Source organism: Poecile atricapillus, chromosome 1, assembly GCF_030490865.1.
Source record: "Poecile atricapillus isolate bPoeAtr1 chromosome 1, bPoeAtr1.hap1, whole genome shotgun sequence".
In the NCBI taxonomy this organism is placed as follows: domain Eukaryota; kingdom Metazoa; phylum Chordata; class Aves; order Passeriformes; family Paridae; genus Poecile; species Poecile atricapillus.
The window spans coordinates 125,031,087-125,319,444 of record NC_081249.1 but is presented as its reverse complement, the minus strand read 5'-3'; the positions used below and the strand labels follow the sequence as shown (position 1 = coordinate 125,319,444).

Sequence of the window (288,358 nt, the reverse complement as noted above, 5' to 3'; positions counted from 1 at the left end):
TGCCATTTACCTGAGGCCCAAGGCAGAGAAGCAGTTCCATGGCTGCAGTTCAAAAACACAATAGTAAAAGAGAAAAGGAAAAGGCAAGAAGCTTAACATTTTAGAAAAATCCATAAGGAAAAACTTAATCTAAGAAATGGCAAGGATAGGCCATCTAGTGACAAAGTATTAGCCTGATTGAGTGAGCTGGAGTTTCAAATGCAGCACTGCTGTGGGACTGTGCTCAGGGATTTCTCCCCTTTCCTAGGATCACCGAGCACACCCCATCACCAGCATCCCACAGCCAGGGAGCAGAGATTTTTGTTGCCAGACAGATCTCTTTCCCTTCTGGCACTGCTCAGTGCCCTCACTCCATCCCTGCTAACAGGCAGCCCCACTGCCATCAGAGCCCGCTCCCACAGTGGCACAGGGGCCTCAAAACCTAATCCTTGCTTCCTCACATCACACCTTTCCCTCCAAACCCAGGCTGTTCCCAACATTTCCAGCCTTTTGAAGAAGTGCTGTCAGCCACATGCTCTGCCCAAGGTGCTCTCCCCAAGCTTGTGTGTCTCCACAGAACCTTCCAGAGCATGGCAGCCCAAGAAGCACCTGCCAGGCCCCAAAAACAAGGTTTTCCACCCACAGGGGAAAATATTAGTCCTGGTGGTACATTTGGTGAGGTAAACTGGGAGAAACTAGCAGTAAAGAGACTACTAAAAGGTTTCAACAGCAACTCCATCCTGGGAAAATCCAGCACCACCAGCCTGTGGGGGAGAAAGTGGGGAATAAAACAGCAGCTGCAGGAGGGCTCCCAGTCCTGCCAGGCACAGAAAGAGCAAACAAGCAAATTGGATTTGAAGGCATGTTACTGGAGTAAATCCATGTGTAAGCAGTCTCAATTTCAGTAGGTTAACTATGTGTGTAAGCACAGTAACAGCTGAGGTACCTCCCAGGACTGGGTTTCCACACACCCCCTTCTGCTCAGACACATCCACAACTTGGAATTTTGCTACCAAAAATCCCCCACAGTCATGGGTACCGACCTGCCTGTGAAGCAACAAAAAGTCCTTAAGGATATTTCAGTTTAGGAAAGATTATAGTATATGGAACAGCCTTTTCCACTTGTTCTGGTCCCTCTGCCTATGGCAGGCTGGCTAAATTGAGGAATGTGGCTATAAAATCATTTAGGGAATGGTGAAGGATTCTGGTGAGAAAGCTGGCAGACAGAATTCCCCAATTCCCTGTATCTTCCAAGGAAATGGCCACACCTGCTTGAAGGAAGCAGCTGTGCCTGCTCTCCTCACCATGGGAGTGGCACAATTGCCTGGCCTTACCCTGGTGCTCAAGATCAGCAAAGCAGGAGTATTAACACTTTGAATAAATATAATTTCCACAGCAGGAGAAAGAAGAAAAGAATAAGCAACGTATTTACCAAAAAGATATATCAAGGCTAAGACCACTTTCTGTTGTCCAGTCTCTTGCATGTCATTTCTTTATTAACTAGCTTTTTTAGTACTATGAAGATCCAGAATACAACAAGGATACAAATGCTGGGAATAGCTATTTGCAATCATTACAATCTGCTTCAAATTACTACATTCCCCAGACACACTGAAATAGTCAGAGTTCGGTTTAGGGTAACATTCAGTCCAAGGCAGGCAATTTTACATGGTTAAAGAATGAATTTCAGAAGGGGAAAAAGCAAGTATTGAGTCTGTCCTTGTGCTTACTAGGCAGTTGCATCCACTTCCACTGCTTCAATATGTGGCACTGATTATTAAAATGACAAGGCAGGGTTTACTTTTCCCCAGACTCTTGTTTTTATCATTGCTTTATTTTCCAATGCCTCTTTCACACTTCTTGCATTGACGTGTTTGAAACCTAGGCAGTGAGGAGGCTGCACCCACCATTACAATCTGAAATTTATACCAAAGAATTTAGGTTCCTCAGCTAAATGCTTGCAGGAAATAATTAGGATAGAGAAAAAACATCCACTCATATTAATATGTCTAGTGTAAGTCTACTTTTTCTGTTAATTAAAATGTTCTTGACTTCAAAAACACTTATTTTCCACTCCCTGAAGAACAAAACAAATGTGTTTATCTTTCTACAGCAGAAACTTTTCCAGAAGAACCCTGATTTCTATGATCAGCCTTGATTATGCAGGAAGCCTCCATTCTGCTACAGCAGTTGCGAAGTTGCAGCTGTTCAAGTACTGGCACTTACCTGGCTGGAAAGATAGCACAGAACCTTTGCACCCAATTTTCCAGGCATGCCAAGGGAAGAAAGTGACACAGGTACCTTCTTGGGACAGAAATCCACACACATCTTGCAAATAAAGGATTGAAAAGGAAACAGTTTAAATTTCAAGCCTCTCCTTCATTTTCTGATTTAGAGAAAGCTGTCCAAAACTCTTCTTTTCAAGCTTTGTGGAGCCTTTTTGCTGTTGCTGTCTACAAACTTTCCCCTAAGACTGCTGACAAGAATTTAACTGCACTGTGATAGGACACCATACAGTTCAAAATCACCCAGACTTCTCTCAAAAATGAGGTGAGGGTTCTTGAAGACAAGAGACAGCCTCCATTTCTGATGCTGATGCTGCAGATCAGTACAAGGAAGGAGAAATAAGTTTCCTACCTATGGAAATCAGTGTTATATTTCTGATTTCCCCACCTCTCCAACTCATTTTTTCTCATGCTCATGAGTAACAGTTTTTGACATTGCTGCTCATATTGTGTTCAGGGCAAGAAGGGAAAGGGAGCAGAAGTCTCCCAAAAATGAACTCAAGAGCTCCTGGTTTCCAAAGAGAAGAATGCAAACTTTATTGTTAAAAAAAAAAACAAACTCTGAAAACAAACAATGAAAACCCAAATGAAAACAAAACGAAAAACAAAGAAACCCAAATGAACACAAACAAACACAAAAAACACGCAAAGGAAAAAATAAAAACAAACAGACAAAACAAAGAAAGCCCTCACACTGTGCAGCAGAAACATCAAGTTTGTTAGGAAGCAGCAAATCAGTGCTTGCCATACAGAAAATATTTCATTTTTCATGGAAAAAAAATTTCTTTCGCATTTCTCAAAAATGTAAACAGAAGTTAAAAAAACAAGATGAGCATGCTGAACTCTACTCTCACTATAATCTGTGAAAGCTGCAACATACACAAATTGTAAACAGGTCCTTATATATGTGCAACATCACAGACAAAATAATTACAAAAATCCCTCAAGTCATGTGCTGGTGTCCAGACTTCTGAACCCTTCTTTCCTAAATGTTTTTGGGACATCTTAACTAAAAGATTTTTTTTTCTTGTTTGTTTTTAAAAGCTGTTTGCAATGAATTTCAGAGCTTCCAGGAGCATTGCTCCATGCAAAAGTACAGATACTGAGACCCCATTTATGATACGTGAGAGATCACTACATAAATAAAAGTGAAATCAGAGCTGCTTAATTATTACCATTGACAGAACAAATGGAGAGGAAGAGGAAACACCACCATCCAACCAATACCAATGCCATGCAAGAGCAAAAAATCACTTCCAACAGCAACCATTAAACATACAGTGTGCAAGATATGCATGCATAGCACAGTGCTTATAGACACAGAGTCCACCACATCAAATCTGCTCTGACTGTAATGACAGTAAAGTGCCTCAGACCCTGTCTAATCAATACGTCTGCTCTCCTACAAGCACACTCTCTGCTAAAGCAGACTTCTTAGAAATAAATAGATGCTTGATGCATTGCATTGAGGGTAAATACAACCACCTTAATAAACACACTTATTCCCTCTTTAAAGGCAAAATGTAATAAGAAAAAAAAAAAGCACACTCATCAAACTCAGGAGAACAAGTTTCCTCTGCAGCATTTGCACGAGGGGAAGTCTGCTGCTGCTCTTATTAGAGAGTCTCTAATTAAAGGCTCACACATTCCTACATCAAACTAACAAGGTACATTTTACTTCTCCTAAAAGCTGTCCAAAGTTTCAGCCATGTGAAAAATTCTCACTGATTACATGGGTTTTGCAAAAATCAGAAAATTGTTTTTAGGCTTGGGTAGAAGCCCAGTCTACCAGAGATGTGCACCATCTACTGCCTGCCCTGTGTCCATTCAAGCTGCATCCTCTCCTCACTTTGCAAACTCTACTCTAACAACCTTCAAACACTGGGAAAATGTCATTAGAATACCCACAGCTCCTATAAAGATGCAAAATTTGTGCCACCTCCTGTGTTTTTAGGGAAATATACATGCTTGTATGAAAAAAAAAAAAAAAGAAAAAATTAAAATACTGGGAATTAACAGTGAGAAATTCTGATAGTGGTGCTGAGAGAAACCAGAGCTCAACTTTCAGCTGGCTTTCTGCAGCATAGTTCTTGAGGATCTCAGGATTTGGCCTCACAGCAAGATTGTCCATTAATTTACTTTACAGTTGGCCCGTAACACTGTACTTTAGTCATTTATATAGCACTTTGAGCAAAGTATCGGGAAAGGATAATAGAAGGACAGAGCAATAAAATGAGGTATAACAATTAGCAATGTCAAAAATGGCGAGCCAATGACTGGTGGCCCTGAGGGACTACAAAATATTAAGCTGACATGAGAAGCCATCAAATCTATGGATGAAATACTGTTAAGAAGTTGGGATAAGAGTCATTAAAAGAAAAAATTAAGGCAGAAAGAGCAACAGATTAATGAAAGGAGAAAGATACAAATGATTGTGTTAAAAAGTTTGGTAAGAAATTTAAAAGTAGTAGTTAAAGGAATTGAAAAAAATGTAAGAATAAAATAAAAGATCCCAGGGTGAAGAATAAGAAAATCTCTTACAGTTTGGACAGTTGTTTAGATAGAAAATGTCATTAAGATGCAAAGATTTTAAAAAACAAAAAAAGAAAAAAGAAAAAAGAGTGTCTTAGGGCTCAGACCACACATTGGATGTTCACCTTCAAGGCCTGCCACAGACCTGCATGACCATGGTCGCATCACTGTGATGTTTGGCTCCTTCCTCACAAGAGAGAGATGTTAGTGCCTCCATTCCAATTGACATTTAGATCAGAAGACAGCTCTGGGTGTGCATCCACATGCTACCACAGCAAGAGCTGTTGTACAGGCCTCATTTTAGGTGGGACAGTTTTGGAGCAAATACCTTGAAACTCTCTAAAAAGTGAGAAGGATTTGAAACACGTGAAGGAAGAGGGAACGCTAAATAAATAGATTAGTTTAAATACGGCTGAGGAAACGTGTGTGTGAATTGTAATGGAAATAACATTGATTTAAGACAAAAGAAATCAGGCACCGACCTTCTAAAAGTGATCCATGTGAGCTAATAAAGAGTTGTTGTATGGCATTCCCTCCAAGTGAAATTCTAACAGACTTTTGTTTCCTTGGAAGCTACTTTTAGATGAGGCAAAGTTTGAAACTTGGCTGTGGTATTTTATTTATGGAGACACATCCTTAACAAGAACTGACAGGTTACAAAGATGCACATCCTCATCCCTTGACTCCTACCTGAGCCTCAGCTCCACCAGCCTCCAAAGTATAAAGAATCCTCATTCCCCCCTCACAGGAATATCCCTCAGTTCAGCAACAAGCAGGTTTGCCATTTTAATACAATTTATGAACTTTAGCAAGCACATTCTTTAAATCTGGACAAATCCACCTCCACTCAGCACACCATTACCATAGCCCTGCTTGCTGTTAAAGCCTTGCTAGCTATTAAGAAAGATACTAAGAAAAAGAAATCACTGAGGTAGCTCAGGAAGAACAGGTATCAAGCTGCCTATATTACTCTCAAACTGGCTGACAGTGTTATTTGCCAGCACAAATTATCTCTAAGTAGTTCTGCACATCTGCAATTTTTAGTATCCACTTCTCCCCCCGCCCCTTCATCCTTATTCCCATTAGGAATAGCCCAGATTCTTTAATTGACAAGAGACTGCCCACAGTTTGACATTTTTATGTTAAACTAACAGTCACATTACTTTTTCATTTTTAAAAGGTACTATTCTTGATCAGCGCCAACACACATATTATTGAGTGCCTTTCAAGGATGGCATTTAAATATTGCTAATGGAATTTCTTTGTAATCAGTCCCAGAGAGTTTAACTCTATCACAAAGCAAAGCCTTCCTAGCATCTGCCATCGACTCAAATAACAGAAGATTCATAGCTAACTCTCACTTCAGTTTTTTGTAAACATGATAAAACAAGAAAGTGACTTTTCAAAAGAAAGCTTGTGAGTGGTGCTCTGGTAAATCTCATCTGGATATGAGCAGTGTTTGAGGAACCTCTGAAGCCTTTCCTGAACATGGTAATTAAAATAACAATTATGCAAGGAACTCAAACCCATTTGGAATTCTCGTCTGTTGTCATACTCTTTCCTTTGTTGACAGCGATAACTCTATTATTAACCTTCCAACAAATTCACACTGCAGCACTAACAAAAGTGGGTTTCAGGCTTATACTCTTTTCCTCTCACTCTTCAAAAATAATCTTCTTATTACCCACTCTTGAAGACAGCATTTTATTGAAATAAATTCTGGACAAGGACAGGTTGGTGGGTTTATTGTAGAAAAGAGCCAACCCTCTTCTCTTAATCTGCTTTTACTCAAGAAGAGATGAATAGATTTTTAACACTTCAAGAATCTCTTGGCCTAGTTTGCAAGAAGTAGGAAACCAATGGCTTCATTTGGGGTAACATTAATCCAGGGGTCACAGGGCAGCGTAACAAGGTTGGCTGTACCCTCCTCAAGGAAAGAATTCAACATTTCCCTGCTTAATTCCTTCATGCATTTCTTAGCCTAGCACCTTGAATGAGTACATGAAGAATTGGACCCTGTTTCCATCCATGCAACAGAGAGTAGACCTGGTGCCAGTGCAAAAGGCACGTTTTAAATCCAGGGAAAACGTATGTATTAATTTTTTTATTTCCCCCCAATGATTTTTGTATGAAAGTCAAACTGCCTTACAAAGAAGTTCCTATGTGATTATGAGACCAATCTTCAATAGCTGAAGTCTGAACTCACCCTCCACAGAGCATGTCCTGACAGGCCAAAGGAGCTGTCTCTGTCCATGGCCCACATCAACTACACTAGGGAAAGGAGAGGAAACTCCTTTTTAACTCTTTAGAAATCTTCTCACAATGCTTTACAAGCTCTGCTGGCCTGACAACATCCAGCCCTCAGCAAAAGTTTTCTCATCCAACCCAAGACTGGAGTTTGGTTTTGGGTTTTTTTTCATCTATACTGATGTCTAATCCTTTTTCTCTTATTTAACATCATGGACTCAGCAGTGTGATATGGCGGGGGGGGGGGGTCTAGCGGCTAAAACATCCTTTAAGAGTTCATTGCCTCTTGCTTTCGTCAAAAATGATAATCAAAGAATTATTTAAGTCAAAAGGGACCTTAGAAAGTCATCTGGTCCAAATCCCCCCACTTCCCAAATTTGATGTTCATTCAATAATCACTTTAAATGTAAATAAGTACTCCTAATTTTATGTACCTACCTCTTGATCCCTTAAGAAAATTAGGAAATTTTTTTTCACTTTCATGTGATTAAAATATGTATCTGCTATGCTTTTTTTTATGCCTCTAAGTACTTTCACTTTTTGAGTTATCTGACAGAGTGGGAACTGGTCACTAGGAATAATCCCTTACTAAGCACACACAGGACAGCACTGATGAGCCAGACTGCCTCTGTGATGCTTCCACAGCTATTGCTTTTCTCCTCATCACTGCAGCTACATCTCACTGCTCTTAATATTGCTGCCTTTTGTTCTACAGGATCTTGCAGGTTTTGCTTTTCAAAGATAGCATGAGCCACTGGCAGCACTCCCTATCATCTCCCTGTGGGTGACAGCAGCACTTACCAAGTCACAGTCCCAGGTAGCCAGGCAGGTCAGACTCCATGGGCAGGGGAGGCAGGAAAGCAGGAGATGCAGAACACTTGGTTGCACAAAGGCTCTTTTACCTGTGCACCACATGCACTTCCAAGCCACTGCAGTCCTGTCCTCGTGTATCAGTGACTCAGCCCACTGACCATGTCTTCTAAAGATTTCACAAGAACCAATGGAAGTCAGCCTCTTCCTTTAGTGGCTTTTGAAGTTCCAACACCCAGATGCTAAAATTTTCAGGAGTATCAATAAACCAAACCAATAGACATCCCAAATCCATTCTCCAGATGAACATGGCTCTTCTTCCTGGGATTATCTCATGCTGGACATCTCAAGCATCCAACACTTCATAAGACTCAAATGACATCCTGTCCTTAACCAAGTTTCTTCTACAATAGTATTTCCTGTTTTGTTTAATTTTTATTGTATGTCCTCTCATTTTATTTCGTGTCCCCCTGCAGAAGTGGGTTTACAGTAAAGTAAGAGTTATGAAAAATTAAAACAAAAGAACATTTAGGTAATTGAATAGCAAACAGAATCAGTCTGGATATATCAGTTTATCTAAAACCTTGTAGAAGAGAAGCAGAGAACACACAATTAATTCTGTGAGAAAGAGGCAAAGGAATTCAGACACACATCAAGTTAATCAGGGGTGAAAATTGCACAGTAAGTTAAAAAAAAATTAAATTGTTTTGCACTATTAATGACCATTTTCAAATTCCTAAACTTTTCCTAGTGACCCTAGCTATATGACTTTGAATAATCAGAAGATTCTTATAGGTGCACCTGCTCAATTTATCTATCAGGAATAACCTGATAGATAGACAGAAATAAATTTCTTTTATGGATTTTCAAACATCAGAATATTTTTGGTCAGCTTAAAACACCACCATATTCAGGTCTACAGGTCACCCAAGGGAGCAAAAGGAATTAACAAACAACCAAAATCACATCTCAGATGTACATAAACACAGCCCTTGTTAAATACAGGCATGGCATTTCTTCTGCCACATGGCATCACTTCAGTTGAGGAAGGGCAAAAAAAATTTCCCCAATAGCCAGAAGACAGAGTCTGACTGAAAGCCCACAGAATTCCTGTGACCACAGAAGTATTAAGGACCTATAGCTAAGCTGCTCCCTGGCTAGCACTGTCACATTAGTTCCAGAAATACTGCCAATATTGTGTAATTCCCACAGGAAAACTAATGGAAAGCTATTCAAAATGAGAATCCTTCCTGCAGGTGGGAAGGTATTTCTTCAATCTGAGGGTTAATTGCATCTCAGCTGTGACCTGGAGCACCCTTATTATTTAAGTGTATGGCCTCCCAGGAGCACAGAAATCATGCTAAGCTATGGTGCATTTATACTGTGGGAAATGACTGCTAGATGCTAGCATTGAAACTATTGTATTCTTATTTGTGACGCAAAGAGCACTTGGAAACGAGCTCCTCTCTTTTGCAAGCACAAAAAGCTTGCTCACTGACTCACTCCAGCTCTTTTCCTTCCTGCACAATTTTCTCTGAGTTACGTGGCATTTCAGCCATTTAAAATCAGAAGTTTTACTGTGTTTAACAATATCTTAAAATACTATCTCCTAGAGCCATATCCTGTTCTCAGTTATATCCAGAGATCACGGTGGTTGCACCAAGTAACTCCAGGTGCCCCTGCAGAGCTGAGTGCAGAATCTATACTTGGAGGGACCAAGCCCACCCAGTATAATGGGCTACCCATGCTTTAATTACTACTAATAATTCTTGATTGATTTTTTTACTGATATTAACAGCTGGGGAAGACACGTCATGAAAGGAAAAGGGGAAAAGTAATGGAAATTGAATGGTAGCCTTTAGCCAGGCAGAGAGAGACCTGTGCTGAGATACTTTGGAGACCAGGAAAGCTTGTGGCCAAAGACAAGCAGTGTCTTTCAACAAAATAATGCATAAACTGCAGCTGCTTACAGCTGAAAGGCATGGAGTCTCCTGCAGGTACTGGGGAGTCAGCAGGTTCCTGCTGTGCCTAGAACCATGTTGGAATGGCCCTTCCCTGCTGTGCCACCAGTGCACAGGGCCTGTAAGAACGAGCCCCACACTCCACAAGGATTTCCACTTTATACACAATACCACTAAAACAGCAGACTGGGAGGGAAACTGGTCTGGGTTCTAACTCCAGCCATCCTCTAGAAAGGCAATTTTAGTGAGAACAAAGACACGATAGTGTAAACCTTGCTGGTTGCCAGCTCAGTGAACCAAAGCAGATCTATGTCACAGTAATTATACTTACACTGTAAATCTGGGCAATAGCTCTTCAGGTGGTATAAATTGGCATTAGCTCATTACAATCAAGGAAGCCTTATTGATTTATGTGAGGTAAGGCTCTTGCATGAATTTTCTATCAGTTACTAACCTAAACCTACTTCCAAACCTGAATCGACCCATAAACCGTGCACTTCTGGAATGTCTATAATTCCTCTTCACTGTGTAATTTTTATTGCTAAGAGCTGGAAGTTTGGCCAATGACATTCATTTTCTGATGACTAAAATCCATGCAAGGAACAGGTGACCATAGCTTCAGGTGTCTTCACAACACCAGCCTGAATTGTTATGGCAAATTATATTATTTCAGGCAAGGCTGTCTCCATGTTTCTGATTTAAAAGTTGATTTTTCAGGAGTCTGAAACATATCCATAAGCTTTCCTTGGTGGTGGAGCTCAACGCCAAAGCTGGCATTTTGTTTACTTCTTTTGAGAAAGTAATGGCTTTCACATGCTTCCACCCAAGTAGGCAATAACCCATCAGAAACACTTTTTCATTGATCCTCTACAAATTAGGAGCAGCTATTCCGTATTCCAATCTGAAGTATTAAGCTCCTGGGGCTGAAACCATGCCAGGGGCATCTGAACATTAAGTCCTCTCAGTCAAAATTTCACCGGGCTGACCTCATGAGCCACAAGTAGTTTTCCAATACTTCCAGTAACATGTTAGATAGGAAACTTTCCTGGGTAGCTCGTTTGCTGCACACACAGAACTTTTGCATATACCAACAGATTATTTTCTCTCCTAAAAATACATCTTGAAATATTCACTTTAAATACGTACACTACCAGACTGTGTACATGTACGCAGGGCAGAAGACATCTTTCTACTTTAGTGTACCCTGCTAATCACATACCATCTGGTAATATATTATGTATTCAAAGATACACATAATATATCAAAACACATACTGTAGGCATATTATGGTGTGAGGAAAGAAGGAATATATCAGATGTAGTCACACAAGTGTAAATAACTTCTCATCCAAGAGAGCAGAACAGCTTTAAAGTACAATGACATTTTGAAAGATCTGCATTCTATCTAGAAATGAGAAATTTTTAAATGAGCCTGAGCACTCAGTGGTGCATTAATTAAAGACTTCATCTGATATCCATAAAAGTAATTGGAAAGACCTGCTGACTTTACCCATCTCTGAATTGGGCCCAGTAGCGCATTAATTGAGGGCAAGTTTACAACTGCAGCAAGCTGAAATTAGTTCTCAGGACAGTAAATCGTGGTTTCATGCATTAAATAGTGATGTGCAGTTAATTTTACTTCCAGAAAGACGTCAGTTAAAAAACATACATTTCAAAGCTACTCAGTTTTTGATGTTTTAACGCTCAAAAGCAGAAAAGCTTTATTATTATGGTAGATTTCCACTACACCAATGAACAGCCAGTGGTCTCTTGACAGACAAATGTATGTGCTAAATTATTTCTGTCCACAGCTACAAAATGAAAAGTAGTATCTGTTGCTTTATTTCTTTTAAAAACAACATCTAAGATTTTTTTAATCCTTGGGTTTTAAACTCTGTTCTGCAGTGACTTAACTCCCTTCTTTGATTCTCACACAGGGGTTGGACAAACCCACTCAAACACTTCACCACCACTGTATCTTTTGCTGATCCCACCAGATCTTCAATAATATGCAAAGGACAGCATTTATTCAGCTGTGTAGGATTTTGTTTTCAATTGCATTTTCATTGCCACTTCTTCATCTCTTATTCAAAGAGAAGAATGTTTCATGCTTACATATAAATACAGTATAACAACTTATTGAAGTCACACAGGGCTCCAGTAGCACAAAGCAGAAACCAAGAAATTTGAAGGTTTTTTTAAGAGAAATAGAGCAACTGATACTGAGATGAGCAGCTCCGAGGGCACCTGCAGGAGAAGAGGGAATAGACAATTTCCCATTGAAATCTCAGCCTTTAGATTTGCTTTGCCTCTGACACTGCAGATTGCTCTGGAGTTCATTGGCACAGAAAACAACAAAAGATCCCTGAAGAAACTACATTTACTTCTGTACGGGAGAGAGAAGTATGGGCAAGGGCAGAAACACATCAGTAAGTGCCTCTGGAGTCAGAATTGAAGAAGACATGTGCCACACATGTACCAAACTTTGTTTTCCAGGCATTCGCTTTTAACTGCCTTCCTGGGAGACAGTTTTTTGCCTAATCTAGCTTTTAAGTGACCTCCTTGAGATAACAGAGAGAGGGCTGATCTTTAGAGGTGTCTGAGCAGTCCCAAGAGCTCAGTTTCTTTTCAGATTTCTCACTGAAGCTGAGCTTCAAGCATCTTAAATCACTGTCACTTCAAACAGTGTATGCCTTTTTTACTCCTTTTACATTGCAGCTTATTACTTATAGCAGAGTTTCATTTCATCTTTACACCAACAACCCATGCAAGCACTGTTTGTAATTCTAACATAAAGGGTTAAAAATCACCAGCACAATATTTTTGTAAAGAAGCTAGGAGCACAACAGAGAAGACAAAATTACTGCCACACTTTAATTTTAGTGACATAGGGGACTGATCCAAATATACCCATTTATACCTGGACTATTCCTTTTCACGGGTTCAGTTTTAGATAAAATTTGGGTTAGGGAGATGCAGTTGTATTAGCTGATGAACCTTTAAAGAAAATAACTAATGTCTATTAGTCCTTTGAGGAATTCACTTTATCCCAGTGTTCATTTCCTTCTCCTCCTTTCCCTTTCCATTTGCCTGCTTACCTGTCACCATCTGCAGATTAGTTGTTCAGAGACCAAATTTTGATTCCTATATATTCCAGACTTCAGCACCTCTAACTACAAGCAAGACACTCCTTCTCTCTGCAGGTTGCTGGCTTTCTTGGTAATTACTGTTCCATCATCATCCCTGAGGGGGAAAAATATCTGTTGTAGCCCCATTACCAGATGTCTTCTGATATTACTGCAACTCCCATCTCCCCTGAGGTGCTCTTGCTACAGTTGACCCTGTATTTTCTGATACAATTTGTGATCTTTTTCGTATCAAAAAGATCACAGAAATGTATTTGTACATACAGCTCGCTCATCTCTAACCCAGGTCTCTAACTTGCGCTCAAGCTGCCAGTCTGAAGTCTGCTTCTACTCTCCAGACTCCCCTATATCCTTAATTTCTTCCATAAACCTTTGTCAAAATAAAATTTTCTGCAATTTTTGATTTACTCTCACAGCTTAGAATATTGTGTACAATGAGTTCAGAGCATACAACAGCCTTCCTGGAGCACAGGGGAACTCATATTCTTTTTTAATTCTATTTCTTCCCTCAGCAACATTCTGGATTCTCCACCCTTAGGAAACAAAAAAAAAAAACAAACCCAAACAAACAAAAAATTTTCTACCTTTGATTTCAGGTAAGAAATACAATTAATTTCTTTTTTCTTTAAAGTGCTGTTTTCCTTACTTCCAGCTTTCTATTATCCCCTCAGCTCATTCTTAGAAGATTGCCACAATGCTAGGCAGGGATGGTAGAGTGTGAAACCTGAAAATAGGCTTGTCTTGGTAGCACTGCAAGACAGCAGCCATCAGTGCAGGAATGCCAATCACACAGCCTGCTCACAAAGGGCATTTTTAGGGATCTAGGTGTTTGCCTTTTCTACTCATCAAGCAGATCTGGCACAGGCATATTCAGTATCCTAAATGAAATACATTTTTAACAAAGTTCATTCTTTCTATCTCTTCTCTGTACTGAGAATCCACAAAGGCATCAAGTCCAGCTATTCACAATTAACACAATCTTGCTTAGAAATACAGTGCTTTTATTCATAAGTATATTCTAAAGTACATTATTTAAAGCTCACCCACATCCTACAGAGTCAAAAAATTGCAGCCAGTAATAGGTCAGTACTCCAAACAGCTCAAATAAAAGATTAAGAGTAGAAGGTGGTTTCAATACTGAAGGCAAATACACTGTAGGAATAAAGCTAAACAGGTGATCCTAAAAACTGGAAAGAATAAAGCTGATGAAGGTCCCAGTTGTGGAAGGGGCTGCAAATACCTCCACATATGAGAAAAGGATATTCACTGAGGGAGGTGCACCACCTATGCCTGCTGAACAGGTTTCCCAAAGAAATTGTGGATGCCCCATACCTGGACATGGTCAAGGCCAGATTGGATGGAGCTCTAAGCAACCTGGTCTGGTGAAAGGCTGGTGGGAACAAGATGACCTTTAAGGTCCCTTCCAGCCCTGTCCATTCAATGACTCCATAAAACTGCTTTAGGACTCAATGCCAGAAAGCAGGGAAGTGGCAACCATGGTGGTTAGAGGATCATGTCAAATTCCGATGCAGTAAGTTTAAGATACAAGTCTGCCCAATTTTTCAGCTGCAAGACACATTCACTGTGTATAAATTCCTCACTCAGTGTTGGCAGAATGTATTTAGTCCAGTTCTTTGAGAACTCAGTCCCTAATCTGTATGCAGACTGCTTTTGTTCTGAGCCTTTCTTCATGTTCTCCCTCTCTTCTTAATTAACAGAAAACACTTATGAATATTAAAGAAGAAATTAACAACAGTGTAAATAATTTCTGGATGTTTGTAGATTCCAAATTTAGTTTTTAATTAACCCCCACTGATTTCAAAAATCTGTTTAAGAAAAAGATATCATTTCAAAATTTCCCTTGTGTTTAAAGAAGAAAAAAGAAATAAGGTAAAACCACAAAGCAGCAGTTTGGCATTGCAGACACCAGTGTCACGTGTTAGTCTGATGCTTCTGGTTTCAGCAGAACAATCCACATGCTGCCTCCTTCATTTCACAGGCAAATGCATGAGATTTGGCCAACACTGTGTAACTACCACACAAGTCTGCCTTCTGTAGAGTTAAAAGTATCCAGGCTCTTTGAATTCTACTGGATAAAACCAGAACATGGGAACTGGCCAGCTGCAGAGGTCAGCTGAATCCCACATCGCAGTCACTGACCACAACTAATACCAAATGCATCTGAGGAAGATGCTCAAAGCCCTGACACAGCTACTACAGAATCCACCTTTTTATGGGCACACCTCTTTGTCACCCTCTGGCTATGGGGATTTTGTTTAAGTTTGTATAATTCTTCTCACAGGATATCTATATGTTCTTGCCAGCCATTTTAAACATCCAGTCTTTATAGCTCATCTGACCCGTCTACCCTCCTTCAACTCCTGTCAGCAGGCAAGGGCACTCCTAAAAAGGAGGCTTTTCTGGTTTGAAGGAAAGGAAATTCCTGACTTTTTTTTTTCCATTGGCTTATTTTCCCAGTGTTTTGGCATTCACATGACCCAAAAGCTCACATCTCATAGTGAATCCCTACCACACACACAGGCAAGCACCTATCTATCATACCCGTAAGAGTGATCTACCTCTGGCTCTTCTACATCTCTTGGAAAGACACAACAAAAGAGCAATCTCCCACCACTGTGCAGCAAACCCTCTTGAGTCAGTGGGAGTTCTGCATGTGAAACAACTCAAAGACAGATACTCCAAGAAATTTAATTTAAAGATGCCTCAGGAAAGCTTTAAATTGCACTTCCCAGAGCATGCAATGGGATAGATCCTCTCCCTTGTGCATAATGCCCATTAGCATCAAGTTACCCGTGTTCACTGGGAGGAAAACGTCCTGGTGCCACTGAAGGAATTCCTGGCTTTCTCACCAACACCACTCATCCCCTCTGCCTCCTCACACAGTCACTGTGCACACATGTGCTGAAGAAATATTCCATTCAGCACTCAGCCTGAAAGCTGCACAACAGGCATGAATCTCTGAAATGGCAATCGCAGAGGCACCCTCAGACTGATGGATGCTGATAGGTCTTGTTACCTCTGCAAGAGCTGAGTGGTAGTATATTCAAAAAAGGATGACACATAAAAAAAGATATTATATTTGAAATACTATTTCTAGGTACAAATGTTGACATCTTATTTAGAAAAAAATTTTCAAGGAAAAAACCCCAGTACAAGACTACTGAGTATATACAAGCACTTCCACCCACATTTAACACATTTTTAAAAATAGGAGGAAAAGTAGTTTGTTTTACCCCATCTCTTGCTTTTAATTTTCTCTTTTTAATTCCCTTGTATCCTAAGAGGCCAGTCACATAGCTGTATTGAAACACCATCATTTTAACAAGAAAGTGGATTGACTGCACAGAGACACAAATCAACAGCAGCTGGGGTGCATCAAGGTGCTCTGCCTCTCCACCAAGGGAAGCAAAACACTGGAGGTGAGCAAGCAGCCAGGAGCTGAAGAAATAATGCCCTCAGGACAGCAGAGCACACTGAAGTAGTTTTCCAGAGAAGGAGCTGGGAGCACAGCAGCACATTTGAGGAAGAAATGCAAAAAAAGACTAAATCCCTACAAAGACAGCATCCAATGAGAAACGCAACGAGTGTCCCCAGAGCATTCCCACCCGCAGGAAGTCTACTTTGTGGTGTGTGTGAGTAATGCTGTGAGCCCATTTCCTCACACCCAAACTGGGAAGGGGCACAGGGGAACAGGTTCCCATAGGAATTTACCTCCATCCAATACTTAGCAGAGGGACCCCAGCCACCCCTCAACCGAAGAGAAAAGCAAGAGCTAGGGCTAGGCCTGGAAGAGGGCATGCTCTTATCTCTATCCATCACCCTGACAAACCCTCTCCATCAATGGAGAAAACACCTTCTCTACTGCTGAAAAGTCTCAGCACACCAAAGTGGATCACCTAAACACAACTATCACATTCCCAGGGGGTGCAAATTTGCCATTTTCTTTGGGGTTCACTGGCTGGCAGCAGCTATAAGTCTGGTCCAGGGAAGGAGCACAAGCTCTTTTGTGCCAGCAGAGCAGCCCGAGGAAAGCAGTCAGTCATACACCTTGATTTGTTCTCATGCACAAATCACTTCACCAATGGCTCTGTCCTGCCTTGGATTTGGTAGCAGCTCTTGTGCCCCCTCAGGAGTTGGGCAGACATTGAAAATGCAGTGCCAGGAGCTCAGTAACACAAACCAGGCAACAGCCAGATGAGAGAAGCAAGTACAGTAAGTCACCTTCCCAGGCAAGCTGGCTTTCATGCTAGTTAGGCCATTAGCAATCTTCAGTCCCCACACATCAGAAGTTAATCCTGCCTCAGGCAGCATTAACTTACACATTAGCTCTTTAATGTAACAGCCGCAGTGCTGGAAAAGACTCATCTGCTACAAACATTTTCCCACATGACTCCACTCCCTTCCCCAATTACTGCACTTTCTATTCTCTTTTGAAGGGATCTTTTAGATGAAGCGTTACCTTGCTAGGCTGGGACTATCACAGCAATAACCCACAAAGGTGTTTTCATCCTGTGCACAGTAATTTCTAGTGTGGTTTTGTGGTATCTCCAGCACCCACTCAGTGGTGCACAGGGAAAGGGTGATGTGGCACATTGCCAAGGCTGCTGCCCACCAAACCGCAAAAACTTGGAATATTCCTGTGAAAAGCCCTCCCATGCAGTTTGCTGTTAGCACTGGGGTCATCCTAGAGGTGCTACATATTTGAGAAAACATGCACAGATCAAAGCATCCTGAATTTCAGGACAACAAATGATTTATTAAAAAACGCATACTAAATGCCTAATATATAAACTATTTATAAACTAGCAAGGGAGCAGAAGCTTTACTGTTTTACTTGCAAACTCTTCATGCCAAAACTGCAAAACAAGTACTTCAAGAACAACATGGATTGGTTTCAATTTGTGTATATCGAGCCAGCTTCAATGGCTCTGGTTTTATATGCACAAACTCTTGTGTTTATGAATAATAAATACTTTTTCCTCCCTAGATAATCAGAAAGAGATTCTATATCTTTTGCTGTCCTAGAAAAAGTCTATTTCATAAAGATACTATCTTAAACTAGTTAAGCCAACAGTCCTTTTAAATGATATATTTAGATGACACAGAAATATCACAGGAAAAAAAAGCCTTTATACAAATTAATGCAAGAGGGTCACTTGAATAAGAAAACCAAAATTGTTGTAAATAGGCTCCTGAAAATGTTTCAGAGGAAAGCCACTAATGAAATCCTTGGAGAGACCAGGCAATCTTTGGTTCAACAATTCAACTTCAGGTTCTTTTTTTTCTGTTCACATTTTCAGATGTTCCCCCAAGGTGCCTGTGCTCTAAAAATACTTTTATGGTAAGACAAGTTCAAACACAACTTAAAAGAAAATGTATTTTATGTCATTTTGATAGGGTGAGGTTGTCACCTTATTGTTCAGCAATGTTCCTGGCAGATCAACTCTAAAGAGGCAAGTGGGCGTTGAGCTGAAACAAAGCTATCTAAGTGAAGGTGATAAAACTTCTTTTGGTTAAAGGACCTATTCCTTCCTTTTTTAGGTCTCCTGAACTGCCCTCCAGTTGTTGGAGGCCTGTAAAATCCTTTTCCCATGCAATGTAATTCCCACCTAAACAAGGTACCTGCACCCAAGGCTGATTCCTGTAAAAAGCTCAGGTTCTCTTCCCCCAGGGCTTTTTCATGCACTGCTCTCCCCTTAATTCAAAGCTTACAAAACCCACGCTGGGGGTACCAGAGGAGAGCCTGGCCACTGGAACACAGAGCCAGGCCAGCAATCCTTCCCACCATTGCATGTCCAATTGATCCATCAACACGGACATGAGTTACCTCATCAGCAAGACTCCACCGCTCCCCTCAGCAGATCCCTGCACACCCTGATCAACCCAAAGGACGTGATTTCCCCACGGCCTCTGTAATTATGTTTTTTTTAAATGGTCTCATTACCAGCAGATAGGTTGATATTTCAACAGAGAATAACAGAATTAAGCACCTAGCATAACTCTTAACTGTGATCTATGCAGTGCTGAAAGGTAACTCCAGCACAGCACCACGAGAACAGTCCATCCATCCCACAAAGTGCTCATGGCCTCCATTATCACTGGGATAATCTACGGCACTTTTAGTTTAAGAGTAATGTCCTTGTGTTGATGCCTTGCAATTTGATGGGATTTCCGTTCATTAGAAGCAGTAAAAGAACCACTTTTTATTCATTAAATTATTCTAAGTGACAGAAAAAAAACCCCTTTTTAAGGCAAGCATATGCACAGCTGCATTTTTTCTCATGCAGTTGGGATCACTCCTCTCAGCACATTAATATTGTATTAGAGAATGTAGATCACTTTTTCATTCTTAATTGGTACTTAAAAATTTCTCTCTAGTGAAAATACTGATTGATTTGGTGTTTAAATGAACTTGTTCGTTGCAACTGCAAATATCCTGAATACTAAGTAGTTTAAAATAACTTGTCAGAGTAAAAAGATAGATTGACCATGCATAGAAAAAAAAAGTGGTATTAAAATTAAAATTCTAACTTCATAGCTACTAACCAAATAATATTATAAAGAAAATCTGGAATAAGCCTCCCATAGTCATGTTCCATTTTTGTGCACTGCCAGCTCTGAGGAGTAAAAAAAATTACAAAATAGCTAGAGAAAGTGATCAGGCTATTGATGATAATGAAGTTTTCATTACATTTGCTTTTTCATTTCTGAGTCCTTTCGGTTTTCATATTTGAAGTATTTTCTCTACATCCACCAGACTTACTATTTTAGGTGTTTTTTTTTTTTTAAAGTACAAGAAGGAAAGTGCAGGGAGTTCTGACCTGATCATGTTATCTAATACAATTTTTAGAAAATGCTACGTATTGGCTTAAACAACAAAGCTTGTGAGTTAATGGAGGTTCTCTGAAGACTCATATGAAAAGGTAAAAATCAAGCTCATTAATACACTACAAGCTTATGGTCCTTTTTACTTTTGTTCAATGTAGTCTAATCCAATTTATCTTCTACAGACAGATTTATCAAATTATCTGCTCAATAGAAGAATATATAGTCGTTATTTAACAGCCCTTGCAGGTTCCTTAAAAATTTTGTGTGCCTTTATCGAAGTCCACTAAACCAGAAATAAACGTGTAACAGTCAATAATTTCTATATTATTGTTTTTGTTTTCTCAGTGTAAAGTGCCTTTTAAAAGTCTCCAACTTTCAGGCTGTGCTGAAACCCCCTCTTTTTAAGTGAGCTTAAGACAAGATTTTACCTTTAAAAGCCCAGGTTATATGCCAGTATTAAATTTTTATCATCTTTTTGCAGAAATGAATTTATTCTTAATGTGGTTCAGTGTTTTATGTTGTTTTTTCATTCCCTATTCTGCTCAGGAGCATTGTTGATTGTTTCATCAGCAGTGGTCACAACTCAGGAGAAGAGGGTTTGGGCAAGTCAATTAACATTGCTGTAGAGCAGAGCCCAGGAGAGGAACGGACATATGGCCTGCAGTGATGTGCAATTTGCTATTTTTTAATTTCTTAGTAAATAGAGTGAGCTAGAGGACATTCTTGGTCACATTAAGATGAAAGACCAACTACAGAGCCTTACTAATCTGGCCTCACTTAAAATTCATAGACGCTTTACATGTCAAGTAACCTAACCTCTTAAAAATGTACAGGAATGAGATTTTAAAAAATGGGATTCTTTTGCTATACCAAATATTTGCTTTCATTATACATTCATTAGATGGGAGAAGTGCTAGAGGGCAGAATTTGGGCGAAGTGTTCAATGTTTATTAAAAAAATCCTTTGCTAGACACAAAAGTGTCCTAATAGGTCATCAAATTCATATCATTGTGCCTCTACAGACTGACCCATGTTTATTTCCTCATATGCATCTAATCAATTTTTATAGCTGCTCTCAAATAGTCAATTAAGAGTTCTATTAATAGTAATGAATCCGCAGCTCCAGCAGGCAGGAAATATCTGCCAGCACTTCCTTGTTGATTTTTTTTTTTTTCCACAGTGAAAAGACAAGTGTTTTTGAAGAGAGGGGCACTCACAAACACAGGCTTTACAGGGCACCAGCACAGGTCAGCATCCCACTCTGCTGTCCTTCAGGCTGCCCTTCTGGCCATCCCTTGTAACAGGTGACTCCATCTTGCCTTGAGGAGGCAAAAGGAATCACACCGACGAATTTTCCCCAAGTCCTGGAGGGAGAAAAGAGGATAAACTGTTGGAGCAGTGAACCAACACCTATTTTGTTCTTTTTCTGTTACCAATAAAAGCAGAATCCAAGAAGGGAAGGAGTACAGACAAAGCCAAACACATGCAGGTTCAGCTTAGAGCAGTTTGAGGACCTTCCACATTTTACCAGGCCACAGTAAAAAAGTTTCCACATTTTACTTACCAGGTGGATGAAGCAGCCTTCACCCAGTGGATGAAGTAGAGCACAGAGCAAGCAGGCCCTATCCACAGTGGGTGTATTGCAGGTATAAAGCAACACTGTTGGCAGTATGGAATATCCATTTTCCATTTTTCCATGTAAACTCCCATAACTTGGACTGCATTAATTCCACACGTTCCCTTTTTAAATCCATGTAGGCAGTATTGTGCTTTTTCCTTGCTGTGAGGGCAGTGAGGTACTGATATAGGTTATCCAGAGAAGTTGTGGATACTCTATTCATGGAAGAGCTCAAGGCCAGGTTGGACGGGCCTTTGAGCCTCCTGGTTTAGTGAAAGGTGTCCATGGCAGGAAGAACTCAATGATCTTTAAGGTCCATTCCAGCCTAATCCATTCTATGATTCTTTCAGTGAAGCTTTTTTAAGCAGTCAGCCAATCTCACTGTTTACATATGCACCTTCTTCCTCACAGTGCTACTAAAGACAGAAAAAATAAATCCAGGTTTTGACCTTTTTGGCTTTCTTGTGCTTTCTTTCTTCTAATGAAATTGCTTCTTCTCAGGAGTTAGCAAGGAAGGCCATTGATCACAAAGCCACAACAGCAAGATAGGACATGACAGTAGTTCTGGCAGCTAGAATGTAAAATGAATCTGTCTGTCTCTAGCTGGCCAATTCAAAACCAGGTTAACAGTACCTGAAATTCATCACTATCTAATGTCTTTGTGAGATGAGACTGATGTCAGTTTAATTTAATAGGCCAGGCTGAAAAATGCGACAGTTCAATAATTGATTCATGAGTGGATTAGACATCACTGCCTCAGGGGTGGCAACATCCACCAAAGGGTGGGGATGATGGCTCGGGCACTCACAGCATGAGCTGCCTCATTTTAGCCCAGTCTCCAAGCCTTGCAGACCCCCCAGCCTGTGCCCACCCTGCTGCAGAGGTGGGCAGACAGGCCCACGACGGGACACACCTTGGAAATAAAAGCATAGCCCATATTTCCCGTCAGGAGAGCAAACTGGAAACTGGTGCTGTAGATGTCAGTAGTGTACACCCTGCTGGGAATACACCAAGGACTACAAGGTACAGAGCTGTCAGCCAGGTGCTTTCTGCAAGGGCTGAAGTTCACTGAATAAATAAAGGGAGAAAAGGGGGATGAGAGTCCTTTTATCTCTTTCAAAGACGTTCTTGCTGACTATCCTCATTCCAGACAGGTGCAGTCTCTATCCTTTATCAGAGACCTGTAATGGCAGTCACCCTTGTGCTGCTTGTTCCACTTCCTTCTCTTTCAGCCCACAGTCTCCTTTTCTTTGACAGTAGGTATTAACGTACCATCTATTCCAAAATGTTTCCTAGTTATTGCTAAGAAGCCTCCAACAATTCCCTAATATAATCTTCAACAGTTACAGCTATGGCTGCCCTATTCCTGTATCTTTATAGATAATTAGCAAACCACCTACTTATGGAAACAGAGTAATTTTTTTTTTAAGCATCATCTTTTATTTGCAGGCTCTGATTTAGATATGTTTATGTTTGCACAATACTTTTCTATTTTTCTTGGAAATTGTAAGCATAATCATGAAAGCCTAAGCTGCACTACTTCACAGTATCAATATGAAAAATAAATTCACTTTTATCACATATTTTTGTTAAAGATTAATTCAAATTTTGCCAGAAAATAGTAGTTAATCAAATAAACACTGTGTCATTTATAGTGCTCCTTAAGATGTGTAACTTGCACAGAAAAACAAAGAAATTCCAGCAGTTAAAAAAATCCCCACTAAATATAGGAGAGTGGTACAAGGTAAGTGTTGTAGAGCTCTTGGCAGTCTGGGAGTTTGCAAAACAAACTTCCACCTTTGGAAAGGAGATATTTTATGGAAATATGGAAAATGGGCAGAAGCTTACCATACTATCTGTTTTTAAAGTCATTTCCAAGGTCTCCATTATAGAAACATGGAATCTTTTATGTTGGAAAAGAACTCCAAGATCACCAAGTCACTGAACACCACCATGTTAACCAGACCATGGCACTGAGTGCCACATCCAGCTGCTCCTTGAACACCTCCAGAAACTCCACCACGTCCCTGGGCAGCCCATTCCAATGTTTGACCACCCTTTCCAGGCACACCCAACAGCTGCCAACGCAGATTTGGTTACAAGCAGCTGCCTTGTCCAGAGGACCTTAAAGAATCCTGTTTGGATATCAAGGCTCCCACTTTAACATTGCCATTGCAATCTAAAGATGTAAAATGGCGTTTTTAAAATGTATTCTTCAGAAGACATTAGTGTTTCTTATATGAATATAAACCTTATATAAGTGTATGAGAGACAGAGAAAAGAAGTGGAAGAAATTAATGAGTTTGTGCTGCTTTTTATTTAAGAGGAAGAAAGTAATCAGACTTAGGCAATCCTGAAGTATACTGGTCCAATGTACTCACGATAACCAAAGTATAAAAATGATCCATAACCATTATAAAAACCCTATTCTCTTTTAAAATATGCCTAGCCATTATCTCAGTTCTTTCTTCCTGGAAACAAAGCTGGCATCAGACCCAAATATGGATTAAGCTTTAACATCAGACAATGTATAAACAATAGTCATTCATTAACCCCTGTGGCTGTAATGAACCAGAACGTACCAGGTATTGATTACTGAACAGAAACTTCTAAATATACAAACCCAGAACTTGTGCTGGAAACAACACAGAAACTACACAATAGGTACAGATAAAAATAAAAATTCCCTGGTTTGCTTCACAAAGCAGGAGGTAAAGTGTTGCCATTTTAATTTCTATCGCACTATATTGCAGACAATTATGACATACCTGTGTGCCAATAAATGAAGAGCTGCTATATCTAGACTTGGATTTACTGCCATAATTGAGCCAGAGCATTTTAAAGCCACCACAACTGTTACTATGATTTTACCAACCTCAGTGCTTACAGTACATCAGTGCCTTAGGCTCAAGCCTAAGCTCAAGTTGCAACAAATGCTCTGCAAACACTTAGAAAATAACAACTCCTGCTCCTCAGAGCCCATAGCATTAAGCCTAGCTAGGCAACACCATGAGGTTTATTGGCTTTTAGGCTCCCGTTCCTTTTAAGCTTCCTGGCAGATGCCTTGATCTTTCCTAAAAATGTGCATTGGAGCAATTTTTTCCAGGAACACATTAAGATTTTCCTGCTGAATACATTGTCCAAAGGAAAACAGCCTGTTGCCTAAAATGTGCAAGATCAAACCCAGGAGCTCAGGGGTTGGTCAGAGAAGGAAACCCTGAAATTCATCTCATGTGGTGATGAATTAATATCTTTAAACTGTAGAGGACAGATCCTCACCCCTTGTAAGCTGTCAGCATTTCACAGGAGCCCTTGGTGTAACTGTGAGCTCACCCAGCTCACAGTTTTATCTCAGGTTAAAATAAGAGATTGAACAGAGCTCAGGTATTTTATACCTGTAATGGTACAGAAAAATGTTTGCACTTGACAATTCTTTGTCATGAGCAGTGAGAGGTTACTCTGTCCTTTTACATGTACACACTGCTTATCCTCTTAGCAAAGTAACAATCCAAACACTGTTTGTGGTTACAGAAGTTCTCCAGCTGAAACAGTGCTGGGTAGAAAATGCAGATTAAGAGAGTTTTCAGGACACTTCTCTCCCTCCTTCGCTTGTACACATACACCACTGGGCAGTGCTCAGAACCAAGAAAATCAAACACTTGTAGAGAATTCTAAGTTTCAGCTTACCTGTGAGGCCAATTTTTTCTCATAACAACTGAGTATTTACTACATTTTACTACACAAAGAGGTCTAGTCAGGCAATAAGGACCTTTCTGGTGTATATGATGTCACACATTTCCACTTTCTTTCATGTGATTTTACACACTAAAATTAATTTCTAATTCTGTTGAAACGGATGATGCAGGAAGTACACTTCAGACAAACAGATAACTAAAAAAGAAAACAAAATTAAAAACACTGCAGAAAAGTTTAAAAAAGAGTTCGTAATTATTTTACAAAACCAGAGGAAAAAAAAATACAGTAAGTATAACCACAACACAGCCATTCTGTAAAGGAAATATGTCCTGGTTCTTTGGCCTCATGTCAATGGCCCCATCTTGTGTTCCAGATATTTTTAAAGCCAACTTTATGCAGTAAATAAGGATGGAGGTGGGGAAGAGAAAGAGAAAAAAAAGCCCCATCAGACTCCTCTTAGGAAAATAAGACTTAATTAAAAAGTCTGCCATTGCTTTGCGCTTAATTAGGACTAACACAGCTGTTAATAAGCTTCTGATTGATAGTAAACTTGATGTCTGCACAGAAAACTACTTACTTGATTCAAAGATGCTGATAGCTTCATGCAGAAAAAAGATTCTGTTTTGTAATTGTGCATAATGTTAATATTTGAAACATCCTTAAGGGTGATTGTACCTATTAAAATTTCATATGTGAAATGAGAAATAAATGAATTGGTGTTGCATTTTTAAAGGATCAGATTACTGTTGATTAAAGCTTTGTCTACACTTGAAATTTCCCAGTAGAACAGCTCTACTGGTGGTTGTAATAATAGGAGAACAAGCAGAGAGAGGCTGCCAGCGACTGCTATTAAAATTACAATGTCATACAGACCTGATATTTAATGGGTTATACAAGGCTGTGGTTATAATGTGGCTGTAGCACTTAATACTGCCAACCTCTCTGCTGCTACTGGGGGTGAAACAGGAAAAAAATGGAATAAAAAGCCAGTACAACTGCAGTTGGGAAGTTAGTGTTTGTCAGCAGAGCTGAGGTACAGATAGGAGTATTTATCCAGAATGCTTCCACAAAGACTCACCCTGCCTGAGAAATTAAATATCTAGCAATAATAAGTGAAGGGGAGCTTGAAGGAGAGAGCAAGAGAGCAAAATACAAGTAAAATAATTTGGAAGAAAAGGAAGGAAGCTTTTGGGAATGGTAAATTTCATACAAAGAGCAGGGAAGAGAAACAGGCCTCTAGCGGAAAAAGAGAAATAAGAAAATCCCATGCAATCTACTTTTAATTTTTCAATAGCACTCCTCCATGTAACAAATACAGAGAAGAGACTAAAATAAGCTCTGAGGGTTGAAAGGGAAACACGGAGAAAAGCCACATCAAAAGGAGAAAGAAGAAAGGGATTTGTGGAAGGAAAAAAGAAATCTTTTGGCAAATGAAAAAAAATCAACTGAGGAAATGAAGGTATTGAAAAGGAGTGAAAAAAGAGGATAGAAGGGGAAAAGGGGATAAGGAAGAAAAGGAAAAAATAGGTGAATCTTACTGTAAGAGCTCTATTTTGTTTAACAAGAGGTTTAATGCTAGGAGTCACTGACAGAATGAAAGTTTGTTCTCAAACATTTGGGACAATGAAGTTCTACTCTTCTGCAGTTCCTGCACAAACTCAACCATTTAGCACCTCCCATCTGTTCCCATCCTGGCAACGTCACCTTTGAGATACTTCCCATCTATATGCTAATTCCTCATTCCCTTCTTTGCCTGACACAAGTCATCTCTGGGCAGGAGACAGGTCACAGCCATGGATCTGACAGGCTGCTGCCTTCTCTCCTGTGAGCCCCAGAGAGCTCCACTGCACCTCACCAAAGCACACAGATATGTCAGGACAGCACCGGGCATACGTGAGCCTTACGCAGGGTAATGCAGGGTGTACAAATGGTCTGTGGCAAAGAACATGAGGAGCTGTGGGAGCAGAATTGTACTGAACCAAAACAGGACAGCACACAAAAGAAATCCTGGAGTGTGGAGGAAATGAGAAGTCACAACAAGATCAAGTGAGATCAAAGTTAATTCTGTTTGGGAGTCAATCACAAAAGCTGTTCACTAACCAAGATATTTTAAAATCGACAGAGATGGGAAATTATTTAACACTTCAGAATAGGAGAATGTATCCATGAAAAGTAAATTCCTCACTGTCTAAAGGCAAATTACACTTACTGTGTTCTGCTAGTGCTGTAAAAATGACATAGCCCTTTGACGTGAAACAGTGCATTTCCAAGCTCCCTTGGTTTGAAAGAGCACGGGTGGTACAAAATGTCAGCATGTCTGCTGGGATTGTGAAAATTTCACCTCTCTTCCAAAACAGCATACCTGGCAACAGAATACCAGCACTGGGCAACAGTGTGCCCCAAGTTTGCTGCTGTGCAAGTGCAGTGATCGGGTAGGACTGCCATGAGGTGAGCTGAGGATGCAGCCACTGTGGTAATGGTGAGCCCAAAGGTGCCCTCCAAGCAACTCTCACTAAATGAAAGGAATGAGCAGTGTCACCTGCCAGCTGAGAAGATAGTTATCCAGGCCACTCTCTGACCTACCATCTCGATGTCATGAGGACCAGAACGCAGTTGGGACTTTGTAAAAGGTTTGAAGTACATCAAATAAAAACAGTGTGACTATTACAATTTGTAAGTGAAGTTGACTTTGTTACTGAGTGGGTGCACAACAAAGAGAAAAGAAAGGACAACTTTCTGCTTAAAGTGAAAATTTTACTGAATTCTGTCAGAAAAATACAGAAATCTGTGGCTTAGACTCACTGCATTTTGTAGATCACACCTTTTTTCTCCTCAACAGGCTTGACTGTTCTGATCTGAAAAACAGAAACTAGATCAATCCTCCCAAAAGGTGCCTGATTGTACATATATTACAGAGTGAGAATGAGAGGGATATATTACCCTTTCAATACTATATGTCAAAGAGCTCTTCCTTAGTTTACTGTAAATTAAATCTCTCCAAGGGTTCACATACATACAGTTAATATCTTGGTCCTGTAACAGAAAAAAAATCAAGGTTATAAAGACTGTAAGAGGAATTTCAATATTATTTTGGAGATTAGAAGGTATTTAAATAGGTGGTATTTCCTCAAACTGATATTCTCAGCAAAATTTCTTGGATAAGCAATTAATCAGATTGTACATATATTTAAGGAAATGTTTTCAGCCAGAAGTATGCGTAATTTGCTCACACCATGTGCCACAATGCCAGTTTACTGGCAAGACCTGTCCTTAGGGAGTGGCTTTTTCTTTAGAACAGTAAATCACATTGTAATTTACACTTACGTATAATAAACCTAAGCCAAATGGTAGCTTATCCTTTGAAAATGAAGATTAATTAACTTGTAAAAGCCATTACTCTAGCACCTGTTTTATTTAGAGTTTAATCAACACACCAGAATTTCAGTAGCGAGAACCCCAGAATTCTATTGTACTTTAAAGACATCTCTTATTCGTGCAGTTTAATATAAGTTCTACTCAAAAATAAGCAATTGAAAGCAACCTAAAATAGCAGTAGCAAATTTCATAGACTGAAGCAATTGTGTTAAAATGCCTCAAGCAAATTCATAAGCAATTTCGTAGAATATTCTCTGAGTGTGAAGCATGAAGTTATCAGAAATCCTTATTGCAGATCCTGGCCTCATCACACAGAGGTCCCCTCCACCCTCACAATATTTGTAACAAAAGTAAAGAAAGTGAAAACAAGTAAAACACAACAAAATGGGTTTGTGAAAGAAAATTGCCTACCTGGCATGGTGTCTATTAGTACAGAACAAATAAATTACACACATTTTAGACAATTCCATAATTTGTACTCTGACAAAAATACAATCAGTGGATGTCCTCTTACAGGTTAGGAGTTCACACTGCTGTAAGATTTTCTTCAGTGCTAAAGGAAAGCTAAAGCTTTCTGACTAAAGGGTTCAGGGAAGTAAAGAGACAAAACACTTCAGGATATATTTGTCCATCTTTATATAGTTTGCTCATTTTGGCACAAGTAATAGCTGTTTACTTTTGAGTTGTTCAAAGTCAATGGATGTCCTATGATTTCTGTCTGACTGGAGTGAGACAGGAGACATCAGGAGGCTTTTACTCCCCAGTTTCTGGGTGGAAGACACCAAGAGCATGTCAAATTCTTCCTTCTTTTCTTGGAAATACTGATTCTTCTCTGAACTTTATACAAGAGATACCAATCTACCTTCAAGGGAGTGCAATTTTTAAAAAAATAAAGACTACAATGTTATAAATGCACTAAACAGGTGGGAAGAATACAGATGTGAATGAAATATCATAACAGAGAACAATTACAAAATAATATTCTAATATAATTCTACCCTAATATATATATCATAAAATATGCAAAACTGAGATCATGCAGAAATAAAAGAATTATAACAGATAACTTTAAATCTCTCCTGAAGTACACAGAGACAAGCTTCTTGTCTTTAAATTTTAAATCCAATCTTTCAGACAAAATTTTTTTTTCGCTTTTTTCTTGATTTGAATCTTCACGAACTAAGCTTCTTAATTGTTATAGATCGATTTTATATTGTTGGCTTTTCACAAATATTAAAATGAATGTTATGTGTATAAGAATGAGAAATTTTGTTGTATTAATATAGTTTTCTTTATTTCTGTTATTGATGAAATTTAGAAATAGTAGTATAATACATATATGTTAGGTTATGGCATAGTATTAAAATAAAAACTGCTTTTGTTTGTATAACCCAAAGACTGAGGAAAAAATAGTTAGAGAACTCCTGCATTTGTAAACTATCTTATCCAGATGAAGACAGCAGTGACCAGAACTGTGGGGGGAGGAATTTATTTCATTCCTGGTATCAGAGAATGTAAATCTCAATGGTGCCAAGAAGATTGATCTATTGGGAAGGGGGCAAGAGAAAACTAAACAGAGGAACACCAAAGATCCTAAGAAGAATGTATGAATATGTATGAGAATTTATGGATATGTAGTAGGGTTCTGTTTTTAAGGGACAATCCTTTGTTAGTAAGGTGTGCTCTCTTAGCTGAATGCAGAGACACACGGCCGTATCTGTATACTTTACTTTATTTTTTTCTCCTAATTGTTTTTTTGTTAAACTTTTAAATTCTATAAAAATTATGTGAACCTCGTTTTTCACATTAATCAAAATGACAGATATTACCTCATCACAATATGCAAACACAATAGAGAATGGTATCTCCATATTATAAAAACAAGAGATGAAGACTTGTATCTTCATCTCTCACAAAAAATACATTCTTTGGTATCTCTGGTCTCTTTTGTGGTTAAAAATTCAACCAACACAGGATCAGTGTTCTTCGTGGGACTAAATTCAACTTTTTGCCATTAGATTAATCTCTTCAGAGAACAAGACAGAGCTAGCAAAACAGCTGAATATTCCTTGGTACAGATCTTTAATTAATAAGAATCAGTGATTTAAGTAATAGTCATAATAATGATTTATACTTGCTGAGAAGGTAAAGCTTTTTCCTCAGTACCATGACAATTTCTTGACTTTCAAAAATGTCATTCTCTGAACACTCCTACTAACTCAAATAATATTCAGTACTAACAAGAAGAGTAGTCTGATGTTTTTAAAGCTGAAAATCCCACTCCTAAATACACAATTAGAAACTCAAATTTCTAAACAACCTGGTCACCTCCAGTGAAAATACTGGTTCAAACGAGAGAGGGAAAATAATTAAAATTGTACACTTAGGGAATAGTAGGTCTTCCTGATGCTCAGGATGATCCAACTGGCAATTAGAACCACCAGTCAGGAAATCAATCTCGGAGTCACCAGTTTGGTGAGAAGGTGACCAAGGAGGGATATGACTGAGGTTTTACTTAGTAGTGAATGTGACACATCCTGTACTCCTAGAAATAAGGGCCATCTGATGAACAGAGTAGGAGACAATTTTAAAACAGAAAAGACAAAAATATTTATTTACTCATTAAACAGTGCATTTCTGGATCTTAAGCCATGGGCAGCTGCAGAGGCAGATGGCATCAGCATATTCAACAAGGAATCAGAGAGATTCATTGACAACAGGGCCATGATGAATGCTAACAGGACTATGTTGGAATGCATCTTCTCACAACCTTAAGGATAATTCTGAATAATGGGGTACTAAATGAAAGGAAGTATCCAGGCCTGGTGTTACATGGGAGGAAATAGCCAGGCTTGAATATTCTCCCTGAATAGGATTTCCTGTCATCATTGTCACAGAGAGCACTGACATAAATGATCTCACTCCATAAGTAACTTCTTACCTTCTAGGGGTTTTTTTCTATTTTGATATGACTTCCTACTTAAAAGAGCCTTCACCATCTCTACTTCCTCAGGAACCGTTTCTAAGAATACTTTTCAGTGCTTTTGGGAAAGGAATTTTAGCTCTTTCTGCAGAATAAAAAGAAAACCCAAAGAGTCAGAGGATGACTGAGATTTTCTACTATCCCTGCTTCTCTCTGTTTCCATACCTATCCACGTTTCTTTAGGTTACTGAGAAAATAAATGTGCCCAGACAACACTCCCATTTTATTGAGCCTAATCCACAATGGATAGTGCAAAAATCTATGCAGGAAGGAAAAATTATTTTTAAACTGATCAGGCCATCTGTCCTCTCAGATCACACTGAAAGATTTGAAATAATTTTGGTTTTATTACCTTGACTATTCAGTAAGGCCGGCAATTACATATCTGAAAGTTTGGAAAGAAAGGCAAGCACATATTATAGGCAAAGTTTATACACAACTCTGAAAACTAGAGTTGTCTTGTTACTTATTTTTAAGAGATAATATTTGATATTAATATTATTAATCTTCCGACACCCTTTGAGCACTTCAGTAACAGCAAGGATGTATTTTTCTAATATTAATTAATGATATATAGTTACTAGGTAGTTTATCTAGGCTGTACAGACTAGTAAACTGCAACACAGGAAATCTAATTATTTTTCTGAGGTCACACCGTGGATCCAGCAAAGAGGTCACAAATGGGGCAGTTTCTAAAGCTCTTTCATCCATCTCATTAAACTGACAATTCTCATTTCCAACTATTTGTTTTCTATTACATGAGGACTGGTATTTACAAAGCATTTCTTTTGTTTGAAGCAGAGAGCAAAGTCACTTATGCAGCAAATGACCATGGCACAAACACTCACAGCCAGTAGAAAGGTGGGTTTGGATTGTGCAAAATAACCTCATTTGCTGCACACGCCGATTTGCATCTGCAATTATGACAACTGTGGGCATAACTGATGACACACATTTTAACAACCTCTTTTGCATGAATAATTATGTAGTTAAATGTACAGTGTGCAGTGAATTGCACCCACAAAATCAGAGGCTGAGATTAGCCCTTTTAAAAAGAGCTAAGCCTTACAAAGTGCCAGATAATTGTATACCCCATAAAAGAGAAGAGGGGGTTTATTTCATGACAGTTTTTAAGAAAATGGGACCATTTAAGTTAATTATCTGTGTTGGCTCATTTGAACACCTGTTGGGTTTAATTCATCAGCACCTGGAGCCAGCTGTGGGTAACAGGCCTGGGGGGGGGGGGGGGTCACTAATTGACAGATTATGTTGTTTATGTTTCTTTTTTTTAAAATTTCAACTTTTTTTTTTTCTACTCAATTTTTAGTAAGCAAACTTTAACAGGATTCAAGATAAAAATGCAGAGATAACCAGCTACTCTTGGAGAATGCAATGAAGTATTTTCTCCATGAACACATATAACATACAAAGGTTGAAGCCTGATAAGGACCCACGTTCTGTTTATCTCACTGACATATACACCAATTTTAAAACACCTAGGAGAAGGACTGCTTAAAGTGGTCATTTGCAAGAATTGTTCGATGCATTAGTCTGGAATATTTTAAATAGACACCTTAGGGGAAAATAATTCAGTTATCAATTCAGGGGGAAAAAGTTTAGCTAATACCAAGGGCAGGAAACAGAACTAGGAAATTCTTGATTTATTATAATTGTACAATGACAATACATTAATAATTCCACTGAAAGAATTAAAATGTTGTAGAGGCAAACAGAAAAACCTTCAAATTAGTTATGATACACAGTAAATGGAAGAATAAGATGCCTGGAAATACCTCTGATACTACTGGAAAGTTGAGAGAGACGGAGAAAATTCTTGATGCCTTGAGAAGCCTTAGAGTCTAAAAACAAGCCCAATGTAACTGTGGAATTAAAAGCAATAAATTGGCTCTGCTCCAAACTGCCCAGAACTGCCAGGATATAGAGTGCAGGTGCACAAAAAGATCCAAATCCAGATAGCTGAGAAAATTTAAGACAGGGAAGTGAGAGCTCTAAGCAGATTTCTTCCCAGAATTGTTAAACGTCCTTAGGGATCTCAGTACTTCATTGAGTCAAATTTTTCAAGTCCTCACATACTTTTGGAAATGTGCTTAAATAATTTGCAGAACAGATACGCAAGCATTTTGCTGAAATGGAGCTGCAATTCAGACACAAGAGGATTTGAGCTTTAGGCATTTGGCTTCCTTGTAAAAGTCAATCTGAAAAGAAACAAGAAATCTCACATGCTGTACACATAAATTTTGTATTTTAGGATCTTGCTTCAGTCAAGCTTACTCACATACCTGTAAATTTCACCAAAAATCACAGTAATAATACAGAGTTCTAAATCAGAGCTCACAATCAATGTGCTCAAAAGTTCTTCTGATAAAAATAAAAATCAACACAGGAGAAGAAAAAAACTATACCATCCCACTGTCAGAAAAGAAACACCAACTTCCATTAAAACAGTGCTAATAAAATATCAAATCCTCAGAGTGAGAAATTAAGAAAATGAGGTAGAATATTCTTATAATAATGTATTTAACATAATAATAATAATAAATTATAAAAATATAGCAATCCATACAATATATAGGTAGGAAATAGAGTAGAGATTATTTTTTAAATGTAGCTTAAAGTAATTGGAAATTATAATATCAAACCAAATTATATGTATCCATAAAGATATTTATTGCAAAATTAGATTTATGTTTCATGAACGTTGTACTCATTGTATATGTAATGTTCTGTGCAGATAATGCAGAAGTACCATATAGTGGTAACACAGTCTTTGTTAATAAAAATATTCTGCTGTCCTGTCATCTATCTGCCTCTTACTTTTCAGCAGCTGTAAAAAGTTGAATGTGTCTGGAAAAGTTTTAACTGGTACAGAGAGCAGAATAATCAAAACTAGTAACAGGACTGCATTAATTAGTATTTCTGGTAAATAATTAATCATCAACCCTTTGCATAGCCCCCGGCCAAAACTCTACATGGTCTCAAACTGACAACACATAAACCTCCAGAGGTATCCACTAACTTGGATTGAGCTTGAGGTCATTTGTTTAGCTGTAAGAACATGGTAACTTTTAAATTAAAATTTTTATTTCTAAAGTATTGTTCTAGAATATAAAATTGCTGCACCTATGTTTGAAATGCCAGTTTTAATCATAGAGAATGACTTGTGACTTCATGAATTTTTGGTACAGATGGTAGAGATTTCCTGGTGGGAGACTGTGGTGCCAAATGCATTTCTCTCCTATGCAGAAGCTCATGTGTCACATGGCTCCAAGGGGTTAATTTTTTTACACGCAGAATTCTCTACATGATAATGCACTTTCATGTTCCCCATCTGGCTATTGTAAAATCACAGAGGCTGTGAAGGCACAAGCATGAAGTAGAAACTCGTGTCCTGATTTTCAGTGGTGCTGAGTATCTGCAGCTCCTGCTGAAGTAAGGAGGGAGCCACAGGTGTTCCAGAGCTCTGAAAACCAGGTTGCTATTAGGATAACTTCTGGAGCATTTCCTTAAGAATTTGGCATAGTGAGGCTTTTCACTTTAAGTGTCACTTGAAGTCCCCATTTCTTCTTCTTATGCTCCTCTGAAAACCTAGAGTTTGTACTAGAAATGGAAAAAACATTTAACATTGCAATATGTAATATATGTGAAAACCAGAAGCATCACAGGAAAATGCCAATAAAGCAGCTGGGGGCTTCAGGTGGAACATGCAGATGGAATGTAGAAGGTATGGAACAGGAGAATCATCTGCCTAATGAAGCTGAGGAGTAAATTTTTACAGGAGTGAGTTGGGTGTGTGGTGCTTAGATGCCACTTGGGGTTAAACCAGGACAGTCCTTTATGGTGCCTAGTGAGAGGCAAAAAGGGTTGAGTAATAGACAACACTGGCTGATCACCTACAGGAAAGGCTGAAGCATGAAGCCAAAATCACTGTCTTAAGCACAGTCTCATCCAGAAAATTTTCCTTTAAGGAAGCAGGTAAAACTGTTAGAAGTAGATCAGCTGGAGGTACAAATGGCTTCAGTGTATTTCCAGAGCTCATTTCTGATGGTTTCTGACCCAAGAGTGTCTGTAGGCCTCAGAGTGTGAGGGAATTCCATCATCAGCCTATGAGAACCACCTCTCAACATTTAGAAACCATTCAAACTTGATGAAAAAAATCTAAAATATAATTTTGCCTTGCAACCAATGCTTAAAGTTGTTGCACATTTACTGTGGAAGTGCAAATGGAAAGCTCCCTAATACAGGGTTGCATTTGTAGGTATTTTGTAGAGAAGATATCAAGTCTGCTACCTACTTCATAAAATAAGATAATTATTGCAAATTAAAATCTACTGTGTCTGCAATGTTATGTAGTATGGAGATAAGGAATGGTTCCCTATGAACTGTGGGAAGGTCTTGTTACATGCAATGATGTTCACATGGAAATTAGTCTCAAGCTCCATGAATATTACAAGGTGAGAAATCATGAAATCACTTGGGTGGCACTTTTCCACATCTTCATTTTCATGAAGCAAAGACAGTGTGGTACTTACAGCATGGCAGGGCAGAGCTGGATGAAAAGTGCCTCATTTTCCAGGCCATCGTAGAGTTGCACATTTGGTTGTGGCTATTCTCCCACACACAAGAATGCAATGAAACCTTGGGAAAAAAAGCTTCCTGTTCAGCTCTACTCAATTAGCAGGAAGGAAGAAAGCTACAGGCTAGCCCAGAATGGCTCTTTTGTAGGGGAAGGTGTGAGGCAAAACCAATGCTCCATCTTGAATAGAGAGAGCTATTTATCCTCCCACATACCAGAATACTTTGCAGTGATTCATTGGTATTTCTCTTTCTAAAAGGTACAGAAGCCAGCTAGGGGAGAAATTAGGGTTTGCTATCATGGATTATCTTTCTGTAGAAGCTATGTCCATTCCCTCTCCTTTAATTTCAACTACAAAAGAGCACCAGTGTTCCATGAGACAGCTGAAAGTTCAGTATTCTCACAGTGACAGGATCTGCAGCCCAGCCAGCAAGCTCTTGGGTTCCCTTCCAGTACTACATTTCACTTCCCCCAGAATGGCCCTGTAGCTCAAAGTTATTTAATATAAAAATAAAAAAAAAAAGAAAAAGAAGTTTTATCATTGACTTAATCAAACCTGACCCAAACCCATACTTCCACATTATGTCAAAACCTATGGGAAACCAGGTAAAGTTGGTTTGGGGAAGAAATACAGTGTAAAGATTCTCTTAGTTAACAGGTTTATCAGAGGCCCATGGGTCACAAGAAAAACATGCTAATGGGTTTGGGAGCTTTGGATCAGACCCCTAACAAGTTTTATGTTGCTTAGACTGCATTTTTTAAAAATTTTCCAACCTAATGGGCTCCACTGAGGCAATACAGCAACTTTATGTACCATAAAAGTAAGAGGTACAATACAAGGGAAAGAAATTGCACCTCTTCAAAATTCAGCTATCCTGTAATTATCAAGTAAGTCATTAGCTGTGATTTGGTGGACAGCATCAACTTTCAGAAGTAGTTTCAAAACTTCTTCTAGGAACTAAAACCACAACTTTAAACCTCTCATTTCTACTAATAACAAGACTCATTTTCAACTGAGTGCTTTAATACAACAGAGATCTTTCTTCTTACAGTGCCATGAAATTAGTTCACAGTATCATTTATGTCAATTTATTTTTAACATCATTTTTGCTCTTCAGAAAACATATACTACTTAAAAGCTAAGAAAAATATCACAACTACTATAATTGTGGAATTCATTGCAATGGAGCCAACACTTATTCTGTTAGACCATTGTGTTAGTTACCAGCCTTGGTAACTGCTTCCCAGACCAAATTTTTCAAAGCAGAGGTCTTCCCTTCTTATTAGTTCAAAAGCTTTTCTTCCAAGTTTGCTATAAAAGGTACAAGAAAATTAGGGTCAGTGAATGAATACCTACTATTTTTCCCAGGTATGGCAAAAACTGTGTATTATGGGACCACTCTGAAATCAAAAAGTTGGTAGGACAGGGAAAACTTCAGAGAACTCTAAAAAAGTGATTCAAGTTCTAAAAATGTGTCTCTCAGAGAGATTTAAAGGAAAAAGGTTATGAGGTTAAGAGGTGATTTAATCTTTGTCACCAGGTATCCACAGAGGCAAAAGGTAATTGCTATCATATGGATTTTTGAAGTAGTAGCCAAAGGTTTACCAAGAAACAACTGAAGTATCAGCTAGGAAATATTAAACTGAACACATGGATTATTTTGCTACTCCTTAATTCACCCAGCCCTTGGCTAACTTGCTGCCACTGTGTGCAGTCTATCTCAGAAATAGTGTTTACTGCAAACACTGTATACTTATCATTGCTTTTGATTTCATGTCCAAGTAATACCTTCTATCAAACAATTCAACAATTCTGTCCTAAGAGCCACCACGTTGCAGTGACAAGAACCATCAGTAACTCATGGGCCAATGTTTTTAGTGGGTTAACAGCAGTCACAAGAACTGAAACAACAGCCACAAGACAAAACAGACCACTCTCAATTTCATCATTGGAGCCCCAGTCAGCTGTCTGTCTAATAACAGGGTTTAGTTCAAACGAAAGTCATGGATGCATTATAGCAAGTACTAGATACTTTGATTCTGTAGGTTTTTATTCTGTAGATTTTTTATATATGTCAGATTAGTAATACATAGTAGGTGCTTGTATCCCTAAAGTCAATTTTACTGCTGTTCAGAACTCGGCTCTAAATTCTAAAAACCTATGAAATGTGTTCAGTTCTCAGTCTAGGGTGCTATTCTTCATAGAATAAGAGTAAATTAAAACAACTCTGATCTATAGAAAATTACAGAAGTCTAGAATATCCTTTTATTGCTCCAATAACAAGATACATTTTTCAGAACAAAAAAAGATAAAGCAGAAAATACTGGAAGAAAAAAAGCATCATTTTCAATTCTTCACTCTTTGTTTTGCTATTTAGATGTATCTTCTTTACTTATCTAGTGTGACTGTTGCCTTGTTTGGCCTCATCCAAAGTTATTTATCAGTAGAAATAGGTTAATAAAAAAAGAAATGTCAGAAAAATGTGAAGACCTACCCATAAGTGTCCATACTACAAGTACCTATGTTCATAAAAAAAACCTCAGCTGCATTCTTGTCCTGTATCTATTTTTTGTTATTTTGAGTAAAATACTTGAATATGATTGAATTTGAATATGAATGTGATTTCTGTATGTTCAATTTAATCTTTCTGTGTCATCTGATTCCTTTACACTGACTGTATTCTTAATGATGTGGAAACAATTAAATAAAAAAAGAAATATATATATATATTAAACTAAAAACAAATATATTCATATAAAAAAAGAAGTTTCAATATCAGACATTTGGTGTTTCATTTCTGTGACTATGTACCAGCAGCAGTATTAACCAGAAACATCAACTCTAAATTACTATTAGAGAATATATTTTGAAAGTAAGTATTGATCTGTGTGTTTTACTAATCACATAGAATGGAAACCATGTGATGTGGTCTGTGTTTTCAATCAAAACTAACAAAGATTAAATTCCTAACAGATTTTACATCATACTAATTATGCACAACTGACTTGCAAGAATTACGTAGCAAATACTTTTGAGAAACTAATACTCCTTTTTGTGACCATTTAAAACAAACAAACAAACAAAAAAAAGAAGCTAACTTCATCAAATAAATTATTTGGAACAAAGTAGCTATTGAAAAATGTAGTTGTAGTTGTCACATCCTAGTGAGGGATGCCTGTCACTTTCTATCAAAACAAATTGCTGTGTTGTTTCATTCACATGGTTTTAATTTTTAAGGTAAAAAATAAAATTCATATTTTGGTGCATTTTCCCCAAAACTTTTAATCTCAAAATGTCTTTGACAAAAGTTGCTCTTTTCTTTTATCCTCCAGTTCTCCTTCCCAATCTCCCTCAGGACTTAAATCCACATGGAACTCAATTTAAGGAACAGAAAAGGGGCAGAATGAATTCATTTCAGGACATGATACCCCAAGTATTGGCTGGTGACAATGCCCATTATTCTGCTATGCACAGATAGGACTAAATTCTCTCCAGACTAAGGCAGTGACAGACAACAGATAACTTCAGCTGAAGAAATCAAGTTAAGTAGGTGAAACATATCACATGGCACCTCGAAAATCTGTGAAGAAATTTTCTGTGCCTTTAGAAAGGAGCAAGAATTACCACACTTTCTTAATAGGTTTCTTATTGCTGTAATGCAGGAAGTAATTTATTAGGCTTCCCAGGCTTCTTCAGCTACACAAAGGTTTTTGAGAACTACTGTGGGGGGCAGAGCACACCTGGAAGAATGAGGAAGAAATCCAATAGTGCAGACTGCCCATGAAAAAGAATCCCCTGACCCTTTCCTATTAGACAGCAGCACATGGGCCACACTCTCTGGGCATGACAGGCAGCAGGACTCTTGCTGCTCTAATCCTTCAATGTGCTGGCACACTTTTGTATTTTAATGGATTTTCTTTTTGCTGGTTACTATTGTGGAGGCTTCTATTAGTATCTGGTAAGATAGAAATGAAATGGGAAGTGTAGAGCACACCTTAAATTGCACATAAAAATCCAGCAGGGCAGCCTTGTCCTGTCGTGCAGAGGAAGCTCTGAGCAGTAACAGAGTTCTAGAGTCATCTCGGGGCTCGTGTCCCCCATCTAGGTGCAGACAGAGCCTGAGGTGGCAGTAACAGCCCTGGTACCAGTATGGAATATGCCATCTGCATGGTCAAAGGAGGCAGGGCAGCCAGGAATTTAGCAGGGAAGAATTATCTGGAGCCAGGAAGGGTCAAAGAGGCGCTGGTAGCAATAATGCCTCTAACAGCATCCTTAAGCCCATTAGAGGAGCACCAGGAGCACGAGCTATTATTCAGGGGGGGAAGAAAAGCAATTTGCAAAAGCAGAATTAAAATCGGAAGATGATCTTATGGCTTTTGTATTACTGTTTTCAAATTAAGCAATAAAAAGGAGTGTGAATTGCATTCTATTAATTCATACACGGTGTTTTCATTCTTGGGTAGTCAACACAACAAGGGGTGAATTAATGCTACTTTGTTCTGACACTGTTGTGATTACAAAATGCTAATTTTAAGAAATATTTATATTGCTAATTATGGAAGAAGGTCAGAAGTTCTAAGCTCCAGCTGCAATCAACACAGTTCACTGCTCTGAATTTTACAAGTTCTGAGCTGTGAATTGTGCTGATTGCAGGCACTGCTCTGGATTCTTATTAGCCAGTCAAACCATCCCAGTTCTACCAAACATTTTATAATATATTCTACTATGTTGTACAAATCCTACTACTATGATGCAGATATTAATGTCATGAAGTACGACAATAAAACTCAATCTGTATCAGCATAAATTGTACACATGGATTTTAGAAATGAAAAAAAAAAAGAATAAAAATAAAGGCAATAAAGCTATGAGCACTTCATTGTGCTGACACAAGAAGAAAGGTGTGAGCTAATTGTACAGAAAAGAAGCTGAGGAACCAAAAAAAAAATGAAAAATCAAACTAAGAAAATCCAAAAAAGAGGAGGTTGTGAAACTGTGTCTGTATCCATGTGTCCATGTACAAACTCTTAGGTTATTAAAGAACTCAGCTGTATGCAACAAAAGCAAAACAATCACAGAACAGAAATAATAACCAATGAAATAATGGTTTGGTGTTCTAAAACAACGGCATTAAGGTATTCTCTGGTGGCAACAGAGGAGAAAAACACAAACTGGGGAGGAAAAACGTGCAAATGCATTATGACAGAGAAATGTGCCTGAAAAATATGTGACGTTTTAGTTGCATCACAGGCACAGGAATTTACATTCTTTACAACAATTCATTTTCAATTACTGGGGTACCTTTTCATATTTTTTAGCTAGTATAGGTGGGTTATGGTTTTTCAGAGAGGAATAATTACTTTGTAGCTAAGACAAATGTTCTAAATGATCAAAGACTTCAATATAAATAGCCATGTAGTCTTAAAAATGTAAATTTTCATTTATTCCTCTTATACCAGCAAACTAATAAACTTCTAAGACATATAGTTACCTGTACAGTGAGACCTGGCAGCCCTGGAATATCTCAGTTACAGAGTTCCCACAGCCAGAGGTGGAAAAGAAAAGCTTTTACCCTGATTGCACAGTTTGTGTGATCCATGTCAGAATTTGACCAATAATCTGTAAATCAACCACTCAGTCCACATTTTTAGATGCAGACAACAATGAAAAAAGAGGCCTAAACTCACAGTTTGATTTTATGGTGCTTCACTGCAACATTCTGTTATTTCCAGACTATTTAGTGGTCCATAAATCAAATACTCAATTTTTTAACACTGAACTGTATCTTTTATCTCTTTTTGAATGGAAATTTTTATTGTTTACATACAAGCAATTATAAAAGCTCACTCTTTTGTGAAGACTTAGCATACAGGCTTATTTTTTATTTCAGTGCAAAATTGTAAGTACTTGTATTATAAATGGGTCTGTAGCTTTTATATTACTTTTACAAGCTACTTACAGCATGTACATAATGACACCTGTGCTCCAAATGTCACACTGTTGGCTGTAGTCACAGGCACTGATAACTTCATGGGCTGCCAACCAAGCAGAAAGAATAGTATTAATAATAGAAAAAAAAAACTTTTAAATGCTTAAACACAAAGCATGAAGAATGTGCTGATGTGGTATAATTTATTCCCATATGTAAAGAGGAACCAACAGCAGATGTTTAAATGAATAATGTACAGGCCTTAACAATTCATGCTGATGTGTCCTCACTTTTATCATTTAGCTGTTAAGGGGGTGGTGACATTGTGACATCAGCTGTGTGATTAAACTTAGTACTTTTCTTCTCCACAGTAAGTTATTAAAGCAGCATTCATAACACACTGACTTAAAGTTCTGACTTAAAGCAAGACATCACATGAACTTGGTTTTCTACCAGACATAAGGGTAGCACATCAGAACACAGGGTTTTTGCAAAACACAAAGCCTCTGTTTTCTTGAACACATCAGATGATGAACAAAATCTGTGCCAAAATGCTCTCAAATAAAAAAAATTCAAACCCACTATTTCAGTCCTGGATTAAAACTCACAAATTAGAACCTATTCACTACTCACTTTATATTATTTCAGTCACATGTCAGAAAGATGCTGGTTTGGGGCCATCTCAGTGAGATTTCTATCTGCTGCATCATGGGAGAAATGGCTGAGTTCACAGCAATATCTGTGGGTTTTAATTCCAGAATCAAAGGAGGTGACCCAGTAAGGAACAAAACAGAAAACCCTTCACACAATGGAAGATTGACAGTGAATACTTTACTTAGTGTTGTCCCACCAAATAAAAACAGCCTGTTAACTGTGATCTCAGATTTTTTAATGTCTTAGGTAGGCACCAAGCTTCAAATATCTAATTATTATGACAAGGCTCTTGAAAGGGTTAACTTAATAGTTTGATAATACCACAACTGGTAAATAAGATTTTAAAGGAAATTCTAACCATTAATATTGTCAAACTGGCCATAGCTGCTGTGGGCACTAACTTTTAATGAATAATTTTGATAATATTTTAAGCTATCAGTAATTCATACTATTAACATACTGAAAAAAGTTACAAAATTATATACATTTATATCCTTAAATACATATCCTACACAAAATAAAATTACCAACTCAGGAAGCTGATATAACTTTTATATCTTTTCTTCATTACTAAACCAGTCTGATTAAATTTTGAATTTCCATGAGTCTCACACAGAACAAGGGAGGATACAAAAAATGAAAATAAGACCAAAAGGAAAATATAAGCGTAGAAGGGCAAAATCAGAAAGAAAAAATGAGGAGCAGTTAGCAAGGGATGTAACTCCAAATGAAATAATCTATAAGAATATGAGTGGTGGGAAGACAGTGAATAAAGACATCAGTGTTGTATTCAACCAAGAACGCAATTGATTGATGATGCTTAGAAGGCAAATGTATTTAATGTCTTCTTGCATCAATTTTAACCAAAATGTCAAGTGCAAGCAGTGGATAGTCCAATCAATATCAATGACGAAGGGGCAAGACCTCTGTCTTTTACAGAGAAGAGAAAGGTTAGCAAGTACTTGAGTTGGAAATTTTAAAATCAGCCATAACCGATAAAATTCATTCTAGAGTACTTTAAAAGTGACAAGACTTTTCAGAGCTATTAGCTCTTCAAGAACCATTAGTGGAAGGCAGATAAAATACTTGAAAACTGAAAAAAGATAATCATGGTATCTATCTGTGAGAGAGTGGAAAAGCTGGCATCAAAGAATTATAGAAGTATCCCATTAATTTTAATTCCCAGGGAAATACTGGAATTAATAGGCACCTAGAAGAAAACAAAGAGGTGAGTAACAAATATTTTACACCTGTCAGGAACAAACCTCCATGCAGCACAGGCTGGCAGGGTTACAAGAAGGTTTGGGGTTACAAGAGGAACACAAAATGCCACTTATCTCTATTTTAGTAAGGATTTTGATACTGTTTCCCTTAAACTTTTTTGCAATTCAAATTACTGTGTTTAATGTAATAATTTAATACCTTAAATAATGAATTATTCAGGAGAAATGCACAGGTCCATAAAAAAAGCTTCTCAGAAAACAGTTGTAACTTGTTTGTTGTCGAAGTGTTGTCACTGTGTCAAGGCATGTTTTGTAGTTGACTGTCCTCTTTAAAGAACAAGAGACCAAAAGAGAAGTGAAATAATAGATTGCTGACAGTAGGAAGGTGCCTACTGGTTCTTCATATCTGGATAGGGGAGGAAATAATAGAAAATGTGAACTGCAGTTCCACCCTTTTCCTACACACAGGATTCCACCACCTCCCTTAGGTCAGCTAGAGCAATTATGTGGCTGCAGGTGAGTTAACTGAAACTTTATAATGAAAAAAAGTGATTAGATCACAGCCTGCAGGTATAAGTTTAAGCTGATTGTCAAACTGAAGGTTCGGGGCAGACAGCAGGAAAAATTTCTAGGAGGATAATGAAGTATCAGAATAGAGTGCGTAGGAAGGTTATGGAGTCTCCATCACCGGAGGTCTTTAAGTACACTTTGCACAAATATTCCTCAGAAATGACCTCAGTACAGCTGCTTCTTCCTTTGGACAGAGAAATAAATCAGACAACTCAAGGCCCCTTGCACTGATGAGACTCTATGTTTCTGTCATGATTGGTAAATTGGAAAGTAATTTTATCCTGTACAACCCCCTCACTTAAAGAGTATTTAATGCTACTAGTATTTAATAAATCAGAATGTTGGAAGGACCTAATTATCTTCCCCCAAAAAAGGATTTATTTTTTTTGCTTCAGTTCTTTAGGAGCAAGCTGTGAAATTTGCTGGTATAAATTGTTGAGGAAAAGGCTCCACAGAACTAAAAAAATGAATGCTATGTTGGATAATGCAGTGTAGTATGTTATAGCATGCAGAATAAATCAGAAAAGGATGCAAATCTTTATGTTATGGAATACAGAGTTTTCATTGCCTAAATAGACAAGGGAAAAGTCCTTAAAAGCATGTGCTTTGTCATGCTATGTCATATTTACCTGCTTTTGTGGTGTTGGGGGTTTTTCAGCTTCCATTTCAGCCCCAAATATTAATCAGTCCCATACACTGGGGTAAGCACATTTTTGGGATGGAAATTGGCTGAAAAAAAATTGTTATTATTTATTCCCACTGTTTAGCTGGAGATTCTTATATTTTTCTTATATTTTTTTTCTTATATATTTCTTATATTTTTCTCCAGCCCATCAGAAGTCACAAACTAGCTCTATGTCACCAGAGAGAGGTTACCACCAGAGTGATACAGAGTTAAAAGAAGTCTTGCCAAAAAGGTGCTACACATCAACTGTCCATGAAGAAGACATTTCAAAGGGTGGAAAAAAAATGCTGATTTTTTTTTTTTTTTAACAACATAGGGTTTTATCCTGTATGTAAAGTCTTATTCAAGTGTAATACATGGAGAAGTCAAATTCTTCAGCATACTTTTATATTTTACACTTTTCATATCAATGTCTGTGAGACAATACATACATCTGAAGATATCAATATCTGTGAGATCAGGAATTAATGTCCTGATACTGACAGGTGGCTTGTAAAAGAAGTTCTTTCTATTCATATTAACAAAATTTCATCTCAGCCCCAAGCCAGTGTGCACCTGTGCCATGTACTCATGTGCCATATGGAAGAACCCCTTTCACCAGGAGCAAGCTACATCTGGATTTGTCCCATAACTCTGTCTGCATATCCTGCCCAAAACCAGAAAATCATAAAGATCCAGGAAGAATTTCTTACAGCTAAAAACAGGAGAGTGTGAACCTTTGCTTGAAGTGTCTGAAGTATTTAAATGTTGTTTTCAGCTGTTTTTTTAATCTCACATTGTGTGATGGACCTCTCCTTTCCCATAGTCACTTTAATTGCTGCTGGCCATATCAGCCATGCAGCTTGGTTCTGCATTTTCCACTCCTCCCATTAAAGTCATTCAGGAGTTATTCTTCTCTAAAATGAGAGGAACAAGCAAAGAAAGGAAAGATCTGACCTCATTCACAGGATGGAATGTAGGAAAAATGCTTACACCTTGCAGGAGAGATGACAGAGTGTGCTAGTTGCTGTTCCAAATGGGTACATAAAGCAAGGCCATGAAAAAAGAGCAGCTGGCCATGGTGGTTTCTACTGATGGAAGTGGTGAGTTGACTGAAAGGATGGAAAACCTGTGGAAAAGACAGAAAATTCATCAATGTCTTTCCTATCTCTGGCATTTTCAGGAAGAAAGACGTGCCCCAAACTGAAGGGAACATAGAAATCCAGAACGATGTTTCTTAAGATGAGCATGAGATTATATAAAAATACACAGGTCTAAGAAAAAGAGAACAGAGTTTTGCAGTCTGGAATTATCCATTATAAATTACCGAGTTGTCCACTTCAGTGTCTAAAATGCTTCTCAGCATGGAGCCCTCTATCCCAGATAAATTCAGTAAATTCCTGATCCAACAATTCAGTTCTACAAGATGACGCCTACATTTTAACAGTAACTACTACTAAAACAGCAAATTAGTGATACACAATTAACACATGATTTATAAAGCATCAAAGACTGTTGTCCTCAATACAAAAGAAGATGTAAGCATATGGAATATTGTGTTTAGGTAGCACATATTTATTAATATCAAAAGAATCCTATAATATACTTGTATTTCAATCAAGATACCATCTAAATAGGCTTTTTTCTGAATTACTAACAGATTTACTTTAAATTGAGAACATTCCTAATTTAAATATTAATTACATCTCACAGCATCTGCTGGCTTCCTGTAACTAATGGCTTGGGACTGTGCAAATGTAGATCTGGATGAATAACGTATGGTTACTTAAAATGTTTTTTTTTTTTTTTTGATTGACCAAGAAATGTACTTACAACTTAAAAAAAAAAAAAAAATACTCTTTTCAGCAGTGGCTTGTAGCTTCCAAATGACTTTTTTCCCTAATAACACCATTTAGTGATTCATTTCAAAACCTACTTATAGGTATCAAAGTCAGGTCTCCCAGTAATACCTGGATATTAAAGACGGTTCTTGAAGCTGAACTGCTACAATTGTCATCTTACCTTTATGTTTAATTTCACTGCATTTACTTCATTGATGTCACTGCTTTTAACTAAAATGTTTTCCAGTTTTAGATCTCTGTGAACAATACCTGACAAGAGAGAGTAAGAAATAAAGTGTTATCAGTTACAGTGAACGTATTCTGAAACATTTTTAAATCTTTTGATTAATTCCTATGAGCAGTTCCCATGCATTTTACTCTAAACTAGTGGCAGCCTAATAAAAACCATCTTCCTTACTTCTTCCAGGGAGTCATACAAGAATTTCAAATTTTGAAAGCTCACTCCTCACCGCAATCCTGTGAGAAAGGCAAAAGCACATAATGGTTCAGTCTATTAAAATCAGATCATCTGACATCACCTAACAAAAAAAGTAAAGCGTATCTTGTCTATTTATTTGCCCTTATTTTCATATCTGAAATCCATTTTTATTTACCAAACCAGTCAAGCGTTTTTGCCCTTGTGATGAGGGCCCAGAAGAAACAAGGCCTTATAAAAGGCACCATTCCATAATGCCATATATCTCTCTGGAAAAAGAGTTAAAGGCAAGGTTCCAAAAAGCACTATGTTGTAACAAAGATTAATAAAGTTTTGCAAAAAAACTCAAGAATTCCAAGCCTGGCACTGCCTACAAAATCTAAATTTTTGAATGGATAGGTTAATTCTGCTGTGGACTGTTCAGGACTGCAATGGTTCTGCATGGTGGATGAAAATGTTGATGTTTATTAAACCCTAAATGTAACATATGCTGTTAGGAAGTATCAGGAGCAATCCACTTCTGCTTTTTTATCTCCTGTAATACACTGTACATACAACAACTGAACTAAGTTAAAGTTATAATGCAAAGCAATTGCAAGATAAAAAATAACAGAGTTATTTCCATAGTTGAAGCAGAAAGAAAAATAAAAGAAAATGGCAGCTCATATTGCATCTGTAAGAAAAATAAAGTTCTAAAAAAGCATTCATGCAGCAGATTTTCCTTTTTCTTTACTGGATTATTTTTATCCTATGAAATAAATAATAGATAAAATATCAATCAGTAACTGTTTTTAAATGTATGAACACTCAAAATCAATGAAGATACGAGAGAAACAGAGGAATTACAGTTTTTGTGCAGACACCCTATTGCTGAAGCAAGGCTTTGAATGATGCGTCCTGTCTCATTTTCTGTAAAATGCACTTTACCACAAAGCATTTTTTAAGTTCTCCATCCTCACACAGCTCCATTACAAGATATGTCTGCTAATATTAATAAAAGGGAGAATGTAATGATTTTGTACTCTCTGAGTTTAGTTTCTTCTAATATAATAACAATGTATAATTAATTGCAATGCTACAGCTGTTGTGATGACCTAGAACCCCAATACACTTAGTATTTTATGGACAGAAGGCAAAGGACAATTGATCAGCCACAAATATTGTCAGTATTGTGTTTACTACAACAAACCAGGAAGCTTTCAAAACATATACATTTTTAAAATGTACAAAAATACTGTGATTTCAAATCAAGGGCTAAGTATGGATTTAGCTTAAAGCTGCTTCCATTTAATGCATTGAAAATGGCTTCTAGAAAGCCTGATTACCAACCCTTGAAAAAAAAAGTAAAATTCAACTTTTCAGCAACCAGGAATTAAAACTGTAATACTCGAATCAAATGAGACTTCCAAACAATTCAATATCCCAAGAAAAAATATTCCTACACATGCAGCTAACAGCAAATACTGTTTTACATATCCTACTGTAGTATTTATAATACGTGCTGCCATTATAAAGTGCTGAAAACTCATCTGTCAGCTCAGCCACAAAACTTTAGTGAAAAATTTGCACCATGGTATTCATGCTGATTTGTGAATGGAATGCTTTTTTTTATTCCTTATTTTTACCTTGCTTTATTGATAAAAACTCAAATAAATACTTAAACAAGAAACACTATTCAATTGCATATATCCTTTGAAGAGATTTGGTTACTTTGCAATCTAATATGCAAATATATTCTCAATTATTCTTTCATGAAAGAATAAGAGCCCTGAATTACAAGTTAGACAAAGAGTTTGAGTGTTTTCACAACTTATGCTGCTTCAGGTTTCTGCCATGGGGGCAATGAATGAGACACAAAGGACTACCTGAAAAATAATATACATCTCCATAACTGAAAAGAGAAATTCTTTATCTGATATGACCTCTGTCTTGGTGCTCAAACAGATACTGGAAGAGGAGAATCATCAGATAATAAGAAAGCTGGAAATAATTTTAAAAGAATATCACACATCTACAAGATATTTACCCTTTTCCTGAAGTGTTTTAGTGGCTTATTTCTTGACAGTAGTCTTGTGTTTCACTTCAGTTATCATCCCAAGGCTGCCACCTTCTAGTTTCCTTCCAAATGGATGAATTTCATCAAAAAACAGATAATCATAACAAGTACTGCAACTACTTAAAAATCTTACTTTATTGATTATCCATTAATATAAACTAATTTAAACCTTGCAATCGTATGTCCAAAAGATGTTTTTGCTATCAAAGACAAAGAGAAGCAATCTGATTTTTCCAACAAAAATATTTGCAGTATTTTCTACTCAATATGTTTCATGCATGTTTGCTGTAAGGCTTAGGATCAGCAACCTGCAGAGTTTGGTACAAGTTTTCTGCTTCATTTTGTAAAGTATCATGAGCTGCCACCTGTCATTGTCCAGAATTCTTCTCTGTTTTCCATCAAATTCTCAGATGATTTCTGGAAAATTCCCCTCCTGCTTTCTAGGAGTGCTCATCCATACCCCAAATCATAGGAATTTACCTCATTTTTTGCAGGAGTGTATGCCACTGTTTTCAAGGAATATCCTCAGCTTTCTGGGAAATTTTCCACTTATTCCACACTTTCCACAATTTTCGCCATGCCCATAACTTTGCACAAGATCTCTGGGAATTTCCCCTTTGCTTTATAAGGCTTCCTTCTGTGCTTTTGGGGAATCCACAGCCAACTTCCTAGAAATTTTAAGTGTATTGTTGAAAGTATTCACTTTGATTGCTCTCCTCCTTTTTCTACTTTCCACTTTCTAGGCCATACCACTTGATTTTTCAGGAAATTTCCCCTTTCTCTGCAGGTATTTTCCTCCATGTGTTTTTTGGAAAAACCTCCCTCTGTTTTCTAGGAATTCAGTCCCAACTTTCAGGAATTTACTAAGTGCTTCCTAGAAAATTTCCCAATGCCTTCCCAGTTTCCCAGCTGCTTTTCATGCATTTTCCTACTGATTTCCAGAAATTTCACAGGTGCTCTCTTAGGAAACTAGACAAAGTGAGTGAGTAGTCACTCTGTAAAAACTACTGGTAAATAAAACCAAAAAAAAAGAAACAAAACCACCTTCCATGGTGCCTGTGGCTTGGGAATTGCAAAAATTATCCATAGCTGAGAATTTACATATTAAAAACTGCTCTTAATGAAGTGGCAGTTCCTGAATATAATACTGAAAAAACCCCACAGCCTCCTAAGCATATTTTCTTTGAAAAGAGTGTCATTTAAGCAAACTTTGTCATGCATTTTCATAAAACTCCTGGGAGATCTGAAAGTGGATAGTGTTTAGATGCCAGTAACACATCTAGAGAGCTATGATATTTCCAATTGCTAGGGCTGACTATCCATCATCATTTGACACTGCTTTTGCAGTAGTGACCAACATCTATGGCTACACATCTTCATTTTCCTTGCTCAGACTTTATGTGCCCTCCTCCTACTCACGTTTTCCACGTAAGTCACAAAGGCAAATAATTGATTGCATATTCAGATATTTCTAATTTAGGGTGATTGTTACTTTATACCCATGTAGATGAATATAAAGAAATGTATATGTAGAAGTGCTCCTGGAAAGGGGATCCATTTATGTAGCTTTCCAAGATGATGCATTTAATTCTGAAATTTCAGTTTCAGTGCCTTTTTCAATTTTCTTTTCAGATTTACATGTAACAAACTCCTCCAACAAAAGCTTTTAAAGTTTTCAGCCGAACAATTTTAAAGCCCAAAGAGAGGATTATGATACAGGAAAAATATGTCTCCATCAATGTTAACTACTGCAGGAATGATAAGAAAAGAGACTGTACATCAATGAGAGTGAACTACTGAGAAATTAAAGACAATCAACTTCAAATCCAGCTTCAGTCTCAGTTTTTTCACCTACTATCTTTGTAATAATATTACCATTTACACACTCTTCTACATCTGAGGGGTACCATAATTGAAAGACATCAAGGTACAAGTGGGTGGGAGGAAAACCAGAAAATTGCCGATCACATGCAACCTCTGACTCCTAAAACAAAAGCTTTATGTTCAAAACACAATACCTTTAAAGCCTGTAAACTTAATTTGTGTTAGACTATTTGTAGGATTAATAAGCGCTTTAGGGCATGTATTTCTTCATCAGTTTAGACACTGGTAAGAAAATATATCTACTGGAGACATTCATGCAGACAAACCTTTGCAAGAATTGGCTCAATCTTAAGGCATGACATCACATATGAATATCACTGTCATGTGACAACCATGACATCTTTTCAAAAAATTATGTAATTAACCTCATTTATTACATTACCTGAAGGTAAAAAAAAAAAAATGTTAAATGTCTTAAAAATAAAACATTTTCAAAAGTTCAGTATTTCAGGTTAATTTTTTTTCAGCTTATCTTCTGACGAATGGATTCTTTTAGGCAGTGAAATTTTGTGCTGTGGAATTCCTGGCCTGCCTACTGGATGGAACTACCACCCTGTGTTTCCAGGAATTTCTTGGAAACCAGCACTTTCTATGACCATTGAAAATAATGTTATGTTGTCTCTTGGGGGCAAGAGTTGAAAAATATTGTCTGTGGAAGACATTTTATTGTTTTCTTTAATATTTTTTTTTAACTTAATGGGGAATTTTACTTTTTAACTTACTTTACTTCGGAGAAATGAGCGCTGGTAACTGTAGAAGAGGAAGAAACACCCAGTCTTGAAAACAAAAATACATAGCAAAGAAAATTAGGTCCAATTCCAGTCTCCTTACCTCCTCTCTCCATGTTGGATCCTCTTGTCACACCCAAGTCATGTGTGAACTTTGTGGCAACAGAGACAAAAAAAAATAAAATATTGCTTGGTTCAAATGAAGCTGATTATGAGGTTCATTTTATGGTCTTCTCTTCACTGCTTTCAGACATCTGTTCAGTTTTATATAGCCTGTGCCCAAATTAAATTAAAACACTGAGACTGGCAGGAATGTGTCCACTGTTCAGAGAAGTGGAATAAAACCTGAGAGATGAGGGGGCGGGTGGAACACAAAAGCCCTGTATTCTGTCTGCCATGCTGACAAGGCACAGGGTTGGCATAACACAGCATGCTGGTTTGGACAGCAGATCTGCAAAAACAAAAAACACACAGTCAAAAATGATACTTCAGCTTTTTTAGCTACAGAATCACTGGGTGCATTCAGAGATGGAAAAAGCACATTTTTTTCCACCAGACAGTACAAAACTATAATAGATTTTTCCTTCAAAGCAAATGGTACACAACACATTTTAAGAGGATTTCAAAATACTTCAAAAAAACCTGGGAAGCCATTGATCTGGAGCACCCAATAAAAAAGAGCTTTTGCTTCTAACTGACATCATGTGAGGACATCCTTCAGCAGTGCTGCCAAAACAGGGATAACAAATGCAAGGATTTCTGGGTACTCTTGCAATTCCCCTGGAGAGCTGATTTGCACATGATTCCTCCAAGTCTACTTTTCCCAAAAGAGAAGCTGCACAACAAGGCTCAGAGGGAGTTAAAATGCTCCAAAGAAGGAAAGCTTAGCTAAACATTTCCGGGCAAGGAGGTCAGAGCTCATTTGCTCCACAGCAGAAAAAAGAGAAGAAGCAATCTCTGAAGTGCTGGGGGATTAACAGGCCTTTAACTCTTGAAATACCATCAAGTTTCCCACCTTTAATAAAGAGACTCATTCTACCATTGCAAATGGCTACTGCAAATGAGACACAGGGAACTGCCTCCGACTGGCTCAACTCCTGCACGACAGGGATCACAGTGCCGAAATTTGGGGTCATGCCTCAGAGCAAGCAGCTGCTCCCCACGCTGAGGCAGCTGCTGCCCTGGGCAGTGACAAAAGCAGCACAGCTCACCTCTGGTGAAGGGGGCTTCAGTCTCTGGAGACCACGCGGGTGTGGTGTATTAGACACAGGGAGACACCAGTGAGCTGAAAGAAGGATCCAAGCTGCAAGGAAATGGAAAGCATTGGCTTAAGCTGAGAGCATGCAACCTGCATTCCCACAGAAAACAAGGAGCAGGTTTTCAGCGGGCGTTCTGCAAAATCTCCTCTGCTCCATTGCCTCTGATGAACCTCAGAGATAATCTCAGATGTCATTTCAACATCCTTAAGCCCTTTGGTTCCATCCTAGCCTCTCATTTCCCAGATCTAGGACTTTTCTATTTGAATGACAGGTGACTTATTAGAAAACAATAGTACAAAATACTTACATGGAGACAAAAACTACTTAAGAGAATGTTCTTTTCTGATCGAGTGCTTTTAATCATGAGATAACTTCTAATCTCACTCAATAGCCTACGTTCTGCAATTTACATGAAACGTGATTAATAACCTATTTCCATATTTAAGTCTCTGACAATATTAATACTCTTAGTCCTACTATCTAAGAAATTTTTAACTGTAATATGATGAAGTTATTACAGTTCTTGATTCTCTGAAATGTACCAGGAAAAAAAAATGTGATAACTAACACAAAAAAGAGATAAGCTTAATGATATGTAGAAATCTTTTTGTTCTCTTGAAAATGTTCTGAAAACATTTTAAAAGGGCTAAAATCCTGAATTTATTTTACATTTTTACTTCTGGACAAAATTTTTATATTAAAAAATTCTGACAGGAGTAAAATCTTCTCTTAATAAATCAATAAAATGAAGGATATGTTTTTTTCTCTTTAATATTATCAATATGACAATTCAAGAAAAAAGAGGAATAGGAACTTTTTCACAAACACCTTTCTAAACCCTAGAAAATACTACTAGTTCAAAATAAATAAATCAACAAAACAATAAATAAATAAATCAACAAAATAGTAAATGAGGCACAAGAAAATACTACAGGTTCAAAATAAATAAATCAACAAAACAAGAAATGCGGGAGGGGCTTACAGCTCTCTTAATTCAGATTACTGCCAATATAAAAAAAATTAAAGGAATAAAGAAAAAATAAAAATACAGATTTTACATTAGTTTTTGATTGAGATTTCCTATTCATGTTATTTTAATCCCCTCATGAGAGTCTCGTGGTCTTTCTCAGAATTGTGTGGGTGTCAGAACCACAGGGCAAGACACCAGGCAAAGCCTACCCCATCTCTATGTGCCTAACAGATTATTTTGCAAGATTTTATTAATCTCCAAATCTAGAAGCTATGATATATTTAATTAACCAATTAAAGAATGAGCAAATGGTGTAGCAGACTGCCCCATGGATAGATAAAAATCTCACAGTCCAGCACTGAATTATCTGCCTTAACCAGTCAGGGTAACTATGATAAAAGCACATTTTATACAACTTAGATTTGTACAGGAGGAGCAGATTAATACCTGCCTCTTTTTAATATCATGTGACACAAACAGGGAAAGAGAGGAGGAATGTGGCAGCTTTCAGCACCTAGAGGCATTTTCCTAACACATTTATAGTCTGCTTTCTTTTCCTTTGTGAACTGACAATGTGACCAAAGAGCAACTTGAAGTTATTTCTCTTTCCCAACCGACAGGATTTTTGTAGGTGCTTTTGACCAAAGTTAAAACTGTAAGGGATCCAAAAAACTGAGGGCTCACATTGATGTATTTAGCTGTTGCTGGTCAAGGTGGACATGCCAAGGGACACGATGTTGTCCATCATAGATAAAAAATGGCCATGCTGGGAGTTCCCTTGAACTTTCTGGTGTTGGAAGGTGGGAACTATGTGGCCAATATATTAGAATCTAACATTCTGGTTCTTTTGTTTCAATTCCTCCATGATTTTTAGCATCTGCAATACCTGAACTTGATTAAAAAACCTGAAGCAAAGCAGAAGGCTGGGGTTCAACCCTTACTAACTGTTCACTTCTACTTTTGGCGTATCTGCTTCTAAATTGAGCTAGAAATTAAATCTTCCCTAAGCTCCTTTGGGAGCTGAGAAGTTACATCACCTTCCTGCTACAATTTTCCTTATCTGTTAAATTAAGATAACACCAGTTATCACAATTAATGTTCTAATATTATTACATGGAAATTGATTCATACAAGAAGACAAGTACTGCAAGAGCTATGAATGCACACTGAGGCCTCATCCTACAGTTTTACTTATAAAAGAGCAGCACCTAGAACAGAAAAAAAATGGGGCCAGGACCCCATTGCAGCTTGCAATAAGTAAAGGCTCAACACAGAAGGCCTGAGCTATAAACCATTTAAATAGTTGATTCTACTAGTTAATAAATTAATACATAACCATTTGTGAGTAGTACGTTTTTTACCCTTAGTTGAAATGAAAAAATGTAATTCCCAGAAAATGAAAGGTGAAATCCAAGGAAGCGTGTGAGAAATTCTTAGAAAGTAAAGGGTTTATTCCTCAAAAACCTGCAGAAAATTTCTACAAAATACATATAGAATGTCTGAGAAAGCAGAGTGTAAATTACTTGAATTTGCAGGAGAAAATATCTAGGCAGCGCAGAGAAAATTTCTAGAAGGCAGAGAAGAATTCCTTGAAAGCATAATGAAAATTTTCTAGAACATGCAAAGTAAATCCCTACAAAGTACAGAGCAAAAAATCTATGGAGGTTACCTCCCTAGAGGGGAGATTCCTCAGAGAGCACAAAGAAAATTCACAAAACATGGGAGGTTAAATTCGTAGCAAGCAAACAAGGAGAATTCCTGAAAACCAGAGATAAATTCCTGGAAATGAAAGAGGAAATTTCCAGAAGGCACATAAGCAATTCCTGTAAATTGAGGGGAAATTATCATGATGTAGCACAGGGGAAAAAATACAAAAAACAAAACAAACTAAAAAAACCCCACAAAAAAACATAGGGAAATAATCCTGGAAAATTATGAGAAAATATAAGTAGAAAGCAGAAGCTGCAATTTCCTAGAAAGCACAGTGCAAATGCCTGGAAATCTGAGAGGTGAATTACTAGAAAGCAGGCTAGGAATTCCTAAAAAGCACATGAACACTTTCCTAGAGATTCCCAGAGCCAGGTGTGTCCTGTGCAGCACTACAGCCCTTTACTCTAACAGCTGCATCAGGTTTTGTCTGAGCAGGGAGCAGAAGCACTGGAATTCTGGGTCACCCCTGCCCCCAGTGACAAAAGCAGAATTTGTCAGTCTAAGCCAAGAGAAAGCCATGGCTTAGGTCAGACACTTCTGGAGACTTTCTCTCCTAGACCAACACATTTGTTTTCTTCTGTGGCCACTGAGATCAGAATCACAAAGGAAAAGAGGCAGAAGACAAGGGTGACCTTCTCTGTGTGTTGCAGCTCCTCCAAGCCTGGACACAGCTGAAATCCTGCTTTCACATGTATTCCAGACAGCCTCCCTTGTACCAGGAAAAAAAAACCAGCTCAAAAAACTCTTTCATTCTCCTCCTTTTCTTACCTCTTGATTTTGTTTAACATTTCTGTGCTATCCCTAAATTATACTGAGGATGCATGAAAGATACAGCAAACCAGTTTATTATCAGAGATTACAGACACTGGTCACTACTTAATCACCAGTTATGAGTAGCAGTCAATAGTTATTTACACAGATATCTCTAACACCTTCATCCTTTACTTGAAGTTTTAGAATACTGAAATGGGAGAATTTGAGAGCCATGAGAAACAAAGGGGCACAGGATTCCCATTAAATTTCTTTGGTCAGTAAAATAAAGGAGGAAAAAAGCACATGAGGCTCAGCCTCAAATTAACTAGTCTTATAATAAGGAAAAAACTGAAGGGTCTGCTGTGGAGAGATTGGTTTACCAGTCTGAAAAGCCTCCAGAGTTAAGAAAAAGCCTTCACTAAATAGGAAACATTCATGTCTGTGCCACTGAAGACATCTGTGCTATAAAATCTGCTGCGAACAAGCTGCAATTTCTGTTCTGTACAATCCTGACGCCTTAGTCCCTGTTATAAAGACAGATCTCCCATCTGATCCCACAGCATCAGAGGGGAAAAAATGACTGTGGGATTAGATACTACATTTCACTAGTTTTTATTTATGGCCATTTACCAACACCAACCACTTACCACTTCTAGAACCTGTCAAATTACTCTATCCAACCACAGACACTCAAATATATTCATATCATTCAAAATTACTATAAAGCCAGTGAGGAGGTTCATGAATAAAGAGAAATTCTAGTGACAAGGCACAGGAATCTTAAAGCAACTCAAATTGGCTGTAAGACAAGGGAAAGTCAACCAGTGCGTGTGTTTAGCACAAAGACCTTGAGTTGTCAATACAAACACACAGACAGATAAACGGCAATTCTAACAACTGGTCAGCGACAAACACTCTTGGAATTAAGAAACTTGTCACAAAGAGATGGGGAAAGTCACCCATACCTTTCTTTCTTTCTTTAGCGACTTCTGAAAAGCCCACAGCAGAACCACAAGTGAGATTAAAGAAATGTGGATTTCAGTTACTCCAAAATGTTTATGCTAATTCCAGTGAAGTCAGTGTAGTCACACTACATTTACACTCAGGTCAGTGGGATCAGCATCAAGCCCTAAGTGACTAAAATCAACAGAGCACAGCATCTGCTAATACCACTGCCCAAAAAAATCACAATAAGCCTCAGGCATGCTATTATCAGATTACACGATTTCACTGTCAGGCTGAGGAGTTTGAAAAGCAACTACAAACTGTGGAGGATTTAATTTTCACAGGCAAATGATCTCTTCTTTCATTTAAAAGGACAAGATCATGTTGTTTCTTCAAAAATAAAACTTAGTTTTGTTCTTCTCTTGTGAAATGATAGATAGAAACATTCTCCCCCCGGTATTTTATGAGATAAAACATTTTATATATGACTGGAATTTGAAGAACAGGGAAGTTTGATTTTGTTTGGGAATGCCAGAGAATTTGCCATGCAGAACCACAGAGATTACAAGCTTACAATTACAAGTGACATAACACTGTAAGGAAATTCTGCAAATGGCAGAAACAATAGCCACAAGTTTATTTAGTTCTTAGTGAGAGTAAGATATAAAAACAGATTCACCCTTCCAGTATCAGACTGAAGCTTGTTCTCTCAATAAAGATTAATATGATTACAAAAATTATGGTTGACAAAAATTCTAAGTAGTAAGTGAATGTGTTATGGTGTACACTCAGTACTTCTAGAAATCTGACAAAGATCTTTCTTTAACCCCACCAACATTGGAAATTTTTATAAGTGTTTAACCTTTTCATATTCTGATGGCATTTTCCTTTCCACAATCTTCCTAACTTCCTCCTTTCACTCTGTGCATTTCAGAGTGCTGGGCTAATTATTCTTAGTAAAGTAGACACAAAACTTCGCAGCTTTCTAGATAAAACAAAAAAAATAAAATAAAAAAATCAACAAATATACTATCTTGAATCATTTGAAACAGCCTTTTTTAGATTGCTTGCAGTTGCTAGTTAGAAATATTTAGCAAATCAGAGGTCAAGTTTGCAGTTTTTGGCAAAATAAAACCCACAAGCACAGACTAAAGGGGACATAATTTTTCACAGTTCTGATTCAAGATTCCTGGCTGCCTTTCTGCACTCACAGTTGTCCTACTCCTAGCTTGGCAGAAATACAGGGTGAATGTTCACACTCACCAAGTGCCAAGGCAGCCTGCAATGCTCAAAAACCAGAATTGGCAGTCTAGTCAACAAAAGTAATTTATTCTGACTTCATCAGGACTGGACCAGCCACTAAGACCCAGTTCAGCAGCCACCAGTGACCACTGCACTTGCAGCTCTCAAAGAAGGATCCCAAATAAGCAGCGAACCCCCAGGACTGGGAAACAGTGAAGGAAATACGTGGGAAAAGCTCTGTGTTTGACAGCCTAGAACAGGCAAACAGCAGCTCAGACAAGCAAAATGCAATTAATGGTTGCCTGCTGGGTTATGTTTTATATTTTTTCCTGTGCTCAATAACTAGAATGCCCAACCTGAAGCTGTGACTGAAAAATGTCTCAGTGCTTACAGCCACATCCCTGGCTATTCTCTTTGACGTTGTGACATTCGTATAATCTGTTAGGCAGCTATCAGCACACAGTCCTGCCAAAAGCATGTTCCATTCAACATTACTTTGGGCTTATCAGCAAATTCATGAAAATCTTTAGGTAAGGCAACCTACACTAAGTTGTTACAGTCAATAATAACAACCAGTGTCTTACACATTTACAGAAAACCCTGCCATTAACACTTTTTTGTATATGAAATAAACATATCATATCAATGAACATATCGTATTCATTATATATGAAAAAAACATAATTTTTAGACCAAAAAAACCCCAAACCACCAAAATTTAGGGTAACCACTGAATACACACTTTATCAAAATATTATTATTATCAAAATATTTTTACATACAAAATATGCACATTAATAGATCCAATTGCACATCCAGAATAAGTGCCCTTGTAGTTCAATTACATTCTCTTCCATTTGTCCAGATTTTTGGCATTAATGCATTTTGCCTCTGTCATACTGCACAGCCATGGGAGTGCTCAAGGATTTTGTTAAAGGGGATAAAATATCAGAAGCCATTGCTGTCATTTATTAGATCCAGTTCTAACATCTCATGGAGATGGGCATACCACCAGGTGCTGATAATTTTCATTTCCTTGTATTTAATATTGCTGAAAGAAAACATTGCATTTATTAATAGGAAAACATACATTTCTCCTCTAACATTTTCTGTAAGATTATTTGAAGCTAATTCTTCTCTTTTTTTCCACACAAAGAAAGTTTAGCTCTGAAATTGTCTTTCATCTCCTGAGATGTGATCCTACATCTACTCTGCAGGTAGAATTTTATGTGAAGTACACCACAACATAAAAGACAGATCCCTAGGTTCGAATCACTGGAAATGCCTCTGCCTAAAAAAGTCAAATGCAAAGAAAGACCTTCATACAAGAAATATGGTTGATTGCATGTACACATAATTTTGCTGGGAAATGCACTGAAAATATGCAGTTATTATCACAAATTTCAATGTGTTATTTGATGCATATATTTATGTTGTTATACATTTAAAAAAATTAAAAAATCTAAATTACTTTCTGATCTTTCATTTTGTTCAAATGTTTCACAGCTTAAGCCTATAGTATTACAAGGCTCTTCAGGAGACTTAAATAGTATTAAAATACTATCTTCAATTTGAAGGGCAAAATACCTGGAAAATTAAGGTCACATAATGTTTCAGAACCTAATGGAGTATGGATTTCTGCTTGGAGTACTTCAAGCAGAAACCTCAGTAATCTTAAATCTGTCTCTGCTAGACATAATAAGTTTTAAAAGTTTGAATGAATTTCAGAATATATTTTGTATACCCTGTAATTTCTGAGTCTGAGCACAAGGCATTAAGTTCAGAATACTCAGCTGCCATAGAAGAGAAAAATCATTCAAATCACAAGCACTTGCAGGACATTAAGAATAGACAGCTGCAGTAATAGATTTTGAACCAGCAAATACAATGTTAATTTCTTGCAGTAGTGTTTAAATATACATAAACACCACTGAAATAATGGGGCATAGGTTTATTAAAACTTGACATGCTTAAAAGGTGTACACAACCAAACTCAAAAAATAATCTGCATCTGGCACTTATTGCTTGACTTCTTGGATGATTTTGATGTCATTGATTATTTCCTAAGGGTGATAACTCAGAGCATAACACAGAATAGCCTAAAACATCTGAAGCCTAAAACAGCTTAAAACATCTTCAGGCTAGGAATATTTTACAGTATGCTGTAATAAATTTTTTTTAATACCTGACCTCTCATGGTCAACATCAGCCAAGAAAAGCCACCAGACATTCAGCCCCCAGACAGCAGAGCTCACAGGGAAGACTCTGTGCTACTGCAGCCTCCCACAGTCTTCTCAGCAGCTCAGGGGGCAGCATGTGGACAAGAAGCAGATTTCAGAGCTGTGACCAGGTATCAGGAATTCCTCTGCCATTCCAGCTACCAAATGAAGGGTCTATCTCTACCTCTTGGCCAGCAAAACCATGCCTTTATAAAATAATCTGAGATGCCAGATGTGGAGAAATTAATTGCCAGTGATGACTTGCTCAGCTGCACTGCAGAGCCCCCTCCTGCATTAACCCAGTTGTCCATAAAAAAGGGAGAGGACAGCAGTTGCCTTTGCCTAATATGAACCAAATTTCATGGAAAAAAAGAACCCTACTGAGGTATTTACATCAGTTACATTAACAATCCTCCTGAAACCTGCAGACAAGCCAGGAAGAAATAAATCCAAAGCCAAAGGAATATGATGTTGCTCACAGTGCCTTAAATAAGCAGAAAGTGTTCCTCACACCAGTGTCACATCAAAGATTCACAATGCCACAAACAAGTCTAAGCGACACTGAAGAGTTTATCAGACTCTTATGCAAGAAACCTGGGGTGCACAGCAAACATGGATTTTCCAAAGAAAAATCCAGAATGAATGGATCTCCAAAAATCTATACAAGAATGGAGGTATTAGTACCATTTCTCTCAGTTGTGTTCCCCATATAGAGCAGCTGTGAGAGGCCATTACCACTGAATGTGCCAAAAAACACTGAAATAAAGTCCTAAAAATCCAGATCATTCTATATAAACCTGCCCAAGGCAAAGGTAAGTCAAAACCACGGCACCAGGGTCTGTAGACAGCTGGTATTTCATTGAACACTGCAAGAAATCCATGACATGCAGTTAAGAATGACAAATTAACACAGGTAATGTGTTAATCTTGGTATGTACTGGGAATTCCAGCACAGGAACCTGAATGCATCACCCTTTGGTTTTCACACAGGGAATAGCTGCAAAATCTTCCCTTTTTTGTTTGGTTTTTTTTTTTGTCACTCAGTCAGGTTTGGATGACACAATTAAAATTGTGCTTTAATACATTAGGAAAAATGCATTGAATTTGATGCCAAAATTATGTGGTGGTTAGAAGGATGATTTTTAGCAGTTATTTAACACCTACTCCAGAATGGTCCAGCTGTAGTTACTTAGATACTTCATAAAAATTCATGAACCTAAACTCTAAAAATAACTTTAAGTATTTAGGAAAAAATAAACTCAATTTCCAGCAGCCAGTCACAAATACATAGAATCTGCTTGTCAAATATTTTGAATCATCTACTGCATCATTTAGTTCACCCACAAGGTGGCATCTTTATTCTACATTTCCTTTTCAATAGCCTAGAGAGGCTCAAGCTATCCTTTATAAAAGGTGATGTGACCTTAAATGAAAAGTGGAGGCCACTGTACAATGACTTGTTAGAATTTATATTCAGAAATCATCAATATTTCTTCCTTTCAGATCAAACATTTACTGGTTTTACCACTGAGATGGGGATCAATTTGCAAGTCATGGCATCCAGTTCAACATTTTTCCGGTAGTAAATATGAAAGAGAAATGCCTTAGATGTGATTGCAGTAAAATCTCTTGGTATTTTGTGCACTGATACTTGGTATTCTCAGTGTTAAAACTTCCATAATGAAAACCCTATAACATACATAAAGCTAACTTAAACATGTAAAGCCAGCCTTAAACCTGTCTGATACCAATCAAAACAGTTCAGTCACTCAGCATTTACACAAAAAAATCTCAATTTTAAATGCTATCTAAGGTTTATCATTAAAAAATTAAATCAAGCATCACCTAAACATGGGCCTGCAAAAAAAAAAAAAAACCAACACATTCTCTGCTGCATGAAGTTACATACCAGTACAGAGATTACATAGGCAAACAGCTGTGTCATTATGTATTTAAAATGAATTATAAAATTGCAAGTAATTACAGATTTCACTGGGTCTCTGAAAATGCACTAAAGGTAGCACTAATTAAAATTTATTTTTCTACATGACAGTAAGGCAGATTTTAATGCAAAGTCACAAATGAGGTAATTATATTAAGTAGAAGGAAAAGGTAAGCAACCAAATATGCCTTTCTCCCCTAAAAGTTATGTTAACCCTGCTGTCTTGTTTTCAGTGCTGTTCTTTTCCATTTGGTTTTCTGCCACAATCAAATGTATGTATTCGTTAATTCCATACTTTGTTATCATGAACTGGGAAGGTACCAATTTCTCTTTTACATTAAATAAAAAAGTTCCCAGGAACACACATGGTTTAGTGCACACAAACACATGCTCAGCTATCTACTTTATGCAAAAATCTCAAAATAACATCTATAATCTCAAAGATTGGCTCTCAAAGATTGGAAAGGGGGAAAGGGTATAGAAAACTGTTCCTAGGATCTTCCAGAGTGTACCACATTGGTGCATTTACTTAAGATATTCCTTGAAAATGAAAACTCAGTGGTACTAAATTAAACATCATTCATTTTTACTGCCATCAACATGCAGTTTGAACAGTCGTAAAGTGCAGAAATCTATCAAAATTTAAGAATACAAGCAGGGGTATGTGAATTATGAGAGCAGTTGTAAGAAAGTTATTTACTGAAGAGAAATGTCAAGAGTAAAAATTAATTCTTACTGTTACTTTACTTTTCAATACAACTGTCTATATTCCTCAAAGGTTGCCTGCCATCAAATTTAATGCATTTGTTCCAAACTTCTTCAACTGGAAGACCCCTAAAAGTTTTTCAGTTAAAACACAAGTTATTGCAGAATTTTTGTACAGATTGCTGTACAAAGAATATGAAGTGGTTTCCATAGTTCAAAAAACTAATACAAATGAAATAAGATATGCAGGTAGAAAGCACCCTCTTACATAAATATTTATTTTAGTAGGCATTGGGCTGTGGCAATGGAATAGACTCCAATAAAATATATGTACCTGTTGTGATGGCTTATTAAAGACTTGTTCTAATGTAATTCCCCACCCTCCCTCTAAACCTCTGGTTTGCAGACAATAGATGAAAAGAGAAATCATCTAAAAATTCCAACCCTGTAACCTTTCTATACCTACATGTTAAAAACATGAGAAATTTGACAAGTCCAAATCAAGACTTTTCTGCCTTGGGTAAGGAAGCAGATGAAAATATTGTTTCAGTGTAAAGCAGCCAACAAACAAGGAAACAATAAAATAAAAACATCCCACAAATAAAAAGTCCATTTGGTTGGTTTTCTGGTAGGTACAGGAGCATGAAAAAATTAGCAGCTGTAACTTCATAAATAATAACTAGAATAACTAAATATATAAATAATAATAATAATATAACACAATATATATTAATATATCTCCATATAGAGTTATATATTAATAATAATATAACATAAATAATAAATTTAATTTGAGTTTATAATTTATTATTTTAGGAACACTTAGGGGAAAAAAATAAATATCTGCAAATTTATGAGCTGGACTAAAATAAGAACAGAAGAAAAGAGAGTTTTGTAATGTGTGCATTTGCCCCATATGTCCAGCCATGGTTGACAGACAGGGGTTTATTTGAAATAAGGACCTTATTGAATTTATTTTTCTTAACTGCACACATGAGTTCAGCTCCTGAAGTATTTTAAGGTGGACTTGAAACCCTTCTGTTGCCATAAAGGAAGGTGGGGGTTTCAATGTGATGTATGCAGCTACCACAAATCAAGGAAAGATAAGTAATGAAGGCACTTCAAAGCTGAAGGAAAGGTCTTTTTGCCACAGAGATGTAGTAAGTAAGTGTAGTAAGGAGTTAATCAGGGCTTGAAAACTGATCTATGTTAAATAGGAGTGTAACAAAATATTCTATATTTTACTGACACCAAACATGGATAAAGACAATAGTGCCCTCACCCCTCCACTGGACCTTTGACCTGGCACAATCTGAATGATCGAGTCCAATTCCAAGTAGTGCAGACAACCACACTGAGAATGCTTACTTCAAAATAATCCACAAAACAATCTATTTAAAACTATATTAAATACTCTGTACATGCTGTTTCAATAGCATTTCTACATTTGGTATCTTGCCCAGAGCTCTGAGAGCAGGTGTCCCCAATTTCAGTGATGGATCCAGTGTGGATCCATCCATCCTGGATGCACTTCTGAGTATTCACGCATAACAGCATCATTTGTTAGCTGTTGCTAATTAGTACCTCTAATGAAAAATGCTAGACACAAAATAGGCTCCTTCTCCAGGTGAAGACATCTCAATGTCTAGAGAAATTAAGTGGTGTACAAAACCTACAGTTTTCCTCCCAGCTGTGTTAAATATTAGGCTATCAGGAATACTTTTCCCACACCAAAAAAAGAAAATTATTAATTGTTTCCCTACCTATCAAATTGAAAGCACATACAAATTCCCACTTCTGTTTTGCTGAAGTATTCAAAAAAACCCACTTCTTTTTGGCAATTATTTCTCAGGCAAGGAATGGTGATCAGAAGATTCTGCATGCCTTGTGGACCAAAGCTAACACAGAAAAAAATTGGTTTGGAAGTCTTACAGCTTATGTAAACATATATAATGTATTTTTAAGGTAACAATTACTATGTACTATAAAAATTACAGAATGATAGAACAGGTTTCTTCTTTTCTGTCCCCTCAATACTGCCAAACAACACTTGAAGCATATACCTTGATAAAAACTATATTTAAGAATTGTAAAAACCCCTAGTTTTCAATTCACCTGAGTATCTGCTCATGTCTAAAGAGATCACAAACACTCTCAGCAGCACTTTTGATATATAACCGCCTTTCATTTATAAGGAAATATGACTTTTTTCCTGATTAGGATGGCCATGCTAAGTAGACACAAAAATAATTATTTAGAGGCTATGTTTACTCTGTTGGAGCAGCAAATGTTCTTTTAAAAATGGTTCCATATGCAGAGAGTTTAAATTCCTGCCATGTGATGTTCTAATAAAGCATATCTGCAAAATACAGAAATGTTCTTCCATTGCTGAGCCAATGGGGAGCAAAGAAAAAACTCTTTGAACCCTCAGTTAAAATTTTAGAGGGTAGAAGAAACAAGATAGGCAGGTGTGCATATTAAATGTCACACTATGTTACTGCAGTTTTATAAGAGCATTAATTTATTAAATATTTAATTTATGTATTTTTCTTTTCACTTCAGTATTAATTACCACTGCACTTGACCAGTGTCAGGCACTGCTTCAACAATGTTCTTATGAGTTAAGAAGTTAAAACCATTTGGTACATGGCAACCTAATGGACAGAAAATTTAAATTAACCTGGTCTGACTTCACTAAATTTAGGGGGTTTATTATAATTACATGAAGCAAAATCATTCTCCAATGCCAATAGGAGAACTCTACCACCATTACAGGCATCACAATCATCCATGAGTAGATTAAATTTCAAGCCCTCTCTCACAGCAATCTAAGATGATCCTCTCCAAAATGCAGTGATGTGGATGAACACATTTCAAATCCAACATAACAGAACTTATAGACAACTTACAAATAAAATCTCTTGGAATTGAGAGGTCATGTTTTCTCAGGCATTCTAAGAAAAATAATTTATACCTTGTGATGGTTCAGCAAAAAAAAAAAATAAATAAAAAGCCCAGGCAAAAATTATGGGACCTGATCCTTCTCCTAGACCAAGTGACCAAGGTTTATCTACATTAATATGCATGAAAATAAAATTATGAAATATTAAAATCCTAAAGTTACTGATATTTTGTATGCTTGTGTCTCTGCTCAGTTTATATGTTCAGCACAATAAAACCTCAGTTTAGGTTGGCATGTGAGCACACTGACAACTTTTAATGTTAAAAAACATGAAACTGTTGAAGAAGACTTTGCACAAGACAAAAGTATTCTTGTCCAGCATTCAAGGCTTCTCCACAATGTGCTTGGTACAGCAGGCTGGAATTACACTAACACAAGATTCAACGTTGGGAATCTCAGGAACCTGCAGTTTTAGCAACTTCTCATTCATCTACTGATACCCCAAAATGTTTGGGATTTACTTTAAGAAATATCATTACCAACATTCAAACAAAAAATACTCCACTGTGCAGCCAGCAGTTATGGAAATATGAACTACAAAGAAGTGTCATAACACAAATTATCTGGAAGCAATTAGTATTTGCTAGTTTTTAACACAACTGAGTGCTCTAATGCCAAAAGAAAAAGTACAGGAAACACCAGAGGAGCCTGTCCTTCAAAAGATATTTGCATAAGAAATGGTAGTGGGAAAAACTTTACACTCCATCTCCCTCCCGTCTCAAGTATCTTATTCCACCAAGTATATCAGCAAAGCTGCCACGAGCAGATGCTAACACTGTAATTAATTCTCAGGACCCTTTTGTTTTACTACAGGGAGCGAACGTGAAATAGTTGGGTGAACTAAATTGAGCATCAAGTACATTCAGTTGCTGATGGCAAATTGATTTTTTCACAGCAGGCTATCAGTACAATTTCAGACAAGCATTTCATTAAGACACAGCATACATAACTCCTTATAACTTTGAACTACCTTCAGCACAGCATTAGGATCAAAGAACAATCAAGTCTTTGAGACTATTCTTAAAATAAAAAATGGGCACTTGACACCATGTTCCCCAGATAGAGGAAAACAAAAATCAAACTCCAAAAGCTTGCTTGTGCAGCATTTAAGTTTGATAACAACAAAAATGGCATGAACTCCTGAGTGGCAATTTCTATATGAATCTCCCAGCTTTTTTTTTCTTAAAAACACCTGATGTCAGCTCTAGGTGAAAACCCACACAATACCTGCTTTTTCCAAGTGGCTTGTCACAGCAGTGCTCATCTAACAATTAGGCAGTGAGGACAGCTGACTCCGCAGCACAGCACAACATGGAGAAATATTCTCTCTAGTGTCTGGCAGGCAGGTAAGTCATTCCTCTGCACCCTTTCTGAAGCTCATTGTGAGGATGGAAGCAGTAATCGAGCAATATCAGAGAAAGAGGACTCTGAGCAATGCTACTCACACAGTCTAAACCCCAACATGAATTCTCTCCAACTTATCCCACCAGAAGGTCTCCTACAAGCTATAGCACCCCCTGAGTCAAAGCAGGAGCCTGGAAAGAATCTGGGCAGGATAAATGAAAAGTGGGATCAAAACTAAAAATGCAGAAAATAGTATTGCCACAAACTGATCCTGAATTTTTACATCTACTTAGACAGTCAAGTGTTTTAGTTATTCGATTTGATTCTCATTTGGGTTCAGCAGTGACTAAAGTTGCTCCAAATTTATAAAACTTCAAACTAGAAAACAGTTCATGCTGAATTCCTGTTCAAGGAAAGAAAATAAAAATGTTCAAGTTAGTATTTCCTCCAAGTTCAGTTCAATTATCTGTACTTACATAAAAAACAGTAGGGAAAATGCTGCCTTGTTTGGTGTTTTTGCTTTAACCTTTCAGACAGGGTTACTGGGCCTCAACTTAATGAGAATTTTTAGTTGAAAGCTCAGCATTTAAATGCTTTCCAGCTTGCTGCCAGAAATGATGCTGAACTCTATACAGCAACAGAAGCTACCACATTATCTTCCTCTTCTATTCATTTCCTGTCCTGCCCATCCCACGGAGTCTAATCTCACACGTGCAAAAACTTCCTATTCCCTCCTCCATTCCCAGTCTGCTTTTCCATCACCTCACCTGGCACTCAGCTCCATCTTCATGGACTCCACACAGTCATTTCTGTGATGCTCTTTTCCCCAGCTCCTCCCTTAGTTCTACCTCTGATCCAGTATTTCCCAGTGCTTCATTCCTGTTTGTTCTCTTTCACCTTCTTGGTATTCTCTCTAAAAATCATCCAGATTCCAAACCCAGTGGGGGATATCTTTGTTGTGCCAGTCCAACCCTGAACCTGCAAAGATTCAGTAGAGCCCACAGTCCCACACTAAAGTGAGTGACAGGTAGTAAGTACATTTAAAATGAGCAGCTATAAAATAAATATTTGAAACAGTCCTGTATGTAAAACATAAGCAGTTAGTTTAAGGGGCCAAATTAGGACCTGTTGGCAGACCACTGCTGATTTTTCATAATTGCAGGGGGGATTTAATTTTTCAGAGCTGGCATAAAAAAATTTTAACAAAGAGTTTTAGATGGCTTGTTTTGTTCCTTATAACTCAAGCTAATTATTCTGTGTACTTGACTGTTTTCTAAAAATGCAAATTTGATGCACAAAAATATGTCAATATGGGGAAATTCATTACTTTTTCCATATGAAGCAGTTCAGACAAACATCTAACTGTATATAAAAACTCAAAAAATGCAACTAATAAATCACAACCAGAGTTTCCTCAGTTCTGTTACAGTTGCTTAAGATGATGAAACAAAACACTTACTTTAATTGGTTGTTCTTTCTACACAGTGCTGTTTTCCCTGTGAGATTTCAAATGATAAGTAACTGGAAATTAGGAAGAGAATTAGTCCATTATTCTGCAGCAATGACACAATGATTAATTATATTAACTTACTGCCCCTTCTGCTTTCAAACCCTACAGTCATAAAATTAGTTTTGTTCAATATTCCAGAAGGGATATGAAAATTAAATTTACACAATTTAACAAAGTCCTGCAGGAAAGCCATACTCATCTAAGATAGTAGATGGATGGATCCTCTAATTTACAATAATATGCAGATGGCACACCTACCCCTTACAGAGCAATGTGCAGATAAGGAAGCTTCCCAAATGGCTTGGAAAAAGAGACCGTGAAAGGACATAGGTGGAAATAGATCAGGCAAGTCTGAGCTTGTGCATCCTCCTGGAAAGCACTCAAAAACTTTCCAGTGTAATTCCCCTACTTAATAATTATAATTTCATTTACCTAGGTCTTTTTAAACCACGTAATATTTTAAACACCTTGAGCATTTTCTATGCCCTGGTGAATATGAAATAAATGAAAGGCTATTAGGGTCTAGGGAGCCAGATGGTGAATTAAAATCACCACCACACCAACCCAAATCCTCACAACCCCCACGTTTCTGTTAAATAATACATTTCAGGAAGAGCACATTACTTTTGAGGAACAATGCTTCTGCCATATTTTCAATGATGGAAAACACTCAAATGCAATCCTACCTTCTCCCTGCGTGTCTTTTGCATGACATAATGTTACATCTTTCAAAAATCATTGCTATTCATTAACTGACTCTTTTTTTTCTCTAGAATTATGAATAGTATCAGAGATTTGGAACACTAAATACATATTTTAACCCCAGAAGAGCTATGCAACAGAGCCAGACTCAGCAGCTAACCTTTGTGTCTTAGCCCCGACACTGTTTACTGGTTCCAGAATATCAAAATAAACTGACTGCAAACAATCATTTCCATCTCTAAATGAATAATACAAAACAAAACAAACCTTCTATGTGAAGAATGTGAGGGCTTTATAGGATCAAGATCTGCACAACTATGGAGAAGATAAGGAATCTGAATGTTTGTACTGCCATATAATCAGAACATAGCTACATTCTTGGGAAAGGGGAGAAAAAGTAGCAGTAAAGTTAAAAGACTTATTTATGCCTTGATTTAAAAACGTGGCATTTCATATTGCCAACACGCTGTACTTCAGTCAAGTAACTCTTAGATGACCTTTTCTGCAATATCTGGATAAACTGGATTATTACAGGCAAACAGAGAGAGCTGGCAATGCACATTAACCAATAATAATTTTATCAAAATTAAACCCTGTACTTTATTGCAAATTCAGTTCATAATGAAAACAGACAGACTGTTAAATATGAGAGAATACCAAAATATTCTGCTGGTAAGCCAGAAAAATCTAGACACAATTTATTAATTGTAAGATAAATTACCCCTCTACTTTTTAACTCATTTAAAACAAACGCCATGACCCATAAATCACTTTTGACATGTAAATAAGCTCAGAACCGTCCAGGAAATCCACCTCTGGTTCACCCAGGACTGGAGGGACAAGGCTGTCCCTGCACACAGGACACATCCTGCTGGAGAATCCATGTCTGGTGCTATGTATTTGTACATCCTGTTCACTCACAAAATTCTGTGGGAGAAGTGGAACAGTAGGAGCTACTGCATGGGCTGCCTGTAACAGAGACTCTACTCCTTGGCATTGGAATTTTTAAGACCCAGATACGTTTATTTTATGAAAAACCCCAAGAAAACAATACTCTTAAGGAGGTGTTTCTAATAAATGTAAGTACTATTCTTAAATGATAGCATTCATTAGGAGCATGACACATAAGGTACTTCAACTAATTACATTTATTTTCCCAGAGTTAATCACCACTGGAGAGGCAGCAAACATCACATCAATTCTTGTGCCTGCAGTCAGCTCCCAGCCCAAGGGGCAGCACCTCCGGGGATCAGCATATTAAAAGCTACCTTTATGCAGTAGCTATCCATTTTCTTTTCTAAGTCTTCCAACATTCTTTCCATGCCAAAAATAATGTCATTTTTCTTTCATAAGTACCAATGCCTGATGTACCTGATTGAAACATATTTGATTTTCCAGTTAAAAAAGAAAATAAAAAATTAAAAGGTTCTATTTTTAAGAAGTGCTTGTATTCTGCTCATTATACATTATGAAATAAGAATCTGAAGATGCTTGCTGCAATCTTCCTGAGTTACCTCAGGGTGGGTTTTTAAGAGCTTGGCATCTCCTACCAAACCCACTATTGACTCCCAGGTTTGCTTCAGAAAGAATTAGTCCTAAAGAAGAGAAGCTTAAAAAGCCAGGCTTAAAGACATTCTCTCCAGCCTTTGAGATCATCATATTACACAAGACTTTGAAACCAGTATAATTCAAACAGATAAGCCACCTTGCCAAAGTTTACTGTTAGATCTCAGATATTCACCCAGTTAGAAACTGAGATTTTTAGGACTCAGGCAACAGATGCATCCATTTCTCCAGGTAGATTATTATGCATTCTTTGTATGCCAATGTAATTGACATTATTTTTTTCCTGAAGAAAGATTATGAAATTCCTAGATGTAAAGACATGGGGATGTATTTGTCAGACCTGGAGAAACCTGAAAACAGGTGGCTCTAATGGTGATTTAGTGAGAAAATGGGGTTTTCCCTGTCTTGCATACTATTTCATGGCACATTCCCACTAAAATTTGACCACTTGTGGTCTCATTTTTTGGGGGGTATTAATTTTTTCCTTGCATGGAGTGAGCTTCAGGGAGGAGTCCCCATTTAGTTTTACAGTGACTCAGGCACATCACCTACAATTCTGTTCCTGGCTTGTGACCACAAGTACCAAAAGCTAAGAGAGCTTTTGCAAAGGCTTATTTAATAAAAAGCAGTGCCTTTCAGGCAAAAAGGAAAACTTAGAAAGAGACTTCTAACTTTTTTCAAAACTTAGAAAAAAAAGAAAAACTGAATAAATATACTTCAATTCCTCAACATTTGCTATCCCTGAGAGTTTGGGAAGAGCCCTACTACTTAAGCTGTCTCTCTCTTGTCCTTCCAGGCATCCTTTCTAAATTACTTCAGTTTCAGTCTGAGAAAAAAATACATCACAGCAAGTGTAGCCTGAGGTGACAGTGAGTGACTCAGGTACCTCTGAGAAAAGGCCACTTCCAGTAGAAGAGGTCGCACATAACATGTCAGCTACATCAAAAAAAACCTGCTTGTTTGACCACTGTGGCTTGTGAATCAAGAGGAACACGGGCTCCTCTAAGACCCCCACATTGCAGATTCATGTTCCAATCCATAGCTGCCAAACAAGTGCATTATTCCTGGCACATTGTCCCACCCCAGGAGAGCAGGCCAGGAGCCAGCTCACACAGCCACCTGACAGCCACCACAGCAAGAGTGGAAGGACTTCATACAGGTGATGGCAAGGACATGTAACCTAACCCAGGGAGGGCTGTTCCCAGGGGAATTCGCCACACGGTCCCCAGCCAGCTGTCTGCTGGCTAGCTGCCTCTGGGGCTCAATTGCACATGTACAATTTGCAGGTTCCTTTTACAACCTCTATTCAGATCTGAGAATATAACCATTTTGATATAACCTTTTCCAGCCCTTCTGGTGGCTGCTCCCAGCCTGCCTGCACTGTAACTTACCTTCATTTTGTCTGGGTTGAGCTGACCTGGCTCGTACAGGGCCATTCTTTGTTTATTCCATTGGTAGCCTGCACAGAGGAGGCTCACTGAATTGTCTCTGTGTCCTTCCACTGAAAGGTCCAAGTCAAAATTGTCTGTGTACCTTGCCAGAAACTTAAGACCAACAAAAGTAAACAGTCCTGTCAAATAACGGGCATCAGTTAATAGGAGAATAAGAACTCAGTATTATGACAATATGACAACAATAGTGAGGCTAAAAGACAGAACACATCAAAGCCTCACACAGAAAATTATACTTTCTCTTCGTTTTCTGGTTCAAAATATTAAGCACAAGTAAAAGCCACATATGAAGAAAGGAACCACTGTGAAAGCTGCTGTGCTCCTGTCAGTCAGTACAAGACAATCTTGACCTTCATGCCACAATATTAAGCCGAAGTTCTTAAAAGGAAGCATTGTTTCAAAAGCCAGGCATTTTCTCAAGGGTGAGAAATGCCTGTTAAAGACTGGGCTGAAACCCCTGAGGTCAGATTACATTTGACATGTGACATCTAAACTTCTTTATCTGAAAGGGGAATTTAGAAAGCTCTGACTGTTCTGTGCTACTTAGCTGTGCTTTGAACAGAATCCAGCACAAGTGTGTACTAACAGAAAGTCCATGGGAAAGCTTTAGATAGGGCTTTAGATATCCTTGCTATTTATCTAAATATTTATCCTGTGATGTGTGAGTACACCTGCTTCTCTCCTTTGGGCCTAAAGAGAGTTATTTTTATTTTCACTAGGTCTGGCATGAAATACACAGCAGATAAAGTGCCACCAGCCACCCTGCCCCAGCAACACCTGAGGAAACAGCTTCTCTGAGATGGAAAATTATGTATTTTATCATACAGTAGTGTGATTCTAGTAAGAGCCTAAATGTGGATGCACAGAAGCTTTTAGACACAATATACAGAATAGGCTTATTGAGTGCCAGCATCTTTAACTGCCCTGATAGTGATAATTTGGTATTAAGAGCTGCAGTGTCACTGGCAGCAGATGAAATTTGGGAAGCATGGTTTGGGGAGAGACACCCAGGAATAAATGGTGGAGGAAAGACCAGACATGACCCAGCAGAGTGAGCTCTCAGCCCAGAAACCCAACTCTATTCTGAGCTGCATCCAGAGCCCTGTGGGTGAGGAAGGGGATTCTGCTCCTCTGCTCTGCTGAGACCCTCCTGCAGTGCTGCACCCAGCTCTGGGGGCCCCAGCACAGCAAGGACCTGTTGGAGCAAGTCCAGAGGAGGCCACCAAATTTATCTGAGGGATGGAGAACCTCTCCTGGAAGAAACGCTGAGAGAGCTGGGTTTGCTCAGCCTGGAGAAGAGGAAGTTCCAGGGTGCCCTAATTGCAGCCTACTCATACCTGAAGGGAGCTACAAGAGAGACAGAGAAAAACTGATTCTTCAGGACAAGGGGGAATGAATTTGAACTTAGAGTAGGTTTAGATTGGATATCAGGAAGAAATTCTCTACCTCTGAGGGTGGTGAGGCACTGGCACAGGTTTCCCAGAGAAGCTGTGGATGCCCCGTCCTCTCATGTTTAAGGCCAGGTTGGATGGGGCCTTGAGCAGCCTGGGATAGTGGAAGGCGTCCCTACACTTGGCAGGGGGATGGAAATTCCGTGATCTTTAAGGTCCCTCCCAAACCAAAAAAAACCAAAACGTTCCATCATTCTATGAAAGGCTTGACGAATTTTTTTGTTGTTGTTTTTGTTTTTAGCCAACCTGACTTCTCAGATCCGGAGAAAGGCCTCGCTCGCATCCATTTCTCAGCGCAAGTTCAGCGGCACAGCAAAGGGCCAGCGGCAGCTCCACAGGAACACAGCAAGGTGTCCCCGGGCCCTTCCACACCGATTTCACAGTCCCTGCAGCAATCGGGATCCTGCAGCTCCATCTACTGGTGCCGCGGGACCGGCAGGGGAGGAGGCGGCAGCCGGGACCAGGAGGCCCTGCCCGGGACACGCTCGGGATGAGGAGAGCCTGTCCCAGGTCACACCCGGGATGAGGAGAGCCTGCCCCGGGTCACACCCGGGATGAGGAGAGCCTGCCCCGGGTCACACCCGGGATGAGGAGAGCCTGCCCCGGGTCACACCCGGGATGAGGGGAGCCAGCCCCGGGACACACCCGGGATGAGGGGAGCCTGCCCCGGGACACACCCGGGATGAGGGGAGCCTGCCCCGGGACACACCCGGGATGAGGGGAGCCTGCCCCGGGACACACCCGGGATGAGGGGAGCCTGCCCCGGGACACACCCGGGATGAGGGGAGCCTGCCCCGGGACACACCCGGGATGAGGGGAGCCTGCCCCGGGACACACCCGGGATGAGGGGAGCCTGCCCCGGGACACACCCGGGATGAGGGGAGCCTGTCCCGGGACACACTCGGGATGAGGGGAGCCTGCCCTGGGCATTGCCAGGTTAGCCGTACCCTCCCTGGGAAGCTATATATGTATATATATTGCTATTTAAAATGTATCCGTTTCGGAGTCAGTTGATCAGCCCTGACACAGCAGAAATTGGCCTCTCACACCCCTCTTCCACTGACGTGGTCACCAGTTTACCCCAAGTGAGGATAATCTGATCAAATAATCACAGAACAGCCAGGCCATAAGGGTAAGGCTCATTTGTGCAGCATCTCAATGAGAATTCAGCTTACAGCCATTTGCCAAGCACTTCTCATATCCGAAAGTTTTGATGAAACCACTCATATTCTTCAGAAATATTATGTGGGAGTTTTTATTGTTAATATCTATTTATATGGCCACAACTTTCTTTCCCATAATTGGTGCTTAAGGGTTAGAGAGACTTGAGAAAAACTGTTGCTTTGACAGTCTCCATCTACAAATCACCTCCTTTGACAAACACTTTCAGCTTGCTTTTCTCACAAATTTAAATCGAAGCACTATCTTTTTCTAGAAAGAAAATAAAGGGGGAAATTAACTTCCCTCTTTCCCCATAACACCAGATTGAGAAAGAGCTATCAAGAGATATATAAGCGTTAACTGTTTTCTACCGGGTACTTAAGGGAAACAGATGGGTACAATTATGGTTTTATGGAGGCCTTACCTAAAATGCTTACACTCAGCTGCCATATTACAGTTTGATTCTCCGTTATAAATACATATATTAATCTTTGTAAAGGTCTGCACAGATTTTAAACTAAGGGGGAATGTGCAGTGCCGTAGTTACCTCGCATGGAAGAAGACCATGTTAAAACCAGGAGGTGCAATGATGCTGGAACCCGCAGGAGGCAAATTCTCCTTGCTTAAAACAACTCCGATCGTGCTGAAAGCAGCAGAGGGAGCCAGCTGCCTTGCTTTGGAGGTACCAGCACTGCTGATGTCCTGCAGCCAGCCCAGCGCCTGCTTTACCCCGGGGCAGTAAATCTCCTGTTCCCAGAGGCTGTGTCGTTGTAGACGAAACATTAGGAAAAGCTGAGCTTTGCTCGCTGCATGATTAAAGTTTACTGACCCATTCAGGCTGTACCACCACCTCTGGCAGCGAGCAGCACATAAATGCTCCTCAGGAACCTGAGAAAATACCCATTCAATTGCAAAATATAACGGAGTGAGAAATAAAAAAACATCTCCATCTCTCCCCCCTTTACATCTGTGTGAGAATTTTATCTTTTCATAAGAGCTGCAGAAACACCTTTGCTCAAATCAGTGAGTAAAGTTATACACAGAACTTAACTTCTCTGACAAAACCAGCGACAAGACTGCAGTGCCACCCTTCACCCCTCAAACCGCACCATCACCATTGGTGTTTACTCACCTTCAATTCCATCAAAAGAATTCTCATTTAATTCCCATATGATGAGACAGCATAAACAAAAAGGGGGAAACAGCCAATGCTGTCACATACATTTTAAAATCTGAACCTCAGTTTTGGCAGGTAAAGTAATAACACAAATTTCCATATAATTTTTGGATCTCTAGCTCCAGAACCACTTTTTTTCTCCCCACTGGAACTACAAGAAAATCTCCACAAGGCTAAAAGTCACAAGTCCTCCTACTGCCTTCTCAGACAGCCCCTTCTTCCTTGTTTCTCATACTTCATAATGAGAAGGCTCAATTTATATCTGAGTGACCTCAGTTAAATCAATCAGTCTTCAATGCATTTGCACAGGTACCCAGGAGGAAAGAATTTGATTAGTTAATCATTTAATTGCAAACTGCTGAATTAATAAAGGAAAACTTGACTCAAAATGAGAAGGGCATTATAGTACTGACATCTGGGAAGAGGTGAGGCAACCAATGTAAATTTATTTGTAAATTGTGCATTATTTGGAAGCAGTAAAAGAACACAGAATCAGGTTAATTCTCCAGGTTTCTCACAAGCAGAGTAAAAAGGTTGAGTTCTGTGGCTATAAATATATATTTACAGTATGCCCTAATTAGGACCAGTGAAAGGAAGAAATTGCATATTCCCATTTCATTAAATATCCTTTCACAATATGAGTCATCTAGACAGCAGATGAAGGGTGTGCTGGAGCAACACTTTTCTCAGCTGAGGGGCTGAACATCTCCAGGGTGTTTCCAGCTCTCCAGCACGTGTGCAGTGCAGGCTGTCTCTCCCTGCCCCAGGGATTCCCAGCCCCATGGCACCGGGAATGATGCATGATGCAACACACTGAGAAGAGCTTTGAACATGATGCAAGGGCTACAAAGTGAGAATGCCACCTCAAAAGGCCATTGTTATGAACTCCTTGTCCAGCCAGCTCACTCCAATTAAGAGTGCAGAGATTTTTTTGGTGGTATTTAAAAGACCAAAAATAAAGATTAAGGCCTTCTGCTGTCTTGAATGGTATGGGATATTACTTCTGGGGAGCCTTTATGTGGTTCATTCTCTGGAGAAAATCCATGCTGTTTGTGTCATCCCTGAGATACCCTGGCTCAGGCAGAGGCTATGGCTGTAGTATCTGCACTGCCCAGGCCACTGCAGCTGCTCTGGAGCTGTAAGGCACTGGTGAGTTCACAGCAGCGGACTGAGCATTGCCCCATTCCCCCTCACTGAACAGAGCTGCCCTGCAGGTGAAACAAGCTCTGTGTGATTCCTGACACTGCTCCAGGACTGGAGGTGCTAAGCCCAAGCACCGTTTGCAGCATGCTGTCAGAGCCAAATCCCCTCTTCCATAATGGAAGGTTTTAGTATCCCAAAGCGGAGATGTCTCACAATGCTTTCATTTAACGCTGCTCCATGATAATCCTGCAACCAGGTCCGAGGGCCGCATTCAATTTCCATCCCTGCTGCTCACTCATTCCATTAGCTTGTCATGCTGCTTTCCACAGTTATAAGTGGGAAATATTTATAAGTACATCACAAACATGGATGAAAGCCAGTTAACCAATGTTTCTAAAGACCTCAGAGGGGAAAAGAAACAGAGGGGTGTCCAGTGTTTGCTTGAAGCACTGAATTCTTTAATGTTACTTTTCATAAGCCAAAGCCCACCTGTATATGTTAATAATATACTGTACTGCAGATGCCTGAGGTATTCAAAATTACGTGTAAGATGCAGGATGGAGTTTGGGTAGGATTTAAAGATTAATTTTGAATTGATTATCATTTTATCTAAGCTCTATATTGTTCCTTTATTTATACCATAGAATAAAATATCCTTTAAGGTTTTGGTTTAATTTCTGTGATATACAGAACACCTGTACAGTCTGCTGGTTCTATAGTCATCATCCCATTCTATTAATACTTGCAGAATTAGAGATTAAGGATGTTTTCCATTTGCTGTTCTGCCACAGGAAAGAACTGCTTAGCTTGGCCCAGTGGGCTGTAAATTCAGAAGAGTTGCACTGTGCACCACAGGCTACATAGCATGGTATAGACAAGTACACAAACTATTTCCTTGACTTAAATCTAGGCCTATTTTAATGCTGCTGAAAGAAACATTAAAAGCAATAAATAAATAAAATAAATAGCAAAAATGTGATTATTTACAGAATAAACACTAACTTACAAATTACCATACAATCCAGCAACAACTGCATAAAATGTCCTGGCACAACTATCTGTTTTACTGTCATTATCTGAAGATAGCACAATTCTGATGCTTTTTAATGATCTCTAGACACTGACATTTGCTAGGCCCAGTATAAAACAAGATTAAGTTCCATGTTTATGTCTCATGTTTAAGTTTCTATGAGCAGAATTCAACACCTGAAGCCCTGTTAGGGTGCTGTGTTTGTTCATTCAGCCAGGAGAAATGCTCATCCTGGTGTGGACAGTCAGCACAAGACTTGGACACAAGCTAATTCCACAATGTACAAGTCTCACCATTTTAAAGGTACAACCCAAACACTAGCTCTGATTTGAAAATTTACAGGGAGTCTGTTACAAATTCCACCCTAAACAGGAAGAAGTAATCTGAAAATTATCTTTTCAAGAATCTCTTTTCAGACACTTGGAATGAAAAGGGAACAACTGGACCTGGATATGTGACAACAAATTTGAACACTGCAATTTCTCATCTCCACCATAACTTTCCCACCATAGCAAGCACTTTTCAAAAAAAAAAAAGCCATCCAAATACCATCTCCCTACTTTTACATATCCTAATAGAAGCTTCTACAAAAGTCTCCTTAGTCTAAATGCTACCAGTCTATTAAGTGCTGTCACGAGAACACACACAACTGCACACTAAAACATACTTCCACAAACCTTCACTAACAGACAGGAACAGACAGTGGAATAGTATTTCTCAAAAAAACACTTCTCTTACTTCCTGCTCCTGGTCTACAAATACAGCTTCAAAAGATGTGCATCCTCCTCTACCTATGACTACTGCCTATCTTTATTTCCCCCAGATCATCTCATTTGATAGCTCAATAAAATCAGAGAAATTCAGCTGGTGTTTAGCTTTTTGTCTATAATAGAGTTTATTGCCTGTATTTAACACTTGAATGAGTTGCATGCCCAGATTTTCTACATTTTCCTATTTATAGAATAAAAAAGTTACCTCTAACTATAAATTACCTCCTAATTATGTCTGAAGATCAGCACAGCTGAAACCCTGAGAGGAGAATTCCTTACTCCTCAAGCCAAAAGGCCCACAGGTCAGAAAGTTGATGTTGATAGTTTTATTTTCCCATAAACCAAATAGAAATGAACTAATAATAATATAGAACCAATTGCAGTGTCTGCTTGACTTCTTTCCAATAGAGGATTTTTGTTCTTTTTCTTTTTGGTAAATTATTCCAATTTTTTGTCATTTTCAGTTTTAGAGTATCTCTTCTGATTCCTCCAGATTAATACATCACAGTATGTTTTTCCTCTCACTAATAAGTAGCATGTTTCTTGGCACTTTATGTGTACAGACATTTAAACAACAAACATTTCTTGCTACTTGTTCTTGTCATGTTTGTTTCTCAATAACTTGGAGCAACTGAAAAACAAAAAGGCAAAATATCTACTTGGTATTGAGAGTATTAGCACACACACCAAGCTGTCTCCTGTGTTAGCACAGTTGCTTTCATAACTGCTCTGTTTTGCTATCAGAAGTTATGAGCAACTTAGCTAATGATTATTAAATTATATGATACGATCTGTGCATGAACTGAAAGCAGATGTACTGAGATCAAAAATTTCAGACTGATGTGCAAAAAGACATTTCACATGTTTTATTGTTCAGCAATGCACATTACACATATAAACAACATGCAGTCATTGGTTAATCTGTATGTTTAAAGACCTGTTTGTATTAACTGTGATGCCATTCTCCTGCCACGATACTGGAACAAGCAGATCTTTGAAATTTTCTGGGGGAAAATGAAGGCCAAATCTGTAGCTACCATTTCTTCTTTGACAGACCTATTATGAAACTGCAATTAATCTCTTTTCCAACTGTTTAAACACAGAAAGGATTTTCCCTTTATACATGTAACCCATTACATGTAGGAAAAATATATTGTTCTTATAACCTGTACTGTATTGTGCATTTGCTGACCTGTGGATTCATGTTTGAAAATATATGAAGCCATACATAGGGCTTCAGTTTTTGTTCTGCTTACCACCATGACATGAGGTTTATGAGGGCTTTTTTCAATAGTTACTAGTCTTAGAGTATTAATCAGAATCTAAGTTAGCCTTAAGACTGCTCAGGTCATTCAATCCTGCCAGCACACACCCAAAAGGTGTTTTATTTAGGATGACAAACTGGAAAGCTTCTATTTTTAATAAAAGCGTAATATACCCTGGATAAATTTTATTTAAGCAGGTATTCTCCAAAACTGGTACAGTTCATAACTGTTTAATGGTTATCACAGTTTAATGGTACAGTTAATAACCTTACAGCCTTTAAGAAACAGAAGGAGGCTCTTGTTGACTCTGCTCTTCCAGGAAAAAAAGGAAGTCATCAATAATCTCTCACATTCCTACCACTGCACCAAGATGAAATCTAAAAAACATGTAATTTTTTCATTATTTATTGTAATAGGTCTTTGGTGGAGGAACTGAGAAAAAGCCATACCTGTAGCACAGATATGGGTGATTAATTCAATGATAAACCTGCACTCATTGCCCTGTGCCAAGACTCTCACAATTTTGAGGAATTTGATAGAAAGCAAACATATATGAATTCACATTTAGAAAATGTAAAGGCTGTCCATTCATCTCACAGTTTGCCAGCTGGTTTCTAATATCCAGATTTTCATTTCTTCAAAGAAAAGATTAGCACACTACCAAGTTAAGGGCAAACAGTAAGTCACACAGATAGCAGAATATAACATTCACGTCTTATTATTATTTTATATATAAACCTTTACTTTAAAGTGTTATCTAAAATAACATACATGGTTACCAGACAAAATAGCCCATATAAACTATGCTGAAAATAGCATCTTTATTTACAGGAACCAAAGAAAATCAACTTTAATTGTGTTTGAGGTTTGCAACAACCTCCTGTCTCAGAGCTGGCTGCCAGCCCGGATCATTCTGCTGGGCAGAGCTGTAAGGAGGAAGACATCCCTCACACACACGAAGAAAGCACTGGCCATGCAGAGATGTGGCTCATCTGCTGCTGGAAGGGGTGGGAAGCAGCTTGCAAACTATCACTCTTTGCTCAGGTGTGATGTCCTGTAACTCCTCCCACCCTTCAGACTTTACAGTGACATGCAAGCTTTGTTCAAGCAAACTCTAAATCTGCTCTTGGTTGTGTTCTGCCTATACATTGTGAAATTTAGCAAAAAAAAAGAAACAAATATCTTAGACAGCCTTTCTGTTTGAGCTTCTACATATATAGCATTATCATCATCTTCTAGTACTGCTGGTAATCACAGCTACAGGTAATAAGCAAAAAGAAAATCAGAAATTAATGATATTATTTTATAGGCACTTCTATAACCATGTAATTCACTCTGTAGTTAATTTGCTGAATTCCAATATCTGCTTTATAGAAAAACAACTGCCTTGGGTTGTATGAAAATGCTGCCTTTAAGAGCTACGAAATCCCACACTACTTTACCAAACATGAATTAGATTCCAGAAGAATGATGCCTTGCAAACAGCACCCAGTATGCACTGAGAACCATCTCTCAGAGAGCCCTTGTATTAGCACTATTAGCACTTCTTCTTTCCTGATTTAATGAAAATGCTGTGCTTCAAAAGAAACAGTTAATCAGATAATCACATTATCTCACAGGCTTTGGAGCAGCCAAGCTCCCAGAAAAATCACTGAATAAGACAACAGGATTACAGCTTTAATGGTTACGTGTTGTATTTGTCACAAAGCATGGCCAGCATTCACGCTGAGGTTGCAAATTTATTACATGGTTACCTGTGCTCTATAAAACAGAGATGTCACATTGAACAGATTATGAAACGGTACTGCAGTATGAGGTATTATTAGCATGTTATTTTTATTATTATTATTTATCATTACCTATGACCAAGACTTTAGTACTTCAGTGTAAACACTGTGAAACATACACGTGATTTAACAGACAGAATATTGACAGATTTAAACATTTTGGATCTGTTGTCTATCCACAAGATCTAGAAATAAGGCATATGGTCAGCAGAATAGAAGAGTTTAAATAAACAGCCCGAGAGCTTTGCTTTCCTCCCACACACCTTAACTCTGCCAGTCATGCTGCTGGATTCCTCAAATCTCTTATCTTGAGGAGCTCATACCTGAGGAACGCTGTTAGCTGGCTGAAACATCATTCTTTTAGTTTTTTCACTTTCCTGTGTACAAAGGAAACAAACAATGAATAGCTAAAGGGCTTTTTACAAACCTTGACAGAGCTTTCTCCTAGGAAGATAACTGTGCAGCCTGAGAGGCTTCATTTGCTCCTGCTTGCACATTTATACACATCTGACACTTTATTCCACTCAAGGGACCGTGACATAAAATCGTAGAACTGATCACACACCCGTGATAGAAGCTTGACAGTTTTCCCAGACAGCCCTGCCAGAACTTCCCATCATTAGCTGTAAACAGAGTTAGCAGGGAGGCCACTTGGCAACCAAATGCTTTTGCTTTTGCAATCTTACAGCGTGGCGCCGTTTCCTTTTGGGCTGCACGCACTCCTGCCCATACGACGGCCACTGGAAATCCTGGGATGGCACTTGGCTGCTCTGGCTCTCCACATCTTCAGAATCAGAGTCATCCCGTTGCATTGAAGGGAAATGCCTGTCTGGATAAATCTCTTTCAGTTTGTCCTCAAAGAACTCATCCAGGCATCGTCCAGCCTCAGCAACCTCGGAATCTGGCTGTAAGGGAATGAATAACCATTCAGTGCTACCGCATGCAGAAATCATCCAGCATCAAACCCAAATAGCTGCCCCACCCCAGTATCTCTCCTTGGCTCTGTCTGCCACATCTCCATTAGTCTCTGCACGCTTTCCACAGACCATTAGTCCCTCTGCATTTCCAGTGTAAGTAAAAACCAGCTGCTGCTGTTAAGGAACACATTTGTGCACCTCTAAGAAGCAGAGATGTGCAGTGAACTAGAAAGAACAGCAGTCATCACTGCTTAGGAATTTTAAAACATTTTATTTTCCCTAGTTATTTTCTGGCTGTGACTGGCTTCTCACAGCAAACACAGCAATATTCCATAGAGTTGTCTGTGAAGATGTACCTCTTTAATTTTAGATCCATATGTATGTCAAGTTCTCAGATACATATATAACTTCATATAAACTTCATTCCTGTCATTAAAAAAAATCCTAACATAATTTCTAAAGAATAAAACTGACTAATACTTCATCCCAATCCTATATCTGATTTCCATGGAACCAGTAGTTGCACCAGTGTGACAGCCACTGAAAGAGCCAGCCCCTGCTTTGTCTCCCCCCACCCATGCATATTAGAAACATACATAATTGAACTTTGCACAGTTCCAAAACATGAGACGCACGTCAGTCACAAGTTCCTCGGGTGCAGAGTAGTGGGACTTGTCCTTTTTTTGCAGCTTCCTTCGTATGGTGGACAAATCCATTGGCCTTTTGATGATCTGATAATAATGCTGAGCCTGCAATAAGAATAAAAGGCAGGTATGTGACATTTTTAATTAAAACATTTCCTCTCTAGTGACTTCGATGCAATTTTGGACAGAAATCATTGCAGAGGAGTCATTGCATCAAGGTAGAGAGCTCTAATCTTTTAGTGCCTACGTTTGCACATCATCTTCCTGGGTGCTTTTTGATTTGGTTAAAGCATATTTGTTTGCAAGACTGATCCTAAAAATAGCACACTTCACAGACTACTCTGCTGCTTGAACTTTGTAAAGGTTATCCCCAGATAACTATAACCCAAATTTAACCATGATCAATAATTTATATATCATTGATAATTAGCCGACATTTTCCCCAAGCAATTACAAAAAGAAAGTGCTGTGATACTTTCAGCTGATAATGTGGGAAGTAGTCAGTCAAGAGTGACTCAAAATAGGATTCTGTGCACTCTTTTGAAAGTTCAACAGAAGTCTTTTTCAATGGGCACCAGCTACCAGGATATCCCACTCCTTAAATCTTTCTCATTCTACTACTACCTACTTGTTAGGTAATTTGTCCCATAAGTTCATTGCAAGTTTTATTAAGTAGAATGGAGTTTATAGCATTATTTGAACTACTCCTTCACATAAAAGCTTTGTTTTTCCCCCCTTCAACTCTTAGCACATGGTGCTCTATTGTTACAATAGTGTGAGTCTCCATCTTCCTTAAAGCAGACAGTTAATATTGCAAATGTGGAGTACATGGATGAAGCAGATATCTCTACATCTTCCCCTGCACACAGTCCCATTTACCCTCTTTGTGCACAGCACAAGAAAAGAGGGAGCTCAGGGTTGCTTCTAGAGCAGACCTCTCTTATGACAGTACAACATTCTCCATACACGTGGCAAGTCAACTTTTTAAATCATTGGAATCCCTCATACACCTTTGCCATTCTTCCAGCTTCTTAAATGGGCATCCAAACCACCTGAACACTGGCCAAAATTTCCCTGCCCTGACACCTTCAAGGCTCTTGGAAGAGGCAAGCACCCACCCTTCCCTAGGAAGCAATACTGTTCAGAAAAAACCCTCATTAATATATTTCAAGAGGAAAAAGGAAAAACTCGTGAAGCTCTCTGGATTGCCTCTGATCCCTGCATGTGCAGTACTCACCAGGGGACTGACAGGTTCATGGAACGGGAGGCTCATACTGCTGCAGAACAGGGAAAGCACCAGCTTTTCACACTTCTGTGGAAGCCAAAATCAAAATGCATTTTAATTCAAAACAAGGGAGTTTCATTCTCACCCTTAGTTAATCAATCATACTAACAAAAAAGAGAATTTTCATATAGACTGTTCCTTTCTGATGCAAAATGGCACACTTCAGTCAGGGGGACATTCTGCCTCATAGCACTGTTATAGCTTGGAAAACAAGGATAGTCAAGAAATGCAAGAAAAGAAACATTTTCCTGGAAATTCTTGGGAATTAATTGCTATAATTATTTATTTTGTGCACTACAGATCTATTCCTTGGCTCTCAGCTGAAAGAATGGCAACAGCAATGTGTAAAGAGTTAAATGGGCAATGTTTCCCACTGCTCATATCCATTCATGCAAACTGATATGAGTTGGTAATACTGTATGAAAACTATTTCCTTGAATTTGTAAAACACCTCTACTAGTGCTCATTCATTAGTAACAAAAAAAATGTCACATAAACATTATAAGCCATATTTTCTCACAAACAATGGAATTTTTAATCAACTCAGTTTTCTAAATAGGACTTCACTATCTGAGACCCAAATCCCAACAACAAATCCCAGTTGTACCAAGTCCAGTAGAAACAGGGCCAGCATCTGCACTTAGTTGTTTGGACTCCTCCTCTCTGTCCAGTTATCACCAATATATACACAACATCTATCTCAAATTTGTGCCTTCAAAATACCAAGTGCCTTATCAAAAGGCACTTATTTAATAGATGATTTAATAGAGAAAACTAATAATAGGTATATAAAGTGTTAAGTTTTTGTCTAGGCTGAGTTAAGAGCCTAAATATCTTCAAGGGGACTAACGGGAATATGAAGAAGATTGTATGATGACTTCAGTCCAACTGAAAGTCAAAAAGTGTCTTCATCACAAAAATACCATTGCCCAAGTAGATGTCTGAGAAGGTGCCAAGTTTTAAAGGAAAAAGATTCAGTGTCATAAACCAGGCAAAACTGACTCATGGAAGCTCTGCTCTTGAGTCTGAGTTCCCTGTTCAAAGTAGAAAAAAATTCTACATCTGCCTGCTTCATCTTTCCATAACATTTTTTAATCTAACAGCCATGTCTAGAAAGTATGAAATGATACAACCAAATAATAACAATGCTTTTTTTGCATTTACTGTAAAGCCTCATGCTGAGATCATATGGCCTGCTCTAAATAATACAATATATAATTATTCCCACCTTCTGGTCACAGTCACCAAGGCCATATTGTGCATTGTAGCTGTGGCTGTAGCGTGTGTTTTCACAGTCATATTCCACCTCTGGCTTCACTGGGTTACGGCAAAGTGAGCACACCCATTCTCCCCTGCAAAACCAAAGACCAAGAAACCAAAAAACTCGTGGGACATTTTTGCCACAACCTTGTCAAACAGCAAATCTCAGGAATCACTATTTGGAAAGCCTCATCCTTAACTAGCATTATGATAGCAGGCAATCTGAAGCCCATTGTACTAGATATTCCTCCTTGGATTTGAATCCACTTAGAAGTAGAATAATTTCAGATTCTATTCATAACTCTTTTCCCATCATGAAGGAAATTATAAAATTGTGTTTAAGATCATCTACCAGCAGTGCATACAGCTGCACTGATTCAAGTGCTGCTTTGAAAAAAAAACACTAAGGAAAAACAGGCAGCAATTGGTTCACGAGACAAACCCAGACCCTTTTGATAACTGAGATATTTATTATCAATATGATAATTGACATGTTTATCTAAGAAACCAACATAATCAGAAATGGTGTGATAATACACAGGTCCCCAAACCAAATAGACATAATCCTGCAAGGGCATGTGTGACCATGCTAGTAGATGCATTTTCAGAAACCTCTTGAAGAATTTCATGAAGGCAGTAATGCAACTTCTACAACATCAGGGTCTGAATAACTACAGATGAAGATATTTTCAAGAATTATTAATATAGAGCTTTAGGTAAGGGAATTAATTCACTTCACTAGAGTTTAACTTTGCCTCAAAAGTTTATTCTAACAGGAAAAATTGGTTTTCATATTGCTTTGAAACGAGAAGTTAATAATAACTCCACTACTAGAGAAAAGAAAGAAATGCCAAGAACAGAAAAGTTGTTTTTTGAACAAAAAAGAGAAACCAGAATCTCCAAATTAATACCTTACTGAGACAATTATTTGAGCTTTGCTCAAATGAAGTGGGCTTTGGTTCCACTTAGTAATGATTTATAACAGAATTCAGAATTGCATACCACAGTAATGCGCATTATTCAGTCTCACTTTAAAGTTTGGTGTGTGGACGTGTATCTGTTTCTGGTTCATTGCATACAATCTCTCCGTGATAAGTTGTGAGAGAATGTATCTTAGGGAAAGCAATGACTCAAATATTTCCACAGAAACGCTGATAATCCTAAAATTTCCCATAGAATTTGTTAACAAACTGAATAAAACTCACTGATTGCCCTTCCCTTGTGCTAGTCTCTGTTCTGCCAAGAAGAGCTGATGTTACACTCCAGCTGTTACATGAGAGTTAGGATTTTGTTTTTCTCCAGTGATTCATATGAAAGTTTTTTAAGTTCAGGTCTGCCATCTCCTTTGCTGTACTGGCCAGTTAACTGCAGAAAGTGCACAGTGGTGGGAAAGAGTTCTTTTTATAATTCATCTAGTTCCTAGTATGTAAGACAAAAACTTATCAAAATAGGCAAGTGAGAGATGCAGCCCTTGCATAAGGCTGAAACATCCCTGAGGATATTGTCTGCCCCAGGCAGCGAGCAGGAACAGCACAGTAGTGAAATGTCATCCATACTCACACTGGAAAGCTGAGCAGGGCTGGAACATGGCAGGAGAGATGGAAGACCTTGGGGCAGTGATCACAGCACAACAGTTCTCCTCCATTAAGACACACAGCACAAAAATCCTCATTTTCAATTGGACTGACTTCCTGAGTAACTGGGGATTTCTTCATGCTGGAGATGCCATTGCTGAGCTTCTGATCAGCAGATGGAGATTGTGTCTGTCCTGCAGTCTGGGAGATGAGAAATCTCCTGTCCTCTGAACTCTCCTCTTTGGACTTCTGTCCCTCAGCTGGACTATCTTTATTTATCTTGAAAGAAGAAAAATCTGGGATCACACAATCATCATTTTCACACATCAGCATACAGCTTCACTGGTTATCTGCAGATAACCAAGTACTTCTTGAACTTGGAAGACACAGCTCCCAACAACAATTTCCCAACAAGTGCTTCCAAGTACCTCTCTGGAGTGAGCTCTACTGGGGAGGGCACTGGGGCTCAGCAGACCCATGCTCTTGGCATTTGTTGGCCAGGTCATCTTGGTCAGGTCATTTCCTCCCCCATACCACAGTGTAGTAGCACTGTGAGAGAGCTGTGCAGATTCTACACCAGCTGATAGGAAATTCTGCAATCTCACTTGCAAGTTTTATGGTAAACAGCTCAAACCCCCCCACCATCCCCCAAAAAAACCAAAACATAAAAAAAGTATAGGTGTTTTTCCCACCAGAAATTCCTGTTTCCTTCTGTGGAAGGAAGTTCATGCCGAAGCAATAGAATGTAAAACTTTTAAAAATTTATTACACTGTGATTTCTGGGATCGGTTCCTACCACTCAAATATATATTCAGACCAGTTTTAAGCTATTTATCCTGTATTTGTAACCAGACAGGTGAGCCAAGTTGTATGAAAACACTACAAACTTCTCAGAAATGGAAGATGCAGGGAGCTTCACAGCAAGCTCAAAGCTGTATTGTCTTTATCACGACCCATCACAGAAGTCCCTGAGGGTCAAACAAATCAGCAGACTTTTTTACTGTACAATATTCCAGAAAATGTGCCTACAAACCAGTGGGATAAAGGGGAGAAGGCAGGTAAAACCTCAAGGAAATCCCACTCACCTTTATAGACATACTTGAGGACCGTGTCCCACACTCAATTACCAGGAGGAAATTGCCCTCCTGCTCATTGTCCTGTGGCTGGAGCTTAAACACCGGCAGCTCCCCCACTTCCGAGGCAGATATTTTCAGACGTTCCAGTCGCACATAGGGGATCTTCTGCTCCTTAGGGGCAGCTCTAGAGTCAAAAGGACACATGATTATATTCATCCACATTCCACAAAATTCTCCTCCCTATCCAGCTTCATGCACCGTTGTTTGTGCTCCTTTTCCTCTGTAACTGTGATGTGGTGGCCAAACACTGAAAATCTTGGTATTTTTTCACAAACCGATTATTTAAGAAATGTGAATGCAATCACTTTAAATTAATCATATGTGTCAATACATTAGTAACTCCTGTGCTAAAGCTTTGCCCTGCTCTGTATGTTCTTAATTAACACAAGTAATATTTTATACTTTTCAGTGTGGCTGGCTTCAACAGGAACACAGCATATCATCAACTTTACCATATTATCACAGTAGCGGATGAAAATCAAATTTTATAAAATTGTTGAGGTAATGTTAATCCTGTTCCCATTATATCTTTTAGCTTTCATTGGGGCTTAACATTTTCTAATTGTTCAAGTGAGGTAAGTTTGCAAATATTTATTCATTCTGGAAAATTACAGAGAAATACATGAATTCACCCATTCTTTTCCACGGTTGTTCTCAAGTTTGAGAGCACTTTACAACTTCAGAACTATTATCTATAAGGAATCTAGAATTCTTTCTAAGTTCTCAATCATCATTAAGTATGACAAGTTTTCTAAATGCATGCATAAGATTTCACAGCCAGTGCTTTTGTATGAAAAAAAGGACTCTGCTACCTGACATTCTGATTGCTTTTCATATCCATTTCAAAATGTTCCTTTTCACAGTTATTGGAATCTGGAACAGAAGATAAGAAAACGAATAAAATATTTATAATATCACAGGCAGATTAGGGTAGAAAGTACTTCAATATTCATGTACTTCTGACTGGTGTTTAATATGATATCATAAGTGAATTATGGAGTAATTTCATCTATATGTATAGAAAATGTGCATGCTATTTTCTGTTCTGGTGCAGAGCCTTTGTCTTTCTTTTTTACTTTTAACCACAGCTTCTGTTCCCAATATGAGGAGCACATATGAAATATTTCATGGAAATTGTTTCATTCTCAGGGAATTATATATGTACACAGCTATATCACATGCATCCATATACATGGAACAACATAAGTAATCCTCTTTGCTGTACAGCCTTCACTTCAGAAAAGCAGACTCAATGAGGTCTGAACCCCCAAGGCTGAGGAAATCTTTGTGGCCTCCAGCTCCAGCTTCTGGATAATTCCAGTTACTTGAAAACAAGAAGAAAATTGTGTCTCTCATGTGCTGCCACAGGACAAAAGTTACACTATAATTCCTTTCTTTCCTCCAGCATCTGGCACTTATAAACACACGAATTCAAAACTATCTGCTATATAAGCATTTAGCTGTAGCTTTATGTAGGTGTATCAGCATATGGCTGTCATTTTGACTGACATTAAACAGTTCTGGGGAGATGGGATAGGATAGAGAGAAATTTCCTGGTGGATGCCCTCAGAAATACAAGTCCACTGAGAAATTTCATAATCTCATCTACTTTTGTTAGGAATTAGTTTGACATAGCCAATACAAACAAGAAACAAACACAATATCATGGTTAACAAAGACTAACAGGGAAAGATGCATTTCACATCACACCTAAGGCATTATTCACTTGTGATTGTTACTCAGGTGAAGGGTGGGTAGCCCTGTCATGGACAGAATTACTAAAAGGAGACTGCTCATTGAGCTGCAGGAGCAGCTCTCGTTGCACACTGTCAAAGCAGAGGATGCTCCAGTGGTCCTGGGTTCCTACATTAACCAACATTTCCATCAGCAGCTGGGCCCATCAAATAATAGTGCCTATAAAATTTGTGGGAAACACCAAACTGGAGGGGTTTCACCATGGAGAATGTTTTCAGCTAAAAATAGACCTTAGTGCATCAGAGAAAAAAAATCTCCTAGATCAGTAAGACTGAATTGAGATAACTGTACTCTGCTCATGAAGGGTCAGATGAACATAATCCCAAAGGAAAACAACTGGCTGGGAAAATGTCCTTGGAAGGAACATAAGGGTTAAAGTGGGCTGTTCTCTGTACATAACTCAACCCCTAATGCTGCTGCTGCAGAACAGAGCAGTGCCATCCTGCAGGGTATTACCAGCAGCAAGGAACGTAAAACACAAGGAGCTGATACCCTGATTCTGCATGGCACTCCAGAGGCCTCAGCTGCATTTGGCTGTGGGCAGCACTCCTTAATTGCAGGGAACCCAAAATAGCACAGAGGAATGAGGTGGTTTTGAAAAAATCAAACCCCTGATCCATGAGGAGAGACTTAACCCATCAGATTTGTTTAGTCTAGGAAAGAGAAGAGAAGGGGAGGGTGTTTATGCAATTCATAAGAAAGAGAAGTGGCTGTAAGAGGGAAAATGATCACACTTTGTACCATTTTTACCACATCCCATGTGCCTAGGATGAGAATTATTTTGTTTTCAATTAAGCTGAAATGTTTAGATTTGCTATTAGAAAAGGAAGAGTCACTGGAGACATACACCAGAAGGAATGAGGCTTGGCAGCACAGCAATGCTGAAGCCAGCAAGTCCTACTGAGAGTCACCAGCAGAGTTAACATTGCCTTTGCAGCAGAATTCACATTTTATGGTGCACTGGTGACTGAATCTCCTCAGGTCTCCCCTCACTGCAGGCCCTTAAACACTGACAGGACAGGACTTGCTTGCTTCTGATCCTCCCTTGTGAAAAGGGAGCAGCACTGAATTCAACACTCAAGGCTTTCACCCCTCTTGCACAATAGGGCCTGCATTTTATACTCAGTAAATTTGCAGCATCCGCTATCAACAGTGAGATTCTGAATGCTGGGGCTGCCTCTGTGTGTGGTGTCACACAACCCACACCAGATACTACATTGCTGCTCCTCCCCAAGACACTTCAGCCTGACTAAGGCACAGCTTTTTAGGGGTGCTCCCGATTCTTACACCTCACACAAATGATTGTGGTGTAATTGCCATGGTTTGGCATAGGACATAGAAGAGAGGACAAATACATTCCCTTGGCTCACTGGGCTAGGCCTCCTTTGTACTAATTAGAATTCTCTGAATAAAAATACAGCGCAGAGAGAGAAATATTAATTCATCTTTTATAGAGAAATCCAGCCAAATATTGGCATAAGTCACAGGATAACAACTTGATCCTGCAATCCCTTGCTTGCATGAATAGTCCCATTGACTTTCAGAGTTTGCAGGAATAAGGCTTTGCAGCATGATGTTGGCAATTTGCCCATGAAAAGAGTTAAGTAAAGCCTAATTCTCCATTAGGGCTGAAGAAATAGGCCTTGGCTGAAGTGAATGTTCCACAGTAGACAGAGCCAAGCAAAGGCACATGCTGTGCGATGTGTTAACAAAAATTTGGTATGCTACTGATGTGAAGGACTTAGCAGAAACCACATTACATTTGAGAAGTAATGTGGGTTTTTTTAATTGAATTTGGACTCTTCAAACCAGCTCTTCAATAGTCATAACTGCAGGTCTCATTAACAGGAGTGCTTCTAAGAGAACTAATACTCCAGGTACTTCACACAGTCACACTCGTTTCTGGTTCACAGATGAGGGATGTTACAAATTCAAAGCATATCATTTCCATGTTTTTCCTCCACAAATGAGATCAAACACACTTTTCCACTGGATTAAGTACTCTGATAACATTTGAAGCTTGCTGGAACAGCACATTTACATGCAAGTATATTAATAAGCATAGTGCTTTTCCATGCTTGCAATGCATAGTGATAAGAAAAAAGACCCAAAACACCTAAAGGAAATAATTTAAAGCTTGGTACCTTCTTTGCCTCTGGATTGTCTCATTCTGGCACTCACAGGCAGGAAAGAAGTGTTGCTGAGCAGTTCAGAAGGAGCAGTGCAATGCTGAGACTTTTTGACTGAAAGATTAATAGGTTCTTCCATCACTTTTTGCATAGAAAGAGTTAATTCATTAACTACCTCTTGCCCAGCAGTAGCCAAGCTGTTTTCTAGAAGACAATCCACAGCACTGAGGTCTTCATTCTCTAGCTGTGAGGAGTGGGGGAGAAAGAAATGCAGAATTCTATTATCAGCTTTCTTTTCATGTTAAGAAAGTAATTTGAAATCAGTATTCAAATAGCAGATAAGGAAAACTTTACTCATTGAAATAGTAATTTATTTTGACTGATTGACCAACAGCAACATGCTGTAAATGGAAGTGGATTCCCTCTCAGCAAAGCAGTTTGAGCCATCCCTACCTTGCATTTAGTGCCTCCCTGGAGTGCATCACCTGGTGTGAGGCCAGCAGGGTCAGGGCTCGGGTCACTGGGAGCCCTGCCCAGTGCCAGGCTGTAGCTGGGCAGGGGCTCTGGTGCAGCATCACAGTCACAGAGGGCATTTGGGGACAGGCCAAGTGTCACAGCAGCTGCACCTTTCGCCTCTGGGTCGGCCGAGCTGGATAACCTTGTTGGAGATTGAGATAGTTCCATTTCTGTGCTGTTTGGAAAGCCCACAAAGCTTAAGGATGCTGAACGCTGGGAAAAGCAAAAGGGGAAAAAAAAATCCAATACATTAATAAGCTTTTCAGCAGCAAAATGCTACTGTTCTGTCTGTAAAAGATGAGATGCTCGGTTTCAGCTTGACATTATCAAACAGTTGTGTCACAAGGGCTGTAAGAATCTATTGTAATCCTACACTATTTCCAAAAGCTTTAGATTCTCCACCATTAAAACTGAAAACTGGAAAAGGAGACAACTGAGTTACTCTTCTGGTGCTTACAAAAAAAATGTGTTCCTTAGATGTATTCAAGGGATTCTGAGTTTTAACTCCTACAGTGATTGGGAAATCTATGTAGAACACTGTACCAAATTAATCCTTGGCATAAACCCTATTATTTTCCATTAAATTTTCCCAAAAGAAGTAAGATCTAAATCAGAAATTTTTTCATTTTATTAAAAGATCATCAGATCTTTCAGAAAGAAGATTCAGAAGAGATAAGATTTAACTCTGACCCAAGTACATGGAGTTATTGTTCCTGCTAATGATGCAAAAAACTTTATGATACTTAGTGAATCAGTCCCATTAAAACCTTAAGCATTTCCCCTTTAAATATCACAGATTAGATGCAGAAATATCCTACATGCACTAATGATGAAATATGTCCAGTTTCCAAAGAAAGGGAATATTTACCAAAGTATCAAAATACTTTTTTTACTGTGTCATGATTTGTCACTATCAAACCCACAGAGACGCTGTTACACAAACCAAAGCAAATCCACTCGTCCAGGTGACTTCCCTAAGCTGCCTCATATCCTGGAATGTTGGACTGTGTCGAAAACAAGACTCTTCTAGCATCCATGGGAAGCAAATAGAAGCAATTTTAAGAAGTGTACAGATCTGTCTCACTTGAATATACAACTTTCCCTTGATTTCATCATAGTTCATTGGTGTTTCACCCTCTATATTTGACTGACTATATCCTTTTCTCTTGACTGCAATACAGTAGGTAGCACTTCTTTTAATATAAATCAAGACAGCAGAAATGTGTCCATTGCATCTGAATTAGAGTTTAAGTTTATTGTTGTACTTATTTCTCCACTAGAGGCCTGTGACTCAGAAGTGAATCTGAGATAGTTCCTAAATTTAATTAGTATTTTTCTCAACTTATACTCCATTTGGGATTTTGATACTTTTGTCCATCTTAACCCCACAGTGGTAAAGACTGCAGCCTAGACTCAGCTGTCAGATGTGTCTGTGTAAATCCTACCTCATGCCAGTCTTGAATTCCTCTGCTTGCAGTGCTCAGTAACTCTGTGCTAAGACAACACTGCCCACAAACACTAACTTCCACCTAACAATGGAAGCAATTTAATTTCCTCTTTGTCAATTTGCAATAGATGCTACAACAGGAGCTTTGCCTGAAGAGCGACCACTTAATTTGATGAGACAAAATACGCCTGCATTTGAGACAGAAAGAGGTCAGCTCTTCTGCAGAGCCAGCAGAGGTTTGTGCCATTCTACCACACAGTGCTGCAGTGAGCCTGCTTTAAACAGTCCCTCCATGTAGAAGGCATCCCAGGGAGCACTGGGTTCCTGCAGCCAGGGAATTGCTCATTCTCCCCCTCTTGAGTCAAATGGACACCCCTGAATCTCAGCTGTCACAACTTTTTGGAAGCAGCTGGAAGTAGTCGCATATGTTCTTCCCACCTTGTATTTGAGCTGAAAACTAGAACACAGCTAATATGGAAATGCACCAGTGGAGGCCTAAACTTGCCATATAGTCTGTTTGATAGAGCATTCCTAAGAATGCTGAGGTTTCAAACCAAATTATCTCCATAGATCAGCAAGGAATCCACTTTTCATGGCCACGCATCCTAAAGTCCACAAAGACCAAAAGTGTTTATTTGCCACAATTTGCTTCTGACAGGGTCCTGCAATCACAATGAGAAATGGGACCTGCCAAGTACACATTCTCAGTTTCATTCCATCACTCATTTTACCACAAGCCTTTTTCAGATGAAAAAATTAACATGTGAATAGTTCCCATATCACTTACAAAAAAACTAAAAACCTATAACTAAAACAAACAAGCAGAATTCGTGCTTGAGCTGAAGATGAATTGTGATCAGCCCTTGCCTTTCCCCCTTATTTCCAAGTCCACTGTGAGCATTAATTAAGCCCCTGTGATGTAGTTAAGTATTTATTTGGTCAGGTTCTCCAATGCATGGAGCATCCACAAACTCCTGAGTCAATAGGAACCACTCTAGAGCTGTACTCCATTGGGAATGGGCATTCTGAGGCATACACATGACAGGCACACCATCCAAATTTGCTCCCAGGATAACTGGAGACCTTCTGGCCATTCAGTTCCTCCAATCCCCACATCTTCCTTGACTCGTGCCATCATCTCCTGTAGTGAGACCTGACCTTCTGTGTGCAACTCAGGTGAAATGTTCCCCCTCCTAAGGCAAGGTAGGATTACTCCTGGCTCCAGTGGGACAAGTTTACTTACTGAGAGTAGCCACTGGGATGACTCCTACTGAAGGAAAAAAATTATATGGAGCCACACATGTAAGATTTGGTTATAGCTATTATTTTCAGAAAGGTGAAATTCAGTTGCATGGTGTGGCTATGCCCTTTTTACTCTTCTAGCTAGCATCAGTTTCTTCTGAGATCTTTTTAGATTATATAAGCCAATGTAAAACCTTACACTTGTTAAAAAGAATAATGAGGCCATCAAACTGCCATCTGTCTTTCCCTTGGGGCAAGAGTTAATTTTGTGGTTATTTTAATGATGAAGCAACATTATGATCTTTCAGTGCAAAATATTAAAACTCACAGTTAAGAACAGACACATTCCATCCTGATCCATGGAGCTGCTGTCAAGTGTGAAGTGAACAATGCACTGGGAACAAGGCTCATTAATAGACTATTAATTCACTCCCTAAAATAATCATTTCTTTTGCCATTAGCAAAAATTTCTCTTTTCCCTTGACAGTTCAGCTAGTTTTTGCAAATGGGACGCCTTTAAAGGATTTATCTGTTTTATATAAGCTCTATTGCTTTTATATTGCAACATTTGAACAACAACAAGCAATAATTATGCTCTTGGGCAGAGGGTGGCTTCAGCTGTTGGTTAATTTTGAACTTTTTTGACATTTTAATGTACAGTCTGGTACACTGAACTACATCTGTGTCACTATAAATGGAATTCTCATTGTCTCATAATTAATTTTGGTCTGATGATCCTTAAAATATAATGGCAGCAGCATCACCACCCCAAAATGCCTCCTACCACAATTTTCTTAGCTATGGTAGTGAAAAGTAAGAAAAAAGAACATGCAAAGTGCCTTCAGAGAACAAAAAATAAACACATGGTTCAGTTTAAATATTTCTTTGATCACTGTTGCATTCAAAAAAGGTCCAGTGTAAACATGCAGCACCAATACAGAAGAATTGCGAGAAGCAAATACTTACCTTGAAACAGTGGGATTAGGATTTGTTAGGATTGTTTTGGCAAAGTCTCAGGGCTGCTGACATTAAGTGTCACTGATAAAGGAAGCTAAAACTGGGAACCGCCAATTCTCTTTGCTATGGGAGAAACACCACGCTGCAAATGGTTGCAGAGTAATGAACGGCTGCTATTAAGTGGAGCAATCCCCCTGGCAGCTCGTTATGCTGGAAGGTTAAACAAATGTACTACTCCAATCCAGTTGCTTAACACAGCAGCACTGATAACACGGGCTGCACATGCTTCCCATTCCCAGTTTCAGATCAGAATCCAAAGGATTTCCTTTCCGCTTTCATGAGAAAAAAGAATCCAAATCTTCATTAACATTTTGTCTGAATAAACTGGAGCGGGCTTAAAGCGGAAGGAGGAAGAGATTGCACAGAGCGAGCAGCATCATGTTTTATTTATCTTTTTTTTTTTTCAGGTCAAAGGAAAAAGGTTTTGTAAAATTAACATTCTGGGAAATGTACCTAATTGCATTAAGCATGAATGTATTTGTGCTCTGTTCAATTCTGTAAAGTAAAAAAAAAAAACATACTCTGCTACTTGAGAAATTTATAGTACCCCAGGCAATTATTTCCTTCATCACTAATTCCTCTAAAATTAATAGTAATTAAGGAGAAAAAACAGCAACAACAAACCCATTTTGGTCCCAAGCTCAGACCTGAAGTGCTAGGGTTGGATATTAAATTATTATTACTTTCAGTCACTAAGTAATCACAACTCTGTGCAATACTACCATCAAATAAAATCTGTACTTAAACAAACACTGTCCTCCAGAGTCCCCTTCCCCCAAATGTCATGTGTTTTTAAAGAAAATAAAAAAGTTCCACCATGAACTGTCACCATATTAGTCTTTCATGAAATGCTACCACAGCATATTCTTGGAATATATAAAAGAGAAGTCTCTCAGAGCACTCTGAAGAGCACACTTTGGATAGCACAGAATATTTCCTAGGATTTCCCCATTTCAGGTACTTTATGGTGCTTGAGACAAACAGAGCTCTTGAATTAAGAAGCTGGATCTTGTTGTGAATCAAAAAGAATACGAGAAGTATAATGCACTACACAACATTTCCATGTATTTACACTTTAATGACTAATCTTGGTCACCCTGCCTCAAAAATCATTTATCAAAACCACAATGTGTGGGGAAATGAGGGACCAAAGTACAGAATGGTTTTCATGAAAGACTAACTCTAGAGAGGCAAGCAGTCACTTTTAAGCTTCATAAAGAAACTTTCAAGAATAAATTCAATGTATACCAATAAAATACAGATATTATCATTGGGGTGAATACAGAGTGATTATACACAGTTTCTCTTAACACAAAAACAAGAAGGCATCTGACTGATCTATCAGGCAAGAGACTTAAAGTAAGCAAACAGAAGAACTTCTCACGCCATGCAAAACTCAGTTGGTGTAGAATGCTGAAGAGTATTCTATAGTAGTATTAAAATAGACTCAGAATAGTGAATTAGACAAATCCACAGACAAGGGGTCTATAAAGAGCTCTAAACCACAATTGTCTGGGTACAACCTTCAGGTCAGAAAGTCCCTGAAGTGCTGGCTTTCACAATCTGGGATAGTGGACCATCAGTTTATATTTATCTTCTTCTGAGGCCTTTCCCTAAGGTTCTGCTGTTGACTATATTTATAAAGGATCAGATCAGCTGATAACTGCGATAACTTACTGCACAACATATTCAGAGTTTCACTTTAAGCAGAAGATGAACTAACAGAGCTAAGGGTCTTGCTCCAAACTACAGAAGGGGATGCACTTTATGGAGTGTGACGAGGAGAGATGTCCAGCTGGCCCTGCATCAACACAAACGTCTGTTGCAGTGGTGCCTGAGGCTCAAATTACACATTTGTGCTCTAGATGTACAGTAATGATGACATTTCTTCAAATGCAGCTTATACCACTTTTGCTCATCACAGCCAGAAATGACCATGAGGTACGTGCAAACAAAACAGAAACTGTATTCCTGTTATTAATCCTGAAAACACAGTTAGGCCAAAAATATCTTATTATTCTTGCCTTTATTCCAGAATAGGTGACCTCTCTAGTCCTGTGCACAAATTAATAACTTGGTATCATACTACATAAAAGCAGCAAGATCATATCATTGCAGAAGGTTGGTAACCCTTTCCACAAAACCATTGAACTCATTCCTTCACACTGCAATTTAGCATGTCCATAGATTGTGTAAAATCTGTTTGCTAGAGTTTGGCACAATTCCCTGGAAATGCAGTGCAAATGGAAGTTATAACATACAATATTATATATGTTATAACATATATATATATATAAAATTTATTCAGAAATTTGTTCTCTGTCTTGCTGGCATCCTCACTGGAGATGTTTGGTATTTGACAGGAATGGAGACAGAACAACTCCACAGTCCAAGCTGAACCAAGAGGTCTTGGCTGAGTGAGTGAAGTATTCTGACAGAGGAATATGAAGAGAAAATTATATCCATTTTCCACATCAGCAGAAGGCTTTCATTCCTAGTGTGGCATTCTTAAAAAGGTGCTAATCCAGCCCAGAATTATGCAAAGTGCAGAACTTGAGATATGAAACAATCAATGCTCTAAGTATAGAAACATTTATTCTGCACAAAAAAAATTAATTCACAGAAAAAGAATAGTTAGAGGAATATACAGAAAGACAGAAAGCCTGACAAAATATCACCATTGATGATCCAAAATGAGCAAAACAAATGAAAACTATCCCAAACCATTTAAATAATGAACTATTAAGAGCATCTTCTCCTATATTGCTTTACAAATAAATATAATTCTGCCTGCAGACAAGTCATCTAGTTATCAGTCAATAGTATCAAATTTGTACCATAAACATGTTTCAGAATTAATGCACAGAAGTTTAATTACATGGGCAACCAAGCCTTGCCCCACTCCAAAATAAAGGAAACCACTGAGCTAATGAAAGCTTTTATTTCTGTATTTTTTGGACAGATCTTGGCAACCATTTCATTAAGCCGTTAATTCAGGTGCACACTGCTTTCTCTTTAATGAAAGAATCTCAGCGGAGAGAGAATTATTTATTCCACTAGGAGTACTGGGCTCAGCTGAAGGCTGTCAGAGCTCAGCAGAAATGCAACAGGAGGCCAAGAAATCCAGCAGCAATTATTCTCCAAGAGACAGAACAGTTCTTCTTTAGGTAGCAGCTTTATCTAGCCATTTTCTCTACCATATTTTCCAAGTATGTCAGACTTGTCCACATTCATTTTGTCCATGTCTTCCAAGGTGATCTTGAGAGAGATGAAATATTCTGAACATAGGCCATGTGAGAGCACGTGGACAAACACCTATTCAGAAATTTTTGTCTGGAGATGGGTGTGAGGACATTTAATCAGGTGAACCAGATAAGAATGAACAGACACATCCCCTTGTTCTTAAATAGGAACCAATCTCTCATTTAAACTCAGATTTAATCCAATTGTCAGCAAAAGCACTGAGACATCTTTAAGGAGCATTCATGGAGAATATATTTCAAGGGTTTACTTGCTGTGCTTTTTCCCTTCATCATTTCTAATTTGCCATTGCCAGAGCTGTCAGTATCTTCATCCCCCCCAGGTGTCTCCATCCCAAACAGCTCATTAGAAGAGATGAATACAAGCAAAGATGGGGTTCTGTAGCTGTTGAACAACCTCACTTCTTGAAGAGGTACTGGGCACCTCAAAAAAACAGACACCCCCATGCTTTCTGCTCAAGAGCATAGACTTCTTAGCACCATTAGAAAAAAAAAAAAAATCCTTTTTTCCTTTCCCTATATGTATCCTTTTTCCATCTTCTCAGCTTCTACAGCAACAAACCAGCCCTTTCTCCTTTATTACTCCTGCTTTTCCCATCAGACCACACTAGTCTCTCTCTCCTGCACATCTCTTTCAATTTTCTTTCTTCTTTCTGACATTTCTTGCTTAAGTTGTTGTGTAACCTTCCATTACAGGTCCACAAAACAGATTTCTTTGTGGCTTTCAAATCTGATTTGCACACTGCTTCCAGGCCTGTATCTCTGCAGCTCCCAAAGGAATCTCCAGCAATTCTCTGGATGGGTATTGCATCATAAATATGTTGCATCAACAAAGTCACATACAGAAGGAGGAAAAATAACTTGCTTTTTGAGAATAGAAAGACAAGTACTTCCACAAGATTCCACAGAAAAATTCCAAGGAAAAAAAATACTATGAAAGTCTTCTACACGGTACACAAAATGAGTCATGCACTGAAGTAACAAACACATTTAAAAAAACATAATATAATGTGCTGCTTGGAGTGTTTTAAACAAACTGTACAGAGAATTAAAAGGCAACTTCTCTGCTTCACAAGCACAGGTGATATCCAGAGCCAGCAAGGGTCTACTGATAACTGTTGGCCTTCCTGGTTGTGCTCATGCTGCTTCTTCAACAGTCAGAGCCTCACAGTAAGTGGGAAGACCAAAGCCTGGCTCTATCTTATATTAAAATATTCTAGATACACAGAAACTGTGCTTTTTCTGCTTATACAAGAACAACGTGAAGGACAATAACAGAATTTAAGGCACCCTGCTTTCAGCAGTAATTAGTGGTGTTGTTTCTGGGGCAACTGTTTGGAAGACTGCTGCTCAGGCCTGATTTCATCAGCACCCCTGACTCCTGCTTTATTTATTTTTTTCAAATTAACCACTTCTAGTATAGTAGTTAGCGAGTCCTGGTAATTAAATCCCTAGACATAGGAGCCAGAAAGAAAGAGAGCTTCTATTTATTTGCCAGTTCATGTCTACCAACCATGCCAGCCAGACCTAAACACCATCAGCCTCTAGAAGAGTTGCTCATCCTGGCACCTCACTGGGAGATGCACACAAGGTTAGGCTGTGACCATCTTCCAAAACTTTCAAGCCATTTAGCTGACTTTTAGTGCATTTCAATTTTTATTCCACCTCACTGCAAACTCCAATGCCACATTCAATATTATCAAATCATGTTTTCCCTTTAATTTTTTTTTTTTTTTAAAAAGTTCTTTATACCTTTCTCACTGGATGGAAAGTTGATTGCTGCAGTGTGTGCTCAGGGGAGTGGATCCTGACATCACGGACTAATGATTCTTCATCTAATGATTGTGACAAGGAGGGACTGTCACTTTTGTCAAGAGGAATGACAGGCTTCTGGGCATCAGCCTCTGTGGAGCTCTCACAGACCTACAAATCACAAATGAGAATTGATCTTTTCAACATCTCAGAAAGAAAAATTATAACAAATTCACAACAACTCACAGCATACACATTATGACAAGCCCAAAAAGACTAAAACAACAGAGATGTGCAAGGCAACCCTAAGCAGAGAGATAAATGGAGAAAGATTTCTCTCAAACATTATTGAATTCTTCAAAAAAAAAAAAAAAGGACTCAATAAAGCTGCTAAAATGCAAAGCTACGCCAAAAGCCTGCAGTCTGCCCTTGCAGGTAATCTACTTTGAGAATTATTCAAGGTGGCAGTTCCACAGAATTTACACATTGGGAAGTCCAAGCCACCTTTCCCCCATTTTAAATGAATTTCACTTTATTCTGCAGCTGATCTGCCTTGTAGCTTGGATGCTCACCACCAAGCACTGTCCCTCTTTCAAAAGAAGGATTCTTACTAACAGAGGAAAAGGGACGAGATTAGCCCTGCTGACAAAGCTGTAGCACAACAGCATGTGTGGACAATGACAATAATCTTAAATACATGATGCAGCAGCAAGAGAACGGGAAATAACTCTCAGACCAAGAAATTGTCTTCGCTCCCTTCAATAATAATACAGAATCTAATGCTTTTTAAGGACTCAGGGCTTAATGTTTCCAGTAAAAAAGAGTTGAAATGCAGAGTGAAACTACTGCAATCCTCCAGTCACCTATTCACAAAGGAGGAGTGATGGTGCTTTTATTCTCCCATGTTGCTGCTCACCCTTATCTATTGAGAGACTCAGCTCTTTGGGATCCATGGTGGTTATGCAGCACTTTACAGAAAATTGTGGCCCAATCTGCATGAGGCATGAAGCCTCTCTGCTGCACACATAGACAAGACACCAACAGAGAGTTCAGAGAAATATGTGAACTCTCAAAGTTGTGTTCAATTTCTGAACTTACACTGACTAAATGCAGTAGGAAATTACTTTGAGACAACATACTTGTGCTTCATCTTGGACTTGTGGCTGTGCTGGGGTTGGCTGCCTCACTATGTAGTTGATCTGACCAACTATAGTCTGCTGAACTTGCTGAGGTGGTTTGGCTTGGTTCAGCTGCAAGCTGGACTGCCCCTGGGCCTGCAGGAGAAGCTCCAGATCCTTTTTCATCTCCTCCAGCTCAAACTGGTGGTGCATGATGTCCAGGCTCTGCTGGATGACTTGCTTGTGGCTGCTCTCGTCATGTCCTGGTGTGGGGGGTGTCAGTGGCAGCTGCTGCTGCTGCTGGGGTGGCTGCAGCACGTGGTGGGATTTTATCTTCTGGAGATGGCCCAGCTGCACTCCCACAGCTGATGTCTGCAGAGAAGCCTGTGGGTGGCTCGTGTGAACCTGCTGAGCCTCGTGGGAGACACCAGCACAGCCCTGCTGCAGCTGCTGGGCTGGGAAGGGCTTTCCCATCCTCCCAGACACGTTCTCCAGCTCCGAGCGCGGCTGCTGCTCCAGCCCAGCCTGCGGGACCTTCCCAGGCTGGGGGGCAGCCCGTGGCTCTCTGTCCTGGTGCTGCAGGCTGTACTGCAGAGGGAAGTGCTGCTGCTGAAGGGCAGGAGGCTGGTGGAAGCTCTTGTGGTGGTTCATGTCCTGGTAGGAAGGCTGGGCTTTGCTGGGGTGGGGAACGCTGAGGCAGTGGGAGCAGCACAGGGGTGCAGAACACTGCATAGCAGGTGGGAACTGCTGGGGCTGGCTGCTCTCCAGCTGGGAGGCTGGGGAGTGGTGCCCATGGTACAGAGAGGGCTGTAACCCCTGGATATTTCCACAGAGTAGCACATCTGGGTGAGAAATGTGTCCTCCTTCCACTGTGAAAACCCCTGGGAAAAAAAAGCAAATTTACTCCCTGCTATGGGCTTCAAAAATTTATACAATAAAAGTTGTGCACAAGGAAATGGCCATCACTCACATTTCAAATATAAAGATATTCAAATATCCTATACAAACAGTCTACCAACATATGTTCAAGACAAATTTTCCAATATTTATCTAGTTATTCCCATTCACACCAAGCTCCCACTGATATCAGAGGAACTCATGGAATTACCCAGCAAACACTTTGAAAAATTGACCTTATTTTATCTAAACTGATGGACATGTCTTGCCCTTTCATTTTTTACTGAAGTGTGAGCTTATCTTCTCATCCATAAGCACAGGTACAAAAGACAGCTTCCAGGGTGCAAGTGACGAAAATAAAAAAGATTAATGTTATGTAGGTGAGACTCACAAGGGCTGGAAATAGAAGTGACCTATGAAATTATCTAAGTGATCTTGTCCATGTTTGTCATCAAGAGAGTACTCTTGATGACTCTTGCAATACTTTTGATAGTGTTTTACCCCTATTAGTTTTTAATACCTTGAAATAGGAAGAGAACTGATCTTTTAGATCATTGTTTAGCCCACTGAGCTGAATTCACAGTAAAAACCCATTGCAGCTGGGAAATCTGTAGCTGCTGGGAAAGTCACTGTATGGACATCAGTTATATAGGTAATATTAGTATTAGATAGTATTATTGCTAGTATTATTATAATAATTCCATTATTTTTGTAATAATTATAATTATTACAGTAATTATAAGTAATTATTCTACAGTAAGTGCATTAAAGTGTCTTTGTGCCCATCAGCTGCAAGTGTCTCAACACTGCTCAGCTCATTGGGCCACTAAGAGAGTGAAAGCACCAGACATCTCAGTGGTCTTCTGGTGAATGGCAATAAATGGGGAGAACAACGGGAAAGTTCAGCCACACTAGTCTTTCTCCAGAACCTAGCAAGAGTTTCAAAACTGCAGGTCAAAACAAAAAGGGAGAGCCCTTTAGGGGAGGTACTGTATTGTCTACATCTGTCTAGCCTAGCTTTGGGCATTTGCCTGTTAGAGTTCTCTTACCCAAGCTGGAGAGCTGCTTGGTCCAGTAGGAGGGGTCCCAAGTGAACCTGATCCTCAGAGGAGGGCCCGTGTCCATGTTACAGCTCGTCTCCAGCAAGCGCTGGATCTGAAACACAATCTGGTGACACATTCAAGGACAATGATTTTATTCACCGTTCCAAGATCGTGAAAAATGCTTTATTTCAGCAACATCTAATCCTTAAAACAGTTCTCACAATTACTGCACAACAAGCATTGCTCTTACCAGCTCCTTACTGAAGAGAAATGGGATGGTTTTTTTGCTACACACGGCCCAGCTGATGAAGTTCTGGACGTGTTCTACCTGTCTGCCTAAAACCACAGCACCTTGCAGTTGTTGCTCCAGCCTCTGCTTCCTCTCGCTGGTGATTTTCTGTTAATAACATGAATCAGTAGAAAAGGGCTGTCATTCTTCAGAAACACATAATAGATGCAATCATTGGCACTAGTATTTGCAGCAATGCTGTTCTTCCCACAGAAAGGAAAGTAAATCCAGCTCAGAAGATAAACCTGAATTCAGGAAGAGCAATGACTTCCCCAGGAGCAAACAATCTGCATCATTCTGGCCTTGGTTTAACAGAATCAACATAACCCAAGAAAGCTGCAGAAGTTGGATCAAATTTGCACCTGGGCTACTTTCTTGTCTGGAAATTCTGATCAGCAACTTTTCCCCTCAGCACATTTCAAAATAAGATCTTACATCCTTCAACTGAACATCCAAAAAATGAAGAGTCAAAATTCAGAAGTGCTGTTACAGAAATTAGACCAAATAATTATTTCTGAAACAGGGTGTTAATTGTGCTGCAAGTGGGCTCCTACAAATTAACCATTAAAATCAGAAGCTGGTTTGTTTTCTAACAAACAAATTTTCTCTGTAAAGGCATTAGAAAATGTGGCTAACTCATGATAAGGAAACATTTTGCCACTTTGCCCCGAATCTTTGTCAATCACTGATTCCACATAAAAGCCTGCAGAAAAAAACCCAAATATTTGAAAATACTATATATTATTATTAAATATTATAAATAAATAGATAAAATGCTATGTTCAATAATATTAATTAATTAAAATGAATTAATAAATAATATACATAAATAAACATTCAATATCTTTTATATATTTAAATATATATATAATTTTAAATACTGTATCCTAATTAATTATTATTAACACATACAAATATTAGTATTATAAATAGAATAATATTATGTTAATATTATATATTCAAATATAAGGAATGGGACAATAGCTCCCACAGTCTATATTCTTTCCACCGGCACTGGGATTAAATTTAATTTAGTTTGATTTCCCAAGATATCAAAATAAACTAGCCTTACTTCCAGTTGTTCAAGGAGGATATTCATTCGTTTATCAATTTCATTCATCAGAATCATCTTGGCCATTTTTATTTGGTTTTCCACCTTTTTGTACAGATGTTTTACTTCAAGCAGCCTATGGGTAAGAGGTACAAATCCCTGGATGAGCCAGCTGTGCCACTGATTCACTGCTCAGCAGTTGTTTGCTACAAGGGCTGATCTGCCTGCTGACAGAACTGCAGTGAAAATTCTCTCATTCCCCATCACCCCTCCCCCACTTCTCTGAGCCCTGACCACCCCTCTCTGGATGTGACATGCTAATGCTGATGGAGTCTTTCAAACATCAGCCAAGAACAGTCTTTAGTTCTTTTTCAACAAATACGTACATAATATATCTAAAACTTCCAGGTTATACTGGATTATAAACAGTATAAATAGATTTGTGCTCTTGAAATGGTTTTATTAATGCAGAAGAGAGATCCAACAGCTACTAAATGCATAATCAGTAGCTGAAATCCAGTTCAAATAATTAAATATTTTCATTTTTATAGTCAGCTTGACTGAAATTGACTTATTTTGAGGTTCCTTGAAGAAATAAGTATCTTAAAAATTATCTTTATTTGTAATATTGTCAAATTCTAGTTCAGAAACAGATTATACAAAGAAATCTTAACTCTGAAGTCAGCTGTCACATGCCTTACAAAGAGTATGGAATCATGAATTACAACGCCATGACTTGTCAGTACCACTTAAACATGAATTTGATGTTTTTAATCTTCCCATTCTTTTCCACCCTCCAAGAAAAAAAGAAATAGCAGCTGCATTTAATTCTGTTAACCTACATTTAGTGAAAATATTATTTTTACAGATCACCTACTTCCATGGAGTGGGAAAAAAAAACAACAGGGACGTAGAAATTACCTGTCTTCAATCTGTTTAGCTGAAACCTGAATCCCATTCTTTTTCTCCTCCACCTTAGTTATGACATTCTCCAGGATAATTCTCTGATTTTGCAGAGCTTCATCAAGATGCCTGAACCTGTGGAAGAAGGGGAAATTCTCACCCCGTGGTTTTCCATGCTCATGAGTGAACAGGTGAGAGCAGGGAGGGTTCCTATGAGCCCCATGTAAAACCACTCATGAGTAAAACAACTGAACTGAGTTTGCTGTGGCTTTTAAATTCAGACCAGCCTGCAGCTTCAGCTGGAAAACACAGCTGAGAAGTGCTAAATACTACTGAGCTGCTCAGCACTGAGGTACCTGTTATAAGTGCATATTATATTATTGACTTTTCGCAAATATTAACATGGATGTTATATGTATAAGGTTAGAAAACTTTGTTGTATTAATATAGTTTCTTTTATTTCTGTTATTGATGAAACTTAAAAATAGTGGTATAATACATATATATGTTAGGCAATAACATGATATTTACGCACAAACTACTTTTGTTTATATAACCCAGAGGCTGAAAAGATAGTCAGAGACCCCCCTGCATTCTTGGATTATCTTGTCCAGATGAACACAGCAGTCCTCCAAGGGAGGAATTTATTGCACCCATTATCAGAGGATGTAAAACCCAGTGGTGCCAAGAAGATTGATCTACTGGGAAGGGGGCAAGTTAAAAACTAAGCAAAGGAACATAAAAAACTTAAGAAGAATGTCTGAATATGTATGAGAATTTATGGATATAGGGTAGTAGGGTTCTGTTTTTAAGGCACAATCCTTTGTTACTAGGTGTGCTCTCTTGGCTGAATGCAGAGACACCCGGCCGTATCTGTACACTTTATTTTTATCTCCTAATTGCCTTTCCATTAAACTTTTAAATTCTACATAAAAACATGTGAACCTCGTTTTTCCCATACCTGTGCTCCTTGTGCTCCGACAGGAGGCAGATGCGGCAGGTGAGGGTGTCGCAGCTCTCACAAAACACCTTCAACGGCTCCTGAGGGTGCGCCAGACAAAACGAGGAAAACTCCCTTGCTTCATCCTCAGCCACTGAGGAGTGCAAAGCAAGTGTGTCATTGATAAGGAGGAGAGCCCAGAAAAACAGTAGCCAAACTCAAAATTCCATGGAAATTCTCAATGGCATTTTTTAAAGGCCATTACCTGGCCAGCTGATGATTTGAGGCTGGGTTTGTTTGTGTTTTTTCCTTACACATCCTACAAATGGAGCTGCAAACAAGCCATCAAAACAAATCATGCTGTCCTCTAAACTCTCATGAGTTTAAACTATCATGATTTGGAGCACCTGCCTCACAACTTTAAATGCCCTGCTCTGGTAAACCACTCGACAAAACTATTGTGTCTAATATTGTGTCTAATATATTGTCTTATATTACTAATATATAGCAAATATATTAAATAAACTTGCAGTCACAGCAGAAGCAAGGGAATCCTTTGTTCTTAAAACATGAGCAGTTGTTTTCCTAATTTGTGTTTGTTGCAATGCTGTTCATAAACTTCAGCAGCTGGCGCTGATATCAGGCCCTAAAATCTGTCCTTAAAAGGATTTTCTACAGAGTAGTGTGATAAAGAGTAAGAATGGACACGCAAACTGGAATCCTTATTTGTGTACAATCTATTCTTGCCTTTTTTCTAAATGGTAGAATTGCTTTAAAAAGAAGGAACACTGTCAACAAAGGTGCCAGAAAAAGACAAAGATAAACCACGGCAAAGCCAACCAAAGAAAGGCTCAATTGCTTCCTCACAGTACTCCAACAAAGACATTGTTCTTTACCAACATGTGAGAAACTAAACAAAACCATCATTCTTAGATGATAAAAACTTTAAATTATATAAAGGCATTAATAATTTATACATCATTATCTGCTCATATGAAATAAGAAAAAATTATTCCATTTTCCCACACCAAACTTCTTACTTATCTATACATTTTTAAAAAAAAACCAACCTGGGGCACAGACCATGCTCTCATGCTGTAGCAAAAGGAAGCCTTTTATAGATTCAGAAGTGATAACTATTGCAATAACACAGACCCACAGAGTACAGCAAGCTATACTGGCTCAGTCACTTCATTTGCAAATTGTAAAATTCACAACAGAAAAACAGAAAGGTTCAGAAAATCTCATGGCTGACATGACAGTGTCAGTGACAATGCAAACATGGAGAAAATCCATGCCACACCCTAGAAAACACATGTCAAATTGCCCAGTTTTTAGATTGCTATCTACTCTAAATATTTCTGAGGAGCTTGATTTATTTCCTCCAGTTCAATTGACTTTCATTCCACCTTCTTAACAATGTGCAAGAAGATAATTTGTGACAGATTATGTGAAGATTTTATGTAACAGCCTTACATAGCTTACATTTTTATGAATTATTTACTGCAGTATCATGCTTTGGTCTTCAGGGAAGTTTATTGGTTTATTTCATTATTAAATCAGATGCTAATAGGTAGCATTAATAAAGGAAGAAATTAGATTGAGGCTTTTTTAACCCACTCCAATATTTTCTACTAGAAAGGATCAAACTGAATTCACCTTGACAGCAATTTTTTCTGATTATATTGCCAATATGTGCTTTTGTATTAAAACCTGCAGCTGGCAAACAAATAACGAGGTTGTACAACCAACATATATCCAACAAAGGTGTCAAAGATCATCCCCTACATGATCAGATCTTAAAAGGAAAAAAAAAAAAAAAAGACCATAATAACTTTCTGAAGGTTTATGGGCTGGAAAAGCCTTTCAAAGCATTCAGCATCTGCAGAGTAGACAAGCTGTTTTTCTATAAACCCAAATCAAGTTTACCATATTAAATTCAAATTCATAATGAGATGTGGTCTTTAAGGTCAATGTTTCATGAAGTCCTATATAATCATTTCCTCCCCTCTTTTTCTCTGTCTGAAGGGTTCTTTAGCCTTTGGGTGATTGCAATCAACCCAGAGAATTCATTGGGGTTTTTTAATACCATGGAAGATTTAAGAGACAAGCAGATTTCAAATGCAAACCAAGAATAAAATCAGTATTATCTAATTGCAACACAGACCCACCGCCTCTGCCACTCGTAATCCCCTGACTCAATTGACACATCAGTGAGAACTGCCACTGAGCCATGGTATTCTTGACCTACTTTTTACTCAGCTCAGAGCAATACTTTTCAGTTTTGAAATAAGTTTATTACTTAGAAATAAGGTACTAAGCAAGGGCACAACCCTGATTTTTCTAGAAGCAAGTATCTAACCACAACTACCCATTTTAGATTCCTAAAAAGAACCTCCCTTAGTGACCAGATAAAACTCAGCTGCCCTAAATTCTGATAATTCATCATTTGAGTCACCATTTCCTTCAGCCTATATTTTCTTTATCTCAGGTGGATCTCTTGAATAATTAACATAAAGTTTTAAATCCCTGCTCCTCTGATCAGTCGATGTCAACTTTGGAAAAGCAATCCCAGCTAACAGAGTTCTGCCTCCATTTCCATAATTTCCAATGACCCGGACTTTGGTTTTACAGGCACACATTCTGCCTTGAAAGAAAACAAAAGTATAGCAGACAGCTTTCCCAGGGGACCCAGGCTCCTCTAGCTCTGTCACTCAATAAATAGTTTATTAAAATTACTAGAAATGAGAAGGATTTGATGTGTTTGGTGAGGATGTTTTGCTGCTTTATTTCATTTCTGACCCACTGACCAAAGAAAGTCTGGTCCTTACAAGGGAAATGCCAAAAGATAGAACAGTTTAAAATTGCAAGATCTCTTAAGAAAAGGTGGATGCTTTCAGAACACCCTATACAGACTGATGATAGTGTGTGTTTATTTTCAGAAAAAAAATAACAAACAATTTGAATTCTAGTATATCCTAGTATTTGCTTTCTTTGAACTATTCTGAAGGGATATCTATGTCCAAAATAGAAACAACCTACATAAATAATAGCATAAATAAAAAAGCACAAATTACATTCCAAATAATTTCTATATTAACTAGTCTATATATGATCTACCAAGCTCTTTGTTCGTGTTTGGTTCAGCATGTGGAATTTAGTACTAAACTAAAATTCTTTCTCATGTTTTTATGTGTCTGCAACTTTTTATTTATATAGCACACACACACACACACACAGCTAAGTCACACATATAAATTCTTACCAGTATTTGTTAACAATATGTGCCGGGAATCTTAGCTAAAGTGACATGAAATTATAAACAGTTGGAGCCTCAAAACCACAGTCCTTATCTTGTCATCAACCTGAGAAGAAAAACATATTGTCCATCCAATCAGGACATTTGAGGGGAGACTGGGGGACTTCAGTTTATATTATTCCCTAGAAAAGACCCAAAAAACATTTAAATGTAATTTGTGCTTTTTTATTATTACCATTCTTATGGACTTTTTATTTACAATCTAATAGGCAATGGCATATTTTGCCTCAAGAGCCTCAAACTCTGTTTGATATGACCACCTAGTATTTAAAAACTCCATCTATGGCAAGTCTAGACTTCCACAGGAAAAATCCTAAAGGAAAACAAAATAAAAAGAATAATCAGTGGGCTATTTTTATTCCTTTTTCTGACCTTCATCTTACTTATGAAGAAGTATAAGCGTGCAGCACAAATTCTTATTTTTAGTTAAAAATTGCTCTTATAAGTTTAGGTTAGCATAGTCTGCTGCAGATTTCTGACACACAGGTAAAGGAAAGAATGAACATCCTGTAGTGATCACAGCCTTTTGCTGTCTGTGACTCCCTCACACACCTTGTCCATATGCACAGGAATTGCTTTGTCACAGTTTCCTCAATAAAATTACCCAAACTGGGACAGAAATACTGAAAGGGCAAGGCCTGTTGATGTTGCAGGCTGCCTAACCCTGTCCCATCACTCCATGGATTGGAAAGGAGAAGATCCTATCCGTGGAACACAAATATCCAAACTTTTTTTTCCAATATCATGAAACACTGATTGTGGCAATGGCCCTGAAGTTGGAGAAAAGTCACATAATCTCTTGCTGACACATACAAATCCTTCTGAGTCACACAGAGCCTGGTGTCTGTGGCACAGAGCCTGCAACTGCTGCTTTTGCACCTGAATAACTGATATGAGAAGAAAGAGAAGAAAGAAAATTCCAGTGCATCCCCAGTACCTGCGCAGGCTTTCAGGGATACAGACAGGAAGCGATCTCCAGGTTCCTTGCCATGTCTGTGCTCCTCTGTACAAGAACTGCACAGCCACTTATTGCATCTTATACAGAGACTGTGGGCAGGTCTCTTCTCTTTGCACATGGAGCAGCTCTAAGAACAAGAAGCACAATTACACACATAACAAATCAGCTGTACAAACTGTTGTCTTTAACAGATTGATTCAGATTCACGAGCTTTATATTTTTTTTTGTCCTCAGACTAAAGCAATTCAAGTTGTTCTAAGACTCTGGTTGTAATTGTGTAACATTCAGAAAAACACATAAAACATCCTCATGGTAAGACAATCTAGAAAACAACATGGGGATGCCCCCTTACTATTAATGAAAAACTTCATTCGTATCCTCTGCTATGAGGAAAGGACCAGAAATGACCTCAGTTTCTATCCTGATATCACATGTGGTGAACTGGAAACACAAAGCACAGGAACGTGAGAAGACCTGGAAACCTTAATTAAGTACTCTCTCTATTGCCTCAGCAGTTTAGGGAATGCCCTTTGCTCTACAGGCCATGCTGCCTGGACATGTCACTAAGGGGGAAATGAACAGAGCAGCACAGAAATGAGGTGGGGAATTCAATATTTGGTGTCCAGAATGAACTCAAGAGTCATTTCAAGGCAGCTACAATGATAACTCTTTTAAAAAGGATTTGTTCTAGGCATAAAACGCCTCCTTTCAAAACCCCCAATATTCATGTATTTGGCTCACCACAACCACTAAAATGTTACCACATTTTACCACAGTAAATAGGTATAAATGGGCAGAGTGAGCACAGAGAAGTAAAGTTACCATCATCAAAGCAGAAAGGCTTTACCACCGCTTTATTAAACTTACAATAAACCTACTATAGCTATGCACACACATGTATCTCCTCAATATTGCTTCTCTCAGGGCTACTCAAGCAAATAGGAATAGATGGCAAAATCACTTCCTGCACTGTCCTTTCTGCTGGACATCAGCTTATCTTCAATTCAGCTGTGAACTGAAATAGCTGCATCCCAGCTCTTCCATGGGACACATGAAGAGAAGGATACAGCAGCCTGTGCTCAGCTCATAACCCCTGATGGAAGTCCTGGTGAGTGTAATGGAAGGATTTCTCCTCATGGTGCCTCAGGAAATAGAAAGTCTGAAGGAATAACTATCACAGTTCTTGGCTGGTTGCCTCAGTTTTAAATCACAGCTTTAACATTAAGTGGAACATTCATATCCACCTAAATTCTGAGACACATGTCAAGCTCTGACTCACTTCAGCACAAGAAGAAAAATTTTTGTTCTGCTAAAATTAATTTAAATTTCATAGTTTCCTTCGGCAGTCTGGCATTTCACAACAGGTCTCTTATCAAGCCATTACTCAAGGGTTTCTAAATATTCATTCTCTAACAGATTGAGCAATTCTTGACAATAAGACAACAAAGCAAAGTTTTAAATGTGTTTAATTATCTAGAGAGGGAATTGTTTGTGCAAGTCAATATGCTATTTTAGCCATCTGCGTAGCAACATTTTCCAAGAGGTACATACAGTAATTTTAACCAAAAAGCCTAATAAAACTTCTAAAACCAAAATGCAAGAATATTTCATTTTGGGAACAAAGACTGTTGTATAAAAAGAAGTGACTGATCTAAAATGTACCCACCTAGGTGCAGCTTAGGAAAAAGGTGAGGAGTGTTCTGCCCTCTCTGCCATAACCAAACCTGCTTTAGCACAGGTTTACCTGTAACAGTTCAGCTGTCAGTCTGACTGGAATTTATATTGATGCTGTACTGGGTTAACATCACTTGTAAGTTGCAGAGTGTTCCCAGAGTTACATTATTTATGATGTGGAAATGAGCTTTTGGGCAAGAGATTCTGAATTGCATATTTTTGAGACTGCTGCTGCTGGCATGTAGCACATTCTATCATTCATGCTTCACTCTCTCACACACTGAGAGACACCTTGCTGCTTCCAAACTCTTCGTTACAAGCCTTGATAGACTCATATTTGAACATGTAAGGAAAATTAGGATGATGGCAGCTCAGCCATGTCTCAGCTGGATGATCTGGTGCTTCTCCTTTTGATATCACTGCTGGTGAAACTGTGGCTGTAATTTTGGGTGTGATGGTAGTGGTTAAAGATAGTAAGCATGCAAAGCTATGTGATTAGACTTCAAAAAAAGGAAGCCAAAAACTGAAGGTTCACAAGTTGCTCTGGGGTACTCCTATGCTCCAGTGAGAAATCTGCACTACTGAACTGCTCTTAGGACTCCTGAGGGATTACAGAAAAGAAAAACCTTCTTTTAAGGATGGTTTGAAAAAATAATCTAGTGCTTTTGAAGACATTAGATATTCTCATTTGATTTCCTTTCTACATAAATTCTCATTAAAAAGTAAATGATGCAAGTCACAGTAGTTAAGAAATCCCAGTCTAATAAGTGCATTTTAAAAACTCAGCAGTATCTTGTGAATTTTCTTCCTCTCTTTGGAGAGTGCATGTGAATACACCCCTTCTTGTTTTAGACCAACTTATGTTGCACTATGCAAGCAATGTACACCTGAAGGTGTCAACACAGTTTGCTTGCCTTCATTATTTTTATTTCCCCAGAACACTCTGTGGATTAGGTTTCACACTCTTTTACTTTTTAACAATACCCAGCTTTCTCTGTCCCTCCTCTCCACCCAAGCTAGTGGCAGCTACAAAGCTGTGAGAATAGTCCTGCTTGTTACTAAGTATTTAACAGAAGTTAAATCCACCTATGTACAGTGCCAGTTCAAGACTAAAGTAGTAATCCAATACCTTCCTTTGAATCAATTCCCCAGTGGGAAACTGCAATATGATGTGACTTTTTTAACCATTAAAAGAGATAATCAGAAATTATAACTGCTCACATGACCTAATGGGTGATGTTGGTGTAACAATTTAGTCAAGAGCCAGCTTCTGTGGCTAGCAGGTAGAGAGAGGGGATCCTCACCCCTCCTCAGCTCCAGAGAAGTCACATCCAGAGTATTCTTCTCAGTTCTGGTCTCCATAACTCAAGAGAGAGAAGGAGCCACTGGAGAGGGTCCGGCAGAGACCACAAAGGGGATGAGGGGTCTGGGGCATCTCTCTTATGAGGAGAGACTGGAGCTGGGCCTGGTTGGTTGAGAGAAAGCTGAGAGGGGATCTCATTAATGATTATAAATATCTCAAAGGCGAGCTAAGAGGACGGTGCCAGACACTTTTCAGTGGTGCCCAGGGATGGGACAAGGAGCAGTGGCCATAAACTGAAACATGAGAAGCTCCACCTCAAAATGAAGAGCTTTACACTGAGGGTGTCAGAGCACAGGATCAGCTCCCAGGGGGATCGTGGAGTCTCCCTCTCTGGAGACATTCAAACCCACCTGAGTGTGTTCCTGTGTCACTGCTCCTGTGGCCCTGTCGTGGTGGGGAGTTGGACTGGATGATCTCCAAAGATCCCTTCTAATCCTAACAATTCTGTGATTGCTTAGTTTGAGTTGAGAGCAGAAGAGAACAAGGAGGAATCCAAGACATTCAGTACCTTCCTAATATGTTGATTATCACAGATACATTAGTATCAATATTTTTAATGGACTATCTAAAATACAGAGAGTAAAACTCATTCTTCAATTAAAGTTTTAAAATTACTATGAAGGGAGTATGTCTATCTCTGGCAATGAAGTAATTACAGCACTGCATAAGCAAACAATAAGAGAACCTTTGTTGTTCAAAATGAGATTTGCTCTGTTTTCAGTGTTCATCTGGCAGGGTTTTAAAAAGCCACAATTTAGTGGCTTTCACTTACCTTTGCCATAGCTGAATCACAAATGGGAAAGTCCTTAAGGAAGAAATTCTCAACTACATCCCTTGCAAAGCAGGTCTGTTTGCACACAGGGCAGGAAAGGATACCTGAATTTAAAAAAAAAAAAAAAAAAAGAAAACCACCACAAATAAAGCAATGCACACCAGCCATGTGAACCAGGAAATTATATAAACCACACTTCAGTGGCTTTTTTGTATCACATGGGCAGTTCCAGGAAACTAAGGCATTCTTCAAGCCCTAAGTGGCTACACCTGGTTCAATATATAGAAAAGAAAAACAAAGCAACAGAATTCATAGAAAAACACCATATTTCAGTTGATTTGTTTCTGAGTTTATTGATGATACCAAATTCTCACCTGGCTTGGAGATGTTTAAAACTCAGCTGCATTTGAAACTATACCCCTTTGTTACAGATCTACTTGTGCTTTCTGGGATTTTCTGTGGTTCTGGACCAGCTTTACTCCACCAGAGCTGTACCCAAGCATAAAACACACACTCCTTAATACCAGTTTTACAGTGCAGGATGCAATCCAAGTGAAGTGACAGGGGAATAACATTCTGCTGGCAGAAACAATAAGTCAGAAAAAAGACAAAGGAGAAAAAAGAAAGTTTTATAAGGAAAATTAGTAAATCTAGAGGTGGCAAAACATGATCTCCCTCAAAGCAAAGTGAGCAGCAGAACCTAGCTCCACTCTCATTAATTAACTGAGCACAGCTGAGGTGAATCTCAGTGTCTGCCTGGGCTGAGAACCAAGAGTTCAAGCATGGGTCCATAATCAAACACCTCCATTTTTGCACCTCAGATATTTCATTCCTTGACTGCTTGGGCTAGGAGCTCTATTATATTTGGCTAGAAGCTCCAGTGTGTTGATTTGGGTTTTTTTGTAGAAGGATACTGCATTTTTCTGGCCACATTCCTGCAAACTACTGTAGATGTAAAAACAGTCCTTTAGAGAGGGTGCTGGTGTGTCAGTCTATTTCACCTTATCAAGGTGTATCATTTTTTTTAATCCAAGTTTTTTCCATTCTGTCAAGAACAGAATTTCCATGCTATGCTCACCTTGCCAAGTCATCTATTTATGATATCTAACAACAATATTTTCTATGACTAATTGGTTTAAGCTCACCTAAAGCAAGGTTTTAAAGCAAGATAAATGACGACATTCTACTGTTCAATGGGCTTTTTTCCCTTAGCTCAAAATTATTTTTGCACATGGGCAGTGGCCTGTAAGTTAATTAAACCTTAAGTTTTCTATTATTCTTCACATTACACCATTATCAGAGACTCTCCTGTTTTCCAGGTGCTTGGTATTACCTGTCCCTTGAGAATGGCTCCTGCAGTCCCTGGCCAGGGGCAGAATGCTAATTCTGAATGTCTCCCAGTTTCAGAGCTGGGCTACTGTAAATTTAACAGCAGCATTTTATATTGACAGGACACACAGACCTCAAAACATTCCTACATTACCACTTCTGACAGCAGCACTACTCAGTCAGAGGTCTGAACACATTCACTTCCACTCACAAATGTTTTGAAGAAACACAGTTCTGGTACATCTTCTTTTAAGAGTGTCCCTCACTAAGTACCTCTTCCATGAGCTTTAGATCTTTTTTAGCCCAAATCTAAAGCCAAAAGCATAACTGCTTTCTATTTTTTCAAGGTTGCATTTAAAACAGAAATGTGATTTGGGGGCCCAAGTTGCAGACCATGATCTATCTAAACTACTTGCTGAACTGTGTATTTCGTACAGATCTGAGCACTCATGCAGACATGGAAAGGAACAGGCTGTGCCCACAGGTGACTGTGCTACTCAGCCACAAGTCACCCCAGGGGAAAGGGTAACAAGCAATTTCCAGTGCTCTGCTCATCAGGCATGTAAACTGAGCCTTCTTTAAGGGTGTTTGCTGGCAGGAGTTACAAAGGTGTTAAAAAATTATCTGATAAAAATGTCCATGATGTTAGAAAGCTGAAGAAGCCTTTTTAACAGCTCCTCTATTTTGCATCCTTCCTATAAGGACCGCAGCTGAAAAAGTATCTGAATTACCTACAGTTTTTGTAGCTAATCACATTTTCCCACATTACACCCTAGCACAACACAATTCTTCTATATTGGTGTCACTGAAACCTCTCCTAGCTTTCCCAAATTACAGTGTGAGACTTTGAGGTGTCTGCTAGCAGCTCTGTCCTCTGGAGACACGTAAAAGCAGGAGGAGGAGAGACAAGCTGTGTTACACTGACAGTGCCTCCTACTTCTTGTAAATGCTGCTCACTACAAGCACTGGTGAACTGCAGAGCTAATTCCTGGGAGCTGAAACACTCCTCAAGTTTCCCTGCCAGCCCTGTACAAAGTGGCACAGCTGGAACTGCAGCAGGAATGAAAAGATGGATACATTCTGATTGATAAGCTAGGAAGCAAGATACCTACTCCACAAGCAGCTTCTCAAATAAGTCTCACAGGACGTGCTCTAATTCTCAGTGCAGTCAAGAGGAAACCAGCTCCTGACTTCACAGAGCTGCCTTGAGCCCTTGGAGACCTGGAACCAGTTCCTTTCTCCCATAACAGCATTGCCAGCTCTTGATCTGGCTAACACAGAGAGAAAACCTCCACACTGAGGCTACATAATACCCTGCAAATGGACCTAAAGGGAATAGCCAACAGGTGACTTTCTGAAGTAAGAAGTCCATGACTCTCACAGTTACTCTCTCATTTACGTGCTGTGCAGGTGAGCACGCACAAAGCATTTCTGGGAACAGCTGCTTACGGGGAAACAAAGGCACGGGGCTTTGTCCCAGCAAGGACAACTTCTATTGACACACTACATAAGGTAAAAAAGGTTACTACTGAAGTTACTGTTTTATTATGTTCCAACACCATTCTGTTAGTGCAGAATGTTAAATCAAATTAAAACAATTGAATGATACTTCATGGAATGCTTATAGCCTCAGGCACCTTCACATGAGCTTTAAATTCTGCTAATTTGTTACAAACCACTGAAGTATAGCATACAACATAATTAGAATGCATTTAGTTTGATAATGAGCAAGACAACCTTTACAGTGTTTTTAAATTATAAAAAAAGAAAAACTTTGACAATTTTCACACTTTGAAAGCATAAATCATGCATGGATTTCAGCTCTGCACAAAAGCCTCCCCTGAATCAACAAAACTGAGAAATGGAATCAACAGTTTGAAGGTAAATGACATTACTGCTGATTAATATTACCCTTAGTATTATTATCGCCTAAAAGTGATGCCCTGGATGGCACAGCACAATTTTCTCCCAGGTTTTAGATCCATGTTACGCTGCTAAAATCAGTGTTGTTCCAGAGATACACAGGGAGCAAGTTGCACAGGTCAGAGCTTTGTTTTAGACCACCAAGTACAGCTTTGATTGAGTAAATGACAGAGTGTGTCTTAAATATCCAAGTAATTGTAAATTATAATGATTTCATATCTAAAACTCCCTTGAGATGAACAGAAGGCATGCAGAGCCATCAGCTTAATTTTAAAAAGTTTTGAATTTTTTTTTATAAGAGCAATTAAGAGGAAAAATAATGGGGACACCACAGCAATAGAAAGTCATTTCCTACTCACAGGTGGGCTAATCAGAAACACCTAATACTGAATCCTATATCTAAAATTTTAATAGAAGCACAGGAGACAAATTTCCATCTTGCTAAAAGAGGGACTCCCTGAGCATGGTGGCTTTGGAGATCACACTTGTTCCGCTAATTGGGTTTATTTGATACCTTTTCCACTTAATAAAAGCATCTGTGCTCTATGGAAATGCCCAATCTTTTTCAATATGAATTCCCCAAAGAATCAAAAGTTAGCTTGGCATAATAAATACACTACAAAATGGACTGTGGAGCAATTAACCTGAAATTAAGCAAATAATTACATACACATTTACAAACAGCCACAGGCAGCATCACGCTGTGCTCGTGCTCAGAGTGCAAACCACCAGTAAGGCACATTTCCCTGGAAAGCCCTTACCTGTGCTCTGGATAAAGAGCCAGAGAGCTGCCCACAGAGTCACCTGTTTTAGGGAGAGGTGGGTGGTAAGAACTGCACACACACAAATTCCCTGGAATCAGGCAGTGCTGTGCTGCAGACTGAGGTCACTGCACCTCTCCCTGGGGCTGCTCCCTCTTCTTCGGCCAGGAATTCTGGCTAATCAGCAGGGAAGAAAGGTGTATCGAATCACTACAAGGTGCAGAGGTTTTTTCCTCTTGCCTTCTTCCCTGTCCTTGCCTCTAGGATTCATTCAGGCCTCTGAAAACTTGCCTTGGTCGTATTATTCCCGAATAAAAATCCCACAGTCAAAATGAGCAGCAGTGTCCTACTTCCTTTCTTGCCTGGGTCTTCAGTCAATCCTCAAACTGGAGCAGAAGGAAAGAACTTTTCCAAATCCAGCTAGCAGCAAGTCTTACAATGCCATGCACTCCTACAGTACTTTTTGCAGATCATAACCTAAATATTTTTCTTGCCTTCCTACCTTACCACTGCCTCCAAACAACACTGTTAATCTGTTTTAAGAACCTGCACTTTGCAGACAGCTCATTTAAATATATCATTATTAGAGCACTGTGGGTGAAGGGAAGAGTAGTCAAAAGCCCTGGAGACTCACTGTTTGTACGTATGGGGATGATGCAATTTCTGGATCTAAACAACAATTCAACGAGGAATTACAGGACTCAAGCAACAGTTCATGTGTTAGGAGAACAGGTGCAATCATGATACCTAAAGGGAGGCCAGTATTGATATCAAAACCCCTAGAAGTAGAAAAAAGCTGACAGAGATGTTGTTGACACATTCTATTTTTGCATGGAAATTAAATTGGCAGGAAGGAGGTAGGAACATTTGCATAAATTATCTTTTAGAAGTTCAGTGCCTCCTGCTGTTTAGCGCTTGAAGTTGTTATTTATGACATCCCGTTTCACTGCTAAAAAGATGACCATCAATTTAGAAAGGCTAGCAAGGATCCTAATGCTGGATTTAAGCCCAGTTTCATTGTGACACACAAAGCCCTACTTCAGAATTATATGCAGGTTAAACCACATATAAGATATTCTCAGTGTACTTGAGTCATCAGTTACTGAAGAATCTCTGGAGACCACGTTGTATTGAACTGACTCCTGCAAAGTGTCAGTACATGAGGGATGTGGAAGAACAATCCTACACCTAAATCCTTCCAGTGCCCCAGTGCTCCTTCCACCCCATCATCCCCAGCAGGCCTGTGCATCTGAACATCACCACAAAAGGCACCAGAAAGAGACGTGTGACTGTGTGTGGCTGTGTTTATGTACAGGCACCTCTGAGCCCTGAAAAGCTTAAGCAGCAGATGTTTATTCAGCTGAATTAGTTTGCAGCCCTTTTTCAGCAGCCACCACGTTTTTATTTCCATTCTCACACTCCCAGCCAGAGTAACTCGACAGAGGGTTGGGGAAAAATGGAATTTCAGAGGCAGTGAATCCATTAGTCAGACAGAGATGCCCAGTCTGACACTCCAACTTCACATCTGGGATATCCAAAATCAGCTTTCAGGAAAACAACAAGGTTCTGCCTCATCCTGTTCAAGCCCCAGCTCTCCACAGGTCGGATCTCTCACATCCCACAGCGCTTTCTCTGTTAACAGAAGCTGCCACTCTGCATTGGTCCCAGCAATAAGAACAGAGTGTCCCTTTGTAGAAGTACAAATAAAGAAAGAACTAGAATTTCTGAGGGGTTTCAAGGTTTTTACTCCACCTATACTACAGCAATCTAATTTCTAAGTGACAGAGCTAGGGATCATTTACAGGAATCATCTCTGAAGTGCCAACTGCAACCTCCCCACCACCCATGGACACCAAGTACATGAGAAGTCACAGCTCATAGTTTTGTTTCAAGGTCTTCCAGTCTGGTCAAGGCTAAATAGAAAGAACCCTCAAGCTGACTGCCTCAGAAATAAATCAATGCAGATAATTTACTAATCATTATCAAGAGAATCGATTAGGATAAAGAAACAAACAGTGGAGGTACTACACACACCACACTTGTACTTGCTGGCCACATGTTGCACCTATTCCTCTGCTCTTTTTCCTCCAACAACCATCAGAATAATTATTCTCAAAGAGCATTAACTACAGCTCAAGCTGCAGGCATAATTTACATTTCCTTGAAGACCCAATTATAGGTTATAGGAAACAGCTCTGAAGACAACCTCCCACTCTGCAGTTTCATGTTTATATAACTAAAGCCCTCATTGTTTCACTTGCCTTTTGGATCTGGCAGCCAAGCAGCACAAAGGGCTGAGTGCAGCAGTGCAAAGGGCTGACTGACCTTAAACCCATTTTAGGTTGACTGAATATATAGATTATGAACAGTTTCTCTCTTCAGAATAATCTTTTTACTTCCCTTTTTAGAGGTAAAACATGTGCTTGGTTCTAAGTGGCTCTAATTAAAGCAAAAGGGTGCTCTCCTTCAGAATTAATAGATGATTGCATTGCATCATCTGCCTTAAATGAATGCATCAAAACAAGTTTATTTGGTAACCTGGAGATACCACAGCTCTACCAAGGCAGCTAAACTGCTCCACTGAAAACTAAATTGTGGTTTAGAGAACTCTGTAGATGTATTTTTTGTCTGTTTATCTTTTAAGTAGAGGCTGAACACAAACTAAGGCACTGTGTGCTGACACCTGCAGTCTCCTGAAACCAGTGCTCCACGCTTTCTGTGCCAAAACTTCAGTCTGAAAATGAGCCTAGAGCCAAAGCAGTCCTAGAGCTCAATCCTCTTCCTGAAATAAACCCCCCTGAAGATCTCTCTGACCAACACCTTGCTGACTTTTGGGTGTACCTCACAAACAAGCGTTCACAACTAAGAATCCACTGTTAAATATATATATATATAATCTACCGTACAAGCTAAAGAAAACTGTCTCTTTTCAGCAGGAAATAATAAAATGCAGTAAGTGGACGTCTGTCAATAGTTGAAGCTACATTTACTCTCTTTATCCAATCTGTTTGCATTTCTCTCACACATAACCCTGTTACATTTCTTGGAATTAAGTTAACGCAACACAGGTATGGACAGCTTTTGCCTCATGCAGAGAACATGGGTAGAAATTATGCCACAATTTTCCAGGATTTTTGTTACCCAAGCCAGAGAAATACGAAAGGGCAAAAAAAAATTTAAATTAAATTGCAGAAAGTAATAGCTCAACACACAAGTTCAATATGAAAACATAATACAACTAAATCCACCACTTCACAAAACAATTTACAAAGCTGAGCAACTACTACTAACATTTTACTTTACACGTTGGGCTAATTACACAATTTGGCCACAGAATGTTAAGAATTCCTGGGGTTATATCAGTTAGCAGAAATCTGCAAGGTGTTTCAGTGCCTCTTTTCTGATCTGCCTTGTTCTCAGGGGTCCTAACTGTGACTGAGCACCAATTACCTGTGATTTTTCTTTTGTTTAAGGGAAAAAAAACAAACCAACAAACCCTTTAGCAGAGACAGTCTTGCAAAAACATGAACTTTTCCCAGCAATGCACCTCCACTGGTCCCCATTTGACTACTTTTACTTTGACTAAATCAATTTGTATCTTTGAACATCTTACAGGGAGGAAGATTTGCAGATGTGGGGTAATTTATTTGGGCATCCACCTCCAGTCCAGGGAGGAGGGATAAACACAGGAACCTGATTGAATCTGGTTTTGAATGTATTTAGAACTTCATGAGAAAGACCCAAAAGTGCAAGAATCAACATTGTACCATGAGTGGCAGCTCACACGGGTAGGAGCCTGGGAAAGTCCTCAAATGAGACATTTACACCTCAAGAGATGGGAGAATTGTTCTTTCCCATGGACTAAACAGACTGGAAACATGTAACATGCAGATCTGCAGAGGAGGAGAATGTGGATTCTCTGTTACAGGAAGACAAGGAATAAAAAATAGGGAAGCAACACTGGCCTGCAAAAAAAGGAAAAGAAAAAAAGAAACAGAATAGAAAGACTGAGAAGCTTAAAGCTCCCTTCGTCGAAAAAGCATATGTAGGAGACAAATTCACAAAGATAGGTTCCTTCTTCCACTCAAATTACTCCCAAACTCTCAGTTCTCACAGCTATAGATAAATTCTGATGGCTGGGCAGCTTTTCCATAGGAGCTCTGGCTGCTACCTCAAGGAATTTTTTTCATGAGTCATCTCAAACACACAGGAATAAAAGTTCCAACACCAACCCCCACCAAATGTCAGGATCACTCACCTCCAGCTTCTCAGCAAACCAATACAAAACAACAAACTAGAAAAGAGTTTTATGTTAGCAGAGTACTACTTCTAGTAAAGCATACAGAAACCTACACATTCAAATAGTCTTTTTGTGACAAATGTCAGAATGACTTCACTTACAAATACATTCATTTTTTCCATCCTTACATTTTTCTTGAGGAGTTCATAGTAAAGAACACATTTTCTTACAGGCAATATTTTACATTTACTCTGCTATAATGGTCTGGCACTTCACTTCCATTTTATCACCGGCACCTGCCTATGATCAAACTTAAAAATTACACGGAAAACTGGACTTGTACTGCCCATAACTCAGCAATCACTGCAGAAAAGACAAGCAAAATTTAATATCATGCCATCAGAAGAGTTCAAAAATTTATCCTGCTTGACTGATGGTAGCTGCAATTTCAGTCATTGGCTTAATTAAGAGACACAGATGTTTTGGTTTTGCTGCTTTCCTTGCTCATAGATTAACTGAGTCTCTGCACCTGGTGTCTCACTTCATTTACTGGGTCATCACTGCTCATTATTTATTTTCTCTTTTATTATTCTCCATTATATATAATAATATATTCTCTATTATTTCTTGCTCTTTCCCACAGAACTTCCCCATCCACACAAAAATGAAGAAGTAGACAGAGAAACTTCAGGAATACAGAAATAAACTAGTATTTATTCCATTTTGCTACAGACAAGTAGTTCCTGGTCCACTTTGAAGAAATATCTAATATTTTAACAACTCATAAGAACCTGTAGCTGCACTTCATCCAAGACCAGCAAGTGGTAGAAATTCACTTTTCCACTGGGTAAACAGAAAGAATGAGGAGAGGAATGGCTGAGATGTCAAAAGAAGATACATAAAAAGTAATGGAGTGCTTTTTTCAACAGTATTTGATTACAGAGAGGTCCCTCAGACTTCAGGCCTACTATGACCAAGCATTAAAATTTAAAGGAGACATTACCTGCAATGATGCCTTGTTCTCTCCTACCTTCATATCTTTTTCTGTCTGTACCCTACACATGAATAGCCTTTTTCTTTGCCTTTTCCTTTAGCTCTTGTGTTTTGCTAGCCTTCCAACAGTGACCTCTTTGCACTGATTCCATTTGTTCTCAAACCTGAACTAGTCTAGTTTATGTCACCTCGTCAATTCTGATCACCCTCACCTCAGGGAAGGTATCTTCTCTTCCTACATGTTTCTAAAATCTGCTACAGAAGAGATAATAAATGATTCCTCCTACTCAACTAAGGTTCAAAGCCTGTGAAAATACAAGTTATCTATATGCCTTTGCTCCTCTAATAAATTAGTAATGAATCTGGAATGTTTCCCCACAGCAATTAAGACTCATTCAGTTAAAATTACTATATTCTGTCATCTAGGTTTTATTAAAAAAAAATAAAGTCATACATTTTCTATTAACATCACAACCAAAAACTGTACAAATAACTCCAAGATTTCAAAAGACACAGCCAAAAAATGCTTCTTACCCTCAGTACTTAGCTTGTTAGGGTGAGTTACAGCCACAAGGGTTAAGGTAGAGAGAAACAACACAGTGAGATAAGAGTTTCAGTGCACCAGAATTCACATATGTAGTAATAATTATTATTACCTCTGTTGGAAACAAAGAACTGGGTGTTTTTGTGTTGCTGTTGAGGAGGCACTGAAGGAGAGGGTGAAGGAAAAATAAAACTATCACCACAGCCATAGAAAGGTCCAGCATATCAAAAACATTGCAAAAAAAATTTTGTTCTGGAAGCTATCATGTAGCCCTTATTTATTAAGCTAAGAAAATCAAATATTCATAATGTCAACTTGGTAAGTGAAACATTCATCCCATTCTGAAAAAGATGTTAAAATGTTGCCTGACTGTGTCCTTTCTCTTCAAAGCACTGCTGTTGGATGAAAAAGGTAATGAAGGTGGCTTGTTCCCAATCCACTCTGCTCACACAAACCTCTACTCTCCCAGTTCCTCAATTTAAAGTAGTGCTGTGGAAGAATGTACTTCAAAATGTACTTCCCAGTCCATCTCCTTTTATAATACTGTATTGCAAAGAGCATAAACCAGAGATTATAAATTACCTTCATAGAGAACTTCATACTCAGTGGGAATACAGCTGTATCCTTGAATCAAATCCGGAAGGCAGTCCTTACAGAAGGAATGGAGGCAGGGGAGCATTCTGGGCTCCCTCCTCCGCAGCTCCCATTTGCACACCAAACAATTCCTCAACAGATCCAGGGTCTCCATTCCTGCTGGCTGAAGGCTGGCCCCAAAAACACGAAGAGTCACAAAATGGCTCATGACAAGCCCTGCACTTCACAGAACATTTGATCGCTCGAGCGCAAACCAGGGGACAACACGGGATGCACGATCAAATAAACAACATTCACGTAGCGCCTGCGAAAAAAAGAAGTTCCTTGCAGCTGAAAATCACATACCTGCTTTACAGAGGAGAATATCTTTGCAGATTGCTGTGCCAGAAAGCGTGGTTTAGGGTTTACAAACCACGATCCCACTATCTCTCTAGTATTTGCAACTTCTGTGAAAACTGAACTAATCTGTTCTATCAATCTACTTACAAAGCTGAATTGTCACATGCTGTACATTTCCTGCTAGAAGCACTGAAACTGTGCAATTAAAATTATGAGATTCTCTGACTGCTTTTACAATTTAACTCAAATATTTTACAGTTTTCAGGTAAAGAAAATAATACCCATACATCCATTATTTCAGCAATGCATGTTAGAAAGCTGCCTTGAAAAATGTACAGCATTTTCTGACAATCTTCTTTATAGAAAATGTGCTTTGCTGTAATCAAATTTTAGCTATCAAGATGATCACAGATAAGATTATAGACCAAACCTGAGCTTCCTGGTGTTCCTCCCACCAGCCTAAGCTCCCCAAGGTCAGCTGAGAGTTTTGCAGGTCATGTCTCATTCTCAGTTCTCAGATTGTCAGAGATGTTGATCAGATACAGACTGCAAAGGGCAACTCCTGCAAGTTGTATCAGAGGATAAAAAGCAGATAAAGCCTCATTTCCTCTGGAGTCACTCTTGTAGTTGATCCAACCTCCAGAGACCAGAGTCCCATGTAGCTGCTGAATGCCCTGGCATGGTGGCCTTGCTACCAGCTGGATGTAATTGAATCTTCAGATTTCTTCAGCACAGAAGAGCAGCAGCTCTAATCATAGGGCTATCAATTCTGAGAGATTCTGTCTTCTGGTAGATTCCAATGGAAATGGTTAGTAAACAGATCTGGCTTGGGTTTTTATTCCACGATGCAAAACAATTATGAATGTCTCAGAAATTAACAACCAGTAGCTTTTTAAAGCACTGCATCCTGAAGTCATCAGTATTTAAAATATTTTAGAAGGAAAATGGACCCAATGGACCCTCTGTTAAGGTTTGCATCCTATTTCATTCCCAAAATCCATTCAACTAGGTAGATACCCACCAACTTGACTGACAAATTACTTAGATCAATTCAAACCTGCCACTAAAACTTCAGATTCCAATTCCAAAACCAGAGGTCTCTTTGGAAATGAGCTGTGCCAGCTGTACCTGTGGTTTAATTAACATTTTATCAGTGCCTGTAACACGAGCTCACTTTTTACAGTGCATCTTCATCAACCATCTATCTATCAGAGGCGAGTGTCACTGAAGCAGCAGCCTCTCAGCTCACTTCATCTCTGTCATTTCTTGCAGGTCCTGTTGCTAAGACAAAGTTGCACCTACAAAAACATGTCATGTCTGCAGTAGGAAGTTGAGGTCTTAAACCACCACACTGTTGACACAGAGAAACCACAGCCCAAAGCATCCATGCACAGAGAATCAGTGCAAACAAAGCCCAATACTGGGAAATGCTCCGTCACCTCAGAAGCCAAATCTGGGCCTGGATGAGCAGAAGCAGGTTACTGTAAATTTCAATTTACGCCTTTTGATCAAGGTACAAAACTGAGAATTTTTTGGGTAGGAAGGGTAAGAGTGAAAAACACGTGTTTAAAATTTTGTTCTGGGGCAGGTATGCAAAGTAGTAGTCAGGCAGCTGGAGGAGGAGCAGGCTGAAGTATACGATGAGCTACAAGAAAGAGAACCCAGGGAATTACAGGCCTGACTTTGATGCTGGGGAAAGTCACGGTGCAGATCATCTTGAGCACCCTCAAGAGGCACTTGTACAAGAACCAGGGCATCAGACTCAGTCAGTGTGGGTTTATGGAAGGGAGGTCCTGCCTGACCAACCTCATCTCCTTCTCTGACAAGGTGACCACTTGGGGGAATGGCTGCAGCTGTGTCTGTCTGCCTGGTCTGCAGCACAGCCTTGGATACCATTTCCCCCACGTTCTCCTGGAGAAACTGGCTGCTCATGGCCTGGAGGGGTGCACTGCTCACTGGATAAAGAACTGGCTGGATAGCTGGGGCCAGAGAGTGGTGGATGGAGCTACACCCAGCATCACAGGTTAGCAAGCAGCAGTGCCAGCAGCCAGTGAGAGACAGTTCCTAAATTCCTCTGCATTTTGGAACAAACTGTACATTTATGTCATAGCTCTTCACAAGCAGCAGTACCACTGGCTAAGATGAACTATTTTATAAATGGAATGCACATCAACCTCACCCTAAATGCCCTCTAAATTTAACTGTTGCCAAACACCAGGTTAGAAGTTGATTAACGAGGATTCTATCACACATACTAGAAGGCAATTTGCATCAACTTCAGCAGCGAGCATAAAATAAGTGAGTGTTTATAGGCGTCTGGTCTGACACTTGAGAACCAGCTCACTGGCTTTAGTTATTTCATTTTTTACCATTAAATCCCACTTTGGCCTGCAGGGTCAAGCCATGCAGGCACCAGAAGTTCGAATTTGATGTTACAAGCGAGCAAGGATCATCTCAGGTAGTCATTTTAAACCTAATACATCAGAACTTCACACAGAGCAGTTCTAGAGCTGTGCCACTGCTTTGCCAGCTGTAGGAAGGTTGAGAACAGCTGGCACCAACTCTGTTCCACAGGTGGGAACTGCAGGAATTGCATACCCAGCCTGGGGAGAGCAGGGATTGCAAATGTTAATTAACAGTTACTGGTACAACACTGTCACTTTGCTGTTCCACTCCCAAAGGCCAAGGCACCATGCCCACAGATTTCCCCTGAATATCATTTTAGTACTCAAGAATCCCCATCAAAAGCACACCAAGTCTCTTTTCAGACAGCTGTACAAAGGGTCACTAACAAAAGAGCAGCACAAATACAGAACTTAATTTTGCCACCCTATAAAGACAAAACAATAAAGAATCTGCACGTGGCAGATACTGAACACTGTAGTCAGGCAACTTCAAACTGAAGTGAGAAGCAGTCAAACCACTGATCAAAAATTATGCAGGTAAGATTGAAGTGTGAACTGTGTCTGGACAAGCCAGGAAAGAAAAATCACAACAACCCAAACTTCTGTAAATCAGTTCATTTTATGCATTGTTTATTCAAAAAATTTGAATAAAACAAAAGCTTTTATGCCACAAGCACACAGGCACCACCAACTTCTTTGATCTTCTCCTCTGCTCTCCTACTGAAGAACTTCGCTTTCACAATGACAGGCTGCTTGGGCAGCTTCCCCTTGCCCAGCACTTTGTAGTAGCCCTAGAAAGATTTAAAATAGAAGTTCAGTGTTTGCAATCAGCTTGCAGGCTCCTACATTGAGGCCTGTTAGCACACACCAGTTAAAAACAAAACGATGATCACCATCACCTCATCCAGTCAATTCATTACATTAAAAGGACAATCATGACATGAAAACAATTAACAAAACAGCTGCTGAAGTCACTGGAAGTGAGAAGTGGGCCCTAAGTGGCCAACAGGGGAAGCAGAACTTCAGCACCTGGCAGAGCAGTGTCTCTGATTCGGTGGCTGGCTGAGACACAGGACATCACAGCCAGTGAATATGGATCAGATGTTTCTGTCCGAGAACTATAGCACACCAAGACAACCAAACATGTGGAGATGTGACTCTAGTCTCGAGGGTGGACAGGTGACAGTGTGAGACCGGTTCCACCACGGTTTTGTTCCTTCAGGACCACTTCAAACACGCCATCTTTCACCACCTACCCAAAGGAGGGCTCTGGCTGTCCACAAACACACACCAGTACCAGAAAAGTTCTTAACAGGGAAAAATGTAACAGCCAAAGTGCTCCTGTAACTACTCACAGCCTGGTGAACCTCTCAGCCCTGGAGCTTATTTGCAGTTCAGCATTTCCCCAGTGGGACAGGCCCAGCTCAGGCACCCACAGGACAGCGGGAATGCCGGGACTGAGTCCGAGCAGGAACTTACCGAGCGCACAACATCAATGACCGGGGCCAGTCCAGCCTCGTTCTTGGCGTAGTTGAGCCTCGTCTGTTCGCTGACCAGCGTCCACAGCTTGTCCAAGTTGACAGTGGGACAGAACTTCTGGTTTCTTTTCAAGTGATAGTGTCTCATGCCTACTTTCCCAAAGTAACCAGGGTGACTGTGGAAGAAACACATTCTGCATTAGATCACATTTTTAATTCACCCTGAACAAGCAGAACACTGAAACAAGCATCTTACTAAATCAAAGTAGCCAAAATGTCACATTACACCTTTTTTCCTATTAATATAAGTACAATTTAGGTGTAATAACGATTAGTATCCAAACCAAGGAAAAATTACTTTCTCTGTAAGTGTTTCTTCCCGCTCAAACTCAGAGCTCAATCCCCCTCACTGCTTGAGTCTGTATTTCCAGGGTAGTCCCACCTCCATGGACGCAGGGAGGGCTCCCTGCCTGGGAAGTTTTGGCACTGCTGTCACTAACCCGGTGACTGGCTGAGCCAGGAAGGGCACAGCCAGTGAATAGAGATTAGTGGTTCCTGTCCGAGGACTCCAGCACACCAGGACCACGGGCAGGGCCCAGATGTGACTCTATAGTCTCGGGAATCAGCACCTCTCACCTTTACCTGATGCAGCCAACAGGACGCAGTTTGCATTTAACATCACATTCTGAATTTGCTCTGTGTGCACTGTTAAGCAGGGACCACACAGTAACAGGCAAATTTGATCAACTTTACCCAATGCTGCACTAAACTGCAAGATGCCAGGTGAAAAGGCCTTTGATTTTAGGGTAAGTGGAGACATGAGCGGTTATAATGCTACTTCCCATTAAAGGACAAAAACACGTAGGATTGCAGGAAACTTTGTTTATTCACATCTAAAAGTCAGTTGCTTCTACCTCAGGACCATGCACGTTGATAGTAAATATTTAAAACGTTAGCTTACTATTTATCAAAGTTAATCCTGTGATGGTGCAAACCACCAGCATTACCACGTCCTCCAGGATGCTTCCTGTGTTTGCCTGAGAAAAAAAGTTTTAAGCTTGTTACATTAATATTACACATAATACTTACAGATACTTTCAATGTCAACTTAAAACTAACTATTTTATCTTGTGTTGTGACAAAACTGAAATGACTAGAGTTGAAAGGAAGACTGCATTGCCCTGTAAGTTTAAAATATCGCTTACCCAGTACTGAGCAGTAAGCAATGCTGAAGTTATAAATCCAGCTGGTGTAAAACGTGCAAGACTTAATCAGCCCATCTCCGTGGCAGCTGCCCCCGCACGCTGCGGCCTCCCCCACTGCTCGCTACTTCCCACGGAGCCGGCGGGCCTCTGCAGCCACAGCCCCGTTTTTCTGGGATCCGGAAAGAGCAGCAGCATCCCCTCAGCGCTGGGGAAGCCCCGGCGGGGCCGCGCCACCGAAGGCCCAGAGCCCCCGCGGCCGCCTCTCCACTCACCCACGCGGCCGTGGCCATGGCTGACGTGTCCTCTCAGCTTTCGGGTCTTCCTTAGCCTGGAGGGCTGCGGGGAAGGGGGAGAGCAGCCGTGAGCGAGGCGGGCAGCGAGCGCCAGAACCCCGCGCCCGCCCCGGGGCCCAAGCAGCCGGGCGCCATGGCGGACCGGCCTCCCCGCACCGCTCCCGCCCGCCGCGGGCTCGGAGACGCGCCTCCCCACCACCCTCCGTTACTCCGCAGTCCCGTCCCGCCGCGGGTGCGAGGGGCGGCGGCGGCCGCGGGGCCCCGGTCCGCTCCGGTCCGGTCCGGTCCGGTCCCGTCCCATCTCATCCCGTCCCGTCCCATCCCAGCCCGGACGCAGCTCCCACCATCTTGCCGGCGTGCGCGAGGGAGAGAAAGGGCGCGGCTCTCGCGAGAGCGGGCAAAGGCGTGGGGGCGGGGCTGAGATCTCGCGAGGTTTCGCTGAGGCGGGAGCGGCGCGCGGGGCTCTGAGGGACGGCGCCGGCGCCTGCCCAGTCCGCAGCCGGGCAGAGCTCACTGCCTGTTCCCGCCACGGAAATGCAGCATTTTGACCAGAATTTAGGAAAATTTGCAAGTTTGGTCACTTTATTAAACAGCCATAACAGTGGGAAAATGAACACTACGTCCTTAAACACAATTATTTGCCACACTGAAGTGTGAATTCCTGGAGTGTTACTGTTTCTTAAGCTTGGTTTCTACGGGGTTTTTAAAATTGATTTTATACTGTTATGATTTTAAACAAAACTTCACCAATTTTAAACACAGGCCTCAGCACTGGATTTATTGATTTATTTATTAATCTTCCTGGTGCACTTAAACTGTTCCCTGCTCAGTAACACCGTTAGTTTAATTTAGAAGGGAAAATAACGTACTCCTTGGTTTTTGTTCATCTGATCCTGTAGAACACAGACTTTCAGAGAATACAAGGATTGTTTCACACATCTGTTATCTGAGGATCAAAAAGGCACCCACGGATTTTTTGGGCCTTGATCTCACCTTGTCCTGTAGTATCCTCTGATTCACATTACAAAAGCAGGAACATGTTGACAGATAACATTTAAAAGCTTTCTCCTTTAATTTTTAAAAGTGCAAGTGGAGGAAAGCAGCTTTGGCACAGGAGATGGGTTTTACAGCACCACAATCTCATACATCGGCATTCTGCAGCTTTGTCTTGCCTTTGCAGTAAGTCCATAGCACGTCCTGATAAAGTTTTATCCATCATTTTCTTAAGAGGAATTATGTATTTCCCCCTACATTTACTAGCAGATGTTGTTTATAAAAAGGCCAGAAGCCACCTGTACAAGTGATGTTATTCTTCCACTCTCAAGGATTAATTACATCTAAGAATCATTCTGCAACTTGGAGGGTATTACGGAGTAAGGAGTAAAACTAATGGAAATTATCAGTTGTGGCGACATTTCCTCTGAATCAAAAAGCACCTGGTATTTTACAGACATTTCACGTGCACTTAAGAAACTTTTGTGTATTCTGAGTGTGAGGGAGGTAATTGAAAAAGGAAACTACTTCACCTTTTTAGTGAATAGCCCCTCGAATTTGCTCTATGAGGCTGATAGCAAACCAGAACCACTGTCAGGTTAGGAACTGCGCAAGCCTCAAGGCCCATCTAACTACAGCAATCACACTGCAAATGACTAAAACCAGAGTGTGGTGGGTTTCCTTTAAAGGTAAGAGACTTTAGCTAATTTTCATTCTCTGTCAGAGTTGCAACATATTGAAGCATTTTATTATTTTTTTTTAATATTTTCTTCTTCAGACTATGGGAAAACTTCTAGAACCTCAACAGGAGTTCTGTTTCGAGATCAAGGAAGAATTGAGCACCACGCACAGCACTAAGCCAATTGAAAATACCAGAGGTCAGAAGCAGTATCTATGATACAATGATAAAATAATTCACTGCTAACCCATGAAAACATGTTTTAACAGATGCTTCTGTTAGGATAAATTTTTTTAAAGAGGGGTATAAAATGCCTTGTCTTAGCCCTGGTGAAAAACACTGAAGAAACCCCAAAATACATCTTGTGAAATAGCAAACCTACCAAAAGACAGGTTTGTAATAACCACTTTACATTTTAATTACAAATTCATTAAAAAATCACAGGCAAGGTGCTGGGTTTGTACCTGCTCCACATGAGGAAGTGCAGAGGTCTGCAATGAATATAAACAAAGAGGTCTATTTACAGAGTTTATTAGGATCCATACATACATACATTAGGAAAGGCTGTACTGTACCTACTCGCTGCAGCTTGCATGTCAGAGAGCTGAGATCCCCCCAGGCTTAGCAGTCTTAGTGCAGAATGGGTTACAAGGAGTTTACTGACCAGAGTTCAAACCAAGTGGAGGTTTTGTAATGTGAACCAAGTACCTTATTATCAAGTCGCTTTGTTATTTCTCCTTTAAAATTAATTCCAAGGAAATAGACAAGCGCCTGTGCCTCACGAGAGCAGCCCCGTGTGTACAACCTCTCCCACGTACCTGAGCTCATTCACCCCGCAGTGTTCAGCCATCAAACATCCCTTGAAGTCAGTGGTTCTGCCGAGACAGTCGGCTGCACATCATCAGCTACTCGTTCCTGCACCAAGCATAACTCAACTCATACTAAAGAAAAAAACAAGCCCCTGGTATTCTCAGGAATATACAAATATTTACCACAGTTTTCTCGCTCATTACAAAATCAGTTACAAAAGCTTACAGCACATTATGTACAAACTCTACCCAAGTACACAGAGGAGCCATCACTGACACAGCATCGGTCATTGCCCGGAGCTGCTGTCAGCTTGCTCTGCCCTCCTCCCGCTCCACGCTCCAACGCCGCAGGTGTCTCGCACAGAGCCATGAACAGGCTTGGGGCTGGTGTTCCAGCAGGAAGGAGCTAGTTCTTCTTGTGAAGGAACTTCATTTTGTTACCTAAAGGAAGCACACCGTCAGTCTCTAGCAGATATCAGAAGTCAATCAAAAGTGACAGCAAATGGGTCTAACTTGTAATTGCTGTGGGATAACTCTTCCACTCAGCACCAGCAGGGAGAGCTGAGTTACAGAGCACCGCCTGCTCCGACACCTTCCTGTTCCGCTCCTCGATTATGGCTTGCTTCCCCCACCCCCAAGTGAAAATGAAAGTGTTAACAAGGACTATAATATAATTTAATTGGTTTTATCACCTTTAACTATGTTTTCATGGTTTTCTTCTGTGTAATTCCCATCACTCTGAAACCGCTTGACTACCTCATCCCACCTCAGGTACGGATTTTTCAAATAAAAAAAAAAACAAACAAAACACAACCAAAACCCACCACCACCTGAAATGAAAACATATATCAGAAATACTTCTAAAGATTTTCCTCACCGAGGCCTCGCAGGAACTTGTTTACTCCACTCTGTTCCGTGTCCGGCAGCTCTTCCAAATACTGTTCCACCCTCTGCTCGAAGAGCCCTGTGGCGGGCAGAGACGGGGACCGGGGTGAGCCGTGTCCCACTGATCCCGCATCCCGCGGGCACGGCCCCGACTCCCGGCCCCGGCAGCCTCGGCTCACGGTGACCTTCCGGTAAACCGGGCCGCATTTTAGGGACGCGTTTCCGCTTTCCCGGTGAGCGCAGGGGGATGGACATCGCCGCGATCCGCGGGACCCGAGCGCTACAGAAACCCGCGCAGCAGGGGAGACACCCACCCTTACCTTTAGCCCTGCATTTCCTCAGCTCTCTGTCCTGGATGAAGCCAGCGAACATTTGGGATTCCATGAAAACTTCCAAGAAGCGGCGGATACTCTTGGAGGCCACAGATTTACGGAAAGCCTCCCTTTGGAAGGCACGCTCTCCTTTTTCATTCTGGGTTAGGAACAGGGAATAATGGCCAACTGTCTCCACAAAGAATCGGATAAAAACCTCAGACACTAATCCATTCAGGGTGTTACATTCTGCAAAATAAGGCGGCAATAAGACACCAAAATCAGCTGCTACCAGAGCTGTCAGCATTACCCCCACAGGGCCAGGCTGTTCATCTCCCGGTTCCCTGATGCCGTGCTAACAACTGGCAGGAGTTGCAGCGGCTCCCTGCACACCTGGATGCACATGGAGAGGGTGACAGCGCCATAACCACGGGTGCCAGTCTGCAGAAGTGGTGTTCCTTGACCAAGAGTCAGCGAGAATTACAAATCCTCAGGAAACAGCTCAGAAAATTAAACATTTGATGGATGTTTCATCAAAATCAAACCTCCTATTTTCACTCTTCAGCAAACTCTTTTCACAAAATTCTGAATAACTCAGCATTAAAATATTTCTCCCTGAGGATAATAAGCCTGTACCAAAAACTGATCAAAAAGGGTCTGTTGTAGAATTTGGGTTTTCACAATTTCTGAGATTTTAAAATAGTCTTATATATGTAATATATATGACTAGAAATAAATTTTAAAAACTGAATAGGGGCCTGTTTCATACCTTTTAACCACAGGAATCTCAATTCACCCTGGGCTCTTTTTATCACTGATGAAGAGAAATATGAACCTTCAGATACAACCCAACCCATCTTGGACTAAAATTCTTTTCTGGTTGTACCTGCTTCTCTCCCCTGAAAATACCAAATGCCAAGAGCAACTCCAAACTCAGACACACCCCTAAGCCTGGAGAATTATCTGGATTGAGTTAGGGCCAATTTAACTGCAAACTTCTGCTTGAGCAAAGGTTCAGAGGGACCCACAGGAGTCCATGTCATTTACAAAGAAATTAAAAGAAATCATGGGTGAGGTATCACTGTGGGTTGATGTCGTCAGTCTCATTCCCCGAGTGCTCAGAGACAATCTTTGATGTCACTGAAGGTATTTGAGAGCTCAGGTCCCATCTTTGTTTCTCCTGCATGGAAAGTCACAATTCTACCTACGTTTGTTTATTACACAAGTCCCTGTTTCCAAATGAACTTACCATCATCTGAATCACTATCTGAATCCTGATTTATCAGTTCATTCTTTCTCTCCAGAGCCTGCTCCAGAGCAGCTTGCAATTTTCTAGGTAATAGTGTGTCTTCATCATCCATCTGATAGGAGAGGGAAAAAAAATCTTTAAACCACAATAATCTATGCAGGAACTACAGCAAATACTTTCAGAAGGTTTAGAAATCAAATGAAAAATATTTGTATCTGCTACTGTCATGGCTACATAAATAAAAGAATGAGAATCTATGTGCAACTAACAAATACTTCTAAACAAAATTTCTTGTCGCTCTTAATAAGATTAAAGTCAGGAATGATAATCCAAAGAGCAGGTAAACACAGAAATGTGGAATCAGTTCTTTACATGACAAAGAGTCCAAATAGTTATTTTTAACTAAACATACATCATGTGAAGCCTTGCTAGGTGTACACACAGCTGCTGTAGTTGGTTTTAAGCAGCTCCTTGGGTCCTTGGCAATGGTTTTTACTGTTTTGTAGTCTATCTAGTTATCTGGGTCTTGCCCCTGTTGCTCTCTTCATCCTATTTTATGCTTGTTCAGCAGAAGCCAAGTAGGCACAGGAGCCTTGGCTCTGCAGCCACTGTTCACCAGCCAGGGAATTAAACACAAGTTTCCTCATCTAACCTGCAGATTGTTGGCTTGAAATTATTTAGTGCCACATGACTGTCAGGAGATGGTGATCCCTCATCTCCTTGTTTACAAGGCTCCTGCTTTTCTCATAACATTAAACTATTCTCCACCTTTGTGCTCGCAGTCGGGAATTTTCTTTGCTATTTTTGTCCTTTTCACCTCCAACAGTGAGTTTTCTTGCTAAGGTGATGTTACTATCTTTGGATGTTTTCTTTCCACTGTGAATACAGTTCTTGATTCCTTCTGCCAGTCACAGCCTCAATCCCTTCTGCATGTCTGAGAAGTTCTTATTTGCAGGTGGAACAGAAAATGAGAACTTTTTTTTTCCCCTCATTGCTTTCCCTCTGCACACTCAATTCCTGCCAAATCCCTCTGATTAAAGAAACCAAATCATCCTAGAGGAGTAAACAGTGTGCTAGACTGCATGGCAGCAATCTGAGCTGTACTTTACCTGTCTAATGAATCGATCAGATCCCAGGTTAACCATCAAAGCCTACAGAAAAGAAAACACTGCAGTGAAATGTATCTGAAGATACAGAAAACATTAATTTGTTCATTTTTTTTTAATAGCAAAAGATCATCTGCAGAACAAGCCTCGACATGAGTCAAATTCCTACTGTAAAACAAGAGGTTGTGTGCTTTATGAAACAACAAGAAGGTTTTCTTTGGAGATACAAGTCTAATTTAACATAGGTGCAACAGGTCTTGTACTAGGCTAACATATTAAAAAGAGCTAAAGGGGTTTTTTTCTTAAATCTACACAAATTATAATTAATTATTTTTGTTAACATGCAGTTGAAAAGTGTTTCAGAGGGGTTTAAAGAAAACAGTGTGGAGGCAGCAGGGATTCCAGAGGGCAAGGATGTGAAATATTCATGATAACAAAGCAGCAAAGCTGAGGGATGCAGCTAGAAAGATGTCGAAGAGCAATGTTAGGAAAACGGAAGGAAAACAGAGCAGAGATTTACATGGGCCAGAGGCACACAGGGCTTTGGAAGAGAGCACAAGAAGATTCCTTAGAAAAACAACAGGAAACTGATAGGAGCAAGAGAGAAAAGACTCCTTGAGTATTTTTGTGGTATTTTACTGAAAGAGCTGATGAAGTGAAACTCTCATTTGATTTCCAATACAGTAACAACAAAGTCTTAAAAGTTAAAATTGTTTAAGGTTTTGTTTCCACTGAGGGCTATGGCTTCATGCACCACTTCCATAAGGATTAAGAGATGTCATAGCAGATGGCTTCCTCTTGTTCCAGAACAAATCAGCGTATTTACACCCTACTAACTGGTCACCATGTAAATACTCACTTGTATCTGACAAGGTGCCAGGTATGGAAGAGGGGCAGAATAAAAGAGAAGAATAAAGCTACAGCCGCAGTTTTGCCAAGAGGCAGTTGCCCATGAGAACCAGGCAGAGAAGAAACAAAGAGGAAGATTAAAAATTAAACGTGAGGATTTATGTCCTGGTGGCAGCCCTCTCTTAGGAGAAGCCAGTTTTACTCCAGGCAAACAACTGTGGTGCCAGCTCCTACCTCCTCTACAGGCAGGTCCTTGAGTTTGGGCAGAGAGCTGGAGAGCAGTCCCACCAGGAAGGGGGTAGGGCAGCACACGATGTCAATCATGGATGAGGGCAGGACAGGGATGAAGGTGTGCTGCCAGGAGAAGGGGTACAGCAGGGCCACTACAGCATGGGAGCAGCTCGACAGGGTGCTGGGGGAGAGATGAACAACCAGATTAGCAAAGGCTTTTCTTGGTTCACAACACCTTCCCACCTGCTGAGAAACTCAGCCTGTTGAAATACAAGTGTCCAAGGTGCTGCCTCTCTTGTCTCTGCTGACTTCTGACAGGCCTTGGTCCCCTTCCAGTCCCTACCCTCTCTATTGTGCAGTGTGGTAGTTCACAGCAGACTTCAAACTAAAGGTACTAAACTAGGATCTATTGGTTTCAAACCAGAATCCATTTGTTTCATAGCAGTCAGGAGATGGTTTGATCTAGAAGTCAAATTCAATGTCCCCAAAAGCACCCAAAAGCAGACACTTTGAACAATGCTTAAAACCCAAAAGCAACTTCAGATCTTAGCTGTTACGACCACATCACTAGTAAAAATTTATAATGTTCTTAAGTCAAATACATAGTAGTAATGTTCTTAAGTCAAGCACTAGCACAGGAACAAAGGAAAGTGAAAAGTAAAATAAAATTAGGAAAAAAAAATCCTCAAGAAAAACTCTACCAAATATAAAATATACCAAATATACCAGATATAAAAGGCCCACAACAATCAATACTTATTCCAAAGGAAAGCTGACAAAAGTAACATGTATTTCAAAGATTGCAGGTTTTTTTGACAACAGTATATTTTTATTATAATACATTTTAATGGGCTTATTAACCAACTTCAGTGATAAAGGTATTGATCCTACTCAGCAGGGTACTCTAAAATACAGGTTGGTATCTCCTAAACTTTAAGGCTTGATATTATCATGGCATTAGCATGTCATGCATATGTTTTCCTTCCATCAACTGAATCTGATTCCCTTTTGCAGTTACATGGTTTCCAAATGTTAAAAATTAAGGAATATCATTACCAAGTGAATTTTAACATCAGGGGAATAATGACAAGCTCTCCATATCACAGCTACATCTGCCTCTTGCAGGCTGAGATGACAGAAATTTGGATCCAACATGACTGAATTAATTTTCTCACACTGCAAACTTCTGCTGTGCCTAATGTAGCCACAAAGAACTATAAACAATAAGTGCAGAGCTGTTAGATGCTCATTTCTTCTACTGCAAGACTTGGTGGAGACTTTAGGTGGCATCAGACCTCTACCAGAATAACCTTCATGAGCATTTTTACTTCAGCTGTGGATTGTTCCAAGGCCAGAGAAAAGGTTTCACCTGTTTGTTTCTGTCAGTGATTTAAAGTTTTCTGAATGAGAAAAGTGAGAATTAGGGTGAGAGAGAAAGAGAGAAAAAGCTGGGAAAGAACAAATCCTTGTGTTTTACTGCAAATAATCTGCTGGTTTAGTTTTAATTGTTACTTCCTTTAATATCTGACAATCCCAGCATGGCTTTATAATAGATGTTGTCTGACACAAGGGTCTTGTAAAATGATGCATTTCTTTAATTTATATTTTTATATATAACAGACAATGGTGCTGCCATTGCCTCATACTTTGGTCTCAAGCATCTGCCATAAGAAGCAGAGTGGTGTGTTTTGGAAGAGCTGTGGAACATGGTACAGGATCACTTCAATGACTTCAATGACTCCCTGGCATTTTCACCTACTACAAATTCAGTCATCTTAGCTGAGCAACTAAAAAAAGAGCCATGTTAAGCTAAAAGCAGGAAGACAAACATTCTTCTGCTCTTCAGCAAGTATTTTTTTCCTTTCTATAAAATGCCCTTTTGTAACATGTTGTTTTACACGCAATGCTGTGACGTAAATCAGCCCCTGCATCCTCTTGTGCATGCTATTCCCACGCTAGGGGAGGCTTCAGGCTCCAGCTCTGGACACTGGAATCTCTTCCCGAGCTTTCCTGGGAGCCAGCTGGGGCAGGGCAGAGCAGAGCACAGGGGAAGCCGTGGTGGGGGTCTCCCATGGCAGCACCCAGCTCTGCACAAGTCACACCACCGCCCTGTCAGCACCTTGGTGCTGCACTTCAGGATTCTGCACACAGCTCTTCAAATTCAGCCTCAGGAAATCTTTCCTTGTGGAACATCTCATCCCCATGAAACATTCCCTCCGAGCCTCCTGCTGCCATCCCTCCTGGATACCCCTCTGTGGGACTCCCACAGCTGTCACTAAACTCCTGCTTGTACAAATTGCCTGTCTCTCTGTCCTAGCTGGAAAGATTCATATTTAGAATGGATACACACCTTTCACTTAAGTGAAATTTCACAGTTTGCAAAGTAAAATTCAGAGGTGATGGGTGTAAAGGAACCCCCAGCCTAAATCTCTAAAACACAGTTCAGAACCTTTTAAAGGGATATTACTGCTGAGAAGTAAAGGAAAAAAATGAAGGCCTACCCTGGGAAACCAAGTCTGCTCCAGTTTTTCCTTTCAAAATGTGCAACCCACACAATATCCAACTGTTCTTGTTTATGAGAATTAAGCAGTAAGGTCAGATGGTTTATTTTCTTTAAGGTGTGCAAAGCACACAAAGTTAAGCAACAGAATAGTCAAAGTTAGATTTTCAAAATATTTTCACTTTTCATACTCTAGGCCAGTTCCAGAGAGCTGGTTTGGAGAGTGGGCTTTTTCATTTGGTCTGTGCAGTTTTACAGGAATGCTGCATAATATTCTAGCTATTTTTCTACTGGAAAACACTTCTTTATTTCCATAGTTGTCATCTTGTAAAAATTTATTTGGAATTTGCCAATGTTTTTGTTCTCTCTATGCCTTTTATTCACTAGATTAAAAAAAAAACCTTCAGTGTTTGATCATTTTGTAGTAATACAAGATTATACAAGTATATTGAGACATTTCTTAATGACAAATTTCTCTTGAAGAGATCCTTTATCGTGTTACAGGCAAAATATGTCATTGCTTCTTTCCCACTCAATGTTGATTTATGTTCCTCTGAGCTATTTTGTTTCCCAAATAATTTTCTCATGATAGCACACAGAACCTGTTCCTTGTTGTGTTGCTGGCTAGGGAGACACAAGTTCAAGCTAAAAGCCGAGGCACCAGAATTTCAGACGCATCTGTGACTCAGCTGAATTTTGGAGACTGCTTATGAACACGGTTTAAGTCTACATCAAAAAGCAAATCACTGTGACTTAACAAGAACCTTTTCTGTCCTTTAAATAGGGAGGATGTCTGGTAGCAATTTCTAGGTTGGCCAACCAACAAATAACCCCAAGCTTAGGCTATATCCGTATCTTATCACAGCACAATTAGCACACTCTGAGAAGGACAAGCTGTTGGGCAGGGGATGGACACTGCCCTGGCTGGGATGTCTGTGCTGGCTGTGTTTGTTTCAAGGACTGTGGCTTGTTGGACACTGCAAGTCACCAACTCTCTCAAACTTCCAAAGTCATATTCAGTTACACCTTCTACTCACAATGGAAATAGCCCACAAATACCCTTGATAACTCTCTGTTCTTTCTAAAAATAGCCAACAGTCATATTCCTCCCCGCTGCTGCCTCCACACCTAGAACTTCTCACAGACCTAAGGGAGCCTCACACCCCAAGCATCTCCCAAATCCAGGATTAAGTCTCTAGCACAGACAACCACTTTGGCTCCCTGATCCCACCTGACTATTCACATGCACCTCCACGGTCACTTTGGCATTTCCATTGAAGGAGAAGGTGAGAATATCCCTTCCCTTCCTCCACTTCCCCTGAGGGACAGACAAGCTTCCTGAGCCAGGAGAGGAGGGAGGCCACCCCTTCCTTACATGCAGGGCCAAGCCACACAGCAGCTGTCACCCGGGGCTGGTGCCAGCTCTGTGCTGTGCCAGTGCTCTGGACTGCCCTGGACTGGGACCAACGCACTGAATCTGGGCTCCCTGCTTCTTCATACTGAGAAACGTAGCCAAAAATGTAAATTCACAAAAAAAGTGTCTCCACTGTTTACTTTTCCACTACCTTTTTATGTTCCTCATTTCTCCCTACCAATTAAATGATGTTGCTCTGTCCACATTTGCTGAAGTCTTTCATCTGCCCTGTTGACACATTCTTGCTCCAGCCCACAACTACTCTGAGACTGAGTTACCTCCCTGACACACATCCCTTGTCTGCTCAGGAGAGCTTCCTCCCACTGAGGTTGGAGTCTGGAGGCTCTGTTCTTCCCAGGTGTAATCCCTTGACTCACACCACTATTACACACCCAGATGTCTCCTCATCACAGGCCATGGTCCTGCTTTTCTGGGACAGCTCCTACCCTTGGGCCCCTGATGAACTGTAGCAAAACCAGATCCCTGACACTTCCCTCCTACACCCTTCCATGCCTCTCCTGAACCTGGATTAACTCCAGTCCTGACAGAGACAGAAGTCTGTGACAACCCTGCAAGATAAAATAATCTGAGATGTTTGCAGAGAACTCTATAAAGGACTCTGGGGAAAGGCTACAGGCCAAGGACTCAGCCCATCTCCCCTCCAACACATACAGGCTGCAGAGGTGGAAAGGACAAAGCAGAAAACTTGGAAAGCATCAAGTAAAGACCAAGTGGCAGTAAAAACCATAGCAGACTGATAGACTTTGGGTGGAGATGGAGTGCAGGCAGCACTGCTGTGCTGGCAATAATTTAGAGCAGTGCTGTGCCAGATACAGTACATTCTAAGGCTCTGAAAAAATAAAGGTTTCTCTGGGTGAATAAGAATAAATAAGAGCAGCATTATTAATCAAGTTGGTAAGACTAAATAAATAGCATCAGGGACAAGTTATAAATGAAAACTTCTAAGTGTCAGAAGTGACAGTCCCCAAACTCCAGCTGTCTGCAATGAGCTCCTGCAGTATTCCTGCAGGTCAGCCTTTGAAGTGAGCCCTTGAGGATCCCTGGCCCTGGAAGAGCTGGCTGACAAAGGGGACATGTTACTGCTTTCTCCCTGCTCCAAAGTGGGTGCTCAGCTCCAGGACTCCCTCTGATCCCCAGGTGCTCTGCTCCTGAGGCCCTTGAGCCTCCACATCAAAAGGTTGTCCTTCATTCCCGGGGTTCTGTACTGTGAGAATACATTTTTTGTTAACCCACATATCACCAACTACTCACTAAAAAGGGCAGAGACGAATAAAATAAGAATCCAAGAGTTCATTTGCTGTAATGGTGTAGGATGTCTCCAGTTTTCCAGCCAGTACAAAACTATCAGACGTGACAGTGTTTCTTCCTGTACAAAATTATTGCTGTTTCTCTGTTACCACTTCTAGGACATTTAAAAGGGAAAAAATCTTCAGTTCCTGTCTTTTGACTCAAATCAAAGAAATTGCATGTTTTTGCAGCTTTTCGAACAAGAAGAACTACCCCATAAGGCCTGCAATTCCTGATGGCTCTGGGATACCTCCCTATTTGTAGGATTGCTTGTATTTGTAAGGCACTATTTTCACATGATACAGATTCAAAATTTTGTTTTCACTGATGTTTTTGACCTTGTGTGTCTGCCTCTGGATAACCATTTTGGCTTCCAATTTAAAGCAAAGTTATATAGAATAAGTAATTCAGGTAGGAAGAAACCTCAGGAGATCAACTGATCCAATTCCCCCTTGCTTGACATCGGTTTTGTTTCCAAAACCAAATCAAATGATACATTATTTTGTTACATTAAACATCTTTGTTGCACTTTTTTGTGAAAGAGGGAGTGCCCTGTGTGCCAAGGACTCCAACTGAGTGATGTCTAAACTCACTCTGATTTGGCTATGTTAGAAGCCATCTTAAAATAATATTTTTTGTGCATACTAAAAAGAGTCTTATTTAGCTGCTAATTTCTTCAGAATAAATTGTTAGCACTAAAAGCAAGACCTCCCTTTGTAACCTTGGGCTACACTGAGAAATGAAGGCTCCTCTGGGAGAAAGAGATCATCTTCTTCCTGCAGGAAACCTGAGGGAAGAGAAGGGAAATAAAAAAAAAGGAAGGTAGGGAAGAGGCTGAATGAAATGCAATGAGGTAAAATTAAGATCTGGGAGTAGAACTTGGAGGGAAGGGAGACAAAATGAGCCTGATGAGCAGGTGAAAAGGAAACAAAGAGCAAAGGGGCTGGGATGTAAAATTAAGGGACAAGAGAGTGACTGGCTGGGCTGAACAATGCAAGGAGCAGAGAAAACCATTTAATATGAACATGACTAAAGCTCTCACACACATGCAGCCAAATAAGTAGGTCCCAAGGTGAAACTTGTTCCTCCCTGTTGCTGTAGGCAGATGGAAGGACGTGAGGCTGTCTGATGCCAATTGTCTCCTCTGTCAGTAGCAGAGACGCTGAGAGCTGAGAGGAGCTGCAGCTGCAGGAGGGAAGGTCGCACACCAGGACAGCTCAAGGTGACAGAAGCTCAAAGCCCACTGGTGGCACAGATGGAAATCAAATATAACCAGTGAAATAAAATCTAACCAGTGCTCTACACTTCAGCCACTGCTGCTAAGCAGACAGAGACAAACCCACAGTTTTATCAGGAATAATTCTCAAACTGAAAAGTTTCCTCCAAAACAAATACATTTACCTGTACCTGAGAGGAAAAAGATTAAAACCAAAATAAACACCGGAATTTGGGCTTAACATATTGTTGTTTGACCCAAATTGATTCTAATCCAATAAATTATCTGGACACTAATAAAATAATTCTTTCTAATGATTACAGAGCAGCAGGAGTTACAATCAGTTCATGCCTCACCTCACCAATTAAAGCATGAGGGGACAAGCAAATTACTGTTTTAGGCTTTGATTCAGCAAAATATTTCAGCAGAAGTTTCAGCCTTAATTTACTTTCATTGTGCTGAAATACTTTGCTGAAATGAAGCCTCAAAGACCTTGATTTTCCCACTTCTGTTTTAATCAGACCAGCCCTCGAGACATGATACCACCTTCTGAACCACAAGTTCCCTGACTGCTGTGGGAGAGGCTGCTGCAAAGGCAGCCTCTCATCAGCAAGGCATGTTGAAGCTTTGGAAATTTGAATAATTTTTTACTTTTCTAGAAGCCCTTCAGGGGCTGGGCAAACTTCAAGCCTTTCTAAGGTGGTTTGGAACTAGAGACTGTAACTTTTGAAGATAATATTGTAGTTTCATGTTAATGTGTTATTAATACATTTTTTAATTTTAAGAATATAATTTATTTTTAAAGTCAAATAATTAGATTTTAACGTCCTGGATTGAGAATTCCCTGTGGCAGAATCCTTCTGTAAAGGGTCCAACTCTGTGTAGGGGTGCACAGGGAGGAGGATTCCCCTGCTGCTGCCAAGCACTTCTCCTCACCTGACCCTCACCTTCAAGTGAATCTGTGAAAATCTGGGTGTCTGCAGGAAGTTTAGGATGGAGTGGTTGCATATGTGACCTAAAAAGGAGTTCTGTTAAAAATTAATTCTGTTAATAAATCTGATTTCTCTAGATTAATCAGTAAGATGTTTAAAATCAAAATAGTGGGTTCGTATTATATGAAAAATTGCATGAGTTTGGGCTGTTAAAGCTAGAGTAATATTTTGCATTGTGATTTATTTTATACAGCAAACACTGTATATAATACTCTTAGTAAGAGGCGAACTAAGAGTCACCACCTGAGGTCTTTAGTAGCTGGCCTAAATGCAGCTAATATTGTATCTCTGATCAGTACCCAAAATCCTTCTTTTCAGGAAACACAGACAAATCTGTGCATAATTTAGGTTACTTTTTCTCTTGATGGCACATGAGACCTGTCAATGGAAGGCTATGCTCCTATGTTTAAATAAAATGAGGAATTCTAATCTCCAGTGTAAATGTGATGATGGATGGAAACACGTACAATTCATGTGAGGATCATGGTGAGCCAGGTCCATTTGGCCCATCTCAAATTTAGCAGCCAGTTCTGAACATTTTACAACTTAATCATCAGACACACTGCAAGAATTATTGCTACAGTCAGCCCCTGGTACTGGGTAAAGAGCTCCCTAAAGCACAAACAGATGTCCCCTGTTTATTATGGCCCAAAACATCTATTACCCAGACTTAACATACTTTCACATGTATTGCCAGGGGTGAGGTAACAACTCAGTCCTGAAGCAGGTGAAAACCTCTCACTCTGCACAGGAGCTTGACAAAGCAAGAACCTTGCTCAACAAGTGAACTCTTCCTATGGTGGGTGATTGCTTTGTCCACCCAGCAGTGCTGCAATTGCACCCTGTGCCCTCCGCCTCCAGGTCCATCCGCTCCCCCTGAGCCAAGCTCCCCCCACCTGGCAAGCAGCAGCCTGATGCAGAAGTGAGAACCAAACTTTGCTTTTCCCAGGGGTGAAGGGCAAAGTCCAACCACAGTGGCTCCCCTAATTTGAAAGCTGACATATTTGCTGCAAGTGACCTTTGTGATATCTCATGGAATGCAAACAAGTGATAACACTGGCAGGGAGAGAGGGGCACTGAGACTGAGGAGGAAATGCATATTTTCCACATCACATCAGCCCAATTATCAGTTATTGTCCTTTGCAAAATCTTTTAATTATGCTTACAGCTCAAAGAGTGAGGCTGTTTAACCTTCACACCACTCAAATGGCCATTTTGGCATATGAAAAGGAGCTAAACCCAAACCCAAGCCTTCTTTTACAAGTAATAAGTCACACTTCGGGTTTTATCTGGTGCTTTCTACAGGGCAGCAGGAGAACAGCTAAGCTTGTAAAACCTTAATAAAGGAATCCCAGTCTGTCTTCACCTGTCTGGCAAAAGCAGTGCTGCAGCTCCTTAGCAGTGGGGCTCCAGTGGCACATTTAATTTTAGGACAGGTCCAGTGACCACTGAAGGTGAGTTATGGAAAGCACAGGCAGAAATGCCTTTGTGCTATTGATGATTCCTAGTAGGAGATTTTTTATGTTGAACCAAAAGTTACAACCCTATTTCTGGAATTGTTTTCCCTGACTTTGATTCACAAAGCCATGGTTTACCTCACTGCAGTGTTAACGAGCACAGATCATGGAGCAGACTTGCCCAGCATTTTCTGTCATCATCATCTGTGTTCCTTTTCTGGTCCCTCCTTCTCGTATTTGACAGGAAACTGAGTGGGCAACATCTTCATTGATAAACTCTTCTCTGACCACATCCCCCTCAGCTTTAGTGTGCAGCATCCTCTCCTGATTGTACTGTTTTACCCTACCAGCACAGATCCATCACTGACACCGACTGAGCACATTCCCACAGCTTAACAGAGATGGACACCATGAAAGATGATGTGCCCTCAGGAGTTCTTTTTTTAAAGCCAATGGATTTTTCAGTCACATAAAGTAATTCAGATTTTCAGTGTTTGATAATTAAACGACTCATTAGGACATGTCAAAGAAGAAATAAGTGCAGGTTCATTCTGACTATATGGGAAGCTTTCTTTCCGGTTTTCATCCAGATTTTGCAAAAATCTCCAAAAATTACATAATTTGCCAGATTTAGTTGAGTAAGAGCTGCATTTTCAGAACCAGCCCCCACCTTTTGGGAACACCTGAGTGACAGTGTGGGGTCCCCCAGATAATCTGCAAAGCACAACCCTGGCTCATGCAAAGATCAAGGCTGTATCCCACAGAGCTGAGAGCTGCAGAGCAGAGAAGTCTTAGGAGAGCTCTCTCTTGTTCAGAGAGTAGCTTTGAAGTACTTAATTTAAAAGAAAGCAGAGAACAGCTGATTAAAGGGAAATGTGGTATTAACAAAGGCATTATTTTTTGCTCCTGTAATACTTGTGTGTAAGCAAGGGACATGAGAAAGAGACATGCAAAGTGCCCTTTGCAGAATGAGGACTTGCCTTTTCAAGAAAATGGGATTTGGGGGAAAAAGTCATGGCTTTAACACATCAGCTACCTGCCCAAGCTTTGTCAGGTGTTTGCAAGAAAAAACAAGTGTGAAGTTATCCTTTGTATCCAGAGTTATCCAATCCCTTTCCTGCAGGACAATTTGTTAGCACAAACCCAGAACAAAAGCAGGTGCTCCAGAGAAGAGTTAACTCCTTGTTCTTTCCACACTGGGACCTTTGCTCTCACCAGTCCTTGCTCACACTGGGGCTTTCAGATTCCCAGGCCATCACTCCACTGTTAACAGGACAGCTGTAAAGCAGGATGAAGTACTTTTTCTAGGTAGTAACCAATGAGGAGAGGAGCAATCTCCCTAATCTGTCTCATTTAAAAAACTGAAAAGAGGGCATCTAAATCCTCTTGCAAGGAGCAAAAAGTCAAGTTGGAAAGATGTTGCAATTTACTGCCATATTGTGTCAATAAGCAATCCAGAAGGGAATTACCAAGCAGCATGGTCGTCTTTGTATCCCATTTCCTTTCATGGGGAAGGGACAGAGAATTTTTTTGCACAAATTGAAAGTGGAAAAATTATGTTTTCCCACTGTAGAACATTGGCCAAAGCCTGGAGTGACATAAATAAATACCACTGGAAAGTATGGGAGGAGGGAAGGGAGAAAAGGAAAATTATACAAGCTCTACCCTTCTTGGGACATGGCATATTAAAAATGCCATTGGAGTTTACTGCACATTAAAAATGTCACTGTTGGATTGTTTTCTCTGGGACTGTGGAATATTTAACAAGCCTGAGACTTTGAATGTTCATTTTGTTTCTTGGTCTGTCCCTTTTGCCTGACACACATTTTCCTACTGTCCATGTACAGCTGCTTTGTTGGCATCAGCCATCACACAATCTAAGTGCTGGAGAAAGTAATCTGAGTGGTACAAAAAGTAATTACTCCTTGAGAAGAGGGAATAAAGTGCAAAATTTCTCTCAAGAATCTTGGGAGCCAGCTCTGCTAACCCCCTCAGCAGGGGCTGGTCTGGCTCTCACTGGAGGAAACAGAAACTCTCTGGTTATGTACGTGAGAAATTGATGTTTTTGCTGTAGAATAAATTCTGTCTGCTAGGCATGATTGCACATTGGATAATTATACAAGGGCTCATTCCTTCCACTGCAGAAATTAGTGAAAGAAATTCTCTAGCTTATCTTCAGTATATCAGACCAGACAAGCCCAATAATCCTGACAGTATTAAGAGAGCACTTCAAGTTCTTTGGATAAAAATACACCAAAAGAAATGTCAGCCATCCATACTTCTCCTGGGTTTAGACAGAAGATCTGTGAGCTATTACACATTCCACAGGTGCAGTAGTTTGCATCTCTAAACATATTCTTTAATGCACAGTTGATAATTAAAAAACTACTGAGACCCTGTAGCCTGTGCTCAGAAATGGTACAGACCAGTCAGAGACTGGCAGTAGTAAATTCTCCCTCACAAGCTGGTTTCTGGAATGTATTTGATGTCAAATTTCTCTCACCTTTCTTTCTGGAGGTTTTTGTGACAGGAAAAATAAAGGAGATCTTTATTGCTGGCCAAAACTCAGGTCTGTTCACCAAGCACACTTCTCCTCTCTCTGCTAATACACATGTTTTTGCCTTGTAAGCTGCAAGTTGGCAGACTTTCCAAGTGTTACAAGATGACAGTTTCTGGAAAGGAGCATTCCCAGGCAATTGGTGAAGCTGTTCAGACCTGTCATGGCCAAGATTCGTTTGTAAGAAATTCTATGTTAGTTAATTAAAAAGGAACAATAAGGAAATAGAGAATGAGCTTGCACTTCAGTAATCTGCCCCAGAGTTTAGCTATTCTAGCTTTTCCACCTGACCTTGCTACTAGACTGAGGAGCAATGATTTACTACTAAAACATTGCCATTTTAATTTAAATTTGCATATTTTAACTTGAGCTACAAGACCATGCTGATTTTGGCTGCTAGGTTAAAAGATGTTTTTTAGGTAGGCACTGAAAAATGGGGACCAGGCTACCACTCAGCTCTTGCTGCCAGTTTCTAGCATGGCCCCAAAACAACAGATTCAAACATGAGGAGAAGCATCACCACTCCCTGAACATCCTGGGCATAGCACAGACAGCCCTGAGCTGTGTCTGCGTGAGAATGGGGATACGCTGCTGTGTGTTCTGAAAGCCTTTGCCCTTGAATACAAGTACACTCTGCTCTCCTTTTGTTCCAGAGTTAACAGACATGCCTGCAGGATGACTTCCCCACTATTTACATATTTATGCTCTGTCCTGTATTAGTCAGTGTTTCTGTCTCCAGCCTGTAACCTTTGGTCAGGTCTGGGATCCGCCTGGACTTTCTACAGTTGTGCTGGAAGACAGATTCCTCCTGCAGTCCAAAATACCGTGGGGAGAGTAGGGTTAATTTTTTTTACCTGAGGCCCATGCTCCTGCTTCACTGAGAAGTAGCTGAAATATCTCATAAAAAACCAAAATTCAGAACAATGAAAAGTTGTTTTGTCTTTTACAAGAACAGGGGCTCTATAGATGCATTTCACCGCCCCAAAAGTTTTCAAAAGTCCACTGAGAGGAACACTGGAGGATTTGGATTGATAGCAAAAAACAAGCCTCATCCAAACACTCCCACTGACTGGCTGGCATTGGACTGGACCCATATGTGAAATGTAAGCAAAATATCTTCAGAGTCCTTCCCAATATAGTGGATTACAGCAAGAGTGTTTTTTATTTATAAAAAATGGGGTTGTAACAAAAGGGCATTGCTATCTCCAGGGTCTTCCTTTCCCCTCTCCCAGCATTCAGGGAAAAGGCAAAGAGACGATTCTCACACACATGGATACACCACCTCCTCAGCAAACACGTCCACAAATTTGTTTCCCCAGCACAAAACTAAAACAAGCAGAGAAATATTTTTCCTCCAGTGTTTGCTTTCTATTTATTTTCTGTTGCTACCTTTGTGCCTGCAGCAAGGTCAATGTTCCTGAGCCCCAGGTCCTGCTGGTTTTGCATCTGCTGCCTTTCAAACCCCAGAGGATGGCACTAGAGCAGCTCCCCCTTGCAGCTGGCAGGCACAGGAGTGTTCCAGGGTTGGGGTGAACAGGCAGAATGTTGGGAACATAAACAGAGATTCCCAGTGGCACAGGGATTAGAGCTGGGATAAGGCATACCACGTCAGCTGTGCTTTCAGCAGATTTTTAAGGAATTGGAGCCTTAAGTTACCACTTTAAGAGTTGTGATGATATTGTTATTATTATTTCAAATTTCTTTATCATTAGTTTTGTTTCCCTGTTGTTTTCTTCACTGTTCAGGGAAAGCAAAATTCTGAAAGGTCACTGGCAGATTCACATTAATTTTTGAAGGTGAGAAAGTAGCTGCATGGATTTATTCACCCAATTTCAAGCGGAAAAAATACATAATCAACTTACTGGGGGAGAAAATACTCAAACCTAACTGCACATATCTAACCAGGGCAACCTCATATTCAGAACTCTGCTGTTGTTTCCTCACTGTTTGGGAGCATCACTCTCTGTGTTGACAATCTCTTCCTGCAAAGATCAAGGACAATATATTTTGGCACATTCTTGACACTCTAAGAACCATAAATAACAACTTATTGAATGAAGCTCACTTCACCAGGCATGACTTTTCCAGACTTGTATAATGTGTGAAATCATTTATTGCCGGAATACCCATGAAATAGGCAGCCACAAAAGCCCATTGCATCTTATTGTTTGAAGCCTAAACCTCAACATCATTTATTTCTAAGCTAGTTTTTGGGTACATACAGAAATCAAACCCTTTTAAAATCATTTTAATTTCCTGCTCTCATTCTTTGGACACAGAGTGGACCTGTAAGATATTTCACTTCTCTTTTTTTTTTTCCACATTACTGGTAAACTCCAGTTTCAGCCGGGATGCCCATAAACAAAACTCATGTCAGACAAAGCAAAGGTTCCAAGAAGACAGTTACTAGTTCAAAGCCAGAGTGTTTCATTTTAGACTTCATCCCTATTTAAACCATGAAAATCTCAGTAAGTATTGAATTTAAATCCACTGTCACTTTCTCCAGGCTCTTGTCAAAGGACTCATTATTAGTTCCTGGTTTACAGTACCGCCTAGATCCCCATGCTGAGAGGGACCACACGGCACAAAGCAGAGCTGCTGCACACACAGCAGGAAGTGGTCTCCATGCCAGAGTGTTTGGGATCCCAGATAGACCAGACAAAAGATAAGAAAGAGGTGCTATGTTTCCAGCATGTGACACCCAGCAGGTCAGAGGGTTCAGAAGGATAGCTCAGGATCCACAAGTTTGCATGCAGAACCTTATCTAGCACATCAGATTTTGTCATCCTCTTACCAAATCAAACCAAGTATATACATACAATAAAGGGTACATGTGGATATAGTAAAGCATATGAACATAAGCCCTTCTTGTAAGAAAGGTTCTGTCCCTTCTTACAGGAGCAACCAATAACCTCCCAACCTCTGGGATCCATCTGAATCCTCACTTTCTCCTGTGTTATGGCCCTTATCCCATGCCCCCCTCTCACACAGAAACAACAGATCACTGGAGAACAGTTTCTGCAGGAGGGCACAATGTAGGGCTATGTGTTTACCAAAAGGGATCTTTATAATTTCTGGTTCCTGTTGGTCCTGATGCCCTATTTCTGTGTGCCAGAAGGGTGAGCAGCAAGCTCTGTAAGTTCTGTAAGCAGAACTCTTACTCTGTGCTCCAAGGCCTGTGGGACTAGGCAGCTACCAAAAGAAAGGTAATTGTACAGGCAAGCCTGAACTTCCAGCCAGGGCTGCACTGTGTATAAAACCCTGCCTGCCTGATGAAGTCCTGAGTTACCACAAGCCCTCAGTATCAGCAACACAACTGCTTTCCATGCCAAGCTACCTTGAGCCTGTCAAAGTAGGTTTAATCGTTGATCTTCTCTGCACAGTGCCAAGAGCATTATATGACATTGGCCAGGCCAGCTGTCCCAGGGAAATGCTCCAGGGAATGGCTGCTGTCTGTCTCATCCTTCATGGCTGAGGATCTTTCCCACAGCAAGCCATCCCTGCAGGACTGTGCCTGTGGCCCACACAACACTGCAGAGGAGCAAGTGGGAACTCCAGAGCAGAGCAGCAGCTGGCAGCAGCACAGCAGAGCCCTCACTTTTGCTGTACCACTTCTGTGAGTTTCCACTCAGATCACTGTGCCATTGGAAGGAACACAGATCTGTGTCAATCTGAATTACAGTCAGACTTGTGGGTGCTGAAAGAATGGTAAGACAGAAACAGAATGAGTAAACATGCTGTAGGAAAAATCATAAGGAACACACCAACAGTATTTATAAAGTTACCTGCCCCAATATTCATGATTCATGTATCTACTAAAGTACTGCAGAAACCCTGGACTAGTCACACAATTCTCATCAAGGCTTTATGTGAAATTCAGTCATCCCAAATGGTCATTCAAAAGGGTTACCGACAAGAGAAGGGATGAAATAAAATGTTCCTGTCATTCTAGACACAAAAAAGACTGCTAAGGAAGTAACTTTATAACCTGAGAAGGGTCTGCAGCTTTAAGAAATTCTCCCCTAAAGGTTGTAAAGCTTTTACTATGCAAAGTATTTTTGCTATTATATACACTGGCGGCCACTAAGTGCAGCTATTGTTTCTGGCGGTCATTCAGAGGAGGTCAGGACTGATAAAGTGTTTAGCAGAGTTTGTTTGGGTAGATCCATCTGTGTTTTTAACCTCCCATACAGTCTCTGGTGTCCTTTTAAAAGATGCTGGATGTTCCTGAGTCTAATAAATGACAGGCTTTATTTTTATTTGCCATTTTTAATGTATCATGCCACAGAAAATAATGTCTTCTTTACATTACCCACACTTTTCTGTATGGATTACAAAAGCATCTAAAAAATAGGATGTTTCTTTGCTGTGGGGCAGGGGTGCAGCTTACACAGAGCTCCCATTTCCTTGGGAAAGGCCATGTGGAGTTGTGGCCTGTCGCTTTCACTCCTTACACCCTGGACTGAGTCCATGCTTCAGAGAAACAAAGAGGGGAAATTGCAATCAAAGGGTAGGGAAGCAAAAGGTGTGTTGAAAGGTTCTAGCAAGGAGCCCAAGATGGAGCTTCCAAAAGGAAATGTTTTCAGGTCACGTGAGCACCAGGAAAAATATCCTAAAGAGCTGGGAAGGACTGTGATAGCAGTTTAACACTCCCACTGGATGGGTTTGGTAGGGCAGGAATTGAAACACAGCCCCAGCATAAAGTCTCAGTACTGCACAGAGCAAATCAGGAGAGCTCTCAGCAGCCCACTTCCCTGCCTGCCTGCACTGCATGAGCAAAACGTGAAGCACCTCAGTGACAACTTCTGCTACTCTTTGTGAGTACTGTGCATCCAAAACCCGAGGGAAACATTGCTGGCATGACATTGCGTCAAAAAGCTGAGCAAACATTTGCTGACTGTGAAGAATGTGAGAAGTTGCATCGTCATTTTACAGATGGGATAGTAAGACAGAACATCCATGGATGTAAAAAGACATTTAAATCCTCCAGTGAGAGGATCCTCACATCCGAAAACTATTTTCTAAAGCCTTTTGCATTGCAGCACTGTCCTGCACGTGTGCTTCAGGTGCCTGCACCACTTACCTGAGCTTGTCTGCCACAAAGATGACGCGGCGCTCCAGCAGCAGGGAGGCGAAGATGCGGATGATCTGCCGCACGCTGAGGCACTGGAAGAGGCACTCAAAATCCACGTGTTCCAGGCGGGAGTCCATGGGCCTCCGCAGCTCAATGACCTGCACACAGCCAACAAAGAGCCCTCAGCACCGCCGGGAGAGGCTGGCAGTGCCGAGAGCCTGGAAGCCCAGCCCGGCCCTCCAGCACTGCCCCGTGACTGCCTGCTGAGGGTACACAGGAGGAACCCCAGCCTCTCAGGCAAACTGAGGCTGCAGGTGCAGTGCTCCAGGAAGAAGATGTATTGCACAATTTCATGCCACTCTTCCCAGAATAGAGCTGTGTGCACTGTCTGCTGTCATCTCCAAGGGAAGCATAATTCTCCCAAACATTCTGTAAGAGATGTAAAGCTTGGCTGACTCAAGAGTATGAAGCAAGTAACAATCAACCACTGGAGCTGGAAGCTTACGGGGTTGAAACAGCCATAAACTCCAGGTAAATTGGGTTCTAAACTTGGCTAATGATTCATATTAACATCTAGATAGGAGCCTGGGACTCAACTCAAAAGGCCAGGAAGACTTTAAACCAAATTTATTTCATTTCCACTCTCCTGTGATGTGTAATTCACTAGATAATGTTTAAAACCTTTCTTTTTTCATATAAAGATACGTACATATATATATATATATACTTAACTGGGGAGTCAGGACAAGGTCTTAGATGGTGAGTTGTGACATCCCTTTACAGTCTAATTTTCATACTTCATCCATGACCTCAGGCCCTCTCCTTGCTTTTCTCAAATGCCTTTTCCTTGATTCCTTTATTTTATCTTCCTTTTACTCTGCAATTGACATGTTCAGATGTGGAACTTGAAGGCAGAGGACAGAAAAAAGAAGAGGGAAAAATAATGTGAAGAAGAGAGTAACAGAAGGAGAAAAATATGAAGCACAAGACAGCAAATGATGGACTATTGAGGAATTTGAGGAAACAGAAGGGAAAGGGAAAAAGTTGGCCAACTTGAAGCTGTGTTGAAATCTCTGAATATATATTAACAGGAACATGCATACATCTTCCTCTTTCAATACATCCAAAAATCACCATAATTTTATTGCTTTAAACTAATTTTATGTGTTCATACACATGACACCACCTTTCACAAGCAGACTGGATCAGGTTTTAACTGGAGTAGCACTTACAAAATTCCTCACAAACACTGTTTTAAAGATATGCTCAAGATCACAGGATACCATAAAAATAAGTTCATATCAGTTTAGTTGTGATATTGTTTGTGATCAGTAACACACAACTGTAAAAAGAAAGCCACTCATAGAACAGTATGTATCAAATCAAATAGATCTGATTTTTTAAGCCTGAAATACAGGAACAGTATGATGTACAGATGCCCATCACTCAGCTGCTGCCCCAAACAGCAGTAAGAAACAAACTGTGGAATGACTGTACCAGGAATTGCTCCTCCGGAATGCTGCCTAACTCTTCCACACAATCAGCAAAGGTGCCCACTTCCATTCCTTAGCACTGGGACTGCAAGCTCAAATCAAATGTATGTGCCAAAATCATGAGCTGATTCTACTGCAAACCTGCCAACACGAAAATCTTGCTGCAGGGTAGGATGCAATGCAAGTTATGGCAGCTTTTACAAATACCAGGGATGTTTTCTGCTGCCTGGCAAAGCCTGCTGCCTCAGTCTGCTCATCACAAAGAAATATACTGTCTGCTTCCCAATTAATTGCCTTCTTTGTTTAGGCAAGAGGAGCCACAATGGAAGGACAAGATTCTGTTCCTAATTAAGCCAATGCATTCCATTCAAATAACGAGTTTGTACTAGCACAACAGAGAGAAAAGCTCAGCCAGAAGAGAGTTGTTTGTTTGTTTGTTGGAATTATCTCAGTATTTTTCTCTGGGAGAGTTCAGAAGCTTGAGCAGAGGATAGAGAGGTTACAGATCCATGGCTCCCAGTTACATTCACACAGAAAAAGCATTGTCAGATCTTTTCCCTGTTACGCCGATCACCCTTTCATATGTTTCATATGTCTAATGCTAAGCTTCTAGCTACTTGAGTCAGGAATAAAAAGAAATTACATCTATTATATGTGCATACACACTCACACACAAATGTTTTACGTGACGTGTTTTTCTTTGAGGGCCAGTTAAAAGGTATTTATTACCAAAGAGAGCCATTTAAATGCTGCTGGTCACTCCTACCATGGCCAGGATCAGCAGTAACAAGGTTTGAAATAACAAGCAGCTGCTGAAGTGCTCAGGTACAGTCAGCATGGGAAACTCACACTTGCCTGTTATTGCTGTGATAAAGCCCAGCAACACTGCAGTCTCTAAACTGCACCAGGCCAGGCACACTGGGATATTTGCATTGGCTGGTTTTTCTCACACACAACTTAATAATAAACATAAAATAATAAATACATAACCATAAATTGGCTTATAATCATCAATGGTAACTAGCATTAGCATGTCCACAGTGGTGCTCATGCTCTGCTCATTTTGAGGGTTTGCCACCCCACATCCCTGCAGGACCTGTTTGTCTCCTCCTGGTTTTTCTTTTGCTGTTTTGATGCTGGAGTGTTAAAGGGTAAGGCTTTGGTTTTTAATGTTTGCAGTTGCTTTTTACCTCATTTCCAGCTCCAGGCAGGAAGGTTTTGACTTTGATTGTCTTTCCAGGTGCAGGAAAAGGAGATTCCATCAGACTTCTCATAAATGGATAAACCAGGGCAGCAGATATTCCCCTTCTCCTTTCAACCTCATCCAGGATCTGGTCCATGAGTAAGACATAAGTGAGAGAGAGAGAGACAGAACATGTCAGCATCACACAGACTTTTGAAGCATCCTTTGACCCACGTGTGCTTAAACACGTGGCAGATCTAAGTTTATGTCTCCTCTGTCATGTGTTTCTTCACTACCATCAATCCATGTTTTTTGGTTACAAAATGAAGCCTGTTTGTGAATGTAATTAACACAGAGGCAAGGAAGAATTAACAAATCTGGAAAAGAGGAAGAAGACTCAACATGACTAAAGGGATCTGTATATTGTTGGGATTATGCCTGAAGAATATGGTGAGCTGAAGGAAAGAAAGATGAAGACAAATCCCACAATCACAGCCCAGACCAGCATCACATCTCAATGGTACATCTTGAAATTTGTATCAAGAAAAAACTTTCTTCTGCACTGAGCATCTCTTCCATTTCAACTGAGAGGGCAGAAAAAAGCCAGAGTAGCAAAGAAAGCAATGCTTCCACTATGATAGCAGGACAGAGCTCCTGAAAGGGTCCCAGCAGTGGCTGTCAGGTCAGAGACTGCACTGAGCTGGAGACCACTATTGACCCCTGAAGCACACCCAGCTGTTCACACTAGTGCCTGCATTAAGGTAATTTTCTCTTGATGAAACAGCAGGCAATCTAGCCTTGAAATAACCAGATGGAACTTCTTAAAGATAGAGGGGACTATTATTTTCTTCTCTCTTTGATCGCATGGGGCAACATAAATTAGATCACAGCTAAGTTTTCCCACATTAGGCAGAGCATATAGATGATAAAGCTAAAGACAGAAAGCAAGGTTCAAAGCAGTTAGTGGTTTGACCTGCAGTGGTGATCTTTTAACCATCACTCCAGAGCAAAAGGCCATACAAGAGTTAGTGAGCCTGAGCCAGATATTTTCTCTTGTTTCTCTTGGAAATGATTTTCACTGAAGCAGAACATTAAAAGACACTTAAGCACAAGCTGGTGACCTGTAACAAGAGCTGGTGACACCAAATGCCAGCAGAGGCATTCACTGGTGCATAGTTTCCCCTTCCTCCCTGTGACATAATGAAGGCCTAACTAAAGCAGAGCTGCCCCTGTGTACATAACTCGCATTCCAGTCCTTGGAAGTGGCAGATAACAATAAATGAGGACATGGATTTCACTCTCGATGTAATGTGCTGCACAGCCATCCTCAGCAAACAAAACCAGCTGCCCACTGGGAAGCAGCAGTGATGTGGGGCTGTGCCCCAGGTCCTTTGGTGCTCCTGCATGCTGCCAGCACTCAGCTGTGTTCCTGCAGCCACAGGATTGGCTATTTGATGCTTTTTGTTGCTGGGGTTGGGGTTGTGTATGTGTGTCATATGCCTGGCTCCAAGGACCTTCACAAGGCAAATAAAAGGAGCATTTAAACCAAATAAAAGATGAACAGAGATCCCAAGAGATAAAATGGTCAGAAACATCTGTTAAAACCATGACCAAATGAACTGGCTGGAAGTTAAAATATCTGTGGTTCTTAAGTCTGTCTGAGCAATAGGTATTACAACAGTGAGTGAGCAGGAAAGGCTTTGTGGAAGACTAAATTAATGCAAGTTATCAGCAATAGGATGATAAACATTTTAAACCAGAGGAATCTTTTTGCTTTTGTGATAAATAATATCCAAGATCTAACATCCCATGGTCTTTCATTGTTCACAGTGTAGGGTAGAGACAGCTATTCATTGTATTGGGGGCCAGCTGTCCAACCTTATACCTCAGCTGCAGTGATACTTGGTTGTAAGGAAGATACTTAATTTATTTTTCCTTCTCCCAAGTTTTCCTTTGAAAAACTAAGCACTATCAAAACTGGGTAAAAACATAAAAGCAAACAAAGAGCCTCACGAGTTTTGCCCACACCACAAGTGTGGTGAGCTGGGTGATCCTCCCAGAACAATGCATTCCATTTCACTCACAGATATCTGTGTTTGGATACATATTGTATCTAAGAGACACTGTCAAACCTTGATTTCAGAGCTTTATGAAAGATGTCAGAAGCAAAATTGCAGTTAACTATTTGTAACCCAACTGTTGTTCTTCACATAAGGCTTCTGTTAAAGTTTTATCTAGAAAAACTTGAAATGTGCTTTAAAGATAATATTCTGTATGAACATGAGATCACATGAAAATGTAAGTGCTATGATTTTATATTAACATCAATGATTTACATGCTCTTTTCAACTTTATTCCTATGAAAATTAACAAGTAAAATCTGTGAAAGTCATAAGAGATTTCCCATATCTGAAGTGAAAACCTCTGGTAAATTAAAACACAATCAATTAAAATTGGGCTAATTAAAATATTATCTGTGCTTTATCCTAGGCTCCTAGGGTGGAAAAAAAAAAAAAAAAAGCGTCACTAGTGTTAAGTGTATAGAATTCACATATCAAATAATCTTTTTTCTCAACCTCATCATTCCACAGGGTGTTGGAGTAAAAGTGGTACTGGCCCATCATCCAAACTATGGATGCCAAGAATTACAGCTCAGCACAGAACAGTTGTAGAAAACAATGGAAAAAATTGCAGTCAGCCAGATCATACAGACACCCAGATGTTTTCTGAATCAATTTCTGCCTCAGTTACAGAAGTAATAAGACATTCTTTGATGAACCAAATAATAGGGATGGAATATCCAAAACAGCAACTGTAAAATAGTTATCTCCCATCAAAAGAAGGAATTCTTCCAGTCTGGTTCATCAATGCAGATGTGTCTCAGTAAACAATCAAATTAAAAAGCAATATTAAAAACTATGTCCTTACCTTAGAAAATAAGTCAAAGCACCCCAGGCGGCTGATGACACAGTAAACTTCAGGTAGGCGTGGGCCTTTTCCATTGGGCTGATAACAGCAAAGAGGAGATGGGAATTACATATTAATGTGGAGACATGAGGAAATACACTTCTCTCTCTGACCACACAGTTGGCCATCATGTGACACCTCTCACTATCTGCTTCTCCCACAAATAGCTGCTCTTGGAAAAGCATCATATTTCTTCCAAAAGACAGGAAACCAAAAAGCACAGATAGACCTTATCCACTTTGGAAATCACAGCGTGTTGGAGCTGGATCCCAGCATGGCTCCAGCTTGCAGCCACACCAGCACATGGAAGCAGGGCTGTAGCTCATGCCTCTGCTATCTCTGTGCCCTGCTCCTGCTGCAGCATGAGGAGCAGGGCCACCCTGGGGCCGTGTGCTGCAAGAGGAGAACTGCGACACTAAGGGAGGCCCTGATGACTTTAGGTCCCCATTCCCTCACTCCATGGTGCTCAAAGAGAGCTCAGCCTGCAGAAAGTGAGCTCACAACCTTAACAAAAGCAGGCTGCATGATCATTAACTTCCTTAGACCAACTCATGATAAACATGGAACTCACATAACTTACACAGCGGCAAGTATGAATCAATGATACATATCCATCTTACCCCCTCCCCAAGAGAAACTGTAAAGACCATCCTCTAATATCATCCTGTAGAAGATTTGTCCTGGAGAAGCAAACGGTACTTCCTCAGCATACTGGACTCTGCTACCCTGCCAATTCCACTTCTCTTTGTCTCTCCGTTGGACTCTACTGGTACAGTGATCAACTTCCCTGTGGAGTGTTTGAAATTCACATGCCACAGAGATGACAATCAAGAGAAACTGAGGGGTAGCTGTGCTTTTTAAACCTGAATATTGCACACTAGACTTGGACAGTCAGCAGGTGCCTGCCTGTTATAATAAAGACCACAAAAAAAATACCAAAGCTAAGTGAATACAGATGAATCTATTTCTGGATCCAAACCTGCTCACTCCACGTCACATCTCTGAAAAAGCAGAGCCCTTTTTTGTCCATATTAGGTATAAAATCCTTTCTAAAGGCACTGAGTGATTATATCAAGCATGTGGGATTTTGGTTAAAATCATTGTGTCAAATCTGCAGGAATGCCGAAGCCATGCCAGGAGCCTTGGACAGCTCCCAGCCAAGAGCTGTCTCACTGAGTGCCAGTAAAAACATCACATTCCTGGGTCATCTATAAGACCAGAAACAATAACTGCTTAGCACTTACTCCAAGTTTCTCCTTTATGAAATATCATTGCTTTCAAATGTCTTAAAGGCTACGTGTCTGTGGGAGCTGGGATTCTTCCCCCCCTGCTCTCACTGTGTAGAACATCCTTTTTTGTTATTTCAGAGACCTTTTCCTGCAAACATCACAGCCTCAGAGATTCACACACATCAGCTGTAAGAGCAGCAAGCAAAACCCTTGAGCAGAGACATTCTGAGGGGCAGAACTTCCCAAATTTATAGTGCTGGCAACCCTTCACATAACTTCCCCTCTCAGCCATCAGTTTACACCTCACTTTAGATTGATCTAAACACCCATTGTGCTTTAGTTTGTTTCTTTCCTTGGAAAGAACATCCTATGGGACATGACACTCCTGCCTGGACTCCTCCCTCATCACTAGGGGAGACTCAGGCCCTAGGTCTGCCCATCAGTACCAGTGACACCTCCTCTCTCCCCAAAAGGGAGCTCTCCCAAGTGCAGGTTGTGCTCTGCAAGATAGCTACACTGTCTTGGAGTCATGTCCTTCATTCAAGGCTCACTCCTGCACACAAAGAATAGGTCCAGATCAGGAAAGCAAAATGCTGAAGTAGCCCAGCTGAGAGGCACCCGAGTGACTCTGACTTGGTGCACTGCACTGCCCCAGAAAGAAGAGAGATGGAGGGGTTGATGGTTTGGGTTTGATTTGCTTTCAATTTGTTTTTGTGGAGCCCAGGATGCTTTCAGCCTTAGTCCAGTATCACAAAATGAAAATAGTAACGAGTTTTGATGATAACAAGGCAGTTTCCCAGAATGATGAACATAAACTGACAAGAACTTGGCTGAGATGGAGAAGCCAAGCTCTGCATCTGGGCTGGTCTACACGTGGCTCAGGACAATTTTTTTTTATAGTGAATTTAATCTGAATATTACTGACTAAAGCCCACTCCAAAATCTTTGGCAGGAGAAACAAGAGGCTTTTGCTCCAAAAAATAAGCCTCCCATTTTTCTCTTTCAAATCCCACCTCCTTGTCCATGTTCTTGGATTCTATGGAGCCTTAAGAGATCTCCTCTCAGTCTTCCATAGCACTGAGCTGTGTGAGGGAAGTGGCCTTTGCAAAGCACATGCACTAGCCAGCATATCCAGAAACAGAGATATTTCTTAGTGGTGCCAGGAATCAGAACAATTCAAACACTGGGAGGCTAAAATGCGTAGTCAGTCACAAGCCAGTTTCTATGGAGGCTCTTGATTCCTTGTTAGGGCCAATCCAAATGCTGACCATGAGAAAACTGTGGGTGTTGTAAATCCAAAAGCACTTCTTAAGCACTTCTTGTTCTGTGAAACATGAACCTTGTGTGCCAGAGCACTCGGTGTACACAGGGCTGTCAAACTGCTTGGGCAAGGGCAGGATGGAAGGGAGCAAGGAGAAAAAAGGGTTTTCCCATAAGCTTTTTGTAGCTCCATAAACAGTCTGCATCCCACAAAAGCTACTTTCACATTGTAATGAATGCCCTTCTCCTGCCCCCAGCAAATGCAGGATGTCAGGTTAGTCCCACCTAACAACTGCTTTCCATGTTTTCAGGTACACACTTCACATTCAGGCTTCTGCTCCTCCATGGACTCCTGGGACTGGCTTGTCTTAGCCTAAAAAAGTGGTGGAGGATCAAATTTTATGTGAGAGGGAAGAGAGGTGTAGGATGGAACAGCCCCTGCGAGGGTGCCCAAATCATCTCTGCTGCTGACATGTGCACTCACTGGAAAAGCTGTTGCAGGATTGCCTTGGAGGTATCAAGATGTAACTGGAAAATTTCATGCTATCTATGGAAATGCAGATTGTCTGCTGTGGGACAATAGGTTACATTCCATTCTAATCCTGTTCCAAAATGAAACAAAACAATATAAATACATTTAATGGGGATACTGTACAGGATTTGTAGAACAAACAAAACATAATTGTCACTGTATCCCTTGAGGTAGTTTTGGCACACAGACCCCAGAAAAGGTCTGGAATAATCTGAGATCTGAAGGAGAAAAAGTGGAACAGTTTGTTCATATCACAACACGCCAAAGGAGAGCAAGGCTGACAAAACACAATTGTTTCCTAAATGCAGGAATCTGCACACCAGACCCTGCAGAAGAGCAGCCAGCCATCCTCACAGGATCAGCCAGCCACAGAGCTTTTGCCAGCGAGGCTGCCAAATGCACCAGAAGGTGTGAGACACCTCTTGCTGGGTATTACAAGAGCATCCCTCACCAGGACAGCTGGGGAACATATTCTAAGGAATTAGCCTCACAGCAGTTGGCTTGGCTTGAAGTGGAGCAGTTTGTAAGAATTTTAGGGGGGTTTCGTGGTTCTGTGTTACAGTGTGGCCTCGCCTTTCCCTTACATAATGTCTGCTATAAACTGCATGCAATTCCCAAGTTATGGTTTTTGCATTTGACAGAATTTGCAGGTCAGGAATGGGACTAATTGAAGGAGATGCTGTGCCCTCCTGGACCTCAGAGCCGTCCTGGCCTAAGTTTCCAAAACCTGCCCAGGAAATTGGACCCCCAAACACAAAAATCTGTTACTGGTATATAAAGAATGCCTGCAGGATTTACCTGCCCCTTGCTGCCTGTACAAAATCTGTATTTTCTGTAAAGAGATATATCACACTGAGGCACACACCAGTGAGGCTGTCCCACCATGCACCAACCTTTGCAGGGGACATGAAATTCTCACTCTTTGTGAGCACAGCCAAACCCTATGGAAAAGGCACTTCAGGTAACCACCCAGATTCCATAGTTCTCCCAGCAGGACAGAAGGAGGTTGCATCACCCAAATAAAAGATCTGTGCTACTTTTGCCCTTTCCACAGGTAGAGGAAATGCTGAGATGTTTCTCTGCAGCTTCCAGAATCCCCTCTCTTTCTAAGCCCCAGTTTTGCTCTCAGAAGGGCATGGCTGGATTTGCCCCATAAAGGGCAAAGCTGGTGAAGTGCACTGGCACCAATCCTTCTTTTCCTTGGCTGAGCAGGCTGTGCCAGTGGGGTGAAACATGTCAGCTTCTCTATGCCAAGGCTTGGAATCCAGATTAAGCAACCTGAATTTAGTGATCACCGAAGGTGGCAGCAGCAAATCTGCTTTATAACTGGCTTTATAATTATTAGATAGATTTAGCAAAGCACTATCTATCTTCCATTTTTCTTTTTGCTATTTGATTGATTTCTGCCTTATCCAGTGGAGGATAAAAATCTCCAATGCTGTCTCAAAACACCATTACATAAAAGTGTGCACTATTGATTTAATTCTGTTCCTGGTATTTCCTAATACACTCAGCCATCTTTTGCACCAGCTGAAAGACAGTGTTCTATTTTTATGTTGTCCTTACTATAGGGTGAATTTCACTGATCTTTAAATGAGTAAAAAAAGTCTATGGTAATGTTTCATTGAAAAACCGATCCAACATTCCTGTGTATAAATGTCTTTTATTGTCACTGGTTATTTCAATCTCAGCATGGTCCAGGACCAACCATGTGGCATTTCACAAAGGCAACCTCTGTGCAAGACTCTCAGAAAGATATGAGTCTGAAACCACCTTTACCTGGTAGAGTGAAAACATTCCATAATTTCATTCTAACCAACACTTTCTGAGATTTTTTTATTTTTTTCCCTAATGGACCTTATTATCCTTTTAAATGACAATTCATTTAAAAAAATGTAATTGTACTGATACTCTACATCATTATGCTTATTTACACCAGCAAGAATGACTTCTAGGTGCTTTCCTTGTTCATCCCTGAGTTACCCCCTGACCAGCCCTAGATTTACTGCAGCACAAGCCTTCAGTGACATTTCCTGCCCACACATCAACCTTGTGGTGGCCCCCTGTGAGACACTGTTTTATACAAAGTGAGTCCCTCTGAGGCTACCTATAGCAAACACTGCCCCCAGAACTGATAAACAAGTTTTCTGTTATGTTAGCTTAATGAAACTTCTTACAAATAGAGGAACCACACACAGCAATACCTCCCAGACAGAGCATCTGCTGTCTGCACACCAAGGGCTCTGCCACAGACAGAGAGCAGGGGAAGAGCAGGGTCAGGCACAAGCAGCACTGCAGGACAGAGGGTGCTGTGCTAGTGACAGGGAGTTGCTTTGCTGGAAGCTATTGAAGGCAGGTTTTCCCTGCCTGAAAAGGTGGGAAATTATGCCAGAAAGGGAAGGGAGGGGAAAGTGTCAGTGTGCCTTACTCTTAGAGAGGGGGACCTATTTACAAACTGCTGTAGACATTCATTTGACACACAGAGTCAGCCAAAGACTCTTGCAGCATCCAGTATCCATGTAAGCTCCCCAACCCAGTGTGGACAAGTCATGAGAACATGACAGGAGCCGTGGCTCCCCACCCAGTCACTCACAGACATCTTCAAACCTATCCAAGAGGTGCAAGGCCAGTGCAGGAACAGCCAGCTGCTTTCTGCTTTGCTGCCATCCTGTCAGAATTCCTGTTTGCACTGTGCTCCACCTCCCCTAACACACCTGCAAGCCTCTGTGCAGACTCCTCCCCTGTGATATACACAGAGTGCTGCGCTCTCAGTTTATCAAGTGAACAGAGATTTTCCAGGTGATGAGACAACACTGTTTGTAGGCTCCCCACCTCACCTGTTGAGCACCCCTGGTCATGAGGACTGAAAGTTATGTGAGAAACCGGACTTCCCACTGCTGGCACCAGCCTGTTGCTGGGCTCTGAGCTGCAGACTGATGACACAGCACTGGCAGAATCATTTCAGATGTAAGCAGCTGCCCAAGAGATAAACACTACTCACAAATGTTTAGAAATACCAGCTTTCCCTTTGTTTCCAGTGTTGTAGTATTTCTGATTGTGCTTGAAAGTACACAACAAAGAATTTATGAAGTAAGTGCTCACACAAGAAACTTTCCACATTCTCAGAAGTTCACTACATGCCTTGGGATCTATCTGACTGAAATGGCCATTACAAATTATTTTAATTTAATTTTATATTTCCAAATTTCAGAGTGAGAAAACCCTCTTTCCTTTAAAAATACACCTTCACCCTCAGTTCAGACTGTAGTTTTGAGATCTTTTTTAAGAGAATTCTGCCCTTTGAAGGGAGGGTGACGTACTTACCAACAGCCTCCTGCAGTACCCGAAGCGCCGGCTGCCATCCTCCCCAGTCAGCATGAAAGAGAAGGTCTCACTAGGAGAAAATGAATTGCCCAGAGCTTGTATCAGAACTACAGCATGGCTACAAGATAGATCCCTTAGGAAGGGACACTCAGCAAGTGAGAGATGCTTCCCACTGGTCTTCATCATTAGGACACACTCTGTGGAAAAATTCTGTCAGCAGTATGGTTAAGGACAACCCATGTGTCTTAGAAGAGATGGGTGCTGAGTGTCAGTGACTGAAGAAGAAACATGAGAATCAGATTCTGAGGGCAGTATCCCAGTGCTCCTTTACCTTTAGTATAATCCTGTCTTTGGACTAAGCTTTGTTCTTAAAAGGAAAACCTTAGATACTTTCTGAGAGTAGAGAAATCATTTTCTAATCCAGAAACAACACAGGTTTCCAAAATCCAACTCATTTTATGTCTTTGTCTAGGATAAATACCATTTGTGACAGAGCAGTAAAACAACAGTTTAAGGCTGCAGCTACAGCACAGGTAAAGGATGGATCTGTGAATTTGTGCCTGGGCTGTGAAACATTCCTGACTGCTTTGCAAGTTTTAAACTGCATTATATTAAACACTTCCTTGTGCTGAAATGCCAGGGTTTATATAACTACATATGTCTCTGGGGAGATCTTATTGTGGCCTTTCAGTACATAAAAGGGGCTTTTAAGAAAGATGGGAATAGACTTTTTAATATGATCTGTAGCAATAGGACAAGGGATAATGGTTTTAAACTAAAACTGGGTAGATTGAGACTAGATAAAAGGAAAAAGTGTTTTACAATGAGGGTGGTAAAACACTGGGACAGGTTGTCCAGAGAGGTGGTGAATGCCCCATCCCTGGATGCATTCAAGGTCAAGCTGGGCAGGGCTCTGATCAGCCTGATGAGGATGTCCCTGCCCATGGCAGAAAGGTTGCACTAGATGACCTTTAAAGGTCCCTTCCAACACAAATCATTCCATGATTCCATCCCTTCTGCCTATCCTGTTACTCGACACCTTTGGGTCAACCAGTTCTCATGTATCAATGCAGGGGAAAAAAAATTATACATTTTTTGAGGTCACTTTGAATGAAAAAGAAAATGCAAGCCTGGCTCTCCTTTTCTTTGCCCTTCTCCTGCAGTCATTCATCTCCAGTGGGAGGAAGAGAGGGCTCCTCTGCTGGAATAGAGCACAGCTCCAAGAATGTACTCAGACTGCAACATTTTGAGCCAAATGAATGGGTAACCTGCAATGTTAGACAAGCTCTCTGAGGTGAATGACTAGGGCATGGGGTGGGCAGGGCCTCATCCTTCTAAAGATTTATTTAAAATACTTCCATTTATTCTTTTGAGTTTAGCACTCAGAAGAACCTTCAAACTTCCTGCCCTCAGCCACACAGGCCTGTGAGGCAGGCAGAATAGGGAAGAAAAAGAACACAAAGAAGTTGAACACAACTTCAAAAGAAAGAAAAATTAAATACAGCTGCTTGATCACAAAGTGGCCAAGACTCAAACTGCTGCTTCCTTAATTGGGCATTGACGAGGCTGAGGCTGCTCCAGTATCATTCCAGCATCATTCCAGCATCACTCCATCGTGCAGAGGAGCTCTGGAGCACTTACCTGTTGTACTCAGAGACAGGGAGCCAGTCCTTGGCATCAGGGAAGCAGAACTGTGGGATAGCCTTGAGGCGCTCCTCCGCTTCCCGCATCTGCTTGGTTGGTCTCTCCAGCTGCCGGGAGAAAAGTGAGGTTCAGTCAGTCCCTGGAGTGTCCCTTCCCAGGGGAGCAGCTCTGAGAGCCAGGGCCCATCAGATTGTCCTGTATTTGTGCTTGGCAGAGTGAGGCATGACTCCAGGACAGGCTTATAGGTGCTTGCACAAAAAAAATAATCACTGCTAGGGTTTTACATTTTTTGAATTGTCTGAAACTCCCTTGTTGTACGATGGCCACTTAAAACACAGCCCTAACTCAAAATACCTTTCTGCTGCAAGAGCAAAAGAGAAATGCCAGAGATCAGCAAAAGTCTTTCCAATGACTTCAGCGAGTTTTGGAACAAATCCTAATACAGCCAAAATTAGTTAAAAGTGAAATATTTAGAAACTGAATTTAAACACAGTCCTTAAAGCATCCACCATCAGGCCAAGTTCTCCAGCTCTGGAAAAGATAAATTTGAAAACAGAGAAAGCTTTCAGTTACCTTCTCTATGCCCTTTGCTTTATAACAGATTGCTTTGGAACAATCCTGAAAGCTCCATTTAAGAACTGGAATTCTATTCATTTTTCCATTTATTCACCTTACTGATCTTAGAATGAGCTGTACAGAGGAATTTTTCTTTTACCTTGGGAAACTGGTATGTCACTTCTGGGAGGTAAGTGTTTTTAGAGGGCTTCTTTTTCAGGGACACTACCACAAAATACTCAAACAACTCCCGCTCCTGCCACTCAATCAGCTCCAGTTCCAGGGTTCGATAACTTGGAGCCCTCTTCAGCATTGACTGGATGTGCACAAGGCGCTGGGTATGAGCTGCCATTTAAAAAGAAAAGGGAATAAAAAAAGAGACAGATCATTACCTGAGACTCTAATGTGCTTGTGTAAGCCACAGCCATTCACAAAGGACTTTCAATTTTCAGTGTTCTCCTTTCAAAAGCAAATCTTCTAAGTAGTAAACCTTCTGTAGCCTCTCTCACTAACTGCACCCATAAAGCAAAACTCTCTCCAAGTACTGAAGTTATGTAGCACTCGGTCACTGAAATAATTTGCAGTTCGTAACTGCTACCCTACCAAAGGTCTGGCTTTTCTTCACACATAAAACTGGATTATAAGCCCTTATGTGGTTGTGCAAATGCACTGGGGCCTCCAGGGTGACACATCTGAGGCCTGGCTTACCCCAGTGAAAAACAGTTCTGTGCCCTGTCCCTACACAGCACAGCTTTTTGCTACCAGCCACATAAGGCAAGCCATGGAGTAATCTCCAGGGAAGGGGGACAGGGAGGAAAGAGAGATGTGCCAATGGCCTCCTGTGGGTTGCTTTGTTAGTGCTAATTCAATCTAATTGATCTTAGATTCATGGTCATGAAGGCAAAGATGTGCCTTCATCCAGTGACTTGTTGCTTGATACCTATGGAGGACTGGTCATTAACATCACTACCAGTTCTAGTACACCAAAAAAAACCAAAACCAGCTCAGTAAAAGCAGCTCCCCGCATGCTCTTCCCCAGCTCTTCACACAAGGATCTCTAGGCAACGGCAAAGGAAGGAACTGTTAGCAGCATGCCTCAAACCCTTCAGGCTCTACTTAGTGCCAGTGCCCACAGCTTCCAAAGGCTGACTGACCCTTGTGATAGGGAAATAAGGTGTTATAAGCACTAAGGGAAAGCCCTTGATGACCAGCCCTCACACATCTGGTTCAGCAGAAAAAAATCAGAAAATTAAATTATTTTGATAAAGCACTTGGGTCTTGATGTGACTGCACAACTAAGGAAGCTAAATTCCCAGAAACAGCCTGACTGCTCCTGCCTTGAGGCAGCCCCACACTGCAGGCCACTGCTTCACATTTGCTGAAGGTGAAACCAAAGAGGCCACCCCACCAGATGGGCACCCAGTGAGTCCTGTCATGATAGGCAGGGCAAGGATGCCCTGAGAGCATCAATGTGAACACAAAGTCACTCAGCAGCAGCTGGTTAGAGAGAGACATCAGAATGAAGATTCTCTGAAAAGCCTCCCAATCTCCAGTGAGATCAGAATATCCTCCCAGTAACAAGAGAGGGCCCAGGCCCTGTCTCTCTTCTTTCATGGCCTATGACAACAAGCAACGCCTCGATTTTCTGACACAAAGAGAACTGCAAATGCTTTTGGCTTGGTACAGGTAGACAAAGGAGCAAGGAGCCATTTTCCACACATGACTGTACAATGTTGCATACAGCCTGTTTTGGATGGTCTTACCATCACCTACCTGGCACAAATCTGTTTCCCTAAGACAATGTTTTCCAGAAAGCTTTGCTGCATGTACAGTAAGCAGTTGTCATCTGCATGATGATCGCCCCATATCTTATAACAGCTTCATACTCCTGTCTTTTTTGCCCCTCACCTACTAACATGATGGGTTTTCAGTAATGCTGTTGCAGCTGTATTCAACTGTTTCACAGGCTTCTTTCTGTATCAGGACTTAGGAAAAGGAGAGACTCATTTACAGGGTTTGTGCAGGTACTGATAAAGGAATTTCTACAATTTACAATTTCTACAAGACTGCAGACCTACAAAAGAGTCTAAGAACCACAACACTGGATCAGACCCAGATCCTTGCCTCCAACAGCAGCGAGCAGTAAATACTGAAAGCAGCATATGAATAAGAAAGGAGCATCTTTATCCAATCTCATCCCTCTAAGCCTGCACCCAGTAGTCAGTCTGGAATAGATCAGCATCTCTGAAGTGGCTGACAAAGCCAATCTATCAAAGGTCCTGTTCTTCATTAAAAGACACAGTTGCCAAATCCTTGTTAGATCTTCACAGCTTATTTTGTCCTTGCTTTCATGCTCCTGTGTTGGTACTTTGGGAGCTCTGCAGTAATGGAGTTAGGAAACTATAGATAATACAGGCCATGGCCAGGAACAATGTGCAGTAGCAGGAGAACATACACTGATAAGGTGTGTGACAGGGTCTAACTAAAAGTCACTGAAGGTTGGTCCCTTACCTTTAAACCTGTCATCTGAGTCACTCTCACTCTCGCTGTTCTCATCTGCAGAGGACAGAGAGGCATCAGTTAATGCAAAACCAGAGCAAACAAACTCCGTTCACTGTGCTGCAACTGGGAAAAATCCTATCTCACATCTCTGAGCCTTGTGACACACACATGCACATCTCCTCAGTCTTAAAATATCTTGAAATAAACAGTTTGAATGACTCCTTAGATTGTGTTTTCGTTGGATTCAGTTTCAATATTGCTAGAGAGTAAGAACTTCATTTTGATGAAAGGGCAAAATTCATTCTGCATTCATTACAACAACTGTTTCCACTGAATCCCCATCTATGCTGAGCTGCAAAAGCGTCATTTGGAATGTGGGTCTTAACCCTTTCACTTCTTGTTTTCAGGTTTTAATTTTTTTTTTTTTTTTTTTTTTTTTCTTTTTGAAAGTTATGCAGCACTTGAGAAGTCCAAGTAAGCCTTATGAGCTTTGTCTGCCTGGGCAACATTCCCAAGCACCAGAACTCACCAAACTGAGTTAGAGTTAACAGGCAAAAGTAACCTTATGACACAATGTGTTACTGAGGGGCTCTGTATTAAAGCCCTATTGTACTCTTATTACAAACAGGGCCTGAATTTCCTTTTTGGCCCCCATTTTTCCAGAAGCAGTCTGAAGCACAGGGTGAGTTACACACTGTGAGTGCTAGGAAAAAGCATGCAAGAACTGCAGAAAAAACTGTGAATTTTGGACAGAACTTACAGTAAATGTGGACTAAAGAAGAAGCTGGGTAAGTCTAGCTGACCATGGGATTAATAGGATACACAATACTGAGAATCTCATTTATTTTTGGCTCATCCCCATTTTTTCTTCTTGCAGAGAGAAAATTATCATTTTTCACAGAAAGAAGTTCTAAAATAAGTGGAGTCCAGGGTACATGAGGAGGAAAAAAGGAAATTGATTAATCCTGTAGCATCCAAATGGATTCACTGAACCATGATACTTGTACCATACCTCGTAGGGATGCCGTCTCAATATTGGACATGGAAAGTTTCTTCAGTCGTTTTTTCCCTCTTTTTGCACTGTAGATGGAATTAATTCTTTGGACAAGCTGCAAAATAAGAAAATGAGGGATCAGTAAGACTAAACATTTTCCTCCTAGGAGACTTCTAATTAATGTATTCAAGGAAAACATGGATGATAGACCAGCAAACACAGATAATAACTGCCTGCCCCAAAAATACCTGAGATGATGGCAAATATTAATGAGATGACTTCTGTTTGTTGTCTTCAACAAGAGGCTGGGATTACTAAGAATCCAACATCAAACAGAATATTATAACTTCGGGAGAGTCACAAATATGTAGCACTTAATCTTCATGATGTTTTATAAATCAGGAATAATATATTTCATTCCATAGCAGATTTCTTCATAGAACTATAAAAGAGTTTGCAAATGCTGTTTCACCTCAGCTTCCAGAAAGAAATAAACTGAGTGAAAGGATGCAATTTGCTATAGACACAGCAGAAGGGCAGTAACAGAGCACAGAGTGAAAAAAAGCCTTTTTAAGTTTTCCCTCTAATAACTAACACCATCTCAATTAAAAAAAATATACTCTCCAGGAATACGTGATCCTGAAAGGTAAAGTAGAAAGAAAATAGAAATTATCACAAGATTTGCAATAAAATTGTAAGCATTCATATGCTGAAATCATAATTTCACATAAGGAGACTATCTGTCCCTTCTATTAAAAAAAAATTGGTACAAAATTAACAGCCAAACTTTCCAGGTTTTACTCAAAATCAGGTAGTAAGTGGCTCTGTAAGTAACCCTACGATTTCCTCCAGAGATCTGTGCCCATTTGTGAAGTATAACAATATATTCCAAGAAAATAAAAATACAGTAAATATTAAGGACGTAGAATTAATTTCCTCCTTAAACAGAATTTCCAACAAATTCACAGAAACACAAACATTTCCCTCTACTCACAGTATTTATAGCCATGTACTTTAAAATATGCTCTCTAATAAGAACAGGAAAGGGTTGAATACACAATAAAAATTAGCTTTGTTCACAAGCCAAAATGAAGCACATTGGCAGTTCTCCCCCTCTCTGTTGCTATTGCGTTGTTGGATTTTTGGTTGTTGTCTTGTGGCTTGGGTTTTTTTTCACATTCCATTTTGAAATGAAAAACTCCTTGAAAAATGAAAAATGAAGTTTTATTTCAAATCCATCACGACAGCATGGTTATCAGGATGGGGTCGCTTGTGAGTAAATGAAGGGAAACCTATTGGGCCAATTAGTTATTTTCCTGGAAAAAAATGATGGGGAAATAAACCCCTTCAGATGTTGCTGCATGTTATAAATAATAATTGCTTGGCCATCACCCATTCAAAATCTTAGAGTTATATAGACAGCAATGCTCTGGTTCACAGAGCTTAAAGAAGAGTGGAAAACAGAGCTGTCTTAAAATCAATTCTGTGCGAAGATGGCCATCAGATGTTTGTTACTCTTGAAGAACTTGGAAGTTATCACTTCTAGGGAAGGGATTTTGCTCTAAATGTTCCTTTAGGGTACAAAGAGAGTTTTCAGTGATGTCTAAAGGCTGGCTAGAAATGCATAAGCTCTCGTAGGAGACAGGTGAACTCTCCCCAGCACAAGCCTGATGACACCCCAGTACCTTGGGGATCCTCCTGGCGCGCCGCGTGGACAGCAGCTCGCTGGCGGTGCTCAGGCTGTCCTCATTGAGGCTGGAGGGGGACGAGGGGATGCCCAGCTGAGCCAGCAGCAGCATGTCATCGTGGCTGTGCCGCTTGGGCAGCCGCGGCAGGCGGTGGCTCTTCCTCTCTGACCAGTTCCCGACGCGCAGGGAGTGGCTGCTGGCCTTGGAGGGCAGCTGCAGGGACAAGAACAACTTGAGCTCTGCCCCTCTTGGCAACTCTTGGGGCAAAGGCAGCTCTTGTGACACAGTGGTGGCTGCACAGGGACACCATGCCAGGTGAGCTCCACTGTGCAGGATGTGTGCCCAGAGAGGCTCTGAGGTCACGGTGAAGGGCCAGGGGTCAGCCTCAAAGACTTTAAAGTTCAAAGAAAACAACACCATTTCTGACCTGCTACATTTCCATGCACACACACCCCATCAATCCTGTGAGCCCTGAAATCTAACTTGATTGTCAGGCTTGGCTGACAGCAGAGCACTCACCCAACAGGCCTGGTCCATTCCTCTGACTTGCAGGAGTGAAAATAAAGAGTAATTACACAATTCAGTGTAATATTAATTCAGTGCAAAAGTAACAACTAAAATAGCAAATTCATGTTTTTTTATCCAAGAAAAAAAAAAGTAGAAAAATCAAGCTTGTTCTGTTTTCATGGTGTTAAGAAGTTTTAAGACCTGGCAATGAGCAGAGGTGCAGTTACAACTCTCCCTGCATTCCCAAAGAATTCCCTTTAAAACACGAAACTGTTATCACTACAGGGCAAAGGGAAAATCTCACTGAAGGATTAAGCACCAGGTAACATCTGTCTTTAAAAAACTGGGGGGTCTTTTGGAGCAGTCCTAGGAGCAGCTCTGCCCAGCTCCAGGTTTCTCCCTTTTCCTCCCAAACACAAGCACTGTACAGAAGCTTCACCAGCATGTCCAGGAAAAAGTACTAGTACATCAAGCATCTGTCATTTGGCATTTACTAATAATTCTATCAGCTCTGTTACAAGCTATATACCTGCAGCAATAAATGTCCCATTTGTTGGCTGACTGATTGCAGTGCCATCCTACCTGGGATTAAGCACAGGTGTTTCTGTGGAGAGGGGTTGCATCACAAATACAATGTCATCATATAACATTCCTTTCGTACCTGATGTCTTCAAAAACTGAAAATAATCAAGGGGAAAAGACACAGACCACACCACCAGTGTTTCTGAGGTCTCTGCATACCACAGGTTAGCACACCAGGAAAACTGGTGCCAATCTATACTTTATTGAAAGGAATTCTTTTTGTAGATGATTGCTGGAAGCTCACTGACCTTCTGATCTCTTCCATCTTGTTTATCATCATCCATGACTGAAAAGTCATGTTGCTAACCCAGCTGTGTTGCTATGATGGAAAAACTGGGTGATAAATCATTGCCAAAGCCACCATTCTTCAGGAAATTCAGACTTTTCTATTTCTGGTCATTATGGGCCTGAGAATTACTCAGGCCCAAAGCTGACCCATTCTTAGTGTCACTTCATTTTAAATATCAGCACAGTGACAGTGCAATTATGGCAGGACTGACTCCTGTCAGGGCACTGCCAGCAGCATTTCAAAAAGAAGCTACCAGAATAAAGACAGCCCTGTTGCAAAGGGTACCAGAGAGTTCTTGTTTACTGAACAACTTTACAGAAGCCATTTTAAATCTGTAAATTCTTTGGTAACCTTCTGTTAAAGAAGGAACACTGGCCAGTATCTCCCTATGGATGTGTATAGTTCCCAGCCTAATGACACACCCTCAGGATGCTCCACAACTCCTGTTAACACACACACAGCCAGAAGGAATAGTTGTTATGCACCATGTCCCACTATGAGGGACATTTCCCTATTATCCTCATGACTGCAGTGCCTATTTCTCCTCACTCTGCCTGATTACCACTTTCCACTTGTTCCTTTTCCAGCAGCTTTGCTCAAGTCACTCCTGGTTTACAAAGGTTGTGCTAGGAGCACACTAAGAATCCTGGTGATGCTTCTTTTGTCTCTTGGTTTGTGATGCAAGTGACAGAAAATGCATTCAGTTTTCATTCTAGGTCTCTTTACAAGACAAAAATGTAAATTGTGACCTTTTGTTCAACTGCAAATTTTCTGTTAATTCAGTGCAGTGAAGTTCCTTTAAGGGTGCTTTGAATCTCAGAATTAAGTATATGATGAGATTTGTATTTTTTCTTATGAACATAGTGGTCCCATAAACAACAAAGCAACCTGCTATTTCATGGTGTTCACAAAAGAACAGGCTTGCTTTGGAAAAAAAATCACCACAAAAGGGAAAGTCTACAGAGCTCCTCATCTTTCTTTTTACGCTATAAACACAATTTATACAGCCTTGTTAACTGCAGACACTCAGGTTTTTCTGACTATTTTATTATTCGTGTATATATTCAGGGCTTTTTACCTGGCAGTCTCTGTTTTACAAGAAACACGCCACACTACAAACTTCCCACGGGCAGAGCCACACCAGGCCCAAGAGCGGGACAGAAGCAGCAGAGCTGATTTCTCCCGTGCTGTCCCTGCCTGGCAGCAGAGGCGATTCCCCGAGCGCTGCAGCCACACAAGGAGTTAAGTGAGGCGCAGATTCACACAAGCAGTGGAAGGGCTGTGCTGGGGCAGCTCGGAGCGCTGAGGGACGCGGGGCCGCCGCCGCCCGGAGCTCTCGGAGCCCGGCCCGGGGGCTCCGCCGCGCTCCGGGCCGGGCCGGGCCGGGGCAGCCCCGAGCAGCCGCTGCCTTTACCTGAGGAGGGGCTGGGTATTTCCTGCTCTGCGGCGTCCACATCCTGTGCAGGGAATCTAGGGAGTTCTCGGACAGCTGATGGGATTTTCGCCCAGCGTGACGGCCTTTCAGCTCCACATCCTCGTACGGGTTTTCCTTGGGTGACTCGCCTGCACGTTTGGGTTGGGGTTTTTTTGGGTTTTTTTTTAAGGAAAGAAAAACAGACAGGAATGTAAAATTAGAAAAAAAAATTAAAAAAAAATCATGTGAACCAAGTGAAAGGCTTTTAGAAAAGCTCCTCAGCTTTCAGCATGACTCATCCCTCTAGCTGCAGCTGGAAGTATTTGGAGGAGAACTTGGCTATGAGGTCGACAAGTTTCTTTGGATTTTTTTACTGTCCCCTTTTTTTTTTTTTTTTTTTTTTTTTTTTTTAACTAAAATGCGAAGATTTCACAAGACGTGCTTCTGAGCATCCGCAGCTGTGGAAAATTTATTGATATATAAAAGCTAAGGCACTTAACTTCTTGAAAGTGTATCAGTAGATTTTATAAATCTGTAACATCCACTCTTGGAGTGACATGAAGACCAATAAATAACTCTGCTCAGCACACCACCCTTACACATAATAAGACAATTCTTATTTGATGCAACCTTCATTTTTCGCTTCTCCTGAGAGATGTCAAAGAAAGAATAAACACTCCAGCTCAGCTGTGCCAAGAGACAAGACTGAAAATGCAAAAGGAGAAGAATTTCTGTCCCAACCATTCTGTATCCTCAAAGTGTTCTTTAAAATCTATTCTGTCTTCAAATCGGGCAGCTATTCATTTTAAGTTATGTGAAATTCCTGTCTCCCAGAAGGAAACACATCATGCTAGTAATATATAGAGGCTTAACCAGTTAATCACTAAATATTACTTAAATGAGAAATACATTAAAAGGCAGACCCCAGTTTTTGAATTTTTACCATTTGAAAATCAGAACCAAAATTTATAGTCCATATTTAAGTGAGATCCAATACCCACCATCTTCTCAAAACTCCTGAATTTAGCAGACCTCTCACTAAACAAAGTAGCGTGAAGAGAAGTGCTATCAATAAAATTAACATTTTCTATGCATTTTTTCAGACAGTTGATAATCAGCAACTGATTTAGAACTTCAGTTTTTTAGAACAGTTATTTCAGTTTTCCAACCATCTTGAACAGAAAATAACCTCAAAAAAAAAAAAAAAATTATCTACTCGAATTCAAGACTTGAGTTTATAGAAATATACAGGAAGTTAAAAGCTTTTAAACCAACTTGCTTTTGGTTTTATACCTGAAGATGACTTTAAAACCCATGGGTTTAGTACAATACACATATTGCAATACAAGCTATTTCTTGTAAGAAATTTAATTGAGAACTGAGGACAGAAAGCTGTAGCACGGTTCATTATTCCCATTGTTAAATAAATATTCGCAGTGTTGAAGGAGATGACAGCTGGGATGTAGGTGTTTTCAGTGAGAGCAAGGCTTGGGTTAGCACAGCCTGTGTGACTAACAGCTATGTTGTTCTAGGCAGACTAAATTTCCTTATTGTACAAAAAAAAGAAACAAAAGCAGTTTGAGCTTTCTACTTTATTGTTGAGCCTGGAAGCGTGAGATTGCTTGATTCATCAATTACAGCCACAAGAACTTTTGCTGAGCAAGTTCACATATTCACAATACAAAAAAAAAAATACAGTTTTGCTTCAGCAGTGCATCATAGTAAGATTTCTAGTCAAATATAAGCACAGGAGTGAATGTTTTAGGTTTGTTCTAATTAGAAGCCTGAATCACTGCTGCTCTTGAAGAATGTTTGACTTGGCAGTCACAGCTTATTATTATTTCATCCAGAGGGAATCTGATTCTAGAGGCTGCACTATCATTGTAGCCAATCCTCATGCCACATGGAAAGAACACCTTCAGGTGTGTGGGCTATATGAAAAAAATCCCTTCTGATTAATGAAATGAACAGGATAAATCTTAAGCTACATATATTCCTAAAAATAATGTCATGCTGTGGAGGACTATAGAAGTGGTTGATTCTTCCTGTGGGAAGAAGAAATAGATATTGCACCCTGATTCTGTTACTTGTAGACTCTACAGCTCTAGAAATGATAATCGTAGCAATGATAAAGAGTAAAATTTGCAAAATACTGTTACGTACAGCTGACCGGGCTCTAGTAGCATAATAAAATTTCTTGTAAGCCCAAGTCAAGTATAGGTCAAGCAAGCATTTTGGAATGGATTAATAGATTTCTAAATACCCAGTTACATGAGACACAGCTCAAACACAGGCATCCTTGTGAAAACAAATGTTACTGCATTAGTCTACAGTGTCCAAACTCTTGAGAAGAAACAAGCCCATCAGTGAAAAAACCCCTTTTTACAGTGTAAAGCATTTATAAATGTTAGGGGGATTCTCTCTCCAAAACACAATGTAAAACAGAATTGCTTGAACCCAGTTAAACTCAACATAAATAATGTTGACCTGACATATTAAGTATAGAAACGGGCCCAGAGAAGTCTTGGATGAGAGAAGAGGGAGGAGCAAGGAACCATGAGCAGAGGCTGTTTTTCTGAGTCAGAGTCTCTACCAAAAGAGATCTTGGGCCAAATCCCTCTTCAGTGTAATGTGAAGGCCAGAGGAGACACCACAGGGATTTTAACCCTTTCCCCTAGAGCTGTGAGAGCTTCTGCATATGTCTGCTTTGCTGTTCAAGAACTCTTGTATCTATTCTTTCTCTCATTTGCTTAAAAACCAAATTATTTCAGGGTTTGGGTTTTTTTTCAGTTTAAAATAATGCCTTGATATCAAATACACCTCATCAATTTTTTTAAGTTTTTTTTTTTCAAGAACCTCCTCCTACACCAAATCTCTGATGATGGAATACTCTGATCCACCACAAACCACCTGGTTTTGCTGACATGAGTTTTGAATTAAATATTTGGTTCAAGCTGTGAACTAGAAGAGACAAACTATCTCCTCAGCAATTTTCAACCACCCTTTCTTAGTATCTGCTGTCCCTGGTAGACAGACAAAACACCAGATATGCAAAAAGAGGCAGGCCAGACTGGTTTCTGTACAAGTGCCAAGGAATCAAGAGTGTCAAGTAAAGTAGAGACGCTGAAAATACCCCAAACTGCCTTAAAGCAGCATTTAACTGCCTGTGACTGCACAGTCTCTCCCTTCCATGGAACAAACATCTGGGAAGTGGTGGCCACCACCACATGAACGTCCCATGTGCGAGTGAGGTCTTGGGGGAGACCTGTGGTGGTGACTGCTACTGCTGTGCTGCAGCACAAAAAGGAGAAAAGTTCCCAGATCACTGGCTGGCTCAGAGTTTACAGCTTTCCCCTCAGCAGCACCACTTCTCCAGTCCCAAGTCTCAGGCAAGGAATGTTCACAAGCTGCAGGACTTGGATTCGCTGCAAAAGGAAAACATATTTACCATGAAAGAGCAAGGAAACGTCCTTGTTCCTGCCATATGGATGTCTCTATTGGAAGCCAAAAGGAGAAACATTATTCACTACAGAGGCCAGGCTCGTCTTAATGAGGCTGATCCAACAGCCACACAAGACAACAGCAGATTATCACTGACTTCAAAGGAAGCTGAATCATACCCCCAGAATGCATATGATCACAAACAGTAAGTCTTTGGCAAATACTGTCTCTAATCACCATGCCTACTCCCAGATCAGTTCCCTCAATAAGCATTTTTTCCCAAGTTTCCCATTTTTTCAAATTCTACGTACCAAAGTGCTGAGTTAACACAGGGCATTTATCTACACGACATTTATCTTCAGAAGATCTCACAGACAATTTAATGAATGGTCCACCAGGGAAAGAAAAGAAAAACAACAACAAAACAAAAACAAAGATAAAATAACCACGGATATTTAGAAAAGTCCTGAGGAATGCAGTGCCTTGAGCTTTAGCATGGATGAGTTTCCTCCAGGGGCTGCAGTTGCTCACGCCGTGATGCGGTGCGAGTCAGCCCCACTGAGTCCTGAGGCAGCACACAATGTTCCTCTGCTCAGCCTCTCACACGTGGCAAATGGGAAGCAGAGGCAGACTCTGCAAGCCCATCTCACTGAGAAAGGAGTGAAAAGTAAGGCTGAGAGGAAAAAAAACTAAGCAGGCAGAGGCTTCTCTATAAATGGCAGAAAGCAGGGAAGGGCATCATTTCTTTCTAGATGGGAGAAGCAATTATCAGAGGAATTAAGTGATTCACAGAGTGCTGATTGTAACTCCAGCCTTTTGCACTGCCAGGAAGAGAGAAGAATGGAACAGCAGATACAGAGTAAAGGAAAGGGCTCCTAAACCTGTGTTGAGTGCCTAAATTGGGAACCAACACTTGCAGAGGAGATACTGCAATGAATTTGCAATCCATAGGGTTTGATTTGAATCGATAGGGTGATGCCCAAGCTAAGAGGCTGCTGCCTTTCCTCCTGGCTGCTTAGAAAGCCCAGGGGCTTGAATTGCATGGCCAGGAGGTGTTATCACCTCACAAATGAGGTGCACGTGCACTGCTCATTCATTTCAGTCATAAAACTTCACCAACACAGATCCACACCACCAGTGCTGGAGGAAAACTGGGCCACTGGGATGTTTATGAGCATGTTCAGACCAAATGGATGAAAACCAGTAAATCTCCACACTCCCATAAAGTATCCAAGCTTAGATCTTTGTTACATGGACGAGCTTTTTCAGTGTCAGAGATGCTGCAACTGTACATCTCAGCTGGGGAATTTACCCCAGGACTCTGCAGAAAGAGGAGCTATTTCAATCTCAAATTACAGCTAACACACATTTACAGCTGCTTTGAAAAGCTCTTGCTGAACAGCACTAAGTTACAGACCATTATTTGCTTATAATGCTGTCACCCAGTGTATCCACCTAGTACTGTGAGCTCAGAAAAGCAGTAGAGCATCTACAGCAAGGAGAGTGGCAAGTCTAAAATGCAATCAGCCTTTTGGGCTCTGGCCCATGGAGTTTGTAGGCAACAACCCGAGCTTTCTGAACTTCTCCAGTCCTTGCAATAAGCAGAAGAAACACTGCAGATACTTTCAGCTCCCTGCTATCTCTGCAGGGTCTGCTGAGAGTGCAATTATAAGGAAGCATAAGGGAAAAGAATTAGCATGGCTGATAAATTAACAAACAATTTCACCCCCAAAAATCACCTGTTCACTGCTCCAAAATCACGTGCATGAAAATGTCTGATGAGCAACTGTGAGCTGCAGTACAGCAGCAGCTTGCCTAAACTGCTTGCACTTCAGGGGTGTCACCCTGCTGACTTCAACACAGTCTGAATTTAAGGGAGGACTTGGGAGAGCTGTCTCATGGTCTTTTTTCTGTTTTCCTGAGCTGCAGCACTGACTGGAAAGGCAGGCATTAAAGCTGACAGAGACTGTCATGAGGAGCTGTAGTGGATGGTACAGCGATGAGACAGACTCCACAGAGAAAAACTGAGATCTAAATAGGGCACAAGACGATTATTAAAAATAACTGGAATCCAGAGCAGCAGGCTGATTGTCAATAGGATCAGCTGAAGTATTTGGCCTCTCTTTGACAGGCCCATATGAACACTGTTAGATTTAATGCACTCTGGCTGCCATTACCCTACAGTGTCTATTATTAAATGTGCCACTATTACACTTTCCAACATCTCACATTCTTTTTAGGCTGTCACAGGCAGACTGTGGGTGCAGAACAAGACAGGAATATATTATTCTGTGATCACTGCTTGTACCATCATTTTGCATCAATTCTTGCTCCAGACACCTGCTGTCTGACTGAAAACCCAAAATGTCTTCAGAGAAGCAGCTAGCACAGCACTGCTGGCAGAGTTGCAATCTCTCCAAGTTTGCTTCAGCTTCACAGCAGCCCAACAATTCCAGTTGCTCCCTGATTTGTCATGGGATGATAATACAACAGACTAAAATGTGCTACAAAAGCCTGACAGTGATAATGCGACGTGTGAGGATGGGATTTTACTCGAAAGATCAGATTGCTCTCTTTCTAACCTTTTCCCACATTTACTGGAAGAACTTTGCAAATGTTCTAATTTGAAAGCAATGTGAAGCTGGAACATTTTCCAGCTTGACCTCAGTCATCATTGCTGCAGCTCTGATCACACAGAGCGAAGGGTTCAGTAGAACAGCTAAATCATCTTATTTTGTTACATGACATGCACTGTATCAAATTGATATGAGAAATCAAACCAGCTAATTAGTTTAGGAGCAATGAGTTGCCTTACCAGCAGGGATAAAGGGAGTGACTTGTCCTGTTTTAATGCAGAGGTAAACAAGAAGCTGATTATCCCAAACTGAAGCAATACTCAAACTGACAGAGAAAAACAGCCAGACAATTGTGTATGACTCCACTGTTTCACTTATCAGTCACCTTTGGTGTCAGCTGTAACAAGATTCAATTATATTATATGCCCCTACAGGAAGCAGTGATTAAGTTGTCCTCTTAAGGTACAAAAATATCTCTCAATAGAAGTGTCCAGCTACTGAAAGGGCTCAAAATCTTCTACACATGACACTGAACAGGCCCAGAGAGAAGAAGCGTGCATAAAAAAACCTCCCCAAGAGGGCCAGCTGCCCCTGGGACAGTGAATTGTAGGACACTCCCAATGGGAAGCCACCAGCAAGATCCCATTTAGAAATTCATCCTGGTTTTAGAGATTCACTGAAATGTTTCTGAGGCATAGCCTTACTGTCTAGACTGCTTCAGCACCGGCTGCCAAAGCAGACATGGAGCTGTGCAACATTCAATTAAACATTCTCAGTCTAGGAGGTAACACACAGAGCCCAGTTGAGCAATGGGTTTCCTGCACATCTGTCATGTCCTCTTGGAGGAAATCTCCACTTGTTCTGCTGTGCTCAGCACTCTGGGGAGTTTCAGAGTAAGAAGGTTTGTCAGAGGTTTCTTCCACTACATTTAATTTCTAAATGCAGTGGTATTTCTTTCACCTAGTTCTACTAGATTTTCTCAATTCAAACTTGGCCCTTAACCTTGACTTCACTTTATTTATTCAACTTTTTTTGGTGATGATAACAAGTGCTTTGTCGTAGATGTCAGGTCAACAATGCTTCAGAGACACAAGACCTAAAATAACAATATTCCAACATCTCAGCTGCGTTTAGGGGAGCAGACTGGAAAATTGGAGCCGTGTGGTCCATATGACAGGAAATACTGTTGTGCACAAACACAGCAGAAGCAACAATCTCAGCCATCTCTTAATACTGTGATGGTTTCTTGAATTCACACAAAGCCAAGCGTGGTTTCCCCAGCCGGATTCAGAAAGCCACATCAATTTTGGTCTGATTAAAGGCTCATTCAAAACCACAAGAAGCAAAACAATGTTAAGTTTACTATGACTGCCACATTTCTGTGAGTGCTAGTACAGAAGATGAATGAAGTCCACATGGTACCTTGCACATGGAATACAGCTCTGATTTATATTAGGCATGTACATCCCTTTATACAACGCTGGCTTGATTAATGCAGATCATTATGTTCCAATCCAATACCTGTCCTGAACTTACCATGCAGGTATTTCATCTATTAAAGCCTACAGAAATATTACAAAACTGAACAAAGGTCTGGTTCATGATGCCACTGGAATTCAAAGCACAATCTTTTTTGATTTCAATATACCTTAAAATGTACTAATTCTTTATATTTTTTTTAATAAAGTCAGGTCTCAAAATAAGATAAACTACACACAGCAGTACGTTGCTGCCCTGGTCATTAATGTGCATATGCCCCATATGAAGAGGCCATGTGGTAACTAAAAAACCAAGGTTTGACTCCAGGCCTAGCACTCTTGTGCTTAGAAGCTGTTTAGGGAAAGGCTGAGAGATAACCCAGCTGCTGCCTGCCACTGCCCAGAAAGGCAAATGGAAAAGGCAGCACCAGGCACTTCCTGGAGGTGAAAGGATGAAGAACAAGAGTCACAAACAGCAACAAGGAGAATTCAGACTGAATGGAAAGAATTTGTTCACAGAGACATCAAGAAAACATTCTCACAATGGAGACTAAGCAGTGGAGAAGGCTGCCCAGGGAGCCAGTGAAGCTATCCTCCCATGGTATTTTGAAAACTCAACCAGATGTAGCCCTGAGAAACCCCATCCAAAGCTGAAATTAGCCCTGCTTTGAGCAGAGGCTGGACCAGCTGACTCCACAGTCCCTTCCAACCTGAATTTTTTATGTTTCTGTCTCACACTAGACTGCTTAGAGCATTGCTTAAGATTCACAGCTTTCTTTTCTTGTATTTTAACACTTCCTTGCATTACAAATATTAATTCTAATGGATGGGGGAATGTGACACACTTAATTAAGTTTATTACTACAGCAACAATGCTTTTATTACCTACAAGTTTTAGGGAGGCGAGGAGATTCAACAAGGTACAGGAAAAAAAGACTCACCAGCACCTCTAGGGAAACTGTTTGCAAAGAAAACTCAAAGTATAGTGACAGAGCCCTTTATAGCTTTGAAGCAGATGTAGATCTATAAAATAAACTCACTCTTGCAGACACCTGGTTTGCATGAGCACAAAAGTGCTACTTGGAGACTGGGGTCTAGCACCACTGGTATAAATTATGCAGATGTGATACACAAAACTACGATAGTTTCTTTAAAGCTGGAGATCAAACCACTTTGGCTTGTCTTTAATCATGCCTGACAGTTTATAGGAATTATACTGATTTGGTATTCCCCCCACAGTGCTGTATTGAATGAAGTGCTTGGAAAGAGGTTGTTAAAAAGCAGTACAAAACAATGAAGTCTTATGTTTGTCCACAGATCTGGAATTTTGCATTCTCTTGCCACTGCCCTGCCAAAATGCCCAAATTATAGTCTTGAAGGAGCTGGTTTATAGTACCCATGAGTTGGAAAAGCCCATTATGATTTTGTTTTACAGAACCCAAGATTGCTTCTCATTTGAAGAAAGCTTCTTACCAATCCTGCACATTTTATTTTGATATTTGACAAACCAGACAAGGAAAAGAATCATTACCACCTAAAATCTGGTGCCACACAGACAAGTCCTGAGTAAAGATGAGCACTGCAATTAGCACACAATGCATTTTAAGTGTGAATAACATGGTGGTCTGTCATAGAAAGGGCTGACTGTAGATCATATAAGGATGATCTACACAGAAAAAGATTTTTCAGTATCTACAAAAGTTTTCATTTTAACTGACAGACACTGAGCAGGAGCTGAAAGCTTCTGTTATGAAAGCTTTTTTTTTTTTTTTAATGACATAGAGGAAGTGTACAGCTGAGAATGGAAAGAGTAAATTCTTGTTTTCACTGAGGCTGACAAGCCAGAAACAGAATTTGGGTCTGACAAAGAGCCCCAGGCTCCAGTTTGTGGCCAGTTTGCTCTATCAACTGATATGACCAAGGATAGTTTTGTTCTGTTGTCTTGGTTTGCCTCTCCAGCATTTGTAAGCACTATTACAGTGCCTTTTTACCAGACTAAACAGGCCCAGCTTGTCAGTATCTCTTCAGAGGATGTGTGCTGCAGGGTCCCAGGCTGTCTTGGTAGCCCTCCAGCTTTCAGTATATAAAGATTCATTGTCCAAAGTAAAATGAAGTCCCCATTGTATCTGTTGTAATAATATAACACTGAAAGAGTTAAAAACAATGCAGATATTCATCACTTGTGTGGAAAATCTGTGCTCTGAAGGGCTGCCCAATTTTTGGTAATTATAACAACTGTTTTTTGATGTTAAAAGAATGTATGCATAGGCCATACATTTCCTTCTAAGACCAAAAGAAACATGTTTTTCTTATGAAGCTTAATGAAAACAGTGTTTTTTGTTGTGCATTCCCAATGGCGTATAGCTAAAGGAAATTAATTCCTCTTTAACCAGGAACTGGGACTTGGAGGAGACCAGGAACAAACAACTGCTTTGGGGCAGTCCACACCGGAGTCCTGAAAAGCTCAGGCTGACCACACGAGGCCTCTGAGGTTAATCTTGCTATTGAATAGTTCCATAAACGCTGTCTCCAGTCCTGTTCTTTACATTTTTACACCACTCAAGGCTTCGAGCCAAGGCATCGATAAAAAGAACGATTTGGTTCTTTTCAGCACTGGCAAAAAGCTGACCAAACAGTCTGTTTCCAATACTACCTAGTGAAGTCTGAAAGAATCAAGGTTTCCTGCATGCAGCCTGAGAGCTACATTTGCACTGAAGGATCAAACCCATTTAGCCTCCATTTAATCTCTCTTTACTGACAGCACTGAACTTTCCTGCACAGGGCACGTGTTCAGCAATACCATGGCCTGCCCACAGCCACTCAACATCCTGCTGTGAGCCCGTGTTCTGCAGCAGCTTCTTACCTACGATGTCTTCGTAGGCATTTTCTTCTAAAGTGCTCTTGGATCCAAATTTATGCTGGCTCTCAGTTCCATTTTCAGTCGGGGAGGGAGGGTACAGGGATTGCAGGCTTGAGGCATCCTCAAACTCAAAGGATTTTCTACAGTTTAAAACAATAATAATTAATAAAAAAAAAAATAATTCAAACATTTAGATGAGCATTTGCATGCTAAGAAATATATATAAAACGAACCATAATTTAAAAAAAAAATCTTCCATCATGCTTTAAGGACTAGCTTTTAATGGAGAGTAAGTCCTGTGCTCACAGCAGACTCTAGTAGAGCCATCTATGACAGTTTTACAAACTTGGAAGTATTGTTATCCCCATTATGCAGACAGGAGGAAAATACCAAGAAAATATGTTCTTTTTTCCAAGTTTACAGAGTAAATTAGTAGCACGGTCCTCAGATTAGAAATTACTTTGCTCTTCTCAGAGGCCCCAGAAACATGTGGCCCTCTGTCCCAAAGAAAGACACAGTCTCTGAGAAGCATTCCTGCACTGGTTGCTCCGGGAGATGTAGCCCTTAGTTTGACACCACTCACATGCCTTTGAACCTTTGGATGTGTTCCTGTGCAGAGCTCAGTGCACAAATGCCAAAGGGACAATGTGCCAGTCACCCAAATCCCTTGGACACCCCATGCCAAGCACTGGCAGCAAAGAAGAAAGCACTGAGGGAATTAGTGCTCTCTGGAGTGCATGAGCAGCTTGGGCTGATGGCTCAGGGGCTGAAGGTTTGGCCTTTCTGGCAGGAAGGTGAGGACCAGATGAACCCACACAATTTGTCTCCCTCCCAGGGTGATTCACCACCTCCCACCCACACCTGCCCCAGTGCTGCTGAGCAGTTCTAGAGGGAGAAAAGCCCAAGTTCTTCCCATGCTCCAGTTCACCTAGCCCTTGTACTCTGGGGCAGTATCTACACTCGAGGTGGGATGATTTGCAGCAGTGCAGGGGCTGGCATTCATTAGATTGATTTAATGAAATTAAATGATGACAAAAACAGGATGAAACGGGTGACAAAAACAGGCTCAGGTCAGAGCATAAATCCCGCGGTGCTACAAAGCTTGTGTGGACTGTGCTGGTGCCTATATCCACTCACTGAGGCCCAAACTAGATTAACAATAAATCATCCTGCCACAAACCTAGCCTTGTTCTTCTTCTTTGCAGCTGGAGTGGAGCATATGCTACAGCATATCCATGTGGCAGGGACAGAGTCCCACGAGACACTTTGGCCTGAGCATCCCTACAGGTAACACAGGGACTAATGCACAGAACACTGCATTTGAAAAGAGCATTTCCTGCTTGTCTGCTGCAGCAGGTTTATGTCTGGGATCAGGCTTAAGAGCCTCCTCTCTCTCCTTTCCCTAATCTTCAGAATATCCAGATCCAAGTTATTCACATCAGGATTGTGGCAGAAGCAGTCTGTGCGTGTCAGATCCAGACACCTGTTCCTCCACAGCTACTCACAGTTACAAAGGACACACTGGAGGCACAGCTGTGTATGAAATGGGACTTTCTAAAGTAGTTAAATATCCAGCTCCTAGAGATTTCAAGGCACCACTATGATGTGAATGGCTTTGTGGACCGACACTCAGCTGTGGTCCATGTGTCCCAAGTCTATCCTGTGACACTCCTCTCCTGCACTGTGTGTGTGCCAGAGGATTTCCAACTGCTGGGGAACACCCAGCTCACACCACTCTGAAATGCTAAAGCTGCTCTTGGCACCAGGTCCTCCAGATCCAGCCTGGCTTTTTGCTAGCAGGCAAACATGAGAGCCTTCCTCCATACTGCTAGAGTGTTGAATTAGCCACCAAAAATAAAATCGGTGCTTTCAACTGAAGTATTGGGAAAATAAATACCCTCAGTCCATTCGCATGACATTGCAGTGAGTGCAAACCACATCTATGTTCAGTCTGAAACACACAGCTACAAGCTGCAGGCACAATGAGTAATGTCTGTTCTCAAAAAAAGAACAGTTTATGTACTGAGATTTCAGTAATTACTGTCAACCAAATACTGTCATTCTTAGTTGACTTCTATGGTCTTAAGTTCTTTGTAAATCTTGGAGTTCTTCTTTCTGTAATTGAAGGAAGAACAGTACCAAAGACAATAAAATTAAGTTTTTTATAAAGGATTTCCACTCAGCATTGAAGTCAGAGAGCAAACCTGTGATTTTTGGGAGGCTGATTTGAACTTATTTAGATCATGATTGACAAGAGTTCTGTCCAGAGAAATCATTAAGCTACAGTGGGTAAAGCTGTTAGAAATGAATGGATACATACCCAGGAAAATGTCAAACTGATTTGCAAGAATCATCAGATACACATGACAAGCCTGTTAATCCTTACAGTTTGTATTCTACAACTTAAATTGATAAATAATGGTTTTTGGAAGGCTTGTTTCCCCTAGCCCAGGCCTTTGCTGAACTGTGCTGTTGTCTAACTCTGCTATGACAGGAGACTGGATCTGCAGGAAAGCAGGTGCAAGCAGAATTTTACCTCTTCTGGAAAGAAGCTTCAAAACTTCATCTCAAAAACTCATTGTGATAAAATACTGTGATTCTTAGATGATTTTCCCATTTTCCAATAAAGGTTATCTTTTACACCAAAACATTTAAAAACTATTGTTTGTCTTCTGCACATTGCAAATGCTGTGCTGAACAAACAGAGAGCAGCTTTACTTCACAGATTTTCCTTAAAGAGTAGATTTACTTCCTCTGAGATTATTGCCAGGACTCCAAGATAAGCACTGCTTATCTGTGGACTTTCCACATCCCCTCACACCTTTCTGGAAGAAACAACATGCCTCAGCAGAGCTGTTTGATCTTTCAGAAGCAGGTGTCTCCTGAGAGAAGAGGACAGAACCTGAAGGCTCCTCTTCTCTTCCTGTCCCAGTATAATTCAGGTGAGGTTGTGATAAAAAATCTTTAATAATTAGGCTAACATCAAGCAGAATCTGAAGGGATAGTGTGCATCTGAGATGCTGTTTAGCAGTTCTTTGCAAATCTCATCACAAAATATCAAGGGAGGGTGTGTATCATACTCATGCACAGACAGGTGAACCCATTTAAAATGCTGCAATTTGAATGCTTAGCAACAACTATGCCTACAATTTTCCAAGCAATGAGCAGAATGAGTTTTACCATGTCTAAAACTCAGGAGGAATCACATGATTAGAACAAGCCAAGCTCCACAAATTGCTGGGGAAATGTAGCCATACACTCTCCCCATCATTAACTCAGGAATGACATAGAGGACTTTCTGTGATAAAACAGTTTTCTCAGCATTAATCCTCTACAGGTATTGATAATAATTTAGGATAATATTCCTAAGGACTGAATTTAATAAAATCACCTACTTTGCATAAAACTGACACAATTGCTATAGTAATGAGCTTTGGAAATAGAACACCTCTGCAAATACATTTTACAAGAAGAAAAGATTGTGAGAGATCAGCTATGGTCCCACTACCAGACAATAATGAAATTATGGTCCATTAATAATGACAAATAAGGGCATTTGTGCAAGAATGAACTAGACAACCTTTAGCACACCTAACCTAGAATATTTTTTGGGATGCAGGCTTTAGAACTCCAGAACTGAAGGCATTCAAAGGTATTGTACCAGTGCATTCCATCTGTGCAGACCAGCAGAAAAAAACAATTGTCTTGCATTCAATTCCTAGGTTATCTTATGTCAAAAGCACTGCATTAGAGGGAGAATGTAAAATAGTGCTACTGCAAAAATATAGTCTATTTATTTATTTATTTGTTTGGGGAACTGAGTGCATTTCCTTGGCTTTTACCTATTCTGGGATTTTCTGTGAAAGCGCGACTCTTTCTTCTGCCTCCTGGTGACGGGGGGCGCAGGAGTGGACGGGAGGGGAGGAGGAGCAGCAGGTGTGGGAGATGGAGGTAGGCCATTGCTTGGTTTGCTTTTGTGGGATTTGTCTGCCTCGTACTCAAAGGTGCGTTTGGGCTTGGGGACGGGATTGACGGCGCTGTTAGCCGCGCTTTCCAGGAGCACTTTGGGGCCAGCTGAGTTCGCAGTGACCCCCTGTTTCGTTTTACTGCTTTTCTCAGCCTCAGGAGGTGTTTCTGGTTCACTCCCCAAAATAACGCCCCCTCCTTTGCTATCGCTCAGGGCTTCGCTCAGTCCCTCCACAGTACTCAGAGTCCCAGACTTTTTCCTCCCTTTGTCAACACTGTAGCAGCTACTTGGTAACTGGGGGAGGCCTCTGCCCGACTGCTCCTTCAGTGCCTGCTCGATCTTCTGGATTCTGTTGAGCACAGCGGAGGACTCTTTCCTCACATGGCTCTTAAGGAAAGGAGGTTCGCTCCTGCCTGGTCTCTTTTCAAACCGATGGCAGGAATCCCTGTCCAGTAGTTCCTCCTCCTCTGTTTCCGGGTAAGAGCACTCGGAAAATGTTCGGCTCATTCTTCTGAGCCCTTTGAAATCAAATGTTTTGTCGCTGCAGGGAGAGGTCAGCACGCTGGGGCAGCTCTCACTGCCCGACCTCTCCCCAGCATCCCTCTTGTCCATACACACGCTCGTCCTGGGGGACAGCTCCCGGCGGCATTCCCATTCTGTGATCTTCTGCCGGATGTCCAGCGCCTGCGAGCGGACGCTCACCCTGCTGATGGAGAGGGTCCTCAATTTGGAGGCAGTGCCCAAGGACAGAGTGCTCCTGGTGAGTGGATGGCTCCCTACTGCTTCCCTGTCTTGACCCTTATTTGGACTCTCCTTTTGGTCAGCCTTGAACACAGACAGCCTTTTATCCAAAGCACCCACGCTGATGGCTTTGAGGGGGCGGCTCGGGGAGTCGGTGTCCGAGGGGCTCGTGGAGGTGCTTCGCAGCGTAGACGTGCGGCTGTTCCAGTCCTTGAGGCACCGCCTGGAGCTGGAGCCTTTGGAGAGCCCCGTAGAGCGGGAAGAGTCCTCGCTGTCACTGAGGGGGTAGGCAGGGCTTCTTTGCGGGGACAACAGGGGCGGCAGAGTGGCTGACTGGCACCTGGAAACAGAAAGAAATAAAAAATCAAGGCCTTGGGGAAACTGGAGTTATTTGCCAACTTTCTTCTGGCTGCAGGACTCCACTCTGCAAGACCACGCCAAAGCATCATTAAGACACCAGTGACCATTCAGACAGAGTCAGGGGTGGGAGGTGGCAGCATTTAACTGATATCAGAGGTGGGCCACGAGCAGGACACTTGGCACATCCAAAACAAGTTTCCTCACTTCTGTTTGACCCCCATCTTTTCTGAGTTTCCTGAACTTAAAGCCAGCTGAGATTCTCATAGCAAACCTCTGCCTTGATAGCATCTACCACCCGCAGATGTGTGGACCTGGTTCGTCTTTGGTCTGACACTGTGGCCAACAGGTTAAATTCCCCTTATCAAACAGAAGTAATTTCTTAGCAAAATAATATTACACACTGAGAAAACACATTGATCTGCTCACACTATGTGTTGAAGAATATAAACTACATAGAAATATATTTCTAAATAGAAAGATCTCAGTGCTACCCTGGAAAAAACCCTTGGAACAAAATCTAGCTGTGGTTTGCAAAATCAGCTATTGTTACTGGGGTTTTGTACATTGTTGCAAGGACTTTTAAGAACAAAAAGACACAAGGAAATTAAATAACACATTAATCATTTGGCTCATCAGGGATGAGCCAGCAGTAAGGAAGTTAAGCCAAAACCGTGTCAAAAAAGGGGGGTTTGCCACCCTGCCAAAATCCATCCATAAAAATCATAGCAGAAATAATCACAACTCATTTAACATTAACTCCTTTCTGTTCCAAACAGTACAGGAAAAAGAGGAAAGATCCATAAGTAATGTCATGCATATGCTATTAAGTTTATGCTGTGTGAAGACTGTGGACAGCAAGCTGTTTTTTATCAACTCTCCTGTACAGAGGCAAGATCCAAATGAAAGAACTGCTTGACCAAAAGAAATCAGGGGAACAAATGCCTGCACTATTGCAAAGTTCAGAAGATCTCTGCTGCTATATTGCTTTCTTCCCAACAGCCAGCCAATACCTACAGCAGAAGTGCCAATTTCTGTGCATTAATCAAAAAAATCCAGAGCACTGGGGTGATTTCTGAAAAATTTACTTTGACACAGGAAATATTTTCTTTTCCTTCAAATGCAATCCCAAGCCAAAATTATCATATTTCATTCCTGTTTCCTACAGCAGATACTTCACAATCAAAGCTCAAAAATATCACAAAAAAAAAAAAAGTTCTGGTCAGAAAAAGACAATAATCAAATTATCACAAAAGGGAACTGATCTTTTATTTCAGAAGCCTGAGACAAGCAAGTCCATTTGTCACAGAAGTTACACCGCGTGGTGACTTTTATTTCTTTACTGTTTTGAAAGATAAACATGCCTGTAGGAAAAGAGATCTCATGTCAAAGATAATGGCAAATACTCCTACAACAACTGCCTAAGGCAGTTATTTTAGGACATACAGGACACATGCCAGAATATGCTCTTTGCATCCTAGAAGCTGAATTTCCTGCCATTCTATACAACTGCAGACAGATGTCTTAAGAGATCTCAGAAGATCAAAAAGCAGGTGACAGATGATGAGTGGTTTTGGCTGGCTGTTGCAGCTCAGTTTGTAGTGGATTACCTGGAATTACCTCAGCAGACATACTCTTATAGTGCCTGAAGATGAAACCTAAATCAGCCTCCTCAAGCTTCATGGGGCACCCTGGTCCTTCATTATTTCAGCCTGTCTCATCTCAGTTTCTTCAGGTTAATACCACAAGGCCAAGTTTTTATGTTATTCATAACACTGCCTTAGCTTAGATTTGAGATCACATTCTCCTGATCCTTTCATGTCGTGCAGACCTGTCCCAGAGCTGCACTGACATTTCTCTCAAGAAAACAGGATCACACAGTAGAAATGTATTTTACATCCAAAGACTATAGCCTCCACTACAGCCTTAGAAACTGCTTGTTGGCCAAATCCACTGTCAGGATTCAGCTACAGGACAGGGACAGAAGAGGGCCTGTGGAATGCTTTAGCATGTTACAACTTGCTTATTGGACTCTGATCTGTACTGGCAATAGCAAGAATAAAATAATAAAATTGCAGGAGTGAAGTCAGTAAAACGGAGCAGCAGAGGTGAAGAACATGCTGACAACATGAGAATCAGACACCTCTCTCTGCCTTTGTCACACTGCACAGAAAATACTATAGGCATAGTCCTTTATCTCCTTACAATCTAAGAAATATCTATTCAGCTATTTCCACTGTCAGAGAAAGGTTTGGTGATTCATCAGGGAAGGAGGAAAAGGGGAAAATTATGGTTTGCATAACCTGAAGAAGTTGCAAAACATTTATTCTTAAGAGGTATGAGCCATTCTTTTAAACCCCAGGTTCCCAGTGAGGTAACTGAAATTAAGGCTTCATCTTGAATCCCCAAATTCAGTTACAAAATCCCAATCACTGTGCTAGACCGGGGCTGCAGAGCCACAGGCCTTCTTGCAGGACTTTGCCCTCAAAGACTTGGCTTACCTCCTTTAAGAAATAGAATCTGCTTTACACTGCTTTACACTCTACACTCGAGTAATTCAAAGAGAATCTATAGGACTTATTCAACAACAAAGAGGAACTTTATCCCAAAGGTTTCAGCATGCATTCTCTAAAGGATGCTGGTAAGTAACAGAATGAAAGAAGAAAAAGAAGTCCAAAAGCCGATCAGTGGAACAATAAAATGGTTCTTCCCCAAGAAACATACTTCCATTAGAAGAATATTCTTTTGAAGGCACAGGCTTTAAAACCAGTATTACTGGACAGAGATGAATAATTAAGAAACTCGTAACCTTCCACAAAAAGACTGTAAGGCAAAATGCTTAAAGTTTTCTACAAACAGAATGGTACAGTGCAGCACCTTACAGTGCATATCATTACATAAACTTTCCAAATATCATATACAAACAGCATAAACAGAGATTATGGAATCAACTTTAGCTTTCTTAACAGGTTCCCTTGATCAACACCTTCGTCCTGGGCAGGGATTATTTCTTTGAGGATATCAGCATTTCACTAAACACACCATTTTAAGTTGCTCTGGCTCCCTAAGGGCATCCTTCCAACATGCAGCCTTAGGTGTGCAGTGCCCAAACCCCTGGCAAATCAGGTATGTATTGCAACTTCAAAGGCTGCCAAGCAGCCCACGATGTCCTCTAGATCCTGGAAGCACCTTTCTGCTGACACTCACTGCTGCTCACCAAGGAGAGCAGACAGAATCCAAGAATCCAAGAGGTGCTTTCCAGCTCTTTAGACCACGCTCAGCTTTGCTGTTGTGATTTGTTCATTGAAAAATCAGCAGTTACCCACAGTAGGAGGAAACTGTTAATACCAGTTGTGCTCTGTAGGATTATAAACTGTAGATACAACTGATCTTCACATTAGAATTAAGTGTCTTCTCTTCAGTTTCTCTTCTTCTTACCCAAAGGCAGAAAAAACTTGTAATTTACAAAGACTGTAATTCTTGAGGGCAGCTCTCAAATGTTCATATATTCTATTGTTTTCTCTATTAGAGGCTCCTTTTTTAAAATCTCCTTTCACCAGGTCCAGTGAGCACATGTGGATAACAGTGGAGCTGTATCTCAGCTGCACCAAGAAGAGAACAGACACACTTGCTTTAAGGTAATTTGCAACCTACTCATCACAAGGCAAAAGACAAAAAAACTGAGTTCCTGCCTTTTAGCTAGGCTGAGTTGTACTAAAAATCTATGGGGATGGAAAAGGGCTCATATTTGGTGCCAAAAGTGCCTGAGTTCTCACCCTCTATCTGACCCAAAAGTCAAAAAGTCTTCAATTTTGGACAAGACACCAGTCTTCTTCCTGCAAAATGTGGGTGCTAACATTGGTCTGTTTGTAGAAGAGGAAAAATTTAATTCCTGGAAACCACTTTGAAAGAAAGCAATACAAAATTAGTATTAAAACTAGGGGGCTTGGCCTTTTGATCCAGTTGAACAGAAGCACAGCTTCTTCCTGCTTCCAATGCCAATTCCATCAATTCCAGAAAAGAGAAGAAATGAGTGCAGAAAATTCCCACAGCTTCATGAGCAACTTTTAGCAATGTGAGACCAGAAGAGTGGCTCAAGAGCTGGGTTTGTGTCTTTTGGAAATCAGAATATGGGTGGATAATCACAGTGTGCATTTATTGAGGCATTTGCATCCAAGATCCACACATGTTATATACACTAAGAAAAATCTTAGGTTGCACTTCAAGCTTTAAAAGTGACTGTAGGGTGCTTAAGTGACTTGCCTTGAAAGAGTTACAGGACTCCCAACTCTCACTGCCCTGTTCTGACCTCTGAGCTAAGCAGCTCAGACTCTGCAGCACGGTTTTAGCTTTCCTGAAGTGTCAGGAGTGACCCCACAGTGATCAGGAGTGATCCTGTCCTGAGGAAAGGCAAGCTGGAAGAAGCCACTCAGCAATTTTTCAGTTTTGCAAATCCCATCTTCTTAAAACAACACGTACAGAATATTAGGACAGATTTTGGCTCTCTGATCCAGGGAATTTCCCACTTCAACACACTCATGCATGGGAGCCTATTTACTGAAAAAAGAACAAGGAACATGATGACAAAAAGGTACTGGGTTTTCCAGGCTCCTGTTGAGATCCCATCATTTCCCAGTGACACTGATGTTGGGTGCAAAGACTCCCAGCACTGATTTTACTCCTCAGGACTTTCTCCCCATTTTTGTTAGGAAAAATATTACTTTCTTAGTATTTTATTTAGGGATTTTTTTTTTTTTTCTTATTGCTGGTACTTCTCAGGGCATTGTACCATTTCATCAGGACAACCTAACCTGTTTCAGGGTAACAATAACATCAGAATCAGCTGTGACCATAGGATTGTGAGTTTGGGAATGAGTAGATGTGGCCAGCACTACAGACTTCTTGTTGCTCTAGCCAATATTTAAGATCTGAAACAAAAGCCTCTTTGCAAGGGCAGCAAAACTCATGTTTAATACATATAGTAAAGCTGCCCTGATAGGTAAATGAGGACGTAACTTTAAAATTATCTGGAAATTTGTAAGAGAAAATGCTAAGGAATGTTCAGCTACCAACTGCCAGCCACTCTGAGTGCAGATACTGGAATCCATCCTTCCCAGAGCAGGGCAAAGTGAGAGGGAAGCACACCCTGCTCACCTGCTCATTGGAACCATTCACTATACCATGCACATTTTGATGTACTGCTGCTGAGAACAGACGTAATGGCTCACTGTGATATTCATTTACATCAAACTTCCACTTGATTTGACAAAGCAGGCAGAGGAGAGAAAACATGTAGAGACCAACAGAAGCTCAAATTAGACTGGTGTTTATGTCCCATTCCTTCTGTGACCTGGACAGAACAAGCACTTTTGCAGAGGTTCAGTAACCACAGCTCCTTGTAACCAGTACAGTTTCACACCCCACCAAGGGCAGTGCTGCCAGGAAATCACAGAGCAAACAAACAGAGCACATAAATTCTTCTGCCTTTGTCAGACACCCTTTGGAAAGCTCCCAGTATGAATCAATACTTTTGCACAAACAGAAACTGAGCACACCACTGCAGTACAGCCATCTCCCAGGCCTCCCCAGGTGTAATAAGGTAGAGTAATTCAAAGCAGACAAAAAAACCTTGAGGACTTTGATAGAGGCAATGATGAGGGTCACTTCCCCAAAAATTCACTCTTTCTCTCTCTATACAAGAACTAGTAATAAATTTCCTCTATGCTTTCCTCCAAAGAACAGTGAGAAGTCCAGTTTTAGCTGTCAAACAGCAGCAGTCAGTGGTGTGGTTGCACTTTGAGATTAGTTATGGAATGAGTTATTTCACAGAGCAGCACGGATTCAGCATTACTTGCTTGTAACAATGTGCCATTTCCTTTCCTCACCCCTCACTGCATCCTCACCAGAGGGGACAGACAGGCAGGGGCAGTGACAGTGGCTGCTGCAAAGACTCAGCCAGGCATTGCTGTAGGCAGGGGGCAAATGAAAGGAGTCAGGCTGCTCTAACTGGGTCAGCATGAAGGTAAAATGTACAACCATCACCAAAATAGGTGATCTGAAACAGGTTTGCTGCTTAGTTGAGGTGGCCCACCAGGATCCCATGTATTGATGATCCTTTGAGTTCTGACTTTTTCTTTTCAAATATAAGTGATCAACTAGGCTTGGACAGCTGCCTTGTATACTTCAGCAGAGTATAAATTGAATCTTTCAGTGTATTCATCGTTCCAGGAGAAGAAAAGGATTTAGAAACCTATGTTATTGTTACTCCTTGTAACAATCCCTCCTTGTAGGGATTATGGGAACATTAAAACAAAAGGGACCTCCTGCACTACAGGATTTAAATCCACTCTCATTAGAAAGGCAGTAAACCTTTCTATCATAATATACTTTTCACTCTCACAGCACACAGCATTTTAATTTCCTACATAACTCAAGTAGATAATTACAGATTGTATTTAATTATCTTAAATCTAAAGAAGAGTTTATGGTGAATAAAGGAGGTGAACTTTTCACACTCAAGTGCTGGCACACACCAGTAAGGTGATTTTTGAGCTGATTCAACCTGGTGATGGAACAAGTGGTGCAACTTGTCACGTCTTGCCTCTGTCTTGGAAAATAAAGGGATGTACGTGGTAGCAGAACAAACCGTCTTGCACCAGACCCTTTGAGCTTTGAGCTTTCACCAGGAGTCTGGCTAAAAATCCCCAAAAATCTGCATTCCAGATAACATCCCACTGTAATTGTTGACTTTGGGATTGTGACAAAAACAAGACAAAAACTTGTACTTTCTAAGCTGAATAGTGAGTCTGCATTATAAGATTGTTTGAAATAGGCTAATTTTCATGAACATGGGCTGGGATGGAAAAGTCCCAGCATTTAGAGAGAATGAGCAATAAAATCAAAGTGGACAACAAGTCACAAAATGTTTAAAGATAGAACAAAAATAGAAACGCCAATTATTTTCCTGTTTGTACTTCTGAATTTTTTTCCCCAAGGGTTTTTGATACTTTCCATTTAAATAAAAACTGAAAGCATATCAGAACTAGCTAGAGAATGATAGGACTGTGAAACAAACAAAAAAAAAAGATCAAGCTCTGTGTGTGGTTTTTAAAAGCTCCAGTGTCTGTGTTCCCAAGAAGTACTGAGTCAATGATAACAATTGTGGGGTGGATTTGCAGGGGTGCTGTGGTGAATTCCTGTGTTTAACACCCCCCCAGAGCTCTGGGCCTTTGCAGCTGGTTCATGAAGAGAAGTACACACAATCACAGCTGACTGCAGCTCAACTGTGCTTTTATGGCTCAAAAGCAAAAAGGTCTGATTTACACCAGGGAAATGCAGAAGTCGTTCTGCCAAAGTAAATTACATGAAGTGGCAACTATGCTCTACCACTGTACAAAACAAGGGCAAAGAAATCAAAGTTGATGAGTCAGATCCTAAATACTTGATTTAGCCTGGATCTGTAAAGCCAAGACAGCAAGACAAATCTGACCGTGAGGGATGACTGTAAAATAAAATGCCATCAATCAACATGCACTAGGTGTCTTTGCCAAATGAGGGGGAAGAAGATAACAGGAAATTGTGAAATCATCTAGACTCAGAGGGTTAGATTCCCTGCCACTCCAGATTTATGGCCATCTTCTGTTCTGTTACAAGGCAAGGGCAGGATGGTCTTTAAACAATTCCCTATTTAATAAGCCTTTTTCTCCTCCTCTGTTCAGACAGAAATAATTACCCAAGGTAAAGAATATCAGCCTATGCTGTACTTCCCATCACTGGCATCAGAAGGTGACTGTGAGAAAATCAAAAAGCAAGAACAGAAGTATCAGAGTAAGCCGTTCTCTCTTTTCAAAGTACACTGCACTGGTTTCACAGGAACATCTCTCCTTTCTCCTCAAAAAATATGATTCAAAGTTGAAAAAGGGAAGCCTCCCTTGGAGTTACACTTTTCCCATAATACGTTCAGAATAATAATTTATGCAATAGATATGTCTTCTGTTACAGCTCCATTATTGTTATTGTTCTGGAATTGGCTCAGTATGTTTTAGTCTCATCTGATTTCTTAAGATCTTGGGGGTTTTGCTGGCGAGGGAGTGGCAACGCAGCAAGTGGTGGCATTTTCTTAAACCAGGCAGAAAGCACAAACCTTCATTTGTCTATTTAAGAGCTGCCAGTCCTTGAAACTTGTTCTTTAGCAGCGTGTCTGAACATGCTGGCTGCTAGAAAACCCAATGCACATAGAGGCTCTCAACTTAGCTTTTTCAAAGCACAGGTGATTTTTCAACATGCTTGCTCATCTGACCTGGAATATCAAAGCAACAGACTCTGTGGTCCTAATTCTGACAAAGCTTTCCAAGTTTTCTGTGCTTGCACAAGTGCGATTTGGGAAGCATAAAAAGTTATTTTTATGAATTGTGACACTCAGTTTTCAAGAGGGTATTCTTGGTTTGGCAACCTCCAAATCTGAAATTTGGGGTTGGAAAGTTGTTGTAAAATAGGCTCATCCTTATTCTGCTCTGTCAAGTCAGAAAACCTTACAAGATCACTCTAGACTTTACTGAAATACTCTGTATCCACAGAGAAAAGAACTGAATGGGAGGTCAAAAAAGTCCTAAATCCTGGCTGCACACTGATCCAGAATAGAGAGAAGTCTGCTTTCCCTGCTTCACTTATAAATCAATTTCTAGGCCATGCAAAACCTCATCAAATAGACTCAAGTATAACTATCTAACAGGGACAGAAAAATAATAAGAATCCAGAACTCTCATTTTCTACAAACTTTCTTAACCTTATCCACTTGGAGGAGTTTGTTTCAGAAAAAATAGAAAAATAGTTTATTTGCCTTTCCTATCAGTATCCACATTTTCCTTCCAGTTCCACTAGCTTAGCTGTAGTCCCCAATGTGCTGCCAGCATCCAGTGACATCTTTCTGTAGAGGTTTCTTTTGTCCAGTTTTGCAAATTAGTTTATTTAACACAGTGAGAAAGCATCCTAGAAAAGCAGCTTATAAAACCAAAAGCCATTGTCCATCTGTCTGCTATTAAATAGGTATTCTTAATTTCTGTCATAATTTCAACTACCAGTATCAGAGTCCATCAGGTCTGAGGCCTGAGATATCTGGAGAAAATAAATATGTTGCACAGGATAATACTAAAGTGATTGAAAAGATCTGAGAATATCTCTGCTGCTTCTGGAGTTCCTGAACTGCAGAGGAAATAAAAAACAGAATAAAATAAAATTTAAAATACCAGCAGAATAGAACCTCCTGCACTATCTCTGTGAATCCAGAACAACCTCAACATCACCCTGCCTAAACACAGCCTATCAGACCCAGCCTGTCTCACTGCTGTGCACTGGGAGCTCATGCACGGGGAAGGGAGGTCACAGGCTATGTGGGCCATCTGAGGCAGGGTAAAATACCAAATTCTGATCTCCAGCTCTGCCCTGAGAGAGTTCAGGCCTCTGAGGGACTGACTCATCTCTGACCAGCAGCTGGGTGCCATCCTGTTGGCAAGGCAAGTGTAAACTCTGTTCAACTTGCTGCAACCTTCTCTAAGCAAGAAGCTGAAGCATTGCCATAAAACCAGCACACCCCACACTAGGAAAACTTATCTGCTCCCTGAAGGGTATTTTTTGTACATGTTTCTGTCATATGGATAAAGCAGTTTGACAGCTTTTTGTTTGTTACTACATTACTCTTAGAATGACACAGCTAGAGAAATGTGCCCTTGTTCTTCACCTTTAACTTCATTTTATAAGTTTTGCCCTCTCTCTTTCGTCCCTTAGAAAAGTGGATTTCCACCTGCTTCAACCACCTAAGATCTGTGTGTCTCAAACTAGGACTATTTTTCCAGCAAAATAAATGGTATTACCATCCTCTGTGAACTTTGCAGTCACTTAGTTATGCAATTGCATCTCAAAAGTTGTCTGTCTCTCACACGTACGCTCACATTCATGGCAACCTTTGAGGACAGGCAAAACAGTTTTCCTACCAAAAGTTACTTTTTTCTTTTTTTTTTTACTTTTCTAAGAAGTAGCCCAACATTCATAACAGACTCTAGACAGCAGCAGTAGTAATATCTCTCACACACACACAGTATGTCTCTTTTATATAAACAACTGAAAGAAAGAAATCAGATGCAGGATTTTTTTTTAGCACCTGGTAAAGGAGAAAGATGAGGGAGCAGTTAATGAGTAAAAGATGACTCATTGGAGGTGCTGAAGCAAGCAAGAGAGTTAATTGAGTATACAAAGTGTCTCATCTTTGGAGGTTGCATCCTGTATCTGAAGGAGGAAAGATTTCAAGGTTTATACCCCTGGCCTCTCTTATCGTAATTTTCTTCAGTGGCTCTGATCTTATGGAATGCAAAATATATTCCAGCTATGATGACAAACATGACCCTTGGTACACTTTCCAGTGTGCATAAATGTGGCTGGATGCCAGATGCCCATCAAAGCTGCTCTGTCACTCCCCCTCCTGAGTTGGACAGGGGACAGAAAATATAATAAAAGGCTCATGGGTTGAGATAAGGACAGGAAGATACTCCTTACCAATTACCATCACACCATTTGGGGGAAAAAATAATTAATTATCAATCAAATCTGAGTAGCATTATGAGAAATAAACCCAAATCTTAAAAACACCTTTCTCCCATCCCTCCCCCTTCTTCCTGAGCTCAACTTTACTCCCCATTTTCTCTACCTCTTTTCCCGCAGCAGCTCAGAGCCATGGAGAATGGGGGCTGTGGTTGGTTTATCACACGGAGTTTCTGCTTCTTCCTTATGGAGAGGACTCTTCACACTCTTCCCCTGCTCTAGAATGGGGTCACTCTCACTGCAGACAGTTGTGACACTCTTCTCTTTCTCTGGAATGGGGTCTGTCCCACTGGAGATGGTCACACTCTTCCCCTGTTCTGGCATGGGGTCTCTCCCACTGGAGACATTCACACTCTCCCCCTGCTCTGGAATAGAGTCGTTCCCACTGGACAGAGTTACACTCTTGCCCTGTTCCAGAATGGGGTTGTTCCCACTGGAGATAGTCACACTTTTCCCCTGCTCTGGAATGGGATCACTCCCACTGGAGACACTCATTGCACTCTTCCCTTGCTCCAGACTGGGGTTGCTCCCGCTGGAATCATTCACACTTTTCCCCTGCTCTGGAATGGAGTCTCTCCCACTGGAAACATTTATAATCTTCCTCTGCTCCAGCATGGGGTGTCTCCCACTGGAGATAGTCACACTTCTCCTCTGCTCCAGCATGGGGTGTCTCCCACTGGAGATAGTCACACTTCTCCTCTGTTCCAGCATGGGGTCTCTCCTGTGGGAGATAGTCACACTTCTCCTCTGCTCCAGCATGGGGTCTCTCCTGTGGGAGATAGTCACACTTCTCCTCTGCTCCAGCATGGGGTCTCTCCCACTGGAGATAGTCACACTTCTCCTCTGCTCCAGCATGGGGTCTCTCCTGTGGGAGATAGTCACACTTCTCCTCTGCTCCAGCATGGGGTCTCTCCCACTGGAGATAGTCACACTCCTCCTCTGCTCCAGCATGGGGTCTCTCCCACTGGAGATAGTCACACTCCTCCTCTGCTCCAGCATGGGGTGTCTCCCACTGGAGACAGTCGCACTCCTCCTCTGCTCCAGCATGGGGTCTCTCCCACTGGAGACAGTCACTCTTCTCTGCTCTAGCATGGGGTCTCTCCTGTGGGAGATAGTCACACTTCTCTGGTCCAGCATGGGATCTCTCCCATGGGAGACAGTCACACTTCTCCCCTGCTCCAGCATGGAGTCTCTCTCACTGGAGATAGTTACAGTCTTCCTTCTCTCCGGCATGTGCTGTCTCCCACGGGAGACAGTTCTCCAAAAACTTCTCCAAAGTGGGTCCTTCCCATGGCTACAGCTCTTCATTAATGGCTCCAGGTGGGTCCCTTCCACAGGGTGCAGAGTCCTTCAGGAACAGGCTGTTCCAATGTGGGTCCACCCCAAGATCACAGGTCCTGCCAGCAATCCTGCTCCAGCGTGAGCTCCTCTGTCCACAGGTCCACAGGTCCTGCCAGGAGCCTGCTCCAGCAGGGGCTTCCCATGGGGTCACCGTCTCCTTCAGGCATCCAGCTGCTCTGGCATGGAGTCCTGCACAGGCTGCAGGTGGATCTCTGCATTCCCGTGGGCCCCCATGGGCTGCAGGGACACAGCTGCCTCACCATGGGCTGCACCACAGGCTGCAGAGGAATCTCAGCTCCGCTGCCTGGAGCACCTCCTCCCCTCCTGTTCCACTGACCTTGGTGCCTGCAGGGCTGTTCCTTTCACATACTCTCACTCCTCTCCTCTTTGGCTGCAATAGCTCCTGCACAGTAACTCTTTTCACTTCTCAGATACGTCATCCCAGAGGCGCTGCCGTTGTCGCTGATGGGCTCAGCCTTGGCCAATACAATGGCTTTGTACAGATTAAGAAGTTATAGACTTGACTTGAATTTATGAGGGAATTTCTTTTCATTCACTTCCTTTAAAAATCTATTAACCAGTGCTTGATTTTCTTCTGGCTTATGTTAGCACAAATCAAGTGTTGCTAAGGAGAAGTTGCTAAAGATCCAAACTGATGCAAAAGTTAGTTCAGGGAGATTTAAGGCATTGATCTGGTGCATGTGCACACTTATGAAGAACAAAGTTTCAGTTTAAAAAACATTTGCACTGAAAATTAAATTAGGTTACTACATTTGACTGGTTACATACAGTGTGCTTCACTCTACTTTTAGCTAAACAAGCCAGGAAAACAAGGAAATGTGTTGGGCATACCCACAACTGAGCATCACATGAAAAAATTTGCCCTCCAAAAGTTTTTGGGGTTTTTCCTTAGTTGAAGAGTTTGAAAAACTCTTTGATCTATTTATTCCCCAATCTGTTGGCATATAGATATAAACTGAAAAAGAAAAAAAAAAAAAAAGAAAAAAGAAAAAAAAGGGAAAAAAGGAAAAGAAAAGGAAAAGGAAAAAAAAGGAAGGGGTGGGGAAAAGCAAAAGAAAAAAGCCAAGCTGTGATTTGCAGTTCTTGTTGCTATCATACTTATTTACCTAAGAGTCCAGACAAGGCCAAATTTAACTTGACCAAGGGCTACATCTGGCCCTAATTCAGTTTCACTGCATATTAACAAATGAACAGTCAGCCAGTGCTGGAGCACAGTGCACACCAATATTCAGAAACATGATCTAAAGGAAACTTTCCAAAAGATTCAGACATTGGCTTCACTCTGCCCTTTGCCGCCCGTAACTGTCACCGGGAGCAGAGCTAGGTCGGGGAAAGACACTCCCCACGACTTTGTTCACCGTGATCAAGGGTAACTTAAACGTGTCCATTACTCATCCAGCTGAACTGAGCCTCCCAGACCAGATTTCAGCACCACACCTACAAGAGCTGTGGGATCTCAAGCCTTAATTTGGAATCAGAATAATAGCTGGGGGATTTATATATCCTTTATAAGCATTTAATGCTCACAAGACCTTGGCTTCTTATAAAACTGTGGATTTAATTTTACACTAGGTTCTATAAGGAGCTGGCCAATATATATTAACATTTCACTTCACCTTTTACTTCTTGTGAGAGAATTTGTATGTAATATAACCCTTAGGAATAAAATATTTTGTGGCCACTGCCCTGAAACAGAAATGCTGCACAGTAAACTGGAAGTTTTACATAATTGAGGGCAACTAAATGTTAACTTAGAGCAACTAAAAGTAAGAAGACATTTCTCCTGTCACACATCCTTTCCTTCCAGGACAAAGCTAAGTTTCTGTCCCTACAGAAAGCTACATAGGTAGCACCAGGCAAAGCATCTAGAAAATGAAAATGCTATGGTGAAAGTGAGGCAATACCAACCTCTGTGTATATAGCAGCAAGAAAAAATAACATTTAAAAGCTCACCAGCTCTGAAAATATTTGCTCCCTACAGACTACAACACAAGCAACCAGCTCTTCCCAGTAACCCATGGGGTCTCAGATAATGAATATTTGAAGCAGTAAATTGAAGTCCAGATTCTGACCCTAAATTACATCACTCAGAACTGCACAGAGTTGGATCTACAATACTGATTTTCTCCTGAAAAGCACAAACCTGTGACTTATGTTCTTTGTTCAATGGAAAAGAAATGCAAGCTGTCTCATAGCCAAGAAAGCACATTACATAGAAAGCTTATTAAAAAAAAAAGATGCCACAAAAACCCAAAACCTAAAACCAGGCATCAAAACCAACACTACACACAAAAGTGTGCCAGCAGCACCTCATTTAATGCTGTGTTTTCATCTCAGCAGTTAGAAAAGTACAGTCATTGTAAGGCATATTCAGCCTAAGTATAAACAACTATGGGCTCTCTCTCTAATGGACCAATACTTTCTATACAATAAAAACAAATTCAGCTTAGCATGGGCACGAACACTGCTGTGTAAATTAAAAATCACCTTTAAGAATTAAACAGGATAAAAAGGAATCTCATCTAATAGACAAGTAACCGGCATTTAGCCTTAGAGAGATGAGGTTCTGCCTAAGAGCAAGAGAGGTAGAGGGAACAAGGGAAGAGAAGGGCTATAAAAATGAGTTTTAGTCCCACAAAGTCACTTGTCCTACACCAGAACTGCAAACTCTGGAAATCAAAGCTACTGCTATAGCTACTTTCAGTAAGCAGAAGGTTGGTGTTGAGTTCCTGCCTGTGAATAGACAGTTCATCTCCTGAAAAACTGGTTATGGGAAAGAGCACTAAGGAATTCAGTGCTATGGCACTTCATGCTCTTCCCTTCTGCTGTACTTAGTTTCCTCCTCTCGCCTCTGACAAGCACACAACTGCCCACCACTGTGATCACTTTACCCAGACTTACTCAGAAGCTCTTCCCTCCTGGAAAGACGCAGAATGGAGACACAGGAATTCTCAGTCTGGCGTGTTTTGCCATAGCCTCTGTGCTCCCTGAACGCTGCCTGCTTCACTTGTCAAGCAGCAAATGACACACAGAGAGGGTTTGTCAAACCTCTGTCCCTTTGTGTGCTTAAGGGGAGGAAACTGCCATTAATGTTTAACAAAACAGGAGCAAAGCCTTTCTCCACAGTCTCACGGGACCTTTGAAGGGACCGGTGTGTCTGACAAGCCAGAAGTTTGCTCCTGGTAGCCCACAAAAAATGAGTTTTTATTTTAAAGTTACAGAAAGCAACAGTTTGCAATTCATTCCTGAAGCTCTGAACTGAGGTGATTCAGCTGCCTGATGCTAAAGAAATCATAGAAGCTGTGTAAGAGACCAAACCACACACACACACACACACACACACACACAGAGAGACAGCCTGCCAGGCTCAGCCCCTATCTTGAAGCCCACATGGGTGACAGCACTGTTTGACAGGAAAGGGAGAGGTTAAAAATCCACATTCAAACGCTTTCAGGTCTCTGCCAACAAATGGCCACAGGCTTTCTGCCATCTCCCCTTTGTGTTGACATAAAGTGGCTTCCCAACTCAGCAGCAAATTGAGGGGGCAGAGGTCCTGTGTGAGAGCAGTCTCATCCCTGGGCATTTGTTCAGCTGTCTGGACTGGCAGCTCCTCTTCTGGACCAGCTGCCTCCTGGGGTGAGCATCCCACTGCACAATAGAAAAGGGGACTCCGCTGGAGACATCCACACTGTGCCATCAGGAGGATTAACCAACACACCTGAGTGTCACCAACACTGCCCCATGTCACCAACACTGCCCCGTGTCACCAACATTGCCCCATGTCACCAACACTGCCCCGTACCAGGCACAGAAGTCCCCTGTAGTAGCTGCCAGCCAGCATTAGCTGTTAAAAGAACCTTCTGGGCTTTTCACTAGTGGAGTTTGAACCACAGAGCCTTTCTGTGCTACTGCCACTGCAATGAATTCTGCTTTTACAGCTCAAAAAGTTATGCTGTTACCTGGAAAAAGCTTACTTTTAGGAAATTGTGATGTGTGGCTTATTGTAGAAATTGAAAATGAAGAATAACATTTGCCTCTGTTAGCTGTTGTTAATTTTTTGTCAAAAAGGTACTTGCTATACAGCCACAGTATTGTGGATCACCTATGTTGACGTGACCCTGCTTTACAGACTCAACATTTTCTTTCTATAGCTAAGGAGAGAAGAAGACAAATTAATGCTCCTCATTTACTTCAGCAATTTTCCTGCAGCTCCCTCACAATAAAATAATAACATATATTGTCATTAAAGTTCATAATTAATATGATAATTATAAAATATTTCCTTTATAAAAATACTGCTTTAACAAAGAGCTTCAAGAGCAACATATGGACGCTCTGGGCAAAATTTCCATATCTGGTTAATAACAAACAGGATATTTAGGCTCTAAAAAAAAGCAGTCAGGCTGTTACAAGAACTGACATTCCTGTTGACTACAATAGAGTTTTATGAATTGACTCAATAAATCCATTTTTTAAATGCTATTTAGTTATCAGGAACATCATATCTGTTATAATGGTTATATTTAGTCGTGCTTTCAGCACTGAAGCCCATCCTACCAGATGCCTGCACATTGCTGCCTGCTGCTCAACAGCTCCAGGGTGCCCTGGTGCCGAGGGAATGTGACACATTCCCTTGTGGCACACTGCCAGTTCTATAGACAGGACCTGGCCAGAATGGAAATAACCTCAGAGTGCATAATGGGAATTGTGACAAAAGTTTTGAAAAAGTCTCCCAGGAACTATGGGCATTTTTTCAGTTATATATTGTAATAATATGGATGCTATCTGTGTATTTCCATTAATCCCCGATTTTCCTGCTTGAAGAAAAATGCTTACAGTTTATTTTGCTTTTAAAGGCCATTTGCTCTCAATGTTCTTTCCTCAAGTGTGAAGACTGAAGGTGATGTTCAATGTGGAGACTGAATCAAGCACTGAACTAATTCCCAGCCTGATCACACAATATTGCCTGGTGAATAGTGACTATGTTGTTTAGAGGATGAAGCCTGTGAGAATGCTATGTCTGTGCATTTCTTGCTTTGTTTTCCCAGGCAAATGTTTGGGTGATTTTTTTTCCAGTCAGGAGAGAAACATATATTATCTATCTTATTATGTTCAGACCTTGCTTTTAAATTTAATCTTCAAAACTTCTGCTTTTAAGTCTTCTTTTAATGCTCTGTTCTGCCCAAGTGGAAAATATCTTTTTAGGATAACCAAACAGTGCAGGAAACTGATAAGACAACACAGCCCCTTTCATTTCTAAGCCACTGATTCAAATCCAGACTGAACAGAAATTGTTCTCCCACACTGGTAGCTTTTCAAGAGCTCAAGTGTACAGAGCTGAGTGTCTTAGGTCCCAAATGGACAGATATTCACAGAACAGGGAATATCATTTGCAATGCTGATCACTTGCATCTTTGATGGTCTTTTCAGTGAGATTGGTCTCACTGAACACCTCCCTGGTCCAGAAAGCAATAGACTTTCATTCTAGAAAAATTGAAATATTGGCATTACGATGTAAAAATGTTATGCACATGACTACTATGCCCTACTCCCTGAGGACCTCAGTCTCACTTATCATTGCCACCCAAAAAACAAATTCAAAAACTTGTGCTGATTCTCTGATACTGCTCTGGTGGGGACTCCTGTGAGTATTATAACAAGTGTCTTGCTCACTGCTTCTATTCACTGTAGCTCAGTGCAGTAGAAGCACTAGAAAGGTATCAGAAACATTTCCAAAAACAAGTTCTTGTAATAATTTTCTGTAAAAATATCTTAGTTCATATCTTAGTAGCCCAAGTACATTACTGTAAATGCAGTGATTAAACAAATAACGATTGCAGTGTTAGTCTAAGTAGTTTTCCTACTGCAACAGTTGCACTAAAAATGCCTCTTCAGTGTAACCTCTTATATAAAACTCTGGGTTTTTAATTCCTGTTAGTTTCTCTTTTTAATTTTTTAGTTTCCAGTGGTTTTGGCAAATATAAACCTTAATAGAAGAGAAAAGGTAACTTTAATGATAAGGTATGATTTGTTTCATGTAAAAACATACAGCATTTAAAGTGTCATGAGAATTAAATTACAATGGTAAGGAATTCACTACATTCCTGTAGCCTCTAAGTAATAATAAAATCAACTATATCTGAAGCTTTATGAAGCAAAATTCAATCAAAATTTTAGGGTTTGTTGGGGTGTTTTCTTAGGAACCTATGCAAATGGGAAGGATATAAAGATAAAATTTCCAGCTAAGAAAAGGTGATTTATTTGACTGACAAGTGTATTCTTCCTGAATGGACTTTTAAAATCAAAGCAAAACAAACCAGCCAGCAACAGAAATGGAACAGCAAAATTCCCCACTATCAACTGTTTGGGGAAGCCCAAAGGATGTATCCAGGAGCAGGTCCACTTCTCCAGTTCTATCTCTTCTTACTAGAAGCTGTCACCTCGTCTCACAAACCATTCCTCTCACGTCTGCAGACTGCTGTGCTCATCAGAATGTTTCTGCAGCCCTGCTGAAGTGCTCTGTGAGGTTCCAGCATGGCCTCAGCTCTGCCAGGCCAGGGTCAGTGCCAAGCAGAGCGAGGGAGGGGAACATCGTGCCTCAGACCATCGGAAATCAGCACGGCACCGCTGCCACTCACCCAGATAAAGGGCAGCAGTACAGTCAAAGCCTGTATTCAAACCTTTCCCAGTTTCAGGGTCATCTGAACCAGCACTTTGACTCATTCCCACTGCAAATGTTTCTGTTCCTGATGGCAGTAGGTGCCCTCCCACCTCCCATGGCTTGGTTCAGAGCTGAGCTGCCAGAGCTTCACATCCCAAATGCACCTCCAGTCTTACAGCTTAAAGAACAGCTCTTATTTCCTTCTGAACCAAATGAAACTCTGCTCTGCTGGGAACTGAGCTGCTGAAAAATTGTCCGCTGCATGGTTCAGGCTGTTTTTGCTTGTAAAGACTACAATATTTGCCAATAGATTTCATATCAGTTATTCAGTTTTCATTGTAATTTGGTGGAAGTTTACTCATATAGTTTTCTAAACCTCAGTGGTTTAAACAAAATAAAAAAGCTGTGTTTCATCACATCTCCAATAACTGAGCATATTTCTTAGTCTTAGAATTTTATTAAATCGCTATTCTTCCTGTTCTCAAGCTCATTGTCAAAATATTAAAACTTGGCTCTCTTCTAAAGTAGCAAACATTTCTACAGGAGGTTTGTTGTTTTTCTTTCTCACAAATTCATAAAGAGCTCATAAAAGTTCTCACTAGTACTTCTGAGCAGTAGGCAAATACTTTTGGCAGGAAAATGCACCTCAGCAGTTCAGTGTGGAGTGCCTCGTTGCCTTGAGCCCTGCTCAGCTGCCAGGAGATCTCCAGCAGCAGAGCAGAGAGGCTGGGACATGCTGAGACCATGTGAGCTTAACTCACAGCGCTGGCCTCTTGCTGCTCTAACAAAGTCCCCGACAGCTGCTCTGGCTGGAAAAACTGGGAGATGTTTTAGCCCAGGCCACCCCACAACTGATGGGCCAAAGGAAGTTTTTATTTTAAAATAAAAATGAAAAAAAAGTCTTTGCTTCCTGATTAGGCACACAAAACTGACTCTCCTTTTCAAGCTGGTCTTACTCCTCAGAGCCCTCAAATAAAACTTGCATGCCCAAATATGCACAAAACAGCATCCACTAACCTTCCAAACCATGCACAAGTGTCCCAAAGGTTGTGAACAAGCAACTACTTTTAGACCTGCTGCCTCCCCTGTTCCTGTGTATAAGCCCAGGCAAAGAGCACCTTTCATCTTTAATTAAAATGCAGCCTTTCACCTGTAATTGAAATGCAGCCATCCACAAGGGAAACAAGCAGCTTTTCTGTCCCTCACAGCAAGACTGTCCACATACTAAGCAAAGAAAGTGTAAGAGATGAGAAAATACTTTATCATAAATGTGGTAAAACAATGGCAATCACACAAAAATTAGTGGGAAAATTGCACATGTGGGAAAAATTCAAGATCAAAACCTCATTGCTTTAGAGCACCACTGAGAGCTGAAGATGCATCTTTTGATTTGCAAGTTATTGCATTCTTCACAATGTTCTGCAATCAGAAAACTGAGGGTATGTAATAAATCTCATAGTCTTTAAATTTATGTTCAAGTGAAATACATAAATGCAATTAATTACATTTTGTTTATTTTACAGTTAATATTTTTTTTACAGTAGGATCAGGACTCCAGTATGGTGGATGCAGCATTATCTCCCTCCCAAGGCTCTGTAAGTAATGGTGAGAGAGTTGTTCAGTGTTGTCTTGCCCTATCTGCCCCTGGAGTCATCCACCCTGGATGTGAGCACAGAGCTTCTGCGTTAGTCACAAGATAATTCATCATCAGTGCAGACTGGATCACATCTGAATGACTGACCTGACAATAAATTTGGGCAGTGCCTACAGCTCAACACAGAGCTGAGGAGCACTGGTTTAGTTTGCACTTTTTTCTTGTATTAGGAGTAGCAGAAGAATTGATTGAATAAGGATTAATTTTAAGCCATGTTGTTACATATCTGATAACACAAACAAAAGGCCCTGCATTTACATCCATGAAGGGATGTCTCTAAAAGAGAAACAAGTCCTGCACAGACATTGCCTCTCTGAAGCTGACTCTTCTCTCTAAACAGATGAGTTTTCCTTAAGACATGAGATTATCTTTGAAATGAAACATTTACTGTGGAAAGGGAAGAGAATAAAGCACTCTAAGGACAAGCTAGCAGAGCAAAAAACTGCCAACCCTACTCCAGCACTGAGAGCAGGGCACTGCTTAACTCCAGCACTGGATGTATCTACACATTCTTTTATTTAAGAATTCTAGAGGTGTCAGTTCCTCAGGCAAAATATTTCTAGACTTCTGCCCAGCCCATAACCACATAATCCTTTCAAAGGAAACAAAGTATTTCAGTTGGATTTAGTAATGTGGACCAAGAATTAATTTCATTTTAAAATAAATAAATACATTTGATGTAAAACTGAATGAGCTTGGCTTGAGTATGACTGATTTTGGAAGTGGTCATACATCTCAGGTTTTTAAGGCACAAAGTCTTCCTTCAACTAAGATTTTTCTAGAATTTTCTTAGTTTCTTAGACTTTTCTAAGACTGTTTGTGCCCTGAGAGAAATGCAGTAATAAAGCACAAGACCTTGACGTGCATGTGAAACAGCTGAACATGGACCTGTGTGCATGATGGAAACAGGAAACCAAACCAAAACAATATTCCCAGTAAGCAACCTATGGGCTTACTTTGCTGAGAAATGTAAGTCATTATTTTATTTGATACTTAAAGAATTATAAACAATCCATCTGAAATGCTCTTGAGATGTCTCTGGTTATATTAGTCTGGACTATGTAGTGCATCTCTATTGCCTTCCCTGGAGGTAAGGTGGCTCCACCAAACAAAATTCTGTCCTATTAACCTAAATTCTGAACAAGGAAAAAGTTCTGAGCCACTAAGCCAGTGCAAACATATCTCAGCACATTAGGCTAACAGGGGTGACAAACTGCCAGTGACAGCAGGAATGTCCTCACACACTGCTGGGAGATAAAAAACAAAGCCTATATTTAGAGGTTTGTGGGTACTTGGCTCAGTTATTTCCAAGCAAGAAGATCCAACTCATGATACCAGATTTCAGTTTTAACCAAGTAAGAGTGTGTTTGGTTCAAAGATTAAACTAAAAGCATTTAGAAAGAAGTTTTATGAGTGTTATTTGAATAGACACTTTGCAACTTGGTGCTCATGGTAATTTGCAGATTTAATCCTTTGTTTGCACAAATCTCTGGTGTCCTGCTGTAGGACGCTCTGACATCAGCACCCCCACTTTATTGTGCCAATAAATCATGATTGCTCAGTTGGAGAACATCCTCCACCAACATCCTCCGGTGAGGACAACACCTTTCCTGTGGAGACTGGGTGGAAAGACAACAATCCACACCACAAAATCCAGTCTGTGACAAAACTCCTGTGATTCCAGTGGCACAGCTTTCCTTGGACACATAGCCTCTGAGAACAGTTTTCCTCAGACACAGTCCTTTTTCACAACTGGAATCAGGGTTGGTTTCTGCTTTGGCTATTTTCCCAAATCAAATTCAGAGACATTAAATTTGAAAGATGTTTGTTCTGGCTCATCATGGCAGGCCCTCTATATATTCTACCAGAGTCACCATGATAGTAAAACATTTACTTGCAGAAAACTTAATTTTTCTTGACTGTAACTAGTTTTGTAAAATGTTTTTGGGCTTTCAAAACCCCTCTCCTATCCTCCAAGGAGGGACCCATAACATAAGGCACACCCTGCACCGCAGAAAATTCTACAGGCAAAGAGAAATTCTGACACTTACAAATACACTGGAAGAAGTCTGTAGCTCCAAAATCTGATGTTGTTTATTCCTCAGGCAATAAACTCAGATAAAAAACTATATCAACTAAATCCTCTTAAAAAAAAACAACCCTTCCTGTACTTCAGCTACTGCAGCAGGTGAAAAGGCTCAAGTGTGTGTATAAAATGTCAGAGTTAAGATATGGAATATTAGCCAGAGGCAAAGACATTAAGAATTATTTACAGAAGTTATGTAGCCACACAATTCTAAGTATTTTTCAGCCCTGAACTGGTCATTGTTGCATCTAGCATCTCAAACTGAGGTGCAATTTTAAGATATAATGATATACTAATATAGAATTACTTAGTTCAGGAATTTTTTTACTCCTTGTATTTGTTATACTACACAACCTATGAGTTTGAAAGCTGTATTTTGCTAACTTGAGCATGACTTCATAGATATAACTATTGGCTTATTTTAATACAGTATAGCGTAGAGGTGATTTTTAAGTCAAAGGTAGTAGTGTCATTTCTACATTTACCTTTGTTTGCATTGGAGAAAACACAAGTTTTGGACAAATACCTAATAAAAAATAGAGTTTCTGATAAAACACAAATACTCCAGATAAATATTAGATCATTTGCTAAGGGAAAGCAAGCCACTTTGTAAGGAGAGAGAGATACAAACACCACTATGCCTTTCTGTGACTTCTGTTCTCTTAAGATTTCCTCATAGTTACACTGATCCTCATGACTGTGGTGCAATCAGACTCATCTGATGCAAAAGGGTCATGGTTGTGCACTAGCTGCAATCATGCTATGGGCTCCTTTGTTCCCTGCTGAAGGATTGAGAAGATTTCACAGAGCTGCTTCCTGACATAATTGCTAAGAACTCACTTCCAGCTACACACAAGGTGCTTTCCTATCCTTCCATTCCTTGGCATTCACCTCAGTGACTCACAAGGAAGGATTAAAGTTATACTCTGGAAGTTCACTGAAAGCCAGAGTCTCCTGCTGTAAGCATAGCAACCCTTCTGCAACTTCTCCAATTTGCTTCCTGTAACTGACTCTTGTTCCAAACAACATCAGAATGTTCCCACTGGCTTGGACCAAAATAGCATTCCTGGTCCAAGGTTCAGTCACTGACCAAGAGAGTTAGCAGGTGCCTGGAGAAGAGAATAAGAGTGTGTAGTGTAACTTAACCAGCTTAAGAGTCTGTTGACTCACAGATTTTATTTCTGTGACTAAAAGGCTTTGGAAGATTTTTCTTCCATGGATTTGTTGATTGCAGCATCACATAACAGTAAGTTTCTGGTTTTAAAACATGCTGCTGAAAAGTGTCTTCCTTTCAACTGGTTCTCAACCCATTGTCTTCTGGTTTCATTGGATTTCTATTAGTTCTTAAATGGAAAGAATATTTTTTCCATATTTATCATCTCTGTTCCATATATAATTTCAGATACCCCTCTTCCCCTTTAATCCTTTCCTTTCCTGGATGAAGAGTCACAATCAATCACACACAGCATTTTAGAATCACAGAACCATTGAGGTTGGAAAAGGCCTTTAAGATCAGCTGAACAATCTTGAAACAATAAACCCCACCAAAACCAAGACTGACAAGAAAATAACACTGAAAAATATATCTTAACAACCAGGAGACTGCTACACCTGTGAAATGCCAGTATCAGCACTAACTGAAACTCTGCTACCACAAATTATAAAGTACATTTGCAAGTCTCCAAATGCCTAGTCAAATCCCACACTAACAGAGACAGTGACTGTCCAGTTTAAGTGAATCTTTGAACGTGTTTACAATAAATTTTGCAAGCTTTAAGCTTTTATGATGGCAGCACTTACAACACTGACTTACAGTCTGACTCAAATGAAGAATGCTCATGGTTGACTCCAATAACATCCTTTTGCACAGTTTCTCAGAGACAGGTGAAGATTACATAAGGCAAAATAATGGATGGAGAAATGGTGCATGACCACCTATTCATTTCCTCACTTGTTGTGCAAGTGCAACCTAAAGATTTTCCTTAGTTTCAGCCTCTTACTTGTACTTACAAAATCTTTTCCTGACAAATTCTAATCAAAACAGATGAAGATGATGATTAGGAAAGACAGTTTATTTGACAGTTACTATCCAATAACTTAGTATCCCACAGTACTTTCTAATCTATTCAGAATGGAAACAATTTTGGAACAAAAGACTTGTCCAAAGTTTGCCAAAGACTAGACCCAAGTTCCCAGCACCAATCTGTCTGCACTGGTGGAAGGACAATAAACAACTTGAGAATTCCAGAGATCATTAGGGAACTGGTTTTAATATCTACATATGAATATCTCTCTAGAAATTCCTTAAGCCACCCTGTCCCCTCATTATTTTATCTTTTTACTGTTTTGTACTAGGAGATGACAAACACACAATCTGGGAAGTGTACAAGAATACTGAACCCACCTCTGCTGAGCTTTACCACAGCATAATATACCTAATAAAAAACACCAGAATGGATGCTGGTTGTCTGCACCTTCCTCTGACTGCATATTTTAAAAAGTTTAGTTTTTTCCCTAAATGTGAATTACAAAGGTAATCTACTTTGCAAATTATTTTAATGCTACAGAAAGGACAAGTAAAGCAACAGAGATGAGCCCTGTACTTTACATTCAGCCCTTTCCCACCTGCTGCCTGCCCTGCAACAGGAGACAGACTGACCATGATCTGTGAAATCAGATATAGCAGAGGCAACGTGACACAAACCAACACAAAACACAGACTGGAGATTGGCAGTGAAGGAAGGCTGATGTGCAATCACATGCCTGAGGAATTCAGCCCAAAAATTCTGAGCTCTATACAGCACCTTCCACACAAGGTCCTTCCTTGCAATCACTCCCATCATAAGCAGCCATCGTTCAACAAGAAACAACCTTTCCTCATACTTTGGCTCCTCCTCTCCCTACAAATAACTCCTCTCAGCCCAGCAAAGCTCTCTGTGTCAGAAGAGAGGTTGCTTACCCTTGAACAGGCACCTTGTTCCAAACACAGACAATCTTTACTTAAAATCTACAAATCCTGCAGTTCTCCACTTACCTATCCAGAGTGTCCTGAGGCACTTTACTCCCTCCAGCTCTGCTGTTGACACTGCTGTTCTTGTTGGCAGTCATGGTCATTTCTGCTCTCTAGAAATGTGGATATCTGTGAGAAGAAAAGTCAATTAAGCTACAGCAAGCCCAAATGACAATTAACTCCTTGAACTACAATGCTGTGTAAAGGCAGAACTCCAGGTTGCTTTTCATTCTATAAAATACAATTAGTATAGGTATGATCCTGAAAAACTAAATCCTACCTCTCTACTACTGCTATTGCACATCCACTGCCAAGTTTATGAGCCCAGTGCTATAAATGGAAATAACTTATGAAAAGTAGGTGTGTGCTTCAGGTGCTGGCCTGTCTGATGAACAGATCTTGACACCAATTTCTCAAAATACCAATATCACAGGTTTGGTGTGGTTCTTCCATCCATCAGAGTAAGTGGAGATCCCAGCAACAACACTTTGTGATACTTGCAAACTCCAAAGCTGGGACCGGAGGTTTGACCACACCACAGCTATCCCCAAGGAATAAAGATGGCTTTCTCACCTTTAAAGTACAGCTCTATTATGGAAATATTTTCTAGTAGTGACATTTATTCAGTGATGGACTTCTGAATATAATTTTTAAATCTGCTTGTGATATAAAAATATCACAAGTTTTCTCTATTGGCCTCAGGATTCTTAAAGTAAAGCTGTCATAGGATGCTTTTAAAACCTCAGGTAATATAAAGAATCTTTATCAATTCCTAGTTGGCTTTTTAGCAATTTGGTAATCCCAGAAGCAGTGAACTTAATTTCAGCTCTGTGTATCAAGTTGGGTGCCCAAAAGATGGGTCTCACTTCTGTGACATTGCTGCACACTGGCAAAGAAACAGCCCAGTAGCATGATTTATTTTGCCCTCATTCTGCTGTGTTAATAGCAATGTGCTGTGACTGAAGGGAGAACATGATGGTATGGATAAAGGCCAGGATGTCATCCAAGGGATGCAAAAGCAGGAATCCCTAATATCATGCCCCTACACTGACTATATCCCATGTTTCTCTGGTGTAAAACACTGCTCTTAGTGGCCATTTCTTCCATCATTGTCATCCCTTGAGAAATATTTTGCAAAATGAGGGAGGAATGTATTTTCACATCATGATAAGACTCCTAAAATGCCAGCAGAGTCCCTTGAGAAAGAAAATGAACAGTATTTACTCCACCTGATGCCACAGGAGTTATTTATGAAGGATTCTGTGGCTCTGCTGGCACCGGTCTGGGTGGTTTCTGAGATGCTGCTTAGTTTATAAACTAAAATATCTACCACAGTTTACAGCACTGCCACCCAGAGTCTGACCAGAACTACCTATTTTTACAACCATTAACAGCATAGGTAATGCAAAAATAAGGAGTGTTACAAAACCTGTTGTTTACTCAAGCCCACAGGAAGTCCAGACTGCTTGAGAAGCCACTGTAAAGTGATGCTGCAGAGCACGCTGGGGACTGACAACACACGGAAATCCCTGTACTAACAGACCTATCACAGTTAAAGGACATTCTCTAAACCACTTTATTCCAAACAGTTCTGCTACAAACACAGTCAGAAAATCTGCAGATTTCAGCTCCAGAGACAGAGTCAATCATTCTGACCACAGACTCCAGGTCTATTTGTCCTTCTCCACTGTCTTGTATCAATCTTCCCAGATTAAGTAGAGATTTTTTTTTTTTTCCCCTCTGGTTGGTAACATTTTTTTCTATACCAAAGCTCCCTAAATTCCTCCAGTGTCCCATTGTTATTGTTACTGTTACATTATCAAGATTACAGGACTGTTACAGAACTGCCTGTTCCGACTGGAAAAGGGATTGCTTGGGACAAAAAAAGGAAGCCTGCTAATGCTGGCCAAGCTTTCTAGGACTGTACATTCCACAGGGAGTAAGCAGTTTTTTTAATGTTTTCCACTCACCAGTCCAACACTTTTACTGTGTTGAATCTTAATCACTTATTAGCACTTAATGTGAGAGAAATAAGAGAGATAAACATGGCATAAGGAGAACAATAACTGTTAATATGCATGTGTAACATTAATTTTTCAAGATTTTCTTTTCTGTTCAAGGCAAAAATAAGCTGAAGAGATCCTCAAAAAGATGGATATTGAACTGACACATAAAAAAAAAAATACAGTGTGCTTTTATGCTGCTGTTTTTTTAGTGTCCATTTTTGCATACCCAAAATCGGATGAGAATAAAAAAAGTATGACAAAGCTTGATAAAAATCACTGTGGTCAAGGTTTAAATCACTTTAAACTAAGTGATTATTTAAATCTTACATTTCAAAGCCACCTTAAATGTCAAGTAGAACAAAGTGGTTTGTTTTCAACTAAAGATAAATTGAGTTCCTAAAAACAATTTCTCAAGATATGTCTGATTTAGTGATATAAGTGTGTTCTTTCCCATGCAGTGGAGACTATGGTGTATATATGCTCATATCAACAGAGCTTTCTATTCAATTTTCCTTTAATGCTTATTTTGGATGAATATTTTACTGCAGGTGATGCTGGTATCATCCCAGCATATGCAGAGAAAATGCAAACAACATGAACATGGCAGAAAAGCATTCAGTATTTACAGAGATGCCTGTAACAAAAGACTTATATCACCCCAAAAAAACTCACCCAACCATCCACCTATCCTGACCACCCCAAAAATAAAGGGTAAAAAAATAAAACACGGACAAAGAAACAAGGAAAGAAAACCAAAACTAAATGTTATTGTTAAGTAGAAAGTTATTTTAGAGCCTTCAAATGAGTCTGACAGCCTCCAAGATTATTGAATCTTTGTAGGGTCAGAATCACATCCCTTGGGCTTGGGTGAGAGCATTCCTCACTACAGTATTTGCGAGTTATTCTTCACAAAGCAATGGAAACCAAAATCTCTCAAGTATTGTGACATACTGTTGGAAACAAATCCAAAAATAGTCATGTTCCACAGATTCTGCATTGCCTCATAAACCATCTAACAAACCTGGTCTAAAAATGCAGAATTCTGTTCTATTTGTAAATGTAAAGAATTCCTCTGAAACCCTTACTTAGCCATAATTTGTGCTTTGCTGCAGACATGGTTTCACTAATTTGCTTAGGATAACTCTCAAACTGGGAATTTAATGAGCCCAAATGGTAGAATCATTACATCAAGTTTGCCTAAAACCTCCACAAACCATTTATCAGGATGAAAAAGTAAAGATGACAGACAAATATAAAAAATGGTGTGATGGCAACAGGGGATCTGCTGCTCGTGCCAGGCAAGGTTCAGCATCCTGACTGAAAAGGGCTGCTGCAATGCAGATGTTTCCTAACAGATCTTTATCATTACAGGAAGATCCAATGACAGAATATTCCTTAATGTTAATGAGCCATACACTTTTACTCTTTTAAATTTAAAGTGTGGCCTGAGGCTTTTTTATGGATAGACGAGGCACTGAAACCCATCACACTTTGGGCTAATGAACATTACAGCGCCACTGAATGTCTAATTCCATTAACAGGTATTAGTGGGGGAGGGGTAAATCCTCTCCTCCTCCTCCTCACTGCAGTTTGAAATTATTCTTAATTTCCTAAAGCATCCCAACACTTTGGAAGCCCCCACTCTCAGTCTCACTGCCAAAAAAGGGAAAGGTTGTTTTCACCTTTCACCTGAAAGCTGCGAATGAGAGTGGGTTGAGGAGTGAGGCTTGGAGCAAGCACCTGGAAAGTCAAGGCAACACAGAATGCTTTAATTGCTTTACAGCTTCAAGAAAACTTCCTGCTTTCTAATACACAGTGCCCATCAGCTAGCACATTCCAAGAACTGATTCCTTCCTCTCCTCCTGTGGTGGTGAAGGTGAATGCTATTGAACCTGGAAGAAGAATTTACATGTGGTGTCTGATGACTTGAGAAGGGAGCCTTTGAATGTAGGTTCCCAAGCCCGCTCCTGGCATTATCACTAACATGGCTTGAAATCTACTTGAGATCTTGAGTTCTGAAGTTTTTTCATGCAGATTGTTTTCCCCTTGAAATTCCACTGATCTGGGATCTGGAAAATATGGGAAAATATTACTCCTTTGGTCTGCCCCACAAAGCAGAGACCTGGAGACATAACAGGAAGACATAACAGGGAAGAACTACAGGCTGCTAAAACAAATTCATGTTCTTGAAAAATTACAATGAATACAAAGTTTCATAAATATATTTATAATAATTGAGGTGTCTACTTATTTTTCTCTTAACAGTAGCTGCAATTGGCTTTAGCCATTAAGAAGTTAGGTTAACATGTTAATTTGCTTTTCTTACTGCTTTAAGGGAGCTTGCCCACTTGTCAAGAGGCGTAGTACAGCTGAGCTCTTCTTTAGGAGCTGCAGCCTGTTTTGTGGCAATTTGCCTACTCCCTTCCAGTAAAACAGATAAATATGTCCTTCCAGAACAGTGTCAGTTCTGATGAACTGGAAAGTCCAATAAAATGTTTAAAGATTCCTGCCTTGAGAAGGCACCTGTAGAGACTCCTGAGAACATTCTTAGAAGAACTACATCAGGAATACCTGTTCTACAGACTAACCCCACAGTCTCATCCAAAATTTCCCTTCCTACAATCCACAGCCTGCTTCCAACCAAGTCAGTGACCAGTCTCTCTGCTAAGCTTTCACAACTAGGTGGCAACTTCTAGCATAAACTTCCTCCTATAACCAGAGGAGTGGTGAACTTGGTTGCCATTGACCCTTGCAAAGCCAAAACCACCCTCTCAGCAGTTCAGTCCCCATTGAACCGATCTGGTACTGTTGGGAAACTGATGTTACAGCACCTACTGGAGGGGAAAGAAGTTGCCTCCCCCAGGCAGATGAAAAGCAGACACTGCCTAAAGCAAAGACAGCTCTCCACTCACCCTTCACTCTCCTTTCCTGTTTATCTGCCACCTAAAATGCTTTTCTCTTCCCTGATGTTCTTGTTCTTTCCTGTTCTGTGCCTTTATTCTGTCTTACTCGCCCTACTTTATCTTCTTATTGCTTCATTTCTCTTCTCTCAAGCTGTTCTTTTTTGCCCCTCCCCTTAACTGAAAATGGGCAATACCTGGTGGAGAGAACAGACCTCATTTGATATACACTGCAGTCCAAACCTAATGCCTGAACTAGGTAAGAACTCAGTGCTAAGCTCCTCCATTACCCTTAGCAGTCCTAGAGCAATCACAGCTTCCAAATGGAAGGAAAACAACATGAAAATCAAGGAAGAAAACATTTAGAGAAGGAGGCATGAACAGAAAATATGTCTCTTATAGAATCAGAAATTAGTATTTCCCTGTGTAGGCTAAAGAAAAGGTTTGGGTTTTAAAAAATGTGTTGACTATTTCAAGCTTAAATATCTTGATTTGAGATACCAGGGTAGGAAGGGTCTACTTAGAAACTATGTCTAATATATCACAATTTTTTGGTATTATTTCTCCTTTGTTCTTTCCCTTCATCCTCAGGATTTTTGCATAAAAACAACCATTTAAGTCTCAGGAGCGCACCTGTTCCTGTTGCTTACTCCTCAGTGAAGTCAATGCTTTAACAGCAACATCAACACCATTTGCACAATAATGAATTGCTTCTTATGACTCAAAAAACAAATTATAAATTTGCTAAGGAATGAGAGTTGGTTAGCTTTGAGGAACAAAGATTCTTTTTCATTAATATCTCTTGTGTCAAAAAGGATACGATAAATGTGAAAATAGAGTGTTCTTTAGTATTTCCCACAGGGTGTGACCTGTCCCTAAAAAAACGTTCCAATGCAATTCACAGAGTGAACAAAGATGAAACTCTGAGTAAGTCTTAGAAGGAACTTCCCAGTTGAGCTGACACCCATGACTGAACTCTTCTCACACCAAGTCTGACTGACAAAGCCTGCCAGACAGCTGAGAAGCATCCTGGCTTTGCAACTGCTGTAGGTTTTGATTTGCTAGAGCATCATCTGAGGCAAAACACGGGTGACAGCCATCCTACAGAGCAAGCTGCTGTGCCCAGAGTTGCCAGCACAGCTCCCTTCCTGCCTGTCAGGCACACGCGGCTCCCACTCAGAGCCCTGCTAGAGTAAGAACTGTAAAACTATTAGCAGTTATAGGCCTTGCAAAGCGTTTTACATGATGGGAGGAAGGGCAATCATCTTTGGATACCTCAGAAAGGTCAAGAGCTGATATGTGGTGATACCATGAATTTCCTTCTGGTTAGATCACTGTGTGTTAGTGACGGTTCTGAGCCAGCATCTCCCAGAACCAGATATCCGTGATACCCAAGCTGCCAGTGCTAATGTTTCCAGTAAAGAAACTATTAATTTGCATGGACTGTCTCAATATTATGATATAAAAGCACCCTGGGAGGATGAGATATGGGCTGGAGACCTCATGGATGTAAGTAGAAAACACTGGCCAAAGCTGTCTTGGCTTGTACAAAGATATGAGAACAACATTGGGTCTGTCTCTTTAGCTCTTGGCAGTTACCCAGGGAATCTGTAGAAAGGCACACAAAAAATTTAATTCCCCTAGAGAAGATCTTAATTCCCCTGTATCCAAAGTACATCCAGAAGTGAACCTGGACACAGGCATTAGCAGCAACAAATGGGATGGCAAGTAAGTCCATTGTTTGTATTAGGGATTTGTGCAGGGACCTTTCAGGAAGGTATCTGTTTACATTTAGAAATTATGTTCTTGCACTTAAAGCAACATCTGCAGGATGCAGAAGCTCTGAGCTCTGTTGGAGCTCTGACATGGAGTTCAGTTGCAGTCTTAGCAAACCTGCTTAGAGGTAAGATCTGCAAATTCAGTGCCAGAGATTAAAGCCCACCACCCACATTCTGGAATCTGGCTGAAAGGCCCATTTTCTCAAAGGTACTCCTATTTTTCCTGCTACCTCAGGAATCTATCCAAAAATCACTGCTGTACCAGAGGTAGAGGCTTAAAACTGGCCTGACTTGAGCAGCTCTCTCATGTACAGTGGTTTTCTGATTGAGATTCCCTTCATGTCTATGAACACCTTGGCTACCACCTACCTCTCCTTCAAACTCTACATGTTCCAAGCCAAAAGAAACAAACCCAAGTCCCCAGTGCTCCCAGGCCAATAAACTACAATGAGGTGTGAGCAGCCTGACTGAAAGGGTGCAGTCCATGCCCTGCCTAAGTTCCCACCTCAGACAGCTAAGTAAAGAATTATCAGAGAGAAGCATGGACCCAGCAAAACAAGTGAATCCCAACCTCCCTCCTAGCTGCTGAAACAGAGGATGTATGCAAAAGAAGCAGCAGAGAGGAGGGGTGAGGACCAGACAAACTTCAGAAGAGTTCAAGACTGGTAGAGCAAAGGTGAGGTGAAGGATAGCTAACATACTATGAGAAAAACACAAATGGGAAACAAGAAAGTGAAGAGATTTTTTTAGAAAGATGATAAGGCAATAAGAAACCCCAGGTGGGAAGAGAAATGCAGCCCCCTTCTTCCCCTCCACACTGGGAACACACTCTGTGTCCCCCAGGGAAAGCAGCCCACCTTCCCTCATGCTGCAGGATGTTTTCATTTCATGAATAAATCTTCCTCACAGAATAAACTTTGATTTTTTCTGAAGATAATTCAAGAAAAATGGGTCTGCAATACTGTGGTAACCTGACATGAGACTTCACAAAAGAGACAGAAATTCCTGCAGTCCTGCAAAGCAGGTGCAAGTCCATGAGAGTGAGAAGTGGGTGCAGGGTCTGCATAGCTGGTCATTCAATACACAAACACAAACTCAAATCTAAATTCAAGTTTTTGAGACCCTGATTCATGGGGGGATTTTAATTCCCCCTCATCCCCCCCACACACACAGCCCTGCAGTGACTGCAGGAGACCTGCAGTTCCTAGATTCCTGTAATTTCTTTACAGAATTGGTTCTAAGGGAGATTGGAGGAAAAAGAGGAGAAATGACTGAGAGAATATTGGCAGAATGACAATATAGCAGAATGACACTAACAAACGAGCACAGCAAACTACTTATTACCTTTGTTAACAAAATTGTAGTAGCTATAGCAACAAAAAGGGGGGCAGGGAGGAAAAAAGCCTGAGACTTTTCAATATCCCCAAAGAACACCACTTTCTAATATGGAAAAATCAAGATTTATGGCACCAGCAGCTCCTACAAGGCAGGACTGCAGTAGTGCACAATGGTTTCAATTAAAGGCACCAATCATTAACCACTAGAGCTGGGCTTAGCAGTTGACAGGCAATATCATCTCTTCCAGTGAGCCACGATTCCTTCAGGGACTGAACTAGCTTCTCTTGCTGTATGACATGCCCTGAAGCCCTATTTCTGGTGGATTTACCTCATATAGCCTGTCAAGCCCTGTGGCAGTGTGCCTAATGCCGCTGCTCAGCAGAGACATCTCCTGTGCTCAAGCCCTTGTGCCTGCATCCCTTGGCCAGCCATCACACACCGAGATCCCTATGGATGCTGCCCAGCACGGCCCTGCACACTCAGCAAGCATCTCAGGCAGAAAAGCATTTCAGTTCCCTGCTGCCTGTGAGTATTTTCCTTCTCAAATACACACACTTGTGAGCTCAAAGAGGGGAGGAATGTCTGGCACTTCTGTGGTGACCATCTGGCAGAAGCACCGCTCCATTTTCTGGCAACTTGAGCAGAGTCTTAGAACAATTATTTCAGTTCCTGATTCAAGCGCTGGAGACAGAAGATCAAGTTACATTTCTCTCCAGCCATCAACACTAATTCAGTTTTCACTAAGTCAGCCTTGCTGGAATTTCACCCTTCCACACTAAAACAAAACAAAACAAAACAAAACAAAAAAAAAAAAAAACAAACAAAAAAAAACCCCACACACAAAAAAAGGGAAGTGTGAATCTACACTGAAAAGCCAGTAGAAGAAACATGAGGAATTTCAAGAGTTGCCCTTCACAAATGAAAAAAAATGCCAGTAAGATACAACAGAGAAGGAGCAATTTCTTCCTAGAAAGGATATTTTTATAAGATAAAATGATAAAGAACTGGATGCATTGAAAATTAAATGATATCACGGTACTCAGTGATATCCCCTGGCTTTATAACAACCATGTAAATAAGCTTTCTTCCCTTACTATTACAAGCTGATTGTGAGCTGAAGAGAGTACCTTCACACCTATTGCTCAGCCACAGGTATACACAGCCATCAGCAGAGGCGCTTTTCCCAAGGAAAGGGTTCAGCTCCCACAGCACTGACCTTTGTCATCTGCATGAAAGGAAAGTTTCAACAAGCTACCACAAGCAGAAGTGTTATAAATCACCTTTCATCAGGCCTCCAACCACTAGCCAGAGAAACAGCTGGAAATACTTAAACCTGTTTTAACATTCTTTGTAGAAGGAGGCAGAGAAACACCTCCCCGTCCACCCACTGGAGCTGATTGCAGCCACCAAACCACTCTGGACAGTGACTCTATTTCCCAGCAGAAATAGAAAACCAAGCAGTAGCCACAGAAACTCTAGCTCTGTTCCCATGTGAGCTGCATCCAGAGTGGCAGGAGAGAACCACAGGGGTTTAGATGGAGGCAAACAGAAACAAATCCACAAACAAACTGTGAGTGATACCACATATCTTTTAAACCTTCACATGCTGGTATTTGATGATTTGAAGTAGCTTCTCTTCTTTTCTTTTATGAAAATGATTTACATGCAGCTGTGTACATGACATGTTGGAGACTTCTCAAGAGACCAGCCGCTGTTCCAAAGAACTCACACTTCTATGATAGGAATTTCATAAATGAAGGCACTAACTATCTTCCCAGATGTAGGCTTGAATAGACCCACTGTGCTGGAGAGTTCTGCTGAGGGAACAATCTTTCTTCACAGTCCACAGAGCAGGAGTAAACCTGACACAGAGGAGCGTTACAGCCTGAACTGTTTTGTTCTCAGACTGGGGAGAGAGACCCACAGGGGCTGTCGGACAAGCGCTGCCCCCGTCACTCGGGCCAGTGCAGAATGTTCCCAAGCTTCCCAAATCCCACTTCTCTGCTTGCAATCCAAGTCTGAACATCTGTAATGCCAGAGAGGGCACGGGAGAACACAGGCTCAGAAAAGTGTCAGGTAGAAAATGTGATCCCATGCCCCTACAGTCAGCTGGATGTGTCCAGGAATAACAAGTAGCCAGTGCGTGCAGGAGTAGGGTCCCATTCCTTGTTTCCAAGTTGGCTGCTGTGCCATAATGTGCTACCACTTATGTTTAACAATATTGAAACATGTAACCTTAACTTGAAATATTTGTGTGAAATTATTAATTTTATCCAGACAGCGTTTGGAATGCTGCTCCAGCACCAGCATTTCTACTCAAAGTTTTAGCACTGGTGCTCCTACTTTAGCTCAGTTCAAAACTGTGACTAAAATATCATTTAATAGCAATTTGATTTTGCAGTGATCTCATTGAAAAGGCATATGCAGCATTGCCCTTGCAACACAGAGACAGCCACAAGATAAGCCTAAGGGACACAGATTAACACTCTGATAAGATAAAATTTCAGCCCCTTCTCTCTTGCAGGGAATGTTTTGGCCTTTTGCCAAGCAGAAAGCATTCCACACACAGTAGGATAAATTTGGTATAGCACCCATATGGAAATATCTTCTTCACAACAAGGTCAGGGTGTAAAATCTATTATCTGAACACACTCTCCTACTTTGAACATGAGTAAGCCTACAGCAGAGTTTGACTCAAACTTTCCCCATCTCATGGGAACCCATATTTGAGCAAGCTTTAGTATGGCACTGGCACTAAAGCTGGCATTCATCCTTCTTCTCTTCTTTCCTATGGTTTTAAGCTGAATGCAGCAGAAGTCAAATTTGGATCTGCTCCTTATACAAAAATATTTTTATTGTTTCTTTTGAAGTGTGGTTACTATAGACGAAAACTCTGCAGCAACCAGACCTTCAGAATTGGACCTGTCTACTCACAACAAAAATGTCAAAGCAGGTTTCTCTATGATCAACTATGGAACAGCCTGAAGTTGTGTCAGGGGAAGTTTAGGCTGGATATCAGGAAAATGTTCCTCACCCAGAGAGTGGTTGGGCACTGGAGCAGGCTCCCCAGGGCAGTGGTCACAGCACCAAGCCTGACAGAGCTCAAGAAGCATTTGGACAATGGCGTGACTTTTGTGCTGTCCTGTGCAGGGCCAGGAGCTGGACTCCATGATCTTCATGGGTCGCTTCCAACTCAGCTCTGATAACATATAGTTCATTTAGTGAAAGGGAAAACTGCAGTTCTATTCTGCTTTCATGGAGTTTATGCTTATAGTTTTCACCTTAATTCTAGTTTCAGACACTCCTTTGCTACTGTTCACAGAGAGTGATACCAGAAAGGAAATTACAGCTAAGACTTCTCTCCTGTTTCCTACTCTTTTCACTGCTCCTCCTTCAGTTCAGTTGTATGCACAGTCATGTTCCCAATACCAGTAAACAGAGAATTTAAAAGTGTGCAACTACAAATACACAAACTGTTTCAGATAGAGGTACTGCATACACAATCTAATTAAAAAATCTTCACAAATAAAACTTCTTTTCCAATAAGTAAATTGTGCAGGATAAAGTATACACACAGAGTATAAACAACACTTTCCTACTAAACATTCCATCATTACAAGACAAATAAGTCTTTAAAGGTAAAAAAAAAAATCTATTACACAGAAACTCTTCGGTGTCAGTTTCCTGTGAATGTATTTTATGTGTTTGATTAATGAACAAATCAAAACATTCAAGACAGATACTGAACCGTTTTTTCTGGCATGAAATCTGCATTTCCAGATTCCATGTGGTTTCCAGTTGGTACCACAAACTTGGCCACAGTTCATTCAAAATTCAGTCCTAATTCTCCAAAAGGTAGATAAATACCAATGAACATTTCCATCATTCCTGGAAGGTGATTTGTATTATAGAGGCAGATAAAATTGTACCTGTGCTTAGTGTACAGTGGGCAAAAGCTGACTGACAGCAGATTCCACCCTGCTGCAAAAAAATAATTGCCTTTTGCTACTTCAAAAGATAAAGATTTATAAGATTATGAATCCACTTCAAATACCTTTTGTGGCTAGCTACTCATTTGATGATTTAAGGATGAGATGTTTTAACTGATAATTTGTGTTGAAATTTGTAGGTGTTCTAAATGCACCAGGATTCACAGGTTCCTACAGAGCATGAATTCCTGAAGCTTCCTGATGGAATAACTGCCTCTGTCTTCTAGTGTCTGCCTGTTACTTAATATCTGAACTCCTTCCTCATTTTCCCCAAACAAATATTCTACTATTTAACCTAAAGAAACAGTGGGACATCCATATGCAGCAGGTTTTCATTCTCCTATGTTTTAGATGCAAAAGTCATGATAAGAAGCTTTTTTCTGGTCCTAGGGAATCTAAAGGTGTGAAAAAACATGGAATTCACCTTGGCTGATTCTTCACAGTAGCTGTAGTCTAGGTGAGGCTCTAAAGAAATTATATGTGAGAAAATGGTTTGAAGTTCGAGGGTTTTTCCAACTACAGTTTAATTTTATGGCAGTTTCAAGGCATTATCTCTGCTGTTTCAGACAGCTGCATTTTCTTAATACTTTGATCAGTCTTTTCATCAAAAAGCCAATACAGTTAGAGTTTCTGTGAGTGTGATAAATTCACCTCATGCTGCAGCAAAACATCAAGTAACTACTCCATTCAGTTCTCACAGAAGCAAGTTTTGGCCCTTCCAGTTTTAATGGGAAAGCTGGAGCCACAACACAAAAAATGAGAGCTCTTTGGAAATGCAACCACACCCCACTCATATTCTGCTCTTGCCCCATGTCCCCACCCACAGATACACAACAGAGGAACACCAGCTGCTGAAGTTTTGCAGATGGCAAATCCAATATTGTGCCATTTTGGACTTTCTCCTCAAAGGATCATTCCACATGGCTTCTTTTATAGGGCCAGGATTTCTTTTCTCGGGAGGATGGATATTTGGGCATGGAAAATATCTGTGGGCACGAACAATGGGGAAATAGCATTTATAAATTGAAATAAAGTCTTTCCTTCCAATTTGTGGAAACAGCTGGAGGGAAGAAAGAAACTTATGAATAACGTAGTTGAAAGTCAAGAGGCTGTTGACAGTGAGTCTTTTCAGATGCTCACTATGGCTACACTCTTACATGACAGTACAACATTTAAATCTATAACTAAAGATGAGTCAATGCACAGTGATGTACCCAGCACTTTGTTTCACTACACTGAGATTAATCAGTCCATCCTTCCCCTACACACAATTTGTGGGGAAGGAAGAGTAGTTTCTTCTGCATCTTGTGCGTTTCATGGTGCTGTACAAGTGTTAGAATGAGGATTAATTTTCAGTGCTGCTTTAAGCAGACAATTCATTCAACACAAAAGTATTAAGCTCAGCAGTCAGTCCAGGGGATGGCTGCACAGGCACCTTCAAGGGAGCATCTGCTGAGCTTCACGTTTCTCAGAAGGTATTTCACTCCTGCCGCACACAATGAGGCTTTCAGGTTGCAAAAGGAATCTTGTTTCTTACAAGATAAGAGGGAGACTTTCAGTGTATGTCATTCAACACAGCATGTTTTCAGTACAGTTTTCAGTACAGCTTTTCAATACAGTCTTCAGAGCAATTCCACAAGTGAATGCCCAATGAAAATAGACAAAAAAACACGGAATCAAAATTTCACATGAGGAAACACCATAACAATCTCATTAAAAATATGACAGAAATCTTTCAAAACACTGTCAGCAAGGTACTTTATTCATGTTAAGGAGAAGCAAATATATTTTAATAAATAATTTTCTTTTTCTATTGGAAGAAGTAAAAGCTACTTGCCAGCTAAATATTTTCCTTCAAAGCTACCCTGCTTCATCCAAGCCCTATTAATCATTGTGCTGTTAGACAAGATTGCTTTGATGTCCACAGATCATACAGGAGATTTAAGACAGCAAGCTGTCTGAAAAATTCAGTGATAAGGTCAAGGTAAACCAAGGTAAAAAGTGTTTACTCAGTTCTAATTCAGTCAAGAGTTTTACTTGTTTCATATAAAGTTTATCTACTTTTGATTGGTATTTTATTTTATCTAGCACTGCATAGTGCAAAATTTCTATTATTACTATCTCCTGACTTACCCAGTCACCTGGAAACTCAACCATCTAAGGAGAAACAAAAACTAAATTAGAAATACTCTCCTCTAAAAGGAACTGGAAAGGGGAAAAGAAGTGTTGACTTTGACTGAAGGGGTCCTACAGCCCTGTTCAGATTAGCCAAGCAATTTGATTATCACTGAGTACTCTCTGAGAACCTGGGCAAAACATAGGGTTTTGGGGTTTGTTGAGGGGGTGAAAATTAAAGTTCTCTTTGGGCACTATAAACAACAAAGAAAACCTACACTTCCTCTATCAAACAGTGAATGGATCCCCCAAGAACTAATTTCAGCAGAAACTATTATTAAAAATTCTTTTGGAAAATATTCAAGTTATGGTTTACAGATAGAAAAACATTTTTAAAAGACACATTAATGTTTCCATTAAGAAACAAAAAATAGAAACTTGCAGGCAAATAACTATTCAAACTAACCCTTTGGCAACAAGAAAAAAAAAAATTAGTACATCACTTAACGAATGGATTTGACCCAGATTCCTACCCTCTGTTTTAAGAGAACATTCTTGGGAAGAGTTCACAGGCTGTTGGTAGTACTAATCTATCTCAATTGTGTTACAGCTTTCAAAATGTCAGTAAAAGACTCACAAAATCCATTCCCACTTTGTTGCCTACACATATTCTTACCAATAATTGCTATTAAAAGAAGCTGAACTAAAAATGAAAACAAGAAAAAATTTAAGTTATAATCAGCAGTTGAAAGGAAGGGTGTTTCTTCTACATACCAAATAAGGGACTTGAAGGATCAGCCACAATAGCAATCTTGGCTTATTCTCCAGTTCATGTAGTCCCTAGTTCTTGTGACAAGATTGGTTTCAGCTTAAATTTGTGTTCGCTTGTCTTCGGCCCACCCAGGCTGTCTTCATCTTCAAGTGACAACACTGTCATGCCATTTCCTGTATTTCAGTCTGTAAAATCACCAACTCAACTGTGCAGAAGGAGCAACTCTAAATGCATATTCTTTTTAATGAACATTTTTATGGAGATAGTGGATGAAAGTAGTCTCAAGATACTTATGTGGTAGTTTATCAATAAGCTCCGTACAACCTGGTATTGCTCTCTCAACAGTAGTCTTCTCTTAACACCCTTATCAATTCACTCTCCAGTTGCTCTACTGATTCTAAATTTCTCTCTGTGGTTCTGCTACCAAGCAAAAGTCCAAAAAGACCAAATATGCCACTTCTCTGAGTCTTCAACAGAGTGATCAGAGTTATCAGACTGCCCAGCACAGTCTATCTTTTATTTTGAAACTCCAAAGATCCACATGTCCTTTCCCTCAGTGTTGGTTTATCATGATCAGAATCACTGACCTCAGTTTTCCTCTTCTGGAAAACAAACTGTATTTGCAATTTCCAAGCATGCTATAAAAGTCACAGAATCACAGAATAACTGGAGTTGGAAAGGACCCCTGAAAACCATCCAGTCCCAAATCCCTGCTGCAGGTTCACCTGGATCTTGTCCAGGGTGGGGTTTGAATATCTCCAGAGGATCTTTTGCTGGAACAGCTGTTTTCATGTGTCCTTCATATTTAGGTACCTGAACAATCCAGCCCATCTGATGTTACAAACTAGCTGCTGTGGCTCTATCACAATTTTCAACTTGAAATAACAAGCCTTGTCATAGTCCCCCTTTTAATTCTTTCTCATTATTCAAAAAATATGAGTAACTGATGTTTTGAAAGACTGAATAAGCATCCTATTTGAACAAAGGTCTTTCACCTCCTTATTAATCAGTAAAACCAAGACTAAACCTCTGTCTTGTCAGTTGAGATGAAAAAATTGCTAGACATCAATAAACATTTCTCAGCCAAAGTTATAGGAGCTCAGCATCTTTAAATATCCCAGTAAGAAGGAATACATTTTAAAAAAATTAAGTTTGTAGTTAACATATGTAAAATCACACCTTGAGCTTTTTTCCCTAAGCTTTTCTTTTTGCATCTCCTTTTTGTTTCTGTCAACATTGTAACATCAACCATCTGAGAGGTTTAAAACGAAACAGTTCTAAGCAGTGGGTGAAACCACAGTATGTTAACTGACAGGAGGTTTTGGCTCCATCTTTAAACATCTATTACTCAGCTGCTGTTTCTCTGCAGCAGAGGCTGAAACATTCATAGACTTCAGTCCAAGACTCCTAGTTTCTTAATATGTGCTTCTTAAGCATGTTTTTTCTTGATTTGTTTCTTTAATAACTACACCATGATTGTATTCCAACTTGCCCATCTGAATACAACCAACAGTTCTTCACATTTACTGCAGTTGGTGCTCTCCATTGAGCACCAGTTGCTCAAATGACAGCATACATGGCTGTGATTTCACTTGACAGAATTATCCCCATCTGACAGGTGTCAGAGCTGGGACAGAGGTGATGAACATAAAACAAGACATGGATAGTAAGAAATTAGGGCAAAGCAGAAAAATTAAAAATATGATATCTCTTAAGTTTTAGCCAGTTCTCTTTTAGCCAAATATAAAGCTATTTTCAAAAAACTAAAATATTTTTCCTATGGCATATATCCACAGCCAACTCCAGCACAAGAGATTTTATCTCAAACAATCTGAAGAGTGGAAGAATGAAAGCTTATAAAATATATATCCTTGTCTGTGTTGGAAACAGCACAATTCCAAACCAGAGACTAATACTGAAATACAGTCCAGGGGCTGTGCTTCCATTCATAAACTGTTCCATTTGAACACAGGGTCTGGAATGAATTTTATCCTCATGTTCAACCAGAGAGCCACAATTTATTATAGTGCTGCACTTTTCAGTTTCAAAATCATATCCCTAACATTTTTTTCTGTCAAGTCCAATGGAGATTAGCAGACTTTTCAACCAGGACCATCCATAAAGAGAAAATACAGCAGGATCCAACTGCCCAGAGACATGAAGAAGCAAGTCCAGTTATGCACCACATGGCTAAAAGAAAATAAAACCTACTGTGTAAACACAGCTTCAACAGTCTGAGCTGGAAAGGAATCAGAAATGTCCTTTACTTAGTAGCAGCATAAATGGGATCTCAAATTTTTAGCTCAGTAACAGCGTAAGTGGGGTCTCAGACTTTGGCTCTGTCTTTAAGTTACCACTAGACTGTCTTTGCAGCAGCCCAGCTCTATTACTCCTATGTAAGATCACAGTAATGCTCCCTGACAACTTCAAACCCCAAAATAAATAACCAGTGCTTCCCAGTCATTGCATATTCTGCAGCAAAGATGAACTAGAAAGCATACAGGCTTATTTATATCAGTTAAACTTTGAGTCGTTTCAGGAACTTCCTTAGGGCTCTCGAGGTAATCATTATTCTCTGATGTTCAAATTAAAAGGAATTTAGGATTCAAAAACACTGGTATGACAAATTTCAATCTATAGGGTCACTGCTTTTTGCACCAGTTGTCTACAGTTTTCCAATGTTTTGAAATATTTCTCTGGAAAAAAGACCTCTCCAAAAATTGCAACAGAGCTGAAAACATTTTCATTGAGATTTCCCCACATACAGCAAGATGAAAGAAGCATCTGCTGCCAGGATACAAGAAGATAAAAGCAATATAAATAATTACAAAAAAAATCCCATCAACGTCTGGGCTAGAACAATTTCCTCTTCTGGAAAAAGGGAAGGGAAATTGGTGACATTCAGCCCAAGGATGTGATCCAGCAATCCAACCTGTGATTTAACACGTCATTTCTAAATACTAATTTTTCTCACAGATCTTATTGAACCAGAAATCTCTAGGTTGATCATTCTTTACTTATACCACAGCACAAATCAGATTTCTACAGTACATGGAGAAGTAGGAACTAGATTTCAGTTAACATAAACCTTTAAATGAAGACAAAGGAAATTATGACAACTATCAAGTACAGAATTCTTATACAGTAAAATTTATTAATCTGTTAACAACCAAATTTTTATATGCCAGTAAGAAGTTTTCCACTTGTTAAGTCAAAGCCACTGCCACATCTCCTTTGCTTTGCATTCCTATATTTTGTCCACCTGGTCACCTAATAAAACAGTCTAGATCCCTTCAAGCCTTCCACCTCTCTTTGACTGACACCGAGCAGTCATTTGACAGCATGGATGACAATTTAAAATGAACCTTGCTTTGACTAGAGCTGCTGTAGGATACCTTTTTAAAACTCATCTCTGGGTAGCTCTGTTTGTGACCAAGAAACATTTTTAACACAGCAGCTAATAGCTCCATGAGATGCTTCACCATCTATTTTGAAAGGCAATATATCAAGAGAACTGTGGTGCATTTTCATTCATTTCTTGGCTACTGCTTCTTTCAAAGTTTCTGTCCAAAGACAGCCAAAACTAAGTTCTATGAATCACTGCTTGAATGAGATCTAATTATTCAATTAGTCTTAACACCTTTCTTTTACATATTTCTTGACAGTCTTAGACACCTCTTGCCCTTCAGGGCATTTGTCCACATCTTTCCCACAATTGGAAGTGCAGGCTATTTCTTTCCCAGCCATAACAGCTTCGAGATCAAGAAGAGAACTCAATACAACAGCCTGCACATCCCCTTTGGATATAGTGCTTTTTACCTAGGGAGAGAGGAAGAATAAAAATCTGTATAATCACCTACTCACAGACACACTTTGCTGAGACCTGAGACCTGGTGCTGCTTTGCATACACCACAGATTTATTGCAAAAAGATATTTGTCACATGTACTTTTACCTGAATACATAAGATTATTAATAAATAATCTCAGCTATGAAACTGCAAATGTATGATCCAACCAGCTAGTGTAAGTGGGGGAAATTTAACACTTAGCTGTGAAACATGAACTGCTTCAAAAAGTATATTGGTTGGAAGTTTTTGATGATGAGGAAAGAGGAAAAAAGAGAGAAATATCTTTTTTGATTCTCCACTTTTCACCTTATGAGTCACACCAGTTTTTGGTTTGCTTGCTACTACATTAATACAAATAAAACCCAGAAAAAAACTCCAACCTGTTTCAGAGCAATGTTGGCTGTTTTCTCCCTGTATGAATACACACAAAAAAACCCAATAATGAACAGTATAATACAGATTTACAGTAAATTCCTAACTATCCGTTCATCTTAGCCCCTAAGAACATAACCCCACATCACAGTGCTCTCTCAATTCCCAAGGAAGATGACTCAGTTGCTTTTACAGGAATGCTGTCTGGGGTTCACAGTCATTTTTCTGGGGGAAGAAAGGTTTTCAAGGTAGAATAAAAAATGCAAGCTATGATCCAGCCAGCAGAGACAAAGCACTTTTTCACATTTCTAAGCTGGTTTTCCACTTCTTCACCTGTACTGCCAACAGGAATGTGCTGGCTGTAGAAAAACAACAGAAATGCAAACTTCCCATTAAGATACAGGATGGAGAGGTTTTTCTAAGTACTGCATTTTCAGCCACAGATTTGTGACAGGATTGGAAGAAAGTGAAGAGCAAGTTGATTATGCATTGACTCACCTCACCTCTCCTTTTAACCAAAAGATAGTTCATGGCTCTTGAGGATCAAAAAGTGTGTGTCTTTAGAAAAGCTACAGCTAGAAAAAGGCAATACTCTACTCGATTTAATAGTGGTGGTCCTCAGGCCTGACCTTTACTAACCCAGTTATTATTACATCCACTACCTCAGAAACAGAGTAAGGCTTAGCATAGTGAACACTATACAAACAAAACTCAAAATATTGGTCTCACTTGAGTAGTTTCTCTTCAAACACTGTGGCAATTTGAGTTTGCAGTGATGTCATCCACACAGTTTCTTACACCATCCCTGCAAAGGTGCAATGGAAGAGGTACATTGCTGGGGCTGGCTGTTACCAGGCAACAAAGAAAACTTTGCAATAAACTTCATGAGTCACCTAATGCTTCATTTTGCTGTAGTTTTGCAAAAGAATATACAACATGATTGGAAATTCTGCACACCACTGCTGCCAGCAGAGCCTACATACAAAGGTCACACCTTATAAAATGGCTGTCAGCTCCTTTTGATTGACTGTCCTCAAATGTTGCCTTTTCTACTTTCAGTGCCAAAAACAGAACAGAATTTCAATCTTGCACAGAAATGCTTCATTCATTAAGCAACACTTTCTCCTTCTTAAGAAATCTTTTTCCTCTTTCTGAAAAATAGATATTTGATTCTGTTCAAACTGCAAAAAAATGGTATTCCCTCACAAAATATCCAGCTGTGCTGAGGTAGGTAGCATCCATTGTGAACAAACTCATTTGCATTCCTTTCATTTACCCACTGACTGTGCTTGGTGTGTCACAAAGTTTATGGAGTTATCAAATGGTATAGACTGGAAGGGACCTTTAAGATCATTTAGTTCCTGCCATGAATGTGGAGCTTCCACTAGACCAGGTTCCTCAAAGTGCCATCAAGCCTGGCCTGGAGCACTTTGAGGGGTGGGACAACTACAGCTTCTCTGGGAAACCTGTTGCTCTGTCTCACCACTCTCTCAGAAATTAGAGAAATTTGTACGTGACAAAATTTTGTCTGAGAGACATCCTGGTTGCTTTTTCTTTAGCCTCCTGAGTGTAGCACCAGGATTCAACTCATGACCTTCTGATAGAGAGACCCAGGGTCCACCACTTCAGTTAAAAAAAAACTCCAATACCTGCCAATATTAGCAAAGCTGCATCCTGTCTGCAATTCCCCTCAGAGATGGACTGAATGCTTCTAAGCAAAACTGACTCTATTCAGGAAAGGGCAATCATGCTCTACTTCAAAAAGCCCTCCTCCTTTTTATTAGTTATGTCATATTATCTTATTTATACAACTATTATTTCCCTTATTTTATGTTCCCTGCATAGGGGGGGGCAAAATTCTGCTATTACAGATCCTTCTAGAAATCAAGATTGATATGTACATTACAGAAAGAGAGCTCTCCATGTCTATAATTTTATCCTTTTGTTTTCTCCATGTTTTTTGTATGAGTGTGATTTGGTATACAACATTTTAATAGATAACCTACAGATAACAAGCGGCTGCAGAGTGCTGCATCTTGTAGTGTTTACTGAGGAATTTCAAAGGGAGATATTAGTTGAATATAAGTGACATGCTCCTGCTCTTATTTTAAGTAACTGCAAGAGAAAAGTCTGACTGCTCACCCAACAGGTTCAACCCTGGGCAACATAGCTATCTGAATTTCTGTAACTGTTCTGCAAAAAATTTTTAATGCTGATTCAAGTTGATTTCATGTTTAATTCAAGGGTGCCCAAGCCTCCCTGTAGCACCTCCACTGGTGCTTCAATCTCCAGAACTTCAATCTGAGTAGAGCTTACTTGGTCCCCAAAACAACAAATAAAACTTCCTAACAAATGGAAAAAATATTCAGTCAGCCCTGGTTCAGCCCCACACAGGAGGTACTGCAAATTGCAGGGAAATGTAGCCAGTCATAGCTGGCTGCTTCACACACAAAAAGCACCATCGGTCAGTAACAAAGAGCAGGAAGAATAATTTTCTCTCCTTATCCATATGCTTTCCTGACTAGGGCCCACAGGGGATTTGCTGATAAAACACAGCTTTGTCACATTTGTCAGACCTGAGGCTGTCATGGAAACGTGACTGGTGGGACAATCTTTAATGAGCCACAGTCACAAGGGCAATCTGTCTGAGGCAAGAGTTGCTGCTCCTGTTCCGCAGTGAAAGAGCCCAGCAGGTCCCAGCATCATCCCTCTGCTACAGATGCCCTGGACTGTTTTGTTTTGGGAACACCATGTGTCCATGAAGTGATATTTTGCAGGATTCTCCATCTACAATGATGATTCAGTTTGCTTTTAAATCAGATCATAAGCAAAACTTGCAATGGTAGGTGTTGAAATGATAAGCTGAGCCAGAAGCCTGGGTTTTGGCTTTGCTCCCCTTCTGCCCACCTTGCACAAAGCCTTCTTATCCAGAAGAATAATTATATTTTAACAAGGCTCTCTCAACTTCTTCACAATATCAGCTGGATTTTTTTTCCTGCCCTGTTCCTCCAGCTATTTGCTAGCATTTTCATTTTCTACCCAGACTTGGGAGCACTTGACTGTTCCCTCACTGCACACAATGGGTTTGTCCTTTTCTTGTGACAAATCATTTTTTAATTGTAAACACTTTAATGCTTCCAGAAGCCAGCATATCATTTGGCACCAATACAGGTAGTAAAAACTCACCCTTCTCAAGAACCAGTGGCAGCTCACTTTGGATTCTGTCCTGTCACTGCATCCCTGAGGGACCCATGTGATGCCAGGTCTCAGAAGACAGCCAGCCCACGTGCACTGCTACTGAAGAGAAGATTACACCAGCAGTACAGCTGCCAAAACAACATTACACTCCTGATACAATTCAGCAAGAGGCTGGTACAAGAGGAGAATTCATCTAATGCAGCCTGGTTTTGTAGATGGAAATACTGAGGTGGAGAAAGAGGAATTTGTTGAGGATTTCAGGACATCTCACAGCCTGACCAGAGCAGCTATTGCCTGACTCCTGAAATCTCTGGATAGACAGCCACTTTTCAATCAGACTGCCCTACCTAGAACAAGAACAGCATAGATTTTCCAGAAAAAATCATGAAAACCTTTAGCATAACTGCCTTCCTCTACTTGAGGATCTCACCATACTTTTTGAACAGGTAGCACACCCATTATCAGAGTCACAAGCTCAGGAACTGCCCTGGGAACTGATGATATGGTGCTGCAGGCTGATGACCTCGGGCTGCTTTTTGAATGCCCTGCTCTTCCATATGGTTATATATCCCAGGAGGCATCCTGTGCTATTGCAGTACACAGCACCAAGTCAGGTTTACATCTGTTTACTGAGTCACGTCTACATTTGTCTTCTGCTGTCCTTACACGTCAGCCAAGAGTAAATAAATCACAGCAGGGACCTCAGCTCTTGATGTGCTTCAGCAGAAACCTGGATAATGTCTTCTTATAGGAGAGGAGAGCATGTCAAATCTGACAGCACATTCTACTGTGCACCGAGATTGGAGCAGAAAAGAGTGTAACCTGCTGATGGGGTTCCCTGCTCTCTCTTGGAGAGCAGCCCCCTCACCACACAAGGACCTCCAAACATGTGGGCACAAAAACAGTGTTTCTAAATGCAGTTGGTTCAACCTCTGCCTTCACCCAACCTTTATATAAAATAACTCTCATGACTAGGGGACAATTCTCTCTTCTTGCCCCAAGCCTCTCTTCACTCTGACCTTTCGTGACTCCTGCCACATTAGAGTGTCCCACAGGTGGGGCAAGGGGAACAGGCCCATGAAAGCAAGGGACATTACAACATCATAGGAGAGGCTTGATGCTGAAGGGGGCAGAAGGCCTAAATGGGCCATCTTCAGGGACAGGACTAGTTCTCCTTCTCCACTGAAGCCTCAGATCAGGGCAGGAGTCTTGTAACTGTGCCTCAGCTGCCCAGGCTGTGAGCAGAGTCTTGCTTACAAGTGGCACGTAAGAGCAGTGCTTTCCACAGGAAATGAAAGGGGTGACCAGACACCACTGAAAAACTCATGTGTGCTCTTAGATCTTCACACCCTTCCAAAAGCCCATCTGCTGCCCTGAGCCTGAGCACAGCAAGGTCAGTACAACAGTGAAGTCTGATGCACAGCAGAGCAGCCCTAATCCAGAGCATCAGCTGATTACACAGAGCATATCCATTGTCCAAGAGTAGTTTTATTTTCACTCTTCCCTCTGAAACCAATTTGACTCTTCGAAAACCAACACCAGAATGAGTCACTTGAAATTATTTTTCAGGTGGGCTTCTAAAGACTGAGTTGTAATACGGCCCCTGCCCTGTGACAACATGCCAGGAAAACCCCAGGAACTCTCCCAGAAAACTGTGAGGGAATGAATGCAAAACTGGCTGAGCTGTTCAGTTTCTCACCTCCCCCAGAATGGGTTTGAACATGTTGACAGCAGGGTGGTATGAAGATGGTTTTGTCCCCTACAAATCTTTTGGATAAACAGGATTGTGCTCTACATCAGAAACCTCTCTCTGTAACTTCAGTCAATATTTTCTTGGCTTGCCACCCTTGACAGTCATAAAACAGCTCTCTCTGGAATACACCATTCAAATTAATCAGCTGTCAGCTATTCTTTTAAAACTAATAATAGAAGGTCTGCATGAGCCTGTGAGAGACTGAAACATGGGAATGTGAGTTGTGCAGCTGCAAATGTTTCTATACTGCTGCAGCTCTCAAATTGCTTTTTGCTCTCTACCAAGAAGGCATGAAACAACATTGTAGGGAACAGGACTATCAAAATTGCCCAGCTGTCCTCAGCATGCCCTTAAATGTAGTAAATGCTTAGTGATGCCTTTTGAATTTTAAGGAAGCTTTAAAGAGAGGAGGGATGTTCTGGTTATAAACCATCAGGCTCAGCTGGCCCAGGAGCACAGATAACTTGATGGCTTGTATCCTTTGGATTCTGCTGCACAGGGGATGCCAGACTATGCTCTTGCCATTGGCAGAAGTTGTAACCTCCAATTCATCTTCCTGTCATCAAACTGCAACAGGATGGGCAAAAAGGGTTCCAGGAGGAAGCATTGCCTCAGAGGATGGGATAACAGGATTCCTCTGAACAGCCCCCCTTGACTACAGCAGTTTGGCTCCAAGTGGGCAGAGAAGATTGATGTTACATGAGGCTTGAACTCAGAACAAGAGCTGGCACTGGAGCAAAGCCAACTGTGCAACACTCCTGTAACTGCTATGGGGACTCTGTTGTCACATGAAATTGAGGAACAACTGGGAGGCTCTGTTCAAAAAGCACTCAGGTTGGAAGTATGTTTGCAAAGCCTGATGAAGGAACAAGAGCAGCACCTGTCTCTTCCAGGTCTGCATAAAGCTAGTACCACCTGGGGACATTGCCTCTACCAGAAGTGGGTCCATTTTCAGCCTGAAAAAATACTTTCAAAAGCCTCTCAGGCTTTTAAGAGAAAGAAGCAGTCTAAATCCCAGAGCAGAAGCCTTAATTATAATGGATTTGTGTGAAAGTTGCCAGATCTTGCCCTGCTCTGTGATCAGGGCTGTGCCAAGAGTCTGCTTTGTGTCATACTAGCAACTGTGTTAAGTTCAGCAAAGTAACTGGGTCAAAGATGCACAGCCAAAAGAGAGATCACTGATTAGCACTAATGAGAGCCTTCACTGTAGAGCAGAATGACAGTGCCATCATGTCGAGGTTCTCGCTGTAATTAAAGGTAGCCATACCCATATCCAGTGTGAGCTGCACAAAACAGATTTTTTTGTGTGTCACATTTTACACCTTGGGAAGTCACTCATGACCAGAAAAGAGAACATGAGAGGAAACAACTGAGAACTCACTGTTCATACTGCTGGAATTGAAATTAACTTATAGAAAATCAGGAAAGATTTGAGCATCCTCATGAGCAGCTCTACCAAAAATGCAGCACTGTTGTTTTCAATCCAATTTTCAATCCTATTTTCAATCCAATTCTACCCATAATGGGCATAAGTTTACAGATGAAGAATACTGATCGTGTGTTCAAGAATTTAAAGGTACATCTGCCCACAACACCAGGTGCTCTGAAGATCAACCTTCAATAGAAACATCAGAAACGAAGAAAACTACAGGGTTTTCCCAATGTCTCACAGACTTTCACTAAGAAGAAAAATAAAATCTGTACAATGTAAAAATAGAATCTGTAGTAATCTAGAGAAAGGAATAAGAGCAGAAACTAGTATTTAATGGTACAAAGTCAGTCCTAGGCTTCTAGGTAGCCTCAGCTCATTTGCAAAGCAGTGTATTTCTAAGTAATAAAGACAAATATGTCAGGATAGCAGTTAACCTGGAATTGACCTCAATAGACAACATCAACATCTGCTGTCAGCCTATGGATAGAGGGTGTACAAGGAGTTACAGAGAACAGGATCTATGCAAGATGAAACAAGCAATTAAAACACTATACCTCAGAATATAAAAATTACTCAGCAGACAGTCAAGAACAGAGAACAAAAAATATTTCTACTGTGTCCCTTCACTTTCCTCTAAGTACAATGAGACAGAAAGCAATTAATCCCACCAAAGAACCTCACCAATTTCTCTGCAAAACTCAGAGCCACTGATTATTCACAGATTGAATATGGACATTCAGCTACTGGCAGAAGCATGCTGGACATCTGGGACCAGTGAGGATATTTATATCAGGATAACACAAAACTGTCTTTGAAATACAGAAATGAATGCACTTATAAAGTGACAACTACAAAAATGTAAATGCTGAGCTAGAGGTGCTGTGTGGAACAAAGAGCTGTTACACCTGCACAGACTCCTGCAAGAACTCCACCTGCCTTACCAGCTATACCAGCAGCATTCCTGAACTGCCCACTCCCTCAACAGATGAAAAAACAATGGGTCAATCTTGTTACAATTGTAGTTACAAATATATTATAATTTCTATTATTTCCTACTTGTAAGGTATACATAGCATAATGTATGAAAACTTAATTTGAAACCATTCAGATTGCTAGAACATATGGAAATTATCTTAAAGGACCAAGGGAATGATGCCTTGTATCACTTTTCAAAGTAACTTGCAAATGCTACAGCACAGACTGTTAAGGGAAATGCCACTCAACCAGAAACACTGGGAGAGAATTCACCAGGCTTCCTGCTGCATCACAGCAAACAGGAACACACCAAAAACCCACTGCTGCCTTTGGAGTACCCAGTTTGCAACACCTTGCAGAGATCTCTCAGGATTCCCAAGCTGATTATCAGTAAAATGTAAGCACTTAAAAGCAGTGGTTCTAACGTTGAAAATCATTAGATTTGTCTGTCTTAGAAATTTCAGGGGCTAATAGCATTTTTCCCTCAAATGGACCTTAAAATTGGGAAATGATCACAGTGTTCCTTCTTAAGGAGGGAGTTGGTTCAAATTAGCACACCAGCTCCACAGATACTCCATTTTTAGTAAAAAACAGCACAAGGATTCTTATTAAACTGGTCCTAACCATCAAAGAGATGAAAAAAAAAAAATTGTTTTCAAACCAATCTAACGATATTTGCTAACAGTAGTATTTATTTATGGAATGGAGCTGGTAGGCAAGAGGTGTAGACACAAAGTTAGGCAGTGCTGCTGAGCCCTCAGTTTGCAGATGACAGCTGTCAGTTCTGCTCCAGCACAGCCTGCTGCTCCTGCATGAGCGCTCTAGGGTAGGTCACCGCTATGACAGCGCTTTTTCCCTAAAGTCTTCCTGGAACTCCCCTCTGAAGCACAGCCCTTTAATCAAGGAACAATCTGCACACACACAGGCTGGTACACAACAGCCATGTGTGAGGAGGGGAGGTGGGATGGAAGGATCTGATTTCCATTCTTTCCCCTCTAGGAAGGTTTGAGGAGAAAGTGGAGATCAGCAGCACCATTATCTCCAGCATGTGTTATTAGCAGCCATGCAGAAGCCAGTCAGCAGCGTCTGGCATTGTTTGGAGCAACACAAAAGACCTTCTGTTTGGAAAGTTCAAGAAAGAAAAGGCAGAGCCTGTGGCCTGGTCCTGCAGTCAAAAGACTGACACAGAGGCTGGGAAGTTCTCAGGCAGAGGCTGATCCCAAGCCCTTTGAAGTTGAAGGGAAAACTCCCATGGACTCCAGCAAACTTTGGATCATGCCTGAAACACACTGAAGGGAACAAAGCAGCATAAAAGTAGAAATGAGCATCTCCAAAGGGGAATTTAAACAGCGCAATGGTGACCTAATATATTCATCATGGTCGCTGATACAATGTGGTTTTGTGATGTTTGGCAAAGTAGGATTATATTAAATTTTTAAGTCTTTTGATTAGGATACAGCAGTTGTACACTCATTAGGTATTTTTCAGTTTAAAATTCCATGCATCATGTCCCAGCATTGAGTGTTTTATACAGTGTTTTGCTGTATAAAGCAAAACGAAAGCTGGGAAGAAAAGTCCCTTCCAAATTGCTGAAATTATGAGTTTTCTGTTTTCTTTCCTCACTGCCTTCTCCCAAAAAGGCTGGTCTACAGCTATAAAATACACAGTCTAGGACTGAAAACCTTATTAAGGACAATCTGCTGGCATCATCTATTCATGGGCAGCCGCTTGAGAAAGAGCCCAACCCAGAAGAAACTCTATAGCAGCACATTCTCCAAACAATTACTAAAGGATCTCAAGTGCAGGGAGGCTCCAAATCCTCTGTTTAATTATAGTTTAATTAATTTTCTCATTAAAGATGAATATAGGAGCATTCAAGATGAAAGAAAAGTCTTCTGATTTCTGTAACATTTCCATAATAATTTTCTTGCATATAGGAGTAATCATTTCAGTGGGTTTAAGCTTTGGTGCTGTCTGGGTCCTACATGATATTTTCTTGGAGTTAATTTGTTACAAACTTTTTTTTTTAAACACTTCTTCTAGCCTTTGCACAAGATTCAACAAAGAGCCAAAGTAACTCCCTTCCCCCCTCCCACCCCAAAAACAAAAAATGCAGGATGTTTCCTCTTTTCCTGGCTAATAGAATCCAACTGTTGCATGACATCATTCCCCAGAGTTAGGGAATCCAAGATCACTCCGGCACTCTCGGCTGGGAGTAAACACCACCACCAATAAAAAAAAAAATAATTTAAAAATCATCAAACTTTACAATGGGAGGACATAACATTAAAAAGGCAATTTTTGTTACCTGAAATTTGGAGCATTTCCCTTTCCACTCCATTCTCAGATTTGTATTTCCCAGACAAAACTCTGTGTTATTATCTGAGGCAATCAGAAAACCAGTCGTTTAGTGTCTAATACCTGCTGTGCTTCCCATAACTCCTTCATATGACCTCTCGCAGCACTGATTCCAGCTAAAATGATTGCAGAGAACACAGACTGGCCAGGCCAGTTGTCATGGAGATCTCTCTCCCCCCACCCCCCCTTTTCATAAGCGCGCGCGCACACACACACACAGATTTAAACAATTCTGGGAGGCATCCACAAAACAGCATGCCTTTTCATCAGCTAAGTTTTGAAACATTCCACCCCTCCTCCAGCCCCTCCCCAGAGTCAGCCCAGGAAGCTGAGATTTGGGCAGGAATTGATTGTGGAAATGAGAGATATTGTCTTCTGAAAAAGAGAAAACAACCACAAAACTTGCTGCTTTTTTTTTTTTTTTTTTCCCCAGAAGTAAAAAAAGAGATGTTTGCTCACCAAAGCTTTGAACTAAAAGTAAATCTATCTCATTCAGACCTGCAGGCTATTTGTCTTTGCCTGCCTGGGTATGAATTTGATATGTGAAAGCACTAAAGCTTTGTTGAAATACAATCATGCAGATTACAAGAAATGCTGCTGGCATGGCCTGACTGCTTACCTTGCTGTTCTTCCAGTACCAAGCCAGTGACTTAATTAGCACAGGTATTCATAAGGTCATGCAGGATTTCCTGTATTCTTTCATGTTTCTGTAATTAAGAAGAAAATTGGGCAGGTCAGGAACATGCAGCTCAAACAAACAAACAGAAGAAAATCCCCCAGCTAAACAAGAACACAGAGATACATCTGGAAGTTTTCTCAGACTGACTGTAAGTTTAAATGTTGCTTACCCAAAACTTGTTATCTCCCAGTTAAAGGAGAAACCCATTTCACTGACGTTTGCGAATACAAGAACTGATTAGTTTACCATATTCACTGGCACCATGGTTGCAAAACAAAACTTACTCCAAACATAAATAAAGACCTACAACATTTTTTCCTTGACAAAAAGTATCCAAATTAATCCCCACCAACATAATATAGGAAAGTCTGGATGGATAAATCAAGAGAACAGAAAAAACCTTATAAAAAAGAAAGAACATTTATTAAGAAAATTCAGTTAAAAAAATATTTGGAGACTCAAAGTAAGGGTACTGTGCCCAAAGTTTTTACACTTTGAGAAATACCTTGGAGACTTACTCTTCAGAGGATTTAATCAGAGTCAGTCATTCAAAGTTTTAAAACTTCTTTAAAGATACTGAAGGGATTTCATGAGTCTGTGTTCTGCAATGAGCAGTATAAGCAGCAGTCCCTCTAGCGGGCAGAAAATTGCAAAGCTGCCTATGCCAAGCTAAATAGGAAATCAATTTCTTCTGTATCTATTAACCACTTCATTGTGTTGTTATGATGCTCCACCCCTGCATTTAAAACCCAACACTGGCATATGAAATCCTTTATATGTTATTTTGGGAGTTGAACACAAGAAAACGTACATGATATAACCAACATAATTAGGTTTCTACATGAGGAGAGTGAAGAGTTCCAATATATTACTCTTCTGCTTGTGTGAGATAGCCAAGATGTTTCATGGGAACACCTGTCTCTCCATATAGCCATCCTGACATATAAATTACACCAGAGCATATTTTACTGCCTGTACTTCAGAAAACTCTGAATTTTGTGAGTGGCAGGGCTCCTAGCAGGTTGCACACTTAAACCACCTCTCTCTCTAACAAGAACATCAAACAAAAGCATACACACACGCACACACACATATATAATATATATATATATTTTATATATCTATTTTATATATATATAAAATAAATTATATATATAATATATATAAAATATGCCTACACACATAGGCATATTTTACACTGTTACCAAAAACTGTGTGCAGACTACTCACAGGTAGATAAATAAAACAAAACACCTACTTAAGCTGTCAAGGATCCAGAAGATGCTGAAATGACAACACATCAAATAGTTCCTAGATATGAAAACACCATATGCTAAGTTTGCAATTTCACACTAAGATACACTAAGAATGCACCAGTGATGCCCAGCCAGAGCCCTGAGAGCCAAATATTAAGGAATTCTGACTTGGTTTTGTCCTGGAAAGTTCCTTTGGTGTATGACCAAGGTAAATTCATCACATGCTGCACGTGGGCACAATTTCAGCAGTGTGACTGGGGAAAGAGAGGAACTGCTAACTCCTCACAGGAAATTAACGTTTTACACAGCATCACTGCAGAGGGAGTGTTCAAAGATGCCGAAGTAATAAAAAAACACTCTAGAAACTGATCAATGGACAAGTGAAATGGCTAATCATGCTCAGCTCTTCTATAGACCCTACTACTGATAACATGGGAGTTACCATCTGCATCACATCCCGCTCCAGCACTCATGGCAAGGCTCTGTGACACTTCATTCCGTGATCACATCTGCATATATGGCAAGGATCTGGGGGAGCAGGCAAGCTGGCATTCATAAATCACTGAAAATGCTGTGTGCATTACATACACTCTCTGTTACAGTTTAAAATTCCAAGCAAAGCAAGTGAAGTTGTTAAAACATATCAGGCATACACAAATGTGTAGGAACAAAGCACAGTAGTAAAACCATGACCCAAGCTTTGGCCTTGGGCAGGTGACTACCACAGAAGCCCTCAGACAAGCACATTTCTATTGTAAGCCCCATAAATACCATGAATACACCCAAAATTAGTTCCTTGCCAGAAGGTGACATATGTCACTCAGATTGATCCCAGTGAAACAAGAGCCATTCCCACATTTTACTCACACGGATCACAGCACATCAATACCTCAGAGCACAATTTAGGCTCTGGACAGAGTTTGAAATCATAAACAGAGGACATGAGGAACAGCTGATTTTGCATTAATTACAACGTCATGGCTACCCTGCCATCAAAAGGCATCGGAGTGTGTACCCTCACCCCCTGCAGGAGACAGACAACCCATTACTCACACGCAGCTGATGTTTGGTTTCTTATTTCTGGCACACTTCCCTTTCTGACTGAACACACTCCTTCCTACACTCCTGGCCCTGGGATGGAGCAGCCACGTGAGGCGCAGGAGCAGACACGAACTGGGCAGGTGAGTGCACAGCAGGATCCCCCACCAGGCACACCTGGACTCTGCCTGGAGACCAGCAAGGGAAACATGAGCTGCCCGGCCTGAGATCCTTTCCTGAATGCTTTCCAAGCAGCCATCAGCAGCAGCAGGAGAGGAAACAAAAATCAGACTTGTTCTTCATGAAATGTTATCACTTTCAGTAGGTGAAAACAGTATCAGAGGTGAGCTCCAGACTAAACCAGCCATAACAGCAGCACAAATCTCTGGTAGGTATAAATTCAAATTAATCACTGCTACATCTTCAGTAACATTTTCCTTTGCACTTTTTAGATTAAAAAAACACTCTTGCAATGTTACTTAGGATTTTTCCTCTCCTCAAATAACTTTGTGCCCTTCACAAGGGCTTTTGCCCCTTTCCCCTGGAAGATGGCCATCTTATTGCTCTTCCTCATGTCATCTCTACACATTTACTGACCATCTTTGCAGTGACCTCAACAAATATGTATTTGTTTGAAATTCCATCATTTAAGACTCAACAACGAAAAGTGAAACTTAATTAGTCTGTCCCAGTATGTTTTTAAGCCAATGCTGCTGCAAGTGCCTGCAGCTCCTGCTGACCTCACTGGGAGAGGCAAGGAGCTTGGGAGCAGCACTTCCTCATCACCAGGCAGTGACTTGCAGACGTATGGAAATAAGGGGAAAAGCCCGAGCCAGCTCTTAATGTAAAGCACACATGCACTACAAAAACTGTGTTCTTTGCTCCTTTTATAGAGAGCCAGCACTCAATACTTTTGCATGGGGAATTCTGTGGGCTACCAGGTGGGGCAAAGTGATGACAGGCAGGGCAGCAGGCACCACACACCCTGAATCAGTCCCATAGCACTACTGAGTTCTTTAAATTAACAGTGCACAGCATTGGCCCTTATTGGTAACACTCCAACATGATGGTGTAAGAACACAACAACAAAGCAAGTGGCACAAGATAATACATTTGACCCCAAAGGTATTGTTATACTGAAGTGATTGAAACTTCCACTGCCTTCAGTGGCATGTTAACTTCAATTTTGCCCCACTGTGTGTTTTGCTAGGGTTGTGGTATCCAAGTAAGTAGCACAAAAGTAGATTGTAACCTTGTTAACAATAGCAAAAGAGTTGGTTCAACATAGGAGCTCCCCAGTTACAAAGGGACTGCACAGGTGAAAGACTAAGATCACTCAGCTGATCTGAACCCATTTCAGATCCATTACTCACAGTATATACACAACTCTCTTCTAACAGGAGAATTAAATTTCCATGACCTCCTCAATGGTCTAGCAAGGATCAGGTTTGCAGCACTGTACTGGTTTCACTAACCCGGAAAAAAAAAAAAAATTGTGTGTGTATATCCCCAGTATTTATATAGTATGTATATAGGAAATGACTAATCATAGCTGTGCTCTCTTTGAGATGCTGCCAATCCCTTTATGGCCCTATATCCCATTTCAGTTTGATCTCATTCTGCAAATGAGCCTGCCATTCTTGCATCTGACCCTGACACTGCAACTGTGTGCAAGACAGCAATTTGAAAAAGTTTCTAATTCACTAAAACTAAGAGGAGATCTGTACCTGGGGGTCATGACAAGAAGCTGACATGCACTCAACTGCTGTGCAAACACTCATTCAAAAATAAAGTGGCTTAACTTTGTGGATATTATTATTTTAGGCCCTGATTCAGCAAAGCACTTAAACATTGACTTCAAAAGAACTTAAAAATACACCAAATGTGGGCTACAATATTTTACCAAAGTGGTGGTTTAGTAATGCCATATATTTTAGAAAAGAGAAGTGGAAAGAGCTTTTATTTGGCAATTAAAGCTTTAAGAGACTGTTTGGTCATACTAGGACACAACCCTCATGCTAAATCTACTAATGATGCTGAAAATTTGCTGAGCAATAAGCTGAATAATTCCTTAATAAAACAACTTTAAATGTGAACAGCGTGGAATTAACTCATGCGAATGCCTGGTTTGAGAATTATCCATACCTATGGTCTGATTCATGACAGGAGACACATATTACAGCTCACCCTGCTAGAAAAGCAGTGCAAAGCCAAACAAGCCATACAAACTGGCTCTGGGCCCAGGCAGCCAATTCAGCCAGCCCTCAACATCCCAGTGCTGCAAACTGTGTCAGATGGCACCTGGCCAAGGCACAAGCCAAGCCAGAGGGATAACCAAAAGGTGGGAATCTCGTGTAAATAAGTCCTTCTGCTCTTTAACTCTCCAGAGCCTGCCCTGTCTGCAACCAATCTTCCTTCCAGTCAACACCCTTCCTTGCATGGCTCTGCTGCATCCCAGGCATGCCCAAAAGGGAGAGAAAGGAAGCTGTAGGTCCAAAATTGATGGAGGGGGAGAAGCCCTCAAGGAGAGGTCATTTGTCCTGCCTGTATATCCCCAGCAAGAGTGGATTTATGCCCCAAGCAGAAGGGCAAATGAGACAAGCAGGTTTCCTCTGGGAACCATCCATATCAGGAGAGAAGTCAATGAGTTGCTTGAAACTCCACAGGATTTCTGATTTGACCCTACATGAATGTGAGATCTCCATTTGTCTCACTTCACTACTGTTTCTCTCAAGTAGAAGTGAGAGAACAAGTTTCTGTTCCCCTGTTCACAGCACACATCCTGTGACACAGAATGCTACACATGGGACTAGAAGACAATTCAAAAAACAGATTCCCTCACACCTGGAATTGCACTGAAGCAGAACACACAAGAATATAACTTTGGGAGGACTAAATCTTGTGTGAATCTGAGCAAGTGCTGCAAAGCTTTGACTTAATGGGAACAGAGGGGCAGAATCCTTCTCAGAGCACATAAATTATGGGAATACAGCTCATATAAGCCAAATCCCCAGCTGAAGGGGAACTTTTCAAACCCTTGTCAAGGTATCCCACTACCTGTACTTGCATCCAGGTAGTGGGACAAAGAAAAAGATGCTATTGGGAACCATCTCTATTGTTACACTGGCTATATGAAGCTAACAAAGGGAAGAGAATCTTTTAGCAAAGCAAGAGACACAAGGACAGATAATATTGCTGGGATTACTTCTGAAGCAGAATATGGGTGGTGGTTACATTTTTCACATTTTTCCCCCTGCAAAGATGCTTTCCAGAGCAAAAGAGTTCTTAAGTTAAACTCAAAATGGAAAATGTGAGCCTAAGGCTGTGCATCCAGTATGATATCACCTTGTTTACATGAGAAAAAAAAAATCACAACCAATAGCACTGTACACTCTTTGAACTTCTAAATTGATAAATAAATAGATAAATAATGACATGTTTTGTGATTCCTTTTGATCATCAACTATGAAAGTTCACAGGAAGTTTATACAACCCCCTCTGACTGGACAGATCTTATCTTCCAAATGGTAGGAGCCAAGAGACTCTAAGAAAAAAGTGTCAGCCTGATGTTCCTTTGGACAAAAGGCAATGACTTCTCTGTGTGCTAACACAGTTGGCTTCCTTTATATTAGCCATGACTTGAACTTCCAAGCTGGCCTGGAGATCCTGTGAACTGCTGCTAACATGCTAGGGGAATGCCTGTGAGCCCCATCTCTCGTGTCTGAGGAGGGTGGATAGTGCAAGCACTGGCCCAGCACTACTCCCATCACTTTCACCCCATGGAAATCAAAGCCAGTGGCAGCGTGTGTTTCCTCAGGGATAAAAAAGAGTTTGTCTTTTGTACTGTCATAAACATCATAGCAGGCAGATTTTAGGCCTTAGACAATAAAGCATTTTCTTCTCTAGTTTGGATAGAACAGATAAACATAATATTGCTTTGAATATGCAGAGCTCCTTTCATTCAAGGCCCTCAGGGTGCTCTGCAAAGCCGCATAATGTCACTCCAGTGTGGCTGTTTGGAAAAAAGGAGTTCAATGGCTTTGTGTGCAAGCTTGCACAGTGACCCCCTGGAATGACCAACAGTGTTCTAAACACCAGGCTCTGCTGCTTGCCCCAAGGCCAGAGCTAGAACCTGGAAGGCAGTTGGGGTCAGTCAAAACTGGGGTTTTCTGGAAAAAAGGTTGGGCATGGGAAACAGCCAAAATGATGCCTTTTTTTCTAGCTGGTTTCCAGTGCCACGGAGGGAATGAAAGTCAGTGACATTGGAATGACTAGGATGAGCTTGTGCAAAACAAAAGAAATCCAAAACCAGACCATGCAGACAGTTCAGAAACAGTTTATGAACTCTGTGTTTCTTTCTGAATACTTCAGTGCTTCCTGGGTTTACAATTGGAGTGTGGTACAGAGACATCCAAATGAGCCATGACCACCCTAACTCCAGAACTGGGAGCAGCACAGCTCCAACAAGACAAAGCAGTGCTTGAACTGGTGCAGCTGCATTTTCTGGGAAGGGGGTCGTGGCACCACGCAGTGCCCCACTGCAGTGTAAGGCGGTGCAGACCTCCTGGAGTCACCTCCAGGGCCCTTTGTGCTGACATCCATTGTGTGCCACACACATTCCCAGAGCAACTCACTGTAGGCCACAGAGGAAGCCAGTCCCAGCGCTGGAAATTAAGCTCCCAGCACCCAAGGTCCAGATGAATGCTTTAAAAGCAATGTCATCCTTCCTCTCTCAAGTCTGTGCATTCTTCAAGACAAAGCCAGGGGATATCTCTGAAAATAACCCCATACCCAAGGATGGGCTGTCCCAACATCCACATTTAGGCTGCTGAAGAATCACACACCTACATATCTTTTCTTTACCACTAAGAGTAGAGGTTATTACTTAAGAAAAAAAGTACATATTCTGCTTCATTCTCTTTAAAACAGAGAGCTCAGAGATAAGATTTTGCCTTGTGACATGAAAAAGCGTAATTTCTTATTTTCATTAAACTACCTTCCATTTTAGAGAAAAAAGGAAAGCAAGAATCAACCTTTTATTTTTTTCCCACATCAAACTAAAAAGGGCAGAACTTGGGAAAGTACCAGTGCTTTTCCTCCAAATCTGGGAAAACTATACAGTTTACATAGGCCAGGACACTGTTAGAGATATTTTCCCTTTAAAACACTGGATAAGGTCCATGTAGTCACATGATGTTCCCCACTGCTATGTACATTGTTTTAAGAGGATGGACAAAATTCCCTCCCTGGAATTGCTGCTGCTTGCTGTTCATACTATGGAAGTGGTGAAATCCCACAACACAGACTCAGTGTCAGCCATTCAGTGTGCACAGACCACACACCAGAAAGTTTGCAAAACATCTTGCTGCCAGTGAAGAAGAGCAAACAAAACCTCTTTTAAAAAACCTCTCTTAAAAGCCTCGGTTTCTAGCTAACCTCTAACCTGGGGTAGCACTGAATGTTGCACCGACGTCTCCACCTAAACCCCACAGCTGGGCCAGGCTGCCAAGGAACTGGACATCCCCAGTCAATCCCACAGAGTTGTGCCAAGATCTAAATGCTCCAGCTATGGCTGTTACCCTTGCAGCTGGGTGTGTGTGTGTGTGCACTGCAAACACAAGTTAGTGCCTACAGTGCTGGAAGCAGCTCATGGAAAGTCTGAACCGTAAGATGCAAATCATTAGGAGCAAGCATCACAACTCGCTCTGGGGAAAATTCCCCATTCAAGAACAGACACGCTGATTACGTCTCCAGTTTTCTGATTTCCTGATGTGTGAAAGTCCCATCAGTAAACATGAGAGCTCTGTGCTTACTGAAAGCATAAAGCAACACTCTCAGTTTGCCAGAAAGAGCTGAAAGGGCTATTTTGCATGTAGGCATGGTGTTGAAAACCTCTTCCCTTCCTCCTGTGCTGTGTGGAGAGACCTAACAAGGAGTCACAAGAGTCAAGTGCTGTTCTTGCTTTTGACACCATGCAGGTACATGGCCTTGGATAGTTTTCTTTGCCTGGTAACATGAGGCTGTTTGGCTTTCTGAAGGTGTTGGAAGAATGCAGTAAATAGTAATCCCACCATGAACTTCAAACAACATCTATTTTTGGTCATGTTAAACACTTCTGTACATTAAGCAACCTCTAAGCTGTTTACGGTTTCTTAACCTGCTTCACATCTATGCATTTTTGATACTCACTCCAGCCTGAAAAATACCAAACATGAACAGGGTTTCCTTATCATCCTTACCACTGAAAAAAGAATTTTCCCTCACAATTTACATGGTCTCAGAGAGCAACAAATGTAAATGCTCTCCTGAGACACTGAAAGAATTAGAACCTGATTTTTACTGCCTGTTTATTCTGACTAAGTCAGAATTTTGCGGAATTTTTCATAGATTTTTGTAGTTACATTGTGAGATTTAAAACAAACAAAAAAATCAAAAAACCTATACTGTGGGTCATTTTTAAAATCTCCTCCACCCAGCTGCATTCAAAATAAGCTGCAATGCACCTGTCTTGTAAAAGCCTCCACAATGGTTAAATTTTCCTCACAAAGTCTTGTCTTATCGCTAGTTTTATCTCCAGTTTACCTGGGCGTGACCAGGAGCAAATCTTAGCAATTTTAATTCCTCACTGCCTCTAGAGTTGCTCCCAAGTATAATTCACACTTGTGAACAGCTATAAAATAAAACAAGAGCTTGCAGCTCCCCTTCCCAGATATCTCAGACACTCACAGAGAGCCAGCAGGCCAGCCCACTGTAGAAGATGTTTGTAAAACACCATGTGTCATTTTGCATCCTTTTGGAATGGCAGCTCAATACTTTAGAAAATACCACCATCCCCTGCAATTCAGCATGAGACATAGGCAACTGAAACAACTTTCTGCTTTCTGCCTGTTCCCTTATCGCTAAAGAGCTGATAATAACTGAATCTACTGGAAATTACATTGTAATAAGTTTATTACAATAAACTTATTAACCTTCATAAGATGGCCACAGACTGCTGGAAGGAAAGCATTACTATATTAAGAAGAGATTGGCTATATCTGTTAATTTAACTGGATTCCCACTACTAGATCCATTTAAGAGGCTGTATTAATACATTCCTTAGGAACATTTTCCTTATACAATTTTAAAATCACATGGTGAACTAGGGAATGGAAAAGAAATGTCATGCACTGTCATGCACAGGCAGAGAATAAGAGTCAACTGCTTGGAGGCTGTCTCCTGGATGAAAGAGCAAGCCCATTAACAGGAAAAGGTGATAAAAAATCCATATGCAGCACAGAGCACCTCTAAAAGCCAAAACAACAACAGGCAGTTGAGGTGGAGAGTAGAGCAGACTGCTATGACTCATAGGCTATAAGTCTAGTCAGTGAAAAATCTGGCAGAAGTTTGCTGTTGGACTATGTCAGTACATTCCCAAGAGATTTATAGCTGCTTATTAAATCATCTGTTCCTTTTAAAACTAAAGAAACTGTATATGTTTCACTGGATTTTACATCTGCTAGAAAGACCCATTAGTACAGAGTAGAGTTTTTCCTATTGAGTGAGTCATTCAAAGGATTTTAAGACCTTACTTGAGAGAGGAAGGGAAACCTACACAAGTGATGGGCTGCAGCATGATCCAAAACCTGCTGCTTCAGGATGGGTCTCCCTCACTGGCATCTCTGGTGTGCCTGGCTAATCCTCAGAACAGGTCTTTTGAGTAACAAATATTTTCTGCTGAGGAAAGGAAAGGAAACAAGTACTTACTGCAGAGGAAAGTTCTATTGAGGAAATAGTCATGCCTTCAGGTAAAAGACCACTGTGGCTTGAGACAGGGTTTGTGGAGCAGGTTCATGGAGTGTGGTGACACACAGGCATACACTGGTGCCAGAGGACCTGTCAAAACACGAGGATCTGGCAGTGTCATCAGCTTCCAGACAGAAGCTGCTGTGCTCAGGAGCGGGAGGGAAAACCCCACTAGCCCTGCAGTGTCATCTCAAAACCCAAAGGAAAAGAAAAAGGAGCTGTGCACAGTCCTGCCCCAAGCATGAAGAATGCTGCTTGAGCACTGGTTAGTTCACAGGAGAGTAAGACAGAAGGATGGGTAGGGCTGTCATTTCCATCCTGGTTAGCTAAATCAGCTGTTTTGTTATCTCAGAGTGCTCTTTGAGCATCTCTGTCCCTACCCTTCCCACACATTATCCATTGAAAAAACCTGCACAAAGAATGTTCCTTCTCCCATCTTCCCTCCTCTCAGTCTCACTTTTTTGGCTCTTTTTTCACCCTTGGGCACATCCACAGATTAGCTCTCTGAGATAACCATCTCTCAATGGTAATGTAAAAAGATATTATTAAATAGAAGCCATTCACTGAGGTATAGATGGGGCTGAACATCCCAAATTTACATAAAGTAGGAAAGTTTTCCATATTTTAAATTGACTCCTTAAAAATAAACACAGTCCACGCACATTTGCCTAACCTATAAGAATGCAGAAATACTCTGTCTACAGCTACTTCAGTGTTAAGACTGGAATAGAGATGTACATTAAAAACACCAAAAATGCCCTTCAGTGTCAGACCAGCAGTGCCTCTAGCTCAATACTCTGCCTTCAGAAGCAGTGAAAGGCAGTGCTAGTCAGGACAAGCCCAGGAACCTTGCTGCTTTCTGGCCATTTTTCTCTGTCCATGGGAGACTGCAAGCTGTGGGTGAGCAGAGCTGAAAAGCAGCGAGATTTACAAAATGTTGCTAACGGTGCTTTTGTTACTCCTGCTGTACCACTAAAATCCTATTAAGTCTGTAAAGTGAAGCACGACAGAAAGCCATGTGTGAACTGTTGCACTCAGCTGAAAAGTCAGCAACTTGGGAGCTTGAGAACACAATAATAAAGTCAAGACCCACACCAGCTCACGCATGCTGAACGCCCAAAGCCTGTGAGTGAGTGAAGGAGCCAAGCATCATCATGCCCATGGGCACGACTGTGGCAGATTTGCCAGCACACACTGGATGGGGGGACAAGAAGGGATGGGTTGCTCAGCACATTTCTCTTTCATGTTTTTGAATGGCTGCCTTGTAAAAGTCAATTTGCTAAAAAACATGACAAGATAATGGTAGGTCCTGCTGAATCGGCACAGCTATGCTATGCCAAACTGATTCCTGCAGTAAATCATGTGCACTCTCCAAACACAAAGGCAGGGCTGTACAGCTCTGCAAACTCGTTATTTACTTTTGCCAAATATGACAAAATGTCTGTCAGACTTGTTTTCTCTTTATTATCTCTGCACTGAACTATCTTTGCTTTAGAACTCTGAATCAATTCAGAAGGAATAAATAAGCATGGTGAATTTGATCTCCCAGCAATCTGTACAGAAACTGAGCTAGTATATGCTCAATAGGTTACAGCCCATCCCTATCCTTAAAAAAAAAAAACAAACCTATAAAACAATATTGTGAAGGTGGAAAAAAATAACATCATTATGGGAATATCCATACTCAGCACAGTAATACCACATCTTGTGCTATTCAGGGTGAGACATCATGACTAAAGCATATCACCCCTGCTAGTCACATGCTGCAAGAGTCAGGATGGTGGCACAGAAAACCAAGAGCATTAATCAGTCTTCAGCAATCATCTTTGTATCTTTTGATTTGGCTCTCCTTCCTTAATGGGAGGCAGCTACACCAATTAAACAATTGCTCCATGTCAGCCTTGCTCGCTGTGTCACACAACTCCGTATCTCACAGCAGGTGAACTTTGAGCAACTCACAGCCCAAAGCCACTCCAGACCAACATCACCCCAGGATGCCACTCACCCACCTCCTCAGTGATGCAGCCAGGTAATAAGCTTTGTAAAAGAAGGAGGAGTGATCACTGTATTTCACAAGCACAGGAAGCACACAAATATTGCTGTCCACTCTCACCTGAGGAAACACCACATGAGAGGTGTTGTGAGAATTCCATTAGCCTTCCAGGCCAGTGTGGAACCTGAGGCAGCCCTTAGGCAAGCTGCTGAAGTTAATGCTCAGCTTCCAAGCACATGCTCCAGTATTTGGCTGAGCTGGGACCATTTTCAAGTATGGAATGCAGAATCCCACTCAACGGTTGCTTCAGTAACAGACAAAAGTATTCTTGATATATAATAATGCAGTAATTTATGGGGGTGTATTCTCCCTTAACCATAACCTCAGACTCATCTGTTCTCTGCAAGTAATTGTTTCTTCAGGAGTATCGCTGTGCCTGTCATCTGAAAAACAGGACAGCTGCCAGCCACAATAGGAAATGGTTTGTACTGATTGAAAGTATTTCTGAAACCCCACCAATTCTTCTCCATGAAAAAAAACAAAACAAAACAAAACAAAACAAAAAAAAAACCCAAAACAAAACAACCCAGACAAAAAAACACAAGTAGCAACAAGAAAACCCAAGAGAATTTGATAGTCTTTATTCTGTTCATTGTTGAGAAGTAAGGGTCTTTGTTTTCTCTTTCAGACCATCCTGTTACTCACACAGTGAATTACAGACCTAACCAATTCTATAAATGGCTGTTCCCTGAACTCATGGTTTAAGTTTAGGTCAAAAGAAGATCATTCACATGTGAAGTATGACTCTCTTCTGGCAAAGTAAAGCCATTCTCGCTCCTGACAATGCTATATTTAGTTTATTTGTAACTGTCCTGATTTTCTGCCTTTTTTCCTCAAAATAAAAAATGCTAGATGTCAGAAGAAAGAGATTCTGCAATCCTCAGTTAGAAAGGTCACCTGGAAGCAAGCTCAGAGCCATGAGTCAGCCAGTGACAACATGGACAGATTAAGACCTTCCTAAGTTCCATTTTAACGTGGCACCACTGACTTATCCAAAATCACTTGAACATCTCAATGCCTCAGTGCAGGCATTGCACTTGTTTATAACACTTGTTTACCTAATACATAGGTTATCATAAAGAAACAGTTTAGAATAACCAGATTGTTACCATTTGCAGATGATTAATGCTCTTCTGATGCCTTATAAAGCTGTAACCACTACCTGCATGCTGAGATCATCAAGGAAACAAATGATGCCCTGTAAAACCTATTTAAAACAAAGCAAACACATATAAGGCAATATTGGTTTAAGCTTGTAAATTAAGGTAATACAGGGTAAATTGTGCTAGTCCTCTACAAAGACACAGCACCTACCCAAGAGAGGCTGCTTCTTTAAGTGGGGTATGTAGCTTTGAAAGCACAGTTCATTCAGACAGAGTTTTAGAGGAACAAGTACCTGCTTGCACCTGCTAGTCAAGAGCTGAAATAACTGATAAGAAACTCTATCTGCAGACACTTGAAGGTGAATGATTGTTCTTGCCCTTAATGGGCCCACAAAAACACAGACACCACAGCAGCCACTGGGCTCTCAAGCTGACCAGGAGCGTACAGCTATTTAAATATATATACAGAACCCTGGAAATCTGCCCAGTTTTAAAGCTGTAACAATGCAGTCAAATTACAGGACACCCAAAAAACATACAGCAGAGTGACTAGCTACTCCCTATTCAATTTGGTTGTCATTGATGATAAGGAGATCTTTCTCCCACATGCCATGCCACCAGAATCAATAGGTGAGCTTCTATGGAACTTCAAATCCTGGAAGGGTTTTGTAGGGAGGGGGTTGGTAGACGATTGGATCAATTTATTTTTTTAATAGTTCAGTGTTTTCTACCTGTTTGTATTTTATCAAATAGAATTGGATAGGCAGTGAAAGGTGCCAAGGACCAAGCAAACCTTCAAGGGTCTGAAAAAGAAACCTCAAAATGCTTTATTCCAAATTAAAAACTCTGGAAGCAAATTAGCCTCATCTGAGTGGCAGGAAGATAAAAAATGTCAATGCAGAGTCACATCTGATTTCCTGTAAAGCTCTGCTCTGAAAAGCAGATGCTGTTGGAGGAGAGTGCCTGGGTTGCAAACAGCCCTGCTCACCTTCAGTGCAGTTCCTGAAATGGGACCAAAGCAGAGAGCATGGCCATAAGGCCGTACTATCCTGATGCAGGAGAAAGCTTATTGCTTATGAGTCAGCATCTCTTTTTAAATGAAAGACAAAAGCAGTGGGAGAATGCCTCTGAAAAGTTATTCATTTTCTCCTGTTCCCCTTCCCCCAGCTTTCTAGAGAAAGTACTTTTCAGACAAATTGCATACAGTATGTGCAATCCTCCTGCTTGGAAAATTCAGTCTGCTAATAAAATCAAATGCAAAAAACAACAACAAGCCTATTTTTGATGGGTTTGCTTGTCATGCCATGGCTCCCAGCTTCCATTCTCAGGAATTTACCAAAATATTTGTTTATTTACACAAAGCTGGAATTCTGGAGTACCAGATTCTCTTCTCATTGACCTCTGGACATGTTTGGAGGTTACAGCAATTAAATATATTTCCAGTGACATCAGTAGGGAAGTAACAGTCCTGTAAATAATAAGTTAGAAAAAAGTGTGTCTTTGTCCATCCCTTACTGATACTCAGCAAAGTGAAAGACAATGGAAGTTCTCTCTTCACCCCAGCCCTGAGCAAAGTGCCAGTTCCTTTCCCTTCAGTGAACACAATCTCTGACCACTCCAGGTAGACTCAATTTTCTCCTGTCACACCTCTCTGCTTGCTGGGAGAGGGGCTGAGTCACAGACCCATCTCCTGCTCTCCCTCCAACACCACACAACAAGTGGACAGTGAAAATAAGAAGTTAATTTTACTGGGTTTAAGTATTTTACACCTTGAAGTAAATCCCCCAGATGCTGTGAGATGACCCAAACTAATCACAGAATTTTAGGAATAGATAAAGGTGGCGCTCTTCTTATTAGGTTTACAGATCTCAAGACTCTGGGACTCATGTCTTAAAGCTTTCCTGTAGAGCTAAAAAACCCAGAGAGGGTCAAAATTTCTGATAGTCACTTAGCTCCAGGAAGTCAGGCCTTAAAAGAAGGTAGGAAAAAACCCGTATACAAAAAAACAAAACCAACCAAACAAACAAAACGAAACAAAAAACCCTACATTAAAATTGGCAGAGTTGACAAGAGTAAAGAAGAAAAACTGTTGATTTTTTCTTTTGCATTTACCACCCACTGTCTCCCACACAATAACATTGGGTAAGAGCACATTGCGACAACATTTCTAGGTCTTACTTTAAAATTCCTTAGTCACTGTAATTGTATACAGAGCAAACAAGATCTGCTTCACTCGCCAGCAAAACACAGCAGCACCTGGACCACAACATGGCTGCCTTACAGGATGTGTGAAGATGAAGAGGAGAGAAATCAACCAGTCTGGAAATTGAATACTGGAGGGCCAGACCAGCACACCCTGACCCAATGTGAGCAATGCCACCTTTGATGACACAAATGAGAGATATTTGATAACCATGCAGTGTTTTAATTATAGCTTTGTCTCTCTATGTGAAAGCTGACAGTTTTCTTGCAGGATGCAGCCATCACTCTGGGGGTGTGACACAGCTGTAGTGTCCTTACAGGGATTCAGGATGTGACAAAACCCACCAGATTTTACCTAATGAAGGTCAACTCTTCCCTGCTCCACCAGAGCGCTTCTAGAGATGGAAAACAACAACTTAGATGGGATCCACCAACCCAGGGCAGGAGGTATCATACCATCAAACTTTCTGGTATTTTCCTGGAGCAAATATCAATATATTCATCTGCACATCAGGCTTATCTCAAGAGGCCATGATGGTTAAGAACATCTTCTTCTCATTCACTAGCTCTTCTTGTAACCCCCTCCACAGTGACTCCTGCAACTGCTTCCACATGAATCATTACGTGCTGCCTACACTTCAGCCTCACTCCCCAAAAATATATGTGTTGACTGCAAAAACACATGCTACCACAAACCTTTCTTACAGATCAAACTGCAAGCAAGAAAGCTGCAGGACTTTTCTGCACATTTATTTTGTGAGCCCCACATGCAGTAATTTCATCTCCCAGAGAACATGTGTACAGCTCAGCCCTGGAGGACAGGGTGAGTCTGATGTTCCCTTCTGTGGGGAAGCCCCTTGCTGTGGATGGCTGCTGTGTGGAAGTGCATTGTTGAGGCATGGATCAGCCATGAACATTTCTCCTTGGATGTGGAGCTCCCTTTGAACTCTCTCATAATTGCATCGACCTTGTGCACACATGTTCATCGCCAGAGCTCTGGGTGGGAGGCGCATCTGGCGCCAGATCTGTGAAAACCTTGAACAGCTTCATTCTCAAGACCACTGAAGTCCTCATGGGCCTTTCCACAGAGGCTTCTTCAAGCTTGAGGCCAGACCCACATTCCTACATTTTAAAGGATGTCAGAACTGCACTGATTTTCAGGCAAGTGTTTAGTCACCACCCGAGTGCTGCAAGGCCAGGAGAGTGACCTGCTCAGCCAGCTTTTTCCACAAGCCCTCAAGGCAGACCTTATTCACTGCACTCACTGTGTTCATTTTCTTCTCACCAACACAGAGAAAAATTAGACACCAACTCGCCATGAAGAGTCTTAGCCTAGAAATTTGGAGAAAACATTTTTTATCCTTCCCTTTTCCAAAACCTACATTCACCCAAACTCTTCATTAACACAGAAATGTCCCTCTCTTTGACACACAACTGCCCACCTCAGCTTTACCCTGGGACTGCAGTGGACATCAACAGGCAGAAGCTCCAGCCCATCAAGACTCAAACACTTTCTCAGTCTGCTCCTCAGGAAGTGAGATATTGGACTCTTCCTTGCTTTGTCCCAGGGTACACTTGTAACTCATCATTTGGCCTCCAGAAAGAAGCCCTGCTGCTCCTTACTCATGCTCAGTAGCACTTTAGTCACTGAACTGTCTCACAGAGCCCAGAAGAAATTCTTACATAGTAAATAACATGTGCCATTAATTATTTCAGTGCTTGGCCCACATCAGAGCAGCTGTCAGGGCCCCAAGTGCACCAAAAACCTTTAAATGCCCTGTCCAGCCAGACCTGGGACTGGCACCCCCAAAGCCACTGCCCAAGGGACCAGCAGCCCAGGGTAAGCTCAGTCTCAGCCATGCTGAAGGTTCACCCCCTACCCCAGCCCTGTCCTTGCTGGGCCTGACTTGCTGTGTGGGTTTATCTTGGGCCCAGCTCTTCTCTCTGCATCTGCACAGTGATCACTGGGCCACCAGTGACAGCTAGCACTGCCACCAACCTGGTCCCACTTGGGCACCGTGGGACTTTGCTGAGGTCAGTGAGAGCATTGTCCTACCTGTGCTGGGGTCACCCTCAGCTCCTGGCTCATCCTGTCTCATGGTCCAGCCTTTGCTCCCTGGCAGTGCCATGCACCCCACGCTGTTTCCATTTGCCGGTCACCCTCCCTGCCTTGATGGACCCTGGAGCATGATTAGGACAAGCATCACATGATAGCTGGGGTTGGAATTAAAAGGGAAATTTGAAGGAAGGAGAAATATCAGAACACCTTTTCAGAGGGATTCAGCACTTTGGTTTTGACCCATGGGAAATCTGAAGAAGTAGCAGCTGACCTGGTATCAGAGCAGCTTTGGGAAACTGGGTCACTGGTTTTCCTGGTGATTAATTCCAGGGTAAGATACAGATATTCAGACAGAGTTCAAAATATCCCTGCTAATATAATCACATATATGAACAGGAAAGGCACCTTTGCAAGCAATCATCTCTCTTCAAACAGAAATACTGCATCACAGAAACAAACAATTTCCTGCTCACAAAAAGGACTGATGGATAAATTCAATAATTCGCACTCAGCAAGGTTCTCAGCTATCCAGACTTTCCTAGCTAGCCTGAGGTAAGACCAAAATTTTAAAATAAGGTTTTTATGTCCACAGAAAAAAAATTGCAAAAGCTTTTGCCATTTTCACTAAATCCAATGTGGCAGGGAGCATCCTTACAGCCCCACAGCAAAATTAGAACTGCATCAGAGAGTTTTCCTCAGGATATGCAGCAATCCTTGTGAGCACTCTGGCCTTGCCTTTCTCTCTGCCTGTTGGGAGTGCAGGCTGGAAGCACTGGAAGAAAACTGGAGTCCAGTTTTGGAGCTGTTTTATTTTTGGTCTTGGAGAGTTACTCCTCCACTTTACATATCATCCTTTCAAATAAAACAAACAAACAAACCTTTTTCTCTCTTTCCTGTTCACAGGCAGAGAAATCAAGAGAGCTGATTTCCACTAAGAGCAGACTCCAAGAACCAGCTGCATTGTATGAACTTCAGAAGTTATTGCAGGTTCTGCAAAGTGGCACAGTGATGTGCAAAACTAATACAAGCCAAAAATGGAGCATATGATCAACAGAGAAATTACACAGGCAGGTTTCAAATTTGGGGTTTTCTTCAAAATAGCATCAACTGTATAGGCACCTTCATAGGTAACGTTCTACACTATATGCTACCAGCAAAACAAGATCAAATTTCTGGAGACAGATTCTTTTGCTTTGGGAGAGACACCATGTTACATATAGCTGTCTATTTTCTAAGTCACCTACCTGCATTGTTTGCTTCCACCCACACCCCACCCCTAAATAGTGGTGTCATTAAATAACCAACCAAAAGCTCTTGCAGTATCACTGCCTACATAATCTGGGTTTCTTATTTTTCGCAGGTAGGATTGGGGGTTTGGGTGGTGGGGGAAGATTGTAGAGTTTTTTATTCCCCTGAAGTTAAAAAGGGGGCTTTGCTCTCCAGCCTTTGATAGTTATTCAGGCACAGATGACTACAAAAGTCACACTCATATTCTGCAGACATGTGCAAGGAATGCATGAGATAATAAAGCGCAAAAGTGGGCTGCAATGTTTGTCCTGGGAGTCCCACAGGTAGTCCAGGTTTCCCTCCTGGAAGGAAGAGGAGAGATCCTGTATGTTCTCTCCCTAAGGACAAAGTTAGGGCTCTAACATTTTCTGCTTTGCTCTGTTTCAACACTGCATGCTTGCTCAAAAAACCAAAACTCAGCTTCCTCAAAAGACAGTCAGTTCTGCAGGTACTTGTATATTACAGTGACCACATTCATGAAGTTTTAATATAATAAAGAAAATACATGAAACAATGCTCAGCAATGAGCACAAGCCTTATGGGAACAGAGGTCATTTGGAACTGATTACAGAAGTTTAAATCATTAGGTTTCTGGATGTGGCAAAATTAGCCTGGCCCCATCATGAGACCTAAACTTCCCACAAGGGTCACAAAACAGGAAAGGCTGGGACTAAGAACAACAATAACTGCAAGAAAATAAACTTTATCTGAAACTAATCTGTTACTAATGATTTGAGGAAGATTATGTCAACTCCCCATATATAGGTTCCTTTTCAGAAAGGGTGAAGCAATACACTCTCAAATAACAGATGTGACTTGCACATTGATCTGCATTTAAGGTACATTTTCTTCCATTACTCTTCTCATGTTCCTCAGAGGGACAATGAGAGAGGATTCCCAGCATCACAGGAATATCTACTGAGGGCTCAGTTGATATACAGTCAGGTATTCCACTTTACACAGGATCAAGTGCTTTGATGTGACCTTTTCTAATGAAGCTTTAAAGGTCCACTCCCTTACAGTCACCTGAAAGGAGAGTGTAGCAAGATGGTGGTTGGCTTCTTCTCCCAGGTCAGAACAGCAGGACAAGGGAAAATAGTCTCAAGTTGCACCAGGGGAGGTTAAGTTTGGATATAAGGAAAAATTTCTCCAGCAAAAGGGTGTCAAGCGCTAGAATAGGCTGCCAGGGAAGTGGCTGAGTCACCATTTCTGAAGGTATTTAAAAGCCATGTGGATGTGGCACTCAGGGACATGGTTTAACGGTGGACTTGGCAGTGCTGGGTTAACAGTGGGATCCACTGATCTTAGAGGCCTTTTCCAACCTAAAGAATTCTCTGGTCTATTCAGAGTATTTGATTATATTCACATCTATAGAAACTGCTGTCTGTAATGCAAGAAGAATATAGAATATTCCACAGGATTTTTGTATTGCTTCCTGCAGAATTCCAATTTGCTGGCTGGAATTCAAGATCCTAGAATTTGGCTCTCGATGCTTCTCCTTGACCAGGTATAAGCATTCCTCCTGATGCCAGCCTGACAACATTCCTGGTGTTTTTCATAAACGTTCTCTCAGATCACACTGCTCAGGTCCTTTTGTGCTGCAAGGCTGCAGACAGCTCCAGTTCAGAGAGAGCTTGCTGGAGGCATGAGCTGTGCAGCAGAAAGTCGTGCTGATTGCTTGTCTATTGAAAAATGAAAATGGCTCTTGTCCATGCACATAGATTTGCTGGAAGCAGTTTGCTTCAAAGTTTGTTGTACAATCAGTTCAGTGTTAATTACACACCTTCATAATTGATACCCAGCTCCTTCTAAGAGCTGAATTTCTGCAACTGGGGAGGCCAACAGATCCTCTGTTACTGGGATTTTGATGAGAAGTATCCCAAAGTTTTACAAAAACATGGACACAGGAAGAATGCCTCTCCGTATTGTCTGCAGGCATTCTCCTTGCATGAAATGAGGCATAAAGTTTTTCACCAGACACACACTTAACAAGAGTTATAGCAGGTTTTGATCTATCCCTTTCAGCACCCTCAGGCCTCATCCTCAACAGCTGAGACACTCTAGCTAAAGTCTCAGTGAAACTATTGCCGTTGATGAACTTTCCTCTGACCAGGGAGGTCAGGGATGTATTTTGGCCAAGAACCTTAATGACCCAACAGCACTAAGACAAACCTTTTCCAGCTATTCGTCTGCATTCCTTAGGCATGAGGGCATGAAGAAGGGGAAGCACTGAACTATGTAAAGCTGTGAAGGAAAGAGAGACATTCCATGCTACAAAGCTGTTCCAGTTAGCATCTCATTTATATTCTGGGATATAAACATAACTTCTCTCCCATATGTGATGAAGATTCCCATATATAATTTTTCAAGGCCAATGCTGCATAAACCTACTTATAGCCCAGTCACCCCACAACCTCTGAGAATTTTTAGTGAGTGACATCATTGACCTCTTTTTAGTATACTACCAATAAATTAATCAAAGTTAACATATTTCTCTGCTTCCTGTCCACTTCTTGTATCTGCCTTTTTCACATCAAAAAGGGACCTTTGATACTGCTTACACACATGGTTCATGCATGTAGAAAGACTGAGAAATCGGGCTTCAATCACCAATTGGTGCTTGTAGACTACACTGGAATATGAATAAAGGTAGTAAAAGACAGCCAATAAAAAAAAGATCTGAGGAGATCACAGACTTGTCAACAAACAGCATGGTATGGACAATGAAGGTAGGTATAGAGAAAAGGTAGAAGATGAGGTAGGAGGGTACTGTGCCACCCAGATTCCTGACAAAGCAAATAGGAACAAGAGATGTGTTTCAATAGACAAGGCTGTCTCCAAGATAAAATTCCCAAAATAAACTAGGAGTTCATTTCTCTCTCTTATTCATGCATACTTTAGAAACCTCTGGAGACTGCTCTGCAAACTGGAACAATAAAACAAAATGTCAAGACAATAAATGGGGCATTGAATCTCTGCCTTTTCTGACTTGAGGGCAGCACCTTCTTTTCACTTCCCAGCAGCAAAGCACTGCAGAGTAAGCAGTCTTCAGGATGACCTCAACAAAGAGTGGGGCAGCACAGAGATACTTGGTTGGATCAATTACCTTCAAAAATTTCTAGCTGACATCCACTTTGCCACAGGCATATCTCACTATTCTTTTGGCATCTATTCTATGATGTCATAACAGGTATGTTGTTAGAGACACTGATAAACAGCAGGAATGTATTTTATTTTTCTATAATTCTGAGGAAATTAATTCCAGTTCCATTTCCGCTCCCAAACTCCAAGAAGCTCCACACAAATTGCAATACATCAGCAGTGAAACAGTGAATGCTTTGTCCTCATTTGCAGTGTAAGCACTTAACACTACAGGTAGACATAACTTCCCTTTTCTTCGATCAGAAGAAATTCACTGTTACAATTGGTCTACATTTCAATGTGCTTGGAATTTTAATTTCTTGAAATAATGGATTTTATGCAAAAGTGGTAAAGCAAGTGCCTTGTTAAACTATGGGGAAGCATCAGAGGCAGCTTTGTGGCCACAAGACTCAAAGCCTCAGCTCCATCTTTGGCATATTGGGCAATTCAAGTCATGCAAGCAATTTCATTTTCCTCCACTTTGATTTCTTAACCTATGAAATGGAGATACTGGCTAAAGTTACTCAAAGACCTTACAATATCCGCAGTGTCATTCCTTGCTTTTATCTCATGTTTGAATGAAACCAAAAAACTTGATGTTGCACAATAAGCCAGTTGTGCTGATATGTTCATTCTCTCATAAAAGCAGTTGCTGGGTTTGTTGCTGTTTCAGTTAGGTCTTTAGCCCACTCCGGCTCTTCAGAAAGCTCTCCCAGCATCAAATGAATTCCAGAAAGTGTTCAGCACAAGCAAAACAGCATATTTTAATCATGCTTCATTGAATCAAAACCTTTTCATTAAGTCTAGTTATGGTTCCATCCAGCTTTGCAAAGCACTTTGGAGAATTGCATTGAAAAGTGCAGTATCAGAGCTAGGTATAATTACCTACACAAATATGAGCTAAAGACCTCAAAATACATATGGGCAACACCTTTATGCCTTCATTGACTTAAACACTGCTTCAAGTCATAGGATATTCCTCAAGGAAGAATTTCAAGTCACTTAACAATTAGTAACCTTGCAACACCTTTGAAAAATAAATAGTGAAAATTGGGCACTCACACAAATTGCTTCATCTGCTGGAATACAGATGTTTTTGAAGGTAAAAAACCACAATACTCATTCAACAGTGCAAAGACACAGAAGTATAGAGGGCACAAAGGACAAAATATCGTTGTATCCACTTAGAGTAAGAAGGGAAGTCTGTGGAGGCATAAGTGCAGTAAACCAAAATAAAATAAAATAAAAGCACTTAAATAGCACCCTATTCTTGATGCCAAACTGGTCAGAAATAGCTCACATTTCCAAATTTGGTAATCTTCCAAGGAGGAGTCAAAAGCAACAAATCTTTGTAGGGGTCGGCAAGGGTAGAAGGGAGCATTTTCCTTGCTTGATTTAGTGACTAACTTAATCTGTACTGTTTTTGATTGTTTAACAGTGTTGGTGGGCTGGTCTTGTGTTATCTTTAGATGACACTTTAATGTTGCAGGGTAGTCATCATTACATTCCTGTGAGCTCAGGGTGCCTTGAACAATTGATCTCTTGATCCAAGAGATGTAATTACTCCTCAAGCAGACAGGCACAAGTGTTAAGCCCAGCACCTGATCCAGATCTCATTTGAAAACCATGATGTCTAAGCAGACTGTGCCCTCAGCTCCTTGCTGGACCATTGGCACACATCTTCTCTGGTCAGGGGACAAATGCCATGAACTGAATCACAGAACCAAGCAGGCTTTTGGGAACTCTCCTGCCCATGGACTGAGACTTTCCCAGTCTGTTTAGCCTACAAGAAACTGTTTAGTCAAAATTGTTTAGAGGACTTTGCAAAAACCAGTCTCATATCACACATCTTGCTTTCCCAAAGCCACCAGTCCTATTCAAAGGCAGATCCCACTCTGCTTCCAAGCCTGCTGGTAAATGTCATCCTGCTTCTTCAAGCAAGGGTAACACACTGGGATCTTTTCACCCTGTTACATTAAGTGGAGTAAAAAATACCCTGAGAAGCAGGGGAGTGAGGTACGGGCTACTTTCCTTCATTGGTCTTTCAAGCAACATTGCAGAAAAGACTGACAGCGTGAGGAAGGGCACTGTAGGTGGGCATGGCAAATTTCAGCCAGGAGCACAATCCTCACTGTGCAGTGAACCCCCAGGAGCAGCTTTCTAAACAAATGGAGCAGAAACCCAGTGTATTAAAGGCATTGATTTCCTTACAACTACACTCCCAGGTGGCATGAACTCAGCATCACTCAGCCTTACAGAAGGATATAGAATCTGATCCCGTTAAGCATCAGCTATGGAAAAACATATGCTTGTCCCTGCTTTTCAATTCACTTGCTGTTGCTACTAAGCACAGTAGAGAAAACAATCAATGGATCAGGTTTCCAAATGGGAAACAAAATCACTGGAAAGGCTCAAATCCACTTTCACCTTGTTGGGAGTTTTTATCATTGCTTCATCATTTTCTTCTAAGAAACACAGAATCATGCTCTTTGCATGCACTTAAGCACTTGAGTTACCTCAGCAAAATGCATGTGTGTTAATGTAGTTCAAGCTTTAGACTTCCATTGCCCTTATTGTGAACAACATCCTTTGCAAAATACATAAAACAGACACATTTTCAGGATTTCTTTTTCTAGCTAAAAAAAAAAAAAAAACAAACAAAAAACAAACCACCACCCAGATGGGGTTTCAGTCCCAAATATGTAATTGGCATTTGGCCCAGTGTAAAGACATGCCCAAACCGCCTGAGGATGGAGCAGCTGTGGGGCCAGGGCTAGGTCACAAACTGCCTAAACCAAGACTTTGCAGAAGGGATTCCCTTAGGACACAGAAGAGCTCTGAGGAAAACAAGCAGCCAGTATACTAAATCACCTCCATTCAGTCTTACAATACACAAGTTAAAAGCATTTTCTGTCCCTTTAATGTTCCTTCTTCCTCCATCTGAGCCAGAAATTGCCAGTCAGCCTGGTCTCCTGATGAAACTATCTCCCACCATCAGTTTACAAGGAAAGCAGAGTTTCCAGAGTACCAACAAACCTAGTAAGGTACTAAAAGAAACTTTTGGTAACTACAATAAATTGCTGTCAGGAAAGATCAGCTAACCCAGGTTGTGATACAAGCTCTGGAAATGTCTACATAAATGTAGAAAAATACCAGAAAAAATACTGGGAGAGGAAAAGAGAGCAGATCACTTCTCCAGCCTGCATCCCCTCCATAGGAGAGGGTACAAGAGAAAAACTATGGCTGTGGTACCAAACATCTGTAAAAAGATACAGCAAAAGCAAAGCACAGCTAAGGATGTAAACAAATCTCCTGTTACCTGTTTATTCTCCCCTTCTATATTTTATGCATGTAGCTTAAAAATATTTGACCCAAATGGAATCCATTTACACAAAAGTGAAATAAGTTGCAGCAAAGTTTGCTTCAAGGGACTCAAGTCAACTCAAACAGACAGCACATATGAAAAACTAACAGATTCCCTACAGAATCCAAAGGACTGAGAAAGAAATAAGGTTATATGAAAAGTTTTTCAAAGGAAGTGATATCCAAAACCTAATTTAACCTGAACCTGAAAACTTTAGAGCCAAGTAAATGTGCAAGAGAGACCTATACACCATTTCCTATTAGGTGGCTGCCAAACAGATTTGTTACACATTTAATAAAGCAGTAAAATAAGGTATTTATGTAGCATGTTTAACTGTAAGCATATTGGTAGCATTTTGCTTAAATGAAAGTGTAACCTGATAGATGTTACAGTTCCTGGACAATGGGAAATATGAGGAGAAAAAGAAAAGTCAGAGATGCTGCTGCATCACAAAAAAATAGCATCTTACACAGCACTGCTTTAACAGGCCTATAAAACCTGGGTGCTTTGAGCCTCTCACAAGAGTGCCTGGCTGGCAGATGGAGGGTCCAGCTACTCAGAGGGAGAAGTCTTGAACACCCTTTGCTGGGTCACACATCATTGCTATTCCTTCCTTCAGGGCTTCACCTCATACTTGGCAAGGGAGCAGAGCCGCAGCTCCTTCCAACGTCAACACCTTTTCTTTGCTCAGCCAGAGGTGTCGGCGCAGAACAAACACGAGTTTCAGCCTTCCCAAGTTCAGAGCTCTCAGAGCCACGTGCACTGCTCAGGCTCACCAAAACCGTACAGGAAAATTGCCACCACACTTCAGAGTGCAATTACAGCCCATCACAGCCTTTCCAGGTTACAAAAGAAATGCAGCAAACTGCAAAGGTACCTAAGGTCATAAGATACAACAAAATACAAACATCTGGTTATTTTTGCTTCTTCAATGTGCAGATCTCAGGAATACGTGGGGAGATATCAGTTACTGCTTTACAAACACACAGGGAAGCTGAGGTTCCAGGTAATGGAATGACTTAGAGGACCTCTGAATGAGTGAGCAAAAAAGCAGCAACTGGACAAGAGATTTGCCAGGTAGTAACTCTTTACCCATATTTCTCTCCTTCTGTCTTTGTTTCTTTCCACAGACATTGAACTTAGTTGTTATGAAAAATAAATTATTCTCTTTTAGAGAAAGATCATCATGCTCTTCCTCTCAGGTGATTATTCCCAGAGTGGTTAAAATCAGATGGAGAAAAGTACAGAAACACCAACATTACAGAGCAAACCTGTTTTCTTCCAAGTGTGAGAACAGAAGCAAAGCAGGTATTTTGGGACCGAATTGTTTTAAGAAAGAGGTACTTTTCTGCTTCAACAGAAAAATATACAGACATGTAGAAGTATCTTTAATACAAGGAAAACACTGAAACAATAAGTTGCTGCCTTTTGCTTGCACATTCCTAATGTGAAGGTCTCAAGTTCCCTCTAAGAGGAACATGTGGATGTTTTATTGTTAAACAATTAGGCAAAAGCCACACTGAGGATTTTTGTATTTGGTTCAAACTGACTTTAATGGAAAATGAGCATCTAACTATCATAAGTGACTTAGAAAATCTCAGCAGGGTTGTATAAAAAGCCAGAGCCTTTTTTGTTCTATTTGAATCTAACCTAGTAAAGGCTTTATAGAGAACTGAGGACTTCTTAATAAGGATCAGAAATTGTGAAGGCAAAAAGGGTCTTTATGTCCTCCACTCCCTGATAAAAATGAATTTTAGGGATAAATTAAACATCTGCTGTGATAACTTGTGTGTCAAAGCAAACCTCTGTTTCCATCCATAAAAAGGGCTAATTTAATCCACATACAGAAAGCACTATTTGAAATAGCTATGAAAAGAAATGGGTAAATTAATATCTTTTGAATAGTCATGATAAATATACTCTACATAAGACGTAAGCCTGAGCTGAACACCGATGTACCAGAAAGTATCTTTGCCTCTTGGCACAGGTTTATAATGGGGGAAAGGATGGGCATAGTAGATACAAAATAACTGCCTCCTTGTAACTAGAAATAAAAGTTATGACTAATACTCAAAATATCAGACATAAGTAGAGACAGAAGACTCATAATTTTCAAGGAAAAAAAAAAGTATTAACATCACATCTTTGTATATACATTGGTCCATTAATAAATATTTGAGATTACACAGTGAAGAAATGGTTTTAAAAACCTAAATTTTCCTGATAGTCTCATCACCTGACCTTTTGAAGAAAAGTAACTTCACTTAGAAACACATCTTACCATTGTGGGAGCAGTGGGAAACCATTTGTGAAGCACTGAAGGGTAGCAGCAATATTGTCATCTGAAAAGCACTACTCTGCATACTTGCAGTTCAATACAAAAGAAAATGTTTTACCTCACAATATATTTCTGATTTTCCTAAGACTTACACTGAAAATGAAGAAAAAAGTGTTTATTTGTTCCCAGAATTACCTTCCCAATCCTTCTCATCTGCACTGATGCTTCCCTCATCCACCAAAGTCAGATGCAGTCTTTTGTTCATTTGTTCACATCTTTTTAAATGCTTTTAGATTTACAAATGAAAGATGTTACTCTGTTGCTATAGCTCATCATCTTTCTGCTACTATCTGAATTCAGCTCCTGCTTTTTATTGTCATTTGCTCTACTCCTAAAAAAACACCAATCTTAGTTTTATTCAGAGGCCCTCATCATTCAGGTTTTTAAATCCACATGATAAAGCCTAGAGATAAAAATAACCTACCTCCATTAGACCCAGTATAGGAACACTCCATTCAGTTTGTAGAAGTTATGGAGGTAAGTCTTCATTGTGTATTGAAAACAAAAACATATTTATTTATTTATTTATTTATTTATTTATTTATTTATTTATTTATAAAATCTCATTTATGTCAATGAATCCTGGATCAAAACATCTCTTACTGATTATCCAATATTTAGTGTTATCCCAAATCTCCACAGAAAAAAAAACTTAACATGTACTTGCCCCTTACTCTTTGCTTAACTAGGAGGGGAAAGTTAATTTTTAAATAAGTAGATTCAGGAAAAATTGGAAAGCCAGCCAGAACTACAATGCCAGGTGAGGAAGAGGTGAGCAGACACCGCTGGGATAACTCATCTGGTCCAAAGCAGCTGCTCTGTGTGGTCTCCACCCCAGCTGACCTTCCCACTACATGTTTGTCTGGGCTGGACAGGCAGATGTGCTTGCCAACCTGTCCTGCTGCAAAGCACACGGGAAAGGGAAAAGGAAGATTTTAGTCCAAGACAAAGCACTTGGCTTTGCCGAGCTGGATTCCTGCTGTTTTAGCCATTATCCATAGGCTCATGAATATACATTACATATTTGAATTTCTCACATAAATATGCTACTAACCTCTAATTGTCCTGCTTCCAGAGCACACCTCCAAGCTCAGTGGCTCAGCTACACTTCTGCAGAGCAAAACATTCTACTGTCTCTCCAAATTTAGGAATAGGCCAGATTTTTTCCTCTATCACATCAGTCTACCCACTGTATTTCTGGGTCAACACTAGTATGCCAAAAATCAGTCAGATTCATCTCACACTCTCTGTACATAATAATGCTATCTACTAAAAATAACGATAATGGATTGAATATAAACCATTAAACCTCAAAAGAGAAGCTGATTTCACCCAGAGCAGCAAGAGGCTTCGCCCATCTTTCTCACAGACCGTGATTTTAAGCTACATATTAACTCCTGTCATTTTTCAGTTGCCAGAAATATCACAATATACAATGATCTACACAAGTGAAAAGAAACACACTGCCCCTCAGCCATATATCCCAGTTTTCCCACACTCCAGGTGCAATCTCTTGGAGGTGTATAGGAAACAGTGTATTTATCTCGTAACTTTTTTTTTACCTTCCACTGTTATTCTCTCTGGAGCATGTGCCTGTCACTGAAAACTCCATGGTTTTCTCACTGCTTTGTTTGGGAGACAGAGCCTTAGCTGAACTTTCACCAACTTCTCTGTTGGTTTCTCTAGCTCACAGATAACCGTCTCACAGGGAAACAACTCAATGGCTAACAATGCCAGAATTAAAGCTGAAATCACAATTAAATCTTATGTGATACTCTTTAACAGTGCAAAGCACAGTCTCATACCTCTCTTGGCATTCCACAAAATACAGATATCAATATCAGAACAGATAAACAAAGGAGCATGTCACCAGCAGCTCAAGTACTTGCTATCATAGAGTGTCTGTGACAGACAGGAAGCCTCACTGCTCACAGGTGGATGAAGAATTTGTCACTATTTATCCCCTTTCTATGGCCTAACAAATTGCAAGACACAGTGGAAGTGGTATCCGCAAAATGTAGATCTCACATCCATCTACAGCATGAAAGCAGCAGCACAAATCGAGATTATGGCACACACAGAGCTCATTACAGCCCTGCTGCTGAGCTTGGAGTGCCCTCAGAGCGAAGCTAAGGGCTAAAAGGAGAAAGAAGAAAAGCAGAACACTAAGGAAAAGAATTCCTAACATTTCCCTGGGAGCTAAGTGACAACTTTGCCCAAAGAATTAGGGTTTAGATGAAGCCTTACAGGTAAAATAGCAGGAGTCGGAGAACTCTTGCCTCTTCTGAACTTATTTTTTCTGGAGAGTAACCTGTGTTATCCAAGTTTTGCAGCCACAGGAAAAGCAGAGCAGGCAAAAGAAGATATTCCCAGCTCACCTTGGCACTAGATGGGAAGATAGCTCTGCCACCTGGCAACATCCTCCTTTGCTTCCCAGGCCCAAGGACACCTCTGGAGAGAAAGAGCAGTTACGCTGCCAGCTGCTCTGCAACTACATCAGCAAAAGCAGCGCTGTTTCAGAGGCTAATAAACACTGAGCCAATCAGCAGGAAACACCTCTGCACCAGTCCTTAGCACTGGGAAGGGAAAAGCTGAAGTACAACACCTTGTGTTGTAGGAGGGAGGTTGGAAGATACCCTGAGGTTGAGTAATAACAAAACCAGGCAATCAGGGTTGTGCCATTAAAATTTGCAAATACCCCTGAGTGTCCCAGGGACTTTCAGATGAGACAGGTGACAAGAAGGAGAAAACATGAGCTCCCTGTCCTTGTCCTTGTTTTTCCCTTAAGTGCAATTAAATGATTCCAGATATTTATTCACTTCCACAGGAGAAATGGTGATGGATACATCCATAAAACACCAACAAAAATATGCACACTAACCTAAAGCTGCACTAATTCTATCTATGACAACTGAATGCTGTTTTAATAGTTTTGGAGATTTTTAAGTAAGTAATCTTTATAAGCAGCCTTCAGGGAGGTGCAGATGATTTCACACCTCCTCTTTATGATCCCTTTTTTCCTTTCCTATCCTGACCTCAACTCTTTTTCAAGTCAGTAATTTCTTAGACAGTTTGAGTGGCACAGGCGATGTTCTGCTCAAAGATCAAGTTAACAATACAGCAGGGAGTAAAAACACAAGCTGTGGTATGGAACTGCAGCCCAATTTGCAGCTTCACAGTGGAAATAATCAGAGCTTGCTGATTATTTGGTAAGCTTTTGTACTTTATTCATTTGCCATATCTTAAAAATATTCCTGGTTCATGAAGCTCATTTGAACAACACTGGATAGCAGGATGCTGTGAGCCTAGAGTCAGGATTAAGACTGGAAACTTCAATCATTAAAATCCTGTAGCACAAAAGAGAAGCACTTTCACATACAGTGAGTCAGTCAATATGTCTCATTTCTCTTTGTGCCCACATAGAAAGAAACACAACTTTAGGCCCTTTCCTGTGACTTCAAGTGATAGGAGTTTTCATCAGGACAAAGGATCAAAATCATTAGAATTCCTCATTAATTTCATCCCGTATTGCAAAAACTATTTGTACTCCCTCAAGTAATAACAATGTTGAAAGCAAAGATGTCCAGAGACAGATTCATCTCCTAACTTGAAGGACTTCCCAGAACAATGAGCAGAGTCAGTGTCCGAAACATCTGCTCCTCACTGAAGGAGGTTGCAAGATCTTCCAGGCCAGTCCTCCCAAAATCTTTGGTCTCTGCCCTAATGTTTGTAACAGCAGACTGAGCAGAGTGCTCTGCACAGTGCAAGTCAGTTAACATCTGTCCCCTGTGATTGTCACTGGTGTCCCATGAAGACTACTAATCTTTTTCCTAAGGGGAAAAAATGCAAACCAGTAATTCAGTGTGACAACCTCATCAAAATGATAAAATGAATTATAGCTTTGAAACTTTATGCAGTGACTGTTTTTAATAACGTGGGAGTTAGAAAATAATGTTAAAAGCTTCAACTCAAAGACCTGGTTTCCTGTGCTGGCACCAATCCTAACACTAAATGTTAACACATTAAGCATTCTTACATCTTCATTTTAAGAGCAATTAGGAGACAGATATACTCACACTGAAATAACATCCCGTTCCTGTGTGTGTGAACACAGACAGAGTGCACTTCTGACAGAAACCCACTGTGCTTTCCCTGTGTCCTTAAGGACCTCTCCATTTTCACAAATTCACTGAATTCTCAACTAGACTGCAGCAGTTTTTCAGCCTACAGACACAGCTCAACCAAACATATCTTCAAGGTGGCATTAAAAGTGAACACCTACTCTTGTCCTGTGTTCCTCAACCTACCAAGCACATCTCCAGGGTCAGAAGCTCACAGCAGAATGTAGAAAAACACTGGCTGTAGGAATTAGACCATTAATTTCCCTGAACAGCTTTAACTATCTGAGAATACACTTCAGATGGAGAGCAAGTTACATTACTCTAAACATGTTCACCATGGATTAAGCTAAGGCAGGCCAGACTTGGCTGGCTAAGAACACAAAGCTCCAGACCTCAGCTGATGAGCAAGAACTCTTATTGTAACTCACTGCAACTCAGTCACCTCTATCCCAGAATAGTCTCCAGCTCGCTGCAACTAAACTATCCTAACTGCAAACTCAGATTATCAGCAACAGCCCCAAACAGGAAGGCATTCCCACACAAGAGGGAGGGTTGGCCATGAAGCGTTAATGTGGTAGCTGATCCCTATCCCCACAGTCTGTAGTAGCGTTGACTTCAGAAAGTTCAAATGCTAATAGAGAACACATCTTTCAGGCTCAGTCCTCAGTGAATAAAAAGTTTCTAGCAAAATCTGACAGCTGTTCAAAGCCTACATGAATGAAGAGAGGATTTAATCTAAAGCTCCATAAGCAAGCATCCCCATTGCTCAAATCAGTCTTTAAATTTCTGCACAATGAAACTTCAAGGACCAGGAAAAGAGTAGCTACAGAGAGAAAAGAATTTCCACCATGGCCCCTCTCTACCAGGCCAGAGCCCTAGGGCAGCATAGGAGACCAGGATTTATGGAATCTGCACAGGACCTCATAAGTGGGCAGGACTTCTCCTCCATGACATTTAACTTGACATAGCACACCAGCATGAAACATTTCTACATGAAAAAAAAAAAGCAACAAACAGGAAAATATTTTGCAGTCAAATAAGGGGTGAAAATGATGAGTTCTAACTCTCAGATGATGCATGTACACCCAAAAAGCATCCAAAACTCTTGCCAAAATGGGGAATTTCAGGTCTTGTAGGGTGTGACTCTCCAAGGTTTGGCAAAGCCACTTATAACCTCACCAAAGTTCAATTTGACTAAGAATGTTTACAAGCACAAAAACTAGGCCAAATTGAGAATGTAAATATTTGGATTCAGTTCCCCAAACTTGTCTCTATCTACACTGCCAACTAAATCCCAACTGCAGACCAAAAAATCTGAAAAGCAACAGTTGCACACACTTTACAGCACACAGACAAAACTAACTACATGGCACTTAGCAACAGGGGAAAAAAAGAAAAGGAAAAAAAAAGGAAAAACCCCAAATTCGTAATCTAAACTAAACTTACTCTAAACAAGACATCAAGGAAGTTTGGACCAAAAATCAACTCTGCTATCATTTCATACATTTTGAAAGTCTGATCAGTCCAGATGTTGGTCCTCTGCCCTGCAGGAGCCTGGGTTACATTAAACATAGATAGATTACTCAAGACATCATAGACAACATGATGTTTGTAGCACACAGCGATAACATTGACCTAAACCACATTCTCTTAAGCCATCCAAAGCAAGGACTTCCATTTTTCAGGCAGATGAATTGAGGACAGACTTCATGGAATCACTGTAATTTATTTGGCAACCTCAATCCCATATTCAGAAGTGATTTAGGAGCCCAGATGACCTGGAGTTCTCAACACACATGATCTTCTCTAATTTTACCCCTGTTCTTTTAGGTATAGATAAGAATGGCAACCATGGATTCATTTTTAAGGAACTTTTGATCTCCCACAAACACAGATCCCAAGGGATACACCATATTCTTAGTTGCAAGTTCCCAGCTCCTCTTTGGAAGTGTTAAATGCCTTTCAGTCCTACATCTCCATTGCAGATACTCACTGGAGGAAATCAGAGGTGAGGGTGTCATTAAGATCAGCATTTTTGCTTTTGTAGTTGTTGTATGATAAGAACTTGGGCATCCTTACTCCCACTACAGTAAACTAACAAAAAAATTCATCCTTTCCCTCTTCAGTTAGGCAGGAAAAGCACAAATCTGGTTCTTTTACTTTACTCAGCTGTGGGAAACTTGGGTTTACTTTCCAGTTAAAAGCAGGCTCTTCAGTGTACTTCACAGTGACCTCTTCACAAGGGGCTTGTATCATTTCTTTAAATGCCCCTACACTAAAAATAGTCCTGCTTCCTAAAAATGAATGTTTAGCAGTTCCAGGCATCCTGAGATCCTGCATACCACTTTAATTTTTTTTTAACTGGCAACACTTGTTTAACCAGCAATTAAAAAAAAGGAGGCCCAGCCGCCCCAGTGATTCTTCCCAGAGGGTCTTAGATGTTTATGAAACACAATGAAAACAATAAAGTGGATAAAATCATGCTATTCCATCAAGTCCTTGGCAAGACTTCCCAACCAAGAATAAATTGGCATGGTATGTTACAGTCAATAGATTACACAATGGTTTACAGGGTCACCAATAATAAGGGGTCACACTCTCCTTGAAGAGCTACAGTGTACATTAAGGCACTTGCTTAAAGGGAAAGAGCAATGCTTGATCCTGAGCTTCTTGGAGCACATCCTGGCAGCCGCAGCACAAACATGCTGCAGGGGTAGGAGAGGACAGAAGGCACCTCTCCCCCTGCCCTGAGCCAGGAAGGGCAGTGACTATGCTGCACAAGCTGGCTGGGGGAGTTTAGCACCCTGAAGGGAGCAGCAGAAAGCCAGGCCAGGCAAGGGCTCTCATTTCTGCACACAAGAGGAGAACACATGCTACATCTTTTTAGGAGCAGGACAGTCTCCATGCCCCAGTGAGGCCCAGCACCACCATCCCTGTCAACCCTTCCCAAAAGCCCCTTTCCTCACTCCATGCTCTTGAGGAAACTGGTTCCACCCCAGAAGCAAGGTACCAGTTCCATGTCAGTCTAGTCACTCTTAACAGTGGACAGACGGTAGTTAATATTAAAAGGTGCTTGACTATACTCCTGGATAACTTTATCAAGTCATCACATTGCTATAAACGTGTTGCAGTTTTATTTTAAATAACTAATCTTAAAGAAAGAGGGAAATGAATGGTCAAACCCATAAATCTTACTCTTAAATGTCAACTTGGTAACAAATTTCCACTATTTCACCTGCATAACCTGATCACCACAATGAAAGTTAAATTTTGGTGCTTCTAAAACATAAATGATTTCCACAAATCTCACCTTGAATGTGTGATGCTCCTACCTTTGCCTTGTTAACTTACCCTTCCACTATATGGAAATTTTCATCCACCAACTATAAATTAATCATGTATAAACAAAACATTATTAAGTCGTAAAGGTAAATCAACCTCACTTCAATTCATCTTATCATGAAAAACCAGACAAAAACTAAGTTTCATCCTTCATCTTCCATGAGTTTTGATCACTCCAGTTTTATTGGATTATTTAATGTATGTCTAAAGTCTGACTAGCCAGCATAAAAATGAAAGAAAACCTATTCCCCAGGTCAGTGCAGGGTGTAGAAAACGCTACTACTGACATACTCCATGCAGTAATACTATGAACCCAGCTTCATTCAGCTTGACTACTAAATTTGAAGTACATTCGAGTGATAAAACTGGAGTAAGCACAAGAAGGCTCTCTCCTATGTAACTGCTACTCTTTGATTGCAGTGACCTTAGTAACGCAAACGTTTGGTACCGAGCCAAGAGCAGGACATCTGATTTTCCCACCAAGTGAACTGCTGCAGAACTCCCTTAGCTCTTCAGCCAAATCTGTCCTGGGATCCTAAAGTCTTCCGCCGGAGTCCAGGTGGCTCCTCTACACTTTTCAGCACGCACGCAAACACCGCAGCCGGCTGGACCGACGATGCGAACGGGCACTGAAAGGGAAGAGAAGTGCCGCAGCTCCCCGTCTCCCCCAGCTCAGAGCCCCACGCTCGGCGCGCTGGATCGCCAGCCGGGCTGGAGTTACCCCGGTCTGGCCGAAGTGGTCCCTCGGGCTCTGTCCCTCTGGGGGCTCTGTCCCGCCGGGGGCTCTGTCCCGCCGGGGGCTCTGTCCCTCCGCGGTGCTTCTGCCCTCGCTACCCACGCAAAAAGCAGAGTCCCGCGAGGCACGACGGTGGCACCAGCGCGGGAGCACCGAGTCCCCGCTCCACCCGTGCTAAAGGAACCCCCGCCCCTCTGCGCTCCCCCAGGGCAGGGCAAGGTCCCGCAAGGATCGCGGGGCCGGTCCGCACCGGCACGGCCTCCGGCGGCTCCGCTGCCGCGGGGGCTCCGCGGTCCGGGACCCGCAGCGCCCGGCGAGCCCCCGCCGCCGCCGCGCATCCCCGGCCCGCCCCGCTCGCGGGAGACTCTCGGTGCTCAGGGACGGCCACCCGGAGCACGAGCGATCTTTTCTCCCCCCAGTCCCACTCCCCTGCCCGGGTCCCCGGAGGCGATCACCGCTCGGCAGCACGGCTCCCCGGCCCTTACCGAGGTGCGCGGGGATGCGCTCCCTCCGCCGGCTGCCTGCAGCCCCCGTCCCGCAGCCCGGGCGATCGTAGCTTTTTTGGAGAAGCTGGGAAGAGGGAAAGAAAGGGGGGAGGGAAAGGGGTGGGAAGGGACTGAAATCGAGGGAGAGAGAAGTATGCAAAGGCAGGAAGTGGAGACGGCCACGACCAGTGCGGGAGATTAATGGGAACCAGTCACCCGGCAGCCAACAAAGAAACCTGCTCCCCCAGCGCAGCGCAACCCGGCCCGGGCTGCAGCCCCGGGCTGCCGAGCCACCGCTCCCGCCGAGGGGCGGGCGCCGCCCCCCAGCCCCAAACCCGGGTTCCCGACAGGCGGGAGGGAGGGGAGCAGCCGGGCAGGGCCGGCCGGTCCGCGGGGAGATGCGACGGGCACAGGAGGAGGAGGAGGGGAGGACCGAGCCTCGCGACTGACAGCCTTCCTCCTCGCTCTCCCCCGCAGGGCCGATATCGCTTGGTTTTTATTTAAAACACTACAAGCGCTGGGCTCCTCTCGGCCCTTGCGGAGCCGCTTGCGGGGCAGAGCGGAAGGAAGGAGGAGTGCGGGAGGCGCTTCCTGCGCCAGGCGCGGAGCAGATGGCTCCGCTCCCATCGGGGAGCTGCGAACCACGGAGCTCCCGGGCCTTTCCGAGCTCCGCCGGGTAGCTCGCTCTAACAGCACCTGTGGAGGGCGAGGAAGGCAGCGGTGTGCCTGTGAACTTCATGCCGGCTGCCTCGGTTCCGATCCAGCCCCCCGGGAGCAGCTCCTGGCAGCCGTGTGGAATGCTCTGCTCCCTGGGCAGCGCAGCCCGAGCTGTCCCCGGCCCAGCCAGGGCCCCCCAGGGCATCGTGCGAACCGGGGCTGAAGAAAGTCCCTGCATGGCGCATTGGCTACCAGGCCACCAACAGCACTGTGCGGGCCACCTCCCGGGCACACGTGCCCACGGCTTCTGTCTGATGGTTTGGCAGATGAGAAACCCACCCAAAACGTTTGATATAAAATAATACATAAGAGGAAAGGGTGCTAGCTCTTAGCAGGACCATGAGTATTGCAAAATACAGAGTCTGCTCCTAGATCTTGAAGTATTATGTAAGCATTGATAAAACAAGTCACTTCACAATAGATGAACCAAATTATATTAGGTACAGAAGAAAAATGAAGAGCAGCATGTACTCTGCAATTTGAAATACAAATTTCAGCACGACACCTTTCTGGAACTTTAAAGCACTTGCTGACTTTCTTTCCTTTGACTGAAATGGAAGCAAAATAGTGTTCAGCATCAGGCAAATGCTTCCGAGCTCTCCTACTCAAGGATACTTCCCTGAGCCCAGAACCAAGTGCTCAGGATAAACTATTGCTGGCCTTTGCCACCTCACCAGCAAAATTAAATACATTGTCCTCAGATATTCTGATCTATCATCCCACACAACAAGGAATCTGGTGGAAATGCCCAGCATTTCACAAACTTCCCTTATATTTCGAAAGAATGAATGTACAGGAAATAAGGGTAACTCTCATCTGGATTCTGATGTGAATGTGTGTTTCAAAGCAAAAGCTATTTCAGCTGTCAACCTTCTTGGGACAGATGTATTTACTCAGCTGCAAAAGGAGTACTGTGTCACCAAACATCAAAAAATGGTGGGAGTTTAAATTTCAACACAGCACGAATCATTTACCTACTGAGCAACAAGCTACTGCTACAAGTACCTGACAGGAATAAAAAATTAACACAGTTTTCTCTCTGCGTTATGAAAACGACATAGGAGGGCCTTTCCAAGTCTATTTCACAAGAGCGGCAACATAGCAAACCCACTCACCTCTCCAGGAGACCATTGCTAACAAGGCACGATGCCAAGATGTTCAACTCCCAATTAAGCAGGAAGCAGTCTGTTCTGGCTGCTTCTCCACCACATCAAACACACTAACTTTGCTTTTATCAAATATTATTTTTCTCCCCCTTTATGTTGCATTCAGTTCTCCAGACCTCAAGTGCTCCAGCAACTTGCCTAAATTTTCTTGTGAGTGCAAGAGACCAAACTTAAAGTTAAGCTGGATTTCAACACTGAATGGGGGCTTTCAATGTCTTAATGAACAGGCAGCCTGTGAAGGACTTGTTTATTGCAGGGACTGGCTGCTGCTCTGCTTTAGCAACTGGGAGATGACAATAAAATGCAAACTAGGAGAGGATTTTTTTTCTTGCTTGTCAAAGAGATTACGGCTAGCAAAGCTCTCAACAAGAATGAAGGACCTGAAGGATCAGGGCCTCCATGTTAACCTTGGCCATATGAGACTTAAAGGAAGTTTTTGTGCTTATTTTCCCTTCCTACCGTCACCTCGGTGCACACGAGGTTAGCGAAGGCTCAGAGCGGCTCTACCCCCACGCAGCCACAGCCATTTCCCAAGCCACTCCGGTAACTCCGAGCGGTGACCGTAGCCTGGCTACTGATCCCT

At 40.7% G+C, this 288,358-nt stretch overlaps 3 protein-coding genes and 2 non-coding genes across 7 annotated transcripts; all 5 read right to left on the bottom strand.

Annotated features, from left to right (window-relative positions):
* Window positions 1–83,316: 83,316 nt before the first annotated feature.
* Window positions 83,317–127,983, bottom strand: TRIM66 (tripartite motif containing 66). The gene is made up of 20 exons (XM_058855858.1): window positions 127,758–127,983; window positions 117,386–117,489; window positions 113,556–113,703; window positions 109,321–109,453; window positions 108,378–108,494; window positions 107,478–107,592; window positions 106,367–106,513; window positions 106,123–106,240; window positions 104,198–105,057; window positions 103,059–103,229; window positions 94,278–94,553; window positions 93,841–94,068; window positions 90,753–90,820; window positions 89,890–90,064; window positions 88,791–89,083; window positions 87,199–87,322; window positions 85,923–85,997; window positions 84,638–84,790; window positions 83,811–84,029; window positions 83,317–83,501 (listed from the first exon to the last, which is right to left on the bottom strand). The coding sequence occupies exons 1-20, from the start codon at window positions 127,975–127,977 to the stop codon at window positions 83,442–83,444; spliced, it is 3,804 nt and encodes a 1,267-aa protein (XP_058711841.1). The 5' UTR covers window positions 127,978–127,983; the 3' UTR covers window positions 83,317–83,441.
* Window positions 127,984–131,113: 3,130 nt separating this feature from the next.
* RPL27A (ribosomal protein L27a) lies at window positions 131,114–133,922 on the bottom strand. The gene is made up of 5 exons (XM_058837122.1): window positions 133,834–133,922; window positions 133,469–133,532; window positions 132,953–133,028; window positions 131,993–132,167; window positions 131,114–131,304 (listed from the first exon to the last, which is right to left on the bottom strand). Exons 1-5 carry the CDS (start codon window positions 133,834–133,836, stop codon window positions 131,176–131,178), a joined length of 447 nt encoding a protein of 148 aa, XP_058693105.1. The 5' UTR covers window positions 133,837–133,922; the 3' UTR covers window positions 131,114–131,175.
* LOC131575015 (small nucleolar RNA SNORA3/SNORA45 family) lies at window positions 131,552–131,683 on the bottom strand. Its single transcript, XR_009276662.1, has one exon. It is a non-coding gene; the product is annotated as a small nucleolar RNA SNORA3/SNORA45 family (small nucleolar RNA).
* LOC131575013 (small nucleolar RNA SNORA3/SNORA45 family) lies at window positions 132,479–132,611 on the bottom strand. Its single transcript, XR_009276661.1, has one exon. It is a non-coding gene; the product is annotated as a small nucleolar RNA SNORA3/SNORA45 family (small nucleolar RNA).
* A 1,754-nt stretch (window positions 133,923–135,676) lies between the features above and the next one.
* DENND2B (DENN domain containing 2B) lies at window positions 135,677–286,168 on the bottom strand. Of its 3 annotated transcripts, XM_058837103.1 has the most exons (22): window positions 285,893–286,168; window positions 249,523–249,610; window positions 248,854–248,927; window positions 220,093–220,197; window positions 193,480–194,685; window positions 189,641–189,777; window positions 179,283–179,431; window positions 176,488–176,703; window positions 174,821–174,917; window positions 173,818–173,862; window positions 171,467–171,651; window positions 170,749–170,858; window positions 169,108–169,177; window positions 162,724–162,801; window positions 159,803–159,943; window positions 157,129–157,277; window positions 140,605–140,782; window positions 139,525–139,566; window positions 138,416–138,527; window positions 137,176–137,415; window positions 136,848–136,934; window positions 135,677–136,411 (listed from the first exon to the last, which is right to left on the bottom strand). In XM_058837103.1, the coding sequence occupies exons 4-22, from the start codon at window positions 220,170–220,172 to the stop codon at window positions 136,377–136,379; spliced, it is 3,357 nt and encodes a 1,118-aa protein (XP_058693086.1). In that variant the 5' UTR covers window positions 220,173–220,197; window positions 248,854–248,927; window positions 249,523–249,610; window positions 285,893–286,168; the 3' UTR covers window positions 135,677–136,376. The 3 variants fall into 3 exon arrangements, with proteins under 3 accessions (XP_058693086.1, XP_058693076.1, XP_058693093.1); XM_058837093.1 differs by lacking the exon at window positions 248,854–248,927; XM_058837110.1 differs by lacking the exons at window positions 248,854–248,927; window positions 285,893–286,168 and adding an exon at window positions 285,120–285,134.
* Window positions 286,169–288,358: the final 2,190 nt, after the last annotated feature.

Excerpts from the sequence above, each read along its gene's own strand:
- TRIM66 (XM_058855858.1), bottom strand. The coding sequence starts at position 127,977 with ATGAGCCATTTTGTGACTCTTCGTGTTTTTGGGGCCAGCCTTCAGCCA. Across the intron at positions 90,821-93,840 it reads GACAATCCAGAGGCAAAGAA|GTTCCAGATTCCAATAACTG; the intron begins GGTACCAAGCTT and ends TTCTTATCTTCT. Across the intron at positions 85,998-87,198 it reads TTGGTGACTGTGACCAGAAG|AAGTGTGAAAAGCTGGTGCT; the intron begins GTGGGAATAATT and ends TGGCTTCCACAG.
- RPL27A (XM_058837122.1), bottom strand. Across the intron at positions 133,029-133,468 it reads CCATGGCCACGGCCGCGTGG|GCAAACACAGGAAGCATCCT; the intron begins GTGAGTGGAGAG and ends TTTTTTTCTCAG. Across the intron at positions 132,168-132,952 it reads AGGATTAACTTTGATAAATA|TCACCCTGGTTACTTTGGGA; the intron begins GTAAGCTAACGT and ends TTTCTTCCACAG.
- DENND2B (XM_058837103.1), bottom strand. The coding sequence starts at position 220,172 with ATGACCATGACTGCCAACAAGAACAGCAGTGTCAACAGCAGAGCTGGA. Across the intron at positions 176,704-179,282 it reads AATACCCAGCCCCTCCTCAG|CTGCCCTCCAAGGCCAGCAG; the intron begins GTAAAGGCAGCG and ends TTGTCCCTGCAG. Across the intron at positions 137,416-138,415 it reads AGATAGTGATTCAGATGATG|AATGTAACACCCTGAATGGA; the intron begins GTAAGTTCATTT and ends CTTATTTTGCAG.